General features: G+C 38.6%; 3 protein-coding genes across 6 annotated transcripts; 2 read left to right on the forward strand and 1 right to left on the reverse strand.

Annotated features, from left to right (window-relative positions):
* The first annotated feature begins 61,462 nt into the window (after nucleotides 1-61,462).
* On the forward strand, nucleotides 61,463-183,154 carry galnt18b (UDP-N-acetyl-alpha-D-galactosamine:polypeptide N-acetylgalactosaminyltransferase 18b). Of its 3 annotated transcripts, none has more exons than XM_057834201.1 (11): nucleotides 61,463-61,915; nucleotides 117,746-117,941; nucleotides 120,180-120,346; nucleotides 134,147-134,330; nucleotides 134,663-134,860; nucleotides 138,216-138,330; nucleotides 166,499-166,684; nucleotides 175,622-175,759; nucleotides 180,877-180,972; nucleotides 182,034-182,198; nucleotides 182,533-183,154. In XM_057834201.1, the coding sequence occupies exons 1-11, from the start codon at nucleotides 61,672-61,674 to the stop codon at nucleotides 182,677-182,679; spliced, it is 1,836 nt and encodes a 611-aa protein (XP_057690184.1). In that variant the 5' UTR covers nucleotides 61,463-61,671; the 3' UTR covers nucleotides 182,680-183,154. The 3 variants fall into 3 exon arrangements, with proteins under 3 accessions (XP_057690184.1, XP_057690199.1, XP_057690193.1); XM_057834216.1 differs by lacking the exon at nucleotides 61,463-61,915 and adding an exon at nucleotides 88,195-89,281; XM_057834210.1 differs by lacking the exon at nucleotides 61,463-61,915 and adding an exon at nucleotides 106,259-106,342.
* Nucleotides 183,155-205,983: 22,829 nt separating this feature from the next.
* Nucleotides 205,984-214,741, forward strand: eif4g2a (eukaryotic translation initiation factor 4, gamma 2a). 2 transcript variants are annotated; one of them, XM_057840115.1, is made up of 20 exons: nucleotides 205,984-206,087; nucleotides 206,220-206,276; nucleotides 206,579-206,704; nucleotides 206,805-206,907; nucleotides 206,983-207,114; nucleotides 207,192-207,258; nucleotides 207,326-207,477; nucleotides 210,339-210,449; nucleotides 210,539-210,721; nucleotides 210,799-210,952; nucleotides 211,031-211,194; nucleotides 211,270-211,377; nucleotides 211,840-211,947; nucleotides 212,015-212,119; nucleotides 212,201-212,416; nucleotides 212,525-212,783; nucleotides 213,274-213,478; nucleotides 213,548-213,756; nucleotides 213,830-213,951; nucleotides 214,030-214,741. In XM_057840115.1, exons 7-20 carry the CDS (start codon nucleotides 207,394-207,396, stop codon nucleotides 214,093-214,095), a joined length of 2,094 nt encoding a protein of 697 aa, XP_057696098.1. In that variant the 5' UTR covers nucleotides 205,984-206,087; nucleotides 206,220-206,276; nucleotides 206,579-206,704; nucleotides 206,805-206,907; nucleotides 206,983-207,114; nucleotides 207,192-207,258; nucleotides 207,326-207,393; the 3' UTR covers nucleotides 214,096-214,741. The 2 variants fall into 2 exon arrangements, with proteins under 2 accessions (XP_057696098.1, XP_057696106.1); XM_057840123.1 differs by lacking the exon at nucleotides 206,220-206,276.
* A 1,369-nt stretch (nucleotides 214,742-216,110) lies between these two features.
* On the reverse strand, nucleotides 216,111-240,061 carry ctr9 (CTR9 homolog, Paf1/RNA polymerase II complex component). The gene is made up of 23 exons (XM_057840101.1): nucleotides 239,919-240,061; nucleotides 239,430-239,528; nucleotides 237,857-238,096; nucleotides 237,656-237,773; nucleotides 235,082-235,171; nucleotides 234,745-235,001; nucleotides 234,557-234,664; nucleotides 230,498-230,734; nucleotides 230,156-230,374; nucleotides 229,764-229,947; nucleotides 229,587-229,675; nucleotides 229,316-229,501; nucleotides 228,877-228,964; nucleotides 228,657-228,805; nucleotides 228,461-228,577; nucleotides 228,244-228,389; nucleotides 228,079-228,150; nucleotides 222,272-222,407; nucleotides 222,069-222,215; nucleotides 221,812-221,960; nucleotides 221,572-221,668; nucleotides 216,776-216,885; nucleotides 216,111-216,693 (listed from the first exon to the last, which is right to left on the reverse strand). Exons 1-23 carry the CDS (start codon nucleotides 239,961-239,963, stop codon nucleotides 216,297-216,299), a joined length of 3,480 nt encoding a protein of 1,159 aa, XP_057696084.1. The 5' UTR covers nucleotides 239,964-240,061; the 3' UTR covers nucleotides 216,111-216,296.
* Nucleotides 240,062-254,448: the final 14,387 nt, after the last annotated feature.

Here is a 254,448-nt window from a genome sequence, read left to right on the forward strand (position 1 = left end):
TTGATGAAAATATGGGGCTGGAGGTCAAATGCTTAAAAAAATGGAAAAACCTCCAAGATATTTATGTGTGTGTTCTGAAGCGAATGGCCACACCGGCCAAAAACTAATATTACTATTAGTATTTTTGATTGGTGCTCTATCATTTATTGTGCACATATGTTTGCTGTGAATCTGTGACTTATTTACATTTTACAGTTCAAGTATATGAAGAATAAAGCACATGCTTGGTGTCAAAAACAGTTGTTTTGATGTTTAATTTTCAACAAGAGACAGTTCAAACACTTGATACATCATCATTGAGAGTGACTCGGTGCTTTTATGATAACACGTTTACCATCAAGGCTTCCAATGCAGTTTGGGAAGTTCCATAGCCGCCAGAAATCTGCTATGGCTTCCCACTGGCTGGTTGTAGGACACGGCAAAGAAATTGGACGATTCAGCTTGCTGGCTTCCACCCGATGCTAGAATTCGTAATGTGACTGCCAGTTTCTGTTTAGCATCAACAGTCGGACAGACCACCTCAGTAACCGTCTTCTGCGTCGCCTGCCCTCAACATTTGTATGATCAACATTTGTTGTTCAATGTTGATGAGCTGAGGATCCACATTCAAGCGTCTCCATAGCCATTGTTGTCTAACTGGAAGAAAACTCAAGACATTCAATAAGAGTCCCCCAAACCACACAAACACAACGCAACAACCTCTACTGGCTTGGCAGTGAATTACAGTACAATGTGTTCCCTTGCCGCAGAACTATTGGATTCTCATTGACGCCGTAGGGTCTACATCGTCGCTACGCCATTACCGCAACGCAGAAGCATAACTCAGACTTAAGGGTAGCTACTTTTTGCAGACACTGGCTTTTATTTACATTTGACCAGTATTACACATTAGAAAAATTGAATTCTGTGGTTTTTTTCCCCAATTTATTACACAAGATTTTTTTCTGCTGGAATGCACATTATAAAGGTGCTGTATTTTCCTTTTAGAGTAAGGGAGAATGTAGACGGGAAATAAACCACTCTGGACATTAAAGACCCATTTATACCACTTTATCTTGTCAGAGCGACATCATATTGATCTGTTGCTCCCAAAGAACACATTCGTAAACATTTCACCTGCTACTTAGATTCCAGCCTTTGCTGTCTTTAATAACCGATTGGACTCCCCCAAACTTTTACAAGGGCATGAGCTGAAGCACGACAGACATCTTTGTCCCAAAAGATACGGTATATGCTCCAACGATTTCTGCATTTAATTTTCAGGGCCAGTCACATTATGAGGTGGTAGGTAAGGCTGGGCCAACTGTTTCTGCTCGCAGGAGTCTAAAAGTGAGGTGATGCGCACAGTAAGAGTGCACATGGCCACGAGCTAGACTCGAAGGAGCGTTATATAAGCGCTGACAGCAGGAAGCAGTAATGATGCTCTCAATATAATGAATGCAGTGAGCGGACCAAGTTTGAGAGGAATACGTTTGGGTAAAGGACTGTGAACTTTTTTTGAGGGGGCGGGTGGGGATGTTTGATGAATTAGACATTAGAATGAATTGACAGCTCAGACAGTAAGAAAAAGTGTGAGAGGAAAATGTGGTGGATATAATGTCGGTAGTTATCCAAGACATTTGAGAAAGGATTTGCAGATAAACGGTTTCTACGGCAACCACTGGTGTGAAAGAAAAGCAAGTGTGAATTACATATATATTTTTAGACAGGTGGGAAAATTATGTGATAGGCTGTGGGTCTTTAATTAGTTTGAAGATATTACAGTAGTTGAAAACATTTGATACAATCATGGAATATTCACGACTACCCCTCAGGACTGGATTTCAATCTCTATTGTACTGTTTACACTTGTGTTTGGATGAGTTTTCTTTTGATATAACATTTTAAAAAAATTTTCTTGGATCATTCAAAGGACCTTATTTTCACTAATGTGTGTAGACCATTCCACCAAAACCAGATATTTGGGTCAAACTGTAGTAAAACGGAAAGCTGCTGACGGTGGATCCCAACACAGATTTAGAGATGGGACTATGTGTATTATAACATTTAGCAAATTAAAATACAACGACGGAGCATGCCAAAAACACGAATTTAATAAAGTACAACAAATACTGCACGAACCATGCCGGATAAGGAGAAGGCAAAATGACCAGAAAAAACATCAAAATCAAGGAATCATACTGTCTAACAAAACTAGAACACAAACATCATAGGGAATCACAGTAGGGAATATGAACGTATGTAGGCAGGGGAACTCGAAGTAGACGCACAATGCACACAGCGGTAAGCAAAGGCAATAGTCCGACAATAGCTGTAATTGACAGGTATCCTTAAATACTGAGCTCCAAATGCGCCACAGGTGCACCAACTGGCCCCGCCCACTCATCTCCTGGAATAAGCAGAAAAAAACCCGAGAGCACAACGCTAATTTGACACAAACATTGAGAAATTAGATTTTCATCAGTTCTCATTATACTTTTTCGGCTTTCCTAAACTGCAAAGATACACGATATCACAAAAAAGATACAGTTACTCACTTTTGTGATACACTGTATCTTTGCAGTTAGGAAAGCCATTTGCCTTATTTTCCTAATTTGAAATCCAATTAGAATTGGTGGAGAAATCACATTTTTTAGTCCTACAAATTTTGGAAACACAAGTGAAAGTTTCTGAGGTTTGAGTTGTAAAACATTCTAAAACTGGACAGCATTTTTAAAATAACCTATGCATGTTGCATTTAAAGGGGGTTCTGTCTTAATAATAGTAGCAACTCACACACGTAAGGGGAGGGAGTTGGTAGCCATGGATATATATGTATATATAAAGATCAAATCATTTTCAGAAAATCAAACATAGTAGAAGTCTGATTTGAGGCCAACTTTTTGTATGTATACTTTGCAAGGTTATGTTGAAGCAATTGTGCATTTTCATCAGGTCTCCTTGAGGATGCTTGCACAAATTTATATTTTAAGCTTCAAATATTGGGCAAATGGCTTCAAGTCCTTCAAAAATATCTAATAAAACTTGTCGATTAATTTTAGAAAGATTAACTAAATCTGTCCAGGCCCTGAGGTAGCAAAACATGGGCATACCACAATGCTGCCAGAATTTCCTTTGCCAATTGTGCAAAAATAGCAAAGGGAGAATGTGAATGTTATCACTTTTGCTCATGAGGAGTCCCCCCCCATTCTTGCAGTGTTGGTTATTCATAGATCGGCAGAACCTGATTATTACTTCCACTCATCAACTCCTCCAGATGATAATTTTGGAAGCATCGTGTGCGTATGCAGCTGAATATAGTTCCGTACAAGGGAGCGAATAATAGAATTATAATGAATAAAAATTAAGTAACTAAGGTTGCTCGTGGGCTCCAAAGTTCGCCAGAAGGGGAGAGCATGTGTAAGTAAACAAGTGTATCACTGCCAGATCATTAAATCACTGTGGGAGACTTTTTTCACAAATGCAGTGAGATGTCTGAATTTATTTCCAAGTTTGTTTTGCTCAACGTCTCTAAAGGCCGTCTTGAATGATTCCAATCCCTCTTGAGACACTAACTGAGGAATTTCCACACAGTAAATATGCAACAGCAGATTTCCTCCAACAAAAAGACTTGGGGGCTTCTTGCTCCTTTTTTTTTTTTTTTTTTTTTTTAAATCAAATGGCTTTGTTTCACGAGTGCTGTGGACGCCCACATTTTCCAAAGATACCACAATATGTACACAGAGTATAATGATAGTTGAAGCCACAAGGCAACAGTAGGTTTACTGTTTGTAAATCCAGCCTCTGATCATGCCAATTGCATTCAAGCATTCATTATTTCCGCAGAGAGCAAAGGTATCAATGTTACAGTCCATTGTCATAAAAAAATAGCCGTTTAGATATCATTTGCTCTAAAGCTATCCTTTGTGAACCAGCAGGAAGAAGTACATGCAATAACAATTCTAATGCTCATACATTGAGTGTTTAGTATTCAGGTCACAAATTGAAATCTACCAAACCCATTGCCTGCCATGGATAATATCCAATTAATTTAAACTGTAAGAAATGACTTTTAATGCTCATGGTTTAGTGCCACTGACAGCGAGAGGTTCAGTCTCAATGGATCAGACATGTAGCACAGTCAATAGTGACCAGTGAGTTCATAATAGAAACAACCTTGAATATTTACATATTTAGTAGTGTGTGCCACATCCTTATTTTGGGGGGGATTAAAATGCAATATTCCTCCTCAGTGAGGAGAAAAACTCCAGCTGTCACAGCGCTCGTAACGAAACGAGACATCTGGACTCCAACTCAGCTTTCTCTACCTTGAAAACACCAAGTTGGTTCTTTTTCGTCATTGGATTACACAGAGTAGGCTTTTCCCACCATGAACATATACAACTTCTCCCCAAGGCATAAGAGACACACCTGCTCTTTTCTAATCTGAGTGCAGGTGTGGAAACGTGATGCCTGTCGACTCTGACATCATACAGTCTAATACATGGGCGGGATTCAAATATATCCTGGCTCTATTGTGGACCACTGTTCATACTGACATACTGAATGTCAGTTTTTTGTCCACCCAACAAAGATCATATAAAAATGCTGACAGAAATATACTGTCTATTCTTTATCCTCCACACAGACCGGCTCATATTTCAACAGCATACTGACGAGCTGCTTGGCAATAGTCATTTTTCACATTTAGTATGTGTGAAGTACCTTGTATTCCCTCTTTCTCTCTTCCGGTTACTTGGTATCCCACAATTCAAACAATCACAATGTGGGAATTCCAAACGCCGATGTGGCTGGGGAAGGGCTATGGCCCTGGGGTGGCACTCACGCGGAATCTCCACTCGTATGCGGAACTATAACATGTTAGATGGAACTCACGCATGCCTAGGTGAAATTAGACACACTCAAGTAGGATACCTCGGTGTCAGGATTAGCGATGAGACAATCCAATGCCAACATACTCACACTCGCAAGGGATTTACACAAATACTAGGTTTTAGACCACATGGTTGATTTAGCTAGCAAACGATAGCTCCACATATAACATATTCATAGTTAGTTAGAGTAGGCGTTTATTGTATTTCTTATTGTTGTTTGTACTTTTTCTGTCTCTCTCTCCCTCTTTTCTTTTGTTCCCCCATAACCTCTTCCTGTTCGCTGGTATGTTGAATGATCACAATGGATGTATGTCATACTCCCATGTGATACATTAAAACTGCTCAGATCAATCGGACACTCAGATTCCCATTCTCCATGTCTAAGCAGTTTAACAGGACAGATGAATAAAAAACAAAACAAAACAAAAAAACGTGTAGGATGGAGGGTGGAAAGGTTCTTTGGTCAATAAAAGAATGAAAATCATCATATACATTTTGACTTTTATACCACTCAAAGTCACGGATCATTTGACTTTTCCATATGTGCTCTTGCAAATTTAGAATGCACAGCTTTAAATGGTCGAAATACCATTTACTGTACTCACATGGCATTATGTCCTTCTTCTCCCAAATCATGTCCATATACGCTACATGCACGAAATTACTACTAAACCTACTTTCCACATAATCGGCACAACTCCCATAATAACCTAGCTGTGTTGCTTATGAAAAGGCCTGTTAGCATATCCTCCATTAACAGTGACCTTTCTGCTAAGATGCAAATGAAGCATAGACTGTTATTTATCACAAAAAGCCAGGGCTATTAGGTTTCTGGGTAAAATTTTTAAGATATTATGGTTGGCCTTAGCTGATCAGCAGATATGCACTAACAACATCATGCCTGAAACATTGCAATAGCAAACAATTGTTAGTTGTTGTCTTGGACTCCTTATTTCACAATGTCAACTTTGCAATGTACGCAAGTGTATTACAGTCAGACCAGTGGCCTATACTACGAAGCCAGTTTTCTGGCTTAGCAGGGTAACTTCGAGAGTAACTTCATCACGTGCGACCTAAGTTCGCAGCTAAGCGAGACTACGAAAGGTGGATATGTTGGAACCGAGAAGTGTTGCCATGGCAACACACGCCACACGACAAACCTGGTCGTCTCATAGTTAGATCTTGCTTAACCCCAGAATTCTAATTAACCACGCTATATTTAAACAGCACTCCTCCGCAGACGTGTCCTCCTGACAATGACAGCGTACCTGGACGACCCATACGACATTGGCGCGCGGATTGTGAGGGGCTCTCTTCGGAGGGCACGGGTTTTTGGAGACCGCCAGAATCCGCTGGCCAGATGTTCTCCATGAAAGATGTAGATTTTCAGCTGAGGGAATTCTTTACCTGTGCCAACTGATCGAGGCGGACGTCACTATAATGTAACCCGCCGAAGTCAGGCCCTCACAAACGAGCAGATTGTGTGCCTCTCCGTGCGCTCTTTCGCCAGGGACAATATATGCATTCCAATGGTGATGCTGAATATCTGCGTAAGAACACTGTATGCCGTGCGATTCGAAGTGGGGTATGGAAACGCTTCAAATTGATCGTTGAAATTGCTGAATGTAAACGAATGCGGAGCTTTGCTCTCATATACAAGAAATATATTTAACGGACTTTTCCAGCGTTATTTCGTTGTGTAAATGAGTTAATAATAATCATAGAAATATGTAGACTATGTAAACATTGAGAAAACTTGCGTTTTTTTCTGCCAACTCGAAGAGATTAAATTAAATGTCAAATCCACTGATAGGACAGACGCACAAATATAAAAGATATAAATGTTTATTGAATACTCATATTACAGTCTTGTTTAACTGTGAAAATTCGTTACAAAAGACGGGCTTTAATTCACCCAACAACGCATGGCATCCCCGCATTTCCTTCTTCTCCTGAGTCCTCACAAAGATAACGTAAAATTATGGAAGGGGGGGGGGGTCGGGTCGGGCTCGGGCCTGCAAATCAAGTTAATTGATCGGGCTCGGGTCGGGCTTGATTTTTTAGGCCCAAACTGAGGGAAAAAAAAAAAAAGGACATTCGTTTTCATACAGTCAATGGGACTAAACATACAATTATCCTGCTTCATGTGGTGATGCGCGATAAATTATTTTTTCACTGTTAACGTACCAAATCTTATTTTATTGTCCTGACAGCAGGCTTTATTTCTTTGCATGGACATAAGTAAACTGGCATATTGACGCATTCACAAATCACACGATCTGTAAATTCGCTGTCAACAGACCCGTCGCGCTCTACTCGCTGAAACGATGTTCGATTTCGCGGTGAGGGTGGATTTTAATCCCTCATAACTCCGCATGATCATCGCGCATTCTTCCTCCGTGAAGTAAGGTGCCCGTGCCATCGTCACAAGTAGTGTTTGACTCTGGTCTCCGCCACCTTTTATGTGAACACGCAGTAACTCTGACTGGGTTGACACAGGTTTGACTAATCAACCTCATAAACAGCGTCGTAGCACCAACTGACCACAAACTAGACAACCAGGTTTTGTCAACTCCGGTTACCCGCTGGTAAACTGGATTACTTCTGGGGAGGTTGAACTCAGTTCGTAGTATAGGCCACTGAAGAAAATATAGCACCACCACGTCACATACATGATCAAGTTCACATTTAGCAAGATCTTTTTCCAACTTTAACGTGATAAATTTCACCTTTCAACACAAGTTTCATATTTAAAAGTGATAAGTTTCACACCATGTTACGTTTCTAATTCATTATGTGACACGTTCCATGTTTTAACCCAATAAAGGGAATGACAACAACAACAAAAAAACCCTATGGTGATTTTTTAAAAATGTATTTATTTATTTATTTCTAGTGACAGCAGACATTTTTTTAGTAATATTTAGCCAACGATTTTAATTGAAGCTTGAAATGTTTTGGTCCATTTGTTGATAAAGCACTTATAAATTTGGACAGCAATAGTCCAATCCATTTTAAGAAGGATGGACCTGCTCCAGTTGAGATGGGTTGGACATCTATTGCTAAAATTGTTGTAAATTGTTTGTGGATTTTTGGACCTACGCTGCGCGTATTTAAACATCATAACATCCGGTTGTGAATCAGCCGACAGTTTCGCCTTGGCAACGCTGTTGCCGGTGTTGTGCCGAAAAATAGCCGCCCCGCGTGAAATGTCCCCCCTGACGGGAAAGCTTATTTATAACGCTTTATTGAGGTGAAAACATCAAATGTTTTCATGGACGCATTACAGTAATGGATTTACAACTGTAAAATCAGTTTTAAATAAATAAATTAAACAAAATACTAGTACTGTATTTTAGTAACAAATCGTGGACTGGGCCACATAAACATCTTTGAACAGAAATGTATTAGTCTACAGGTTTTCACGACCATGTCCCAATGACAATCACACTGGTATGACATTTATTAGTTCAAGCAGAGTAAAATAATAAATATTCACGGCACAAGAAAATCGTTTCCATGTCCATCGATTGGTAAGAAAAAGCTGTTTGTAAAAGTGACGTGTGGGCGCTCAATAATAAAATAAATAAACAAATAAATAAAATAAAATAAACGCTCAAATAATGCGTTATAAACAAGCGTTCCCGTCAGGGGGGACATTTCACGCGGGGCGGCTATTCGGTAAGATCGCTTGCCTGTTCAGTTACGATATCTATCCTTCGCTTCTTTAATATCTAACAAATCCAAACTGTTGTAATTTTATTTGACCAGCTGATGTCAGCTCAATTTGTCTTGGAGCGGTGCTTCCGTGTTCGGGTTGATTTGCACGCCTCGGAGAGCGCAACGAGGTATCTTATTTGTGTTGTAATTCTTTGTTTATCACTGATTTGATCACTGAAATATTGATTGTTTTGTATGAATTTTCGTTTCACAGTGTCATAAGGAGTTTTTGGAAAATAAAGAAACCTTACACTTTAGTTGATCTCACGTCGTCATTCCGAGGGGCTGCTACATCAACAATGTTGAAAGCATCTTGTGTTTTAGAATCGGTTTTACAAATAAGGAAGTGCTTATTATTTTTGCTTCAGCTGCATCAAATTATAATCAATAGAGGAATTTATACTAATGCTTCATTGTAGCTCTCAGCTAAGGTACATTTATGTAAAGTGCGTAGTGGCTCACAGCTACATTACCCCTACGTACTAATGACTTTTTTTTCTCATAGCACTAGCAATACTGTAGTACAACTTTAAATTCATAGTCCTTCTTTTAAAAAAAAAAAAAAATTAAAAAAAAAAAAAAAAAAAAAAATATATATATATATATATATATATATATATATATATATATATATATATATATATATATATATATATATATATATATATATTTATTTATTTATTTATTTGGCCCTAATACTCCGTCATAGCGTCGTATCAACGTGCAACATTAAAGTTTTTTTTCACGTACTTCAGTAATATGACATATATTTATCTACTCTGCTGGTGGTCACTCTTAGAACAATATAGGCATACCACAAAAAGAGAAAGTAAGAATTGTTTTGAATCCTGTTGGAAAAGTGAAGTCACAGTGTTCTGAATCTGTTTACATTCCATTGTTTTGCCATCAGCATTTGACCTCATTGTTTATTTGTGATTTATTATTGTCAACTATGTGTTTATTTGTACTTTGATAAATAATTTAATGTGTTCCAAAATGTTTTGTGCTTTAATAATTGTCAGCAAAAAATTAATTACAAGATTTGTTTAAAAAAAAAAAAAAAAAGTAAAAAAAATTATTAGACTAGTTGACTAATGGGGAGAAAAATAATCATTTGCCCTATTTCAGCCCTAGTTGTGATTAACGGCCATATAAATAAATGTGATTTGACTATAGCACAACCACTAGTTGAGCCATTCTTACACTCGATTTGAACTCAAACATTAAGTATGCAAGCCTAGAGACGCCAACCTAAGACCTGTTAAAATGTTCGAGCAATTCACAACAAAGCCTCACAAGCTTTTCCAACTGTATTAACATTTAAGGACATACCTGCTTTGCTCTTTAATATTTTACTTTTATCCTCGCATAGTTCTGTCTTCTGTGCATCAACAGGGATGTCTTTCAGGCAGATCAAGGTCTTATCAGACAAAGTGGCGTGTTCGCTAAGCTTGCATATGATTTATCAATTTCACAGCTGCAAAGCCAAGAGGAAGGTATTGAAAATGTAAAAATTCCGTATGATAATTATATGCACTTCAAAGGGAGACAATGTTTTCTTCTCGCCGGTGGGATTTGCTGTTTGCTATTCAAGTGGTACCTCAGTGAGGATGTGCGCTCACGGCCCCACTGCTGTTATCGGCCCCTCCGAGCCCGACATGAGACAGGGCGGGCTTGCCCACCCTGCGTCGGCACTCTTTAGGTGGTGTTTGTGTGTTATTCTGACCTGCAAAGTGATGAGGGAGAATGAGGACTCAGCGGGGGTGATGAAACTCAGCTATAATATCTCTTTGCTGTTCTTCACTGAACCATCTTGGCTTCTATGGAGTGTAGCACTTAAGTGCTGCTACCATGGTGGTTATTGAAAATTTAGATGAGTTAATAATGCCACCACAAGGTAATTGTTCAATCATTTTAATTAAAAAAAAAAAGTTAAATGACCAAAAACAGTCACTTGCTCTATAAAGGGTGAATGAATAGCGTACAGCACAAATGCTATTTTTATTTTATTTTATTTTATTCATGTTATTACTCCTTTTTTTTTTTTTTGCCGTTAATCTGTCAAAAAAGAACATGCCGAGTAAACACTGCTGCTATGGAACGTGTAGAAACGACTCTAGACATTACGACATTTAAAGGATGTTTCCTTCATACGTTTCCCGAAGTCAAAAACTCGGAGGAAAAAATGTGCAGAATGGATCAACTTGTGCGGACATCAAAATACCAGTTTAACGCCAGCAATGTGAAGCTATTCACCTTCATATGCAGTAAACATTTTGTTGGGGGCCATGGTCTTACAGAGGATGAAGAGGTAAGCCATTTTGATATTTTTTACTTATTTTTTAGAGTGCCGTTTTGCAGTGCTGCTTCTGTCTGACAATGAATGACCTGAAAAAAATTAAAAATGGTATCTGACTGCCACTGTTGTAAAAAAACAAAAAAACAACTTTGGTAAGGGGGAAGTGTAAATAAATTGTAGAATTTAGATGTTATAAATGAAAAAATTAAAAGTATTCGTTGGCTGTCACTGAGTAGCATTTGAGATCACTACACAAAAATAGCAATGTACCCCCAAGAATGGTCAGAGACGTAAGACAACCAGAGGATAGAATATATAAGAAAGACAGGGCATATGGTGGTACAGAATAGATTGTTGAAACAGGAGAATTTCATTGTCAGTGGTGCAAGGCAATGCACACAAGAAAAAGGTGTTGATAAAAAAGCTACCTCTGGACCAGGTCGGTTCTTTTTCCCGTCTTTTTCAGCCCTCGACACTCAAGCCATCTCTTTAACTGAACATTTGTATTTTTTCCCACATAGTTACCAGTAAATTTGGCACCAGGGACATCAGTTTTGGACATAATTGGTAGGTTTAGCTAAGTAAACATCTCGTTCGTACACTATTTCCATGGATTTACTATTAGGGACAAACCGGAGGTTGACCCGCCCAGCAAATATTGCTAACGCCATGAATATTAATGAGCAAAAGGGACGTGTTGCTTGCGGTACGCCATTATGGGAGATATATTTAGATGCCATTCATTAGAGGGCTGCATGTTTGACGAAGATGTATACATAGCCACTGTGTCATCAGATTATTACGCATTATGAGAGGAAATTTCCCAGCACAGTATGATAACTGTAACCTGCCATCACACAGCCTATTATTAGCTGTAAGTAGGTTAGCAATTAGAGGACATTTGATTATCATTTGGAAAACCTAATCAGAATCAGGGAACATTTACAGCTAGTAAGATTTTAGATTACAGTGGTAACGTAATATAATACGTTTGAGTGTGGCTCCCTCTTATCAGAAATGACATAATCAGTAATTACATTGGGCTTGATAGGGCTGGTCTGTCAGCAAAATCTACCAGATAATAATGACCAACTGGAATATGACTAAAGTGAGCACTGAACAGTACTTTAATGTATTCATAAAGCACAAAAATTCTTCCCGGACAGATGAATTATTAGGAAGCATTTTTTTTCTTGTCAGGATAAGGCTCTATTTAAGAAAAGAGTGAGGAGTTTTAAAGCTCAGCATGTAGGCTTAGAGTGTTCAGTCTTTGGCTTGTGTGTGGTACAGCATGATAATAATTTGATTCTCTCTGCCAAAACAGTTTAGAGTCCTCTATGACAATGTGATTCTGCACACTTATTAATGCAAATACTTCAATTTTAGCTTTTTTTGGATAAATGTACATACTGGTTAAGATGTGAAAATACTTTACTTATTTACTTTACTTCACATTGTTACACTGCAACTTGATCACAATATTAAAAGAAAAACCATATAGTATGAAGAACTTCATTTGAAAGATGGTTGATCAAAGTATTTATGTAAGTACATAAATTGCAAATTTATTAGACCTCTAATAATGGAGAAAATAAACACAAACACAAAATAAATTACAACCCTAACGAGCATATCTAGTGTTTTAAAATAGTTTATCAGGTATACCCACTCAACTACGCACTTATAGATTCTAGCACTGGTGCAGGTGATAGTGGGTATTAATGATGAAAAACTTAAAGGGATCCTCTATTTTTAAGACAAGTAATTCTTAAAAGATAAATGTTAGTATGAGTCATAATAATTTGATATTAAAACCCTTCTTAATATTTTTGTTTTAATAAAGTTTGAATTTTTTTTCTTAAGTGATAGGTCGCCATTCTTGTTACGTCGCAGTGCGTCACGTCACCGGGCCCATTGCCAAAATTCCAGGGTGTCACTCGTTAGCTCTCCCAACATGTCGTCAATTCTACCCTTCCTATTTGAACCAGATCTGAAAAGTGAAGAGCAGGACAGCACCGTCGGTCGTTCACAAGACGAGCTTCAGGGAAAAATGCGTGCAGCAAATACCTGATAAGACAAAAGTTGGGCAAAACTGGTGATGCGAGAGAGTCCTGTTGGGAAGTCCGGTTGGGAGCGAGTGTATGCTGTCTGGTTTTATTAGCAGATATTCAAGGTAAGCATATTGCGTTTTCAAACTTATCCCAATATAATTATGTAGATTGTTAGCATCCAGAGCTGTCGTGTGCTTAAAGTACAGGCCAAAGAGCACACCTTGTGTAATCCATGTCATGTACATTGTAACGCGTGGTAGCTAGGATACGTGTATTAAAGTACCAAAAAGGGGAGAAGCTTCCACTTATGCACATTTATTCACAAAAAATAATATTTCCACCTTGACCACTTCTCACTCGGGAGCGCAGCAGTGCGCAAACATGCGTTCCCTGACGAACTCCAACATTGTTGTAAGGTCCACGTCAGAGTCACTGTCGTCACTGTAGCGTGCCATAGTGCTTTAATTATTTAGTATGATTTGGGGAAAACTCCCACGAAGAATAGCCAACAAAAAAGATAGCAATAGTAATCCAAATCCGCGTTTTTTTACTCACTCGAAGATCCAGGAATTAGACCGACCCCAATGGCACTGTTGCAGCCGCGATCAGGCCGTCGATTCCACAGAATAGACTGATCCGAAAAGCTGCTGTGGGACCGACGAATCAAAAAAATGGACAGATCCGAAACCAACATTGCAGACGCGGTGGGACCTTCGGATCCAGAAAATAGACGGATCCCTTACTTGACTGAGGATCCAGGAAAAATGTTCGGGCGCCAGTTGTAACGCGTGGTAGGTAGGATACGTGCATACAGGGACCAAAAAGGGGGAGATGCTTCCACTTATGCACATTTATTCACAAAAAAAAAAAAATTCCACCTTGACCACTCACTTCACTCCCCTTGTTTCCATTTGACTGGAAATTGCATCCAAAAGCAGCACATCCTGGCATTTTAGTTCACGAGTTTAGGCAGCAAAAAGCAATTGCTGAACACGCTACACATTTGGAAAGATCCCAATTACGTCATCACTGCGAGCCCGCAAACCATGGCGCCAACTAACGGTCAAAATATGTACTAAATATTATAAAATATTGCCATTGATTTAACATTTTATGTGTTTCTAACAACATATTTTAGTACAAGACAACAATTGTGGTTTATTAGAGCCTACTTGTATTTAAGTTAGAGGATCACTTTAAGTAGTCTGAGCCTTGATAAAATGTCGTCTCCATTGTAGAGTGGCTGTTTCCTTTATTGACATTTTTTCTCCTTTTACACATCAGAAAAATAACATTGTGTTTTTTCAATTTATTACACAAAGATGCTAGGATGCACATGAGAAAGGTCCTGTCTTTCCCACTAAGTGCATCTCCACTACTTTTTGTGTGATCTCCATTACAAGATATAGTGCAATAACTGTATCCACTATTCTGCTACTGTAAAGATAATTATGCTCCATTGTAGTTTTTCATTTGGCAACATATTTGGCTTGGATGTTAACTAGTGATGTCCCTGATCCAATCACGTGATCGAAAATTTTTCAGAGGATCGGGAAAAAAAATGTATATACACATATATCAAAATACTTGACCTGAAAGCTCCTTCATTCACTGCGCCCCGCCTGCCCGTACGGGGCTGTGTGACTCAGCTTCATTTATTAAAAGTAGGTGAAACTCTCACACATGCTTTTGAGCACAAAGCCAAATTTATATTTAAAAAGTACAAAAGCTGGACTGCATACAAACAACAAGGATTGTCTCACGAGTGATTTGTTCGAGGATTCAAGGTAATTATTATATTTTTCGTACCATGCATGCATTTTGAAACGTGAAAAAAATAAATGGGAGAAATTAGCCGCTCCATACCTCGCAATATTTACGTAAAATAACTGCCAACTGACGTTTTTTTGCTTTTAACTAAGAATTGAGACTGTTTTACGTCCATATCTAAAAAGAATTCAGGGATTTAAGCATTTATTCACAAGAATTTCAACGTAAAAAGCTGTTTGTTGTGGACTTGTGGTAATGCGGTGCCACAGTGAACTTGAAGATGAGCCGCACATTCGACATATTTACGTAAAATAAATGCTACCTGCACGGTTTCTTTTGCTTTTAACCAAGAATCGAGACTCTTTTACGTCCATATCTATAAAGAATTCAGGGATTTAAGCATTTATTCACAATAATTTTCAACTGAAAAAGCTCTTTGTCTGTGTTTCCACTCAGTCAGCTTTGACAGCCACGCCAACAATGCTGGCGACTACGCCAGCCTTGAGCTCCCAGAGGCCCCCTGGTCCTACACCAACCCCTATGCCGACGGCAACAAGCAGATCTTCCTCTACTTTGACCCCTTGCACCTTTGGAGGAACATCTACAGCAACTTTCACAACAACAGCTGTATGGTGCTGCCCAGGTGTCCTGGGGCTGAAGTAAGTGGCCAGCATTATTCACTTTATAAAAAAGATTAATCAAAACACCTATCTTTCTAAAACAAACATTGTATTTTAGGAGCCTGAGAGGATGAGGACGGCCCGATTCTCAAGCCTGAAGGTGCTGGCCAGGTGGGAGAACTACAAGTCCGTCGAGGCCGGCTACAAGTTGACCCAGAAGGTGCTGGCGCGCTCTTCGATTGAATTGCAGAGCGTCGGGCTTATCATGGCAGTCATCAACGCCAACACGGTCGCCGGGCTGTGGCTCCTCGCCATGACCACGGGTAAGGAGGAACACAGGCACACGGAGACAGGTCGGGCGGTCCTCAAGCGGCCATCTCCCCACATGGCGTCCTTTGGAATGTCGCCGTGGGACTCCCTGATGTGCAGGAAGCACAAGAGCACCTGCTGGAGTTCCTGGCGGTCCCTCTTCAACTGTTTAGTGCAAACTTCTCCAATGATGTGAATTCAGAATCGAGGAAGAACAAGGCCTTGGAGTTGCCGACCAGCAGGATAGGAAAAGGAGCAGAGTCAAGGAGGGCAGAAAGGAGACGACGAGGAACAGGGACTTGTACAAGTCGAGAAAGCAGACCAAAAAACGCAAGGCATTTAAAGAGGCTATGTGATTGTTGAAAGATGAGGCTCATATCCTGGTAACACCACATCGATCATTTGTGCTGCCTGAATGATAGGACTATATCATACGCATTTTATATTTATGCTTATTTAAATTTCATACTTGCACTTCACTTTTGAGATTTTAACTTATCCTGCACTGTAAAGGGATGCTCCACAATTTCACTGTATAACTGTATAATGATAACAAAGGCCTATTCTATTCTATAATAACTTGATTGTACATTGTAACTTGATTGTATATAGAATTTATCAATAATCTATTTATATTTATATATCTATTTATTTATAATTGATTCCGCATATTTTCCTCATTAAGTTTCTGATGTTAAATTGAGTGCTTTATTAGCTGTTGAAAACTTGCAGTAAATTAAAAAAAAAAAATTAAGATGCTATTTTGGTCAAAAACTAGGATATGTTAAATATTGCTATTGATCCTGAAAATATGTAAAAGTAAAATATGAAAATATGTAAAGTATGAGAGTTGTATAGCCATTTTAAGTTTTGTTATACTTATATAAAAAAAAAATAATAATAATTGGGATTTTATAAGGGAACGACTTTGAATTTTTTGATGCCGCTGCTCATGGAGACTCATATATGGCTAAGGTAGGTGCCTGTTTTGGTTTTAGGTCGGTAGCAGCTTTGGTTTTGAAAATATTTTTAAAATTTGAAGTTTTTGAAAACATGCTCCCTACGGATCGGCCCCGTTTCCCGTGTCATGTTAAGTATTATGAAGTCTAGAGGGCTACAAAGTAACAAAATAATCAAAAAATACATTGCCAAAAGAAAAAAATATATATACATCTTATTGTAAGAGCGCAACAGCAGGCCTGCGTGTTTCCCCCCGCCCCCAGTCATTAGCACTAATTCCACCCACCTGTTATGCACACCTGATCGTCATCATAGCCTCCCTACCTATACACTCTCAGCCCTCTGCCTCAGTGTTAGTATGTCAGCCCTTACAGCAACTTACGAGCGTTCCTAGTCATCTTTCCTTCCTGGCCCTTGATATATATTTTTGACCTTTTGGATCTCTGCCCGTGGCCCGTACCTTGTCTGTGCCTCTGCCTTTTCTGTCTGTATTTCAGTGAGTCTCAACCTGCGAAGGGAACCGGACCCAGAATATTTCGTGCCTTTGCCTTGCTTGACCCCCTGCTCGAACAACCCTCCTGAAGATAAGACTTCTTCCTGTCTAGAAAATTGCTCACTATAAACCTTCAGAACTGTTTTGATCTGAGTTCTGCATTTTTGGGTCCATTTTTTCCCTGGCCCGTGTCATTTATACTCCGCAACACTCATGGAAAAAGCGGAAGAGGAAGTACTGTAAACAGGCCCAATAGGAGAACGTTCTGTAAGCTAACGCAAGAACTCAATGAGTAGCTCTAGAGTGGTAATGTCTGCTCTGTGGAAATATTTTATCATTGAACGGGGAGATGTGCAATGCGTGCAAAGTGGACATTTTGCATGGTGGAAAGGACAAAAATTAGTTTAGGCAACGCATATATAGGGAAAAAAAAAAAAAAAGACTTTGGTATCGGATCGGGACCTCTCGGGATTCTCAAAATTGTTGTAAGTACAGCAACCTTTTGACTCACCTATATCTTAAGGTAAACAAAACATTGAGCACATCAACATATGTGGCTGATCAATGCGTACCATACCATTCAAATGAATAACAATGTTTGAATGTATATTTCAGGTTATAAAAATACTAGTATATGATCAGTCACTATGAAATGTACTGTACTTTGCATGCAAAGATCTCTAATGAACGAAACAAGTACAATAATCTCATCCCATATCCATGTCTCAATCAAACCCCTGTTTTACTACCTGTACTTAGCCACAGGTGCATGCTGTCCTGCTTGCCATGCGCACCGGCTTTCTTGAAAGTCAGTTCCTCTAAGGGGAATCATATAACTGATTAATACACTGTGCAGCAATGGTGTCTTCAAGCTTAACAGTGCAGAGGCAGACATACTGGAACGGCATCAAGGCACCTACTTTACTTGAGGTTTCATTCAGATTTACGGTAGGCCTCTTAGGAAGTCAGGCCTGGGGTGGCATCTATGAACTCTGCCTACAGCAACATTGGCCTTCTTTAATGGAGTGATGCGCTTTAATGACAGCGCATTAACATTTCATTGGAACAGAGAACATGTATTTCAATGCGATAATCAATACAATGTTCTTGGCACATACTGGCTCTATGCGTAAATATATTATAGTCAATTGAACCAGCTACACGGTGGCATAAAATCAAAGAGAGAGGAGGATGCTAAACCTATTTAAATGCAATTTTTCTTTATCCTTTTCATTGCCATTGAAGGCTGTAGACGCCCAATCCATTTCAACTGGGAGGGTTGGCAGCAATCATAAATGAACGGATGTTAATTTGCCCCTCTCGGTCGAAATGATTGGAAGTCTATCACTGGCAATGGCTGTCCAAGAGTTAAAATGTCGCACTCACCCTGGTCTGCCATACCGTAGTCATTCCTGTCCTGCCTCTGAAATGTCTATAGCCATCATTAGCAGCTAATGAATTGGTCATTTTTCAATTCCCAGCTCTGTATTCTATGGTCATTTTGGTAGTTTTATTTTATTTTATTTATTTATTTAATTTTTGCAAAGAATCTGCTTATCTCACATGTTGGAAATAAAGAATTCATTCATTCCCGACCCTCTGAGGCAAAACATGATTGTGTGTAGCTCGGTGGTCTTTTAAATGAACAATGACCCCTTAGTCCTTGTAGGATATTTCCTCTGCAATCTTTATTGTGATAATACCTTCTCCTCTGAGTGCCATTAAATGAAAAAGGAGACCTCCTGCCCAGTGTGGCTGTGTTTGTTAAGGCTTTGTTTGAAGAAAATTTAAAATATCCCATCCCATGAGTACAAGTGTTCAGACTTTGTCTTAAGCCACATTAAATTAAAGAAGGGCAAACTATAGAGCAAACCTGATGCTGTAAGAATGCAAACTATTCTGGCCTAATTGCCACTTACTTTTTTTTTTTTTTTTAAACATACAGTCCATTATATCCTGTAGTTCATGCTGTTCAAATTGGTTCTGCAATATTAAGGTTCTGTAAGATCTTAGTACAAGCAATGGTGCCCCTTGGGGCCCCCTAGTGAAAGAAAAGCCACCAGTGTATTAAAAATAAATAAATTAAAATAACGTGTGGAATTGTATCATTTGAAAAAAAAGGTGCTGATGTTTCTACTTTTTTACCACATGAAGGTAGAAGGGGCTGACCATAGGGTGGCTATGCTGCCCCCCACCTTATTCATTTTCTGGCCACCCCACTGTAGACTGTTGATTTTAATAACTGTACTGTTATTAGTCTGAGTACATTAGATCATTCGTTAAATATGTAAACAGAATCAATCAAAGTACTATAATATCACTAAGCATTTACTAAAAGGGACAAAAAGCAACTTATCAAAAATCATCTTAATGCGAATGACAGTTGCTCAAAGGATTTAAGTATGCACATAACTCAATCCTATATACTAAAAAATCCGCTCAAACACACACTCAAATACATCCTAACTCATTGGCTTCCATTGACAGCGCTAGACATCCAGTCAATTTAGGCTGGGAGAGCCTGGCAGTAAATAATCGCTGCCAACCCGCCCAGTAAAAATGAATTGGTCGTCTAGCGTCGTCAGTGGCACTGAGACATGAGTATTCACAGCCAGTCCCACTAGTTCAAATATAATGGACGCCCATTGTTGTCAATGGCAGGCAACCTGTTAAAGGTTACAGTACATAGTACTATCATTACCAAAGGTTATCTAAATACTTCTACTGCAGATGTAGTCAAACACCATCGCAAGTTAAAAAAAAAAAATCTTAATAGGACAGACAACAACTAATATAAAGAACCTTCACATGAAAGATAGCTTAATCGAGTACTTAAATACGCAAATGGTCGTTTACGATCGCAGCTATTTTGTGACGTCAGTAAGACCCACACATGCAGACAAATATACTCGAGCATCGGTGCATGTGATAATGGGTATTAATGAGGTCATGAGAAGGACGTGCAATCTGGAATACCCGCATGAACCAGCATTGATCAAATACTCTGTATCGGGTAGCCCGTTTGTGAAAATAATGGCTTATATTTAAGTTTTTATTCACTATTACGCATTAGAAAAATGCAATATTGTTTTTACAATACAGGTAGTCCCCAAGTTACCAACGAGTTCCAATGTTATGCTGGCGACGTAACCCGAATTTCCGCGTAAATCGGAATTATCCCTTTAATTACCCCTAAATACCCACTAAATCTCAAAATAACTGTCATGTTGTGTGTGTTCTCAGCTCTTTTTCTTTATTCAGCACCTGTTTGAGCCAGACTGGCGGGGTATCGCAACACACCTGTGCTTGATTAGGAAAGCTCAATATTTAAGGGGGCCTGTCACCATCTGCAAGTGTCGGACTATTGCTTGCTACTGCCTTGCTTATCGCTGTGTGCTCATCGTCATCCTTCGTGCTTCCCGACATTCTAAGGTCGTGTTCTGGTTTGATCATTTTTACTTTTGTGTTTTTTTTGGACTTTGTAGTTAGATTTTTGTACTCTACCATATTCGTGCTTTCTAGCATGCTCTCTTAGTTGTAGTTTGTTATTCTTGAGTTTTTTGGCGTGCTCTCTTAGTTGTACTTTGTTATACTCACGTTTTGACATGCTCCCTTTGTTGTACATATTAAATACAGACATTTACTCTACCTGATCTCCTGGTCTGTGTTTGGGATCCCCATCAACGGCTTGCCGTTCATAACAATAACTATCCAAAAGAAACAATTATACGTCATTGTACTGTCCACGCCAAGCTCCAAGACACTGGAGCTAAATCATAGCAAGACAGCGAGCTAAGCTGTAATCTTTCTCCCTCTCTTTCTCACTCGGGTGCGCAACTTCTTTGTGGGAGCAAATGTGCTCTTCCTCGTGTGTGCGCTCTTCTCCGTGTGCACAAATACATTCTTCGTCGTGTGTACATGTGCTCTTACTCACGCGTGGAATCATTACCTGCTCTATGCTTCCTGTGCCAATAAAATCATGCATCACAAAACAAAAGTCAACATTATAAGAAAATACACATTTTGCTAAAGGGCAGAACAGTCATATTAATAAAATAAAGTAAAAAATAAGATACTGTGAGGTACAATAATGTACTGTTTACGCAAGTTAACAGAAAAACGAAAACAAAAAAAAACGACTGGAGACAAAATGGTGGACCAGACGCAGGCATTGTAAAGTCGAAATCACGGAAGTCGGGTACGTCGTAATCTGTGCACTACCTGTATATCAAACAAGATTCTATCCACTAGGATGCAAATAATAAAGGTCTTGTCCAGTCTTATTTTCCTCAATGATGACTATAACGAAAATATTTGGTCAAGGATTTTTTTTTTGTTTTGTGACGATGACAATACGATAACGAGCTAAAAACATATTTTGGGAGACTGAAACATAACGAGACTAATGCCAGTTTTCGTCTGACAAGACGACAACGAGACGAAAATGCTCAAAAGTTTCTGTCACATGTTCATAATGTGTGACATTTTATGTCTAGTTAGCTTGCATCGTAGCAGTGTCTGGTTGTGTCACTCATGTGAAGTGCTACTGTCCGCTCCAGTCTCCAGGCTTGCACACACAGTAAGATTTGTTTTGTTGTCTTTGAGAATACGCAATGTTGCTTTAGCCTTTAAAGAGCATGGAGAAAAAAAAAGTCTTAAATAGCATTATTATGTGAATTGGAATCATATTTTGAGACGATTCGACTATATACAACAATTTAGCAAAGCGCAGATGACGAGAAATTAGACTTTTAATCTGCCGGTTAGCCACGCCTACCATTATAGGGCTCAAGCGTCCCCAACAGGTGGATGACGTCAGTGGGAGACTGGGCTCATCGGTTTTACTATACAGCCCATTGAGGGGGAATTATTCAGAACGAGGAAAACGCGACGACGAGAGCTACAAAATGTCATTGTTTCAGTCTTTCTACTCCAATATTTTTACAGGATATTCTTTTTATCCAAGTGTTTTTCCCCAATAGCTAAATAAATGGCTTGAGAAGGACCAGTCAGGCTGTCGAGGGGGAACTATTCTCAACGAGGAAAACGCAACGAAGAGATCTGCAAAATGTCATTGTTTCTGTCTCTTTACTTCAATATTTTTACAGGATATTCTTTTTATCCAAGCATTTTCCCCAACTGCTAAATAAATGGCATGGTCATGACAAATAACAGTCTTGTGCTAAATGGAATATGAAATAATAAAAATGCACTTATTCAGGACGACATGGCAAAATTACTCCATAATGGTCAAAACTGTCGTCTTCACCTGTACTGTCGCACCTCCCGAACAATATTTTATGACACCTAAATCGGACATATGTCATTTCCCGTCCCCGGCTTCGGATAATGTAAACAAACCAAGAGGCGTGACAGCTAGCTGACATGCTAACCCGAACCGAGTTATGTTTCAAAGTCTTCGAAGCGGAAAATCACACATAACAAGCCTGGATTATTTGACATGACGACTGGGTTGTCGATTGTCTTCGTGGATCGGAAAATCCCCCGGCGGAGAGCAATTTACAGCTCGCTCCACGGAGGAGGGCGGCTGCAGTTGTTGTGCAGTTAACGTTCAGCTAATGTGCATGAGAAGAGCTTTTTGCATGCCTATCAATGATCAAACGTAAGTAGTCCTTTATTTAAAGAAAGTTTGTAGTGTTTACTTTGTAATCGCTGTATTCGTATTTGACATCATACAAAACAAGACATTTACTCACTTCCTCGTAAGTCCAATGGTCCCACAGTAGTAGGGCTTGTTTTGGTCAATATCCACGGTGAATGGGAACCTTTTGAAACTCCAAAAAGGCGCACACGCCTCTCCCTCATACAGCAAGATTTTTCTGCACCTGTTTGGCTGGCGTGATGCGAAAAACAAACGTATTAATCCGAAATATCAGCTGAATCCTTAGTCCTCATACACAACAGTAGGTTGTATAGTGAAGAGGAGTCCTTTTCCCGTACACATCACAGCGCCCTCCTCCTCAATGCAAGAGTGAAGCCGGAAGTCACTCATTTTCATGGCGCGGGATTCAAAAAACTAAATAAATATAGCGATCGCTTCCACACACATCCAAACGGTCCATATCGTTCAGGAGCATAAAATACCGCTTGTATTATGAAATAAACATGCTTTTTCGTGTCACATGCAATTTAAAGGTCTGTGCTGAGCGATCATCACTCACTAAATGTAACTCGTAGAGTTAGCATAGCATCCACTTTCACGTTAGAATTAGGCTAATGCTAATGACAAGTATCCTCTTAAACGCTCAGACAACCTTTTTAACATACAGTTCGTGGCGTCCGGGTGGGTGTAATGAATTGAAATAATGTACTGTTTTCCTGCCGAGTGTGTATCATCACCAAATTGTCGTTGTCCTTGTAGATGCTACAATATGTGCTCATCTGTCAATGTTTATTCGAAATAGTTGGAAACCTTTATTTATTTAGTTATATTTGGAGTTTTTTTGTTTATTTTTAATTTTACATACACAAACATCTTTAGTAAACATCGACTATAGACCCTACTCACCGTCACAGAATGACATGTCGCTGTTTCCGGCCGCCATATTGTCCGTCATTGTTTATCCGTATTCTCAATGGTTTCAATTTGTCGTGCAATTTATAGTGCAATTCATGGAAGCCCCGGTGCTTTCAGACGCTGTAAACTCATTGGATGCGTTGCATAAAAGGCGTTATGTGGGAAAGCTTCAGTCTATCCATTCGCCAGACCCGTATTTGATGCCTAAATCGATATTTTTCGACCTGCTGTCTTCGCCCTCTCTGCCTGACATCTGCTACCCTGATATCTACAACTATCTTGTCCACACAAAATCAGCCTATTCTCATGAAAGTTTGAAAAACTTTAAGAGCAGCACTCTAAGCAACATTACCCCGTGTGACCCTTTACTTCCAATTTTCTAAAATGGCGACAATCAATAAAAAAAAAGTTGACTGCGATGGCCGACGCTTCAAGGATAGGTGGATATTGGACTATTTCTTCAATAAAACACGCAACAACTGTGTCTGCCTCATTTGCAAAGAGACAGTCGCTGTTTTCAAAGAGTTCCATGTGACGCGATAATGATATTACCGAACAAGACACGCTGACATGTACGACAACATTACAGGGAAGATACGCAGCGAGAAATTATAGCAACTTAAAGCTAATTTAATTTCACAGCAGCAGTATTTCGCAAGAGCCCGAGTGTCGAAAGAGAACGCCACAAAGACGAGACTGTTGAAATTATGAATTAAAAAAATAATAATAAAGCAAATGTGAGACACAGAAGGGCTTGCTAAAGTTTGTTTAAATATATTGTTCTATGTAAATCAGCCAAGGTAGCCCCCCGCATTTTTACCACACCAAATCTGGCCCCCTTTGCAAAAGGTTTGGACACACCTGTTTAACTGATAATCCGTAGACGAGGCCAGTTTCTTTCACTTGGTACCAGCTAAATATTATTCAAAATGTAATGATGGTGGAAGGAATAAGCATCTTGAATTTGAAACTGTATGTTGTCGGCGATTAGCCTCGCAATGATCTTAATTGTGGTTGTCAGCCCAAAACCCTCTAAATATATATTAAATGCATTTTACCAGATATGAAATGACTACTACATAATCCGTGGTAATCGTTTGGAGCCCAGTTTCCTCGTCGAATTGCAGCAGTCCATCTCGCTCTCCTCTCCAGGTCTCTCGGAATACGGTAGAACTTCAAGTCTCTCCGTCTATCTTCTCTGTTATTGCAACCAACCGCCACACACGCCTTCACCATTTTGATTATTAATGTTAACGAGCAGAAAAACACGCCATAATAGGAGGAATTTACGTAGCGGTAATGTATCAACATGACGAGTTGACGGACAATATGGCGCGGAGGCGTGGTTGTGACGTCATGTGAGTAGGGTCTATAACCAAACTGAATTAGTCTTGAGATTTCGTCAACAAAAACTAGACAAAGACAAACACATCTTGAGATGACTAAGATATGACTAAGTAAGTATAATAAGTACTAGTATTATCGTCCAAAAGACAGACTAAAATGAAAATTAAAAGGGCTGCCAAAAACAACACTGGTCTTGTCTGTCCCTTCAAGTCCTTGCGCTAGTTTTTTTACCGGCAGGTTTACTACAATGATATCCTGAAGCCATAGATTTTAGTTTTGGTGTATTACTCCACAATATTTTTAGTGGGACCCTGTGAAAAGATTCTAGAAGTAAGGTGCCACTGAATGTAGGAGCTGAGAATGTCCAAGGAAATAGTACTAGTCCACCAAAGTGAATCATGGGGTCATGAAGACTATATGACTTCATCTACAGTGGGAAGCGAACTCAATTTAGAAATGCAGCAGGTCAAATGAGGTGGAATTGCTTTGGCTTTTGTCGTGAACACTTTATGGTCATATACTAAAAATTCAGCCCTTTCACTGCACGTAATATGAGTCAGGCCTTTAAGGAGCACTATTTTGAAGACACATAAAGTTATGAATATAGTTTACAATATTACTCATGCGTACATCCAGATTGTTTGGAGATGACACAAACGCTAGTTTCACTTTTATTGACTATTTCTGTACACAGCTGGACCTGAATCTGCTCTTAGTGGATCAAAAATAGTGACACCAGAATATTTTTATCATCTTTCTTCATCCCCTCTTTTTTTCTGTTGCCAGCGGCGAGTCTCCCAACTGCTGTCAGTCAGCTACAGCTCTACATTTCGCTCAAAGCTTACGTATATAACCATTATAGCACTCTTTCCAATCGTCAAACTATTTTTTTCTTCATGAGGGCAAATACTGCTCATTTGTGTCTTTTTTGTGCCACTCTCACTTGCTCAATTAAATGAATTAATTTTAGGTAAATTGCCTCGGTCTCTGTTGTGGTACTTTGGAAAGTAAAATAAAAAAGCTTGCAGGTCACAACAGAAACAGAACAATGAGTTCCCTGAATCCAATTAAGCAAAAGAAATGCGAGGTCTCTACAGTCCAGGTAAAGCACAAATGCCCTGCCACAGCTGAGCCTTTAGTACACGCAGAGAGAAGAATTGGAGTGATAACGCGCCCCCACCCCATCATCTCCTAATGCGGAGAATTTTCCGACTTCATTTTCATGCTGGAACTGTGAGCGCAGCATGTAAGATATTAACAACGCATCACTCATGAATACTGTCAAATTGTAATCCTTGCACATTCTCAGCCCAAATAGCTGACAGTAGGAGTTCATGCCATCTGCGGATCCACAGGGCTGATCACTTACATGCTTATTCAAGCATTTGTTAAAATTCTAACCTTCTATGGACACCTATCGGACTTACACAGGTAGTCAGACTGGAATGTGCCTCATTACAGATATGGGGAGCCCGTATCAATCCATTGTCATATGAAGGTCGCGTTGTAAATAAACATTATCGTCACCAGACTGTGACTAACGTGCGTCAAGTCTCATTTTGAAGTATTGCTCGTCACGGCTGTGTCCGTTTTGTTCTCAAACAGTTTCGGTGAAGATTTAACATTTGAAGCTCAGGGGTCTTTGCTTTAAAAATACCTGAATAAAATAGTTGTTATTGCTATTAATCCTTCCAGAGAAAGTGGTCACTACAGTGGACATCTATTCAGAAGTTATTATTATCTGAACCCATTCACTAAAAGTTCAGGTCAAAGTGTATGTACAGTGGAACCTCTACTTACGAAATAAATAGGTTCTTAACTTGAAAATTCTGTAAGTAGAGACATGTTTTCCATGAAAATTCAAAAATCTGTTGCAAGCCCCCCCAAATAACTCTAATAAATCTTTTATAATGCATGAAAATGCATTAAAACATGTAACAAATACATGTTATAATTAGATTATTGCGCAATAAACATGAAATCTGAGTTGTGTATAAAGTAAAAAAACAAAACACAAGAATAGAGTAAAGAAAGTTAATACACTCATGTAAACCTGTCGGAATACGAGGGGCAAACGAAGAGGACGATGGGATACACACATACACATACAGTAGAGGTCCCTCTTAGCCAACTGGATGCCAGGAATGCTATGCAATAACCAATGGCAGAGCAGCTATAGTATGTTATGTTCAGTCAACTCTGGGAGCTCCTAGTCCCAGCCATACTGTATTTTTGCCTTTCTTGTCCTGAAATTTCCTTCTTAAGAAGGGGCAATATTTTCCCTTTGAAGCATGTTTTAACCTGAAAATTCTGTATGTAGAGATGTTCTTAAGTAGAGGTACCACTGTATTGTGGTAGTTAGTAAAACAGGGAAATTGAGATTGAAAACACCTATTGAAAGCAATGGACATCCAATCCATTTCAACTGGGAGGAGCTGGAAGCAATTGAATGATACAAATGAATTGGACGTCTACGGCTGTCAATGGCAGCTAAAAAGTAAAGATATATGAGGCCACAAAAAAAAAAAAAAAAAAAAAAAAAAAAAAAGGAGAGCAAAATACACATGTACTACACTTATTTGAATTGATTTTTTTTAAAATTGTATTTTAAATTATTTATATTTTATATTACTCACAGCTTTTTTTCAATTTTGCATTTTTAAAATTTTCTGTTTGTGCGTTTGGTTTTTTTCTTCCTTATTTTATCACAAAACACACTGGGGCAAAACTAATACTACAATTGGATTTCAAAAGGGGGGGGGCACAAAATATTTTACCGTGGGCCGCAATTGGTTCCTTGACCGCACGTTCGAAACCCTTGTCCTAAATGAATGTGATTAAAAAAAAAAAAAAAATTAGAAAAATGAAATCTTAATTTCTGCATGAGAGGGTTAAATATGCATCCTATCTTCTCAAACAATTTACTTATCTTCAGCAGTAGCCTTTATTTGTAGTACACATACAGTATTTATTAGAAATATGATTTAAAGTTAATGGCAACTAGCCCAGGGTGGAGTTGGTCTTTTTCTCAAAGTCAACTGGGATAGACTCAAGTTTATTTCAGAACTCAGTACTGTAGTGTTCAACATATGTTACAGCATTGAAGGAAGTAAAGCAATAAAGTTGTCATCCTTCAAAATCTCCCTGAGTTGCTTTGTAGAGTTGTGAAAAACTGTATCATCATCCATTTTACTTAATTTCTCACATAGAAGAGGATGCAATTAAGGCAGGGAAGCAGATCTTGATGGATGCCATTTGTAGAACAGAAGCCTTCCAAGCGCCGAGCAGTTGATCATACAGTTTTGCACCATTAGCAAGATGCTGAAAGACGTGTCAGGAAGTGGAGGATGACTTGACTTGTAAATTATTTTTTACTCCCGTTTTAACACGGAGATGATGTCAGTTAAATTGGCAAAGTTTTGTTCAGAGTTAAAGACATAATGAAAGATGACATCAATTTGTGAGGAATGGTGTCAGATTGGCTTTTGCTTCTGGTGAACTTTAGTATGAACAAAATCTGGGATACAAATTGCAACTGAGATGGCAGTAGTTACACTTTTTCTGAATTTTCAAACTTTGCACTTTTATAAACTTTAAATGTAAAGAAAGAAAGATTCAATAAGGAACAAAAAGTATTAATTGCTTAGCACAGAACTAAATTGTAGCAGTATCTACTTAGCTACTACTAAAGATGCACAGATACCGATACCAGTATTGGCAGGGGGGCCGATCTGGCCTGAAATGGTGGTATCGGTATTGGCGAGTACCAACAAAGAGGGCGCCGATATCATTTACCGGTCCAGTATTATAACATACAGTGGGGAGAACAAGTATTTGATACACTGCTAATGGGTTTTCCCACTGTGCACTGTATGACCGCAACCTTTTTTCCTCCTGACGCTTACTCCCCTCTGTCTCTGAGTTATGGGATGACACGTGATCACTTTACATGCCAAGCAGCTATCGCTATTGGCCTCCTCCAGACCAATAGAAGCGGGCCAGTGGTCGCTCTGAACCAATGGCGGGGCAGCTTTTTCATACGTAGGAAAAACAAATTACGAGAGTAAAATATCGGCGGTCTGAACATATTTCAGTTTGTAATCTCCGTAGAGTACAATAACTGCATGCAAGATTTGCGGCCTGAAAGTTTCGAGAGGTGGAGTTAAAATCGGCCAGTTTCAATACCTCGAACCTGATAAAACATTTGAAGATGCAACATGTGAACGAACACAAAAGTTTGAGGCCGCAACATCAGGACTGCTATCACCAGACCAGAGCAACAATCTCTTGTCAGTTCACTACGTCTACTTTACTTTTATTGTTTTCTGCTGAAAGAAATAATTTGAGACCTGTTTCCAAAGTAGGGTTGCCACCTTTCAGAAACAGAAATAAGCGACTCCCCCCTCCCACCCAAAGCCGTACAGGCGGTGGAAAAAAGGGACATTGCCAAACTCCTAAAATGCATAGAAATGTATCTATTTATATATTTTCTGTATTGTTTCAATACAGAGTGGTTCCATTACGAATTGGTTACCAATTGGGAAGATTCCCTATTTCAAAGGACGGGAGGCAAGCCTATTCAAAAGTACTGTAGAAGTAAGCTAAACTAAGTGGTTAAGTGTATGATGCTGCTGGTGTACAGAGAGGGAGGCTAATACAGTGACAGGATGCTGTGGTCCATTATTATTACTTATAATTTCATGAAAGTTGCACTGTTTGGCCTTTGAGAGCATATACTTTTAAAAAGTTTATTCAGTTCATCCATTGTATTTTTATTTTCTCACTGTTGGGCTGGTATCAAAATTTTTTTAATTTCACGAATTTAACACTATTTTGGCCTTTGATAGCCAAAGGTTTATTCAATTATGGTATCAGTATCGGTATCGGAGTCAAAAAATGGTATCGGTGTTACTACCTTAGGCCCTTACAGGGCACTCATTTAACTGATTGGCTTCCATTGATGGCGCTAGACGTCCAATCCATTTTGACTGGGAGGGGTGAATGAGCCTCCCAATCAAAATGGATTGGACGTTTAGCGCTGTCAATGCCCGTGAAAGATGAGCATTCTCGGCCAATCCTCCCAATTTAAATAACTTATACTGTATGTCTATCACGATCAATGGCATGTAATGAGTTAAATACTATGAAAATTAAGTGATGTCAAGTGATGCTGCCGCTCAAATGGTGACGAAAATCATTACGGAGATCCGGGACCAAGAAAGGCTTGCTTACGGGAACCAGGCCAGGGCGGATGACGACTAACCCACCTGAGTGGATTGCAGCGGATGTGGGCCTCCATGACTCCCTCGGCTATCCCTCCCTACACAAATCTGACAATCACCCTAATCAATGAACTCACACTAATCGACAACGTTGCCTAAGTGCTATGGCAAATCAATAACTTTTGGGAAGAAAATTCATGTGGAAAAAAAAAAGAAAAGCTCATGTATTGTGATGTATGCAACTCTGCCATGCTTAATTGTGCATCCTTGGCGGGTCTTGATAAGCATATGCTTCTCCCGTCTGCCCTCGTCTTTCTTCGGTTCTTTCTTTCTTCGGGCTTATCATATCACATTTTGCAACTGTCAGTGATACCGATGATGATGACAATAAACTAGGGCTGTCAAAATTATCGCCTTAACGGGCGGTAATTGATTTTTTTCAATTAATCACGTTAAAATATTTGACGCAATTAACGCACATGCCCCGCTCAAACAGATTAAAATGACAGCACAGTGCAATGTCCACTTGTTACTTGTGTTTTTTGGAGTTTTGTCGCCCTCTGCTGGCGCTTGGGTGCGACTGATTTTATGGGCTTCAGCATCCATGAGCATTGTGTAATTATTGACATCAACAATGGCAGGCTACTAGTTTTATTTTTTGATTGAAAATTTTACAAATTTTATTAAAACGAAAACATTAAGAGGGGTTTTAATATAACATTTGTATAACTTGTACTAACATTTATCTTTTAAGAACTACAAGTCTTTCTATCCATGGATCGCTTTAACAGAATGTTAATAATGTTAATGCCATCTTGTTGATTTATTGTTATAATAACAAATACAGTACTTATGTATGGTATGTTGAATGTATATATCCATCTTGTGTCTTATCTTTCCATTCCAACAAGAATTTACAGAAAAATATGGCATATTTTATAGATGGTTTAAATTGCGATTAATTACGATTAATCAATTTTTGAGCTGTAATTAACTCGATTAAAAATTTTAATCGTTTCACAGCCCTACAATAAACATTTCATTCATTCAAAATATTTTTGTGTGTGTCATTTGGGGCCATAACAAGTGCATTTCTGTTTTTATGTATTTTAGTTAATTTAGCTTTTACTAACTATGAATTAATCGGAACTTGTATTGCAGTATGTACAATATGTACATAGTATGTACTACTGTATGTAGTATTTATAACTAATTTAAAAAATCCAATAACGATGAATACTTAAAAAAAAAACTAATAAAAGACTACTTGCGCTATACAGTGAAAGGTTAATGTTCTTTAGTGTCAAAATTTGAATAACTGTCCTTTGTAGTTATCACTGTCCCTGAAAGGATTAATGATCACTGTCTGCACTCTCAGTTCAATGGATTGGACATCTATCGCCGTCAATGGCAATTGCTGGATGGAGTGCCTTAATCCTCACTGGATCTTATCTTTGCAGTACTTCTGTGTGTTGTGCTGGCGGAACCCAACTTGCTTTTGTTCATGTGTTGACCGTCTTTGACCTCCCCAGTCTCATTTACTTGGCTGTCTTTCCCCATAAAGCCCTGATGTTAATCATCACATTGTAGGGTATTAACACTCATGCCTGTCCTTGTGCAATGAATAAATTTAAGACATGATTTTTTTTTTTTTTTTAATATATCTCTGTGCCTCTAGCAACTTCAGTCTCCCAGAAGACGAAAATGTTAATTTTAGCATTTTTGGATATTGAGATTCAAAGTAATGCTAACAAATCCTATGCATGTATTTTTTGTATATGCCGGCCAATGTTCAACTGCTGAGGAAGGTGAATTAGCAGTCTCTACACAATCGGAGTGCAATCTCATTGGATACAACCTACCGCATTTCAAATTTACAACCAGACTTAGTGTCTTGTGTGTAGTCAGGTATTTCCTGACTTAGCTTGTGGCTAATCAAATAAGAGATAATCTACCGCTAGCTTTTTCAGTCAACGTTGGCGGAGGTCTGTCTGTGGAGGTTTATTGTTAGGTTTACATTTCTATTGAATGCTTAGTGCAGTTAAGTCTAGACAGAAGCATTCGATGATTATAACTCTTGTCAATCAATACATTACTTTCCAGTGTGTTGCTTTCTGCCCTCAGGTTCAAAACCTTTACTGATGTAAGAGCTTCACTTATGGCTGGGCAAGGAAGTCTTTTGCAAAATACTTCTCTGTCAGTGAGAGCACAAAGCTTGACTGCAGGAAAAAATATAGTAAAAAAAAAAAAAAAATCACATCTCATCTCATACACAGACTTTGACTTTGATTCAGGATCATTTTTTCCTGCAATACATCATACAGTACACAAACAATGTGACACTGATGTCATGGCGTGTGAAAATATTTTACCATTAAGGAGCAAGTCCATCTGTTGTCACAAGTGTAGAAATGGATGTATGTATAATACATAATTCATGTGAAAAAACATCATCTTTTTGGAGCACAACGGCACCTTGTGGTATTATTGACTCAAATTCTCTCAATCTTCCAACAGACTGTAAATCATTGATATTGTTTAAAAACCTACAACTCCATACAATGACAAAATCATTCTTTCAACTGAATGAAAGCAGTTTGAATGTGAAACACACTATATAAATGCAACCCATTTATAATTCAAATTACAATACAGAATTTATACAAATGTAGCAGTGGAGGGAAGGTAATCTGCAATATCAATAAAAATATATATTTTCTTCAATCCACTTGGGGCAACGCTGTTAGAGGCAATCTATTTTACATGATACATTTTGGACTTGAGTGTAAATCAATGCTTAATTTCCCCTTAACAGAGCACTCTTCCCACCCACAACTCGTTTTATCAGCCATTACAAATGAACGTTTGTGGCCAGTTTAACAATGACAGATTGATTTATCGATCTTTAGGAGAAAGTCAATAATGATGTTTATAGATGCAATCCTTGATGTCAAGCGATTCTCATAGCTATCCACTTATCGACTGAAAATCAAATTACATCGTGTAGAATGTGAAGTGCATTATAGTGGAAAAAAAGTTTTATTTTATATATATTTTTTCATTATTTTCCATAATCTTGGATGCCATTTTACGAGGTTTGCATGACAATTTGAGTTTAAAGTGCCCTGAATATAATTTTTCAAGCTATTTAGTTGGTCCTCTTGGCTTGTGTTTCTGCAAAAGCTGACTTCTTATTAAATGCAGATGACTACATCCAATTCAAATATTTAATTTATTAAATTTAAACTCTTTGGTCTGACTGGTCATCAATGGAGTGGGTGTAACGGTGGTTCGTGAGCGTTGGTAATCCATGAGGTGACTTTGAAACATTGCAGAGGCGCAGGCGACAATTATCCTGAACGAGACCAGGCTTTGCTCTTTCAAAATTATACAAAATAAAACATTCACTCACTCCTGCATCAGCGGGTTCCTGTGGTTAGCACAGTGACGTGTTTTAAGTCAGGAGGCAAGCTTTCACTATGACTTCCTGTTTCCAAAATGCATAGAATTTTTTTCTATTAAAACATTCCCTCACTTGATGCCAAGATACTCACACGGTGCGTCAAGGCTGAAGATGTCTGGAGGCGACGCACAGGATATAAGAATTACAAAAAAAAAAAAAAAATGTCTGGAGGAGTTTAGTTCCTGCGAGCGAGCAAGCTGAGCAGAGTCTTTCGGCCAGCTGGATGGTGGACAACCGTGGTGGGGGTAGCAGGGGGTAAAAAAGTGTCAAAGACAATAACTGGCCATGTGACAAAAGTATTATGAGAACCAGGAAATGGCCAACTCGAGAAGGCTTTTCTCAGCGCTCCTGATTTAGTGTGCTTGGAGGAAGAAAGAAGAGGGCAGGTACTTGCATAACAAGGAACGGTGTGACGTCACATTGTGACCAATTTCAAAACCATCTGTTTATGGAACGAATTCACTTGCTAATGCGATTGCAATCAAATTAAAAACTTCACAGATAATACACTCACATCAGGCATCAAAATATTGGGAACTGACTTGAGTGCTTTTTTAAGAAAACCCCTGTTGTGAATTGCCACCATATTAAAAATGTGTTTGTACTTGCTTTCTTTTTCCCCAGTATATATACTCCATTGATTGACTGCAGTACACTATCAACTTCCACTTTGTCGAGCAAAACGTCTCAGACTGTTCCTGCCAAGGCCATTAGCTCCATGATCAGAGAGCACAAACAGAGATCAGCAAATATAAAGCCTTTAAATAGATGTAGAGTTAAACACTTACAGAAGCCCAGCAGGAAAGTGCGGGAATACATGTACTTATTGTAAAACTGGCTAGGTATTCCCGTGTATCCATGCATTTTCTACACCGCTGGTCTGCATTGGGGTCATGGGGAGTGTTGGGAAAGTTCATTTTCTATGCAAGCTAGCTCAGTGTACAGATCTCAGATTTGAAAATTAACTACTGAAGTGGAACTGAAGGACACTTTGTATCTCACCCTTCAAATTTTAATAATCCACATTAAAATACTAAAACTTGTCCTGCGACTAAATCTAAAAAAAAAAAAAAATTCCAAATGAGTCTGGAATATCCACTATAATTGCAATTTTCTTTTCTTCTCTTCCAGTTCTGGAATGTCCTAACTTATTTCATACAAAAAGATTTTGAAATAATTCATAGTTCTTCACCCTCACGTCCTCTCAGTGAAGAACACTGAACTTCACTTGCATGTGTGTGCTTCCACTGCATCATGATTGCAAACATAGCTCATTGTTATTCATCTCTGCTGTATGATACGGCTGATTTAATGCCTTTAGGAAGACACGTGTTGGTTTTGTTCTCCCTTTGTGGCGCTCACATATGCGGTTTTGAGTGAAAACAGGTGCTTTTGTTTTTTTTAACCATGTCAAAAAATGTTTCTCGCCGAACATCACCATCAGGGCCAACATTATTTAATTGGCTGCCATCATTCAATCACTGCCAACTGAATTGGACTGGACGTCGAGCGCCTTCAATGTTACTGAAACATGAGCATCAACTGCCAGTCCTCCCAGTTGAAATGAATTGGATGTCTATCGTTGTCAGTGACAGGCAAAGACTTAAATACCTAAAAAAAAAAAAAAAAAAAAACCCTACTAACTACTTAAAAGTCATATTAGAAAACCGAGCCTTCTCAGGCTTATCACCCCGCCCCTCCTCTTTTTTTTAATAACTGTTGTCAAGCACCTCTCTTCCCTAAAAGCCGCGTTCAAGCTTGGTGTTAACACAAATGCACAGCTTCATCGCTAACGTAGCGCTCGTTCTCTCTCGCTATTTGCTGATGTAATTGCTCCATGAATTCCGATTTGGGGGACTTCACAGTTCAGACTGCAGCCACATTCTGGAAAAATGTGGCCCAGATCAGATTTTAACCACATATGAAGGTGACCCAGATCGGATTTGAAACGGTCCACTTTTATCCGACCTGTCCCCGTTCAGACCGTCAAGTTAATGCCTGACTCGAGACGGAAAAACACGAAAAAATTGGATTTGTGCATTATGACCTGCGGTATGAACCTAGTCTTAGATGTTGTTCCTAAATATTTGAAAAGAAACAGTTCTTAAACATTAAATGTGAACCTTTTGAAGTTTAAACTGAATACAATTGAACTGTAATTGCAGTGGATTAAAAAGTGGATGTTTTGCATACCAGTAGAGACAACATGCGTACCCTTGTGGTACTTATGCAACACTTTTTAGAAGAACTATTATAAAAGACACTTTTAATCTGATTCTGAAGAAAAATGAAGTTATCCTTTAAAATAATCTACAGATTTGCAAACTAGGGCACATTTCAAAACCATCATTCAGAGTTATCCGGAAAACCCAAGTCAGTCTCCCGAATGCAAGTAGGTCATGCAGAGACATGGTATATACAACAGGATTCTTTCTTCGTCTTCTCGGGCTTCATATCTATGATAGAAGAAAGCAGTTTTGACACCACCGGTGTTACATCTGCACAACACAGATGAGAGTCAAGGGAGCTCACAGGTTGAGGCAGGCAGCCCTTTCACATCTTGCCTGTAAACATCTTTTTCAAACTCGCTGCAAGCGCTCTTTGTCAATTTGTCACAAAACAGAAATTACCTGAAGGACCATTCAAACTGTAGAAATCATAGAAAAGTGTTTTTCTTTGATGATTTGTTTGGATTGGGTGGTATAGAAAGCACACTTCTGACCTCGTTTCCTCGTTCCGTAGTTAGTACAATGTGATAATCTGCTAGAATTTTTTTGGGTGCTTTTAGTACACTTGTACATGCTCATGTCATTGTAGTTCAAACCTAATGAAGTGCAGAAACTTTTTTTTTTCTCATGAGAACTCATTGTGTAGTCACTGATTCTATTAGAGCTGAAAATACCTACACAATGTTAATTTTGCACTTGTAATTCAAAGAACGATTCAACTGGGGGACCCAGTGTCAACTAATGTAATACTTGGGGATTGGAACAGAGCAAAGGAGGTTGTTTGCTTTTATGTGTGAAGCTGAATTGGGAAACAAAAGAGTAGAATAGTGGAAAGTCTCTTCTCTACTGAATGGTTTAAAACCTTTTTCCTCTCCTTGTATAGGTGCCTGATAAATATTTAGTATGCTCATTAAAAGGTGCATGGCTCAACTAAAAAGACAGGTGAGGAAATGTCAAGAAAAAAATGTGAATGCATACATTATTTACTACTTGTTTTGCTGGCATCCTGCAAGTTGGTGATGCTCTAATGGACTACATTGTTACTGGCAGTTGTCTAGGTGACATTTTAAAGACTTTTAGATTTCCTAGGTAGTCTTTCCATCTGACCTTCATGAATTCATTGGCTGAATTCACAGAACTTGAGGTGTAAAGACATCAAGTGTGGTTCTTTAATGGCGTACCGCCCGCTACACGTCACTTCCGCTCACTGATATTCATGCAGTTAGCTAATGTTGCTAAAGGATGTTTACAGAGCTGAACCTATCAATTCTGTCCGAAAATGATGTCCCTGGTGCCAAATTCACTGGTAAAAATGAGGAAGAACATACAAATCTTCAGTTAAAGAGATGGCTTGAGTGTCGAGGGCTGAAAAAGAGCCACGCCGACTTAGCCTAGCCTTAGCTTTTTTATCGACACCTTTTTCAACAATATATCCTTTACCACCATATGCCCTGTCTATCTTATATATTATACCCTCTGGTTGTCTTACGTCTCTCACCATTCTTTTGGGCAATTTAAATTGCTATTTTTGTGTAGCGATCGCACACTTAATTTTTTTCATTAATAACAAATCTTAATTCTATTATTTATTTAGACTTCCCCCTTACTAATTTTTATTTTTTTATATTTTTATTTTTTTACAACAGAAAAAGTAACAGTGGCAGTCAGATACCATTTTAATTCTTTTCCGGTCGTTCATTGTCAGATAGAAGCAGCACGGCAAAACGCCACGCTTAAAGGTAAGTAAAAATATGAAAATGGTTTACCTCTTTGTCCTCTGAAGGACCATACCAACCCGACAAAATGTTTACTGCATATGAAATGTGAATAGCTTCACCTCGCTGGCGTTAAACGTCCGTGTAAGTTGATTCATTCTTCATAATTTTTCCTCCCGAGTTTTTGGTTTCAGGAAACGTATGAAGAAAACATCCTTCATATGTTATAATGTCTAGAGTCGTTCCTACAAGTTCCATGTAAGCAGTACTTGATCGGCATGATTGTTTTGAAAGATTACCGGCGAAAAGTAGCAGGAACATAATGGTTTCTATGCGAGGGAGGGTCTATAATGTCCCACTTCTGCTTTACTTCCGCTCTACGATGCGACGTCACGGTCTAAAAATAGCATTTGTTCGGTGCGCTATTCAAGTCGCCTGAATTTGGACATCTTTTTGTTGTTTTTTAAGAGCGGTATTGCACAGAGCCTTATTGCTGTAGGGGAATTTGACTTACAACTAAGGTTCAGTTGAACTTTATTGTTCATTTGTGAAATCTGGCTTCTTCTCATATCCAAAAACATGGATTTTGCACTCAACAATATCTCATAAATCACAATTAGGACACAGTATCTCAAAATTTATAATTAACAATCTTTTACTGGTGAAAACATGGAAAACTGCAATTAAGTGATTTATCTATCATTTGCCTGTAAAAAAAGAAATATGTTCATGTTAACAAATAATTACATTTTATATTACTAAAAGTGGCCTTGATTGCGTACGAGGGGTGAAACAATGATCAAGATGGATATATTGAACTGTTAAGCATAACCAAATCTAAATCGAACAAAAGGAAAAACCTTGCTAAATATCATCATCTTTAAGAGATGTCATTTTGTTTAAAAGGATGGTTTTCATTCAAATGTCTAAAATGTTTTGGCAACAAATTGTCAAAAACATCCAACTGCTATTGGACTGCTGCTATTATTATATATTTTAACAACTGATTTTGCCGTGTTTCATTTCAACTGAAGGCCCGTTGAATTGAATCGTAGCAGATTTTGTAATATCGGCAAACTCTTATCATTGCCCAAAGAATATCATATTTTTTATTCTATTTTTATTTTGATTTAGACCTCTATTGAGAAAACCCACTCAGGCAGGGGCAACATGGAAATACCACACAGAAAAGCCTGAGCATCACTCGTATAATTTCTCCCACAAGGATGATAATAATAAGGCTGCAAGTATACTGTATCTCCAAAACATTGCAACCTCCTATTATGCAAACCCTATTAATTCACGTATATTTGTTTCTAATAAGGATAAAGATATCTAGCTAACAAATCATATTTGTGAAACACTGGGCCCCTACTAAAAGCTTTAAATAGCTTCCTTGGAGTGTCCTTTTTGCGCATCTAATAATATTAACTGTTTGTATATAACATATATTGTATACTTTAAATGATCTGTGAATAAACTGAAACTGAATAAAAATTCAATATTGTCAAGATAATGAAATACAATGAGGGTGAATTATGTAATACAGTAGTAATGCTGCAGCATATACAAAGTTTGTCCTGGAATATACGTACATCCAGCACAAATAGCATTAAACAGCTCATAAGTATAATATTCATTTTCTAGCGTGTATAACTCACATAACGCGCATGTATATACTGAATGATGCCTGCCAGTCAGCGTTATTTTAAGTACAACAAGCGGCACCTGATCTGTGAGCTTCCAGTCATGTTTTATATCCGCCAAGCATGCAGCTCCTATGTCCGGTGTCAAAGGCGGGTCCAATAAAGGAAGCACGTTCTCATTTTACAGCACAGGCAGCGTTTCGGGTTAGCGACTCATGAGGCCTAGCGGATAAAAGGAGACAAGAAAAAGCAACGGAGGAGAGCGGAGGTTGGAGTCGCTAATCAACTCGGAGCTGAAACGCCGCCAACACTTCAACCTGCTCTGACCTGAGGGGGACAAAGACTTGCCATTTTATCCACTTTCCTTTTGTATTCGCCAGTTTCATGGAAATAAATGCAAGCCTGGGGTCTTACCACCTTTCCAGAGAGCCTTTTAGTGGGCATGATGGAAAACAATCAAATTATTACCTCATTCACAGCAATTGACAGCAAAAGATGTTCAATTCATTGATTAATGGAGTTGGCAGGGATCACTACACTCACAAAACCCAGAGGAGGATGAATGGAATGCTGGTGCTGACCCCAAAATTCCCCAGTTTGTGGCTAGTGAGGACATTGAAAATGTCTTCCCATTCAATGTATAGCCAAAATGCAGGATTGGCCAGAGGGTGAGTGCGCGTGTCGCCTGGTGCTACTACAAAGCAAAAATGCTTACATGGTATTGGACTTGAGTAATGCGTGCCTAACCACATTCAACATTTCACCAGAAACTTATTGTTAGCACTTCTGGTCAATGACAGTTTCACATACTGAAACCTTCCATCAACAAAAACCGGGAAAATAAGTCCAGAAACCAAATAGAGCTACATTCACACTGCTGGGCAAATCCGATTTCAATGCCCATATGAGACACAAATCAGTTTTTTTTCATGCCGTCTGAACAGTCCAATTGATTTTTTTTTTCTTTTTTTTTCTTTTTCTTTTTTCAAATCCAACCTTGGTACAAGGACGTAGGTTTGCATAGGGACGGTAGGGACATAACACTAGCAACTTTTCTGGTTGCTGAAATTGTCCCTACCAACTTTTAAGAAACCTCATTTGCATTCTATAAAGTCTTCATGTACTTGTAAATTTGTACTTTAGATTGTCTTCCCATATGTTGTAAGGATAGAATTGACCCTACATTCCAGTTTTAAGTGAATTACAGTACTTTATGTTCAGACTTACATTGACCCCATTTCACTTGCTGAATTTTTTCTCCTCAAACGCATGTTTGATTAGCTGATGACTTGACCCCCCCCCAACACACACGCACACCCACACACATGCATTCACAGCCTCAGCAGAAATACAACATGCCGCCTCCTCCGCTCCCTTTGAAGACAACGGATATTAGAAGTTTTTTTCCGCCATCAGCCACTGTAAGAAATGTAAAAAGATGTCAGTGTTGTGTAAGTGGGGAACACACCACTAATTTTGCTACTGAAGTTCAACCTGCATCAGGGTTAGCATGACATTAATCCATATGAATTTCTCTAGGAGAAAGCTGCTTTGAGAGAAATATCATCCTGTATGTTTTGTACTGTTATTTTTAATTCAACTGTAAGGTTTACCCCTTCTCCCTAGTTTTCATTTTTATTTTATTTATGTGGTCTTAAAGCAGCCCAAAGGAGCTTTTCATGTTTTTGTTTGTGCTTGTGGTCAAAAGCAGTAGTGTTTACCTGAAGGAAGGCTTCATTTTTATTTATTTTTGTTAGGGTTAGGGTTATCATCCCTACCAATATTGAGACGAAACCTATGCCCTTGCCTTGGTACATTTGTATGTGGACATCCAACACCCTTCCAGTATAAACGCACATCTGTAGGCATGCGACCTATACGTCATAAACAGGTGAAAAAAATCACCACTGTATGAGAAAACAAACAATAGACGCGAACAAGCAATTGCGGAACGTGCAGAGAAAATCTTTTCCATCTATCGAAGGGACCATACCACGTGACCGCGTGTTACAGTGCGCATGCGTGTCACATCAAGGACAAATTCTGTCAACCCACAAGTCACGTTTGTTTATACAATATGAACTTCCACACACAAACCAAAACACAGATATAACAACAAAATCCAAATTGACATCACACCCTGCGGAGTGTGACCGTAGCCAGTGATGAGATGATGAGGAAAACCTGGACTAAACACAGAGGCTAAGGTCAACGAATTGTTGACGATGACAGGAGAATTTGGTAAGCTAATCAGACAAGAAGGGAAATAAAACACGAGAACACAAGAACACGGAAATGTTTTGAAATGCCATTTTGTTAAAACTATAGTTTTCATTCATAAGTCTGAAATGTTTCAGCAAAAGATTGTAAGAAATATCCCAAATTTCTTTGCATTTTTTATTGTTTTTGGTGGAATGGAACTGATTTGGTTAATTGTGTACTTAATATTGTATTGAATCATTTAAAGGCCCTTGTATCGAATAATGGTAGTCTTGGCAATAGCGGCAAAAACGTTGTATCTTTGCCCAAGGGATCAATCTTGTATTGTATTGTCATTAACATGGAATTGAACTTTTTGTTGTTTACTGTTTTGGATGCAGTTGCATTAGACGTCCAATGGAGGTCTATTGCCATCAATGCCAGCTAATGAGTTAATCTGAGCACGGTACGGTATACTGTACACTCTTATACATTATTCAGGAGCTGCCTATTGCCTGCAACATTTCCAAACGATAAAAAAAGAAGGAAAAAACGGATATATGAAAAGTCGCTCCTCGGTTTATAGGCATCTGACACTGGGCCATGAAATATTCATGCAGGTCATTTTGTCTGCCACGAGTTTTGTCTCCGGCAGCTCCTAAATACGCTTCACAATCTGTGATTTTATGAAGGAATTTGATTCACTGTAAGCTAAAGCAAGCATTTAACACGATACACTATATACACGGGCATGCATTAAGTCTTGAGCTTTTAATGCCTGACATGTTTAAGACACTGTAATTAATCCCTTTATGCATCCATCCATTTTCTGTACCAGAGTTGCGGGTGAATGTCAAATTCTAAAGTCTTTAAATCTTAAATACGAACACCAGACATGAGTAAGACATCTCAATCTTGAACTCGGTGAAGGCTTTTGTAAAGTTCAGCTCGAATGAGGTGACTTTGAGTTAAAACAATGCCAGGCATATTTAGTGAGGCGTGTGGCAGTTAGAACAGAACTAATCTCCGACAACAGTGGCCCGCTGTCATGTCAGAGTCCTTGTTTCTGGATCCACTTAGTCTTTTTCTGTCTTTTCCCTCCCTTTATCTTTCCTTGAGCAGGTTCAGCTCGAGTGCAGTCTCTAATCTCCTACCTTGGGCAAACAGTGATTGCATTACTCGACTAGACAAATGCTCCATCTCCAACTTGCAAGCCTCTCAAAACTCAAGTGAGTTTCCATTTTTCATTTTCCTTCAATATTTCATCAGACATGACTGAGGCTTTGATCCATGACATGACCACCAGCGAGTCATTCCACATGATTATTGTTGAATTTAACTCTTGGCTGCCATGGATGTCCATTCGATCTTTGAGTCCCCCTCTCCAATGGATTGGACGTCTATCGCCGTCAGTGGCAGCGAACAGGTTAAAAGTAGGGATCGAATCCAAGGAGTCAGCTACTTTAAGGGACCGGATTTATTGTAGCGTCAATTAATTGGATTGCAGTAGATTTTTAAGTACCGACAAAGGGGACCAAAAAAAAAAAAAAAACACTCCCACATCCTTTTTATCACCTTTAATTTGGCCAGTTTCATCATGTACAATATTACAAGCTCTTCATTTTGTCCAGTGATTGATTATGATTAAAAGGAACCAAAATAGGTTCTTGCTTTCATCCTGTTAATTCTGTGGAGACATGCTGATGAAGGGTGCTATAAATAAACAAGCTTCAGCTCAATTTGGTTCTCATCTTGGGGGCCTGGTGTTCACAACACCAAATAGAGGTTATTACTTACCTTAACAAGGTGTTTAGTTTAAAGGAAGATATATTGAAAGCAACTGCCCGGAGAAAAAGGAGAGAATAATCAGGATTAGTTTTCTTATCTAGCAATGACAATGACGAATTTCCAAAAAAGACAACCTCTTTAGTACAGTATATTAGTGGATGTCAGGTCATCTTTTAAGGCCCACAGAATACTGTCTTATATCATATATGCAAATCTACCAAAAGAACTGACTCACTTTTTTGCTCCAGGAGAAAAGTTTGTTTCTACCATTTCTGTTAGTGATCAGTCATAGACATCATCATTATTGACGGGTCAGCTCGGCCATTCACTGCGCAACTCCTTCAAGCAGGGGGCCGCCCACATCAAGAGGAGTTATTCACAAACACACGCACGCAGCGAACTAACGGTGGATTTTGGTTCTAAAAGTACGAAAACTGTACCACATACAAACAGGAAGGATTATCTCAGGAGTGACTTGTTCGAGGATTCAAGGTAATTATTTTTTTTTTGGTACCATGCATGCATTTTAAATATTTACACAAAATAAATGCTCCTGCATGTTTTTTTTTTTTTTTTTAATTTTATTTTAAGCAAGAACCGAGACTGTTTTAAGTCACTATCTATAAATAATTCAAGGATTTAAGCATTTATTCACAAGAATTTCAACGTAAAAAGCTTTTTGTTTTGGTAAGGCGGCACCACAGTGAACTTAAAGATGAGCCGCGCATTCGACATATTTACATAGAATAAATGCTACCTGCATGTTTTTTTTTTTTTTTTTTTTTTTTTTGCTTTTAACCAAGAATCGAGACTTTTTAACATCCATATCTATAAAGAATTCAGGGATTTAAGCATTTATTCACAAGAATTTTCAACGGAAAAAGCTCTTTGTCTGTGTTTCCACTCAGTCAGCTTTGACAGCCACGCCTACAATGCTGGATACTATGCCAGCCTTAAGCTCCCAGAGGGCATCTGGTCCTACACCAACCCCTACGCCAATGGCAACATAGCGATCTTCGTCTTCTTTGACCCCGTGCACCTTTGGAAGAACATCTATAGCAGCTTTCACAACAACGGCTGTATGGTGCTGCCCAGGTGTCCTGGGGCTGAAGTAAGTGGCAATCATTATTCAATTTATAAAATAAATCATATATATTATAAATATATAAATATATATTATAAAATCGAAACACCTATCTTTCTAAAACAAACATGTTTTTTAGGAGCCTGAGAGGATGAGGACGGCCCGATTCTCAAGCCTGAAGGTGCTGGCCAGGTGGGAGAACTACAAGTCCATCAAAGCCGGCTACAAGTTGACCCAGAAGGTGCTGGGGCGCTCTTTGATCGAGTTGCAGAGCGTCAGGCTCATCATGGCGATCGTCAATGCCAACACGGTCGCCAGGCTGAGGCTCCTCGCCATGACCAAGGGCAAGGAGGAACACAGGGAGACGGAGACAGGCCGGGCGGTCCTCAAGCGGCCATCTCTCCCCATGGCCCACACGGCGTCCTTCGGAATGTTGCTGTGGGACTCCCTGATGTGCAGAAAGTACAAGAGCACCTGCTGGAGTTCCTGGTGGTCCCTCTTTAACTGTTTTGGTGCGAACTTCTCCAAGGATTTGACTTCAGAAGCGAGGAAGAACGAGGCCTTGGAGTGGCTGACCGGCAGGACAGGAAAAGTCAGCTTTGACGGCCTTGCCAACCATGCAAACCCCCTATTTTTCGGGCCCGCGCCCAGTGTCCCGCAATTACATTATGAAGTAAATGGATCAGCAGTAGTATATACTGTAGGTTTTTTATTTATTTATTTATTTATTTATTTATTTATTTATTTTTATGAGGGCGCTTTGCACAAAAAACTGAGAAAATGAACTTTTGTAAAGAAACAGGGATTTTTTTACTAATAGTTTTGCTTAGGTGAGACCTCAACACGGGAACAGTGGTTTCAGTCCAAAAAGTACCAGAAATATGTTTTTGAATTTTTTTTGATGGAAAAAAAAACAAAACTAATATCATTAATCATTAGGATAACAAAATATTTAAAGATATACAATATACACACCATTAATCATGTAATGTGTTGTGTTGACAGACAGGAAATGACACCAGAGATATCACCCCAAAATAAAAAATAAGGGTTGTTTCCTGCAAGAAAAAAAACTAAAGAGGAATAAGAGAAAAAAAAGTTCCTAGGAGTAACTGTTTAGGTTTTTTTATTTATTTATACATGACAATAGCCTATAGTATGGAATGAGTGAAAAGGGGATGCATTCTTACGGAATGTTAGTAAATCTTTGTTGATAACTGACATTATTAGGAAAAAGTTGTATATTTTGCAACATAAAATGAATAAAAATCCAAGAGTTTATACATTTAGCAGTCGAGCAGAAATGCTGCATATAGCGTGACGGTGTATGTCCTCTAGAGATGTTAACGCATTACATTTGAGGTGTAATTGTGCAGTGACAATACAGATTGTAATCCTTGACTTTTAAGAGTGCTGTCCTCCCCAATTATCATTAAATTGTACATAGTGACTACTGGTTCATTCATCTTAAAGGACTCATTTAATTCTATTATATCTAACCAATATTAACACCATAAGAGGATTTTGTTGTTAATCCCAAAATGAGGATGATTTAATCCTTTTTTTCACCCCCATTTAAATTCAATGACCAGCTCTTGCTGTCAAACACGAATAAAATGATCCTTTTGTCTCAAGGGGAATTTCCTTTTGCTGGCAGCCCACACACTGAGACTGGAATATACTGTAGAGGGTCAGCTCAACGGGGAGCAAATGGTTGGCGTAGTAAATTGATGTCAATCAAAGTTTTATTAATACCTTCTTCCCTATCATTTGAATGACTCAGAACGTTGCAGTCACTTGTTGTGTCCTTCAAAACGATGTGAATACGACAATTATATACCAGTCAAGAAAGCCCTCTACTTGTATTTTAAGATGCTGTGAACAACATGTGTATTCATGTTTCCTTATCATTAATAAACATTTAGTAGTCCATCTATTGTCTGCCCTCGTGTTTGTTTCTAGATATTTGGAACACCAGCTTTGTTTTTGGGCGCGTACACATTAGACCAAGAGGACCAGGGTCCGATTGAAGAGCGACCACACAAAAACACTTGACTTGACTGACATGTTGAAAACTTGAGCATTCACACTGCGCAAACCGAACTTTATGAGTAGCATCATGTGGACGAAAGGCGCACTCAATGATTGGACAAATAGAAGAGGAAATACCTCCCTCATGGGAGGGGAGAGAGGGTGCAGTAGCATAAACCAGCCAGCAGCGATGTTGTTCCCTCTAGACTTTATGCCGAGCGAACTGGAGTATATAAAAAATGCATTGGGGAAAATTAAACCACGAAAAGGAACCGTGTGGTACCCCAAGTCACACAGGCATGCAATCGCTCTCACTTTCGTGACTTTTTCGACTGTCAAATTGTCGCCACTTCCATGAGAGCGAGACTTACAGAATGGCTGCCCGAGAAGCTGCGCCTGTCTCGGCCACTGTCACTCTCACACAATCCGTCAATCAGGAGGAGCATGCAAAACACAATCGCCACATTAGAACCCGATTTCGTGTATCGTCTTGCCATTGTTGATTTTTAATAGCGTGCGCGTTGAACTTCCGCTTCCAAGCATGCCCTGTGTGTGGCGTCACAGCCTGGAGCGCACATAAATTGGCAAAAGTACACCCTGCTCCAGTTGTATTCACAAGCGAAGCAGGGTGTGCTTAAAACGGACCGAGACCCACGATTTTTGAGCGGACCAGAGTTCGTTCGTTTGGTCCAAACTAGGGTTCGGATGCGTGTTCACATTTACAAAACGAAGCAAACTATTTGAGAAAAAACTCTGTTCCCTTTAAAACGAACCAAACAGTGCTAGTGTGAAAGCGCCCTTAAAGAAATGGTGTGTACACAAGAGATAGAATTAACGATTGTTTATTTGGCATAAAAAGAATATGTAATATTAGCAGCAAAAGTAAAATTAAGATGCACTCATTTTATTTATAAACCTTGCAGGGCACTCATGTAACGTATTGGCTGCCATTGACGTCGCTAGACGTCCAATCTGTTCTGACTGGGTCGGGGAATGAACGTTCGTTTCAGCACTGAAACATGAGCATTCACAACCGGTTTAAATGACCTGGATGTCGCCATCAATAGCATGCAATGAGTTAAATACTATATAATTTTAAAAAAAAACAAAATCAAACTTTGCCGGTTACTGGCCTGTAATGATTGTGTATTTCTATTTTATAATACTATTATTAACTAACAAAATAGATTAAAAAACATAAATAATAATATTGCTAATACCCAGATAGCAGCCAGACATTGAATAAATGTTGATTTTCTATCAAAATCATCAGTATGGTTTGCCATTGAAATTTTCGACAATAAACAGTGTTGAATCAACATTGCAAATACACATGACACCTGAGAGTGACGTTGAAACAATGTTGTTCTATGGTGTGTCCGGCGATGGCTGGGTTAACATTGTTTTATAGTTGATGAAATATTGTTGACAAATAGTTGATTTTTGATGAACAGGTAAATATGATTGAAAAATCATTGAATTATGGATGAGGGGGTGTCATGGTCAAAAAATAGTTGTGTTCGTGGTTGACATGGAGGACAGCGTATCACCTGAAATGAACTCCAACGGAAAAGCTCCATTTAAGGATAGCCATATTTAAAGGTAAGCCTGTGGCTTTTTCTTCAGAGTCTTTATCAGCAATGATGTCCTCTGGAAGAATTAACCGCGTTTGTCATCAAAGTGGTGTATAAAAAGGTTGGCCTGACTTAACGTGACAAAGTTGCCGAAATTGTAATAAAAGGTGCATTTGTTGTGGTTGGCATATAAGTGAAGACCTACTTAGCCTGGATGTTAGCTAAGTAGAACATAGTTCAAGCAAATGTATTTCTTTTTACAATTCAAGCGCTAAAATCACAAGCTATTACACAAACGAGCCTTGTCTAAATTAATTTATTCAACACCAAGACAGTGCGGACATTTTTCCACCGTAGGTAGCTATTTAGCTAGCTCCGTTCCCACATGTAGCCCTAATTTGGTTCGAGATTGGTTGAGAAACTCACTTCACCACAAAATATTGAAGTATGTTAAATTAACCCATGATAACTGCTTGAATTTCTTGATATGAATTAACTGTGATTGCTGTTTATTTTGTATTTTTCAGATTCATTGAAGAGGTAGATAGGGATGAATGCGTCACAATATGCATTTGCTGCTGTTGTGCAGGAGTGGCTACGCTATGCCTCAGACCCTGTTGGTGGTGGTCAGACTGACGAGAAGGCTTAAATTTGAAATGGGTTTACTGAGCGTTAATTAAGTCTTGACTTAATTAAAAATCATTTGAAATCTAGCCAAGTTTTATTTATTATTTTTATTGAATTATTTATTTGATATACTGTATATATTATTGTTCATGTATAATATTTTATTACTCAGCCTAGCTGTTTCTTCTGTCTGTAAATAAAGCAGGACCTCTAAATATTTGAAAGCATTAATAACATCATGGTTGAAAATGAAGGAAAACAACATTGATACAGCGTTGTTCCAAAGTTATTTATAATCGAAATGATGTTTAGGTTTTGTAAGGATTTCAACGTTGGAACAACATTAATCGAGGGTGCAAAAGTGATGACAAAGCAACGTCGGATGTCAATGTTGATTCAACGATATAAAATTGACAGCGGAATGTTGATTGAACATCTTTTAAACATCGGTCTGCTACAAAAAATAGTCACCTTATAAAGGGTTAAAAGTCTGAAGTGTCAAATAATATATATATATATATACATACATATATATATATATACTGTATATTAGGGCTGTCAAACAATTAAAATTTTTAATCGAGTCAATTACAGCTTAAAAATTAATTAATCGCAATTAATCGCAATTCAAACCATCTATAAAATATGCCATATTTTTCTGTAAATTATTGTTGGAATGGAGAGATAAGACACAAGATGGATATATACATTCAACATACGGTACATAAGGACTGTATGTGTTTATTTTAACAATAAATCAACAAGATGGCATTAACATTATTAACATTCTGTTAAAGCGATCCATGGATAGAAAGACTTGTAGTTCTTAAAAGAAAAATGTTAGTACAAGTTATAGAAATTTTATATTAAAACCCCTCTTAATGTTTTCGTTTTAATAAAATTTGTAAAATTTCCAAACAAAAAATAAACTAGTAGCCCGATTGTTGATGTCAATAATTACTTACACGATGCTCATGGGTGCTGAAGCCTATAAAATCAGTCACACCCAAGCGCCAGCAGAGGGCGGCAAAACTCCATAAAACACAATTAACAAGTGAGTGTTTCACTGTACCGTCATTTAAATCTGTCTGAGAGGGACATCTGCGTTAATTGCGTCAAATATTTTAACGTGATTAATTAAAAAAATTAATTAACACCCGTTAACGCGATAATTTTGACAGCCCTAATATATATGTATATATATATATATATATATATATATATATATATATATATATATATATATATATATATATATATATATATATATATATATATATATATATATATATGTATACATATTTTTTTTTAATTAACAAAAATTGCCATTTGCTCTAGAAAGGGTTCAAGGTCTTCAGTGTCAACTTTTGAATAGCTGTCCACTATAGGGACCACTGTCCCTGAAAAGGTTAAAAATGAGTGTCCATGAGTGTCCTTTTTCAGATTGCAGTGGTTGCACTACAGCTTATGCCTAATGGAAACTATGTATGTGATAGCCATTCATTCATTTGTGGTATCATCTGTTAGGTGGGGTGTCAACGTATGCATCTACTCTCCCACTGGGTGTTGCGGGTGAAGCTGTTGATGCGTTTGAGAAAATATTTGCTGAAGACCACGCAACATAGTGTTCGTGCTCGTTCAGCTGAACGGGCATGCGCCTCTATGAGTGAGGTAAAAAAATCTTTGCTCCTGTGCCAGCATCGCCCTCATTTGGATCTTCATCCATTGTTGCTGCTGTAGCTGAAGTCGTTCCATATTGGAATAACATTGCTGGTCGAGAAGAGTTCGTTCTACGTCAAGATATTCCTGAAGCTACATAAGTGTATAGTTGGTCTTACGTTACAAAATGAAATGGTCACATCCAGGGCTTGCAACTCTCACACATTAAGCTTGTCTCATGCATTCTCACAACCCACATTTCTCAAAAAAGTATAACTGCAATTTTCATAGTGTAAAAATAACATCAAGTTGGCTGAACACTTGCCTGTGTTCACATTGCACGAGTCGGCCAGCTTGGACACACATACCATATTCAGTATATAAGGGTAGGTGTCTAAAGGTGGAGCTGGCAGTGTAAATAGCCTGTGGCTATTTCATGTCTGGGGACTTCTCTGTCGGGCTCTAATGCAGCAGATGAAACATGAGCCATTTTTTAAACTGAAATGTTGTAACATCACTGAATCCTTGACACATTTACAAAATTTTGGTTTTAAAGATTCAAGTGACTCGGTTTCCAAGATTTTGAACTGAAATGGAAGTGTGGCCCTTGTTGTTCAAATATATTTTTTTATTTTTCATTTGATTGCAATCACGTTTGGAAGTTAATTTCAAATCCTAGCATCTGCAGGAGGATTTATCTATAGTCCTACTTCACACTTTAGATCAATTCTGCAAGTACCCACCCTCTTCGTTCTTCCTTCACGCCCACTACTATCGGGAGTACTTAAAAAAAAAAAAAAAAAAGCCATCTGGAGGTTGCCACTTCCTGAATCTAAATTTACCGCATTAAACAATATAAAGTATATAAATAAAGTATTATTTGAATCTATAGAAGTGCATTTGTGTGCTTGAGTACAATACCTTCGTCTCACCAGTGTTGTTAATCTTACTGAAAAAAAGTAATTAATTATAGTTACAAATTACTTCTCCCAAAAAGTAATTGCGTTAGTAACTCAATTACCTGAATGTAAGAGTAATTAGTTACTTGGCAAAGTAATTGGTGATAATTACTTTTTTTTTTTTTTCCCTCAAAAAAAAAAAAAAAAAAAAAAAAAAAAAAAAGAAACATTGGCCACACGCTGTGAAGTTTTTTGTGAAGGTTTTTGGTACAATTGGCCCGAGCCCAATTCTTTACCCTAATTTACTCTTTACCCTGAATCAACTGTTAAAAGTTGTTAGAATTGCTCCCATGATTGCATTAGTTCCCTTCTCTCTACTTTCGACATATGAAAATTTTTAAACTGTTTCATCATTTAAAGATAGATTCAAGTCAAGATTTTGCCGATTTAGAAGTATTTTATATAAAAGTTACTTAGGTTCGCTAGGAAGGTTCTCTACAACAGAGCCGTCCTAAAAAGTCTACTGCTTCAAGATGGCGGCTGTCTACTAACGCATTTAGTGCCATGTCTGTCATTTTGCATCTAGTTATATCTATATACAGTACATGTGATATCTACCATGTCTACCATAACATGCGGGCGTAGTTTGAAGGCTATCGGCTGCAACATGTATTATTGGAGCTACCTAGCATCGCGTTTGTTTGGCGTCACAACTTTCTTGCCTCCTCCATACTCCTGCTCTGCTCTGTCGTCTCGGTGAGTCCGTCTCCCTCAGACTTTTCGACCAATATAGTAACACATAGTAACGCATGCCTTTCCGTCCTCAGTAACGGTAACGGCGTTGCCAAGATGAGAAAAGTAATTAATTAGATTACCCACTACTGAAAAAAATAACGCCGTTAGTAACGCCGTTATATTGTAACGCCGTTATTAACAACACTGCGTCTCACATTCAGTTCTGGTCACATTTGGAATTTTTACCCAGGAAGTCTTGAGAGAAAGCTGGCCTCCTAGGTATTACACATGCATTAGGCTACTGAATTACACTTACTGTAACAAGGCGTACATGACAAACTGATTTTCATTCAGAATTGTATTCTAAAGTAACATACGCGAACAAAATAAGTACAAATTACTTACATTATGCACACTGAAATGGAATATATTTTGAAAGTAGCACAAACATTGACTTTTTTATATTATAAGGAAATAAATAGCCTAATATAGGTAAATGAACAAAAATGAGTCCAAAGTGCACATAAACTATACTGCCAAATGTATCGCATTTGAGACAAGCATTTCTGGCTCTCGTTGCAGTAGAAAAAATTGTTTAAAACCTTATTGTGTTCAATCTTACTTTAGTTATATTTGTTTTACAATGAGAACTGCATGTAACACTTATTGTATCATTTATCATACAAATTAGAGAACATATATACACCAATTTTTTTTTTAAATGGTCATTTTTTAAAAAATTACAAACAAGGACCACATAAAGCTTTCAAATGGAAAAAAATCTGAATTTTCTGTTCATTATTTCTGGGGTCAGGCATTATAGGCTTTTAACATGATGTTCTGAACCTCCCCATCAGAGAAAATAAAATTAAATAAGTCTCTTCAACCCTTACCTTTCTCTTAAAGATCTGATCAATTTTCATCGCATTGCCCTTTTTTAATCGTTTTTTTTTTTTTTTTTTTTTTGTCCCAGAAAAACATGAGCATCTGAACCAATCAGAGCTAACTATCCATGCTGATCACATGTCAGTATGTCAGCCAATTGAACCGGCCCACTGGAGTCCCGGCCAGGGAGTGTGGTTAGCGGAGCGCAGACACAAGCTGGGAGAACTCCTGGCTGTCCGTGACATAAATAAATAATAAATATCGTTGGAAACAGATGACGCTACACAAGCACTTTATTATGCTTGCTGTTAAGACTTGTTTATGTAAATCTGAAGTTAGTAGATTGTTTTCCTCTTGGAGATTCCTGTGTGGCAGCCAGGCAGGTTGTTTTTAGCATAAGGTTTTGACAGTTGCCGTCATATTTTTGGGATCAAAGCAACGTTCTGCCTCATTCCGGCGTTGAACTTCTTGCAGGAACAGCGTTCCAGCCTGTCCCGGCCCACTTTCACACATGCTTCTGACTCAAATACACCTCTTTGCACACATGTGTGCACAGAACGCCTTTGGAGTGTAAAGTGAGTAGATATTTCATTTTTTAGTTATGTAAGAAGGTGCGCTGAGCCTTTGAAGTGTGTTTTGAGTAATGAAGGGGTGTTTCCGCAAATTGCGTCCCAAGGCTCGCTTCATTTAGGGGCAGGTGCCGAAAATGATGACGTCCAGCTGCACCACATGACTGCTTCAAGAAGTGGCTTACACCTCAGGATACTTTCAAAATGTGAGTGTTTGAAGGAGAGTTGCGATCAGGGGAGTTTGGGTAGTTTGTAGGTTGTTTGAAGGGTTAGGGAGAAAGGTTTAAGAGGAGAGTAGGAGTAGTACAGCAATTGGTCATTTTTAAGAAGATTGTAGTCGCATCTGCTTTATATGTCAATCACAACACATGCGTTGACCACAAGCTTCTGCATTGACGACAAATCTCCTCCACTGACGGCAAATATGAGCAAAAATTACGCACATTAGCTGCAGTCTCTTTCATAGTAATGAGAATTCTACAGAAGAGTCCAAAAAGGACCAAGTAAAATGGCTTAAAACGACATTCTGGGCATTTTCAATGCAAATTGTTATGCTGACCTGGTAAAATGGCATCCAAGGTTATGAGAAATAATGCGGGGGGGGGATTTGTCAAGTGCATCTTTAAAACAAAGTGTATTGATGTGGCTAACATACAGCATGAATTTTTATATATATTCTTAGGTGTGAAGAAAAATTACTGGATTTTAAACACTCCACATTCTATAATGTTATGTTAATTGACTGACACAACACAAAATGGTTGACTAGTGACGGTGCCATGAATGAATGAAATGAAGCCAGCCTTGATGAACACTTCTGGTCTGATTACTAAATTCTTATTGCGTGATCTTGATTGTTTCAGCAAGCCAAATTTAAGACTTTTTGAAGACCATATGGAATACACCCATTTCACATCGATACCGGCAAAAAAGAAACGTAAAAAATATTTGATGGAAAATGACCGCGCAGCAAATGTAGTTCCGCTTTGTAGTTACGTTATAGCGTCCTCAAACATCAAAACATTTAAAAGTGAGACCGAAGTTAATGCAAGTTTTAAATAAAAGTAACATAGATTTTTAAGACTTTTTGTGATATTTTAGGAAATTTGAGACATTTTAAGGCCTTAAATTCTAATTATTTGATTTAAGACTTTTTTTAAAGAGCCTGTAGATAGCCTGTATTAATAAAAAATCTAAATTGTTGAAATAAAAAAAAATGTTTGAAAAAAAAAAAAAAACCACACACCAAAAGTGAAGTAGCCAAAATTACAAGTAAAACGTGAATTGTTTGCATGATAACCCTGGTCAAATCTGTTTATATGTGAAGTGAAGAGGCCAGGTAAGCGCTGTAGCGGAACCAACTATCACTTCAACATTTCTTCGGTTTTCTCTCCAATTCACATCACAAATGAATACTATACAGTACATAGTATTTATTTATTCATGTAATGTTACCACATACACTGCTGCTGATTCTGCATATGTATGAATTCTGTTGCCTTGATGTAAATGCATATACTGTGAATGTTCTTGATATACTCTTGCTGTAAAAGAAGAATTTCCCTATTCTATAATGCTTGGCCATTCAAATGAGAGCCATGCTTAACCTGAAATGAATGCTTTGTTTTGTCACCAATTACTCATATTGTCTGAGGTTTGAAATTAATCACAATACTGTAATTGCGGAAAGAAAACTTTGCAAAGCCGCATTTATCTGACTTGACATTTTTTACACAAATGAGACGTTTTCTCCTCGCTTGTCTCGGTCACCAGACAAGACTATTATTTTTGTGCAATCCATCTGATCTGTTAATCATTACATTATTACTGTGCTGTCAGACCTCCATTGTAGTAAATGACTACCGTCCAAGTCAGCATTCTGAGCTTAATGGCACACCAGAGCATCGTATGTACCGCAGGGGTGCTGAAATCCTACAATTTATTGACTTTCAGCAGAACCTCTTGGGTTACGGGAAGTCATTAGACCACTGAGAAAATCGAATAACGGATTTCATCACATCCAACCCACAAATATAAGAAATGCCTTTCTCATCCTGTTTGTGCAGCTGAATGTTCAGATTGCTCCTGCATTAGGAACCGTAAATGAAGGTTGCTGAACATGCACTGAGGTGATGTTCATTTTACCTGGATTATGAAGGATAAGAATAATTCTGCGAAAGCTAATGGTCTTTGTTTAGATATTTTTGTTTTCATTGGCGGCGCAGTGGGTATAAAATTAAAGAAGACTTCAAAATCAAATTATTTCATTTGACTTTCACTATATTACTGACACTTTTACAGCTCTTTTTTTTTCTTCATTCGGTGCCACGGTGATAACCCTGGGATCAAGCTTTCTTTGGGGAGCCTTACTAAAAACGTTCCACATCCACAGTAGATGGCAGATGCACTCTTTATGTCAGTGTGTGAGCAGAGTATTCGCTCTATGCAAAAGGTTTGATTAATGTTGCACCAAAACCGCTTTTGTTCTTGTAAACTGATTCTGCTACCTACCTACAGTGGGGCAAATAAGCAGTGTTGGGCACGTTACTTTAAAAAAGTAATTAGTTACATTACTCACCACTTCTTCCAAAAAGTAACTGAGTTAGTAACTGAATAATGTCAAAGAATTTGAAATTTTCTGAGCAGTATTCGAGTCAGTGGAATAGAGAAGAACAGACAGGTAGTTAACTTGTTAGGTGCTTCAGCAGATTTGAATTGCTTACCACAGATGTCGACAAAAGCTTTGCCCCGGGACATAAATTACACATTACATGCAGGTTCTTTCCTTTAATTTTGACAAACTTTAAATAATGTCTATATCTCCACCTCTTAAAGGACAATTTTTCTTCTGAATGCTCTGCCATCCCAACCCTGTTCATCTGTTTTGCGTGTGCGTGTTTGCCGCACGCGCTGTTCCGGTTTGCTTGTGAAATCACCGGCTCTGATTGGCTTACCACGACACATGACTCTAACCCTCAGCCAATCAAAATCACTTCCATCGCATCTCTCGAGGGGCTGCATTCAGGTAGGCTAGTTTCCCGACAATTCACGTCACCTTCAAAGCGTCTGCCGTCCTCAAGATGGAAGCAGAATTATTGCTGGCTGACAGTGGGGGATGGGAACGAGGCTAGCATCAGGTGTAGCAAACACAGAAACGTTACCAAACTTTGGAAAGCGTTGTCTAATTGAATGCGCAGGGACAAACAGCTTGGAGTCAGAAGTACGTGCGCTATTCTCGAACATGAACGCACGCAGAGTCGACTCCACACGGCTGGTAGTTTCTTCAATTTATTCAGAGTAAGTAACGCACCGCTTTTGACCGTCAGTAACAGTAACGGCGTTGTAACGGCGGAAAAAGTAATTAGTTAGATTACCCCGTTACTGAAAAAATAACGCCATTACGTAACATCGTTATTTTTAACGGCGTTACTCCCAACACTGCAAATAAGTATTTAGTCACCACCACCACCAATTGTGCAAGTTCTCCTGCTTGAAAAGATTAGAGAGGCCTGTAATTGTCAACGTGGGAAAACCTCAACCATGAGAGACAGAATGTGGGGGAAAAAAAACAGAAAATCACATTGTTTTGGGCTTCCAAAGAGGTCTAACTTCTTCTAACGAGGTCTAACGAGGCTCCGCTCGTTACCTGTATTAATGGCACCTGTTTTAACTCATTATCGGTATAAAAGATACCTGTCCACAATCTCAGTCAGTCACACTCCAAAATCCACTATGGCCAAGACCAAAGAGCTGTCGAAGGACACCAGAGATAATATTGTGGACCTGCACCAGGCTGGGAAGACAATCTGCAATAGGTAAAACGCTTGGTGTAAAGAAATAAGTCGTGGGAGCAATTATTAGAAAATGGAAGACATACAAGACAACTGATAATCTCCCTCGATCTGGGGCTCCATGCAAGATCTCACCCCGTGGCGTCAAAATGATAACAAAAACGGGGAGCAAAAATCCCAGAACCACACGGGGGGACCTCGTGAATGACCTACAGAGAGCTGGGACCACAGTAACAAAGGCTACTATCAGTAACACAATGCGCCGCCAGGGACTCAAATCCTGCACTGCCAGACGTGTCCCCCTGCTGAAGCCAGTACACGTCCAGGCCCGTCTGCGCTTCACTAGAGAGCATTTGGATGATCCAGAAGAGGACTGGGAGAATGTTATGGTCAGATGAAACCAAAATAGAACTTTTTGATAGAAACGCAGGTTCTCGTGTTTGGAGGAGAAAGAATACTGAATTGCATCCGAAGAACACCATACCCACTGTGAAGCATGGGGGTGGAAACATCATGCTTTGGGGTTGTTTTTCTGCAAAGGGACCAGGACGACTGATCTGTGTAAAGGGAAGAATGAATGGGGCCATGTATCGGGAGATTTTGAGTGAAAATCTCCTTCCATTAGCAAGGGCATTTAAGATGAGACGTGGCTGGGTCTTTCAGCACGACAATGATCCCAAACACATAGCCAGGGCAACAAAGGAGTGGCTTCGTAAGAGCCATTTCAAGGTCCTGGAGTGGCCTAGCCAGTCCCTAGATCTCAACCCCATAGAAAATCTGTGGAGGGAGTTGAAAGTCCGTGTTGCCCAACGACAGCCCCAAAACATCACTGCTCTAGAGGAGATCTGCATGGAGGAATGGGCCAAAATACCAGTTGTGTGAAAAGCTTGTGAAGAGTTACAGAAAACATTTGGCCTCCTGTATTGCCAACAAAGGGTACATAACAAAGTATTGAGATGAACTTTTGGTATTGACCAAATACTTAATTTCCACCATGATTTGCAAATAAATTCTTTAAAAATCAAACAATGTGATTTCTTTTTTTTTTCCACATTCTGTCTCTCATGGTTGAAGTTTACCCATGTTGACAATTACAGGCCTCTCTAATATTTTCAAGTGGGAGAACTTGCACAATTATTAGTTGACTAAATACTTATTTGCCCCACTGTTTGTGGTATAGGTGAATGCCAATACTGTACCGGTAATAGAAATACTGAGGGTGTTAAAAATAAATCAATTCTAAGATATATCGCGATACTACATCACGCAATTCTCGTATCAATTCAAAATCAGTCTATCGATCCTCACACGTTTTTGGTGGAAATAAAAAATACAGTGGTTGCACTTCTACTCCCGTCCAATAGTTGGCAGCTCGCAGCTGCCTTGCAATCTGCATCTTGCGAGAGTTATCCCGGGTGTCTTTAATTTTTTTCTTTTCTTTCTCGCAGGATTTGGCGCCACTCAGAAAAAGTTCCAACATGGAGATGGAGACACGCTATGCCCTGATGCACCTTAACACAAGTATTCTTGGTCTTTGGCCCTGTGTTGCTTGGTATACCTGGATGCTCAAGCTAATGTTTTGCCCTGCCATTTTTAAAACATTTTAATAACTGTTCATTATTAACATGCTATACATCCTTTAAGATGTTTTTTTGTTTTTTTCCCCATTTTCAGAATCCTCCATTTAGGCAAGTTTGGACTAAATCTGGTTTGCCCTAAGAAAGACAAAATGTTATGAAAATGTATACTGTATGTATATGAAAATCATACAGTATGTTGTTCAAACAAAACAAAAAGAGTGCTTGATGAAGTTTCACGAATAAATTGATATAAATGTATGTTTATGTCCATTTTTATTTGTTTTTTAAAGTGATATGCAGATGTCGCAATAATCGTTTTAAAGTGTAGGATTGGGATTAATCGAATCAAATCGTGACTGAATCATGATAACATTTGTATCGCCAGATATGAGGCAATTCCCACGCCTAACTGTTACCATTTTCTTTTAGTCCTAAATTAACCTGAATGTAAATTAATTGCTATCAAGGCTTTGTCAAACACTGCTTAACAATCTCTGTGGGTGGTATGGGTGACAATAATGAAATTATCTTAGCTCTTGTGCTAACCACTTATGCTAACAAAAGACACAAGTTCGCTAGCCTATTTTTACAGTTTTGGTCCTTCGAACAAAGCTAACATCTTTATAGATGCTCACGTCAATATTAGTGTTCATAATACCTCAAATGCTGGCTGGTACTAGCATTGAACATATGGTTATCCACCATTTAATGTAGGCTATAGGCTTATACAATAAAAATATGAACGCTTATGTGGTATATGTGCAGAGTTATTAGTCATGTGTTGTTTTGTATACTAACTCTTGTAGGTATTTAATCAGTTAGGCACAAATGATTCCCTACAGTGCATGTGATGGGATGACAGGGAAAGACAACTTTGGGTGAAGTTACAGGATGTTTTTTGTAGTACAGTGTGCTTGCCCTAGTGAAAAAAAAAAACAAAGTTGCATTTAACAGTGATTAAGGAGTGGCATTCTATAGACAAGTTTCCTGAGCGAAACATGGGCGGCGGCATCTTTGACATTTTCTGCGACGTACTTTCGGTTTAGACAGAACACCGTGAATTGCGGTTGAAGTAGACAAAGTTTTAAACTGCCTAATCTAACCAGAGAAATCTCCAAAAATGGATTCAGCACGACGTAGATCAAGCCCCAGGACTTTCTGTGTTGTTCGTTTGTTCTTATCATTTCGTTGATCATTCGCACAAAATTCGAACAATCTGTGCGACAATCTTATTTATTTATAAAAATAAGATTGAAACACAAACATGATTTATAATAAATTTTTAAAAAATGCACTACTAATTGCTAATATTTAAGTTATTTTTTTCATGACTAAAAATAGTCCACTTGCCCTATTAAGTTGTTTTATTACATTCATGAAGCAAAAAGAAATCTTTATCCTTGAAATGGGTTAAAACATTTTTCCCGATCATTATAATCATAATAATCATAATCATTATAGGGTAGGACGTAAAATTCACGAGGCTGGGGGCGACTCTAGACCCTCAGGTTGCTGACCAACAAGTTGGGTAGAAAAAACTTCATTAATTCATAATCTTGTAAAAATAGAGAGAAAAGTTTTTTTTCTCGTAATATTACGATTTTAATCTCGTACTATTTCCATGTATGACTATTCTCTTCTTCTTCTTCTTCTATTATTTTTTTGTTCTTATATTTTATTAATTCATCAATTTATTAATTTGTAAAAATAAGATTAAAACATGATTAAAAAAAGAATGCAATACTAATTGCTGATATATATATTTCTTCAATGACTGAAAATAGTCACTTGCCGTATAAAGTTGTTTATATTACATTAATGGAAGAAAAGGAACATTTGTCCTTGAAAGAGTTAAAACATTTTCCAATCATTATAATCATGATAGTCATAATCATTATAAGGTAGGACATTAAATTCACGGGGGGCACTTGACGCTATCCAAAGGACATGCCCTCATTACCAAATAAAACTAAAAGTAATGGCTGAAAAACACCTTATGTCCATATATGTTTTCCCATTTTCAAATATTTTTGAAAAAGTTCCAGGGAGTCACTAAGGCAGTGCTAAAGAGTCACATGCGACTCTAGAGCCTCAGGTGCTGACCACCGAGTTAGGGTGAAAAAAGGTTATAAATTCATAATCTCATAAAAATACGAGTCTTTTTTCTCGTAATATTACGATTTTAATCTCATAATATTTCCACGTATGACTATTCTCTTCTTCTTCTTCTATTATTATTTTTTTTTGTTCTTGTATTTTATTAATTCATCAATTTATTCATTTGTAACAATAAGATTAAAATGCTAACATGATTTATAATTTAAAAAATTAAATGCAATACTAATTGCTAATATTTATCTTTTTAATGACTAAAAATAGTGGCTTGCCGTATAAAGTTGTTTTTATTACATTCATGAAAGAAAAAGAAACTTTTGTCCCTAAACATATTTTCCAATAATTATAATCATAATCATAATCATTATAGGGTAAGAGGTAAAATTCACAGGGGTGGGGGACACTTGACGCTATCCAAACGATATGCCCTCATTAGCAAATCAAACTAAAAGTAATGGCTGAAAAACACCTTATGTCCATAGATGTGTTTTTTTCTAACAGATTTGATGGAAAGTACTTGAAGTGAGTGTGAGGAATTGTGCATCTGAGGTCCAAGAGAGCATGTAGCGGTCAGTGAGCAAGTGCTTAGTGGGGGGAGGAGGCGTGTTGCTCGGATCTCGTCCGTCCTCTCGACGCCTCCCATTGGCTGCAGCGAGATGCTGGCCGCCTCGATGCTTCTTTCTCCGCCAAATGTTCTCGGACCTGCCGGGGTTTTGCGATGGCTCGGCAGAGGTGGCGTTCACCTGTAGATGCTACAACCTAAAATTGAAGATTTGGGATTATCGCTGGCATGAATTTGATTTGATATTTTTCTCGTTGTTGCGTGGATATTGTAGCGTTTTTCTAAAAGGAATTGGCAACTGCATGGAGAGATGTGGGCATGGCTTGCACCAGGAGAACCAAAACTTTGGTATCCACATGCGTGATCCTGAGCGGCATGACCAACATTGTGTGTCTGCTCTACGTCGGATGGGTGACTAATTATATCGCCAATATTTACATCAAAGTGCCCTTGCCTTTCACCGAGAGAAAGTTCGAGGAAGTGGATAAAAGATCCGGAGACACTCTCCGGCTCATGGAGAGACTCGATCGCCTGGAGAATGTGGTCAATCAACACATACAAGGTAAATAACAGCAAAGCATGAATGGCCTCCATTCTTTCTAAGCAAGGCTTCACCTGCCGTGGAAAGTTGGGAAGGTTTTTCCTGCACTCGGGCTGTGTGAGTGCGTGTGTGTGCAAGCCTTAATAGTTTTCTGAACCTCAACTGTGTTTAGACAAAAATGAAGGGTATGTAAACATTATACAGTATATCCCACAGCACATTAAACACCTGTCGTCTCATATAACATGGATTTACACTGTCCACAACTTGCCTATAATCTAAGAGTCAGTATTTTTAATTCCACCTTTACAAGAATCAGTTTTGATTTACATTATATTGGCTTTGAAAACTGCTGGCGCTGTTTAAATAAAATATTCATTAACTGAATATGAAAATAGTGCTTATTGATACAATGTTCAACTGACTTAGGCAGCTTTGAGTTATATTTGGCAGTTTGGCAGATCAAAACTACAAATTTTTTCAAAAAGGTGTCAAGGTGTCTGCTCCCGACAAAATAAACATTATAAGAGAATTTCACATTGTTAGCTATTCCAGTGAAACTAGATGCAATGTCAAAATGAGTTTTAAGGGCCTCTGGAGGCAATGTGCGAATTTTACCAAAACATTTTCCCCCATTGACAATTTTAAAATAAACTCTTACCTCAGAAACTTTCACTTTAGAAAATAGTGTGGTAACTTTTGGCAAGTCTAATCAGATTTTTTCAAAAATTACCATTTTGGAAAGCTCACTAGAAGCAAAAATGATCAGATTTTGACCCACATGGTGGTGAAATGACACACATTTTGTATTTAAAAAAACAAAAAAACCATAAGGCCTCCGCTATCTCAATGCGTTGTAGTGGAAAACACTAATTATGATTGTAAATTAATACACACAGTAAGTATTCTTGATCCTCTATTTAAAAAACAAAACAAAAACAATTGCTCTAACTGTCGCAATTAGAAGCTAAAATAACAAGCTGCACATCCAATCTACCAGTGTACACACATCATAATTATGTATTCCAGCATGTTTTCTTTATTAAATGATTTCATACAATTGACATTGATGATGTCCAATCCATTTGAACTGGGTGATGGTTTACAGGAAGTCTATCAATGGCAGCCAATTTGTTTTGTTATTTTGAATTAATAGAAGAAAAAAACTACAAAAATGTTTGTTTCTGGTTCAGTTCAATTCGTATCTCAAGGCACACTGTATCTTGAATCTCATTGTTGTGAAGGAGGATGGAGGGGGCGGTGAGTGTATAGTAGGCTGGAATGCTAATTACTCATCATGTGCGACTAACAGGCTCCAAATCAATTACAATAACAAAGTACAACACTTGGAAGCCAGAAGCTGATTTTGTAAATGACTTTCTTTCTTTGTTGACTTTTCACTGATTACGTGCTGCATTTTCAAATATGCTCCGATGATTTTCCAATGCTCGCACCTTTTGGGTTCATTTACATAATACCTAAGCTCAAAGCAGCAATCTGTTCTTAGGGAGAAAAAAAAATGCAGCGTGACATTCATCAGAACATAAATCCACTGGCAGGAAAACATACCCATAAGACGATTTCTTTTGCTGTGTGTTAACGTGTCACAACTCCATTAACCTCCATCTTATTGATAGTTTTTATGAAACCAGACGTTTATAAATAACTGACCTTGGAGCAAATACCACCTCTGACATGTTCCTTAGCTGTAAGGGGTTCTTTTTCTACTTCCTTCGAGCCTTTCACTCGTTTACTGTATGCTTGATTACACACCATTAATTTCACTCTGGCGTGGATTTTTAAAAAAGCTATTCTTGCATCATGTGGTGGCGTATGTTGGTGGGGGGTCGTAGGGCAGGTCTCAATTTGAAATACCAACAGCGGTGGTGAAGTGAGACACGGACAGGAATCTATTCATGGTGTTTGGGGCTGAGCTCGGATCAACATTCCTACCTTAGCCACGTCTCCATTTCTGTTTGCCACCCAAAAGGCTCGTGTGAGGTGAGGCGTTATACAGGTGCTCCATTTGACTTAAGTATAGCTTTTCTTGAATTCATTCGACATGTCAAGATATTTAGTCATATCCGTGGGAAAGAACAGGAGGAATGAAAAAGAAAAAACCCCAAAAGATTTAAAACAGGGAATTAAGCCATTAAATTGGAACAGTAAAGGAAATTAGCTCAAAATAAAGTGCCTTGAGATTAGGCATGTGCCGGTATGAGATACTGATAATATCACAGTATTGCATTTTAGGGGTGCACAATATCCATTTTTTGAAACCGATACCGATATAGATAACTTTCTGCTCCTCAAGGCCGATACCGATACAATAACCGATAATATGTATATATAATTTTTCAATGTATATTCACTTGAGTTTTTGAACACCTGTAGGTCAAAAATACTAGTGGTTGATTCAGCTTAGATTTGCCTTTGACCGAACCAGAATTTTCATGATGACATGAACATTATGATAATGAACAAAACAAAGACAGTAACAAAACTTTGCACACTGGAAAAACAGGAGTGGAAACAAACGCACAAATCCCAATCCGACACCGAGCCAAAAATATTATTAATAGGGCCGATAATATATTATGTTATCGGATTTATTGGGATGACGTCATAATTCCTAGTATCGGACCGATAATTATCGGACTGATAATTATCGTGCACCTCTATTTCATTTACAGCTCTAAAATGTGTTACTTCGGAAAAAAAAAATCCATTGAACAAGATATTTATTTTTCAAAACATTAGCAAATTGGAACATAAGTAAAAGGTTACGTTAAAATAAATAACAAAAAATAACAAATATTCTAAATAAAATTAAGATAACTGCAGTCCTTTAGGTGAGCGTGAACCCATAGCCAGATCTTAACATTAACATCAAAACAAAAATAATTGAATTATTTTCAATTAAAAGCTTGTGTGTATGAGTCGTATCATGTTTACATTACACACGCACTCTCTTTTCAACACAGACATTTGTCAGAGAGAAAAAAAAACATGTTTTACCACTGCTAGACACACTAAACCAGGGGTGGGCAAACTATTCCACAAAGGGCCGCAGTGGGTGCGGGTTTTTGTTCATACCCATCATGAGGACAGCCTTTCACCAATCTGGTTTCTTACAAGTGCAATCAGTTGATTGCAGTCAGGTGCTTCTTGTTTCCACTGAAACCTCATTGGTTAAACTGTCTGTGCTGAATCAGTTGGAACAAAGACCAGGACCCACTGTGGCCCTCGAGGACCGGTTTGCCCACCCCTGCACTAAACACACTAGAGTTAACTGTCGTAGCTAGTGGGAAATGGTCATGACAGTGTTAACTAACCTTTAATTTTGTTTAAATGCGAAACCATATTGGAGGTATTGCCTCCTCAGCAGCCACCCTCTGCAAACATGTCGTTTGGCCCTCCTCCTTTAAGCCGCGGCCGTTTGTAACTTTTCTGTAGCAGAAGTATTCCCATACCAGCGATTTGGTTTTCTTCAATGGGGGGAAAAGTTCAGGAGTTTCACCTCCTCCAGTCATCGTGTAGCACAGCTGACTCACTGACACTGAGCAACAACCAGTGGGGAGGGCTGGGCCTTGCAGCTGCAAGCGAGGGATTTCTCCCTGTATTTACGGTACATAAAAAATGGCTAGTAATACCTTTAAGGACGGTATGACAGAAAGTTTTTGCGGTTTTGAAACCGTAATGTTTTCATACCACGGTATACCTTAAAACCGGTTATCGGCACATGTCTACTTGAGATACAAGCGATTTCTCTTGTGTCTACAATCTTAAAGTCTAAAGTTTATTGTTCCAGGGTCAGTGTTTAAAAAAGTTAATTTTGTTCAAATAAAATTGTTTAACTCATATGTAGAGAGAAGGGAAAACATGCACGATCACAGCAATTTTTTAAATAAATATTGTAATTGGCCTACAACGGCGTCCCACTTTTTAATTTGGCCCGCTGTTAATTTGAATTTGACACCACTGATATATGTACTGTATACATAATTCATGCATCTACCCCACTTTTACACATATTGCACATCGTGCCACAATCTTCTGGCATTAACACGCAATTTAACACTTGGCATTTGGTATCTTTAGGGCCAAGTGTACAGCACAGGTTGTCCTCTCAGTAAAAAAAGAATTGCTATTTTGAATGGCCATTCAATAAGCTTATATTACCATTTGTGTGCAAACTTTCAACTTTGATTTACATTTAATTTAGCCGGTTCCCACTTTTTTGCACAAGACAATAAGCAGCTTGAGGTTTTTGTCAGCTTGATTAAATCTACAGCTTACATCTAATAAGTTTAGTCTGAGTTTTTTGCATATCAAACACTTTCACTCTCTCGCCTTAGCAGCACGTTCGCACTCGGTGGCTTCATTACGGTTGTTGTGGATGACTGCTAGGGATCTGTTGTGTTTCATAAAATCCAGGCAAAGTGCAGGGCACAACATGGATTACATTAATACCCACTCTATATTAGCTTCTGTTTTCATCTTTCATGTTTGTTGACATGAAGTATGGCTGGGATGATTCAAGCGTCCTCATAGTATTTGCAATGCTGTCATCGCGTTATTACATGTCACTTTGAGAACACGCCACTGTCTGGATCTTCCATATAATTGCCCAGAGAGCATGTATTGCAGCTATTAGTAAAAGTGGCCTGCGGCATCAACAGTCAACTAATAGCAGAGATGGTCATTACTGCACTTTCACAAGATGCCTTGAAATACATTTTCTTCCATTATTTCACTGTGGGACAAAGTATAAAAGTCATGTTCTCATTTCCCTATAATCTGACCTTGGCATTTAGTGGTAACTGTGACTTCTACAAAGAAAAAGGTTTGCAGCGTCAGATGCCCGGTGTGGGAAGACGAGCCCAATGTGACATTACTAAGTATCCCGTTGCCACGACAAAGCTTCATGGCAACAGCACATAAGCTGTTTGAACACCATCTTTTATCACATTGTAGTCAGCCTGGAGGGATTTATCGGCTAGTTAGAACAGTGCAGGTTCACACACGCCCACCATGAGGGCTGTGCCACTCCGCTCGCTCGTCGCCTTCTACTGTACTGCAACCATGTCCTGGAAAAATTTAGCAGCTTTGCTTACAGTCCGGAGAACACTGTGTGCTTTGTGCCCTTTTGGCTTCATTTGGGGGAAAGAGTTAGTAGGTGTTACTTTGCGATCATGTGGAGAAAATGCAATAGTTTACTGAAGGGCGTGCCTTAGGTTTATGGAAGATTCAACTTAAATTGACCACAAGCAAGAATGGTTTGTTTTTGTCTGTCGTTTGTTTGATGGGCGTGACTTTAGGTCAGCAAGTCAGCTGGCTTCTTCTGCCTGTGACCCCAATATATGTCGTGGCATGGAAAATGGAAGTACACACACAGTGAGGGTAATTTGCATGCTCTTGAGTAGCCACTTTTTCCTGATTTTCCATGGGTTCACATTAGGCCCTGATCCACCCAAAACAGACATTCGGATATATGGGGCAGTAATTAGTGTGCTTTTAAAAACCTTTCTGAACCCATTTTTGGATTCTGATTAGAATTGGCAAAGTAATTAATTTTTTTTATCGTTCAAATTTTATGTAATGCTAGTAAAGTATGAGAAAGTATTCATTAGGCATACTGTACATTTTAAAAAAAGGAGTCATATGGAAAAATGGCGCTACCACTGTGCTGCTTGTGGTATTGCATACAGCTGCTATATGCAATATGGTGAAAGCTTCTCAAAAACTTGAAACTGGGGTATTAAAAAAAAAAAAAAAAACTATGTATATACGTATATATACAGTGGGGCAAATAAGTATTTAGTCAACCACCAATTATGCAGGTTCTCCTACTTGAAAATATTAGAGAGGCCTGTAATTGTCAACATGGGTAAACCTCAACCATGAGAGACAGAATGTGGAAAATAAAGCAGAAAACCATATTGTTTGATTTTTAAAGAATTTATTTCCAAATTACAGCGGAAAATAAGTATTTGGTCACTTACAAACAAGCAAGATTTCTGGCTGTCAAAGAGGTCTAACTTCTTCTACCGAGGTCGAACGAGGCACCACTCATTACCTGTATTAATGGCACCTGTTTTAAATTATTATTGGTATAAAAGACACCTGTCCACAACATCAGTCAGTCACACTCCAAACTACACTATGGCCAAGATCAAAGAGCTGTCGAAGGACACCAGAGACAAAATTGTAGACCTGCCCCAGGCTGGGAAGACTGAATCTGCAATAAGTAAAACGCTTGGTGTAAAGCAATCAACTGTGGGAGCAATTATTAGAAAATGGAAGACATACAAGACCGCTGATAATCTCCCTCGATCTGGGGCTCCATGCAAGATCTCACCCCGTTGCATCATAATGATAACAAGAACGGTGAGCAAAAATCCCAGAACCACTCGGGGGGACCAAGTGAATGAGCTACAGAAAGCTTGTACCACAGTAACAAAGGCTACGATCAGTAACACAATGTGCCACCAGGGACTCAAATCCTGCACTGCCAGACGTGTCTCCCTGCTGAAGCCAGTACACGTCCAGGCCCGTCCGCGGTTCGCTAGAGAGCATTTGGATGATCCAGAAGAGGACTGGGAGAATGTGTTATGATCAGATGAAACCAAAATAGAACTTTTTGGTACAAACACATGTTCTCGTGTTTGGAGGACAAAGAATTCTGAATTGCATCCGAAGAACACCATACCCGCTGTGACGCATGGGGGTGGAAACATGATGCTTTGGGGTTGTTTTTCTGCAAAGGGACCAGGACGACTGATCCGTGTAAAGGAAAGAATGAATAGGGCCATGTATCGAGAGATTTTGAGTGAAAATCTCCTTCCATCAGCAAGGGCATTGAAGATGAGACGTGGCTGAGTCTTTGAGCATGACAATGATCCCAAACACACAGCCAGGGCAACAAAGGAGTGGCTTTGTAAGACGCATTTCAATGTCCTGGAGTGGCCTAGCCAGTCTCCAGATCTCAACCGCATAGAAAATCTGTGGAGGGAGTTGAAAGTCCATTTTGCCCAACGACAGCCCCAAAACATCACTGCTCTAGATGAGATCTGCATGGAGTAATGGGCCAAAATACCAGCAACAGTGTGTGAAAAGCTTGTGAAGAGTTACAGAAAACGTTTGGACTCCGTTATTGCCAACAAACGGTACATAACAAAGTATTGAGATGAACTTTTGGTATTGACCAAATACCTTTTCTCCACCATGATTTGCAAATAAATTCTTTAAAAATCAAACAATGTGATTTGCTGTTTTTTTTTTCCCGCATTCTGTCTCTCATGGTTGAGGTTTACCCATGTTGACAATTACAGGCCTCTCTAATATTTTCAAGTGGGAGAACTTGCACAATTAGTGGTTGACTAAATACTTATTTGCCCCACTGTATATCTGTCTTCTCAATACTATAAAAAAGAAATTTGAAGAACTTTTCATGTCAACCAAGTTCACTTAAATTTTCAAATGGAAAACAAACATGGCTGGTGAAAGATATCCAAACATGGGGCTGTTTTCATTCTTCTGCTGGAAATTCAAATGAGTTCATCACTAGTAGACATCCAATTCATTTGAAGTGGGAGGGCTGGCAGTTCGTTCATTCACCGCCATGCCTCCCACCTCAAATGGATTGGACGTATATTGCTACCAATGATGGCCAATGAGTAAAGTAGTTTGAACTCACCATTTTAAGTAAACTGGACTTAGTATATAGCAAATTGTCTAAGCGTATTTCAAATCTGGGCTGCCGCAGTGGCAGCAGAGCGTGTAGACAATTGAGCTAAACCATGCTAACCATGGCTGACTGCCCAACTGCAAGCGCTCTTTTGAAAGCATCCAGTGAGGTTAAGGCTAGGTACACAACTTAAGTTTTCAAGTTCAGTTCACTCATAAATGTATGTATTGCCCACAAACTTGAACATGCAAGCTAATTTAACTCATTTAATGAAGCTCACAATATTAACTTGATAAAATGAGTTGGGGATACTCAAAAAAATAAGTGGCTTAAGAGAATTGAAGAATTTGAGTTATGTCTGCTTAGAAGAATTAGTTAACATGATTAGTATGAAGCTTTATTAATCTATTATTTTATTTCGAAGTGAACACTTATGATGGATCTGCTTACAAACACGCTTTCACACAACTTTACAATGAAAATTTCTGAGGTGAGAGTTTATTCATAAATGTAAAAAATATGCCCCAAATCTTCGAAATTAAAAATACACATTGCCTCCAAAGGCATCGTACATTGTTTTGACTCAGTGTGAAGCTTCTGTTTTCAGTGGAATAGCTCACATAGTGTGTATAATGCAGTTGTAAACCAATGCAGTGGTACCTCGACATACGATCCTTTCGACATCTGACGTAAAATTTGACTCGCCATTTCTCTCGACATATGACAACATGCTCAAAATACGATGATTTATGACAGCATCACATTTTCATTGTTTTCCCGCACAGCGGATTTCTTGTGCGAGAAATCAACATGGGTTCCAAGAAGGTCAGTGCAGGTGGTGAAAACATGAAAAAGGTGACGCTTACCATTGAAATCCAGAAAGAAATCATAGAAAAATATGAGCAACTGAACATGAAAAGCGAAAGTTAAAACTTCCCACTCTACCACACTTCTCTCTCTCTTTCGTCAGTCACACGGTGCATTCAGGACAGCATGCAAAACACAACAGCCACATTAGAACCCGATTCATTACATTAATTTGTTATTATTATTATCTGTATTATGTTATTATTTATTCGATTTGGGTTACAATTTGTTTGTTTTGCTATGTGTAAGTGCTATTAGTTATGGTACCTATAGTTTTTATTAAGGATTTAGCTTAAGTGTTTGGGCTGCGGAACGAATTAATTAAATCATAATATATTCCTAAGGGGCATCCCGCTCGACATACGACCATTTTGACTTACAAACCAGGTCCTGGAAAGAATTAAATTCGTATGTAGAGGTACACTTTATCTGGTTTCACTGAACATAGTCTATAACAGATATCCTTCCCTTCCCTGTATTTACTTTGGGATGTTAGTTTTGAAACTTTCTGCAATACATAACCCAAATGCAATGCCCTGGATGATTTACAAACACTGTCATTACACAGATGCTCCAGTGGAGCGTGTCTTGAATTCATTTTTCCACTGTCGGTGCAGTTGCATCACAGCTGATCGGATGATGCAGTGGACTTGAGGCAAGTGACGTCCCCTGTCGAGTAACTAATTGGTTTGGGAAAAACAAACAGGAAAGGCATTTCTTTACTTTCACTAACTGTAGAATTAATTTCACATTAGCCCTCTACAGTCCAAAATGAGTGTACATTTTCATTCTAGCTCCAAAAATCTCTGGCATACGCCAAACCTTTTTTGAGGAAGAGATTACTGTATTGTGCCATTACGCCTACAGGAAGAGAAAATGGAAGAATTAATTGAGTCAGAGCTACAGTGTTCTCAACAAGATGTTGTAGTGTATCTGTGGGAATGTATGTCCATTCATCCATAAGCACATTTGTCAGGTCAGAGTTCACTGATCACAACGGACCGGGGGGAGGGTCTGCTCACTCGCAAGTTTTACATGATGTACAGAAGGGGCCTGAGCAAGAATGAAGACTTAGTAATCCTGGTCACTGCAACACCTGATTGATTAAAAGCTCCACTTAGATATCATTTTATTCAGTAAAAATCCGTGCGATTGGGAAGTTGATTGAAGAGCAGTTTGTTTGAAAGCTTGCTTTAAGCACTAAGGATTTCTGTCTTGTATTGTGTTGCCTGAATGAACGGCCAGGAGGCTTGCGAGAGCGGGTGATTACCACAACACTGATTTATCCCCAAATGATTGTGACGCTTCCAAAGATGGCTTCCAGCAAATCCGCCCATCACATCAGCGTAGAAGCTTGGTTAATCAGCGTTTCCTCTCATGCTCGGAGGGCAGTTATATTTGGGCATTTATCTGATGCCGTTTTGGAAAATGACATAGGATAAAGCGGAGGAATGAATGAGCGAAATCTGAGCTTTTTGTGTTTCTGTGGTTGTGCGTGGGTGTGTATTTCTCTTTATGTGGGCTTGGTTTGATGCTTGGTAAAGTATAATCTTTACACATACAGTACATCCTTTTCAAGTGCGCAGTCCCACAGAGTGAAGCCAAAAGACTAATTTAGTGCTGTAAAAAAGATACTTAACAACCTTTTTCCACTCATAAATCTACACCATTGGTTCATTTTACTTAGTCACTGCTTTGAAAGTAGGTGTGGGCATATAAATAAAGTGCACTACTTGAACTACACCCAGAAGAGACGCTGATGATTCACCATCAGCTAATATGATGTTTAAAGAATAACCATGAACTATGAGGTCAGTTATTGGAAGTTTTGAGCGAAACACTCGCAAATAATTTCTGTATTTTTGAGTACACTTGAAAACAAGGGTTCTTCCACAGAGAAAAACACCATTCCTATTAAGAATAGTTAAAAAAAAAAAAAAAAATCTCTCTCTCTCTCTATATATATATATATATATATATATATATATATATATATATATATATATATATATATATATATATATTTAGGGCTGTCAAAATTATCGCGTTAACGCGCGGTAATTAATTTTTTAAATTAATCACGTTAAAATATTTGACGCAATTAACGCACATGTCCCGCTCAGAAAGTATTCTGCCTTTTGGTAAGTTTTACAGCAAGGCTTTTTGCGCTGCCCAACAGCGAACTCTTGTGGTCGCTTTGCGACATGGTTTATTATTTTCTTCTTTTCTTCATTATGGCTGCACGATGTCTCGGGCTGATAATGTAGTGCTTATATGATCCTTGGACAAGATTTGTCTGTAAGTATGGTTGTTGTAAAGAATGTACATATTATGTTAGTAAGCGAAATGTTCTATTTTTTGTATGAGACGCTTTTTGTATATGTTTAGTGAACCTGTATAGCGTATCTTTCCATTCCAACAATTTATTTTACAGAATATATATATAATTTACAGAAAAATATGGCATATTTTATAGATGGTTTGAATTGCGATTAATTACGATTAATTAATTTTTAAGCTGTAATTAACTCGATTAAAAATTTTAATCGTTTGACAGGCCTAATATATATATATATATATATATATATATATATATGTATATGTATATGTATATATATATATATGTATATATGTATATGTATATGTATATATATATATATGTATATATGTATATGTATATATATATGTATATATATATGTATATATATATATATATATATATGTATATATATATGTATGGCGGAAAACACAGACCAGACTGAAAAAGCAGTTTCTGCTCTTGCACGCCTCTTTAAAAGAAACTGCTGTATTTTAAGCGAAAAAAAACTGTTGTGTTTGATAGAACAATATGTCTACAGTATATGCTGCCATAGCAGATTCATAGCGCGTTAAGCCCCCAAACTATTTTTAATTTGTCCGTTTTACCATCAAAACCCCCGTTTACAGACGTCGCGCAACCACGTTTGTTTCAATCCATCCATAAAACGTAGGTAATTAATTATATCTATTATTCAAAATGTCTGTCATTTTTAGCTTAGAATCATGAATTGATGTCTAATATTTCGTATAAAAAAAAAACGACAAAAAAATTATTCACTCGCATATTTTCACAATGAAAAAAATAGTGTCTGTAAAAAAGTCACAGATATCTACCTCATAACTATCGTTTAATTGTATTTTTTTTGTTGTTTCTATCGCATTTTCTCTGATATGTTAGATGATGAATAATCAATCCAAACAAAGAAAAATTGAAAAACAACATTTAAAAGGGTAAATATATCAATCAACTTTATTTATATAGCACATTTAAAAATCCGCCAAGGAGACCAAAGTGCTTTACATAGCATAACACAGCAAAATAAGTCAACTTTGAAAAAACAAACACATAAAATAAAATAAATAAAAGACGAGGTCATAAACTGTCATTGCACATTAAAAGCTGAAGAAAAATAAAATGTTTTAAGGCGTGATTTAAAATCCGTAAGTGAGGGGGCCTGTCTAATAGTAAGTGGTAATTGGTTCCACAGCCTGGGCGCCATCACCACAAATGCACGGTCACCCCTAAGCTTCAGCCTTGATCTTGGGACTACTAGAAGCAGGTGGTCAGCTTATCTGAGGGTTCTGGTTGGACTGTAAGGCTGAAGCAGTTCTGACAGTTATAGCGGCGCAAGATTATTCAAACATTTAAAAACAAATAATAATATCTTAAAATGTATTCGATAATGTACCGGGAGCCAGTGAAGAGATGCTAAAATCAGGGTGATATGTTCGTTCCTGTGGGTTCTAGTTAGGAGTCGAGCAGCAGAGTTTTGTACAAGTTGCAGACGGGCCAGTGCCGCCTGACCGACACCTGCATACAAAGAATTACCGTTATCCAGCCGAGTTATGACAAAAGCATGAATCAATTTTTCCATATCAGAGCGTGAAATAATAGATTTCACCTTAGCAATCTGGCGAAGCTGATAAAAACAGTCCCGTACAACGATATAAAAAATAAAATATATACAAATATATGAAAAATAACATCTCGGCGACTCCTTGATGTCTGCGATTTCTGCATCGCGACCCTTGTTATATTGATGATGATGATGATGATGATGAAACTTTTTTATTTCGAGCATGCACACACAAAAGAAACAAAAAACATACAATATAATTCAACAAAAATAGTTGCACTCGAAAGGGAGTGGGAAGAAGAAAAAACTTATTTTGTCCCACCCCTGATCTCATTGTCCAGCATCCTTACTCGTGGGATACTCCTGTCCACACAATGAAAAAGAAAAAAGGAAAAACAGACAAAAACAACTAAACCAACAGACAACCAACTAATGGTGGCTCATTCACAATAATTTCAATATTTACACCAATTGACAAAAACAGTATATTACTATGTTTCACCCATAAAATCCCCCCAAAATCCAGCTGTGGCCATTCACAGCTGTGTCTTGACACTCAGTGATACATACTACATGGAGTTTTTGGATCGAAACAAGGTAAGTACGTGATAGTATCTCGTTAAAGTCATGGCGTCTTTAATTCTCTCGCATGCTCTCACCTCCAAATGGGGTTTTGCTGTTTAAATTTTTTTTTTTTTTTTTTTTAACAGGAGTGCCCTCCTGTTCAAAATTTTTCCTCCCCCAGAAAATTGAGATTTTCAGCTTTCCAATCATGTATCACACATGCATATCGGACAATTTTGAAAGTTGGCCAAATTGGGGGTCTCAGAGCGGAACTTCAAGTCACCTGAGTGTTTTCTGCCATATATATAATTCTAGACAAGTTTCTGAGGTACGTCCGCTTTACGTCCTTATGTCTGCCTGCAAATTCCGTTTTCAATTTTTTTACCATTGACTTCAATGGCATTGGAGTGGCATCACTTTCTAAAAACCCTGAAAAAACATGATTTGAAAATACTGCATTCTTCTGCCATCTCGACATGGGAAGACAAAATAAACAAGTGGCCGAAGGCGACCAAAATAAAAATATTATCGTATTTTATTAACTCTATGTCAGTGGATGGAAACGCCTTCAGGAACCTGAAAAGCTCCGAGGCATTCTAGTACTTGCACAGCCACAAAGTTGGATGTGTCCTCATACACGAACACGGGAATTATGTCTTCATGAAGGCGGATGTAGAACCAAGCCAATGCCTCAATGTGCCATACCACAAACCATGGGTGCTGGTAACACCAAAGGGAGACGTCAAAACTGCAGGCTGTACATGTATCGCGGGTCCTGGGCGTTCGTGTAGTCATGCTGCCACTGTTATGGAAGGTATGTGCTCCAAAAATACGAAACAATGATATTATATTGATATTATGATATATGATATTACGATGATGATTGTAATTATGAAGTTGAATCATTTTTACTACAGCTACTACTGCTGCTGCTGCTACCCTGTTGCTAATCAGTCAGTGTTGGATGGCACCGCATAAATGCAAGTGTTACAAGTTTTTTGTTCGTTTGTTTACAGGTGGAAAACGCTTTTAGGTAAGGGAAGATAAGTTGAAGTGCCTCCCAGCAACACTTAGTGTACGTTGATTACAGGTGCACGATAATTATCGGTCCAATAATTATCGGTCCGATAATAGGAATTATGACGTCATCCAAATAAATCCAATAACATTATTAATAGGCCCGATAATATATTTGCCACGGTGTTGGTGGATTGGGATGTGTGTGTTTGTTTCCATGCCTGTTTTGCCAGCACCATATATCAATGAGTGTGTGTGGTTTAGGAAGAGGGTGTTTTGCCACAAATCAAGCGCTCCCTTTCTGTGATGTAATACTCGAGCGATGGCAGTGTGCAGCACCGCCGGATAGTAAATAACAAGCATGGCGTCGGTAGAGTGGGATTTTTTCAAGTTGTCAAGTTTTCAAGTCAAAACTGTTCTGTCTTTGTTTTGTTCATTAATGTTCATGTCATCATGAGAGATCTGGTTAGGTCAGAGGCAAATCTATGCTGAATCCACAAGTAGTATTTTTTACCTCAAGGTGTTCAGAAACTCAAGTGAATAAACTTTGAAAAAAAATCAACTAAATAAATAAATAAATAAATATATAGATATACATATATATATATATAATCTGTTATTGTATCGGTATCGGCCTTGAGCAGCAGGAAGTTATCAATATCGGTATCGGTTTCTAAAAATGGATATTGTGCACCCCTAACGTTGATGGACATATATCGAGACTACGTCTACCCGGAGGCGGCAGAGTGGCTGGGGCTGGAGGCGGTGGCTCGCCTCGCGGCAGACTGTCAGCTCGATCCTGAGATCCAACTACGAGCTTTTTAACTGCAGCAACTTTAAGAAACGCTATTGGAGATGGAATTAGAGCCCAGGCAGCCTGTCTGGTGGCCGTAATATCGGGAGATAGTTTGGTGAGGCTCTGGAGCTCTGCCTTCTAATATCACATTGTCGTATGCTATTTTTCCAATAATTTTATAAATTGTGATCTATTGACCTGCTTTGCCCATGCACCAATTGTTTTGAATAAAACAACAAATGGAATCATGTTGTCCAAATGTTTTATTGTGATCAATATCTGCAATAAAAAAGAATGACAAACTATTTTTGTTTATACGTATGTAAATACCTTGTAGTATTTCCTTGTAACAAAAAATCCGTGTCAGCCCCTGCATTCGGCAAATGTTATATAATTTGTAATTTCACCTCATTTTGGTCACTCAGTGGCTGGCGCATCAATCTATACCTCACGTCAACACAGGCTGCCAGGTTGTTAGAGTTTTGTCCACGAATGATCAATGAAGTGATAATGAAGATCATCCAATCTCATCTACGTCTCATCTATGTCGTGCTGAACCATTTTTGGAGATTCTGTGGGTTCCTCTGGCTTGATTTCGCAGTTTTAACGTCGTCAACACACTGCTAACTTCAACCGCAACTCATGAGATTTTTTCTAAACCGGAAGTTCGAGGCAGACATTGTCCAAGATGGCTCCGCCCATATTTCGCTCAGGAAACTTCTGTCTATGTATATATATATATATATACAGTATTTATGTGTATAATATAGACAATTTGCAATATTGACGCCCAAATCACTCACCTGGCCTGCCTTTTTTAAGCCGAACACACGCATACTACAGTAGAACGAGAGGATGATGACTCCAGGTGCAAAAAAATTATAAATTGTGTCAAAAACTAAGTTAAAAAATGAGCTATCCAGATGTACCTATGGTGCTTTTGAGAAGCTTTCCAATCTGCAAAGATTCAGTATTTGTATTCTGGTTAGAACTGACGGATTGATTGTCATTTCTCTCCTTCAAATTTGAACAGATCCTGAAATAAGAGAATTTGTCTGAAGAAGGCATGTTCGCCTTTCAAATGTCATGAGCAAGCATCCTATGTACAAATAAACAGTCTTCTGACCCTCATTTTTATTATCTATGGACAGTTAACACCACCACTCTGTCACCTAGGATTTAAAATGGTGAAAGCTTCTGATTTTTTTTATTTTATTTTATTTTTTTTTTACATTTTTGGCCATTTTCTTAATGCTTATGATGGGACTCCTTACAAAAACAACCTCAAACATAAGTTTTGGATTCAAAATTTGCCCAGTGAACTTTTTTTTCCAGTGAGAGTATATTAACAAATTTAGTAAATATGTCATTTTTTGCAGATGAAAAGAGATGTGAATGCATGTATTTTGACACTGTGCAGGAAGTGTCTGCCTTGCATGGAACAGCTGTTTTGTTGTTAAATCATACTCCAAAGAGTTTTAAAAACGTTTTAGGGCATGTAGGGCTAAAATTTTCAGCATCCTTACTCAGTTATTTAAGATTTATAATATATTCTTCTGGTTATATTTTCATAATTTTCAAATTTTCGCCATCTAGTCTCTACCATCTTAGTTTTTCAGCAAACCTAAGTGTTGGCAGAATACATAGGTGCGGCTGCCATGGTGACAGGAAGGGGAAAAAAGGTGTCATTTTGGTTGTGGATTCTAACCTGGAGAAATTCATCCATAATGATAAAGAATCTATTGTGACACGGTGATAAAAATGCTTTATTGTCAATAAAATCCGTGTGTGTGAATGTTGGGGCTTGTTAATAACGTTCTACTTCTGTTATTGTCTTTTTGTGAGTGAACTCATATAGCGGAGATTGATTGGATGTGTCACTCGCTACCTCGAGATTTTCCTCCAGCCTTCTCGGAGTTTGAGATTCATTTGACTTTACTTGCGACAAAGATTGTGCTCTCCATTTATTAAAAGTCTGAATCATCTGCCAGTATAGCAGCCTGTAGGCAGTAATGCAGACACTGTGACGGAGAGCGTCTGGGGTGATGTGCGCAAAGCGGGCTTGAAATTCAGTTAAATTGAGACTACAGGAATATGAGTGCACTGGAGGATGTTCGCTAATGAAAACAATTAATTACATTGAATCCAGAGGAGAAAATCATGACTGTGCGCAAATCAGGCATAAAGTAGCAATTCACCATATGTCCCTTGGCAAATTCAACCAAAATAGAAAAAGTTCCCTAGTGCACATATTCTCATTTTGCTTTCCACTTTTTCTATACAGAAATAGGTACTTTTGGTTATTCACCTAGATGTGTCATGAGTCAAATTCAAAAACAAATGCAATTTAAAACCATATCAAAGATACATTTCAAAATGCCAATGTAAGTAACGTATACTCAAAAACTAACAAAACAGAACAGAATACCAATGTTAAACTTCCTGTCATAGATAATCTCTCACTTCAACATTTATTATGTAACAGTATAATCCTCTAAGACTGCTTACTGTATAATGTGTCTATAAGGGAGTGCACAATTCCTTGCAAAATCACCAGTAATTGTCATGATGTCAACAGAACACTATTTCACGCAGTAATTTTTAAATGAAATAAGGAGCAATAAGTCTTTTTCTTTTAATCTTTATACAACAGTCAGTTTATTAGTAAATATGAGAATGAGTGTTGCGTGTGTAATGCAGCCATTTAATTAATTTAAGGGGATGTTTGTCAGATGTGACAAGCCACGTCCAACGCAATTTTGAAAAATGTTGTTGTTGGATAATCCTCCACTTTCAGTACAAGTATTTTCAATATTTGTCAACAGTGATTTTACTCCACTTTCCTCCTCTGCCCATGTTTTCAATATTAATATCGCAAAGTGTGTAAGTGGGCTACATCGCCAACACCCCCGTGCAATTATGTTCAATCTTTTCATCTTCTGCATGAACAAGTGTACGCTGTCATTTTCTCACGGCGCGCAGCACTCATGACGTCTCTTTGAGTTGGAACCTGAATGTCTGATGTAATTTGTCACACACACACTAACAGACTGTGAAAATCTACGCTAGTTAAGGTTAATTTTCTGAAAACAGATAACATTGGGGGCACATGCAACTTGGATTTGTTGGATGAATTTTAAAAGTGTTTAAAAAATCTGTATATACACAGGAAACATACACACACAGGAAACAAAGTTTTTTAGTCGATCGTTCGTGTTTGCTCACTTGAGTCTTTCTGACACGGATTTGGATTTTTGTGGTTAGTAAGCAGTAGTGCAGGATGTGCTCAGTAAAGACAAAAAAAAAACAAAAAACTACAGCATGATTAAAAATATAAAGTCCAAAAATTATTAACCTTTTCAGGGACAGTGGACATCTATTAAAAAGTTATCATTAGCCTAACTCATTCACTGCCAACTCAGGTCACAGAGTAAGCCTTGTGGTAGATAATAAAAGAAGGAAAATGAGATTGAAAACACTTATTAACTGGAATAGATATACAATCCATTTCAACTGGCAGGGTCTGGAGGAGATCATTGGCTGTATTAGATGGAGTTGAGATATGTCAGGTAACAAAGCATAAAAATAAATAAATACAGAAATAAAAATTCCCACAGCAAATTACACATGGGCAACACTTATTTGAATTGGTGTCTTTATTGTACTTAAAAAAAATAAAATATAAATAATAATAATAATTTCTTACAATTTTTTTGTTTTACCGATTTTGATCAATTTTATTTAATTTACAATTATTTTTATTTTTCATTCATCATACCCATTTATTTATTATTCTCTTTTATTTAGTACTTTTTTATTTTCCCATTTTAAAAGACCATTTGCGCGTAGCAAATTTGTTTGTGTTATGATTCCGTGCTCATCATCAGCCAATCACGACACCAGTTTCCAGCCTTCGTCCAGGTTGCCACACCTTTGTACGGCCCCCGTAAACTAAGACTTTGACAAACAGTCTGAATTATATCTACCTCACAAACAAACAAACAAAAAAAGTTGTTACGAATCTCAAAGCATTCAAGACAACAAGATAAGCAAAACAACTTACGTTATTTAGCATGTAGATCCATTGACCCGGGCACAGATAAAGTCTTTACGCGTGTATGTATTTAGTCTGTAATTGAAATTCCAAATGAGTGGAGCAACTAAATCGTCATTGTGGATTAAAATTATATATCTGCCAGCGTGCTTATTCATTCAGAAAAGTAGCCCTCCCTCACGTTGGTCTTTTCCTGCTGATTCTCCAATGTGAAGTGGTATTCTGCCAACCCGAAGAGGGAGGGCATTTGGGCTAGTCAATATTTTGATCGTTTTGCAGTACCATTTTTGGCCACCAATCCTACATTGAACACCTTTAAGTACAGTGGTGCCTCGACCAGAGGTTGCGCTAGACTTTTTCGTTGTCTGTCATTTTGACTGACAGGGTCATAAAAATCCAGTCACCCTAAACCAGACATGTCCAAAGTCCGGCCCGGGGGCCAAATGCGGCCCGTGGTCATATTTCATCCGGCCCCCAGCCTCTGTCATAAAATCATTTACATCTGACCCGCACACAGACCTAATAAATTGGTCAGCAGTACTGCTACCAGCATATGAAGTAGCTTACACACTAAATCTTGCTCCTCATTTACCCACAAAAAGCCAGCAGCATTCTAAGCAACATTACCCCGTGTGACCCTTTACTTCCAATTTTCTAAAATGGCGACAATCAACAACAACAACAAAATTGACTGCGACAGCCAACGCTTCAAGGATAGGTGGAAATAGGACTATTTCTTCACTAAAATATGCAACAACTCTGCCTCATTTGCACAGAGACAGTCGCTGTTTCTAAAGAGTTCAATGTGAGGCGATAATACCAAACAAGAAACGCTGACATGTACAACAAGATTATAGGGAAGAGAGTCGAAAGAGAATGCTACATAGGCTGGTTGCGAGATTGTTGAAATTATTAACTAGAAAAAAATAATATAGCAAATGTGATACACAGAATGGCTTGCTAAAATTTGCTTAAATATTTTGTTTTACGTAAAGGACGTCAGCCAAGGTCGGCCCCCCACATTTTTACCACACCAAATCTGGCCCCCTTTGCAAAAAGTTTGGACACCCCTGCCCTAAACCCTAATCTATTTTTACTCGTCACTTAAATTTTAAAAATGTTAATAATGACATATTCAATAGTATTTAGTTTTCATTCATCTTTAATTAATATTCTGTCCGAACAAGCTTAACAGAGAATCCACACCGCGCCATCACACATCAGGTAGCTGTGCGTTATTAGCGCCTAGCTTGCTTTAAACACGGCTTTTTAGGAAGGGTCGGACTTGACAAGTCATTAAAAAAAAAAAAAAAAGGGTTTGAGGATAAGCCTGAGAATGATCGGTTTTCTCTCTGCTCCATATAAGCAATATTTCAACATTGCTTACACGGCCAAGAATCGGGGCAAACTGCTCGTATGTGTGTGTGATATGCACGAACAGTGCGTGCATGCTATCGATCCATATACTTTGAATATAAACCTGTACAGGGATTATTTATGTCTGTTATTTGTGTCCTCTTTTTAATAAGCAAAATATGATATCCCTGCTGCATTGACGGTGCTCGGCGCTCAATCCATTTAGACTGGGAACGTTCGTTCATTTGAAACCAGAACATTCACAGTCATTCTGTCAGATTTTCAGGGCATTTATAGGTCACTTGCTGTTCATTTTAGGGCATTTCCAGGTAATTTCCTGTTGAGTTTGATTCACTGCCTATTCATTTGGTTGATTTAAAGGTCACTTCCTGTTCTGTAACACAAAATGAACAGGAAGTGACCCATAAAATACCCCAAAATCAACAGGAAGTAACTGAAAATCAACAGGTAAATGACCTTAAATGGCCCAAAATTACCTCATTGCCTGGCATTGGCTGCTACTGACGGCCATAGACGTTCAATCCGTTTGAAGTGGGAGGGATGGCAGCGAATGAACGAATGTTCATTCGCTGCCACCCTCCCATTTCAAATGGATTGGAAGTCTACTAGTGGTAAACTCATTCCAATTCACAGCAGAAGCTTGTTTTTCTGTTTATTAGTTGTTTTTAGAATATCCCAGAATGATTTCCTGACCAATGTATCGATAATCGTTGTATCACCATATCGTCAGATCGTTATCGTGAGCTTTGTATCACAAACCGTATTGTATCTTGAGGTACCAAGAGGTTCCCACTCCTAATGACGACATGCTCGAAATACGACGATTTACAACAGTGTCACAATTTTATTGTTTTCCCGCAAGACGGCAGCACGGCAGATTTTCTTGTGAGAGAACTTAACATGGGTCCCAAGAAGGTTTGTGCAGGTGGTGAAAAAAGGAAAAAGGTGACACTTGCCATTGAAATTATGATGGAAATGATAGAAAAATATGAGTGTGGTGTGCGCATCAGTGAACTAGATCGACAATACGGCCAGGATATGTCAACGATCGCAACGGTCCTTCTCCGATGTCTGTTTGCCAGTCTTTATAAGTTAAGGTGCCTATTATTATTGTTATAACATTGGCAATGAAGTTGCCAGCTTCGTCAGGTTTTTAATCATTAATTGAGAACTTGTGCAACACAACACGGCTACTGTTTGCCTAGCCAGTGCCAACAACAATAGAACATGAAAAGTGAAATTAAAAACTAAAACGCACCTCTCTTACTCTGTCGTCAGTCACACGGTCAGTTCAGGACCAGCATGTAAAACAACCTCCACATTTGAACCCGATTCATTATATTATTATACTATTATTCCGAATTCTTATTAATGTAGTGCTGTCAAATTTATTGCGTTAACGGGGGGTAAAAATTTTTTTTTACTAATCATGTTAAAATATTTGACGCATTTAACGCATGCACGGAATGACCCGCTCATGCATTGCCTCAAACAGTTTACAATGACGCCGTTTTAGCACATTGAGAGCGAAAAGGCAGAGAAATGTGAGTGGACACAGGCGTTCATTGGACCACGCCTTTTACTGGCATAAGCTTTGGCCACTCTTTCACAACAAACATAACTATCGTAGCGAGCGACGGGGGAAGAATAACAGGAGACAATCTTTTACTTAACATGCTTTGATGAACACAACGCAGAACATATACCATTTGCAGCCACCACTGACCGTCATGGTTGCCCAACTTCCCGTCATGCATTTGGGTGGAACAATTAAGTCACTACAGTATCATTTAGTGAAAGCACAACAAAAATAATATTCCTATCCCTAAAAAAATATTCACAAAAAGAAAAGCGCTCAATGCAAAGAGAACTGGCGTTCCCAATCAAAATAGCTATGCAAAATACACATAAAACAGACTTTGCCTTGGCTAGATTTCTAATTAATTTGAAACTCGCCATTGACACCTTGTGGTGTATTTCAGTCACTACCTTACGTAGTTAAAGACACTGTGGAAGAACAGCAGGGAGCCCATGTGACGTCCCACTCGGCGACGTCAACAATGGCGAGCTATTAGTTTATTTTTTGATTGAAAATTTTACAAATTTTATTAAAACGAAAACATTAAGAGGGGTTTTAATATAAAATTACTACAACTTATACTCAAAATTTTCTTTTAAGAACTACAAGTCTTTCCGTGGATGCCTTTAACAAAAAATGATAATAATGTTATTGGCATCTTGTGGATTTATTGTTATACTAAACAAATACAGTACTTATGTACAGTATGTTGAATGTTTATGTCCGTCTAGTGTCCGTCTTTTTCCATTCCAACAATAATTTACAGAAAAATATGGCATATTTTAGAGATGGTTTGAATTGCAATTAATTATGATTAATTAATTTTTAGGCTGTGATTAACTCGATTAAAAATTTTAATCGTTTGACAGCCCCATTATAATGTATTTGTTTTGCTACGTTGAATTGCTATTTGTAATTGTACCAGCAGTATTTATTAAGGATTTAGTGTAGTTTTTTTGGGGCTGTGGAATGAATTAATCGAACATTTTGACTTACAAACCAGGTCCTGGAATGACTTAAATTCGTATGTAGAGGTACCACTGTAATTGCTTTTTTTCCCCAAAATCGATCTTATAATTCATTCATACCGTATACAGTATATAGATATACTGTATATATATTTTTCTATTGCCTAGCACTAATACCTAACTAATACCACAATTGGATGTCAAAACGGGGGCCACGAATATTGTCCCGGGGGCCACAATAGGTCCTTGGCCGCACGTTTGACACCAATGTGCAATGTCCTATATGAATGTAACACAACCAATGATGAAAAACAAAAATAGTTCATGAACGGGTTAAAGACACACAGAAGAAGCAACGCAATGCTTAACAGTGAAGACTAAAAGGTGAAATATGACAAGTCTAGATGTGAGATTGATGAACACAATGAACTAACAGACTGAAAGAAAGCAGGGAATTACCGGTATGTATGAACAAGTTCATCTATGTATGAACAAGTTCATACATACAGTAGATGTTCTTTACGTCTCCCTTTTAAGTTAGATTAAATCAACTTTTTCTTCTATCCCTGACACATAGGTTTGGTATTATAAAATACCTGTGTGTCAGAAACATGGACACTGATCATGACATGTTCTCTCATATTTTTTTTCATAACTTCATAATATAAAATTATATTGTATTATGAAGTCTATGATTTTTTTAAGTTTAGTTCCCATCTCATGATTTTTGCGTATTGGATTTATAGTAAAGCATACCTAGATTGCCATCATGTAAGGAAAATTTATGTGATTTCGACAAGACTTTTACCACCGTGGTGTATTTAAAAGAAAGACTGTTGCCACCTACTTGGATCGTATATACAAGCTAGGCAGGCATGATGAATCAATAATAGGCAGTCAATGTATGAAGCTGTCAGCCTGTGAAGTTAATCCCTTAAGCATAATTGACCTAATGAGGTAACCTGCTGAGCAACCGCTTTCCCTTATTTTATCTCACAATATTCAAGGCATAAAAAAGTCAAATTGCACCTTCTCCTCTGATCATATACTTCCTGTTTCAGTCAGTGGGCTTTAGCTGTCATTTTTATACTGTGTATCCTTCACATTCAATGAGTCAGCACTACCAGATATGGGGTTATGATGGAGGTGGGCTGGTGGGGGGTGGATTAGAAGGTGAGGCCAGACAGGGCAGCAATGATTTACTGTGGCCCAAGAAACAATATTTATCAAAGCTACTCATGATTGAGATTTTCTATCCAAGTGCGCGCTTCCATCCTTGCCTCATTATGAATTCATCAGTGAGTGCGATAAAAGTGAAAGTGCAGCCAAGCAGTGATGAGCCACGGCCTTGCAAATCCACAAGTAAACATTGATATGGACGTTGGGATGATGATCAGCTCGATCTTTACGCTCTATTTAAAAGCTTTTTTTGTGGCTGTCTCTTATGTTTTACATTATGCTTTCCATTCCCCTAACAGTAAGTTAAAGAACCTGAGCCATAGTCAGTTCAGTTCTAAATGTACATCGTCAAACAATTCTATGTTGCACTTAAATACATATAAACTGTACTACCAACCCTCCCAGTCCGAATGGATCAGAAATCTATTGCTGTCAGTGGCAGCCAATAAGTAAAATAGCTAGCCTTGCAAGCATCTGATGTTCAAGCCAATCAGGAGAAAAAGGCGGGAGCTGCAGACTTGACCAGGAAACAACTATCTGGTTGAATACAATGTCGGAGTGCAAAGCAGTTCTTGTACAGTGGGGCAAATAAGTATTTAGTCAACCACTAATTGTGCAAGTTCTCACTTGAAAATATTAGAGAGGCCTGTAATTGTCAACATGGGTAAACCTCAACCATGAGAGACAGAATGTGGAAAGAAAAACAGAAAAATGTGCAGAATTGATTTGCAAATCATGGTGGAAAATAAGTATTTGGTCAATACCAAAAGTTCATCTCAATACTTTGTTATATACCCTTTGTTTGCAATAACGGAGGCCAAACGTTTTCTGTAACTCTTCACAAGCTTTTCACACACTGTTGCTGGTATTTTGGCCTATTCGTCCATGCAGATCTCCTCTAGAGCAGTGATGTTTTGGGGCTGTTGTTGGGCAACACGGACTTTCAACTGCCGCCACAGATTTTCTATGGGGTTGAGATCTGGAGACTGGCTAGGCCACTCTAGGACCTTGAAATGCTTCGTACGAAGCCACTCCTTTTTTGCCCTGGCTGTGTGTTTGGGATCATTGTAATGCTGAAAGACCCAGCCACGTCTCATCTTCAATGCCCTTGCTGATGGAAGGAGATTTTCACTCAAAATCTCTCGATACATGGCCCTATTCATTCTTTCCTTTACACATATCAGTCGTCCTGGTCCCTTTGCAGAAAAGCAGCCCCAAAGCATGATGTTTCCACCTCCATGCTTCACAGTGGGTATGGTGTTCTTCAGATGCAATTGTTTCTTCCAAAAAGTTCTATTTTGGTTTCATCTGACCATAACACATTCTCCCAGTCCTCTTCTGGATCATCCAAATGCTCTCTAGCGAACCGCAGATGGGCCTGGACGTGTACTTTCTTCAGCAGGGGGACATGTCTCGCAGTGCAGGATTGGAGTCCCTTGCGGCGCATTGTGTTACTGATAGTAACCTTTGTTACTGTCGTCCCAGCTCTCTGTAGGTCATTCACTAGGTCCCCCCGTGTGGTTCTGGGATTTTTGCTCACCATTCATGTTATCATTTTGACGCCATGGGGTGAGATCTTGCACGGAGCCCCAGATCGAGGGAGATTATCAGTGGTCTTGTATGTATTCCATTTTCTAATAATTGCTACCACAGTTGATTTCTTTACACCAAGCGTTTTACCTATTGCAGATTCAGTCGTCTCAGCCTGGTGCAGGTCTACAATTTTGTCTCTGGTGTCCTTCGATAGCTCTTTGGTGTTGGTCATAGTGGAGTTTGGAGTGTGACTGACTGAGTTTGTGGACATGTGTCTTTTATACCGATAATGAGTTAAAACAGGTGCCATTAATACAGGTAACGAGTGGAGCCTCGGTAGACCTCGTTAGAAAAAGTTAGACCTCTTTGACAGCCAGAAATCTTGCTTGTTTGTAGGTGACCAAATACTTATTTTCCACTCTAATTTGGAAATGAATTCTTTAAAAATCAAACAATGTGATTTTCTGTTTTTTTTTTCCCACATTCTGTCTGTCATGGTTGAGGTTTACCCATGTTGACAATTACAGGTCTCTCTAATCTTTTCAAATAGGAGAACTTACACAATTGGTGGTTGACTAAATACTTATTTTTCCCCACTGTAGATAGTTCAATATCTGAAGTTTTGTCAGAAATCCACTTAATTTCCTCCTTAAAAGAATCCGTTTTTTCTAACAGGAAACAATGTTTTTACTGGTCCGTAAATGTCACCAATACGTTCTATACTGTATGTGGCTTAATGTGGATTGGTCGCCTTGTGATGCCGAGCCAATGAGGGGGAAGAAGCAGGAGCTGCAGATGTGACCAGGAAGCGACTCTCTACTTGAAATCTATGACGGAATACAAAGCGTTTATTGTAGATATGTGAATTTCCCAAGGTTTGCCTGGAATACACTTAATCTTCTCATTAAAAGAAAGAGCTTCACTAAAAGCTTTTTTGAAGGAAATGATATTTTCCCGAGTGTGACGAGAAGAGCCATCGTTCAATCAGCAGCCGTGTATTTTTTGAAGGTTCCTCCCACGAAACAGGTCTCGATTGGATCTTTCCCAGACTGATATGCTGAATATATTTGTAGCTGATATATGGAACAATCAATCTGGCAGGTTATAAAATAGCTCTTGCCATAGATTTTTTTCCCGCACCATCTGAAAGGATAATATTGCTCGTGCTAAAAAGTGATTAAAAGTTCATGTAGAGTTCACTAGTGTGTGATCTGTCCCCGCCCACGCTAATGATTACAGTCCTCATGGCCTACTTTTTATTTCCCAAAGCACCGTCGGCCATAAAACGTCCTTTTCTTCAGGACAGCCTAGATGTAGGTAAAGACTCGCGGATGTGAAGTTCACTTTAAATTCCTCTCACTCAAGTTGCCTTCTGCTCTTAAGCTTGTTATTACACAGACTTCTGCCGAAATGATGTTCTTAAAATTCATAGGTGTTTTGATCAAATGTTGTGCATAAGCTGTTCTGTTAGATTTCCTATAAGTGGTTATCTTGTTTTTTCTTGGCAAGAAAATAATTTCAATGCCAACATTAACTCATTGGCTGCTGTTGACAGCGATACGCGTTCAATTCATTTTGACTGGTAGCTTAATTGAAGATTGCGTTAAATGGAATGGTATTGTCATTCAAGGATTTAAAACTTTGAATGAACATGAGAAATTATGTGCAGTTGTACATTGACATACGAACGCATCAACATGCAATCCTTTTGACATTCAACGTAAAATTTGACTCGTCATTTGTCTCAACAGATGACGACATGCTCGAAATACGCCGATTTACAACAGCGTCGCAATTTTATTGTTTTCCTGCAAGACGGCAGCACGGCGGATTTTCTTGTGAAAGAAATCAACATGGGTCCGAGAAGGTTAGTGCAGGTGGTGAAAAAAGGAAAAAGGTGACGCTTATCATTGAAATTAAGATGGAAATGATAGAAAAATATGAGCATACGTCTACGATGTCGACGGTTCTCCTCCAACATCTGTTCGCCAGTCATCATAAAATAAGGTGACAATTATTATTGTTGTAACATCAGCAAGGAAGTCGCCAGCTTCGTCAGGTTTTTAATCATTTATTTCAGAACTTGTGCAACACAACACAACTACTGTCTTCGTAGTCGATGCCAACAATAACAGAACATGAAAAGAGAAAATAAAAACTCCCCACTCTTCCGTACCTCTTTCACTTTCTCGTCAATCATGCGGTGCGTTCAGGAACAGCATGCAAAACACAACCGCCACATTAAAACCCGATTCGTTATATGGTAAATGGTAAAATTGTTATTTGGAATTGTACCTGCAGTGTTTATGAAAGAATTAGCGTATGAATTTATCGAATTATAATATATTCTTATAGGAAAATCCCACTCAACGTACAACCATTTCGACTTACAAACCAGGTGCCGCAACAAATTAAAATCGTATGTAGAAATATCACTGTAGTTAACAAAAGAAAATGAAATAACTAAAAAAGTGTTTCATATTGTAGTTTCTTAAAAAGAACTGCCAGAAATGCTATAAAACTAACCAGGTATGCCTTATCAGGGTTCATTTGTGGAATTTCTTGCTACCTGTAACGAGTCACATGACATTTTGGAGGGGAAAATGACAAACAGTACTCAATTTGGACATTTAGGGATGTACATTTTTTCATAGGAGTGTACTTACTTTTGTTGCCAGGGGTTTAGATATTAATGGCTATATTTTCAGTTACTTTGAGGGGAAAATTAATTAACTCTATTATGTAAGCTGCACACAGACTACTTTTCATTGTGTCAAAGTGTCATTTTGTCAGTGTTGTCCCATGAAAAGGTATACTTAAATATCTGCAGTAATGCGAGGGATGTACTCACTTTTAAATATTTTTCTTTTGAAATTTGAATACAGTTAATTGTGTAAAACGTGTCGGATTGGTTTTACACAGCCTTTGATTCCTTTTTATAATAAAGTGCCTCTGAGTGGTTTTTGACAGCAGATGTTGTAAAGATGTTACAACATTACAACATGCCAAGGTAGCCTGAAGAAATCCTTTCATATGAATTTTTTAGCGTCACCCTGGTATCTAGCCTTTTCCTGTGCCTACTACTTTGTTGGTTTCACCTTGTAGACCTTTCTATAATCCAGATGATGCAATCGGGGGTAACAACTCATCTCGCCACTCAGCAGAGTTGAATCTTTAGTTTCTCTTGTGTGTGCTGCTCTGTGACATCATGTGTGGATGACAAAATCATTTTCGCTTCCTATATTTGTGGCAAGTTAAGGTTAGCCCACTACTTTTGTTTGAAAAATAAATGCATCCAGTTGCCACGACAACCATTTGCTGGGGAATTGTTTCTAAAATATCATTTGCTCTATATTAAGCAGAAGATTTTGTAAGCAAGGGAAAAAATCGGACACATTTACATTGCTCACACTGAAAAAAGTATGTTAATGATGAGCATAACCTACCCTAATGAATAGACATTTTTTGTTTGACATTCCAAAACGTGTTAGATTTGCATTAACTCTAATATTTATCTTGCTCCTCAGTCCCCGACTGGATGAAATGAACAGTATTACCAGCACACAACAGATTTAGGTGGCACATGAAAGAGCATTTGATGCCTGAAGCGGTTTGCCAGCATCCTCCAGCTGTCTGTGGGTCCTCCTGTTGAGACAGCCGGAGCCATCAAATATTCACAAATTCCTCCAGAATGCAAATGCTTAGCATAAAAATAGATTCCATCCATTTCAAGGAGGTGATACAGTGCTGGAGCGAAGTCATTACAAAATCTCCCTGAAGAACTCGGCCGGTATTTGCTCGGGGACGTCTCTGCTGGATTGGAGAGGAAACGGAACAACTGCTGAATGCTTCTGTTGCGTTTTTTACAATTCTGTTTTTCAAGAAAGCAGAGAATGATTTCGAAGAAATGATTTCATTCATGAAACTGCAGCAAATTTGGCCCGATAAATTCTATTTATTTATTTCTATTTACAGTTATAGAGGTCTTCACATATTTTGTAAGTTTGTAAGTTTTTGTAAGGTTTAAATATGCTACGTGACTAATGTTGTCAACAGATCAACAATCTGCTTTAAACCTACCACAAAAAAAAGTATGAAAGGGAAATACATGCAAAAGGAATTTTGCGGCAACGAAAATGTAATAAAAGACTCAATACAAACACAAATAGTAAGCACTCGCCGCTTTTAACCGATGAGCAAATATGTTGGACGTCTCGCTGCGTAGAAGGAATTGCAATAACCTAGTATTCGTCCAGTGGTAATGACAATCATCACCCCAAGCGTCCATTAAACATGGCATCCTCTTTAGGTTAAAACATGTACTAAATGTGATAGATTTTTAAATCAATGGCAATATCTTATGTGTTACTAATAACATATTTTAGTAAAAGAGAACAATTGCGGCTTATTAGAGCCTACAAGTCTATAAGTCCGAGGTTCCCTTTAAGATCTGCCAAAAACCCCCACGGGTAAACTTAAACTGTTCTTACGTAATGGCATCAAGTATCACACGGAGTCTTTGTTGGCAATATATAGTCCTCTGGGGGCTGGTTGAAAATGGCTATGCGAAGCTCTAGCATAGTGCCCTGTAGCATATGAAACTGTAAATATCCCACCTCCATCCATCCAGTCGGTAGACTTTTAACGCATCCCAATGGCAACGTCATCATGCAAAATATTTAAAGAAAACACACTTAAAAAGAATTAATGGAAAATATGAAGTTTGTTTGTCAAAAAAAAAAAAATTTAAAAATGCATGAACAAGCCACTTCAATTTAAAAACCACATGGTTCAAAAAGCACACGTTGTGTCTGTTTAGTACCGACACAATGCAGTATTCAAACACACACACCTACAGTATATCCTGCGGAAAACCCCAATTTGGCCAAATTTCAAAATCACCCTATATGCGTGTGTGATTCATCATTGGAAAGCTTAAAATCTCAATTTTCTGGGGGAAGAAAATTTTTTAACAGGAGGGCATTTAAACAAAAAGATAAAAAGTTTAAACCCTAACTTGAGGTGAGCGCATGAGAAAGCATAATTAAAGACACCATGAGTTTAACGAGATATTATCGCATACTTACCTAGTTTCGATCCAAAAACTCTGTGCCGCATGTCTCACCGAGTGTCAAGACAAAGCTATGAATGGCTACAGCCGGACTTTTGGGGAATTTTATGGGTGAAACACAGTAATATAACAAGGGTCAAAATGCAGAAATCGCAAACATCAATGAGTGGCTGAGATATTCTTTTTCAAATAATTACCCTTTTAAACGTAGTTTTTTTTTTTTTTTTTTTCAATTTGTCTTTGTTTGGATAGATTATTTATCATCTAAAATATCAGAGAAAATGCGACAGTAACATAAAAAAAATACAATTAAGCGATAGTTATGAGATATACTGTATATTCGTGACCTATTTAGAGACACTTTTTTTTCATTGTGAAGTAATTTGTTTAAAAGTGTAAAATATATGCAATTGATTAATTTTATAGTCTTTTTTTTTTTTTTTTTTTTAACTAAGTATTAGACATCAATTAATGATTCTAAGCTAAAAATGATAGACATTTCAAATAATAAATATAATTACTTACTGTACCTTCTTTTTATGGCTGGGTTGAAAAAAAAGCAGTTGTGCAGTGTCTTTAAACAGGGGTCTCCAGGGTAAAACGGACAAATTAAAAATAGCTATGGGGCTTAATGTGCCACGAAACTGCTATGGCAGCATATAGACATATTGTTCTATTAAACACAACAGTTATTTGGGCTTAAAATACAGCAGTTTATTTTACAGAGTGGTGCAAGAGCAGAAACTGCTTTTTCAGCCTTGTCTGTGTTTTCCGCCATACGTATGTATCGTATGTATGTATGCATATATACACGTACCTAAAAACTAAGATCAGTTTCAGATTCCAGACTTGAAGATTTGTTAGATTAGTTAAAAAAAAAAAAAGCTGTCATACCAAACTCAAATAATATCTATGTTCCCCGTTATTTGTTTTTAGATGGTGGAATTGACATTTAATAAAGTGCAGGAACTCAACTCATCTTCTCCCATTAATGACGATAGACATCCAATCTATTTTAACTAAGAGGGACTGCATTCATCACTTCCAAACATCCCAGTTCAAATGGATTGGACGTCTATCGGCATCAATAACAGCAAATAAGCTGATATTTGGACATATTATGGAATATTCACATAATGGACATATAGAGTATTGGACCTTACATCCTTATTTTTCCAAACTCTTAATTCAGCCCCGGCATTAGGTGTTGCTTCATGCCGATTAGGCAGCAAACCAAGTGCAGTACTAAGTAGTGAAATCCATTATTGCTTTAGGGTCTTGTGACTCCTCAGTGTTATGCTGGAGTGATCACATCACACCACTGCTATGTGCTGCTAAAACTCATAGGCAGAATTTTCTCTTAAACATAATAAAATAACAATAATCGCCTGTGGCTATCTGTGTGCTGTTTTTCTAACCCTGCTCTCTGCAAGCATTCGCACTTTTCTGACAAAACATGGCGGGTCCAGCTGTGAGGCAATATTTTGGAAGTGTTCTAGTGAGGGCAGCGGCCGCCGTCAGCGACTCGCCAGAAACGCTTTTCAGTCCGACTGGCCGCTCTTTCAAACAGACAGAGAGTAAAAGTCGACAGTCGTGCGCTATTGTCTGCTCTGCGGTGATAAGCGCTGTGCGGTTCACATTTTTGCAACACAGCGGAGGCTTTGGAGCTAATTATACATCTCATTGTTTCGCCATCAGAAAGTGAAAAGATGTTTTTGAAAAGCAGAAGGCGACACTCAAAGTATGTTGAGGAGTGTACACAAAAAGCCACTAACCTGAAAGCACTATTTTCTTACTCAACCTTAACTTACACCGCTGGCCAAAAGTATTGGCACCCCTGTAACTCTGTCAGATAATGCTCAATTTCTCTCTGGAAATGATTGTAATTACAAATGCTTTGGTAGTAATATCTTCATTTATTTGCCTTGCAATGAGAAAACACAAAAGAATGGAAAAAAAAAAACATCATCATGTTACACAAAACTCCAACAATAGGCCAGACAAAAGTATTGGCACCCTTTGAAAAATCATGTGATGCTTCTCTAATTCGTGTAAATAACAGCACATGTTACTTACCTGTGGCACATAGCAGCTGGTGGCAATAACTAAATCCAACTTGCAGCCAGTTAAATGGATTAAAGTTGACTCAACCTCTGTCCTGTGTCCTTGTGTGTACCACATTGAGCACACAAGAAAAAGAAAAAAAGACCAAAGAACTGTCTGAGGACTTGAGAAGAAAAAAATGCGGAAGCATGGGCAATCTCAAGGCTACAAGTCCATCTCCAGAGACCTGAATGGTCCTGTGTCTACCGTGCGCAGTGTCATCAATAAATGTAAAGCCCATGGCACTGTGGCTAACCTCCCTAGATGTGGACGGAAAAAAAAAATTGACGAGAGATTTCAACGAAAGATTGTGCGGATGGTGAACAAAAAACCTCGGCTAACATCCAAACAAGTTCAAGCTGTCCTGCAGTCCGAGGGTACAGTACAGACACAACAGTGTCAACCCGTACTATCCGTCAGCGTCTGAATGAAAAACGACTCTATGGTAGGATACCTAGGAAGACCCCACTTCAGACACAGAGACATAAAAAAGCCAGGCTGGAATTTGCTGAAACTTACCTGAGAAGCCAAAAACATTTTGGAAGAATGTTCTCTGGACAGATGAGACAAAAGTAGAGCTTTTTGGGAAAATGCATCAACATACAGGGTGACCCAAAAAAAAGTTTACACTGCCATAATACAACTTAAATTCCATGTTTATTCATCTTAGAATTAGAATTTAATCACAAATTATACATCATTGTAAAGAACATGTACAGTACACTCTATTTTTCAATGTGTCCTCCCTTAAGTGTCACAACAGCCTCCAGGTGCCTGCGGAACGCTTGACAGGTCTTCTTTATGTAGGATGCTGTCATCTTTTCCCAAGATCTAACAATGGACCTCTCCAAGGCTGCCACAGAACTCTGGGGTGGCCACATATCACCTTGTCAATCAACTTTTTGGTCCGCACAGACCGGCACTTCCAGGCCCAGGTTTTCGTGAGGCTGTTCCAGTATCTTTCAGATTCTTTTTAACTTTGTAGACTGCACATCTGGATATTCTCAGATTTGCTGCAATCTCAGTAGGTGTCAGACCGGCACGCAGCAATTCAGGTACAGCTAAAGTTTTCTTCATTTTCAGCAGAAGCACAGGAATTGTAGAGACGAGAGATTGCCAGCTGCATTGAGTGACCTTAAAGAATCACTTAAGCATGACAACCTATTTAGATATGTTTCAATGGCTTTTAAACAAGCAGTCAACTGAGTGTAAACTTTTTTTTGGGTCACCCTGTAGAGTTTACTGGGGGGGGCCTTCAAAGAAAAGAACACGGTCCCCGTAGTCAAACATGGCGGAGGTTCCTTGATGTTTTGGTGTTGCTTTGCTGCCTCTGGCACTGGACTGCTTGACCGTGTGCATGGCATTATGAAATCTGAAGACTACCAACAAATTTTGCAGCATAATGTAGGGCCCAGTGTGAGAAAGCTGAGTCTCCCTCAGAAGTCATGGGTCTTCCAACAGGACAATGACCCAAAACACACTTCAAATAGCACCAGAAAATGGTTTGAAAGAAAGCACTGGAGACTTCTAAAGTGGCCAGCAATGAGTCCAGACCTGAATCCCATGGAACATCTGTGGAGAGATCTGAAAGTGGCAGTTTGGAGAAGGCACCCACCAAATCTCAGAGACCTGGAGCAGTTGGCCAAAGAAGAATGGTCTAAAATTCCAGTAGAGCATTGTAAGAAACTCGTTGAAGGATACCGGAAGAGGTTGTTCGCAGTTACTTTGTCTACTTTGTTTACTTGTTGTGTTACCAAGTATTAGGCTGAGGGTGCCAATACTTTTGTCCGGCTCACTTTTGGTGTTTTGTGTAAAATGATCATGTTTGTCTTTTTTTCCCCTCTTTTGTGTTTTTTCATTGCAAGCAAAATAAATGAAGATATTACTACCAAAGCATTTGTAATTGCAATCATTTTTGGGGAGAAATTGAGCATTATCCGACAAAATTGCAGGGGGGCCAATACTTTTGGCCAGCAGTGTATTTGCTACCAATGACAGCAATACACATACCTTAAATTTTAATTGATTCAGTGTTTTTGATGGTGATAAACATCCAAGAGGGAGGACAGGAAAGAAAAGGGTATGACAGCACGCAGTGAGTGCAACATTTTAACTCAATGGGACAGTGACAAATGTACAAGAGAGAAAACAGGAACGACTAAAGTTTGACAGGGAAGGGTAAGTGCTACATTTTAACATTCACTGCCAAGCTCCCAGAATCTAAATGGATTGGACATCTACCGCTGACAAAGGCAGCCATTGAGTTGAAATCAACATTAATCTTGCACCTGGGAAGTAGACTAACTAGTGAGCAATTAGAATATATAGTCTTTACATTTACTAGTTTATCAATAGTAGAGTAAAAGTAACCTGCTTTACGAAACAACTCAGCTCGTGTTCCACAGGAGTACGTAGTATTTGACCCGTTCTCCCTCACCCACTGCATTTATTTTAGTCAATTACATTGGGCCAATACATTCTTTCCTCAAACAGATAACATTAAATTTCAACACCTCCGCCAACATTTCCTCTCGAGCCAATCACTGCACCATTGAGCGTATTGATCCGCACACCTTCAATCAAAGGGAGAGAACAATTCAAAGAAAACATACAACCGGTTGCAACGAAAGCTTGCCCTTCAGGAAAACGGCTCTCACCACAAATGATGTGCTGACACTTCGACATCACAATACCTCACGTTTAACTTCCTCAGCTTTTTGTGTTGTTGAACGGGACAAAAAAAGATCCTGTGGTTTGATAGTTTGGATTCAAAAGATGTTGCTTGATAAAAATGGACAAAAACCTCAAGGGACTCATTAAAAGTCTCCTCAATGAAATCAAGGGCAAACTACAAATACGAATACCCTGAAAGAAATTAGAGCGCAACACATTATTTTGCCTTCATCAGCTCTTAAATGACAAGTAAATTGGGGCAAATAAAAAATGACTTTCAAAAACGGAAGCAAAAAATTAGGTCATACAGACTGGATCTAGTGGATATTCAAATTCAAATCATTTTTAATCTTAGGGTGCTTTCACTCTAGCACTGTTTAGGCTGTTTTAAACGGACCAAGGTTCTTTTTCTCAGATAGTCAGATAACAAAAGCTCAAAAATCGTGGGCTTCGGCAGGGGCGGCACTAGGTTTTAAGAACAGGTGGGCCTTAGCCCCAGAAAATGCACAGGATATAAGTGAACGTAGCGTACAAGCACAAAACTTTACTAACACCTAACAAACACTGATAATGTATTCATTATTGTTATTGTTGTTGTTTCAGTCTATTTTTTAATACAGTGGAACAAGAGGAAAAAAATGGCTACAATTGCAACTTTTGACTGCAAAACACAAAGGTAAACATGCGCAGATATTGTCTGCAGTGTGCAAGCCAGGTTTTTGTTTGTCAAACATGGAGCAGTTGGTTTATTAATTACATGGGACTTTCTGCTGTTAGTCAGGGGCTGGAGCTAATTGTTACTACCAGCAGTGATTAATACTCACTTTCTTGGAAAACCTTCTTATGTCCAAGCTTCATCGATCTATTCAAGCTCTGTTCTGTGTGGGTCTGAGGTGCACACACACATGTGGTACCGACTGCGAACAAGGTCACAGGGAAAAGGCAGATGGGATTTTCAGTGATGTGGGCATTCTCTATATGAACAAGTGGAATGGATTGGATGACAACGCACTGAAGGGGCTCACTACCTTTATCTATGAAGTGAGGGGAAACTATTATTATTTCAAGCATTACTATTATATTATGATCATATTTAAGTTAATAATGATAGGTTATATGTCGTGTGGTCAAATTAATCGCGTTAACGGGCGGTAATTTTATTTTTTTTAATTAATCACGTTTAAATAATTGATGCATCTAACGCATGCGCGGAATGACCCGCTCATGCATTGCCTCAAACAGATTACAATGACGCCGTTTTTTGCACATTGAGAGCTAAGAGGCAGAGAAAGGCGAGTGGACACAGGCGTTCGTTGGACCGCGCCGTTTATTGGCATAAGCTTCGGCAACTCCTTCAAAAAAACATTAAGTATCATTTAGTGAAAGCACAACAAAAATAATATTCATATATCTAAAAAAAAATAATGTTCACAAAAAGAAATAACTGTGCAAAATACACATCAAATTTACTCAGACTTTGGTCAAACTCTATTCAAACATTTCCTTTAGCTCAACAAATACACTGGATGGCAATATTTAGTCACAATATACACACTATCAGAGGTCTCGTACGTTGTGAAGCCAGCACTCAAATGACCGTGAAGTACCAGTAGACGAGGAACTACTGCGTCAGTTGAGGGACAAAACTCACTCATTGGCTTGATTTCTAAGTAATTTAAAAACACGCCATTGACGCCTTGTGGTGTATTTCAATCACTACATTACGTAGTTAAAGACACTGCGGAAGAACGGCAGGGAGCAATGTGATGTCACTGCTCGCAGACGTCAACAATGGCGAGCTACTAGTTTGGGTTTTTTTAAATTGAAAATTTTAGATTATATTAAACCGAAAACATTAAGAGGGTTTTTAATATAAAATTTCTATAACTTGTACTAGCATTTATCTTTTAAGAACTACATGTCTTTATCCGTGGATCCCTTTAACAGAAAGAATGTTAATAATGTTAATGCCATCTGGTGGATTTATTGTTATAATAAACAAATACAATACTTATGTACAGTATGTTGAATGTACTGCATGTCTTGTGTCTTATCTTTCCATTCCAACAATAATTTACAGAAAAATTTAATTGCAATTATAGAATAATTTAGAATATTTTAGGAGGGCTGAAGCCCCCCTAAAATAAGCCTAACAATGCCAATGGGTCTCAGTCGACTTTAAGCGCACTCTCCATTCTGAGGGAGGTATTTCCTCTTCTAAATCTGTCCAATCCATGAGTGCGCCTTTCGTCCACGTGATGCTACTCGGTTTCGGTTGGCTTTCGGTTGGCACAGTGTGAATACCAAACCTTTTCAACAAGTCATTTGCAAGTGTTGTTGCGAGGTATCTTACCAACCTGGTCGTCTTGGTCTAATGCGAAAGTGCCCTTGGTCGTTTTTGCACCTAAATTATGGTAATGAGTTTCAGGAATGTTTTTCTCATGCTCTGAATACAAAGTTGCTCACTTCACTTAACTTGTGGTAAATATTCTTCTTCTAATGTAAAGAACTTATGAGTTTGAAAAAAAAAAATGGTTATCATATCCAACAGTAGAACTGCCAAAGTAGTGGCTGAGAAAGATGAGTGAATGGCCCTCTTCACATTATGGCTTCACAGGCTACATCATCTTATCTCTCTGCTGCGAAATATATTTCTGATTTATATCCCACATGGACGTTTGAAGAGGCTTTCACTCACACTCCACTTTATTAAGAACTGGTCCTGCCCCCATATAAAATGGTGACTCAGTGATTCCCAGCAGATATGAATTTTGTGATATTCTGCATTTATCTCTGAAAGATTTCCAAATGCCTTTGTCACTATAAAGGGTTGCTACTTTAAAGCACAGTTTTCTTTTTTTATTAAAAGTGTGGCCTTGCCTGCAGACGTTGTTCATTCCATTTGATTTATACGATGGCATTCTCTTTTTTTGGGGGGGGTGGGGGTGGGGGTGGGGGGGGTACACTCTCCTACCGTCCTTCCATTCATTTTAGAGTATATCGTTTATATAGTATTCACAGAAAGGCCTAAATCAAGGTTTAAACCAGAAACATTAGTACATATTAACTCATTTACTGCCATTGACGGCCATAGACGTTCAATCCATTTTGACTGGAAAGGCAAACAGTGATTAAAAAAGGCATACATTGATTGATTCATTGTTGATTGATTGACAAAAAGGAATGGCGATTGATTGCCATCAATGGTTGACAGTGAGTTAAAAATTATATTTTGTGATGAATCTCTACCAACAGTTTCCAGTCAAAATGGATTAGATGTCTATTGCTGTCAACGGCAGACAATGAGTTAGTAAATGATACCGGTACATGGTTTGAAACAGAATGTTAGACCAATTGTTCTTTTGCTGAGAAAATCAGCACAGCCGTCTTTGTTCAGCTAGGTCCGTATGCTCCAGTTTTCAAATTTTTTTTTTATTCATTCCATTTCGACTGATGATGGAACAATCACTGCTAGCCCTCCCAGTCGAAATGGATTGGACGTCTATTGCTGTCAATGGCAGTCAATGAGTAAACACTTGAAAATAAAAAAATTAAAAATGTTATAAACCCAATCTTTTCTACCCGATTCCGATATTCATTTTGACAAATGAAAACGGATTGATTTTAAGTTAGTGATAAAAAAAAAGAAAACGAACAAAATAAACCACATTTTGAGGTTTGAAAAAGCCTTTAAACAAGTTGTCTCCAACATTTTTAAAGTGCAACATAGACTAGTAGACTATTTTTTTTCTGATGAACGTACAAAAAGAATGTTGAGAAAATCAGAAGAAGTCAACACCGCCTTTCTATATAATAGCTCTTATTCTCGCCGAGAGGAAAAATGCATGGTGGCTAGTCGCTGACACTTTACTCGCACTAATGACAAAGAATTTCAAAAAAAAAAAAAAAAAGGAATTCTTCTCCCAAAGATGAAAACACACAGCGAACCTTTCTCTCTCCTCTCCCCTTCTTTTCTTCTGAAGGGCAAGAGCGATTTTTGTGTTTAATGAGGAGAGTTGCAGAAAAGGGGTAGAGATGACAAAGGATGCCGCAAGTAAACATGACCCTCCTACTAAATTCTGCCTCTGCATATCCCCTCTTGGGAATAAACAAAGGGAAAGACAAAGCAGCACACAACCTCTCCTCTTTGAAAAGGAAAATGTCAGTGTGATGTGCCAGCCTCTGATGCATCCTAATGAGGGAATATGTCCCCCCTGTCCCTAGCTGCAAAGCACCTACCAGCGGTTGACCAAACATCACTTGTTGTTGATTTTTTGTCGACTGAAATGGGCAAATCTGTCTCAGTGTCTTAGTCATAAGGGTAAATTTTCGTGTTGGATTGCACGTCATTTAAAAAGTTTTACAGGGGCTCCCTGCTGCCCCAAAGTGCTACAAGCACAAAAGACACAATCACAATGTGAAGCACTGAATTCCTCTGCAGGAGATGTATTTGGGAAAAAAATTACTGACAGCATGTGGGGTATTTTCTGCATGAAAACGGCTGAGCGTCAAATATTTTTAAAACACTTGATCTCTTTTGTATGGTGGCTCTTTTCCCTAGCAAGAAATAAATATATTATGATTCACAAGAATGATGAAATCAGAATGTAGTGTACATCAAGGTCTTTTCCTGCCTATTAGTCGCCATCCCAAGGAAAGTTTAATTCATATTGTGACAGCAGCAAAGTGTCTGATGGCTGTACTTTATATGCGGAATGACACCATAGCTGAGGATAAATTGTAAAATGTCTGCCTGTGTTTGGACTGTTAGAGCAGATTTGTTCAAAACGTCTGTCTGATGTCAACTTGATCCTGAGATCTTTTTATCTCTTCACATCCTTTTTGACTTTGTTGTTAGCATGCAGCAGCAGTAGTGTAAGAATCAATGCGCATTTCAGGAAGTGCATGTACATTTGACTTTTCAGTCTGGTAGTTGGTTCTTCTGGGTTTTTCTTTCATCACTTCACTAAGAGCTGAGTCGAGCCAGAATGAGCATTTTAGTAATGCGGAGGCCACTTGGTTCTTAAGAACATTTATTGTTGCTTTTTTTCTTCACCTTTGAAAGCTTTGTGCTGTGCTTCAAAGTCTGGGAGTGGCTTTCCAAATGAACTCCTTCATTTCCAGTCGAAATGGAGTGGACGTCCATCGTCGTCAGTGGTAGTGAAGGACTAAATAGGGCATATTGACCACTGTTGTGTTCAAATGGATTTGACACCAATGATGACAGTCTGCACAAAGAATGCTCTAAGCTGGTGATAGTAGATGTGGCATGTTACGCTTGGTGTTTTTCAAGGGAACAGCTGGCGTAGCTTATTGAAAATGCATTTGCACTTGATTTTAATAAACAAAGTGGCATCTGATAGTCATGGTGTTCACAATCACCCAGCACTATGCATTGAAGATACATTATTAATTTTCAAATTTGAATAATTTTCATCTAAAATCCTTCACAGTGCACTTAACACAGCATGTGCACACAGAACATGTAATTCTATTTGCTTTATATTTGTCGCTAAATCTGTGAGTGTCAATTAACTGCTTGAAGCCTCTCTTTGAAAAAAGGTTCACAATTTGCCAAACTGCTATTTGTTTTGAAGTGAGTTTATTTAAGTTCGCTGCCCTCATACAGCGCTCGTTTCTGAAATAATTAATTCCAACTCAAAGCAAAAAAAATAGCAGAGCAACGAAACACCCGACATTCAGGTCACTTATATAAAAATGCACTTTATTTTATATGACTGTACTTGCTAGCTGTGCTAATCATTTACTATCTATTAGTGTAGGGTGACCATATATTGATTTCCAAAAAAGAGGACACTCTGCTCGGCCTCGAGATACCCAAATTTTACTCGAAATTCACTCAAGGATGCCTTATCACTTCAATATATTTAAACGTGTGCCTCCTCCGTCTGGATAGGAAAAGTCAGTTTTATATATACTTTTTTTCTTTGACTGATTTTTATTTTTTGTGGAGGGATTGAATAATAAAAGACAGAAATCTACCTTCATATTTTCAGTCAGCAACGTCATCATTACACAGACGTTGTTCAAAAACTATTAGCCAAATGTTTTATGAATATAATGCAGACCCATGGAAGCGTAGTCCAGTCAATACACACACGCAGCAGGCTATGTAACGACTAAACATTTTTATGAATCACTATCAATACAATTGTCGTTGACAAATTGTTATTCCCACTCAATTATTATCCTTATTCAATGTTCTAGATTGCATGCAAACAATAACCAAAATAAACTGACAAAATATTCAACCAGCATGTTTCCAAACGCAGCAGTTCAAAACTATATTCACCATAATGCCTAGCATAGCTTAGCTCACTGACAATTACCCTATTAGCAAGCACCTGTAGCTGAGGCTATAATCAAACATTACTTTAAAAGTTTACAATCATCGGCAGTGCAATGATGAGACACCAAACGGGATTTTACAGATCACACCAGTACAAAGCTCCAACGGAAATCAACAGTTGTCGAAAGGTAAATTTAGCAAGTGTACATACCGATGGCCTGTGAGCTCCTGGCGTGACGAAGGTTTGTTTGGGAATGACGCTATGATAAAGCCAGTCTGCGACTGCAACTGCGCATGCATGCGCAAATTGGTATCCGAAGTATTTTCGACTTAATTACTCTTTTGGGTAAATGGGAATCTGATTACATACCTTTTGATCCTAATAAAAGTCTCAACAACTAGGCAGAATCTCTGGGAACACGTCACAGGCAGCACAGTACTCTAGTATTCTGTGCGAAGCGTCAGTCAGTTTCAACACACGTTGAAAATGGTCATAATTGGTCCCGTGAAAAATAATGAAAAACGGACATTTTCATGAACTTAAAAAGACCTAGCCGGACGCCATGAACAGGATATAAAAAGTGGACATCTCCGGGCAAAAGACGACATTTGGTAGTTGACAAATGTGTTAGAACACCAGTCATTAATCATTTCAAGGACAGTATCACCACACTTGACGTCTATTCACAAGTTACCATTAGCTTAATTGCCAGCCCAGGTCACCTAGTCTCTGAGTATCTGTATCTGTTGTGGTAGTTAGTAAAAGAGGAAAATTGACGACAATAAACGTCCAATCCACTACAACTGGGAGGGGCTGGAAGCGATCATTAAATTCGATTAATTTTTTTATTGCCCATCGCGTGTAGACAACACTAATACTTAGGGGTGTGACGAAATATCGAAATGGTGATATATCGTGATACTTTGTATCCCAAAAGGTTATCGATATGCTCCTGCCAAGAATCGAGATATCGTTTTAAAAAGGTGTCAATGTCTAAACAAAAAAATAAAAAGGAACCAACAAGCTGCTACCAAAATCTTTGACCATAATAGTTTCTCAGTTAACTCTAAGGCTGCAATGATGGTGCACGACGCCGAATCCATTTAGACTGGGAACGTTCGTTCATTCGAAGCCAGAGCATTCATAGTCATTCTGTCCGATTTTCAGGGCATTTACACGTCATTTTTTGTTGAGTTTGAGTTATTGCCTATTCATTTGGGTGATTCCCAGGTCACTTCCTGTTCTGTAACTCAAAATAAACAGGAAGTGACCCGTAAAATACCCTAAACTCAACAGGAAGTAACTGAAAATCAACAGGTACTGTAAATGACCTTAAATAGCCCAAAATTACCTCATTGCCTGGAATTGGCTGCCACTGACGGCCATAGACGTTCAATCCGTTTGAAGTGGGAGGGATCCCAGTTCAAATGGATTGGACGTCCACTAGTGATAAACTCATACCAATTCACAGCGGAACCTTGTTTTTCTGTTTATTAGTTGTTTGTAGAATATTGTAGAATGATTTCCTGACCAATGTAATGATAATCGTTGTATCGCCATATCACCAGATCATCGTTATCGTGAGCTTTGTATTGCAAATCGTATCGTATCGTGAGGTACCAAGAAGTTCCCACTCCTACTAATACTACAAGTGCACGTGTAATAGGGGTCGCAAAACATTGTCCTGAGGGCCACAATTGGCCCATGGGCCGCGGGTTTGAAACCAGTGTCCTATATGAATGTAATAAAAACATTTCAGGAAAAAAAAATCATAATTCGTGCATAGTAGAAAAAATGATCTCTTTTATTTACAGTGATCTTTGAGTGCTTGAAAATGTTCAAACAATGTATTTATAGTCTACTCTTGTAGTCAAGTGAGAATTTTGAGAGCTGATTTTGCCAGTTGCAGTGTTGAAGGATTGTGTTTTAGTAATCCTAAAATACATTGTAAATATGCTAAGTCTATTGGCAGCAGTGTGGATGACTGGATGACATTTTACTGTGTTACAGACAGTGTTGTTAATTTTACTTTAAAAAAGTAATTAATTACAGTTACAAATTACTTCTCCCAAAAAGTAATTGCGTTAGTAACTCAGTTACCTGAATGTAAGAGTAATTAGTTACTTGGCAAAGTAACTAGGGATATATATATATATTTTTTTTTTCTCAAAAAAAAAAAAAAAAAAAAAAAAAAAACACACACAGGTCACACAATGTGAAGCTTAAAGGGTTTGGGGGACAATTGGCCCTAACCCAATTCTTTACCCTCCACTTAACTAGACACAAGGGTATTGCGATAACTAGCTAGTAACCTTTGCTATGTGTGGAAGTCATTTAAAGTTGTGAATCAATCGTTAAAGTTGTTAAAATTTCTCCCGTTATTGCATTAGTTCCCTTCTGTCTACTTTAAACATGTGTAAGTTTTAAAACTGTTTCATCATTTAAAGATAGATTTAAGTTAAGATTTTGCCGATTTAGGAGCATTTTAGATTTTAAAAAATTACTTAGGTTCACTAGGAAGGATCTCTACATCAGGGCCTTCCTGAGAGGTCTACTGCTTTAAGATGGCGGCTGTTTACAAACGCATGTAGTCCTTAAAACATGTTGGCAATGCAGCAGTGTTTGTCATTTGCGTCTAGTTCTATAATATGATATCTACCGTGTCATGTGGGCGTAGTTTGTCGGCTATGGCTGCAGTCAGTATTATTGGAGCCACCTAGCATCGCGGTTGCAACGGCGTCTTCCCCACTCCTGCTCAGCTCTCGTCCCCGTGAGTCCGTTTCTCTCAGACTTTTTTTTTTTTTTATTCAACCAACTTAGTAACGCATAGTAACGCACGCCTTTCCCGCCTCAGTAACGGTAACGGCGTTGCCAAGATGAGAAAAGTAATTAATTAGATTACTCATTACTGAAAAAAATAACGCCGTTAGTAACGCCGTTATATTGTAACGCCGTTATTAACAACACTGGTTACAGACAGTTGGGTCATAATTCATTTCACTGTGTATTGTGACCACGGAAATGCATGTTTGATAAAAGTGCATTACCTCCAAGGTGTATGACATGATAATAATAATAATCCTTTCCCTTTGAAATGCTAAGCAGTTTCATCTCTACAGGCTGGAGGGCTTAAATGAATATCATATGATGAAATCTTATTATGCGGACCAATGTTCACTTTGTTAAACTTTCATGGATCAAATATTTCACAGTTCATTTGCATTTGTTGTTTGAATGGAATCTAACAGGTTCAGACTGATTTTTAAAACCAATATAAATGAAGAAAATGGGGAGTTTCAAATCTACCATTTTGTTGTGCTTGTACATTTTGAATGGAAACTTTTTGTACAGCGTGTATAAACTAGGGGTGCAAGGCAGGGGTCGCGTTAACCGAATATTTTCCGTCGTTGACCGGTTTTTTAAAACGGTGACGGAAAAGTCCGTCCGTCATTTTGACAGGTTGCAATTCACACCCCAGACCACAGGGTGGCGAGTGAGCATATTAATTAGCTATTGTCTCTCTTAAAGTGCCTGTGACACGAAAAAGCATGTTTATTTCATAATACACGCGGTATTTTATGCCCCTGTATGATATGGGCCGCTTGGATGTGTGTGGAAGCGATCGCCATTTTTATTAAATTTTTTGAATCCCGCGCCATGAAAATGAGTGACTTCCGGCTTCGGTCTTGCATTGAGGAGGAGGGCGCTGTGACGTGTACGGTAGAAGACGTCCTCTTCACGCTACAGTGTACTGTTGTGTATGAGGACGAAGGATTCAGCTGATTTTGCGGATTAATACGTTTATTTTTCGCATCACGCCAGCCAAACGGCTGCAGAAAAATCATTTTGTATGAGGGAGAGGAGTATGCGCCTTTTTGGAGTTTCAAAAGGTTCCCATTCACCGTGGATATTTACTGTGGGACCATTGGACTTACGAGGAAGTGAGTAAACATCTTGTTTCGTATTATGTCAAATACGAATACAGCGATTACAAAGTAAACACTACAAACTTTCTTTAAATGAAGGACTACTTACATTTGATCATTGATAGGCATGTAAAAAGCTCTCCTAATGCTCATTAGCAGCAGCACGTTAGCTGCACAACAACTCCAGCCACCCTCCTCTGGGAAACGAACTGTAAATTGCTCTCCGCCGGGCGGTTTGCCGATCCGCAATGACAATCGAAAACCGGGTCGTCATGTCAAATAATCCAGGATAGTTATGTGTGATTTTCCGCTTCGAAGACTTTGAAACATCACTCGGTTCGGGTTAGCATGTCGGCTAGCTGTCACGCCTTCTGGTTTGTTTACATTCTCCGAAGCCGGGGAAGGGAAATGACATATGTCCGATTTAGGTGTCATAAAATATCGTTCGGGAGGTGCGACAGTAAAGGTGAAGTCGACAGTTTTGACCATTATGGAGTAATTTTGCCATGTCGTCCTGAATAAATGCATTTTTATTATTTCATATTCCATTCAGCACAAGACTGTTATTTGTCATGACCATGCCATTTATTTAGCAATTGGGGAAAATACTTGGATAAAAAGAATATCCTGTAAAAATATTGAAGTAAAGTGACAGAAACAATGACATATTGCCGCTCTCTTCGTCGCGTTTTCCTCGTTGTGAATAGTTCCCCCTCGACGGGCTGACTGGTCCTTCTCAAGCCATTTATATAGCTATTGGGGAAAAATACTTGGATAAAAAGAATATCCTGTAAAAATATTGGAGTAGAGAGACTGAAACAATGACATTTGCCGGCTCTCTTCGTCGCGTTTTCCTCGTTCTGAATAATTCCCCCTCAATGGGCTGAATAGTAAAACCGATGAGCCCAGTCTACCGCTGACGTCATCCACCTGTTGGGGACGCTAAAGCCCTACAATGGTAGGCGTGGCTAACTGGCAGATTAAAAGACTAATTTCTCGTCATCTGTGCTTTGCTAAATTGTTGTATATAGTTGAATCGTCTCAAAATATGATTCTAATTCACATAATAGTGCCATTTAAGACTTTTTTTTCTCGTGTCATATGCTCTTTAATGCATGACGTTGTTGGCTATTCTGTCAGAATATTGTAGCGTCACCGGGGTCTGGCGGCGGCACCGTGATTGACACATCAACAGGAGGTTCTTATTGGTGCACCCGGTGTGCCAGCGCGTCATCCAATTGGTGGACTAGATTGCCGCCTGTGTATAGACCCCAATCACATGACGTCACAACTCCGCCCCCCTGACTGGAGCCACCATATTGTGTGTCAGCTCGTCGTGTTTACGCATTACCGCTTACGTACATGCCTCCTACTACGGCGTGTTTTTCTGCTCGTTAACATTAATAATCAAAATGGTGAAAGCGTGTGGGGCGGTTGGTTGCAATAACAGAGAAGATAGACGGAGAGACTTGAAGTTCTACCGTATTCTGAGAGACCCGAAGAGGAGAGCGAGATGGACTGCTGTAATTCGACAAGAAATCTGGGCACCAAACAATCACCACAGACTATGTAGTAGTCATTTTATATCTGGTAAGATGCATTTAATATATATTTAGAAGATTTTGGGCTGACAACCACAATTAAGATCATTGTGTGACGTTGGTGATTGGGGTCTATATAGTTGCCTCTTTTTCTTTGGGGGCAGAGTTGTTGTTTTGTTGGTGTTGTTGGCGGTAAGCAGAGTAAAAAGAGGGAGAAAAGTACCACGACTTCCGTGTCTAATTTTTCGCCGCCAAGCAAGCGTTACAATATTAATTAAAAATGAATGAAAACTAAATACTATTGAATATGTCATCATTATCATTTTAAAAATTTAAGTGACGGGTAAAAATAGATTATGACCGGATTTTTATGACCATGTCAGTCAAAATGACAGACAACGAAAATGTCTAGCGCAACCTCTGGTGCAACGATTAATCGATTAACTCGAGTATTCGATTAGAAAAAAAGATTTGAATTAAATTATGCTGCTTTGAGTATCCGTTTAATTAAAGTGGAGTTGCAATGGTTTATTTTGAAAGTGTTTGCATTTAGTTTTATTAATTTGGGTGGATACACTGCCCTCTAGTCTGCCTCATTTCACATGGCTGAATCCAGCTGCTCCATGTTAAGACCAACATAAGCTAAGTTTTTGTTTGAGGTAATGTTTATTTTATTGCATTCGTAATTTAGTTTATAGGTATACTTAGTTATTTATTGTGGGAATATGTGTCTGAACCATTTGTTAAGAACATTGTAAAAAAAAAAAAAAATTTTTAAAGTTAGCGTTTTGTAGCATTTAAGCTAGCGGACATTTTGCTACGTAAGTTAGCCAATTGTTCTATTGTTGTACATAGATTCTTTTTTTTTTTTTTTTTTTGTATACCGTTTGAGGCTCAGCTCAGATATTTTAATTTTTTATGTTCCTTATCCAATTACTCGATTATTCGAACTAAGTGGTTCATCGATTAATCGACTTCTAAAATAATCGACAGCTGCAGCTACAGTATAAACATTGTGCTGTATTCCATAGAGCTACCTCTTTGTTTTCCATGAGTGTTTTCTCCTTATTGTAACTGAATTGACAAAGGTTCAAGGTCATTCATACATATATTTATTACGATGCAGAGGGCGCAAGATGGACCCAAACGCAGGGAAAAACGGGGAGGCAAGGCTGGGTGGTGATCAACTCAAAAAATTGTGGTGACAAAACTCAAAGTACAAACAAAAGTCCAAAAAAGCAAAGTACAAACCAAACTCAAGAGGAGAACTAATAAAGGACTAGGATTCAAAACTTATTTGATTGGAGGAACAAGAACACAAGGGCTTGGATGGAGAAATAGACAGCATATGGGGATCTTAAATACAGACATGGGGTAATGAGACAATGAGGCACAGGTGGGTGTCACAAGAGGCAGCGGATTGGTCAACACACGAGGAGGATGGACATGGTCAGCAACAATACTCAGGTAGGCTGTGGCGTTCCAACGATACTCAATTGGTACCAAGGGGCCCAAAGAGTGCCAAGAAAATATTCCCCACACCATTACACCACCACCAGCCTGAACCGTTGATACAAGGCAGGATGGATCCATGCTTTCATGTTGTTGGCGCCAAATTCTGACCCTACCATCCGAATGTCGCAGCAGAAATTGACACTCATCAGACCAGGCAACGTTTTTCCAATCTTCTATTGTCCAATTTCGATGAGCTTGTGCAAATTGTAGCCTCAGTTTCCTGTTCTTAGCTGAAAGGAGTGGCACCCAGAGTGCTCTTCTGCTGCTGTAGCCCATCTGCCTCAAAGTTCGACGTACTGTGCCTTCAAAGATGCTCTTCTGCCTACCGTGGTTGTAATGGGTGGTTATTTGAGTCACTGTTGCCTTTCTATCAGCTCGAACCATGGCCATTCTCCTCTGACCTCTGGCATCATCAAGGCATTTCCGCCCACAGAACTGCCGTTCACTGGATATTTTTTCTTTTTCGGACTATTCTCCGTAAACCCTAGAGATGGTTGTGTGTGAAAATCCCAGTAGATCAGCAGTTTCTGAAATACTCAGACCAGCCCTTCTGACACCAACAACCATGCCATGTTCAAAGTCACTGAAATCACCTTTCTTCCCCATACTGATGCTCGGTTTGAACTGCAGGAGATTGTCTTAAACCATGTCTACATGCCTAAATGCACTGAGTTGCCGCCATGTGATTGGCTGATTAGAAATGAAGTGTTTACGAGCAGTTGGAGAGGTGTACTTAATAAAGTGGCCGGTGAGTATATATATATATATATATATATATATATATATATATATATATATATATATATATATAATAGTATATCATAGACTTCATAATATATTAACACATTCCCCTTCACTGCATCACGCCTTCCCGAAGGAGGCCGTCCCACACTCCACTTCATTTATTCGCAGTCGGTCACATGCAGCGATCTAACGCCGGATTTAGGTTGAAAAAGTTCCAAAGTTGTACTGCATACAAACAGGAAGGATTATCTCAGGAGTGATTTGTTCGAGGATTCAAGGTAATTATTGTATTTTTCGTACCATGCATGCATTTTGAAACGTTGTGAAAAAAATCAATGGGAGGAATTAACCGCTACGGCATTGGCATTATACTTCGCAATATACAGGACTGTCTCAGATAATTAGAATATTGTGATAAAGTTCTTTACTTTCTGTAATGCAATTAAAAAAACAAAAATGTCATACATTCTGGATTCATTACACATCAACTGAACTATTTCAAGCCTTTTATTATTTTAATATTGCTGAATTTGGCTTACAGCTTAAGAAAACTCAAAAATCCTATCTCAAAATATTAGAATATCATGAAAAAGTATACAAGTAGGCTATTCAACTAATCACCTGAATCATCTAATTAACTCGAAACACCTGCGAGGGTTTCCTGAGCCTTAAAAACACTCAGCTTGGTTCAGTAAACTAAATCACAAGTATGGGGAAGACTGCTGATCTGACTGCTGTCCAGAGGACCATCATTGATACCCTCCATCAGGAGGGTAAGACACAAAAAGAAATTTCTCAAAGAGCAGGCTGTTCACAGAGTGCAGTTTCAAAGCATATCCACAAAAAGTCTGTTGGAAGGGAAAAATGTGGCCGGAAACGCTGCACAACCAAGAGAGATGACCGCAGCCTTAACAAAATTGTGAAGAAGAGCCGCTTCCAGAATTTGGGGGAGCTTCAAAGACAGTGGGCTGAAGCTGGAGTCCAGGTATCAAAAGCCACAGTTCACAGACGTGTCCGGGAAATGGGCTACAATAGCCGTATTCCCATGGTCAAGCCACTTCTGAACTCAAGACAACGGAAGAAGCGTCTGACTTGGGCTATGGAGAAGAAGCACTGGACAGTTGCAGAGTGGTCCAAAGTCCTCTTTTCAGACGAAAGCAAGTTTTGCATTTCATTTGGAAGTCAAGGCGCCAGAGTCTGGAGAAAGGCTGGAGAGGAGCAAAATCCAAGTTGCTTGAAATCCAGTGTGAAGTTCCCACAGTCAGCAATGGTTTGGGGAGCCATGTCAGCTGCTGGTGTTGGTCCACTGTGTTTCATCAAGTCCAGAGTAAATGCAACTGTGTACCAAGAGATTTTAGAGCACTACATGCTTCCATCTGCTGAAAAGCTCTATGGAGATGAGGATTTCATTTTCCAGCATGATCTGGCACCTGCCCACAGTGCCAAAACCACCAGTAACTGGTGCACTGACCATGGCATCACTGTCCTTGATTGGCCTGCTAATTCCCCTGACCTGAACCCCATCGAGAATTTGTGCGGTATAGTTAAGAAGAAGATGAAAGACACCAGACCTACAAATGCAAATGAGCTGAAGGCCGCTATCGAAGCATCCTGGGCATCAATAACACCTCAGCAATGCCACAGGCTGATTGCCTCCATGCCACGCCGGATTGATGCAGTAATCCGTGCAAAAGGATTCCCAACCAAGTACTGAGTGCATCAATGGACATTTTCAAATGTTTGATTTAGTTTTACTGTTATAAAATTATTTTTTTACTTGGTCTGAGGAAGTATTCTAATTTTTTGATATAGGATTTTTGAGGTTTCTTAAACTGTAAGCCAAAATCAGCAATATTCAAATAATAAAAGGCTTGAAATAGTTCAGTTGATGTGTAATGAATCCAGAATGTATGACATTTTTGTTTTTTTTAATTGCATTACAGAGAGTAAAGAACTTTATCACAATATTCTAATTTCCTGAGACAGTCCTGTATATGTAAAATAACTGCTTTTTTTTTAACCAGAATTGAGACTGTTTTACATCCATATCTATAAAAAATTAAGGGATTTAAGCATTTATTCACAAGAATTTTCAACGGTAAAAGCTCTTTGTTTACATATGGCAGCAGCTAATTTGCTTACTGACTAGCATCATAGTTTGCAATATTTACATAAAATAAATGCTAACTGCACAGTTGCTTTGCTTTTAACCAAGAATCGAGACTGTTTTACGTCCATATCAATAAAGAATTCAGGGATTTAAGCATTTATTCACAAGAATTTTCAATGGAAAAAGCTCTTTTGTTCTCTGCTCTGTGTTTCCACTCGGTCAGCTTTGACAGAGATAGACCCCCTATGAATTGGCCCCACGCCCCGTGTCCTATCATATATATATATATATATATATATATATATATATATATATATATATATATATATATATATATATATATATATATATATATATATATATATTAAGCAGAATCCAATACTCAATTTAACAAATGCAAGTGGACAAATTTCAAGTTGGACCTTGCATCCTTTTATTTTTATGGAAAGTGGCCCTGTTCTCAATGGTAACCACATGTCACCATCCAGCTCATTTCTAACTTCTATTAAACGCATTCCAATTCAGTCCTCTAATCCTGCTTGGAATCTTTTAGTTGAACCTTTAATTCAAGCATATTACCATGAAAGTTATAAATATATCTGTGAGCATGGCTTAGTCTTTATTTTTGTGGCAAAATAAAAGGCACAGTCATGTAAAATGTGTGTGTACAGTACACTCATAAAAGCTGCTCTCGGTTTGAAGAGGATTAAGAGAAAAGCAAGCAAAAGAAGAAATTGCTTCCACCTGCAGTTAAAAGGTGTTTATTAGTTGTGTCAGGCGGTGAATTATTCCTCTGCATAACCTCAATCTGTCAGCAGTATTGTAGGCTGTTAAAGCAGTGTCATAAAACTGCTCCTTTATGGACTCAATAAGCCACGGGGATTAACAGATGATACCGAAGCGACTTTTCGTTTTATTTCTTTCTTATCAAGACATGCAACGAACAAAATATACCATTATCTTCAATAAGCTTCGCTCCTTTTTTCCTTTTTACAATTTCCCTCGTGTGAGTTTCTACTGTTTTTAATTTCATTAGTGGCAAGATATATTGTCCTATTTCTTGTGCTCTTTATTATTCTATAAATCCCCTTTTTATGCCTTGTGCTTCGCCAGCAACCAGTACAGGGTTTACTTTACTGAACCAAACCACTTGGTTCTTTAATATTCACACCTGTATGTCGACATTCCTGGTGTATTGTCCCAACAGGTAGTAAGAGTCAAAGGAATGCCTCTATTAAATGAGCGACCTGTGGAATTCACAATAACCGTGCATTTTTTCCACCTAATTTATTGGCATTCCAACCTGTTTGCCGTGAGGTGAGCGTTTTGACTGTTAAATACCTCTGACGTGCATTTAGACAGCTCTTGGAGGCAGCGTAGAATCTTGAGCAGATGCTGGCGATATTTTATGGAGATTGCGTCTATCGGCATGGGCCATGAGCGTATTTGTTTTTGTCACTCAAATGCGAGATGTTGCTAAATGTTTGCCTTCTGTTCATCTAATGCAGTGATTCTGAGTGTGGTACACTGGTTTGCTCTCGTGCTGTGCAGAAGACTGCAGCTGACTTCAGTTTAGGACTTTTTGGCTACTTGAGAGTCTCCATCCTGATGTTAATCCGTAACATATTGTACATAACATTGAAGTCAATGGCTTTAGAAAGCTGGGCCATCGACTGTTAGGAAAAAAAAAAAAAAAAAGATCTGGACAAACCCCTGGGGATGTCACTGATAGTGTTCCATTTGCTCCTTAGGAATCACTGGAAAGGGCACCGTCATGACGGCTGCCATGTTTCTTTGGCGTTAGGGAAAATTTGGGCAGTACACATCCTTTACGTCAATCTATGGTAGGGTACCCGAATTTACCGACTGTAAACAAGTCGCCAGAGGGGACCATTGCTTGAACACGTCATTTAAGAAAAAAAAAAGTTATTCATGAAGAGATTACGACTAATTGGAATCTCGGAATTAAAGACATGTAGGCTCTAATAAGCCATAATTGTTCTCTTTTACAAAATTATGTTATTAGGAACACATAAAATATTGCTAATGATTTAAACATCTATAATATTTAGTACATGTTTTGACCTACAGCGGGCACTATGTTTTAAGCCCACAATGGACGCTCGGGGTGATGACTTAGATTGTCACTGTCACTCGACGAATACTACTGGGTTACTGCAATTCCTTCTTTCCATTGCCTCAAAATACTTTTTGTATGTGTTTCCCTCTCATACTTTTAAGCATATCACGCCTATGCAGATGACACACAACTGTACATTTCTGTGTCCCCACATGATTATAGTCCCTTAGTCACCCTGAGCAAATGCATTCATCAAATCAATGAATGGATGTGCCAGAATTTTCTCCAGTTAAATGTGCAGAAGACAGAGGTGATCATTTTTGGGCCAAAAAAGGAAAGGTCAAAGATAAGCAGCCAACTTAGCACAATGTCACTTACAGCTACAAATCAAGTCAGAAACCTTGGCGTAATTATTGACTCAGACCTAAAATTTGATAGCCATTTAAAGTCCGTCACTAAATCCGCTTATTACCACCTAAAAAATATAACCAGAATTAAGGGGCTTCTGACTCAACAAGACATGGAAAAACTTATGCATGCATTCATTTTCAGCAGATTGGACTATTGCAACGGTATATTTACAGGTCTTGATAAAAAATCAGTCAGGAAGTTGCAGCTGGTACAGAATGCTGCAGCCAGAGTCCTCACAAATACAAGGAAGCTGGACCACATTACACCAGTTTTGAAATCGCTACACTGGCTTCCAGTAAGTCAAAGGATAGACTATAAAATACTACTGCTCGTCTACAAAACACTTAATGGCCTTGGACCAAAATACATGCTTGACTTGTTAGAGTCCTATGAGACATCTAGACCCCTAAGGTCGTCTGGAACCGGTCTTCTGCATGTTCCAAGAACAAGAACCAAGCAGGGTGAGGCAGCATTTAGTTATTATGCTCCTCACCTCTGGAACAAGTTACCCGAATGTCTGAAGTATGCTCAAACTGTTAGCTCTTTTAAATCAGGGCTAAAAACGCTTTTGTTTAGCACTGCATATCTATAACTGTCTATATATTTCAATCTATCTGCTTTCTATTCCTCTTGTTTTTATCTCCATTGCTGATTTCAATTGTTTTATTTTTATTTTATTTATTTATTTATTTTTATTCTGTGATTAAATGCGATCTTTTGTCTTCGTTTCTACGTTGTGTTGATTTAAATGTGATTTTTATGATCTTCATGTGATGTAAAGCATTTTGAATTGCCTTGTGTTGAATTGTGCTATATAAATAAATTTGCCTTGCCTTGCCTTGCCATTGTGTTTTCTTGTGGTAGTTTTAAAGCAGATTTTTGACCACATTAGTCACGTAGCATATTTAAACCACCCTTATTTGATATTACTACGTTTAAGTATTTTCTTAAGGCATCTTTAGTATGTTCTGTCTATATGCATCTAAACAAAACAAGCTGAAAGTGCACGGTAGTACTTTGCGTGTCAAATTCGCCCCTTGTTGCACGTTTGCCGGTGCAGCACATTTTGGCAGAACCCTTTTTTTTTTTCCTACTCTCGTCTCATCCCGTCTTTCCTTTTCATTTTGCTTTTGCTGCTCGTATTGACAGTGCTGTCGTGCTCATTAATGTTCCTCTCAGGTTCAAATTGAAAGGGTTGAACAGATGACATGCTTATGTCGCTAGAGTCATGTTCTGAAAGCCCGGCAGCATCACCATGTGATGTCACCACCCTGCGACATCAACAACAATGGGGAACTACTAGTTCTAAAAACGAAAACATCCAGAGGGGTTTCAATATCAAATTATTTTAACTCATAATAACATTCATCTTCTAAGAACTGCAAGTATTTCTATCAGTGTGTCCTTTTAATGACTATAAAAAGTCAAGGTAAGTAAGGACAAGATCCTTTGATAAGAATTCACGTATTATTTTTGCATCGATTTGGCCTAAAACACCATAGACCTGTCCTTATTGGCAACTGTCACTTTGAAGTCCTATAAGCAGGGTTGTTAAACATTTTTTTTTTCTCCTTGGAGGTCAAAAAATCAGAGCGCCTGTAGATGCAACTGCCGGCTTTTAGAGATTGAATCTTTTGTTCAAGGGCACTTGGGCTTTACGTCAAGAGTATAAACTCCTGATCTGTTGTGAGACAAATCTGCTCATACCTGATCTGATCACAGCAAAGTCATTTATCATGGTGAATGTATTATCACTGCACCGTATTGGTTTGCTGTCACTTTGTGCACACGTGGAGCGCCTGTGGTCTAGACAATCCTTTATACTATTTGTCTTTTTGTGTCTCAGAGGCTCCAGCCCGAGGAGAGGATGAACAGACCGACACATCGTTTTCAGACACGTCTCTATTTGCTCACTGGGGTCAGGAGCTGAGCGCCGACAATCGACGAGTGGCGCTTAAGATGTTCCAGTACTACGGCTACAACAGCTACCTCAGTGACCGTCTCCCATTAGACAGGCCTATAGCGGATCTCAGGCCTACTGGGTAAGAAGCAGCTGAAAAATTGTGCAGCATTTTCACATCAGTGTAAAGCCGAAAGTAATTACACTCTGTAATTTTAATATCCCTGTAAAATGGAAACAAAATTATTTAAAATGATACCCAGCACAGAGAAGATAACAAACAAAGCTTTATAATTGTCAGGTTATTTTTTTCTGCTCTCCCTGAAAAAGATCAGTATGGTCCTTTTCCTCTTTGGCCAAGGAGATAGGACGTCCAAGATCCCCCTAAACCAGGGGTCGGCAGCCCAAAATGTTGAAAGAGCCAGATTGGACCAAAAGAACAAAAAACAAATATGTCTGGAGCCGCAAAAAATGAAAAGCCTTAAATAAGCCTAATAATGAAGGCAACACATGCTGTATGTGTCTGTATTAGCTACTGTATACAGTATTAGCCTTCTATCAAAATGCCTAAGTCGGCTAAAAATACATAATGAGCCTTCACGATTTAATGTTTATTTTTCTTGCAGTGCATCCAACGCACCACGTGACTACTCTGTTGTATGATGCCACCCCAAGTTTAACTTCATTAGAATATTAATGGTTTCATTGTTTTTCTGAAATTATCGAAATGCAATAAAAAAAAAAATCAGATTTTTGATGTCGTTTTTATTTTTAGGTTTTGAAAAATAACAAAATGGAACGTGCATAACAAGCCCCCTATCTGGGCATGTTTTTGATTTTCTTTTTCGGTTTTGTTTTTGAAGTCTGCAAATAGGTGTTCTGATATGTTGATGAATGTCTCTTTCATGTCCTCACCATTGTAGGTAAACAATCCCCTCGCCCTCACTATCCCCTCAGGGGGGCCTAAGCTTGACAGTGACATTCCATTATTCTCGCTATATGATTGGCTGAAGAGTCGAAATGTTCTCCCATGAAATGCCTGTATTAAAAATGGTCCGGTTGTTCTTGAATGCGGTCAATTAAAAGTACCTACTAAAAAATGCGTACGTAAAGCGATTGATAATATCACAGAAAAAAAGAGCAAACGTGTACGCACACATCTGTCGCTCCCAAATGTGGGCCTTTCGTCCCTTGGGACATTTTTAAGGACAGAGTCCTGATGCTGTATTCTGCTTTCTTTAAGTAGTAGAAAATTTCCCCATCTAAATCGTCCATGGTTATGAAAAAAAAAAAGAACCCAACAGTTCGTGCAAGCGTTGTTGTGACCGACGTTTAATTTTTAAACAGGCACTTCATGGGAGAGCATTTCGACTCTTGGGCCAATCATATAGCGAGAATAACGAACGTCACTTGTCAAGCGCGGGCCCCCCGCAGGGATAGTGAGGGCAAGTGGATAGTTGTTTACCCAAAGAAATGGTGAAATTTAATATTTATTCTACAACTTTTAACATCATTGGAAAACATTAAGAATGTTTGTGTCATTTTTGTCCTCCAACAGAAACCATATCAAAAGCAAAAATATGATTTCCCTCAACCATCTTTTTCCATTTTCAAACATTTTTGAAAATGCTCCAGTGAGCCACTAGGGTAGCGCTAATGAGCCGCATGCGGCTCTCAAAAGACGGGTTGCCAACCCCCGCCCTAAACAATTTTAGGGGAATCTGAAATTTACCTTAACTACCACAACCCACTTTGCAACATTGCGTCAGTCCATTTCTTGTGAATTTTCTGGTTTAATCCAGTTCATCTTTGGTTACAAAGACAAAAAGAACCTCAGACTGACGTCATTTTTGACCGTGACGTTACCAAGGTTACAGGAGCCTACAAGGGGAGGTCCTGGTGCTAATTTGGGCACAGTTCAAAGTTCTGGGGGATGTTTTCTCCACTGTACACTCTCTAACGACTATCCGTTGCCTCCAAATGGCCTAAAAGCTATTCATTTACTATACATTCAAAATTGTTTGGGTGTGTAAACATTAATCAAGCATTTGTCCTTGGGCCTGTCCAAAAATGTCTTTAAAGACATCCCCAGGCGATTGTTTAAACTAAACACAACGGGTTGTTTGCTTGGATGAACAGCATGATGTGATGATGTGATTTTGTCTAATGTGGCAGTGGCATGTGATGTACGTAAATAGCTTCAAGATGTGACTTTAAACATTTCAAACGGGACACTGTACACTCCATTAGACAAAACCATCTGCTCATTAATTGCATAAAAATGTCCTCTCGCTTAATGTTGCTAAATTTGTATTCTGTTATTCTTTTCCAACATCTTGAAGGTTTCTTACCTCACCAACTGTGTTTATGTTCTCTGCAGGTGCAGTAACATCACTTATCCTTTAAACCTCCCGCAAGTGAGCATCGTGTTCATTTTCGTCAACGAAGCTTTGTCTGTCATCCTGCGGTCTATTCACTCCGCCATCAATAGAACCCCCTCACATCTCCTCAAGGAAATCATTCTGGTGGACGACAACAGCAATAACGGTAATCGGCAACCTTTTATATCAAGACAGTTTTTCTTAACTTTTAGCACTGTGTCCACTCTTAAGCCAAGCAGCTATGAAAACAAACACAAAGTGTACTTTTGTTTTTTACTAGCTTTTTATATCCCGAAACAGCAGCAATAAACAATGCCCTTTTGTCTGCAATGTAAATACTTAAAGGCCCTGTAAAGTGAATACAGAGATTTATTTCAAATTACAAAAGATACGATAATAAAGTTTAGGGTCCATGTCTTGCTCAAGGACACTTCAACAGTGTCTCTTTATGTTTGCTGTGATTAACAACTAGTAACCACTTTGGACAAATAATAAATACTTTATATCCATATATTACACCAAAAATATTGGCTTTAATTTATATGACTTTAACCCTTTATAGGGCAAGTTAAGTCATTTAAAATATAATAATAATCTTGTAAAGACTTGGCGTCCACAGACGCCACATAATCAGCATTTGTTGTACATGTGTGGACTACATGACTCAAAATGTGATGTTCACATACACTGCTGGCCAAAAGTATTGGCACCCCTGCAATTCTGTTAGATAACGCTCAATTTCTCCTAGAAAATGATTACAATTACAAAAGCTTTGGTAGTATTATCTTCATTTATTTTGCTTGCAATGAAAAAACATAGATAGATAATGAAAAATTTTTAAAATTCATTTCATAATACACAAAACTCCAAAAAATGGGCCGGACAAAAGTATTGGCCTAATACTTGGTAGCACAACCTTTAGACAAAATAACTGCGAACAACCGCTTCTGGTATCCATCAACGAGTTTCTTACAATGCTCTACTGGAATTGTAGACCATTCTTCTTTGGCCAACTGCTCCAGATCTCTGAGATTTGAAGGGTGCCTTCTCCAAACTGCCATTTTCATATCTCTTCACATGGGATTCAGCTCTGGACTCATTGCTAGCCACTTTAGAAGTGTCCAGTGCTTTCTCTCAAACCATTTTCTAGTGCTATTTGAAGTGTGTTTTGTGTCATTGTCCTGCTGGAAGACCCATGACCTCTGAGGGAGACCCAACTTTCTCACTCTGGGCCCTACATTATGCTACAAAATTGGTTGGTAGTCTTCAGACTTCATAATGCCATGCACACGGTCAAACAGTCCAGTGCCAGAGGCAGCAAAGCAACCCCAAAACATCAGGGAACCTCCGCCATGTTTGACTATGGGGACCGTGTTCTTTTCTTTGACCACCGCGTTTTTTTTTCCCAATAAACTCTATGTTGATGCCTTTTCCCAAAACGCTCTACTTTTTTCTTATCTGACATTCTTCCAAAACGTTTTTTTTTTTTTTTTTTGGCTTTCTCAGGTAAGTTTTGTCAAAGTCCAGCCTGGCTTTTTTATGTCTCTGGGTCAGAAGTGGCGTCTTCATGGGTATCCTACCCAGGGGTCGCGTTTACCGAATATTTTCCGTCATTGACCGGTTTTTTAAAACGGTGACGGAAAAAGCTGAAGTCCATCTGTCATTTTGACAGGTTGCAATTCACACCCCAGACCACAGGGTGGCGAGTGAGCATATTAATTAGCTATTGTCTCTCTTGATGCATGACGTCGTTGGCCTTACTCGGAAAAATGTCAAGGCAACTGAGTGTCCGAAGTTTCTTCAAAAAGCCCCAAAACGACGATGGTGTTGATAAAAGAGGTGAAAAAAGAGGGACTGGTGCAGTGGAGGATGAAGGATGACAACGAATCAAGTGAATCGCCGGTTCACTCCTCACTGCGGCGAGCAGTTGAAAACACCGCCAATTACTAAGAAGGACAGAATTGGTAACACGGTGAAAGCGGCATAAAGCCAAAAAAGCGGACCAGACTAGCCAGAGCCTGAAATTATTTCAAGGAAAATATGGAGGGTGCCACCACTGTGTGTACTCTTTTTGCTAAGCTGAGCTCGCATACCACGGTAGCACGTCGGCTATGAACGAACACTTGACGCGCCGTCACCCAGGTGTATTTCAGAAGACAACAGGAAGCAACAAGCTAGCGGATTGTAAGTCCATACAACTGTCTAATGATTTTTTTTTTTTAAACTGAAGTTGCCTTTATGTGCGTCGTATCAACGTGCATTTTTATTTAGTAATCATAATACATTAATATATATATATATATAATTGAATCTTATAATATTTTATTATTATTAAATGTATTAGGATCATGGAAGGTCCCACTTGGGGGGAAAAAAATATATATCCTATATATACATAATATAATAAAAATATATATGGAAACACAGCACTGGCCTTCTTACTGTAATCCATGACTGCACTAATGTTAGTTACTTTATATTATGCATCAAGTTATAGTCATTTAAAAAATTTAAGTGACTTGTAAAAATAGATTATGACCGGATTTTTATGACCCTGTCAGTCAAAATGACAGACAACGAAAAAGTCTAGCGCAACCTCTGATCCTACCATAGATTCCCTTTTCATTCAGACGCCGACGGATAGTACAGGTTGACACTGTTGTACCCTGGGACTGCAGGACAGCTTCAACTTGTTTGGATGTTAGTCGAGGTTCTTTATCCACCATCCGCACAATCTTTCGTTGAAATCTCTCGTCAATTTTTCTTTTCCGTCCGCATCTAGGGAGGTTAGCCACAGTGCCATGGGCTTTACACCTATTGATGACACTGCGCCTGGTAGACACAGGAACATTCAGGTCTTTGGAGATGGACTTGTAGCCTTTAGATTGCCCGTGCTTCCTCACAATTTTGCTTCTTAAGTCCTTTAGTCCTAAGTTCTTTGGACTTATTTCTTTTCTCCATGCTCAATGTGGTACACACAAGGACACAGGACAGAGGTTGAGTCAACTTTAATCCATTTTAACTGGCTGCAAGTGTGATTTAGTAATTGCCACCACCTGTTATGTGCCACAGGTAAGTAAGAGGTGCTGTTAATTACACAAATTAGAGAAGCATCACATGATAAATAAAGATATTACTACCAATGCATTTTTAATTGCAATCATTTTTTGTGAGAAATTGAACATCATCTGACAGAATTGCAGGAGTGGCAATACTTTTGGCCAGCAGTGTATGTGACATCAGGTCCCAATTATATATATATATATATGCAGTGTATCACAAAAGTGAGTAGACCCCTCGCATTTCTGCAGATATTTAAGTATATCTTTTCATGGGACAACACTGACAAAATGACACTTTGACACAATGAAAAGTAGTCTTTGTGCAGCTTTTATAATAGAGTTAATTTATTTTCCCCTCAAAATAACTCAAAATATAGCCATTGATATCTAAACCCCTGGCAACAAAAGTGAGTACACCGCATAGAAACTACGTACATCCTTAAATGTTACATTTACTATACAGTAATTCAGTTACTAACTCAGTTGCTTTTTTGAAGAAGTAGTGAGTAACTATAACTAATTACTTTTTTAAAGTAACGTGCCCAACACTGGTAACGGGTCACATGACAGGGAAAATTGGAGGGAAAATGACAAGCAGTACTCAATTTGGACATTTAAGGATGTACGTAGTTTCTATGCGGTGCACTCACTTTTGTTGCCAGGGGTTTAGATTAGGGCTGCAGCTATCGAATATTTTAGTAATCGAGTAATCGACTGAAAATTCTATCGAGTAATCGGATAAAACATTTTTTTAGGTAAAGAGCAATTATAAATATACTTGAGAAAAAAAGACATTTAATCCAATATTGAACCATTTTCAGTCAATGTTTTTATTTTCGATGTACATTGTTGAAAACAGCCAACAATTGCATGTAAGATGTGACTAGAAAAAAAAATCACTGTTTTCACTCAAAAAACTTCTAGATCTTAAAAAAAAAAAAAAAAAACATATTTCTTACCTAAAAATGTAATTACGCTTGATAACACACATTACTTGAAAGCTACGTGTTTTTCCCACGTGTTTCAATTTAATTTCCATTTGTGTCAAGCTATTTTTAAGTTTTAGTTAAGTTTTAAGTTAGTCTGAACTGTAAGTACTGATAGGATTTTGAGTTTTTGTAGTGTTTAAAATAAATGTATGATACCTGGTTGCTACTTGGTGTTTTATTCATTAATGACTACTGAGCTAAAACTGACAGTTAGCTTATTTATGTTTTACTTTTACACCCTCATCACTCTACAGCGCTGTGTTTTTACAGATTAAATAAAGCCTGTATGCAAGACACGTTAGCCACGCATCGACAGTGGTCATACTCAATAGAAACCTAGCCCTCCGAAGGACTAACGTTACGTGAGTGAGTGACAGTCGTTATATTTGTTAGCAATGAGAAGTCTACTGCTTAAAGATGGCGGCTGTTTACTAACGCTGCCCAGATGCGGCCGAGTCTTTCATTTCGCATCTAGTCCTAAATGCATGCAATATCTATGAGACGCATCGGACACTACCTGCTACCACACTAGCATCCTGCGGGCATAGTTTTTAGCAATGTCGGCGTATTTTGTAGCGGCTGTCGGCTCCGGTAAGTTTTTTTTATTTATTTATTGCTTCTTCCTCTACGCACGCGACGTCTGCTCGTTGTCCCGCATTAAAAGTAGTCCGGGCAAAACGTGATGCTTAGAGCTGGCAAAATTAAACGATTCCTCGAGGTGAATAAAATTACTCGGATCAGTTTTTAAACTCGAGTTACTCGAGTTGCTCGAGTATTCGTTTCAGCTCTAGTTTATATATCAATGGCTATTTTTTAGTTATTTTGAGGGGAAAATAAATTAACTCTATTAAATAAGCTGCACACAGACTACTTTTCATTGTGTCAAAGTGTCATTTTGTCAGTGTTGTCCCATGAAAAGATATACTTAAATATTTGCAGAAATGCGAGGGATGTACTCACTTTTGTGACACACTGTATATTTTTCAATCATTAGTCATTTTTAAAAATATAGTTTTACAAATATTAATCATAAATTATTAAATCGTCTATACATGCAAAATGAATCAAATTAAAATAAAAACAGAAATTCACTCTGGTTATGGCCCCCAATAACACTTTAATGTTTATTTATTTATTTAGTCATTAATTTATTGCCTGCCATTGACAGCGATAGTTGTCCAATGCATTTAAACTGGAAGGAGTGGTTGTGAATGCCCATTGTCAGTGCCGTCAATGGCAGCCAGTGGTTAAATGAGTGCTCTATAAAGGGTTAATGTTGATGGGCACATGTTCGTCAGGGCTTGGAATGCTATATTATGTGCACAGTGGATATTCACATTCGCATTGTCTACCACAGGGGTTCCCAACCCATTCCACTAAGGCACACTGTGGGTGCAGGATTTCATTCTTACCAAACAAGATGACAACACTTTTTCCCCAATCTGGTGTTTTACAAGTGCAATCAGTTGATTGCAGTCAGGTGTGGCTTGTTTTAGCAGAAGCCTCATTGGTTCAACTGTCTCTGCTGGATCGGCTGGAACAAAAACCAGGACCCACAGTGTGCCTTGAGGACTGGGTTGAAAACCCCTGTCTACCAAGTGAGCTATTTACTGTGCAAGACTGATTATATAGATTGGTTTGCAGTAATTTAAGGAAGCATAAAGAGCATAAAGCATAACCTGTGGAAGGTAATCAGTATTGCTCCTGTGGCCTCTGTAATGTTGTCAATTTCAAATATTTTTCTCTGGATTTTAATTAATGGCTGACGAGCCCTGATTAGGACAGTTGCCCAATGACTTATAGCTATAGAGCAAATGTTTGTGCACCTCAGTTTACGATGGAGTTAAGTTCATACGACACAACCATACACTGAATTTGTACCTAACCTATGCTAACTCAATTATAAAGTCATAATTGCAATTGTTTTATTTTATATTGGATCCAATTATACTCTTTTTACCTGAAGACCCAAATTACTAATATAAGTTCTCCTTTCAAAAATACATCATGTATTAGCAGAAATTGACATATGCTTTACATACCCTAAAGACAAAGAACACAACACATCAATCAAGAAGCCCTTTGCCAAGAACGGTCAATAAAATAGCAAGCCATCCATTTTCTGTTCACATTTGTGTGGAGCTGGAGCCTGTCCTAGTAGACATTGTGCAAACGGCAGAATGCACCCCGAAGTGGTCACTAGTCAATCACAGGGTACATATAGAGATACACATGTGACCTGCAGGGTAATAAGGAAAGTGATCTATTTTGATTTGTTATTTGATTTGACTGGAGAATTGAACTAACCAACACCAAGGCAATGTAAAAGTACTATCCAGTATTTCCTCAACAGAGGTGGGTATAGTAGCCAAAAATTTTACTCAAGTGAGAGTAGCATTACTTCAAAATAATATTACTCGAGTAAACGTTAAAGTAGTCATCCAAAAAAATGTACTCAAGTGCAAGTAAAAAAGTATCTAGTGAAAAGAATACTCAATTACGAGTAACATTGTGAGTAATTGCTTTTTTTATTTTTATTTTTTTTAAACAATGTTATTTTTTTTCTCTCAGTACAAACTTATCTATATGAACTGTTGTTATAATGATACTGTACAATAAACCATTACATAAACACATTAAGCCAAAGAAATACAAAACAAAACAAAAACAAAAAAATCATTGCATTCAGGCGAGAGGGAAAAAAAAAAAAACACAGAAATGAAGCCTTACTCGTCCAAAGAGCATGAGTGCCCTCTAGTGGAGAAAATAGTTCCCAGTTCGAAAATTGAATAGTTCACTCATAGTTACTATTATGAAATTAAAAGAATTATATCTCCGATTTTCCTTGCTCAATCGGTGCCAAATTAAAACTGGGAGAGAGGTTTAAATCCGCGCTTTCGAGTCATGTTGAGGGCAGCGCTCTATATCAAGTACTTGATTTTTTACGGTACTCTAAAGACGCCACGTGATTGATCATAGAACGGCAAGCTTGCGTTAGATTGGTGTAATGGAGTCATGTGATTATTGTTTCGACGTCTACTTGGTGAAATTAACAGAGGTACTCATGGCATCGCTGGCAAAAAAATAAATACATAAATGTAATATGTAGAATAAAGAGGAAAAATGCAACGACTTGTGTAGCCTAAAGTAGCGAAGTCAGGGTAGCGTTTTTTTCTTTACAAATCTATTTCAGTAAAAATAAAAAGTATGGCTTATTAAAACTCTTAGAATGACATTTTTCTCAAAAAAAATACACAAGTAAATGTAACGGAGTACATGTAACGCGTTACTAACCAACCTCTGGTCCTCAATACAACAAGGTAGACCGAATCAAGACTTACTCGAAACCGAAATTCCTAAGACCAATTAAAGATCGAGACTTTAGAATTCCAGAGTAAGACCAAACTGACAACAACAAAAAACAGAAATCAGTGAGACAAAGTGAAACTTTAGATGTTTAAGGGTCAAAACCGGGACCAAAACAAGACCATGACTGACACAAAGACTGGACCAAGACTTGCTCAAAACTAAAAAACACTCCGACTACGTCAAGATCTAAATTTCAGGAGTATAGACTAAGAATGAGACTTGCTCGAAACCAAAAATTACTGAGACCAACTCAAAATCTAGACTTTTGGGAGTCAACTTCAAGATTAAGACTAGAGACTAAGACTGATCTGAGTCTGAGACCAGACCAAGATCTTCAAAATGCAGTAGCAGACCAAAACCAGTTCTGAGTGTACAACACTAGCGACAAATAAGTGGAGCATAAGATGAAACGTTTGATAGTTATATATAATTATAGTTATACGTCATACAATGCTTTGTGAATTTTAATTTCTGTGGCTTGGACCAATTCTCTCCAGCAGGCTGTCAAACAGAAGTAAACGCTTAAGTGTCTCCATGAAGATAAAGCACACAGACGGGCCTATACGTCTCCAGATCGTTGCTGTTCTATTACAATCGGATGAAGCAAAGACCTTCTCTTAGGGTTTTTAGTTGTAACATAAAAATCATTTTCACAAGCTGTACCGGATGTAAAAGGCACCGAGCTACTTCCTGTTCTGTCCCTACATCGGAATGGTCGAAGTTTAAACAAAGCGTGTAAACACCTTTAATAATGCGGTATCAAGGTCATGCTTTCATAGGATGACAGTTTTAAAAGTATCTGCATGCACCCCAAGTTAGACAGCCATTAGACGTTATCAAGACTGTGACTACTGGCCCTGAGAGAAGTTTGTTTACCGAAGTCAATAATGCAAAACATTTAGCTTGGCCTGTAGCTTGCTGGAGCTGAATTTAGATTAGTGTTATGTTATCTTAACATGCTGGGATGCCAACGATCACACTCACACAAACTCTTGATTTCCCGATAGTTGAATATCTCCAGTTATCAGTCTTCTAAAAGAAATTGGAAAACCCAGAGTTGTGTGCTGGCCGAAGGCATTATCACATTTTAATTGGCAGCACAGCAGCTTCCTCCTTAAGCTCCTCCAAGCCAAGTTACGGTTTGACATTTTCCAGGTGGCTTTCCACCCTGTTTACCGCTCATGTCGTTGTTATGACAACACTTGCGGAGCATCTCTCCCCAAAATGTCATTAGCCTATTGACCCGCGATGTAGCTGCCATTGTGGAAGGAGACTCATGAGTCATAGCTAGCCTATCAGTCATTCACTGCATTACATTTGTCAACCACCAATGACATAGCTCACGTCCCGCAGACATTAGCATGCAGGAGAACATGGAGCCGTCAGGGGGGAAATGTGAGGTGGGCGAAGGGCGAATACACCTAGCTCCTTCCTCCCTAATTGGATAACTTCTCAGGCTGTGGCATGGAAAGCCTTGTCAGTGTGGGACTTGTAACCTATCACAAGATTTATGATTTGATAAGACACAAATTCTATTAATTCCTCTGAAGCGAACATGTCATCTTCTCAGTGAGATTTCATTTTGTACACGCCAATCTCATCCATGTACTTTTGATGGTTTAAGGCGAACAGGAAAAGATCTTCGACAATCTTTCCGTGAAATAAATGTTTTTTTAAGGGAATTAATGGCTTTAAATAAGGTCAGTGACTAAGATTACCACCTTATTGTATTGAGAAGGGTGAGAGCTGTTCAACTCAAAAGTTGCTGAAACGTAATAACTTGTTCAATAGGGTGTTTTAGGGATTTTCTATTAATGGTGTGACCAAAGTTATGTTTGAAACGCAAAGTAAACCAAATTACAAGTTTGGGGGGGTTAAACGCCTAATTATTGTCCCCCTAACATTTCTAGTCCTGATCTTCTTAGTAGCCACTTGGTTCCACTTCTTTAACGACTGCCTGTGTTCACGCATTCAGCTTCCACCAGACACTTACGCCTTGGTCACGTGTTCCTTGTTGTCTTATCACTTTGTCAGACCTAAGTTTCTCTCCTCATCTGTTTTAACTAATGTAGCTTTATAAGTCAAGAGTATACCTTTATTTTAGAGTTAAATGTAGAGAACAAATGGCCTTAAAGCCGAAGTTCAGGGTTTTTGACATTCGGCTTAATGTTCGAGTTAGCAGGGGTTTAGTTGGTGGCGTTTCGTTTGCAAGTTATTTTTTTGTTTCAGGGCTCCGGAGTGGCTAAGCTAGCGTGAGTCAATAGCAGCATTATAGCATGCCAGTAAAAAAAAACAATACAGATCTACGAACAAATCCATCATTGTCAAATAAATTCAAAGCAAAGATCATTGTTTCAATACACCCATGCGGCCAAAACAATGTCACACCAAACTGCCGTAATTCATTTCATTCTGCTGGACTATTTTTTTTTTAGATGCGTAATACGACCCCAATAAAAAGGAGTGCTTCGGTCACTCGTTCTCACGCTGCCCTCGAGGAAGGTGGAAAGTCGGACTTATCCCGCTTGGAGGGTACCAGTTGCGACCTTAAAGCAATCCAACCGAATGTAAACAGCAAAGATGGCTGATCGCCACAAGTTGTTTTTAATTTGGCCTTCAAAAGACATTTTGACCTCCAGCAACCCTGACTTCTCATGAGCGATCTAATAGTGGAGGCGTACTTATGATATTTTTCCAGATCAGAGGTTGGAAACTCTGACTTCCCACCTTCCTCAAATGGAGCATCAGTCTGCTGAGTTAATTGACGGCCAGTGTTGTGGCGAAAAATGCCCCCCCCCCCCGCGCAGAAAATGCATCCCCTGTTTTGCATCAAATGTTTTCATGGACGCATTACAGTAATGTATTTACGACTGTAAAATCAGTTTTAAATAAATCAATAAGTTACAGATAAATCTTGTATATGTATTATTTTACTCTGCTTAAATTAAGAAATGTCATCTGTTTGATTCTCATTCGGATATGGTCGTGAATACCTGTAGACTAATACATTTCTCTTCAAAGATGGTTATGGGGCCCAGTCCACGATTTGTTACCAAAATACAGCACTAGTATTTTGTGTTATTTATTCATTGATTTAAAACTGATTTTACAGTCGTAAATCCATTACTGTAATGCGTCCATTAAAACATTTGATGTTTTCACCTCAATAAAGTGCCATAAATAAGCACTCTGGTCAGGAGAGGCATTTCCTGCAGGGGGGACATTTTTCAGCAAAACACCTGCAACATGGTGAAATGTGCTTTTAGAGGCTGTGGTAACATACAGAAGAAACGGGCAAAGAAAAGTTTCCACAAATTCCCTATGAAGAACGAGGAAAAATATAAACTGGTCACTTGCTGCTAGCTACGACATGAAAAAGTCAGCATTGAAAAAAACCCGATGTGATATCACTCCGCCCTGATCCTCTGCAGAGCTTCTGGATTACAAATGTTGCTGTTCATACTGCAATTATTGACATGCAATGGTAAGTTTTGATAACTTTATTCTGAAAACATAGCCAACACAATTGATTGCATGGGTCTTCGATGATTTTCAATGTTTTATTGGCATGCTATAATGGTGCCATTGACTCGCGTGAGCTTAGTCACTCCGGAGCCCTGAAACTAACAAATAACTTGCAAACGAAGCAGAATTTCATGAAATCAACTCCACCAAATAAATAAAGCCATGCTAACTCGAAGATTAAGCCTAATGTCAAAAATCCTGAACTTCCGCTTTAAGGGAAAGCATAGGCACCCACCTTTTTTTTCTAATAATACAGGCTTAAAAAGCTGTTGGAAAATTTGATGTACTGCAAACTAAACAGGTGTTGTGAAGAACTGCCGTGGGAAAGGAAATGTTACATTAAAAACAAATAAGTTCAACAGACATGAGCAACAAAACAATAGAGGGAAAATGAATTCCTACTACTGTACAAATGCTCTTTTCTTTAGATGTCAGTGGAACAACATTTGTGATTCTCTTCACCTACTCTAAAAACAAAAAACCTTAAACTGTACTGCTGTGTTACAGAGGTGGTGAGACAGCACTGAGACAGCTCAAACAATGTTACATTGTTATTGCTCACCGTTGTTGCATCTAAAATGCATTATTGGATTTACCACATGAATGCAAGTGCCTGTTGCTCCTGCTCAGCTCCGTCCCACAGCCCATTGCTTTCCATCACAGTGACACTAGTTTATCATTAGTGAAAGATGGATGGCTGTTGGCCATCAGTCACTCTTGCTTTAATGAACTGTTTCTTATTATGATTTGTTGTCAGGCATAGCACACCATCGTTCTTATTTTCCATTCACACACAAACAGAAAACCTTCATTACTGACAGGTCGGAAGTGATTAGTGGTACAGAAATCTATTAGCGCACTGGTGCAAATGAGTAAGTATCGTAGTTTTGTTAAAAGCAAAATACAAAATTGAAAGAAGTCAGTGCACCAATAATAACATTTCAGTCGGACTTGTGGATGTTTTCATTCGGCTCGGTGCCATTCCAGTTCATTTTAGGTTGGTTCTTTTCCGCAAAATACTTGACTGAGTGTCTCGCCCTAATAGTTTTACTGAGTCTTGCCAACGACCGGAAGCTTGCCGAGGGGAACCATTAGCGCATTTCATGGGCATGTGGTGCTGGAGTCACATTGCTGGATAACGACATCCTTGTTGGGCGGATGAGCCATTTGGCTCCTAAGTAGAAAATAACATTTTAAATGGCATTCAAAGCTCTTACACATATTTTGCTTTCCTGTGTTTACCTCTGCAACACTGTATATCAAAGGTGTCCCTTATTGCCCACAAATGACATAAGCCATGTCCAACAATATATAATAAATGTTCTACACAATTGCTTTTCCTATCTTTTCATACACAAATAATATTTGGTGTTAAGTGAAATAAATATGAAGAACGTAACCCTTAAGAATTGACACCATAACGATACTGTATGTGTAACTATCTGCCTTCATTCACATTATGTACACTTTTTATTTTCTTTTAAAATCAGCTTATATAAATTCATTTTAGAATTGCTGCCTTATTTTGTTATTACCTGAAGAAAGGACTTGTTTTTTCTTTGGATGCAAGTGCCTCTGGCTCATGTTACTTATTAGGTACCGGTCCATGTTTAAATGAAGTGTTGGTAAATATGCCCCTAAGTAACAAATACAGATCGCAATAAATATTTATGGTCTTTATCTGTCTGATGGTACAGTGCATAATAACTTTTGGGGTTTTACTTGAAGCATTAATTTTAAATTTTAATTGGGTAAGATTTGTTTGATGTCAATCACAGTTGGTTATAATTAGTTATGAATACTAATTTTTATATCAGTGTCAGCCAGTGTTGCTAATAACGGCGTTAGAATATAACAGCGTTACTAACGGCGTTATTTTCTTCAGTAGTGAGTAATCTAATTAATTACTTTTCTCATCTTGGCAACGCCGTTACTGTTACTGAAACTGGAAAGGCATGCATTACTATGCGTTACTATGTTGGTTGACTGACGCGAGAAAAGTCTGAGATAGACGGACTCTAGGAGACGAGAGAGCAGAGCAGGAGTGGGGAGGAGGCATGGGAGTGTGACGCCGTTGCAAACGCGATGCTACTATGCTAGGTGGCTCCAATAATACCTGACTGTAGCCGATAGCCTACAAATTACGCCCACATGATGCTACAGTAAATATCACATATATACAGAACTAGATGCAAATGACAGACACGGCGGCATTAGCAACATGTATAAAGAACTAGATGCATTAGTACACAGCCGCCATCTTAAAGCAGTAGACTTCTCAGGAAGGCTCTGTTGTAGAGAACCTTCCTAGCGAACCTAAGTAACTTTTTATGTAAAATGCTCCTAAATCAGCAAAACTTAAATCTGTCTTGAAATGATGAAACAGTTTTAAAACTTACACATGTCAAAAGTAGACAGAAGGGAACTAATGCAATAACGGGAGCAATTTTAACAACTTAAACAGTTGATTCACAACATTAAATGACTTCCAAACATAGCAAAGGTTACTATCTAGTTATCATAATATCCACAATACCCCTGTGCCTAGTTAAGTTTAGGGTAAAGAATTGGGCTAGGGCCAATCATGAAAATTATCGCCAGTTACTTTGACAAGTAACTAATTACTCTTACATTCAGGTAACTGAGTTACTAATGCAATTACTTTTTGGGAGAAGTAATTTGTAACTGTAATTAATTAATTTTTTAAAGTAAGTAACAACTCTACCCAGCCACTGTAGCATTGTGTACGCTATTTATTGTACTGTAGCTTCAGCAATAATGAAGTCTTCCAGTCTTCAGTCGTGCAGTTGCCCACCAAGACTGGGAGACTTCAAATTTGCAGAAGCCTCTTCGGTTCAGTGATGTAAGCATACAGTATAGTGCTGGATTTTTTCCAATAAAATGATGCCCACCGGAGGAGAACGTGGGTGGAAGTTTATTCACAACACTTTTCGCTTGACTTCATTCGTCATCTCCAGGAACTTTTAGAGATACTGAAAAATATGTGTGTGCGCTTTTCAGAAGAGCTGAAGGAGAAGCTGCAGGATTTTGTGTTGGAGACTAACAGCGAGCGCCCGGGTTTCATCAAGATGGTGCGGCATGCCAAGCAGGAAGGCCTGATCCGGTCCAGGGTGAGCGGCTGGCGAGCCTCCACCGCTCCGGTCGTTGCCCTCTTCGATGCCCACGTGGAGTTTAACGTCGGCTGGTCAGTCACTTGTTGGTTTCTAAGTGGATTTGCTGGAAATACATTTTAATGACTTCCTGGCCTCTGCTTAATGTGCCTGAGAACAAACACAGCAGTTATCATTTGTATTCAAGTGAAAAGTGCATTTAAATGTTTTCAATTTGTTGTTATTTAGCATTTTCATCTTTGCACACATTACACGAGGGCAGTTCCCCATTAGTCTATCAGATGTGCAATTAAATTAATTCATCTCTTTGCCCTCTCATAAGCTCCAGCATGATAATGAGGGTGATGAGAAGAAGCTCGCAAATGCACCAATTACTGTATGAGTGCACTGTGTGTCTCATTTCAAGGGCTGAACCCATTCTTCAGAGAATTAAAGAGGACAGGACTCGCATCATCTCCCCTTCGTTTGATAACATCAAGTACGACACATTTGAGATTGAGGAGTACCCGCTGTCTGCCCAAGGCTTTGACTGGGAACTGTGGTGTCGCTACCTTAATCCCCCTAAGTCCTGGTGGCACAAGGGGAACAAAAGTGCTCCCATTCAGTAAGTCAACGTCACATCCTAATTTTTGCCTACGTGTTTATTTTTCCTAAAGTTCATTCATTAATTAATTAATTCATTCATTCATTCATTCAATCGTCCCTTATTCAGAAACAAAAGTACGCGTCCCGTATTGAGCTTTCAAGGGGCGACTTTTGTCCCGTATTACCATGAAACTAGAAAATAGTGTTATAATCTGTAAAACGAACGAATACTGGTATGGTGCTTAACAAAAATATACAGGGAAATGCACCTTACCTCTCATGCTTTCTGACCATTGAGCTGACAGAACAATAGAACTTCGAAATCCTGCTCATCTCATTTGTCGAGGTACTGTTGCTATCCATGACGAGACAACATAGAGTATGGGAGATGTTTGTTTGTGTAGCTTGAGTAAAAAACAAGTCCAAAATGATGATCATTTGTTTTCTTGTTCTTTTCTCCCGACTTTATTTTCCCTAATTGTATTGGGGTTTTTTGTGTGTGTTCTGTCTATTTCATTTGTATTTCCACATTATATTTGGAGTGATCATTTGCGAAATTGTTATTGCTGAGATAATATTGAACGCATATCAGTTGTTAAAAAAAAAAATAATAATAATAATAATAATAATTCGGCCAAAAACACACACAAAAGACTCAGGACCTTTAGTATATAATAATTATTATTATACAGTATTATTATTTATTATAATTATAATAATAATTAAAATTATACATTTTTAAATCAAGCAGGATATATATTTTTTTATTTTAGTATTTGTTGTATTAAAAATACATTGCTGATAATTAGTTTTTCCATGCGCCTATATCACTCAAATGTGCACCTAATTCATACAGGTTTGAGTAAAATTATTATCTTATTATAATTCTAAATGAAAAATCACTTTTCACTTACATAAAAAAAATAATAATTCAAGAGTGACGGTCATGAGGTCGGCTGGCTCTACCAATGAGGTGTCCCTGGGTTTTTTCCCAGAGAGTTGCCAATGCAAGTTATGCTGTTATATATTCCCTACCTATGTTGAGACCAAACCTACGCCCTTGGTCCAATCCATTTTGACGGGGCTGGCAGCAATCATTCACGAAATGAGCTACTTAGAGCAAGAGTGGACTAACTCCATTTTGATCATTTTTTAAATACATTGACTGCCATTGATTTTGATAAGCCCACCAATCCATTTTGGTTGTACAGATTGCTGCTAGCCCCCAGGCAAAACTATACAGCTCAAATAAATTAAAGGAACAAAGTGTTCCTTTACTTTTTGTGAGCAGTATATACTGGACTGTACGGTGCATATGTATCGCTGTCGATGGAACTAAAATTTGATCATTTTACACTGTTACTAATGGGCCAAGTTTTCTTTTTTTTTTATTGTTGGGAAACAATAATTATTGTATTTTTCGAACTATAAGTCGCACCTGAGTATAAGTCGCACCAGCCATAAAATGCCCAACGAAGATGAAAAAAACATATATAAGTCGCACCGGAGTACAAGTCGCATTTTGGGGGGAAATTTACTTGATAAAATCCGCCACATAGAACAGATATATCATCTTGAAAGGATATTTAAAATTAAAATACAATATAGAACAACATGCTGAATAAGTGTACAGTATAATAATGTTACATGATGCATGAACAACAAAACGCAAATGTACTGTCCTCACCAGGATGCTACGACTAGGTCCTGGCTATACAGCGAGCTAAACTTCCAAATGACGATGCTGGACGTCCGTATAATTTGCTGACTTTATTTTGGCCGTAGTTATGACACCATCATTTGAAGAGTGAAAATAGAAACTAAAAACCTAAAAATAGAAATAATACAAATCCATTTCGTCCTCGATACCAAACAGGTTCGCATCAACATAAATAAATGATAACTAGCTGCTATTACAGCAATGACACAAATGGTTAGCATGCATTCACTAGCATTAGCACATCTTTCAAACAACCACACAACTGGCTCTAAGTGTCTGATCGTGGGTGGAAAACACATAACAACAACAGAAAAGATACACACAGGCACTGCCTCTGTAGAGATATTTTACAATCATAAACAAAGAACGTAGGTTCGCAGCCGTGTTTCTTTCTCTCTCTCTGTCTCTCTCTCTCTCGCCCACTCGATCAGACGCTGTGTAGCTGTCCGCCTTCTTCTGGTGTGTGAGCGCTCTTGTTCGCGTAAACAAGTGCGAGTGCGCCCCCACTTGGGCGTGAAAACGCCACAAACTAAAAGCATGCATTTCCATATAAAAAAGTCAATAATACAATTGAGCACACATTGCCAAAGGCAGAACGCGAACGTGGCCATCGCTACTGTATTGGCCCGAATATAAGACGGTATTTTTTGCATTGAAATAAGACTGAAAAAGAGGGGTCTTATATTCGCGGTCTAGAAATTATACCCATTCACGACGTTAGATGACGCCAGATATCATTGAAGCGATGTTCTGTTATGACAGATCTCAGCTACTCTCCTCATTCACGACACTACATGGCGCCAGATATCATTGAAGCGATGTTCTGTCATGACAGATCTCAGCTGCTTTATTGCAATGTTTTTCCTTATTCAGATTTGTTTCAAGACTACAGTTACAGTTAGACTTCACTTTGATAGTTAATGCAGTTATTGCAATTTTGTTGTTTTATCACAAAAGATTGGTTTATTTACATTTCAAAAACCAGAAGCCATTCATTTACGAATGTGATTGCACTTTAGTTTACATATTTGAATGTTCAACTATTAAGATTTGAATGAGGTAAAATAACATGCTTTTTCTCTCAAATATATTATTATAATCATTTGTTTAGGATTTTCGGTATAAAAATTAATTTGGTGTTCAAAAAGTCTTTTTTTTTTTTTTTTCAAACTTGAGTCTTGAAAAAGAGGGGTTCGTGTTATAATCAGGGCCGTCTTATATTAGGGCCAATACGGTATTAAGAGTTATAATGATAACTATAGCATAAAGAACATGCTAACAAATTTACCAAACCATCAGTATCACTCCAAAACACCAAAATAACATGTGAAATGATATAATAACGTGTTAATAATTTCACACATAAGTTGCTCATGAGTATAAGTCGCACCCCCAGCCAAACTATGAAAAAAACTGCGACTTATAGTCCGAAAAATACAGTATGTACTGTATGTACCTGCAGACAGTACTGTGTTCCCGTACGAGTGGAGAAAAATGAATGCATTACTTTGTGCTTTCTAACCTCAACATTTATTATTTATTCATTGCACAAATGTTTCCATCATCATCTCCAAGGTTACATGCCTCCTCGTTTCATCCGTTCGGTTACTGCATAAGACAACAATACTGACCTGCATCCCCTTACCTCCATCAGGAGCCCAGCCCTGATTGGCTGCTTTGTGGTGGACAGGCTGTATTTTGAGGAGATCGGTCTGTTGGATGAAGGCATGGAGGTGTACGGGGGGGAAAATGTGGAGCTGGGCATTAGGGTGAGTAATGTTTTCACCTTGTGTGGCCATGCACCATTGTTCATCCGTGAAATATGTGCAAAATTACCAAACCTAATGGTTGTTTGTGGAGCAAGGTCACACTCACTATTCACTTTCAGTATGCGCAGTCTCTTAAGAAATATCGATCAAGACGGACGCACTGGGGTTAAGTACTGCGGTTTGTGGTTGGGACTGCCATTATAACTACATCACAATCGTCTGATAAAAGATTTGCATTGTGCATCATGTTTTTGTTTTTTTTACATAGTGGTTGATGCAGTGTGCATCGCACATAATTAGGTTTCCCTTTATCACCATATCTGAGTCTATTTATATCTTTCAGCTTTTTCTCCAAAGCATGTTGACTTTTATTATAGTCAGCAAAGCAATTATGGTCATGCATCTTGCAAGCAGTTTATTTGGGCCACGAAGAACCTAAACTGGTGTAATGCAAAGTGAACAGCATACCATCTCTTTCCTTAAAAAGTATACACAGCCCTGTTTAAACATCAAGTTATTGTGCGGTAGAAAAATGTGATCAAGATAAACAATAATTAATTGATAAAAAATGTAATTATTTTCAAAAGGTGATTTAACAACAAACTGAGATTGTATGATTGCACAAGTGGAAGCCTATAGTTATCCTTGTCACTACCATTTCTACATATGATCCAACCACTAATTGATTGAGGTGTGTCCTAAACTTTGTTGTTGCTGTTTCTTATGTGACAGTAACACATAGCCGCATGAAATTGCTGATGTTTCTTTTTTCCTTGTCAGCATTTTCCAAAGAATAAGATCAGATCCATTAACGCAGTAAAGTATGGCTGTTGAATTGGCCTTCTAAAGTGGTCTGATGCTATTGTTTGGTACTCTGATAATATGATGCACTACAGAACAAGTTGATGGCTATGTTCATTTCAACAAACTGCTGCTCTGCGCACACCGTGCACATCATCACAAAGCACATTGCAGCAAAATTGTACATGTGTGGTAAGAGCACAACTCCACATGTTGAGTGTGATTGAGTTCATCAAGTGTTTCTTAGCAGAGCAAAGGCTTCCAGGTTATTGTTGGCTGGCATCCTTGTAACGACAAAACATTTTAGTTGTTAGCTTTTCGAGTGACTAATGTGATATTGTGTTTTTAACAGAGAGTACTGGGATTATTCTAGTTCATTTTGGTGTGAAATTCTCTTTGTGCTGTACTTTATCTGTACTGCAAGAATGCACTTGTTTCACAGAAATGCTCCATAAGTGAATCTTTTCCAAAGTTGACGAGAAGTGAGCTTGTTTTTGTGCGGCACAGAAACGACCATTTGAATGCTATTCTCAGCATCCGCACGACTATTTTTTTCGACTATTACTGCATGCACTGGATATTATGGGAGGATGCTGAATGAAAGAAAGGTCACTTGTGACAAAGATGGCCAGAAGAGGCGAGGTTCGTGCTGAGAGTGTTTTTTTTTTCTAGGAATGACATTGTTCCTCAGACTCAAACGGCATGTTGTTTACTTTCACTGCTTGAGACCGGCCTTTGCTTGCCTCCAGGCTGACAGTTCAGCTATGGTTTGGAAAATTCAGAGCCTACGGAGGCTGACTTGTCTGCCGCGTGCCGTTTATGCCTTCACACCAGCTGCGAGCATGACTGGCAGCCGAAGGATCCTCAGAGACAAACTAGGCCGACAGCTACAGGCTTTGGCAGAGGCTTGAAAGTGGCATCCTGGGTAAAATGAAAGAGAAAATTTACCCGTGATGTCTGTTGTCAATCAGTCACTGCACTCTAATTAGCTACACTGACACCAATGTTTATTTTATGTGACTGTCTCGTGAGATGAAGTTGGTAGATGCCCTAAATCACGTGCATAAACTTGTTTATAGTTGTCACAGGGATTTCCTTACTTTCTAAAAGGTCGATTTTGCTCAAACTGTAATTATAACGTGGCTGAATTTTACATCATTTTATAACGAGGTTGCATCAAAATGAAAGCTGCTTCTAATATTTTTCTTTTATCTGTACAGAAAGGGATCTCATATGATAGATATGATGATAATACTAAAAGGAATTGGATTAAGGAATTATGCAAGAGACATCCTTTTTTTCCCCCTGTTGTACCATTTAATTTAATCTAAATGTAAATGCCATCAGAGTCTCTTGCAAGTAATTCTGGAAATGGTAGCTCTTTTTTCACTTTATTCTGCCAGGATAGGTTAGACCTTTTATGCCACTTTAGCTTTACTGCTGGGGCTTAGTTCACTTGGGTATATCAGGTTTGAATCCCACTGCAAACTGAAACGTGAACATTGGGAGAGATGCTTCTTTCAGCAAGGCACCAATGCCAAAATTGCTGGTAAACCTCTCATCTTGACTTTTGAAGCATTTCCCATCTATAGTTTTATTACAGCGACAACCAAAGTAGTGCCAATGCTGCATGCCCAGAACAGAGAAACTAAGCAGACATCATCAATAGTTTCAACTGTTCCCTGGAAATTTGTACTAACAATGAGGATCGTTGAGAGCACTAAAATACTGAAAATGCCCCCCCAAAAATTGTAATAATAATAACCTACTACAATATGCATAAGGATCATAAATATCAATTACGACATAACATTGTGTGTGCACTATAAAGCACTGTTTGAGTGTGTATTAATGTGACACAAAAGTACAATTTAAAATTAAACATGCTGTTGCTCTTGCAGTAATATATTGACTTATTTTGGTGCAAAATACAGACAAGATATTAAAACTGAACTTAATGGATCCATAATAGCTTCCTAACATTGAACAGGTGTAGCTAATATTATCCCTTTATAGGGCACACATTTAATTCGTTGACTGCCACTGACAGCGCTAGAAGTCTAATCCATCTTGACTTGGAGGTGTGAATATGTTCATTTCCCCGCTCCCAGGCAAAATGTATAGCACCGTCAATGGCACTGTAAAATGGGAATTCACAGCACTCACAGTTTCAATAAATTGGATGACTATTGTTCTCAACGGAAGGCAATGAGTTATATTCAGTGAAATCTAAAATAACTATATGAATAAAAATCAACTTTAGAATGTTATTTGGGGCTTTAACCAGAGTGTTTTCTATTTTTTTTTAAAATTTATTTTATTAACTTTGTTTGTACTAACATTTTATTAATGTATTATTTTCTCTATTCATAAACGTTCTATAAAAATAAAGTTTTTTTGTAAGGGGCAGCACGGTGACTGAGTGGTTAGAGCATGGGTCCCCAAACTACGCCTCCACATTTGGTCCAGCCCCCTGAACAATACCAGAGAGTATTTTGATTTTTTTTTTTCCCCCAATAGTGTTATTTATTTTCTAGCTTTTTTTCTGTGAAGAACCCAGAGAGGGTTATTATCTATTTAATTAATATCGTTATTGTAGGAAAGCCCCATTGCATGTTTGTGCTTTAGTTTAATTGTTACTACGCTGGCCCTTTAAGGAAAGCGACGCGAGTCACTTTGGTTCATACTACAGGTCTTAATGGACAAATCCGATTTTTTGTCATATCTGTTTTTTTGGCGTGCCCGTTCAGACTACCTTTGTCCATTGAGACCATTCAAGTATTAAACATGCGCACTAATTCGCAGTCCGACAAGCGCTGAGCAAGACGACCCGCATGCGCAGAAGCATCAAAACAAATGACCACACATGCTGGCTGTCATCCATCATTCCAGGGATATCATATTTTGCTTTTTAAAAAGAGGACACAAATAACAGACATAAATAATCCCAGTTTAGGTTTATATTCAAAGTTTATGGATCGATAGCATGCACGCACTGTCCGTGCATGTTACACACACATACGGGCAGTTTGCCCCGACTCTTGGCCGTGTAAGCAACTTTGAAATATTGCTTATATGGAGAAGACAGAAAACCTATCATTCTCAGGCTTATCCTCAACCCATTTTTATTTTTATTTTTTATGACTGTTGTCAAGTCCGACCCTTCCTAAAAAGCCGTGTTCAAGACATGCTAGCCGCTAATAAAGCACAGCTGCACCGCAACCGTAGCGTCTCTCTCGCTTTTTGATGATGTAATTGCTGCATGAGTTCCGATTTGAGACTGGACAGTACAGACCGCCGCGACAGTCTGGAAAAATGTGGCACAGATCGCACATACGAAAGTGACCCGGATCGGATTTGAAATGGTCCAGTTCTATGCGACTTGTCACGTTCAGACTGTCAAGTTAATGCCTCACTCGAGTCGGACAAACACGAAAAAATCGGATTCGTGCATTAAGACCTGTAGTATGAACGTAGTCTTTCTCTCCTCCCTTCATTGGCGCGCACGAGTTACTGTCTCTCCTCCCTTCACTGCCGGTGTACACGACTCACTTTTTCCTTCTTTCACTGCCTGCGGTTTGTTCCTCAAACTGCCGTCCTGTTTAGTGGCAATCCAAGTGTTGTGTGTGAATGAGAGAGGTGGGTATATTGCAGAAGTGTGCCTTGACAGTGTATAAACACGTTTGGCAGATGAGTTACCTGCTTAGGGTCCCTTGTATTCGTTAGCCGCCACGGGCTAACCGCTAGCTGCCGTGTGCTAACCGTTAGCCGCTAGCGCCAATCGTTAATGCTAATCGTTGGCCCCTTTGGCTACATGATGGAGACTGAATTTTGTTTGTTGCCAATTCACTTATCTAAATTGTTAGTTCTTTTCCTGCTTAATGTGTATGCTCATTATTGTGACTGATTAGCATTGTATGCATTATGTAAGTGTATTTCATTTATATTATATTGTTGTTCCTGTTAATTTAGATTCTGTATGTTTATAATACAGTATATATTTTATAGGTTATATATATATTATTACTGACATGTTATATGGTTATCTTGTATTCACAGAAACCACAATACAACAAAATAAATCTCATACTCCTTTCATCATCATTAAAGGAAACAAATACATCCTGAACGTCCCCGGTTGATTCTCTGATCGGAGTCACAACTCCATAGCGTTGCCGGCTTTATACCACACACCCACAGAGGGATCCCCAGTCAAATTAACCCTCTTTTTCAGTTATTATTATTTATTATTATTATTATTATTATTTTATTTACTTTTGTTCCGTGAAGAGTCCAAAAGGGGTTATTTGATTGTGGCTTTCTGAAAAACAATACATTTTTACATTTTAGGCACTCCTGCAGTCGTCACACTTTTTCTGTTACAAACTAGCCCCGGCCCCTCATCAGAGAAGGGAAAAGTTATGTGGCCCCCACAGGAAAAAGTTTGGGGACCCTTGGGTGAGAGCGTCCGCCTCACAGTTCTGAGATCAAGGATTCAATCCGGGGTTCTAGCCTTGCTGTGTGGAGTTTGCTTGTTGTACCCGTGCCTGAGTGCGTTTTCTCCAGGTACACTGGTTTCCCACCATATCCCAAAAACATGCAGTGTAGGCTGATCGAATCCTCCAAATTGCCTGTAGGTATGAGTGTGTGCGAGAATGGTTGTTTGTCTTGTTGTGCCCTGCGATTGGCTGGCAACCAATTCAGGGTGTAATCTGCCTACTGGCCACAGTTAGTTGGGATACACTCAAAAAAATGCACATGCACTATCTTAACTTTTAAATAGGTGTTTTTTATGGGTTGTTCCGATCATGTTTTTTTGCTCCCGATCCGATCCCGATCGTTTTAGTTTGAGTATCTGCCGATCCCGATATTTCCCAATCCGATTGCTTTTTTTTTGCTCCCGATTCAATTCCAATCATTCCCGATAATTTTTCCCGATCATATATCATATCATTGGCAATGCATTAAGAAAAAAATGAATAAAACTCGGATGAATATATACATTCAACATACAGTACATACAGTAAGTACTGTATTTGTTTATTATGGTAATAAATCCTCAAGATGGCATTTACATTATTAACATTCTTTCTGTGAGAGGGATCCACGGATAGAAAGACTTGTGACTTGGTATATTGTGACTACATATTGCCATCTAGTGTATTTGTTGAGCTTTCAGTAAATGATACTGCAGCCATTCAACCCAAATGCATGATGGGAAGTGGAACCATGACTGTGCGTAGTGCTACCAATTGATATATCTTCTCTGCGTTGGGAATTAACATAAGGTGTTAAGAAAAGATCAATTGCTACCTTGCTTTCCCACATTGCTTCCCATGATATTTCTAATCGTAGGGAGGGGGATTGTAAGGCTTTAGGGTAAAATTCAGGGTAAAATTGCCAGTTAGGCCCGTGTTCTGCACTAGGGTCCCCCACTCATCCAGAATATTAACAACATCACAATGAATATTTAAAACTAAACACTCCTATTGTAAGAACACAAATTGACACATTTTAAATTGCCTTAAAAAGGTTTGATGACCTAAAATCATGACTTTTCCTGAAAGGGTTATTGTCATTGAAGGACACACTTAAAACCATTGTGCCCTCAGCAATGCACATTGCTGAAAGGCAGACAAGCTGCTTTTCATCACACCTGCTGGGGTTATTGAGTAGCACTGAGAGAAGACCAAAGCCTAATCATGGAATCCCCGTGGAGAGAAGGCACAGACGGCAGGGACAGCAAAGCAGCAGTGTTTGCTTAGTGAGATTTCCTCTCCAACTTTATCTTCTGTCCAGTATCTGTGACACAATCAAACAGGCTTCCTGCAGTGATATCCTGCTAAGGCTAAGCTTGCTGGTGTTACTGAGTTGTGTTTTAAATTCCAAATACTCTTTGGACATCTTTCTTCAAATAAAATCTGTATTATTTCAATCACAAGAAGAACACCTGAGGCTTCTAATTACAAGTGTAAAAAATATTGTAGAAAATATCATGTTACAGAGAAGGGGAAAGTACTGTTGTTCAGTGGTGCCTTGAGATACAAGTTTAATTTGTTCTGTGACTGTCCTCAAACTCATAATTCATTCTGTCAAGACTTTCTCTGGATGAAATGTGGATGCTGGGCCGCTTTGGCCCCAGCGGTGTCCAATGAAGCACGACATCAGTGAAAAGGAGGGAGGGAAACATACTGCCACTCATTAAATGTTTCATAATACAGTATTCATTTCCCTTCAACAATTAACTGGTTGGCTGCCATTGATGGCAATAGGTGTACGATTAAGCCTGTCGCGATGTGCAATAATTCCATTTATCGCACGGTAAAAGAAAATGAAGGCGGTAATTTTCCCACTCTGATTTATCACCTCACGTGCGTATGTGCGCGTGCGGCAGATGTGTGGCGGACGTGCTGTTAAAAGTTTGGCTTCCTTATTACCAACAGTGCAATATGCTGTGACGAGGTTTCACTCTGTTTTATTGACTTCTGGGTTTGTTCGTTTTATACATTTCAGTTTGCGTGACCATCATTCAATGGAGGAAGGCGGGGCCGAGTGCACTTTCGGCGTACAGCAATAAACGAGCAGAAAATGGACAGAAAATCTTGATTTGCAAGCCAAACACCACAGCCCCGGTGTGGGAATATTTTGATTTTAAACCAAATGAAAATGGCGAGGCAACAAAAAAGGACGAACACAGTCTGCAAAATGTGTTTGGAGATGGTTTCAACAAAGAGGGCCAACACAACAAATCTACATGCTCATTTGAAACACTATCACTCTCTTTAGTTTTCACTGCTTGGTAAGAAAACTGCATCGCAACAAACGGAGCCTTCCTCGTCACGGCAATCGAAAATTACAGAGGTAATCGCTTGATTTTAGAAATACAAACGAGACCCCGCAAAATGGCTTTGCTTCACGGAAAGTGTAGTCCACTACATTGCTGAAGAAATGAGAGCGTTTTACCTCTGTTTAATGTTGTTTGACACTTAAGGCTAGGTTCATACTGCAGGTCTTAATGCACGAATCTGATTTTTTTGTGTTTTTTCGACTCAAGTGACGCATTAACGTGACGGTCTGAACGTGACAAGTCGCATAGAAGTGGACCATTTCAAATCCGATCCGGTTCACTTTCGTATGTGGTCTAAATCCGATCTGGGCCACATTTTTCCAGAATGTGGCTGGCGGTCTGAACTTTCAAGTCTCCCGAATCGGAATTCATGCAGCAATGACTTCAGCAAAGCGAAAGCGGCAGGCAGGCAGGACAGGAGCGATGTAGCTGTGTATTAGCTTCTAGCTTGAACTCTGCTTTTATGCACGAAGCGGGCTTGACCACAGTCATAAAAAAATAATGAAGAATAGGATGAGCCTGACAATTTTCGATTTTCATTCTATACGCCGAATGAGCAATATTTCAGTATTGCTTACATGGCCGAGACAAGGCAAATTGACGCACCTACGTCATGTTATGCACACAAGTCAAGGATTATGTGCGTGCGTGTACGCGTTCTATCAGTCCATATAAACTTTGAATAAAAGACTAAACGGGGATTATTAATGTCTGTTATTTGTGCCATCTTTTTGGAAATCAAAATATGATCACCCTGGAATGTCATACAGCTAGCATGTTTAATTTGTTTTGATAATTCTGCGCACGTGGGTCACTTTGCTGAGCGCATCTCGGACTGCAAATTAGTGCGCATGCGTGATACTTGAATAGGCTCCATGGACAAAGGCAGTCTGAACGGGCACGCCCAAAAAAACTTAAATACTTATTTGCCCCGCTGTATGACAAAAAATTGGATTTGTGCATTAAGACCTGCAGTATAAACCTAGCCTTAGTGAAGCCAAATTTTTGTTACTGCTACTTAATTAATCTATTTTTCTATGTTGTTGTGTAAGTGCAATTGTTTATGTTACTACAACTTCATACCTCTGTGCCTAAATGCTTAATTATTGAAGTTTGATTTTTTTTTTTTTTTTCCTTGAAAAATACATTTTATTTATTCTGTGTTTCTGTGCGGTATTGATATTGTTGTTTTTTACTTAAAAGAGGCACGGTCTATTGTTTTTAGTTGTGATTTCTTAAAAAGTATTTTTGAATTTAAGAGTAAACGTTCATTGCGTTTAAATGGGTGTACTTAACATTACTTAGTCTTATTAATACAGTGCCTTGCAAAAGTATTTGGCCCCCTTGAATCTTGCAACCTTTCGCCACATTTCAGGCTTCAAACATAAAGATATGAAATTTAATTTTTTTGTCAAGAATCAACAACAAGTGGGACACAATCGTGAAGTGGAACAACATTTATTGGATAATTTCAACTTTTTTAACAAATAAAAAACTGAAAAGTGGGGCGTGCAATATTATTTGGCCCCTTTACTTTCAGTGCAGCAAACTCACTCCAGAAGTTCAGTGAGGATCTCTGAATGATCCAATGTTGTCCTAAATGACCGATGATGATAAATAGAATCCACCTGTGTGTAATCAAGTCTCCATATAAATGCACCTGCTCTGTGATAGTCTCAGGGTTCTGTTTAAAGTGCAGAGAACATTATGAAAACCAAGGAACACACCAGGCAGGTCCGAGATACTGTTGTGGAGAAGTTTAAAGCCGGATTTGGATATAAAAAGATTTCCCAAGCTTTAAACATCTCAAGGAGTACTGTGCAAGCCATCATATTGAAATGGAAGGAGCATCAGACCACTGCAAATCTACCAAGACCCGGCCGTCCCTCCAAACTTTCTTCTCAAACAAGGAGAAAACTGATCAGAGATGCAGCCAAGAGGCCCATGATCACTCTGGATGAACTGCAGAGATCTACAGCTGAGGTGGGAGAGTCTGTCCATAGGACAACAATCAGTCGTACACTGCACAAATCTGGCCTTTATGGAAGAGTGGCAAGAAGAAAGCCATTTCTCAAAGATATCCATAAAAAGTTTCGTTTAAAGTTTGCCACAAGCCACCTGGGAGACACACCAAACATGTGGAAGAAGGTGCTCTGGTCAGATGAAACCAAAATTGAACTTTTTGGCCACAATGCAAAACGATATGTTTGGCATAAAAGCAACACAGCTCATCACCCTGAACACACCATCCCCACTGTCAAACATGGTGGTGGCAGCATCATGGTTTGGGCCTGCTTTTCTTCAGCGGGGACAGGGAAGATGGTTAAAATTGACGGGAAGATGGATGCAGCCAAATACAGGAACATTCTGGAAGAAAACCTGTTGGTATCTGCACAACACCTGAGACTGGGACGGAGATTTATCTTCCAACAGGACAATGATCCAAAACATAAAGCCAAATCTACAATGGAATGGTTGAAAAATAAACGTATCCAGGTGTTAGAATGGCCAAGTCAAAGTCCAGACCTGAATCCAATCGAGAATCTGTGGAAAGAGCTGAAGACTGCTGTTCACAAACACTCTCCATCCAACCTCACTGAGCTCGAGCTGTTTTGCAAGGAAGAATGGGCAAGAATGTCAGTCTCTCGATGTGCAAAACTGATAGAAACATACCCCAAGCGACTTGCAGCTGTAATTGGAGCAAAAGGTGGCACTACAAAGTATTAACGCAAGGGGGCCGAATAATATTGCACGCCCCACTTTTCAGTTTTTTATTTGTTAAAAAAGTTTAAATTATCCAATAAATTTTGTTCCACTTCACGATTGTGTCCCACTTGTTGTTGATTCTTGACAAAAAATAAATATTTTATATCTTTATGTTTGAAACCTGAAATGTGGCGAAAGGTTGCAAGGTTCAAGGGGGCCGAATACTTTTGCAAGGCACTGTATATACTCTATTCTTACTGTGTTATTGTAAATTGTTATTAAAAAAAAATGGGGGCAGGGCGCAATAATATCGCATATTGCAATAATTTATGAGAGGATTTATCGCCCACTAAAATTTGTTATCGTGACAGGCCTATGTACAATTCATTTCAAATGCACTAGATGTCTATTTCTGTCAGAAAAGACATACTGTATTATGAAATGTTCACGGTGGGCATTGTAGTTAAATTAAACAGGGCTTAGCTCTACAAAACATGGATGTAAATGAGACATGCAAGTAAATACATATAGTATCCCCGTTCCACCACACACCATTTCCAAGATTTGATACAGCTCATTACACAACGACAGGTTTTATTGCATTTTGTTTCGCTTCATCTGCGCAGTGACTGCCGTGGCAATTTTTTGGAAAGTGATTTGGCTATCAAGCTTTATCTGTAAATTTTCTAGTACCTCCAAGTAAATTGTTCAGCGCGAAAGGGTTGCGGATGGGGCATGTCTTTTCATTTTATTTACAGTTGATGGGGTCAGCAGTCAGTGGTAAGATACATTTTCTGCTTGGACTGCGTATATTAGGGGTCCAAACATATTTATCATCTTATAAAGGATCAGCTGAGTTCAGATTGTCATTTCTCCACGGAAAAGCTCAGCTTCAATTCCTGCACCATCATCATCATCTGCAGCACTGAGTCAGTAACGCTGAGGCAGATATTCAAGTCGCTCCTTGAAGGTTGACGTTATAAGCACTATATGTTCTATATTAAAACCACTTAACAATACATTGATATAGGTAAAGTAGTATAGCGCAGACCTGTTTTTTTTCCCTTCAATTCCCTCCATCACAAGCTGGATCAGAAAATTGCCCTTGGCGGCTCCTTGGCTTTCTTTCTTTCTCTACCATAAGCCCAAAATGGACACACTCCAAATTTCATGGACGCCTGGTTTGATCACACCGTTGTGCACAATGACCTACTTGACGTGATGTGACTTTGTCCTGGCGCTATGTTTAGACATTATCAGCTGTGTAGCTCAAAGGTTTTTTTTTTTTTTTTTTTTTTTTTTTAATTGAGTCAAAGTTAGTCAAACGTTAGTCAATTCACTTCATTCTCTGCTGTCTAGTTTACACATATCCTAGCCTGTGATTTTGCCCATCTCAACTTTATATTAGCAACCAGTAACAACAATAGACGTCTTATCTTTTTTATCATTTTCATGTTCATTCATTCATTTTTCAAGCCGTTTATTCTCACGGAGCCTATCCCAGCTAATAGGCGGGGGTACACCCTGAATCGGTTGCCGGCCAATTGCAGGGCACAAGGTGACGGACAACCATTCGCGCACACACTCTTACCGAGGGACAATTTAGTGTGTTCGATCAGCCTACCATGCATGTTTTTGGGATGTAGGAGGAAACCGTAGCATCCGGAGAAAACCCACGCAGGCACTGGGAGAACATGCAAACTCCACACAGGAAGGCCGGAGCCCGTGATCGAGCCCTTAAACTGAGACCTGTGAGGCGGACGTGCTAACAACTCTGACGCTGTTCCGCTCATTTTCATGTTGTCATTATGAATGATGATGTATTTGTTTTAACCCTTACAGGGCACTCGTTTAACTCACTGGATTCCATTGATAGCACTAGACATCCAATCCATTTTATCTAGGTGGGGCAAATGAACCATCGTCCACTCGCTTCTCCTAGTCAAAATGGATTCAACGTCTAGCGCCGTGAATGGCGTGCAATGAGTTAAATATGATAAAGTAAAAGAAAATCAACTTTTGCATGTTACTCAGGGCTGTAACCGAAGTATTTTTCTTTTTCGTGTATTAATTTAGGTTTTGTTAACGTTCTATTAATTTTTAAATGTATTTACAGTGGCGCAAATAAGTATTTAGTCAACCACCAATTGTGAAAGTTCTCCTACTTGAAAAGATTTGCGAGGCCTGTAATTGTCAACATTGGTAAACCCCAACCATGAGAGATTGAATGTGGAAAAAAAACAGAAAATCACATTGTTTGATTTCTTAGAATTTATTTCCAAATTAGAGTGAAAAATAAGTATTTGGTCAAAAACAAACAAGCAAGATTTCTGGCTGTCAAAGAGGCCTAACGTCTTCTAACGAGGTCTAACGAGGCTCCACTCGTTACCTGTATTAATGGCACCTGTTTTAACTCATATCGGAATAAAAGACACATGTCCACAATTTCAGTCAGTCACACTCCAAACTCCACAATGGCCAAGACCAAAGAGCTGTCAAAGGACACCAGAGACAAAATTGTAGACCTGCACCAGGCTGGGAAGACATATACAATACAATATACACAATAGGTAAAACGCTTGGTGTAAAGAAATCAACTGTAGGAGCAATTATTAGAAAATGGAAGACATAAAAGACTACTGATAATCTCCCATGATCTTGGGCTCCATGCAAGATCTCACCCCGTGGTGTCAAAATGATAACAAGAACGGTGAGCAAAAATCCCAGAACCACACTGGGGGACCTAGTGAATGACCTACAGAGAGCTGGGACCACAGTAACAAAGGCTACTATCAGTAACACAATGCGCCGCCAAGGACTCAAACCCTGCACTGCCAGACGTGTCCCCCTGCTGAAGCCAGTACACGTCCAGTCCCATCTGCGGTTCGCTACAGAGCATTTGGATGATCCAGAAGAGGAATGGGAGAATGTGTTATGGTCAGATGAAACCAAAATAGAACTTTTTGGTAGAAACACAGGTTCTCTGTTTGGAGGAGAAAGAATAATGAATTGGATCCGAAGAACACCATACCCACTGTGAAGCATGGGGTTGGAAATATCATGCCTTGGGGCTGTTTTTCTGCAAAGGGACTAGGACGACTGATCTGTGTTAAGGAAAGAATGAATGGGGCCGTGTTTGACATTGAAAGTCCGTGTTGCCCAACGACAGCCCCAAAACATCACTGCTCTAGAGGAGATCTACATGGAGGAATAGGCCAAAACACAAGTAACAGTGTGTGAAAAGCTTGTCAAGAGTTACAGAAAACGTTTGGCCTCCGTTATTGCCAACAAAGGGTATATAACAAAGTATTGAGATTAACTTTTGGTATTGACCAAATACTTATTTTCAACCATGATTTGCAAATAAATTCTTTAAAAATCAAACAATGTGATTTTCTGGGTTTTTTTCCCCCACATTCTGTCTCTCATGGTTGAGGTTTACCCATGTTGACAATTACAGGCCTCTCTCGTATTTTGAAGTGGGAGAACTGGCACAATTAGTGGTTGACTAAATACTTGTTTGCCCCATGTATATTCATATAAATAATATAAAAAAAATACAATAATGGTTAATAATTAAAAAGAAATAAACAGTAGGCCTATATAAAAATAATTAAACTATAAAACGCAAAGATACTAGTACATGTAGAGAAAAAAAAAGGTATATTTACATTAGGGCTGTCAAACGATTACAATTTTTAATCGAGTTAATCACAGCTTAAAAATTAATTAATCATAATTCAAACCATCCCTAAAATATGCCATATTTTTCTCTAAATAATTGTTGGATAGGAAAGATAAGACACAAGACAGACATAAACATTTAACATACTGTACTTACAGTAAGTACTGTATTTGTTTATTATAACAATAAATCCACAGGATGGCATTAACATTATTAACATTCTTTCTGTTAAAGAGATCCACGGATAGAAAGACTTGTAGTTCTTAAAATATAATTTTGAGTACAAGTTAAAGTAATTTTATATTAAAACCCCTCTTAATGTTTTCGTTTTAAAAAAATTTGTAAAATTTTCAATCAAAAAATAAAGTAATAGCTTGCCATTGTTGACGTCGCCGAGCGGTGACGTCACATCGGGCTCCCTGCCATTCTTCCACAGTGTCTTTAACTACACAAGGTAGTGATTGAAATACACCACAAGGTGTCAATGGCGAGTTTTAGATTAATTAGAGATCAAGCCAAGTTTTATGTGTATTTTTCATAGCTATTTTGATTGGGAATGCCAGTTCTCTTTGCATTGAGCACTTGTCTTTTTGTGAACATTATTTTTTTGAGAGATAGGAATACTATTTTTGTTGTGCTTTCACTAAATGATACTGTAGCAACTTAACTGTTCCGCCCAACTGCATGATGGGAAGTTGGGCAACCATGACTGTCAGTGGTGGCTGCAAATGGTATACAGTATGTTCTGCGCTGTGTTCAATTAGGTGTGTTAAGAAAAAGATTTTCTCGTGCTCCGCCCAAATGCATGATGGGAAGTTGGGCAATCATGACTGTCAGTAGTGGCTGCAAATGGTATACAGTATGTTCTGCGTTGTGTTCAATTAAGCATGTTAAGAAAAAGATCGTCTCTTGCTCCGACCAAATGCATGATGGGGAGTTGGGCAACCATGACTGTTAGTAGTAGCTGCCAAAGCTTAAGCCAATAAAACGAAGGCGTGGTCCAATGAACGCCTGTTTCCACTCGCATGTCTCCAGTCATTCCGTTCATGCGTTAATTGCGTCAAATATTTTAACGTGTTAAATTTTTTATTTTTAATTACCACCCGTTAACACGATAAATTTGACAGCCCTAATTTATATACTAGTATTTCTCACCAGGTTAACTAAGACATATGTGACATTTGGACTAGATTCAGTCCAAATCCCTTTACTTCAGCCTTGCAGCATTGGGCAAAATGTACAAACTTTCTGCATGCAACATCATCATTAACTAGAATTTAACTTTCCCAGTGCTCACATGTTCCACAGAAAAAAATATTTTATGCAAGAAGACCATGCTGTTAAGCAGTGAGCCATGGCTCGTAACAAACCAGACTGGCGAGATACAGTAGCATTCGCCTCAGCACACCCGTGGATACGTATGCCCAGCTTGCAGTTAACATTATGGCTGATGTGGGTCCACATGGATAATAAACAAAAACATGTATTCATTATCTAAATGAAACCTTCCTTTTGTTTTTATTGTACAATTGGATTCATAGATTAAGTAACAAAATGCATGCAGAGGGAGGCATTAATGTTAGATAGATGCAAATTTTACAAATGAGAAAAAATATCTTCTATATCCTTTAAATAATATTTCTTTTTTGTGATGATTACGATCCATTAGAAATTGCCAAGAGTAATTTCCATGTTAACAAATAAAAGCTAGGCAATTAACCCATTCACTACTGCAAGCATTATACTGTATTCATCACTCTCTATGTGTCACAGTAGGTAGATAGTAAAAAGTGTCACTGATGGTGTATCACCTGAGTATGTTACTCAACGTCAGTCAACTTACTAAACAAATTTAGAGTTCCAAAAATTTGTATTTTCTAATCAATAAAAACACAGGAGTGCCCAAATGTATGCACCGGCTTATTTTTGTTTAAATAATTACTACGCATATTTTGTTTCTCCTAAAACTTTATTTCACTTCTCAATCATTACTGTGTTCATCTGCTACAGTGGGGCAAATGAGTATTTAGTGAACCACTAATTGTGCAAGTTCTCCCACTTGAAAATATTAGAGAGGCCTGTAATTGTCAACATGGGTAAACCTCAACCATGAGAGACAGAATGTAGAAAAAAAACAGAAAATCACATTGTTTGATTTTTAAAGAATTTATTTGCAAATCATGGTGGAAAATATGTATTTGGTCAATACCAAAAGTTCATGTCAATAATTTGTGATGTACCCTTTGTTGGCAATAATGGAGGTCAAACATTTTCTGTAACCCTTCACAAGCTTTTCACACACTGTTGCTGGTATTTTGGCCCATTTCTCCATGCAGATCTCCTCTAGAGCAGTGATGTTTTGGGGCTGTCGTTTGGCAACACGGACTTTCAACTCCCTCCACAGATTTTCTATGGGGTTGAGACCTGGAGACTGGCTAGGGCACTCCAGGACCTTGAAATGCTTCTTACGAAGCCACTCCTTTGTTGTCCTGGCTGTGTGCGGGATCATTGTCATGCTGAAAGACCCAGCCACGCCTCATCTTCAACGACCGTGCTGATGGAAGGAGGTTTTCACTCAAAATCTCTCGATACATGGCCCCATTCATTCTTTCCTTTACACAGATCAGTCGTCCTGGTCCCTTTGCAGAAAAACAGCCCCAAAGCATGATGTTTCCACCCCCATGCTTCACAGTGGGTATGGTGTTCTTCGGATGCAATTCGGTATTCTTTCTCCTTCAAACACGAGAACCTGTGTTTCTACCAAAAAGTTCTATTTTGGTTTCATCTGACCATAGCACATTCTCCCAGTCCTCTTCTGGATCATCCAAATGCTCTCTAGCGAACCGCAAACAGGCCTGGACGTGTACTGGCTTCAGCAGGGGGACACGTCTGGCAATGCAGGATTTGAGTCCCTGGCGGCGCATTGTGTTACTTATAGTAGCCTTTGTTACTGTGGTCCCAGCTCTCTGTAGGTCATTCACTAGGTCCCCCAGTGTGGTTCTGGGATTTTTGCTCACCGTTCTTGTTATCATTTTGACGCCACAAGGTGAGCTCTTGCATGAAGCCCCAGATTGAGGGAGATTATCAGTGGTCTTGTATGTCTTCCATTTTCTAATAATTGCTCCCACAGTTGATTTCTTTACACCAAGCAAAGAGTGAAGAGTTACAGAAAACGTTTGGCCTCCGTTATTGCCAACAAAGGGTACATAACAAAGTATTGAGATGAACTTTTGGTATTGACCAAATACTTATTTTCCACCATGATTTGCAAATAAATTCTTCAAAATCAAACAATGTGATTTTCTGGGTTTTTTTTCACATTCTGTCTTTCATGGTTGAGGTTTACCCATGTTGACAATTACAGGCCTCTCTAATCTTTTCAAGTAGGAGAACTTGCACAATTGGTGGTTGACTAAATACAATTTTGCCCCGCTGTATTTAATGTTGCTCCACTGATGACGTGTAGTTTATATTATAGATTCAGGGTGGAAAGGAGCGAGCCGCCATTAGTGGCAACTGCGCATGACCAAAATGATGTGAAGCGTGTGGTGATGCTGCATTTTTCATTTAGACGGCAGCCTAGCAAGCACAGCAACCGAATTGTTCCACTTTGGAGCCAGGAATGAAAAGCTTGCGTTTTTGCTTTCCGTTTTCACCGTCACCGTGAGAATGCAGGGCCAATCCACAACAGAATCGTTGCAGTTTGGTGTCCCAGCGTCACTGTGTAAACGGGCCCTCAGTAGTCTGCACATGTGCAAAGGGTTAGCTAAACTAGCACAATAGCTGCTAATTCTTGAGGGGGTGGGGAGCTGTGCTGCAGTGGGAGTAGCTAAACAGTGCACATGTCAGTGCAGGGAAATGTTTATGAGTCAAAGGCAAAGCTACACAGGACCGAGCATTTTAGCAGGTCCCACAGACAGACAGGAGTGATTTGACGGTTCTCAAACATATGTGAATGGTTCAGAAAACTCTACTCTACTCTAGATGTGTTTTTAACGAGTCTGGGCTTCCCTGCTAAAGCTGCTACCCCTGCGACCCAACCCCGCGGCAGATTGAGCGGCAGATGATGATTATGATATTTCAATCAGGATAGCATCCAAACAATGACAGAAGGGGGAAACATAAGTAAATGAACCCTCTACTTAAGGAGACTTAAAGAGCAATTGAAACTAATTTTTACCAAACAATTTAAGTCAGGTGTGTGCTCAATCACAAATGAGTGGTTTAAAGCTGCCCTGCCCACTATACAACACACACCTGGTAAGAATTGTCTTGATGAGAAGCATTGTCTGATGTGCATCATGGCTCGGTCAAAAGAGTTGTCTGAAGACCTGCAATCAAGGATTGTTGATTTGTATAAAGCTGGGAAAGGATACAAAACCATCTCTAAAAGTCTGGATGTTCATCATTCGACAGTCAGAGAAGTTGTCTACAAATAAGAAAGTTTGGCACTGTTGCTTCTATCCGAAGGAGTGGCAGTCCACCAAAGATGATGCCAAGAGTTCAGTGCAGAATACTCAGATAAATAAAAAAAAGAACCTTAGCGTGTCTGCTAAAGACTTACAGAAATCATTGGCACAGTCCAATATCTCTGTGCACGCATCAACTATATGTAAATCTATGGCCAAGAATGGTTTTCATACCTTATACTTTTATCTTTGCTGCTGTGTTGTTATGGGCACTGGAAACTAATTTCCCTGAGGGAACTCGCCCAAGGGATGAATACAGTTTATTGAATTGAATTGAATGAGAAGACTCCACGGAAATAGCCATTGCTGTCTAAAAAAAACATCGTTGCTCGTTTAATGTTTGCAAAAAGGCACTTGGACACTCCACTCAAAGTAGTGGCAAAATATTTTGTGGACTGATGAAACCAAAGTTGAATTGTTTGGGAGTAACGGGCAACGTTATGTGTGGAGGACAAATGGAACAGCTCACCAACATCAACACCTTATCCCCACCGTGAAGCGTGGTGGAGGGAGCATCATGATTTGGGGCTGTTTTGCTTCCTCAGGGCCTGGACAACTTGCAATCCTTAATGGAAGAACGAATTCAAATGTTCACCAGGATGTTTTGCAGGAAAACCTGAGGACGTCTGTCAGACAGTTGATGCTAAAAAGAGGTTGGATGCTGCAACAAGACAATGATCCAATACACAGAAGTAAATCAACTTTAGAATGGTTTCAGAAGAACAAAATACATGTTCTGGAATGGCCACGTCAAAGTCCAGAGTTGAACCCATTGAGATGCTGTGACATGACCTAAAGACAGCGATTCATGCCAGACATCACAGAAATCTGACTGAACTACAGCGGTTTTGTAGAGAAGAATGGGCCAAGATTAGTCTTGATCGATGAGCCAGACTGTTCTGCAGCTAGAGGAAGGGTCTGGTTGAAATTATCGCTGCCAAAGGGAGGGCACAAAATATTAAATGTGATGGTTCACTAACTTATTTTTCCCCCTTCTGTCATTGTTTGCATACTATCTTCATTAAAATATGAAAACTTATAAATGTTTGGGTGGTTTTAGATGAAGCAGCCAGTTTTTCCATCTGTATGATTTTGACAAAGATCAGATCACATTTGCTGGTGATTTTATGCAGAAATGTGAGAAATTCCAAAAGGTTCAGATATTTTTCATAACACTGTAAATGCCTCTCATTATAGTAAAATAATTTCTAGCCTTGTTGAGGCAGATTTGATGTCTTAAATGCAGTGACACTTAGTCAATTGCTAGTGAGAGCTGACGCATTATCTAACGCTACCCCATGTGAAATCATTCTTTTACATTGTTGAAGAATGGGGGTGTAATGCAAAAAAGAATGAAGTGGCTGGTAAATGCTCTGATAGCAGACAGTGTGAGATGATGCATACAAGTAGAAAGTCGATGCCAATTATTTGTACTGCTCTGGGCAGCAGAGGAGGAGCAGATTTACCTTGCATGTTCTTTGATGTGAAGAGTTATCATAGCTGGCTGAGAAAATGCAAAATGATTGCAGTGGGAAATATTTTTGGTGCCTTTTTTTTTTTTAGAAACCATCTTGGTGCTTTGAAGGATGGGAGATTGGGTGCAGTGAGATGAAAACAGAATGCTTCAATACAAGGATGAAATGGAAAAATGAAATTTCTAAAGTAATATTCTCCATCACATGTTCATTGAAATGTTCCTTTTTTAGTGAAGAGGCCATTTATGCTCTGCAATTAGCCTTCTTTCAGGGCCAGGCGGAAAGTACCTGGACTATTTGCAGAAGAGCTCAAATTAAAAAGTCGACACAGACCTGTTCAAATACAGTCTTTTGTAATATAACAAAAGGAACCAAAATTTAAACATTCTAAACTTTTTCAAACAATAAAGTGGCCTAAAATTTACAGTATAACTCAGAAGATTTATTTTTCGAAAGTTGAGGCGAGTTGAAGTCAAAATAACCAACATCGTTGGAGGCATACCGGTAGTTTTTGTAAAACTGTATAACATGTTCTCATTGTCTTTAATGTTTGTATTGCCATCAAATAAATTTGGTGCATACTCTAACAAAAAAAGCCACGAAGAATGTACTTCCATTAAATGGTACGTCAGACTACCGATGTTTATCAGTAAAATGCAGCCTACCTCAGCCACTTCTCTACCTCAGGCCTCCAGTGATGACTCATGGCATGACTGATGGATGAACCCGTGCCTCTCCCGTTTCAGGGTGAACGAGGCAACACTATAAAGCACTTTTAGGCCTGTGAAGATAGAAAGTCGATTTCAAATCGCAGCTTATTTATCTGTAATGAGCTACAACTTGAAAACTCTAGTAGATAACGGTGTGTAGTCTGTGTGAAGACATTGAGAACAACCACTCAGCACTAGCATTACACACAGGTTAAGCGAGTGATTACGTGTGGTTTTAACATGTATAGTACTGTATAAGTAAAACTGTTGTATTGTTCTCATTTTAATGGTAAATGAGAGCAAGGTCTACAATACTAGTAACTTGAATGCTGTTTGACAAAACTAAAAAAAAAACAAGGTTGCTTATATCTCAATTAAAGCATGAGAGCCTTAAAAAGTTCAAAAAGTTATTTGAATTTACCTCAGTCGCCTGTAAAGTGTGTGTGTGAATGATATTGATCCAAATACGGAATTTTATCCCTTGGGGATCAAAGAATTTGGGATTACGACTGAAAGTCCGATCCTAAAAAGTTATTCTTTTTGAATTAACCTTAAGTTTAAGTTAAGTTTGAATGATATTGACTGTGATGTAGGATTTTATTCTCTTGGAATCAGAAGCAATTTGGGATCTGGAATGAAAGCTTTCTCACACTTTCATCAGAAGCACAACAAATTACAACCTGCTATTGGGAGGTACTATTAAAAAACAAAATTATAATCTAAATGAAGCGCATTTAGTGATTGGGCTGTGAAACAGCAGCAATTGTCCCCGCAGAGCTGATTAGAAGACTGCACAATATGAAAGCTTTAAATGATTCCACTACATGCAGCGCATGCACACTTTGAAAAACGGAAGAAAGCGCCGCAATCACATACATTGTGCAACTGAGCTTCTGCCATAAAACACTTTGGTTGGCTCCACACAATAGAATCTGCTTATAGCTGGCTAATGCAAGTTTGAATGTAATAGTGACTATTAAAAAAATAATAATCCTTTACTGCACCATTATTTAGATAAATAACGCTGTTAGTGTCATCATCTACACAATCTGGTGCACTGTTTGCCTCTAATGTGAAAGTACACTTTAATAACTTCCCATTAAAACTACCTAAAACAGCATTCTTATCAGTAGCGGTCCATCACTAATGCTTGAATGTCAAGACAAAGTCGTCAAACAGTCCCAAACCTCCAGTCAGTCTTCATCATGTCATATTTTAGTGTCATTGGATTTTAACACTAGAAAACCCAACATTTTTTTAGCCTACTGGAAAGCCCAGAAGGGGATCAGATGATCCCCACAACTCTGGGTATCCACAATTAGCATCTGTATATGTGCAAATGAGTGTGTCATTGTCTCTCAAATAGGCCACTCAAGCACACAAGCAAACAACCTTACTCTAACCCACAAGGGTTGGTCAGTTTACACTGACTCTTGCCATGATAGTTTCAGTTATTATTTGAGAGTTTTATTTTTGAATATGGTTTTATTTTATTCATTCACTGCTCTGCCCATTTTTTCTTCTTCTCCTATAGCACACACAGGCAACCTTTTGTATAAATTACTGCAATGAAATAAACAAACGCACAGACCATTGCAACGTGTATAAAGTTATAATGAATGAAATAATCAATACATTTGTGACGACAAAAAAATCTCAAATGTTTTGGTCTCACAACCCAACCCAAGTGTGATCAGCTCTGCCATGTGGCTTTCTGAATGCAAAGTGCTAACTATGTCATGGGGCGGGGGATGTGCTTATCTTGATGACCGAGCTCGTGTGAGCGAACGACAGTCGACTGGCGGGGTGGATTTGAACAGGAGCAGGAAATTATGGTGGCTGAGAGGTGTCAGGCGAAATGCAAAGTCTCAACACTTTGCAAATAAAAAAAAGCATGAACCCCAATTGCAAACGCTTTGCAAAAGAAAAAAAGCATGAATGCAAACCGCCACAACACGATCCCCAGTTCCTAAAGCGCGATTGCAAATTGGCAAAAGCACGAACCCTAATTGCCACAACACAACAGCAAATGGTTCGCAGCACGAATGGCTCAGAAGGCAAATGCAAAGACACAGCAGCAAAAATCCCGCAACAGAACAGCAAAATCCCACAACACGACGGCAAGAGGATGACCTGGAACTACAAAAAAATAAGATTAAAAAAAAAAAAAAAAGGACGACATATTGTATATTGCTGTATGTGCTATCTGACCATCTCTACGGACCTCTGTGAAGTTGCCCCCCCCCCCCCCATCAGACATATTTATATAAAAATGATGTCAATCGTTTGTACTGTAAAAGCTTTGTTAGTGCTGCTTTCGTTCTAGAGATATTTACAATTCTTTTTGGGTAAATCTGAGGTCAGCTAGCCCCCCATTTCAATTCAGAATTGTGTCTGTCATTTGTGCTAGTTTGTGCTGCAATGGTTTTGTAGATCAGTATTATGCTTTTATTGAGATATTAATTTTAAGTGGTGACATCACTCGTAGCTTTTCCTTAGCTTAGCTCCCGTGGCTAATAGAGCATACCAACTCTCTCAATAACAGAGGTGTGTCCTAACAACTAACACGAACGTAGCACAAACGAATGGCAGCACTTCAGGACCATTTTGCAGTAAATGAGGGGCTTAGAGTGACGTCATCACTCAAAATTAATATCTAAAGCCCCCCAATTTACTGCGAAACGGACCCGAATTTGTTTGTGTTATGATCGTGCTTGTTAGGTAGGTAGCTAGGACACCCCTCTGTTATTGGGAGTTGGTATGCTGCATTAGCCACGGGAGATAAGCTAAGGAAAAGCTACGAGTGACATAACCACTCGAAATTAATATCTGAATAAAAGCATAATACTGATCTACAAAACTATTGCAGCACAAACGATTGACACAATTGTTAATTGAAATGGGGGGCTAGCTGACCTCAAATTTACGTATATAAGAATTGTAAGTATCTCTACAACGAAAGCAGCTCAAACAAAACTTTTACAGCACAAACGATTAACATCATTTCTATATAAATTTGCATCTGATGGGGGGGGGGGGGGGGGGACTTCACAGAGGTCCGTACAGATAGTCACAAAGCACATATAGCAATATAAAAAGTGTCGTCCTTTTTTTTTTTTTTTAACTTCCGGTCATCCTTTTGCCGAGTCCTTGCTGAGTGAGGCTGCTTTCTCTTTCGCTACTACTACTAGTCAGGCTACTTTCAGACACTTACTTGCCTACTGTAGGTTGATAAATTTGTAGGTAGATTTGTTTATTTCTTGGTCAAGCCAAAAAAATTTCTTTCAATCAAAATATATATGTTCAATCGAGAAAAAAAGTCACTTGAATGAAAGCAAAATGTGTTTGAACAAGTCAGGCTGCTGTTTCTTTGTTTGCAACCAGCCATTAGCTGTGGAAGGGGATTGGGCGTCAGGCTAATCTCAGACACTTTTTACTTGACAATAAACTTCTGAGGATATTTTGACAGTATTTTAATACCTCTAATTTATTCGGATGTATTTGTTTGAATACCCTCTACATGTTAAAAAACAATTTTGAAAAGATCAGTTAACAATTTACTGTGGATATACATTGATATACATAGATATTCAGAAATACTACAACAAAGCACACCAAGCAACAGTGGTAACAAGAAAAACACCTCACATGAAATGGCTGGAAAAAAATATGCAAAACTAGTAAATACCACTCTTGGTCCAGAAACAAGCTATCATTCAGGCAACTTTTGCATTCAAACACAGTTTGCTTTCATTCAAGTGACTTTTATTTTCTATTGAAAATATATACTTTGATTGAAGGAACCTTTTTTTTGGATTGACTAAGACATACAAAAATCTACCTACAAATTTATCAACCTACAGTAGGCAAGTAAGAAATAAGTGTCTGAAAGTAGCCTGACTAGTCGTAGTAGCGAAAGAGAAAGCAGCCTCACTCAGCAAGGTTTCGCCCAACCCCCCCCTCAGGTAAAGTAGCCTGACTGAGCCTGTTTCGCCCATCCCCCTCCTCAGCTAAAGTAGCCTGACTGAGCCTGTTTCGCCCCAACCCCCTCTTCAGCTAAAGTAGCTTGACTATCAGACACTTATTTCTTACTTGACACTAAACTGCTAAACTTCTGAGAATATTTTGATAACAGTATTTTAATAATTCTAATTCATTCGGATGTATTTGTTTGAATACCCTCTACATGTTAAAAAAACATTTTTGAAAAGATCAGTTAACAATTTACTGTGGATATACATTTATATTCATAGATATTTAGAAATACTACAACTAAGCACACCAAGCAACAGTGGTAACAAGAAAAACACCTCACATGAAATGGCTGGGAAAAAATATGCAAAACTAGTAAATACCACTCTTGGTTCAGAAACAAGCTATCATTCAAGCAACTTTTGCATTCAAACACATTTTGCTTTCATTCAAGTGACTTTTATTTTCTATTGAAAATATATACTTTGATTGAAGGAACCTTTTTTTGGGATTGACTAAGACATACACAAATCTACCTACAAATTTATCAACCTACAGTAGGCAAGTAAGAAATAAGTGTCTGAAAGTAGCCTGACTAATAGTAGCGAAAGAGAAAGCAGCCTCACTCAGCAAGGTTTTGCCCAACCCCCCCTCAGGTAAAGTAGCCTGACTGAGCCTGTTTTGCCCATCCCCCTCCTCAGCTAAAGTAGCCTGACTGAGCCTGTTTCGCCCCAACCCCCTCTTCAGCTAAAGTAGCTTGACTATCAGACACTCATTTCTTACTTGACACTAACTGCTAAACTTCTGAGAATATTTTGATAAAAGTGTTTTAATAATTCTAATTCATTCGGATGTATTTGTTTGTATACCCTCTACATGTTAAAAAAACATTTTTGACAAGATCAGTTAACAATTTACTGTGGATATACATTTATATTCATAGATATTTAGAAATACTACAACTAAGCACACCAAGCAACAGTGGTAACAAGAAAAACACCTCACATGAAATGGCTGGAAAAAAATATGCAAAACTAGTAAATACCACTCTTGGTTCAGAAACAAGCTATCATTCAGGCAACTTTTGCATTCAAACACATTTTGCTTTCATTCAAGTGACGTTTATTTTCTATTGAAAATATATACTTTGATTGAAGGAACCTTTTTTTGGGATTGACTAAGACATACACAAATCTACCTACAAATTTATCAACCTACAGTAGGTAAGTAAGAAATAAGTGTCTGAAAGTAGCCTGACTAGTCGTAGTAGCGAAAGAGAAAGCAGCCTCACTCAGCAAGGTTTTGCCCAACCCCCCCTCAGGTAAAGTAGCCTGACTGAGCCTGTTTCGCCCCAACCCCCTCTTCAGCTAAAGTAGCCTATCAGACACGTATTTCTTACTTGACACTAAACTGCTAAACTTCTGAGAATATTTTGATGAAAGTATTTTAATAATTCTAATTCATTCGGATGTATTTGTTTGAATACCCTCTACATGTTAAAAACATTTTTGAAAAGATCAGTTAACAATTTGCTGTGGATATACATTGATATACATAGATATTCAGAAATACTACAACTAAGCACACCAACCAACAGTGGTAACAAGAAAAGCACCTCACATGAAATGGCTGGGAAGAAAATATGCAAGACTAGTAAATACCACTCTTGGTTCAGAAACAAGCTATCATTCAGGTTTCATACAATGGTGTAAATATTACATTGAATTTGAAACCATATTTGAATTTGAAACAAAACTAAATTAAACTGAACTAGTGCTCCACATCTGTGTGCATGTGTTGTGGACCCTTCCGTTTGTTACAAGTGTTTGTTTTGTTTGCTTTGCTTAAATTCAATGAAACAAGCTTGACACATCCAAATAATACTTTAACAGCTGATGACCAGTATTATCTACTCTCAATGTGTTTTCTTCAGTCAGAAAAGTGATAGTTAAAAAAAATTAATCACGATAAAAAGTGCACTATTTAGGGGTGTACTAAATAAAAAATCGACACCATTTATTGTAATGCTTGTTCATTGTGTTTCTTCATTTGTAATGTTTGTTTTGTTTTTCAGTTTTGCTAAACGCACAAGTGCACTTAGTGCACTTTTTATCGTCGCTTTTGGTTACGTAACAACTGGCCGAACGGACTTATGACGTACGCGAGTGTAAAGAGGTGTCCCAATTCTTAGGGCTGATGTTTCAAGCCCTACACCTTACCCCTACTCCTTACCCCTACCCCTTATTGCTTCGTTTGAAGGGCCAAGGGGTGGGCCGAGGGGTAGAAATGAGATGGGCTCGGCTTGGGTGCGGATCCCAGGGTGTCCCAAAATGGGACACCCTTGGTAGTTTTAGGAAGCACCAAAACCCCTGGTGGTTCTAGTGTAAAGCAACATAGGATAACAATGACAAAACAACCCAAATTTAATTTCTGAAAGATTTATTTGTTCCCATGACACACAGTCCACCAGCAAAAACGAGGCGCTGCCAAATAAAGAAGTGTACAGGGGGAAAAAAATGTCTCATGTCTGTCAGAAATGTGGCCGATTGACTTGTGGCTCATGCTGTACGCCTTACCCAGTGATGTGTCAGGATTGTATACAGTACACTGTACAGTTTTTTGTTTTGCTCTAAATAAATCTTTCAGAGATTGAAATTCGGTTATTTTGTCTTTGTTATCCTATATTGGTTTAGGCTTAGAGTCTACATTATAAGCCTGCTGGAAATGGATTCAAGATGAAAAAAAAAAAAAAGGATTGCTAAAATATAGTTCAATATACTATGAAAGTCAACCTGTTCAGCTACACATCCACATTAGGTCTGTGGCATATTTACTGTAGCTAAATGCTTCATTCCCACATACATACACATTTGCTTTTTTTTTTTCTTTCTTTCTCTATGTAGAGATAGAAAAATACTCCGGTTTCCTCCCACATTCCTACGTGCATGCTAGGCTGATTGATCATTCCAAATTGTCCGTAGGCGTGAGTACCAACGACCACCATCAACGACCACAATAGATGTGCAAATTAGGATCAGATGATCCCTCTCTGGGCACAAAAGGTATATTCATCAACTGATCCCTCCTTGGGTTTTCTAGTGTTAATCAACATGAGTTCTGACCTCCTTGTTTGGAACACTTAGCATCTGGAGAGCCTGCTCCTGACAGTTGAGGCCGCAAAAGGCAAGAGAGGTGACAAAAAAAAAAAGATTGCCTGTGAATAGTGGCGCCCTGCACTCACTGTGAAGAGGCTCCTCAGCTGCTCTCGCACTTGAAAAGAGGCAAAGTACCAGCAAATTGAAGCATAATGAATTGGATTCTTTCTTCTGCACATACAAAATAGCCCTTTTCATTACAATAATAAAGAATTTCTGTTGAAAAAGTATTTTTTGTGAGCAGCGCATTGCAGTTTTCTTTAAAAGTGTCTGTCTTTTGTCATTTTTCTGCAGTAGTCTTAGCAGCATGACAACTCTCTGTGACTCTTCCTGTGCATCTGTTGCCAGGTGTGGCAGTGTGGCGGCAGTGTGGAGGTCCTGCCTTGCGCCCGCATCGCCCACATTGAGCGTGCTCATAAACCTTACACAGAGGACCTGACGGCTCATGTTCGACGCAACGCCCTTAGAGTCGCAGAGGTGTGGATGGATGAGTTCAAGAGTCATGTTTACATGGCCTGGAACATTCCTCAAGAGGTGAGTGAGTGTCTCCATAAGTGCCTGACACACCCTACAGCAGGGGTGTCCAAACTTTTTGCAAAGGGGGCCAGATTTGGTGTGGTAAAAATGTGGGGGGCCGACCTTGGCTGACGTCCTTTACGTAAAACAATATGTTTAAGCAAATCTTAGCAAGCCATTCTGTGTGTCACATTTGCTTTATCTTTTTTTTTTTAATTAATAATTTCAACAATCTCGCAACTAGCCTTTGTGACGTTCTCTTTGTGACTCTCGGGCTCTGCGAAATACTGCTGCTGAGAAATTAACTAGCTTCAATTTGCTTCAATTTCTCGCTGCCTATCTTCCCTCTAATCTTGTCGTACATGTCAGCGTGTCTTGTTTGGTAATATCGCCTCACATTAAACTATTCAAAAAACAGCGACTGTCTCTTTGCAAAGGAGGCAGACACAGTTGTTGCGTATTTTAGTGAAGAAATAGTCCAATTTCCACCTATTCTTGAAACGTCTGCCGTCGCAGTCAACTTTCTTTTTTTTGTTGATTGTCGCCATTTTAGAAAATTGGAAGTAAAGAGTCACACGGGGTAATGTTGCTTAGAGTGCTGCTGCCTTTTAGTGGGTAAATGAGGAGCAGCATTTAGTGTGTAAGCTACTTCATATGCTGGTAGCAGTACTGCTGACCAATTTATTAAGTCTGTGTGCAGGCCAGACGTTACTGATTTTATGACAGAGGCTGGGGGCCGGATGAAATTTGACCACGGGCCGCATTCGGCCCCCGGGCCGGACTTTGGACATGTCTGCCCTGCAGCAAAGGTGTTAAAATATCTTTTAGATTGTCATATACTACTGTATGTGTTTATACTAGCAGTGTGACAAAATATCAAAATGGTGAGCTATCTTGATACTTTGCTTCCCAAAAGGTTATCGATACACTCATGTCAAGAATCGAGATATAGTTTTAAGTATGTGTCAATGTTTAAAAATAAATTAATTAATCAGTAAAGAACCAACAAATTGCTACCAAAATCTTCCACCACAAATTTGTTTCAGTTAACTCTATTGCTGCCACTAACAGCACTCAATGCCAAATCCAATAAGACTGGGAAGGGCAAATGAGTGTTTGTTCATTCGAAACCAGAGCACTCACAGTCACTCTTTCCAATTTTCGGGGCATTTGCATGTAACTTTCTGTTAATTTTAGGGAATTTACAGGTCACTTCCCGTTATGTTTGAGTCACCGCCTATTCATTTGGTAGATTCCCAAGTCATTTCCTTTTCTGTAACCCGAAATCAACAGGGAGTGGCCCAAAATTACCTCGTTTCTTGGCACTGGCTGCCACTGACGGCCATAGAAGTGGGAATGCCCGTTTGAAGTGTGAGGGGTTCATTCACTGCCACCGTCCCAGTTCAAATGGATTGGACATGTACTAGTGATAAACTTATAGCAGAAGAATGAAGGTAGCTTGTTTTTCAGTTTATTTGTTGTTTTGTAGAATCTGCTAGAATGATTTCCTGACCAATATATCGATAATCGTTCTATCGCCATATTGTGAGATCATCGTTATCGTGAGCTATGTATCGTATCGGGAGATACCAAGAAGTTTCCACCCCTAGTTTATAGACAAGTTTCCGAGGTACTTCCACTTTACTTCCGCATTTCTGCTCGCGACTTCCATTTTACACTTTCTCTAACCAAAATAACAGTGGCGCTGGCGTGGAATTACTCTTCGAAATCCCTCAAAAAAGACAATTTGCAAATGCCGCATCCATCTGCCATCATCGCCACATGGGAGGACAACATGAAGAAATGGCTGAGTCTCCACAACCAAAATAGTTTTGTATTTTATTGATTTAATGTCAGTGGATGGAAACGCAATCACGGACCTGAAAAGTGCCGAAGCATCCTGTTGAATGTGTCCTCAAACATGAACATGGGAACTTTGTGTTTATGAAGGCAGATGTGGAACCAAGACACCACAAAGCAATAACAGGTACAAATATGTTTAATTTGACTACAATTCTGTGTTGCGCAACAGCTGAGACATCATTAGCTTTGCATTAGCTTCAACGATAAAAAAATGGAAAACACTCATCTACTACAAGTTATACACTGGCTTTTGACCCTAAATGAATAATTCGAGTGTTACACGTTTCTGGTTTGTTTGTTTGTTTACAGGTGGAAAACACTGTTAGGCAAAGGAAGACAACTTGATGTGCATCCCAACAACACTTTCGTTGATGGACATATATCGAGACTACGTGCATTCCACCTTGATGATGGAAGGCATGATCTATGCTCCACTTTTGTTAATATTTTTCTAATAATTTTATAAATTGTGATTTATTGACCTGTTTTGCACATGCACCAGTTGTTTTAAATAAAAGAAATGGAATCACGCTGTCCAAAAGTTTTATTGCGATCAATATCTGCAATAAAAAAGAATGGCGCACTATTTGTGTTTAAATGTACATGTGCAATAAGCTCAGAATACTGTACCATAACTATAACCTCACTAGATGAAAATTACCTAATAGTATTTCCTTGTAACAACAAAATTTGTGTCAGCCCTTCTGCATTTGGCAACTGTAAAAATGTAATTTCACCTCATTTTGGTCACTCAAATGGCCAGCGTATCAGTACTCCACACCCCATGTTAACAGGCTGCACAGATTGTTAGAATTTTGTCCACGAAGCATCAATGAAGTGATAAGAACAAACATGCAATCTTTTAGGTGGAGCCTTCAGCTTTAAAGGACATCCTTAACGTATTGTCTGCTCGATTTAAGGCATATGGCGAGGTTGAACCACACTGGCACTTTAAAGCTGGATGCGGTTCAAAACATTCCACTTCCAAGCATATACTGTATATAGGCGCTTCCAGAAGCTCACACAACCAAGCACAGCACAGAAGGTCCCCGACTCTCATCTACGTCGTGCTGAATCCGTTTTAGGAGATTCCGTGGGTTCCTCAGGTTTGATGTGGCAGTTTAAAAGTTTATCTACTTCAACTGCAATTCATGGTGTTCTGTCTAAACCGGAAGTCCAGAGCAATGTCAAAAATGGCGCCGCCCAATATTCTCTCAGGAGACTTGTCAATTGTTTTGTTTGGGGGAAAACTATCATCTATTATTGCTGCTTTTTGAGTACATCTGGTTGTTTACCTTCCAGTCAAGTACATACTTTATGTTGATGCAGGTTTTCGGAGTTCCATTTAGACACTGGTATTTCTTTGTTGTCTTCCCGACATCAATAGGCAACTACTAACCTTTAAATCTTTTTTTTTTTTTTTAAACATTCATGGATTTTCTCTATTTACTGCATGCATATCTAATGTAATTTCTCTTTTTCAAATTTTCCTTCACATGACAATATTATAAATTATACAAACAACAAAAACTTTGAGCCATTCTCATCAGCTGTTTAAAAGGGAAATTCAGGAGTAAAGTGGTTATGCTTCTAGACAGACCGGCAGAAGTAACAGTAAGTCAGTAAATAACACTGTCAGGGATAGCACTATACAATTCAAAGGTAACTAAATGAGATTTGAATGTGGTATATTTAAAGGGAATATGAAAAGTTGTTTTGCCTGGCGGCGAATGAGGCAAGGCAAGTTCGTGGCTACATCAGTGCAAATTGCCCATTTTTAATTTGCCTTCTTGCGTGTGTCGGCAAAATTACCAATTCACGGTCTTACCTGCATCCATTCAAATTCAAACCCCACTGACAGGTGGGGGCGGCATGGAGGACCCAAATGCAGGGAAACAAAGACAGGGAGGCGAGGCAGGGTGGTGGTGAACTTAAAGAATATTTTAATGATAACTACAAAAACAAAGTACAAACAAAAAACACCAAAACTTGCATAAACAGAGGATGCAGGAACATTAGGGGCTATGGACTGCAGAATTGACATGAAAAAGACCAGACCTTGGGATAAACATGAAAGCGACAATGACGCAACAAGGAGTTAACAGAAACTGGGAGCTTAAATACACAGACAAGGGGTAACAAGAGAATGAGGCACAGGTGGGTGACACAAGAGGCAGCGGATTGGTCAACACAAAAGGAGCAGGCCACAACAGGTGAAATCAATAAGTAATCAAAATGACCAGACACACAAGGGCAAAATCTTATCAAAACTCAACTCAGGGCATGACACCCACGAAAATAAAAATACCTATTACAGTTGGTTCGTTTTTTATTACTGTCAGATACGAGGTATTAACAGGCATACTAAGTGAGTAAACAGCAACTGTTGTCTTCAGGCATCCTGCTTATACTGCATGCACTAAGGTTATTCAAACATAAATTACAGAGTACTAACTTTGTCTTTTCATCCATACCAAGTCTTTGTTCTAGCTCATCCCAAAGGTGATTGATTTCTTCTGCACTAAACTCCTCCAAGCTTACCTTTCTGGACCTCGCGGTACACTCGGGCCGTCATCTAGAGTATAAAAAGAGCCCTCCCCTCTCCTAACATTGATAGATTAATTCAATGTTAAGTTAATGTATTTTTCTCTCTCCCTCTCCGGCAATCTGGAATTTCAGATAATAAAACAACTAACCCCAGAAAAGTGTTTATCTTTTGGTTATTCGCATTGTGTGTGTCATGTTTTGGTGACATGTTCGACCGCAAAGCAGCAACAGAGTTTACCGTTACAAAAAGTAGGGACAAAACTAACTAGGCAACGCATACAAAGTCACCATCACAAAATACCAAAAGAACATACTAATTAATCAGATTGAGAGACCAAAATAAATTGCAAAACCAACATATATTTAGGGAGACAAAATGCACATGAACAAACACCACCAACAAAAGAAGAAAGCAGAAGACGACAACATTAATGAACAAGGAAGACTGAATGAAAGCAAAGAACTACCTACAAAAAAATTGATGAGACAACGAGGAACAAGTAGATAAACTCAAGCAACCGAGAGGTTAGTTGATTGGTTAACACTAGGGACGAGCTGACGAGCACAAGTTGAAATGGAAACATAGTCAGCACACAAGAAACAACATGAGAAGATGAAACCCTCTTTCGGATCACACTTGTAATTTTTATATTCTACTGTGAATACAGTAGTATGAAAAAGCATCTGAACCTTTTGGAATTTCTCACATTTCTGCATAAAATCACCATCAAATTTGGTCTGATTTCTGTCAAAATCACACAGATGAAAAAATTGTCTGCTTTAACTAAAAATCACCAGAACACTTATAGATTTTCATATTTTAATGATGATAGTATGCAGACAATGACCAAAGGGGGAAAATAAGTAAGTGAACATTCACATTTAATATTTTGCCCCCCCCCCTTTGGCAGCAATAATTTCAACCAGATGCTTTCTGTAGCTGCAGATCAGTCTGACACATCGATCAGGACTAATCTTGGCCCATTCTTCTCTACAAAAGTGCTGTAGTTCAGTCAGATTCCTGGGATGTCTGGCATGAATCACTGTCTTTAGGTCATGCCACAGCATCTAATGGGGTTCAAGTCTGGACTTTGACTTGGCCACTCCAGAACGTGTATTTTCTTCTTCTGAAACCATTCTGAAGTTCATTTACTTCTGTGTTTTGGATCACTGTCTTGTTGCAGCACCCATCCTCTTTTTAGCTTTAACTGTCTGACAGACGGCCTCAGGTTTTTCTGCAAAACATCCTGATAAACCTTTGAATTCGTTCTTCCATTAAGGATTGCAAGTTGTCCAGGCCCTGAGGTAGCAAAATAGCCCCAAATCATAATGCTCCCTCCACCATGCTTCACAGTGGGGATGAGGTGTTGGTGTTGGTGAGCTGTTCCATTTTTCCTCCACACATGACGTTGTGTTTTACTCCCAAACAATTCAACTTTGGTTTCGTCAGTCCAGAAAATATTTTGCCAAAACTTCTATGGAGTTTCCAAGTGCCTTTACGCAAACATTAAACGAGCATCAATGTTTTAACAATGTTTTTTTTAGACGGCTGTTGCTTCCTCCGTGGAGTCCTCCCATGAGCACAATTCTTAGCCATAGTTTTACATATAGTTATATATTGGACTGTGGCAGTGATTTCTGTAAGTCTTTAGCAGACACTCTAGGGTTCTTTTTTACCTCTCTGAGTATTCTGCACTGAACTCTTGGCGTCATCTTTGTTGAACGGCCACTCCTTGGGAAAGAAGCAACAGTGCCAAACTCTTTCCATTTGTAGACAAATTCTCTGACGGTCGATAGATGAACATCCAGACTTTTAGAGATGGTTTTGTATCCTTTCTCAGCTTTAAACAGATCAGCATTCCTTGATCATTGGTGTTCAGACAGCTCTTTTGACCAAGCCATGATGCACATCAGACAATGCTTCTCATCAAGACATTTCATACCCGGTGTGTGTTGTATAGTGGGCAGGGCAGCTTTAAACCACTCATCAGTGATTGGGCACACACCTGACTTCAAATGTTTGGTAAAAAATAGTTTAAATTGCTCTTTAGGTCTCCTTAGGCAGAGGGTTCACTTACTTATTTCCCCCCTTCTGTCATTGTTTGCATACTTTCTTCTTTGGAATATGAAAATCTATAAATGTTTGGTTGGCTCTAGTTAAAGCCGACACTGTATTTTCATCTGTGTAATTTTGACAAATATCAGATCACACTTGATGGTGATTTTATGCAGAAATGTGAGAAATTCCAAAAGGTTCTGATGCTTTTTCATACCACTGTATTCATAGTAGATAGAGATGTCCCGATCGATCGGCGTCCCGATCGATCGGCATCCCGATCGCGATCACGTCATTTTCAAAGTATCGGAATCGGCAAAAAAATATCGGCAAAAAAAAAAATATATATATATATGTATTTTAATTAACTCGTTTTCTAATTGTATTTAACGTTACAGACATAATATGTTACACTCATCCAGAGTCTTTAGTTTAGGCTTAAGGTAGGGTTATCAAAAATATCCCTATAACGGCGGCAATTAATTAATTTAAAAATGTGTCACGTTAAAATATTTGATGCAATTAATGTATGCACTGCACGACTCTCTCACTCGTTGTCGCGCTCAATCTGTAATGACGTCGTTTTACCTATATAGAGAGATAGGCAGCGCAATATGAGTAGAGTGAATTTTGGCAGCCTTTGGAGCCATTTTTTTATTGGCTAAAGCCTTGCAATCCCTCTCCCTATGAATAGAATTATCATAGGAAGCAATGTGGGGAAGTAAGGTGGCAATTGATCTTTGTCTTATCACCTTAAGTTATTTCCCAACGCAGAGAAGATATATCAATTGCTAGCACGACGCACAGTCATGGTTCCACTTCCCATCATGCATTTGGGATGGCCACAGTATCATTTACTGAAAGCTCAACAAATACACTAGATGGCAATATTTATACAAAGTCACAAGTCTTTCTATCCGTGGATCCCTCTCACAGAAAGAATGTTAATAATGTAAATGCCATCTTGAGGATTTATTGTCATAATAAACAAATACAGTTCTTATGTACTTTATGTTGAATGTATACATTCGTCCGAGTTTTATTCATTTTTTTCTTAATGCATTGCCAAAATGTATATGATCGGGAAAATTTATTGGGAATGATTGGAATTGAATCGGGAGCAAAAAAAGCAATCAGATCGGGAAATATCGGGATCGGCAGATACTCAAAACTAAAACTATCAGGATCGGATCGGAGCAAAAAAACATGATCGGAACAACCCTAATAGTAGAATATAAAAATTTTAAAATTGGCTTTTTTTCAAATCACTTCAAGCAGAGAACTGTACTGTACCCAATTTATGAGTACCTACTCAGAGTAAAATAATTCCTGTAGGAAAAATGTGTTATAGATCCAAATGAATAAGCATCCTAAGGGAGCTTGGTGATTTAGGTCAACACTGCAGCCATCCCACCTCGATCCCTACCATCTTCTCCAATTTCACGCAGATAATAGTTGGGCACCTTGTAACCATGGCATAAGGGTGTGATGTGGGTATTCACAAGGCTCACGGCACGATTCCTGGGCCTGGACTCCTCTGGTTGGCTGGCTGCGGGGGATGAGCAACACTGTCTGGGTGGCTGGCTGGCTACCTCTGTCCTGTCCTATTGATTAGTTGTTGCATCCCTTCCTCACAGTGTGTACCTCTCCTTTACAGATAAGAACTTGACTCCCATGAAATATTATAGCCGTTTTTTGCTGTTGTCCAGTTGTTTTAGCCCTAAATTTTGTCCTCTCACAAACATTGTTCCATCTCACAGCATAAACAGCAACAGAGTAAGTATCGAGAATGGTCCTATTCAAAAGAAAAGCATTAAAAGGCAGACAGATCCACCAACAACTTGTCTGATTATACAGCTGAATAGGACAAAAAAAGTCAATTTCCTGAGCTGGCTTGTCTTTGATTTTAGAGGTTTCCCTAAACAGTATAGTTCTTAGGGGGATGGGATTGTCTTCAAAGGGAATTAACAGATAAATGTTTTTCTTCTCTTGAATTGAATGTGAAGAATAATTAGATCAACTCAAGATGTCTTATGTTAATTGTATTATCCCTTCGGGGCTTCTGTATATTCTGTTGAATAGATGAACATCTGTAGGCAATTTATTCAGTCAATAATGAGGCATTTAACTTGGGCTGTACTCACTAAGCATGAAATTTAGCTGCGGCCCAAAGAATAAAGCACGGCGGGCAACTCAGATAGTGAAAACCAACAGCATGATTCACTTTTAGATGTTTTTGGCCACCCGATAACCTTTGGCATTGTGCTTTGAATGCATTTTTGAATGAGACATAAAGATAAGCATCGCTAGTGATGAAACGAGATCGACCACCGACTGAGCCAATAAAAACGCTGAGTGTGGAAATGTGGCACGAACAGGAAATTTCCAATGAGGTTTTTTTGCAACCGCAACAGACGGCCGTGCAGCGATTTACATCCTCGTCAATTGTGCCTAATCAATGTTTTGCTTTCTATGCGTTTTGAATTCAGGACTCAGGCATTGACATTGGAGACATCACAGAAAGGAAGGCTCTGAGGAAGAGGCTACAGTGTAAAACCTTCAGATGGTACCTAGTCAACATCTACCCTGAGATGAGGATGTACAGCGAAACTGTCGCATACGGCGTAGTAAGCAATTCCAATTTTTCTATACCTCATTTATGTAGTCGGTCTGTATGTGTGTCTGCACTTTTTGTGGTAAAATATCCATTCTTAAGTATCCCTCATCCAAACTGCTGCATATTCTGAAATTAAATTAGTTCACTGCCGCCACTGCAGCATTTGTATCGCCTATTTTTGCTTGCAAGTCAAAGCAAAACAAAATCAATGAATGTGCTTGATTGATGATCTGTCTCCTATCTTGTGACCAGAGATGGAGAAATTTGATCAAAAAACACAGCAGGTATTTTTAAACTCGTTAATGTCTTCACGTTATATATTAATTTTGCAACTCATTTAATTAATAATTGACTCTTTATGAAAAACACAAAATTGTCCAGCTCTGAATGCTTGAATAATAGTGTAGTTTGCAAAAATAAGCAGATCTTTTTTTCTTTTTAAAATAAAGCTAATTTTTATTTGTACAACAGTGACTGAACCAGAAAGTAGCTTCTAAATAACAACCATACAGAAAAACACTACAAATTATAGAAACTGCCTCATTTTGGTGTTGGTTGAGAATTAAACTCACACTGCCTCCATAAAAGGCAGCAGTACTGTATTTACCGCCTCTGCAAACCCAGCAGTCTTCTGCTAACCTCAGGGCCAAAAGCTGCTTTTGCTCACGGTTCAACCTTGGCGGATGTCAGGTGAATGCCATTCTAGTTTAAACTGCAGATAATGCTAATCCAACAGGAAGACTTTCCTGCAGAATTATATTAGTTGAGAGAACACACACAGCTACCTAGACATATGCTGGCTGTGTTTATACTGGCCCAAGCTGCAATGTCTCTATGCTCTCACATCTCATCTGAGATGCTCCCTAATGCACAGTGACAGTCGAAGCGCACTATTACAGCCCCCTGTTGTAAGGGTGATTTGTCCTGTACAAACTGACAAACGGCAGCTGGAAACCAAGGAAACAGGCCGGCCTTATTAGATTAATTCATGTCTGCAGACCTCATTATACTATATTTGCTACATGTATTTGATGTGCTCGTCAGTGGCGGTGGGTTGCCCTTGTATAAGTGAGGGCAATAAATGAAAGCCACAATAATTTGAGCAACAGAACATTACAGCAAGTTATGTTACATTGTTTAGGCTACCGTATAGTTATCTTAATTGTTAGTATGTTCTCCTGACAGACATGGTATTAGTGTAATGTACTATATTTGTTCTTGGTCAATGATACAATAACCACCAACCCCACCAGTCCCCCAAAAAATTGGACTTACCGTAATTTCCGGAATATAATGCGCACTTTTTTTTCCCAAAATGGACTAATAAAATCATTGGTGCGCGTTATACACAGGTACAGGGACGGAGACGGAAAGATTCATCATGATTCATGTTCCAGTGTCAGCATGGACCAGCACAATATTATCTGATCCGAACGACAGTGATATAATAATCAACTTTCATGTTGTAAATAATTGCTTTCATGATGATATTTTTCACATCTAATAAAATTAAAATGCTTTTGTGTCTATTACCGGTATTTATCGGTACATTTTTCTTACCATGTTGTCGCAACATGCCGACTTGTCACGGCCATGTTGTCTTGAAGAGAACGTATATGGCGATCCGTTTTGTATAAATGTTGACCGTGTGGCGAGCTAGGACAGGAGTCTGAGGAGTAGTGTCGAACCACGGAGCATAGACTTCATAACCTATTGACATGACACGGGAAATGGGGCCGATTCATAGGGGGCCTAGTTTTAAAAACTTGAAATTCAAATATTTACAAAACCAAAGCTGCTACAGACCTAAAACCAAAACAGGAACCTACCTTAGCCATATATGAGTCTCCATGAGCAGCGGCATCAAAAAATTCAAAGTTGTTCCTTTATAAAATCCCGATTAATTATTTTTTATATAACACAACCTAAAATGGCTATAAAGTCTCTTGGGGCACAAAAATCACAAAATACAGAGATAATCTCCTATATTTTAAGGATCAATAGCAATATTTGACATATCATATAAGTTTTTGACCAAAATAGCAACTTTTTATTCACTGCAAGTTTTCAATAGCAAATACAGTGGGGCAAATAAGTATTTAGTCAACCAATAATTGGCCTGTAATTGACCAGAAGGTTAATTTAATTGCAAATCATGGTGGAAAATAAGTATTTGGTCAATACCAAAAGTTCATCTCAATCCTTTGTTATGTACCCTTTGTTGGCAAGAACGGAGGCCAAACGTTTTCTGTAACTCTTCACAAGCTTTTCACACGCTGTTGCTGGTATTTTGGCCCATTCCTCCATGCAAAACTGTGTTGCCCAATGACAGCCCCAAAATATCACTGCTCTAGAGGAGATCTGCATGGAGAAATGGGCCAAAATACCAGCAACAGTGTGTGAAAAGCTTGTGAAGAGTTACAGAAAACGTTTGGTCTCCGTTATTGCCAACAAAGGGTACATAACAAAGTATTGAGATGAACTTTAAGTATAGGCCGAATATTTATTTTCCACCATGATTTGCAAAAGAATTCTTTAAAAATCAAACAATGTGATTTTCTTGTTTTTTTTCCACATTCTGTCTCTCATGTTTGAGGTTAACCCATGTTGACAATTACAGGCCTCGCTAATATTTTCAAGTGGGATAACTTGCACAATTAGTGGTTGACTAAATACTTATTTGCCCCACTGTAAATCACTCAATTTAACATCAGAAACTCAATACTTGAGGGAAACTTGCAGAATACATTATAAATAATATGTAAATAGATTATTATAAACTCTATATTCAATCACAAATTATTATAGAATAGAATTGCCCTTTATTATCATTTTACACTATATACTGTTAGCGAATGAGGCTAGTGGCCGCCTGGCGTAAAAGAGGCTTTTCTGGCAAAAATTATTGTGAATAAATGTTTAAATCCCTGAATTCTTCATAGATATGGACGTAAAACAGTCCTGATTTTTGGTTAAAAGCAAAGAAACCGTGCAGTTAGCATTTATTTTACATACTGTATATTGACGAAGTACAATGTCTAATGTCGCTATGTTAGCGAATGAGGCTAGCGGCTGCCTGGCGTAAACAGAGCTTTTATGGCAAAAATTCTTGTGAATAAATGCTTAAATCCCTTAATTCTCTATAGATATGGACGTAAAACAGTCTCGATTCTTGGTTAAAAGTAAATTATGAGGCTAGTCAGTTACGAAAATTAGCCACCTCCACGTGTAAACAAAGAAGAAAATTCCTGCGGATAAATGCTTCAATCACGCTTGCATGGTACGAAAAATATAATATTTACCTTGAATCCTCAAACAAATCACTCCTGAGACAATCCTTCCTGTTTGTATGCGGTACAGCTTTCATAGTTAAACCCAATCGTAAGTAAGTCCAAGCTTGAATCCGACATGAGCGTGTGCTGTCTTCGGCTATTACTAAATGAAGCTCGCCCCCCTCTGACAAGGCGTTGCCGAAGAATGACGAATAGTAATGATGTCTATGCACGGAGTCAAGCTGCATTGTTTTATTGACACTGAAACTTACAAAGTAACACTGTACGTCTTGCATGCTGTGGCGGGAGACGTTTACTTCCGGCTGTTCCCTCAACTAAACTCTTCCCCCCGGGAACTACACAACTTGCCAACATTAGTTCCGCAGGTGAATTCTGTTAAAACTCGCTACAACTGCTTACTTTATAAAAGTTCGAGACACGAGACTTGTATTTATTGGTGCTAAAATTAGGATGCGTATTATACATGAGTACGAGAATTTTCTCTATATTTCGGGTGGCGTTATACACGGGTTCGTGTTATATTTGGGTAATTACGGTATTCTACAGTGTGACTTTTCTTTGTCTCTTCATTATACATTTTTTGTCTAGTGCGACTTGCAGTCGAAAAAATACGATTCTTCAAAGTTTGTACACTATCATCTGTCAGTTTTCAAATTTCATCAAAAGTTGTCTCCACAGGTGTCCACCATTGCTGTTTTTTTACCATACGAAACTTGAAAGGTTTACATTTAAGCTCTCTTGAAAGACCTTGTGCTGCCTGTGGCTGTACTGATTAGAACATAAAGTAAATGTCTACAGCCAGTGGGGAGTGGAATCATCCCTGGCAGTGTTCCACTACTGTTCACTCTGCACTCTCAAAGCACCATTCTTGGAGCTCCTTGTGGCGCACCAATCAGGCAGACCATGCTCTAATAACTCTGTGACAAGAGCATAGGTAATGCTGCAGTGTTTGCATTTTTATGAAGCAAAAATCCAAATTCGAACATTATGACTCACATTCTCTTGTATATGCTGTATAATACATTCCTATTTTATATTTTTGTGTATTTGACCTTTCTTAAGCAATTGATTAGCAGAGTACAGTGATACCTCGCTACTTCGCGTTTCAAACTTCCTGCCCTCAGTCCATCGTGGATTTTTTTTCCCAACTGAAAAATAAATAAATGGAGTATTTTATAGAGCTGTCCCGATCATGTAGTCTTTTTTACTCTCGCTCCTGCCAATTTTCTTGATCAAGCAGTGCACTGGCATTCCTTATTAAAGTTAATGATGATTGACAGACTTTAAGGTTTGATCCTGCCAGAGCCGCAAAGTTCAAAGCGCCGCATGTGTCAATCGTCGTTTACCTTGTTAAACAGTTGCACTGGCAACTCATTGTGTGTAAGCGAGCAGCTTGATCAGATTTCAGTGGACTCACTCAATGAAGCCTTTAATAAAGACAAGCATTTTTCTCCTTTATTCTTGCTTTTAATTCAGTGAGACAGTAAAATGTTTAAAACTTGTTATAATGATTACATTTGAAGTGCTTAAAAAACATTAAAATATTTATATGCATTAAAAAAAAATTAATATCTCTTTCCAATGCTAAATCTGAAAAGATACAATGAACGCGTTAAAAAAAAAAATTTTTTTTTTTTTTTTTTTTTTTTTTTTTTTGTTGGTTTTGGGTGGGTGGGGCCCTACTTTGCGGTTTTTCACTTATCGCAGTGGGTTTTTGTTTACTCCTGTCATTTGACTCTAAAAGAAGAGTACTTAAGGTGAATAGAATTTTTGCCTATTCCACCCACCTGCTGCCATACTCGCTAATTTGTGTGTTCACGTGTCTGTCTTACAGCTAAAAAATTCTCTGAAGAATGATGTGTGTCTGGATCAGGGACCTGACAATGACAACGTCCCCATCATGTACCTCTGTCACGGAATGACACCGCAGGTTCATGCTCTTTTCTCATTTTTTGTTCAAACCGTGTCGCTTAGCTGTTGCTTTGCCTGTTTGAAGCCTAATTGGACTGTTCGTTTCAGGATAGGTCAGCCTAAATAACAGTGACTCGAAATGTCCTCAAATGTTAGCACAGCTTTATTCTCATCTGTGTTTGCCAACCTCATCAAGTTGCTATTGATCCCTTCATCCTTCTTTGTCTGAGCTGATTGTTTTAACCTTGCTGGGACACTTGCAAACCTTTTTGGTCCTAACTACTCTGGCTTTATACCAAACCAATCGATTGCATCATGTTGCCATTCTAAATCTGTAATTATGAAAGTGTGTAACAAACTTTTTTCTGCTTTGCAGCTCAACTGTTTAATTTACCTTTTCACATCATTTGGAAAGCATTTTTTTCACCACAGCAAAATATCTTAATTGTAGAAGTATATCACAGTTGTGCCTCATTTGTGAGCTAGCTACTAACATGCAGCTATCTTACCGTACTCAGTTTGACAAATTTTCCATACTAGTAAGACACTTAAACGTGTGATAAGTTGGATCAAATAGGTTGCTGAATTAGAACACTAAGAAAATGTTAATGTATGGCAATAGAATATATTCTATGTATGAGCAGCAGATTTAAATCCAGTTTAGACAGTGAGCGCATTGTAAATCATCAAACCCAAACTCCCTACCATATTTAAATGCAAAGCCTTTTTCTTTTTGAACGGAGATTATTTCCCCACTAAATTCTCAGATGATCAGAATCGCTAGGCTAAATGCAGGAAAGCCGATTCCCTTAAAAAACGGCCGTTTAGAAGGATTAAATATTTATGCTTACTCCGAATCAGTCATGTCTTTTGTGTTGTCTCCGCTCTTTGTATTCCTGCATTCAGCAGTGAATTAAAATCAGGTATGTTAAATGGGTAGGTTTTTATTCTTTCAAAGTTGTTCTCATGCGCCAAAGCATTGAGAATTCTTACAAGGAAGTAGCGCAATCCTATTCCAAATATAATTCAAAACTTACTCAGTCAGTTTCTCATTAAAACCAAGTTTTTATGTTCTTATAGAATGTGTACTACACCAGTAATCAGCAGCTCCTGGTCGGTCTCCTCAGTCCTACGGTTGATGACGACGACAACAAGTGCCTGGTGGATGTGAACAGCAGGCCACGCCTCATCGAGTGTGGCTACGCAACAGCCAAACGCATGAAACTGCACTGGCTCTTCACTCAGGTGACAACAAATGTTCAGCTGGGACCTCCGTTAAGGACCTGATTCACCAAGATCACAAGTTGGTGCCGTGTTGGCCTATTGCCCATGAACAGGCTCGCCAGACAAGGCACAAAACCATGTTCCATTTCATGTAACTTCAAATAAAGTTGAAAGTAATTTTTATCATAGATGTTATGGCATGACACCTTCTTGTGACTGGTCAAGTCAGCCCATCAATCAGTAGCCTGAAAGACTAAATTGTAGAGCTAGGATATCCGGAATTCCTTGTTTCCAACACACATGGCCAATAAAGATGACTCATTAATACATTCTCATGTTTTTTTATTTTTTTCAGGGAGGATCCATTCAAAACAAGAAATCAAGGAGATGTCTGGAGCTCGTAGCAAACAGTGACAATGAGTTTGGTTACCAACTGGCTTTGCAGAAATGCACTGGACAGAAGTGGTTCATCACAAACATGATGTATAGCAATTCCCCATGAGCACACCTGACTAAGTATGGAGTTTGTGGTCGGTATTCATGTGTGTAATTCTGCATTCCAGACAAGTTCTTGGAAATGGCTGACTTCATAACATTCTGGAATGCAGCAAATACACCAAATCGGAGTGGGTTATGGAGAATTTTTATCCAGTAGGTGCACCATGATGTCTTTGATGCTCAATAATATTGCGAATGTTTAAAAAAAAAAATGCTAATGGACTGATGAGCCGCTGATTTTTCAATTGATATTTTTATGACAAGTTGGTCTACTTTGCATATTTAATGATACAGTCATATTTTCATTGACTGGATAAGGTACTTGGCTTAAAGATTTTAGGGGGCTTTCTTACGGCTACTGTGTAGCAGTCTATTCCTGCTGTCAGTATTTTATTTCACAGTCTCAGGTTTATTTTGTGAATTAGCTGTATAGCAAGTGGAACAAAAGAAAAAAGTGTTGATTTTGTAATTGTTAATAACCTGAATATTTGTTATACTGTATATAACAGTGAATAAAACAGTTTAAACCATAATTTGCGTGTGCCTTTATACTAAAGACAATGTATTTTCAGCTCATTGTCCTTAATTTTTTTTAAATACAACACATGCCAAAAGCCACTTAAAAAGTGATAACCAAAACAGAGACTTACAAAAATGTAAGCTCTTGCAGGACAATGAAAAAAGTATTGACAAGTCAAAATCTGCTTTCAGGATCTCTCTTGCAATCCAAGCTTTAGAGCTACAAAGGAAAGCCGAGTAATGAAATTCATGATGAAAACTGTGACTTTGTACAAAGAAATGTGAATTGCCATTCAGATAATAACATGCCTCTTGCTTTTCACCGGGGAGAGTATAGACGGGAAGAAGAAATAGATGTTCTCACGCACATATTCAGCATCTCGCAATATACAGTAAGGAAAGAGATGTCAGTGACTCATGACAAATGCGGAGGATGAAAAATAGGTCTGCTCCCTGCTCCGACTGTTTGGCGCACCTGAGGAGGCGACTGGTGGCCCAGCCTGTTTTCAAAATGTCAGTCCTCATTAGAAACTGCATTCGAGCAGAACTCAACAGACCATTGCATTAAATATACATGGGAACCCACTTTCATCAGAAAGACCTCCTTCATATGCACTTCTTAATAGATGCAGCATGAGCCCATCTGTATGCTTAATCAGACCCTTCAAAATTTTGAAAAATAAGCCAATGTCTATTCTGCACTTTTGGGCACTGGGGGCTGAATGTGCCGCTCAACATTCAAATACCACAGATCTTTCAGATGTTTTTTTTTTTTTTTTTTTTTTTCTGGATCACACTGAGGGCTGAATATGGCATTTCCTCTAGTACAGAAAAATAACTATGCCAGCAGGGTTTACAAAAAGCTATGAACTAGTTTACAGAGCACTGGAAGGCCAGCTTAAGTTACTGCTGTCATTACTTGTGCTATTTTCTTTTTTCATGATCAAGCTGTTTTTTCCAGATACAGTACAGGTATATCTTTCAGTAATCGTACCTTAAATTGGGAAGTTTTGACAATATCCCCAACTTTTTAATGGATTGAATTATAACAATGTATGCATATTAACTGGGAATTGAAGGTACCATAAATGAATGGAAAGCTATTGTCTTCCATCCTAAACATTTTGTTTTGTCAAAAGCAGACGGCTGTGCAAAATAAAACCGGACACCTTCAAATTGATTAATCAGAAAGCCAAAACTTTATCAAACTATACATATATTTGTTTTTTAAAACCACCTTCCATTTGTCTAAGGTTAGCTGGAATGTACTGTGGCACACCTATGAAACTAATAAGGATAAGCAGCATGAAAAACTAATGAATTATTGATTTGGAGGACAAAGCGCAGAAACGAACATGGAGATGTGCCAGATTGTAGGTTCAGGCAAATTTCAAACTGTAGAAGATTAAAAAAAAAAAAACATATTTCACAATCTAAATTTACCAACTCTCACTCAAACTATTGGACAAAGGGCCCAACTTAAAATACCGTTTCTTTGCTCATGTTGTTTTATTTTCTTTCCCTATGAAATTGCAAACTAACTGTATTTAAAAAGAAATCCTAACTATCATTTAAGACACCAAATAGCATTCAGCCCCACTTAAAGTCTTTGTTTTTCTATTGGTTCTCCCTATTGATGACCATCATATAAATCAAATAATTGTTTCTGAGGTATTTTGAGACATACTGCTTAGTTGTTTTTAGGTGCCTGTGTAGCATTACCAGTCTCGGGTCAAACAACAAAATATATGACACTATACCCTAATTAAAATTGTACCAGTGATAATTAAAATGGGCGTGCTAAATTATGTTTTATTAGCTTTTATTCTTAAAACTACATAAACAAATACGCATAAAAAATGGTTCCTTTTTCAAAGCATGCTGGTGACTAAATTATAGCCCACGAGTAAAAAAGGGTGTCTTGTCCTCATTGCTGTTTTGTTATTATTTACTTAAAAAGATGAGTAGATAGTGACATCTACTGGTATACCTAAAATATACAAATGAAGAGCTGAGTATTATGAATAAGTTAATATTTGAAAAGAGGCTTACTGTTTGGCAATGATTATGTTTACAACTGTAAAACAATAGTACTATTATTACGTTATTTTTACATGTGTGATTTTAATGCCTGGCATCAAGCTGAAGGCAAGAAGAGAAGATGGTGTTCATTGTGCAGCATGCAGAGGTCATCCAGTAATAATAAAAAAATATATATATCAGTGAGCGATGGTGCTCGTTGCTAGACATCATTTATGGTTTTGATTTGAGCTGCACAGTGAACATTTAACCGAAAATGCCTGAAACTGGAAGATAAGAGTAGAAAACCGTAAATTTTGTCCATGGATAAATTACTGACCGAACCTTGTTTTTAGTGTTAGTGCAACGTTTTCTCCTTCAAACATTGCAGTGTTTCTGTATTTTTCACCTGGTGTTAAACTTAACTTTAGAGTGACAAAAGGGACAATGTAAAATGCTTGATTTTTCAAAGTGAGTTCATTGATATATATATTGGATATAAACATTCTAAGTCTGCGGTTTAAGGATGGGTTCATGTCAATAATCTAAATATTGATTTATTTTGATGTGAGCGCTTTGTTAATGTGAAGAAACACAAAGCTCATTGAAAACTATATATTTAAAAATCTTTTATTCTCACCCTTTTGGAATTCAATCGGCAAGATCACTATTAGCACACTCTAATCACTATCAGCCAATGTCAGGGGATGAACCAAAATCCGCATTGTATTTGACCCTTAGTTTTCCATGTCATAATTAAGTCAACCAAGAAGTACAAGGGACAAATCAAAATATTACCTTGCGCATTGCCATGTGTCAGTATTGTAAGAATTATGTGCTGTAAGAAATAGGCATATATCGAGATGTCGATAAAACAACAGAACTTCATCAAATCCAGTAGAGCATTATGTTAACATGCATTTCGTCTTGGTGTGTTTATGATAGGCGCTTAATGACTTCCTGTTCACAAATTCTGCTTTTGCATTGACAATGGAGCCTTTTAAAACTTACTGTACAGTACACAATACTGGAATATCTGAATTTTGTGTTTGCATTGTAAATAGATACTTTATTCAAAATTAAACTATTTCTGCTGCTAACATGTACACTAAGGATGAAACGTTCACTTAACATTCATATCAAGATGTACAACTGTTTAAAGATGAAAGAGGTGCTCATTTTTAATTTGGACCATTGAAGTCGTTGACTAAATAGTATATGTATACCAAACTTGAAGAACCTTGTAGATATTCTTTTAATCCACAATTGCTTTTTCAGATATCGGGGTGGGGGAAAGCATTCTACTTAGAAAAATGTATGTCTTCCTTTTTTAATTATTATTATTGATTCATTGGCATTTCTCAATAGAGACACCGTAGTTACAATTCAGCTACGTATAGCCACTATGTGAATTCTGGAGAAATGTGACTGAATTGTCCATTTCTGTTCATCCCAGTTGGACAATTAAGGAAGGCCTTTTTAAAAGTGTCATTACAGATATCTACAACTGTTTTGAACTCTTTAGTTTTATTCTGATGGGCCATGATTCAAATTCAATGTACAGTATTTCGAATTCACTTCAAAACTGTTTCTGAGGCTTTTGTCATTCCCTTTAAAATCAAAAGATTTGGTGAAGAGCACACTTTTGAGTCTAGTTTTAAACAATTTATTGAAAGCCCATTTCTAACACCAAGACATAGCTCATTCCAGAGAAAAGGAGTGCAGAAAGAAAACGCCCTGCTTCCTATTCATTGTTTATGAATACGATAGAGAGGGTGGTAGCTACCATCTTGAGAGTAGACTGACTGGAGTAATACAGGATTAGGTCAGTAAAATAGGAGGAAGACTGAAATCTCATTTTCAAGGGGGAAAACAGTAAAATTATCTCTTTTTTGTAATTGTTTCACATTTGCTTTTTATTTAAAAAAGGAAAAAAAATGCAATTTTTTTAATGTATTTATTCTTTCAATCTTTTTTTTTTTTTTTTTTTTTTTAAAGTACAAGAGAAAAGGCAAAACATTTTATTTACACTTAATTTATTTTTTGGTAAAATAAATAAATATTTTCAATCTTTAATTTTTCATCAAAGACTACAGAAAATTAATCTACATTTTACTTAAGCGGAAAAAAATAAAGACGATGCATGTGATTCACTTTCGAGCGCAACACAAAATTATTTGACAGTCCAGATCTCACCCCCGGACTGCCAATTTGACACTTGTGCTCTAAAAATACATAGATAATCATAATTCCAGTTCAAGATCTCAACAATATTCACTACAATGGATATTACAGTCTTAAACTCAATTTATTTGGACGGGTTGCTGCAAATAAGAGTCAGAGCTGTATCAAATATTCCCAAAAAAAAGGGACTAAAGTTGCAAATTAACTTGGCCTAACTTGTTAGTACAAACAACACCAAAACCTATCATTAGCTTAATCATTTCATTAACTCATTCACTGACAGCCCAGATCAGAGTATGTGTTGTAGTAATTAGCATAAGAGGGAAATTGATGCTGGGCCCTCCCCAGTTAAAATGAATTTGACATCTATAGTCGTCAAGAGTTAAGCCGTTAAAATGAATTGGACATCTATTGTCGTCAAGAGTTAAGCAATGACAGATAAGGGGAGATTTATGAAACAATCCAAAGATTAAATAAAATTCTTAGCGCAAAATACACACTGATCACAATTATTTGAATTTATATCATAATGCTGTCTGTCACTCTTCTTTTTTTCAATTTATTACCTACATGTCAGAGTTTGAGTCTTGAACTAATGCAAAGGCATTGTTTTTAGTGTCCAGCTTCATATAGTGTTAAAGCTGAGAAGTGCATCAGGATGTAGGCTGAACTCAAGCTTCTTGTGCAGGCCATATTCAATAATATTTTCATAATTTCCTGCAGACCAAGAAAACTACTTTTTGACACCCCTGTTCAAGATGTATCCTTCAATTCATCCATTCATTTTATTTAACATTTTCTAATGTTACTACCAAAGGCGGGTAGAACAGCCAGAAATTTTACTCAAGTATAAGTGGTGTTACTTCAAAATAATATTACTCAACTAAAAGCAGTCATCCAAAAAAATGTACTCAGGTACAAGTAAAAATGTATTTGGTGAAAAGAATACCTAAATAATGAGTAACACTGTGAGTAACTACAAGCGATGTTTAATTTTTTTTTTTTAAAGAATGGTATTTTTTTCTCAGCAGTTATTTATATAAACTGTTATTATTATACTGTTCTATAACCAGGGGTGCACATAAGTGGTCCGCATGCGCACATGCGTACTGGACGTAGACAAATGTGCTGGCCCTCAACGGCTTCCATACGCTTTTGCGTACCGATGGCTGACCACTGTATTTGCGGCGGACACGAGAAAATAACTTCTCAAAATTTTGAAGAGGCAGGCCACACTGAGTAATTACTTTAGTGATGGGACGAAATGAGCCGAGGTTCCGAAGCTTGTGTCGAGTAATGGGAGGGGGGTTTCCACGAAGCTTGTAGCGAGGCGCGCTTCATTTCGGCAAAACCCGGAAATGATGACGTGGAAAGTCTCGGCGGCGGCCGGTGGCCGGCGGCCGGCTGAATCTCGTGAGTGCTTTGGAAGTGATCCAACGTTTGGCGCACATTGCAAAAACAGGACAGACTACGGTATAAATTGGTTGCAAAACGCAATGGCGATCGCCTGTTATCTCACATTTTGTGGATTTCGGGCTCCTGTACTTGTTACATCTGTGCGCAACAGTGCAACCAGTGCAATCTTTTTTCGAGCCTTGTCCTTTGCTTGCGATGGAACCTGTGCGAAAAGAGCGATCCTCCCCTGTATGGGAACATTTTGATTTGATTGCTTTCAATAAGGTAAGGGAGAAAAACTACTTTAATATAAATGTGAGTGTGTGTGTGTACCTGTCTGAACCAAACATCAACAGAATGAACAATCCATTAGTGTACTGGGAGGCACAAAAGAATACCTACCCAAATTTATATAAACTGGCACTCACATTTCTCTGCACCCCAGCTTCATCTGTGCCTTGTGAAAGAATATTTTCTAAAGCTGGTGAAATATTTTCCAAAAAAAAGAAACTCTTTAAAGCCAGCCACTGTGGGAAAGCTATTATTTCTAAATAAAAATGAATAACAAATTACCCTTAGCACTTGTTGTATTTTGTTCACATACTAAATTACTAACACAAGCACATTCATATCTTTGTCTTAAGCAAATAGCCATTGAATTCTTAACAATGTTGACCTCTTGGGCTTCTAGACCACTTGATGGCGCCATAGGGTAAATGAAGCACCATGAAGCTTTGCTACATGTGCAAACCAATTGGCTGCAAAGCTTCATTGCTTCATTTGGCCATCACTAAATTACTTCCGTGTTCCCCCACCCCCGTCAAAAGACAGACAGACGACAGAGACGTCACCGGAGCTACCAAAAAAAAGGACTTTTGCTGAAAAGTGGCTACAGGAGGTACCATGACTAGAAGCAAATGATGCTCGCACGGAAATGCGGTACAAAATGTGCCGTGAGAATCCCAATGTCGCCGATAAGAGCAGCGCATTTTATGTAGGGTCAAAGAATTTCAGCCATCCAAACTTTGAAAAGCACGAAAAAAACAGAGAGCATGTGGCAATTAAGCAAACTATCGATGTCAAACAGGACCCCGCTCGCCCTATGGACAAGTGGCGGAATAAAGGTAATGAACAGCGACATGCACTGACAAACGTGTTTTTGCTCGCATTTTACAAAGCTAAACATGCACGTTCAATGAGGTCTTATGAGGAGGATATCCCACTTTTTAAAAGGCTTGGAGTTAATGTGGGAGCCGCATAATGCCCTTTATTTTGAATTGGTGCTTCTTATTTCATTACATTTCACTTCAAAGTAATGGCAATTTTGTTGTGCCAGTTGATGTTAATCAAGCATTAATTGTTAATATAATTAATTAAAGTTAATTGGCTCTAAGTAAAGCTTGTCATAAATTTATCACATCAGGCGGGTCGGCTCTCAAGCTCAATGAGGACCAAGTCACATCTCCAGGTCCTCCTCTGAGAACCTGGGCAAAAAAATCATGTGCACCCCTGTCTATAACCTATTACATAACCACATTGGGCCAAAGAAATACAATTAATTCCGGCAAGAGAAAAAAAATCTACAGAAATGAAGCTTCATTTGTCCAAAGAGCAAGAGTGCTCTTTCGTTAAAAAAACATATTTCCACTAATGAAATTAAAAGGATCATACCTCGAGTTTTTCTTGGTCGATCGGTGCCAAATAAAAACTGGGAATAGAGGTAAAAATCTGTGCATTTGAGTCATGTTGATGGCAGCGCTCAATGTCAAATACTTTTTTTTTTTTAATGGTTAAAGACTCCACGTAATTGAACAGGCAGGCATGATCATAGCACAGAAAGCTTGAGTTTGATTGGTATAATGCAGTGAATATTGTTGCGATGTCTCATTGGTGGAACTAGTAGACCCATTGGCAAAAAAAATCCCAACTAAAATCTAATTTGTACAATAAAGAGGAAAAATGTAACGACTAGTGTAGCCCAAAGTAGTGGAGTAACAGCATACGAGGAGATTAAGAGAGGGACAGAGGGGCATAGCCACCCACCCGGTGGCCGAAAATGTCATTGCATGTAATCAGGCCATTTGGGGGCCCTAAGCAAAATAATGCAAAAGGGCCCATATTTTTGGCCCACCATTTCGTCACAGTGTACTGTGAAACCCATACATGCAATCCAAGCCATACGTCCACATTTTGTAAATTAATCAGATTGTGTTGCACTGCACCCCACTTCTCACCCCAAATGACTGTCAGTACTTACAGTAAATTGCGCCAAACATTTTTCTAAAAGAGGAAAGAAAGAAGTTAAGGAAGAACTTATATTTTTTAAGCTTGTAATCAAGTATCAAAACTCACAAAAGTCAAACAAAGCAAACTGTAATAAACAAAATAGAATACAAATTAAACGATTGCCAGATTGGGGGCCCCTTAGTGGTCAGGGGCCCTAGGCAGCTGCATAGTCTGCGTATAGGCTGGGCCGGCCCTGCATGTAATTGACTTTCCAATATATTAATTTATAATTACAATCATATTAATAATAATATAAATAATAAAACAAACAACAAAAATTAACGATATGAATATAAAAAAGATTTTTATAATTGGTCAAAATTGTTTTCCAAACAGATCATGTGACTAGCACCTTAGAGACAGTCATTTGCTTTGTTTAGCCAAAAAAACTAACATACAAACATCTGAGGACAAGAAAAAAAATACGTTTTTTGTTTTGTTTTTTTTTTGTTGTTGTTGTTTTTCTCAAAACCTAACCTTTCATAAGCGACAACAACTATTGAGCGAGAGCCCAGGAATGAAGATGTGGAGATAGCTGTCCTAAGCATCCTGATTTAGAATTCCCCTAAAAAATGATGGGAAACAAAAACGCTCATTTTCAATGTATTATTATAAATATTGCTGGCTGGAATATTCAGTCAAAAAGGATGTCGTCTCCTGTTGTAACTGGGATGACCGTATTTACGAGCATTGGCTAAGCTACTAACCGATTTGGCACCGCGGTGAACTGAGCCGCGTTTTGTCCAAGCCAGCCGCACTTTGTTTTCTTTTGCGTTTCCCTTTCGGGTATTACCGCACCGTGATAGACGGCGTAGGTGTGGTGCATTTAGTCTATATAGAACAACAACATGCCTGTAACGTCATGTGCTAGAATGGCCTAGTGGTGAAGTTATTCGTGGCTTATACGTGACAACGCTGGTTCGTATCCCGCTTAAGAACTGTGTTTCTTTGTATTTTTCTATGGCTGCCTGACTAATTAAAAACTGTTAAAATAAAAAAATTTAAATCAAGCACGCATTTTGTCTCAAGTATATTGACAGATCGTAATCAATATGTGCTAGGATTTACAGAAACATGGAAAATGTGTAGCTGTCTTAATTATAATTTTTTTTTTTTAAATCCACAAACAGAGAGGACAGCACTACGAATGTAGACTGATAATTAACAAAAGGTGACATCACAGCTATTAAAATTTGAATCAAGTCAGTCAATCAAAAAATTATGAAAAATTTGAAAAATTTATAAATGTATAAATTGGAAAACTAAGAGGTGTGCCCTGATCTCCAAGTAAAGTACTTCAACCCTGCACTGGTTTGGGGTCAAAAGGTCAAATGGGCTAGGAGCTATTGAAGTTTGAAATTTGTCGGTCAATTTAAAAAATCATTAAAAATTTATAAATGTATAAATTGGAAAACTAAGAGATGTGCCCTGATCTCCAAGTAAAGTACTTCAACCCTGCACTGGTTTGGGGTCAAAAGGTCAAATGGACTAGGAGCTATTGAAGTTGGAAGCAAGTCAGTCAATTTAAAAAATCATGAAATATTTTTAAAGAGATAAATTGGAAAACTAAAAGGTGTGCCCTGATCTCCAAGTAAAGTACTTCAACCCTGCACTGGTTTGGGGTCAAAAGGTCAAATGGGCTAGGAGCTATTGAAGTTGGAAGCTAGTCAAAAAATAAAAAAATCATTTAAAATTTATAAAGAGATGAATTGGAAAACTAAGAGGTGTGCCCTGATCTCCAAGTAAAGTACTTCAACCCTGCACTGGTTTGGGGTCAAAAGGTCAAATGGGCTAGGAGCTATTGAAGTTGGAAGCTAGTCAAAAAATTAAAAAATCATTAAAAATTTATAAAGAGATAAATTGGAAAACTAAGAGGTGTGCCCTGATCTCCAAGTAAAGTACTTCAACCCTGCACTGGTTTGGGGTCCAAAGGTCAAATGGGATAGGAGCTATTGAAGTTGGAAGCTAGTAAAAAAATTAAAAAATCATTAAAATATTGTAAAGAGATGAATTGGAAAACTAAGAGGTGTGCCCTGATCTCCAAGTAAAGTACTTCAACCCTGCACTGGTTTGGGGTCAAAAGGTCAAATGGGCTAGGAGCTATTGAAGTTTGAAATTTGTCAGTCAATTTAAAAAATCATTAAAAATTTATAAATGTATAAATTGGAAAACTAAGAGGTGTGCCCTGATCTCCAAGTAAAGTACTTCAACCCTGCACTGGTTTGGGGTCAAAAGGTCAAATGGGCTAGGAGCTATTGAAGTTGGAAGCTAGTCAAAAAATTAAAAAATCATTAAAAATTTATAAAGAGATAAATTGGAAAACTAAGAGGTGTGCCCTGATCTCCAAGTAAAGTACTTCAACCCTGCACTGGTTTGGGGTCCAAAGGTCAAATGGGCTAGGAGCTATTGAAGTTGGAAGCTAGTCAGTCAATTAAAAAAATCATTAAAAATTTATAAATATATAAATTGGAAAACTAAGAGGTGTGCCCTGATCTCCAAGTAAAGTACTTCAACCCTGCACTGGTTTGGGGTCAAAAGGTCAAATGGGATAGGAGCTATTGAAGTTGGAAGCTAGTCAGTCAATTAAAAAAAATCATTAAAATTTTTTAAAGAGATAAATTGGAAAACTAAGAGGTGTGCCCTGATCTCCAAGTAAAGTACTTCAACCCTGCACTGGTTTGGGGTCCAAAGGTCAAATGGGCTAGGAGCTATTGAAGTTGGAAGCTAGTCAGTCAATTAAAAAAAATCATTAAAAATTTATAAATATATAAATTGGAAAACTAAGAGGTGTGCCCTGATCTCAAAGTAAATTACTTCAACCCTGCACTGGTTTGGGGTCAAAAGGTCAAATGGGCTAGGAGCAATTGAAGTTGGAAGCTAGTCAAAAAATAAAAAAATCATTAAAAATTTATAAAGAGATAAATTGGAAAACTAAGAGGTGTGCCCTGATCTCCAAGTAAAGTACTTCAACCCTACACTGGTTTGGGGTCAAAAGGTCAAATGGGCTAGGAGCTATTGAAGTTTGAAATTTGTCAGTCAATTAAAAAAAAATCATTAAACATTTATAAAGAGATAAATTGGAAAACTAAGAGGTGTGCCCTGATCTCCAAGTAAACTACTTCAACCCTGCACTGGTTTGGGGTCAAAAGGTCAAATGGGATAGGAGCTATTAAAGTTGGAAGCTAGTAAAAAAATTAAAAAATCATTAAAATATTGTAAAGAGATGAATTGGAAAACTAAGAGGTGTGCCCTGATCTCCAAGTAAAGTACTTCAACCCTGCACTGGTTTGGGGTCAAAAGGTCAAATGGGCTAGGAGCTATTGAAGTTTGAAATTTGTCAGTCAATTTAAAAAATCATTAAAAATTTATAAATGTATAAATTGGAAAACTAAGAGGTGTGCCCTGATCTCCAAGTAAAGTACTTCAACCCTGCACTGGTTTGGGGTCAAAAGGTCAAATGGGCTAGGAGCTATTGAAGTTGGAAGCTAGTCAAAAAATTAAAAAATCATTAAAAATTTATAAAGAGATAAATTGGAAAACTAAGAGGTGTGCCCTGATCTCCAAGTAAAGTACTTCAACCCTGCACTGGTTTGGGGTCCAAAGGTCAAATGGGCTAGGAGCTATTGAAGTTGGAAGCTAGTCAGTCAATTAAAAAAATCATTAAAAATTTATAAATATATAAATTGGAAAACTAAGAGGTGTGCCCTGATCTCCAAGTAAAGTACTTCAACCCTGCACTGGTTTGGGGTCAAAAGGTCAAATGGGATAGGAGCTATTGAAGTTGGAAGCTAGTCAGTCAATTAAAAAAATCATTAAAAATTTTTAAAGAGATAAATTGGAAAACTAAGAGGTGTGCCCTGATCTCCAAGTAAAGTACTTCAACCCTGCACTGGTTTGGGGTCAAAAGGTCAAATGGGCTAGGAGCTATTGAAGTTGGAAGCTAGTCAGTCTATTAAAAAAATCTGTATATGTGAGCATATACAGGCTCAACAAGTATACTGTAAGAAGTATTTTATATGTCCAACATTAAAATTGTAAAACAACACACTAATAAAATGTGCAAAACCCCATAAATAAACCTGAACTGACACAAAATATCAAATGAATAGTTCAACCATGGTGTGTTCTCCTCAGTTTTGGCCGCATTCCAACGCAATGCATGTCTACTGTAGTGGTTGCATTTATATATGAAGAGCTGTTGTCTGTTGACCAAGGACTTGCTCATTCAAAAGTACTTGGGTAATTCTGGCCACCTCTCAGGGTTTTTACCGGGGAGAAGAAAAATCAGCTTTTGCTTGGGACCTGTAGGAGTACCAGAATTCTCTGGTACTTGTAGTGTTAAGGTGTAACCCAGCTACTGCCTAAAGTTTACTGAGATAGGCTACAGCACCCCCGTGATCCTAGTCAGGAGAACCGGTACAGGATGAAAGAATATATATCCTTTAAAGGTATTGAAAATAAAAAAATTAATTGTTTCTGAAGTGGAGTATTTGTTGTATAAAAAATAATGAAATTACTTATTTATTGATAGGCAGTCTAAATAAAGTATTTTGAAATCAAATTTATGTTTTTACTTAGTTATGTACATATCCATAAACATCTATGTGGTATCTACATTGTAATTTTTTCAAAAAATTTTTCTTCCAAAAATAGCCAGGGTTTGTTCATGTTGGTTTACAATAAAAAAATGGATGGATATAAATAAATTGTCGTTAAATTTGAGTAAAACCAAAGCTATGATGTTTGGTAGCGTTAAAACTAATTCTGATTTGCATATAATTATTGACGGTTTCCAAATTGAAAACGCAGATCTGAATACATTTTTAGGTGTCAAAATTGATAGTAAACTGACATGGAAACCCACATCAGACATATAAAAACAAAAATTTCCAAGAGTCTCTCAATTATAAATAAAGCTAAACAATTTCTTGACGAGAACGCACTCCGCACTTTATACTGCTCCTTGGTTCTTCCATACTTCTCATATTGTGTTGAAGTCTGGGGAAACACCTATCAAAGCATGATAAATCCTTTAGTCACCTTACAGAAACGGGCTGTGCGAATCATCCATAAGGTCGGGTTTCTGGAGCACACACATAATTTGTTTATTTACTCAAAGCTGCTAAAATTTAACGATCTTGTAAAGTATAATACCTCAATAATCCTCTATAAAGCATTTAATAAATTATTACCAATTAAATTGTAAAACCTTTTTACAATGAAAGAGAGACTTCAAAATACCAAAAATTCGAACAACTCGTAAAAGTTTTTGTGTGTCTGTGTGTGGAGTAATCTGGGAATGCAACACAAGCAATGCCAAACTATCTACAGATTTAAACGGTTATACAAATTTATGGTCTGGTCACAGTATACTGATATAAGGTCTTAATTACATCAATAAGTTGTCTTGGTATGAGTGCTGGTTGTTTCTTACCATTGCTGGTATATTGCCCGGTACCATTGTTGGTATAGTTATTGTTGCCATTTATAATTTGTTTGCCCTGTGTGAGTGGCCTTTACCATAGTTGGTATGGTTTAACTTTCATTACCATGTTGGTATGAAATTGTTTTTGGGTTTGGGTGTTACCTGTGGTAACTTCATGTCAAGGGACAACATTTGTTACAAAAATGAAATTGTACATAACTGTTTGAACTGATTTTTTGGTTGCCTACATTTTTGGAAGGAAGTAGCAAGATTTTTTTTGTTCCTAATTAGATGAGAATAGGGGTGGGATTAAATAAGTTTTCTTCTTCCCACTCCTTTTCAGGCATGTAGTTGATGTTGCTATGTTAGTTTTGCTGCTCTTTTGTGTTATATGTTTATAAGAGCTGTATATGTTTGCTGTCTTGACAAGGAAAATTACGGCCTGAAATAAACAAATGAAATGAAATGAAATGATAAAGTGAACACACCCTTTACAATTCACAGCTCTTTCTTTAAAAAAAAAAAAAAAAAAAAAAAGATTAAATGACAAGTAATCATCTATCAAACTAATGACTTGATTATTATTACAATGTCTACAGGCTGGGAGGATTCTTCCGTTATTTGAAAGTTGCACCTAGTAGAATTTGACATGTTTGGGTTTTGCTTACGTCTTGGAACAAAAAAATAATTGAGAAGATTCCAATACCTTGACAGTTACTATTGAAATGTTATAATTGTATTTTTAATTACGTGTTGCACATTATGGTTTTCCAATGTAATTGGATGCCTTTGTGGATTTCATTTTAGTGTACATTATTACATGCAAGACTCCATTATGTTCTAACTGTAATGTTGAAACGAAACGAATTATTGAATGAATTAATAAAGTAAATAATTTTTTAATTAAGTAAAATAGGAATTACCCAAATGATTGGAGTGGGTGGTATCTTTTACTTTTATTACTTTAATCTAGATTTTGAAGCAAGTACAGTACATTAGTGAAGTAGTAAAGTAGTAGTTTACAGTAGTAAAGTAAGGCTGTCATTGGGATTCATCAATCAAAAAAAAAAGTTATATAGTTACTTGTAATAATCCAATGCCTTTAAATATGAAAAGGAACACAGTACAACTTGCTCATGTTTATTATATACATTATAAATCTGAATGGGTTAATCGGACTCAAAACAAAAAATAAAATATATAAATAAAATATGGAATGCCAAATAAAATTTGAAAAAAAAACCCAGGCAATTAATCTATGTCAAAAGTGTTCATTAACACAATGTTCTTTAATAAATCATGTCATTAGCGAGCGAGCTGTAGGCCTATAGGTAATAGGTTAATGCATATAAGCCCATGAAGTCAAAATGTGTTTTCCACATTTGAGTTGCGCAAAAATTATGATGCATCATTCATATGTTCTGCTATTTTCACCCTATAAATCGAGGATATAAGTGGGTTTAAATTCAAAATTGTATTTATTTGCATGCACTGTAGTGGGGGATGGGTCTGATATATCGATATCGTGGGTCTGCTTTAAGGAAAAGGCCTTGTCCTTGCTTGTCTCTGGACTGTAACATTCTCCGTAATACATGCAAGACACCATTTAGATAACCTTAACTTTTAACTTATTGATCTGGCCACGGCAATAATATAAAGTTTGTTCTGTACTAGCTTCCAACTTCAATAGCTCCTAGCCCATTTGACCTTTTGACCCCAAACCAGTGCAGGGTTGAAGTACTTTACTTGGAGATCAGGGCACACCTCTTAGTTTTCCAATTTATCTCTTTAAAAATATTTCATGATTTTTTAAATTGACTGACAAATTTCAAACTTCAATAGCTCCTAGCCCATTTGACCTTTTGACCCGAAACCAGTGCAAGGTTGAAGTCCTTTACTTGGAGATCAGGGCACACCTCTTAGTTTTCCAATTTATCTCTTTATAAATTTTTTATGATTTTTTTATTTTTTGACTAGCTTCCAACTTCAATAGCTCCTAGCCCATTTGACCTTTTGACCCCAAACCAGTGCAGGGTTGAAGTACTTTACTTGGAGATCAGGGCACACCTCTTAGTTTTCCAATTTATACATTTATAAATTTTTAATGATTTTTTAATTTTTTTACTAGCTTCCAACTTCAATAGCTCCTAGCCCATTTGACCTTTTGACCCCAAACCAGTGCAGGGTTGAAGTACTTTACTTGGTGTTCGAGGCACACCTCTTAGTTTTCCAATTTATGCCTCCAAATTTTTTTTATGATTTTTTAATTTATTGACTAGCTTCAAACTTCAATAGCTCCTAGGCCATTTGACCTTTTGACCCCAAACCAGTGTAGGGTTGAAGTACTTTACTTGGAGATCAGGGCACACCTCTTAGTTTTCCAAAATATCTCTTTATAAATTTTGCATGATTTTTTTAATTGACTGACTAGCTTCCAACTTCAATAGCTCCTAGCCCATTTGACCTTTTGAACCCAAACCAGTGCAGGGTTGAAGTACTTTACTTGGAGATCAGGGCACACCTCTTAGTTTTCCAATTTATCCCTCCAAAAATTTTTTAATGATTTTTTAAATTATTGACTAGCTTCAAACTTCAATAGCTCCTAGGCCATTTGACCTTTTGACCCCAAACCAGTGCAGGGTTGAAATACTTTACTTGGAGTTCAAGGCACACCTCTTAGTTTTCCAATTTATCTCTCCATAATTTTTAAATGATTTTTTAAATCGATAGACTAGCTTCAAACTTCAATAGCTCCTAGGCCATTTGACCTTTTGACCTCAAACCAGTGCAAGGTTGAAGTACTTTACTTGGTGTTCAAGGCACACCTCTTAGTTTTCCAATTTATGCCTCCAAATTTTTTTAATGATTTTTTAAATTATTGACTAGCTTCAAACTTCAATAGCTCCTAGGCCATTTGACCTTTTGACCCCAAACCAGTGCAGGGTTGACATACTTTACTTGGTGTTCAAGGCACACCTCTTAGTTTTCCAATTTATGCCTCCAAATTTTTTTAAATGATTTTTTAATTTATTGACTAGCTTCAAACTTCAATAGCTCCTAGGCCATTTGACCTTTTGACCCCAAACCGGTGCAGGGTTGACATACTTTACTTGAAGTTCAAGGCACACCTCTTAGTTTTCCAATTTATGCCTCCAAATTTTTTTTATGATTTTTTAAATTATTGACTAGCTTCAAACTTCAATAGCTCCTAGGCCATTTGACCTTTTGACCTCAAACCAGTGCAGGGTTTACATACTTTACTTGGAGTTCAAGGCACACCTCTTAGTTTTCCAATTTATCCCTCCAAAAAATTTTTTATGATTTTGTAAATTATTGACTAGCTTCAAACTTCAATAGCTCCTAGGCCATTTGACCTTTTGACCTCAAACCAGTGCAAGGTTGAAGTACTTTACTTGGTGTTCAAGGCACACCTCTTAGTTTTCCAATTTATGCCTCCAAATTTTTTTTTATGATTTTTTAATTTATTGACTAGCTTCAAACTTCAATAGCTCCTAGGCCATTTGACCTTTTGACCCCAAACCAGTGCAGGGTTGACATACTTTACTTGGTGTTCAAGGCACACCTCTTAGTTTTCCAATTTATGCCTCCAAATTTTTTTTATGATTTTTAAAATTATTGACTAGCTTCAAACTTCAATAGCTCCTAGGCCATTTGACCTTTTGACTTCAAACCAGTGCAATGTTGACGTACTTTACTTGGTGTTCAAGGCACACCTCTTAGTTTTCCAATTTATGCCTCCAAATTTTTTTTAATGATTTTTTAATTTATTGATTAGCTTCAAACTTCAATAGCTCCTAGGCCATTTGACCTTTTGACCCCAAACCAGTGCAGGGTTTACATACTTTACTTGGAGTTCAAGGCACACCTCTTAGTTTTCCAATTTATCCCTCCAAAAATTTTTTTATGATTTTTTAAATTATTGACTAGCTTCAAACTTCAATAGCTCCTAGGCCATTTGACCTTTTGACCCCAAACCAGTGCAGGGTTGACATACTTTACTTGGTGTTCAAGGCACACCTCTTAGTTTTCCAATTTATGCCTCCAAATTTTTTTTATGATTTTTTAAATTATTGACTAGCTTCAAACTTCAATAGCTCCTAGGCCATTTGACCTTTTTCCTCAAACCAGTGCAAGGTTGAAGTACTTTACTTGGTGTTCAAGGCACACCTCTTAGTTTTCCCTTTTTTTATGTATAGGTTGTTAATAAATGTACTTGATTAAAACTTAAGTAGCTGTGAGGTCATTTGACCTTTTTGTTCATTATCAGTGTACATTTGTAGTCCTGTTCTTGCTGTTTCTGAATTTTTCTTTTTTTTCATTCAGACAGCTACACATTTTCCATCTGTTTCGTTAAATCCTACCACAAATTGAATACGATCTGTCAATATACTTGATACAAGTACAGAAAAAGCATGCTTGATTTTAAACTTTTTATTTTAACAGTGTTTTTATTTATCAGGCAGCCATCATTCTTTTTTTTATTGAGCCATCATTCTTTTTTTTATTGAGAAAAAAAAAATAATAATTCAAAGACCTCAAGCGGGATTCGATCCCGCATTCTCAGGTGCGACAGACAACCGATTCTGTTATCGAGCTATTCTTCCATGTGACGTCACAATAATGTTTTCTGCTTCTAGAAGAATGTTTCGGCACGTACGCCATCTGTCACTGTGCGATAAAACCTGAAAGAGAAACGCAACAGAAAAGAAAGTGCGGCTGGCTTGAACAGAACGCGGCTCAGTTCACCGCAGTGATTTGGCTAAGCTACTAACCGAGCATACATCTTGTAAGTTAATTTTTATGCTGACACGGTGTTTTGGGGTCATCAACACGTTTTGACCCCCCCGACACTAAAGTCAAACTCCGCCTATGAGTAAGAGTAGCGTTTTTTCTTCACAAATCTACTCAAGTACTGTGAAAGTAAAAAGAATGGCTTAGTTAAACTACTCTTAGGAGTACATTTGTCTTAAAGTTACTCATGTAAATTTAACGGAGTAAATGTAACTTGTTACTACCCGTTGCAAAGCTAATTACTACAATTGGATGTCAAATGGGGGGTTCGAGTTTCTGTCCCATATATATATGTAATAAACACATTTGTGAGGAAAACAAACAGGTTAAACGGTAAAAAGTGAATTGCGAAACACTGGGTGAGTTTTCGGTACGTGACGTCACCAGGGCAGGGTGATGACGTCTCAGACTTCCCTCTTTCAAAAGCGACTAACCTTCCTCGTGACGCACACAGCCAGTCAGCAGTCTTTCTTCACAGCAGCTGAACGCCACTACGACTAGGCCGCCCCTTTTATTTATTGGAAAGCGAGCTTTCTGGTGCTAATTACGCCAATTTATCACCAATTTCCCGCACTCGCTGCCTAGTTTTCTTTATATTTGTCGAACAGAGAGCAGTTAAGCTGACGTTCTTTTTGTAAAAGGTAAGCGCCTTTGATATATCACGACTTAGTTGCTACTGTTAGCTAATTGACCTAGTTTGGGGATTTCCGTGGATTTGATCGTTTTCATCTATATCTGACGCCGATGGGAGAAATAAATTAAAGGCATACTTTTGAATATTGAATAAATGTCAGATGGTTTCGGCTAGACGGGCCGATCGAGAAGATATCCTCCAAAATGTCGCTGTGTGCTAACATCCGGTTTCTTAACAAAGACTTGAAGAAAAACAGCCGCTGGATTCCTTTTCTTGCTTCCACTCTTCATACTTATTTAAAGTGATACTTGTAATAATATAACAAGAACATTTTACATACACTATATCGTCGAATAACATTTAAATAGCTCTTTACGCTATTTTAAATCCATCACCGAAACTTGATGATGTTAAAACAAACATCGCCTGGTATCAACCAAGCAAATAATGCTGTAATTCGATTAATTTATACCAGTATGCACGATTGAAGCACTACGAGCACCTTGGACGTAGTTCAAGACGTGTGACGAGTAGATGATTGATCGTGACTATGACTCATTAATAGGTGCTATCATAAGTCATCTTGTCTTTAATGACGTATGTAACCTACGCATTTCGTATTTAGTTGTGAAAATGGATGGAGACGCCGATGTTTGCAAGGCTCGTGCCTCGTGCCAGGTTAGCACCGCCTGTGTGTACAGTACAGAATTCTTCCCTACCGGCACGTGGAGCAGTCACGTGCTCGACTGTCCTTTTATCAAACTGGAATGTACTTGTAGTTAAAGAAAACAGTTTCATTACTTTTCCATGTCTGTCTTAAGGTCCATGTACTAATACCAGTCTATATATATATTTAATAGTGCAACTTTGGCATACAAATACGCAGTGTTGTTAATCTTACTTTAAAAAAGTAGTTAGTTACAAATTACTTCTCCCAAAAAGCAATTGCGTTAGTAACTCAGTTACCTGAATGTAAGAGTAATTAGTTACTTGGCAAAGTAACTGGTGATATTTTTCATGTTTTTTTTTTTTTTTTTCTCAAAAAAAAAAAAAAAAAAAAGGTCACACAATGTGAAGTTTAAAGGGTTTTTGGGACTATTGACCCATGCCCAATTCTTTACCCGAAACTTAACTAGACGCAGGCGTATTGCAGATATTGCGATAACTAGATAGGCTAGTAACCTTTGCTATGTGTGGAAGTCATTTAATGTTGTGAATCAACTGTTGTTAAAATTGTTATTGCATTAGTTCACTTCTGTCTACTTTCGACATGTTTAAGTTTTAAAACTTTTTCATTATTTAAAGATAGATTTAAGTCCAGATTTTGCCGATTTAGGAGCATTATAGATAAAAACACTTAGGTTTCGCTTGGAAGTCTCTGCAACAGAGCCTTTCTGAGAGGTCTACTGCTTTAAGATGGTGGCTGTTTACTAACGTATCTAGTTCTTTATACATGTTGCTAATGCCGTCATTTGCATCTAGTGCTATATTATGTGATATCTACCGTAGCATAATGTGGACGTAGTTTGTAGGCTATCGGCTACAGTCAGGTATTATTGGAGCCACCTAGCATCGCGTTTTCAACTCCGTCACAACTCCCTTGCCTCCTCCCTACTCCTGCTCTGCTTTCTCGTCTCCACGAGTCCGTCTCTTTGAGACTTTTCTTGCGTCATTCAACCAACATAGTAACGCACGCCTTTCCCGCTTCAGTCACGGTAACGGCGTTGCCAAGATGAGAAAAGTAATTAGATTACTCACTACTGAAAAAAATAACGACGTTATATTCTAACGCCGTTATCAACAACACTGCAAATACGACATTTGAAGTTATCAAATGCGTCCCCAGTTACAGAAGTGTGAATCTGTGTCCGGTTTTACCTCATGAGTAGCATGAAATTGGCCTACTACCAAATATCAAAATTCCCAAAATTGACCTACTAGTAAGGAAAAAGCCCATATTGGGTGCAATATGGACATTCTTTTTTTATCCTGATAATGACATGTATACTATGCAGTTATCAAAGTATTGATACTGAAATGTTGTGTCCGGATATATTTGATTGTAAAAGTATCAATACCCAGTTACTTGGTTTTGCACGACCACAGGTCACCAGAAATTTTTTGTCATGAAGGTGTATTTGATAGTAATGGAGAATTTTATTTCCCCTGTTGACTCAATGGCTACTGTTTAAAACTGTAAATGTGAGTAGTACTAGATGGCTAATTCAGTTTTTAAGAGCCACATGATTGGACGTCTATCATTGTCAATGGCACTGAATGAGTTCAGTTTAAATATATATATATTTTTTTCTAGTTTCGAAAATAGTATCGAGTAACTGTTACATCCAGATACACTACCGTTCAAAAGTTTGGGGTCTAAGCGACCCCAAACTTTTAGACCGTAGTGTACATAATGAAAAATCCCATATGATACACTACGGTTCAAAGTTTGGGGTCGCTTAATCCCTAAACTATTGAACGGTAGTGTATATTCTTATATCTAGTGAGTTGATAAATAGCATTCAAAATGTGCGGTATTATAGCCACTTTGTAAATAATTATAATAAATCAACACAATGCCAAGATAATAAGCGGCATTGTAAATGGGGATTGTATAGTTTAATAAGAGTTTCGTTTATAACATAGCATAATTCCAGATTGTATTGTTGCTAGAGGTGGGAATCTTTGGGGAGATAACCATTCGATTGCAATCATAAATAGATTATTGATGACCCTCCCCCCAAGCTATTAGCTGCTTTTAATGTTTCGTACGTTAGTTATAAAAATTATATAAAAAGCATCTCGGGCTTAAACGACTATTTCAGTATCAAGTTAACAGTTCAAAACAGTAAATACCCAAGTCCCCATTCTGTATCGGCAGCTTTAAAGTACATTCAATTAATTTAATGTTGTGAATTGACCATTAAAGTTGTTAAAATTTCCCTTCTGTCTACTTTCGACATGTGAAAGATCGATTCAAGTCAAGATTTTGCCGATTTAGGAGTATTTTAGATAAAAAGTTAATTAGGTTCGTCACTACAGCCATTCAGGGAAGTCTACTGCTTTAAGATGGCGGCCTTGTACCAACGCCGGCAAGTCTGTCTTTTCGCATCTAGATTTATATACATATGATTCTATTATCTACCGTAGCATGTGGACGTAGTTTGTAGCAGCTGTCGGCAGCAGTCAGGTATTGTTTTTTTAATCCAGCGACATGAGTTGAGCCAGAGCCGTGAGTTGAGTATTGTCATTACCCAGGTAATGACAAGCATTATGTTTACTCTTGGTCCGTACCTTAATGCGTCCTGAAGACTGCGCTGACTGTTTGCTTTACTTGACATATTTCAGTAATCGGAATTTGGATGTTTGTGAATTATTCTCAAATCTTCCACATCCGAATCGCAAATATCCAAGAATCAGAATTTTCGCACAAAAAAAAAAAAAAAAAGAATTTTCGCACACCTCTAACTGTTGCCATAGAAGTAGAACACGCAACACAACATTTTTCCTTAAAGCCGTGCAGACATTTGAGATTGTTTCTCTCGCTCGTGAAATCAGTTTAAATATACGCATAACTTATTGAGATTGCTTCTCTCGCTCGTGAAATAAGTTTAAATATATGCATAACTTGAAATAAAACGATACATGAGCATTTCACCAACTCGTTCACCTGCTACTCGAAAGGTCATCAATCATTTGCTGGCAATAAGTCGACGCCTCTAAATTGTGAAATTTTCACGGCCTCACTTGCCCTAGAAACTCGACTTAGGTCGTGCAAATGGAATGTTATTTGTAATCTGATTGCAATAAGATAAGTTTTGCCTCATTAAAACACTTAGTTGTCCGACTTGTATGGCAGAGTTGTACTTAAAGGAGTGTATTTGCACATGGATGTCAAGCTAAATATCGAAGCCATTTGAAAATTTAGTACTCGTGAGGTATTAATTTCTCAACTTGTTTTATTTAACCGACTTCTCAGTTGAATTTTCAATCTGCTTTTTTTATGACTGTTATTCTTCTCTTCATGTAGGTTGCTTTTCCCCGATTCCATCCCAGAACTCAATTCTTTTCCAAATATTTGTAGTCAAGCCGCCAAAGTGGAGAGTGTTGTTGCACCAGGGGTTCCTTCTCATTTCAGGTATTTTCTCCAGACCCGTCGATTCCTACTAGCACTGGGAACTCTCCCAAAACATGACGCACACAACCAGGAACTAGCATACGCATACACTCTTTCACGTTTCAACACGCTTTTTTTCTGCTTGCATCACAGAGTAGGGGGAGGAGGTGGGGGTGCACCTCAGCACTTTCCCAAGGCTGAAAGCAAAAGGTGATTTTTATTTGAATTTTTAATGTATCCTACAAGTCAGTTGCATGTTAGTAGTAGTTTACCAAATATCTGCTGGCCTGAAAATAATGGAGGGACAGATTTTACACTTAATTTTTCCCCCCTCCACATTTAGCGTATTTTTATAGCTGCCAATGAGGTGTTACACACACATTACAACTCTACACTATCACCATTAATTTGTGCCGTTTAACTAGACTAAACAGGCTTTTCTGGCTACGTATTGTTTTAAGTGACGCACGGTTATATTTTGCTGTAATGTCAGCTTTGTTTGCTCATTACAGCGAGTTCCTGGGGAAACCCCCAGGTTCTGCCGCTCAGAGATGGATACCTTCTCGAAGCACTAGGCGAGAGGCCAGCTTCTCTGCTGAGAGAGGGCAACACGATGCAATCTTCAGAAAAGTGAGAGGGTGAGTTTGGGCCAGTAATTCTCAACTAATGTATTCATTTGTCAAAAAGGGAGGGATACGGTTCGTGTTAAGATGCTGGCTTATCTTGTGTTTCTTTTAGCATACTTAATAAACTGACACCTGAGAAGTTTGACAAACTGTGCCTGGAGCTCCTCAATGTGGGTGTGGATTCTAAGCTTGTCTTGAAAGGAATCATCTTGTTGGTAGGTGTGGTCTTTAATTTTTGCAGCAATTTGTGTAGCCCATCAAGGCGTTTATTTAATATTTGCTCTCTTTAGATTGTTGACAAAGCCCTTGAAGAGCCCAAGTACAGTCAGTTATATGCTCAGCTATGTCTACGCTTGGCAGAAGACGCGCCAAACTTTGAAGATCCAGCAGCTGAAAATTCCACAACAAAAAAGCAGAACACAGTAAATACTTTAATGCTTTCTCTACAAAATATTTAATCTTTTATGCTTTTTTTCATTTTTCTTTTTGTCTAATGCAGACCTTCAGAAGGCTTCTCATTTCCAAGCTTCAAGATGAGTTTGAAAATCGTGCCCGAAATGTGGAGGGTATGTGGCAAATATTTTATTTTTCTCAGGATCCCATTTAACTTTGTCATTCTTTTTACCTGGGTAGTTTTTGACAAACATGATTGCCCTCTCACATCTGAGGAGGAGGAACAGCGTGCTATTGCCAAGATTAAAATGCTTGGCAACATCAAATTCATTGGAGAACTCGGGAAACTCCATCTTATCCACGAATCCATCCTCCATAAATGCATCAAAACAGTAAGTTCTATTTGCACAAGGGTGGAACCTTGACATTTTGGGGAGGTGTTATGATTTCTGGATGTTTACGCAATTATATCATTGGCTGCCATTGACAGAAATAAACCAATCCTTTTTGACTGGGAGGAGCTGGCAGTACAGGAAGTGACTAGACCCATATAACTAGGAAGTGATACAAACATTCCTTAAAATCAACAAGAATGAACCTGAAGTGCATTCATTCTAGTGCTATCAATGGTAGCAATAAGTTAAGAAGTGATGTGGTATCGCCCTAAAATGAACAGGAAGTGACTCAGAATAGCTCCAAAATTTACAAGAAGTAACCTTAAATTAACTTATTGCCTGACACCCAATTCATTTAAAGTCTGAATGCTAATCTTTTAGTGAAATTGACGGCGCTAGACGTCTAACCCGTTTTGACTGGGAGGAGCGAATGAATGTTCTCATTCGCCCCTCCCAGTCAAAACGGGCTGGACGTCTCGCGCCTTCAAAAGCAGCCAATGACTTTAACAAAAACTTTCCTCAAAGAGAACGACAGTACCTGGTGTAAATGACCTTCGTGGGAGCAACTGTTTCAAATTGCACATTTCTTAGACCTCTAACGGATAAAATGTTTAAACTGACACTGCTTATTAGGGATGCAACGATACAGTCAAGTCACGGTTCGGTACGATTTTCGATACGAGGCACACGATTACGATACATTTAATGCTCTGAAACAAAAAATACGAGTTTTTTTAAAAAAAAAATTTTTTTTTTTTATTGCTAACAAGCAAAAATAACAATGCTATCATATAAACATGCATTTTAGTGCATAATATTTATGTGCTTACTACTTACTGATCTGAAGAAATTTTGTATAAAAGTGCCGAGAACAATCCTTACTGTTTGTAAAGTGAGGCGGGGTACACTGTTGATTGCTACTGTTCTCTTAGCAGGTATGTTTACCACATGGTCCGAGTCTATCTGTGTTACGTACTGAATTAACAATATTTACAGCAGCATCTATAGTCACTGGTATGGATTGATTTGGCCTTCTTAACTTCCATTCAGTCATGGCGGCTTTTAATTCATTGATGTAATACATGGACTACGTGTCCCATGATCACTCTGGGCTCACGCAGCCAATGGCATGGTACTGGGGGGGTCATAATGTAGCATATATATGTTGCTATTTGAAGACATCTTGCGTGTGCGCGCTAGTGTTGTCGGGCATTAAAGTTAACAAACGCCACAGAACTCACGTCTGCTCATTACCGCACAACACCAGCATTTGACACTCGACTGTCATAAACAGGACGAGTTTGAAGTAAAGCGCTCTTAGGGGCAGTTTACATGGCGACTCTGCGACACAGACTCAATGACTGAGTTGCTGACTCGCCTCGCATGCATATGGTGTCGGCGAAGACGAAAAATTCTGAATCATGCCTCCAAAGTGGAAGAATCCGGTTGAGGGGGGTCTTCCTCGGCATGCATATCAAAGGCTCCTGCGGCGCGAGACTGCGCTGTTAATGTCAGCACTCGTACACGTCACATCGGGCGTGCGCAGCGGTGCTACTAAACATTAAAAACAGCAAATATGGCGGAATGTTGGCTTTAATTTACTGTTTTAATAATATTTTTAAATTAAATATGTTGAACGTTTCAATTTTTGTGCCTTTTTGAACAAAAGAAAAATGACATTGCTTCGAGTGGGAGGGCATATTTTTTCCGGGCAGAGGGAGCTTGGTGGGGTCATAGTCCATCACTCTGTCGCCCAGTAAATCTGCACTGCCCCCTAGGGCCTGGCATGAATACTACATAGTTTCATGCGGATTTGCGACATTGTTCAAACGGAGACGCAAATGCAAATTTGAAATTGTTCGTCTTCTCGGAGAGTCATCATGTAAACGGCCCCTTAATATGCCACTCATTGTTCATCATGTAACCGTTAGATGGCTCTCAGTGTCATCCCGGGGTGTCCAGCTGTCTATTGTCAAAGCAAGATTGTTCGTAGCAGCCATGTTGTCAACAATATATTGGCGGACTTTGTTGTGCGTATCTGGAAAGACAGTCTTTGTTGTTAAATCTGTACAAGTTGGGATAGCATATCAGCTCACCAAAAATGCTGCCAAACAACGGATCTGTACGACATCGAAGCCGGCAAGCTGCCTCCAGTTTCTTTCGTCACGAGCAATGATCCTTGTGCGCCACACCTCCCACCTTTCAAGCAGTTTGGGGGAGGACTGCGGGAGGGGGGCTGCAAGCGGCAGAGATTGTTTTTTTTCAAGGCAAAGCTGCGCCGGACATTTTAGCGAGAGACTACAAAAATAAATTCGTGAAATACATTTAGGGAGATTTTCATCTGGATCTAATGTTTTTGCGTGTTGAATCAAAGTGGGCGCATCGATATAAAATATCGATACGCAATATCAATATAAAAAACCTGAGTATTGTTGCATCCTTACTGCTTATAAACGTGACTTCGGTTAAGTGTATGCGTGTACAACCCAAACGTGCCGTACGCACTCGAAAGCTATAAAGTAAAAAAATCATGCACACCCTTTATAGTTACTGTATTTGTTTTTTGTTTTTTTTTGCCTTCTGAGACAAAACCCTTTTCACCTCTTGTGAAGTTCTTCAATTGCAACAAACAGCACACAGAGGGTAGCCAATACGTGATGAATAAGTGGGGTAATCTGAGGCACATTTGATTGGCTAAAATACTACTGGCATTAAAAAATGTTTCTCCTTAGTACGAAATGTTTTGGGACGCTGTTCGAAGCTTGATAGGAATCTATTAAGTCAAGGCACCACTGTATATGTAAAACAGATTGTCTGTCTAAAAGTGGAAAATTCTAATACACGTTTTTCGTCTCAAGCTTTTGGAAAAGAAGAAGAGAGTCCAACTTAAGGATATGGGAGAAGACCTGGAATGCCTCTGTCAGATAATGAAGACAGTGGGACCCAAGCTCGATCATGAAAAAGCAAGGGTATGGTTGTAGCAATCGTCGCGATGCTCAAGCAGTCCTTAAGAGTCGTCTTGGTTTCACTGACGACAACCTCTTGATTTTCATTTCAGTCCCTGATGAATCAGTACTTTGACCGCATGCAGGCCTTGACCAACAATAAGGAACTGCCTGCAAGGATTCGCTTCCTGCTGCAGAACACAGTGGAGCTGCGGGAGAACAACTGGGTGCCTCGTAAAGCCTATTTTGACAACGGACCAAAGACGATCAGTCAAGTTCGTCAGGATGCCGTAAAGGTTAATTACGACTTTTGCGCACTTCCTCATTCGTCACCCGTCAATCTGTCTTCATGTCAAACTCATGTGCTTTCTAGGACTTGGGTGTGTTCATTCCGCCTCAGTCTGATGTCTCGAGGTCTGATTTTTTCATGGATAATGCCTTCCTGGACCACTCTTTCCTACAAGGCAGGGTCAGATTTGACAAAGAAGGGCTCGGGGGACTGGCTGATATGTTCGGACAAATGCCTGGTATGACACAATACATTTATAATCCATTCAGCAATGCAAAACCACTGTAACATTTGTTTTCACTACTAATTCGTCCAGGAATCGGTATTGGAACGGGTCCTGGAGTTATTCAAGATCACTACTCTCCAACTTTGGGCCGCCACCGCTCCAACCCGATGTTTAACGGCCATATCGGGATGAATAACAGTTTACATCAGTCCCAGTTTGATACAGGAAACAAACCTTTTATCAAGGCGATGCAGGTGATTACCATAAGATTTATTTTTTGTTCAGTGCCTTGATTTGAGATTTGATATTAACTCAAATTGTCTCCCCAGGGTCAGAGTTCACCCGTTTTCAGCCATAAACAGAATGGCTCGGTTCAGATGCAGTCTAAAGATATGGGCCCACGTTTTAGCAAGAAAGGGAAGCTCAATGTTGATGAGGTACTTGGACTTTTCTGTAGATGGTCGGAAGTCTGTCCCCACAGTCTACTGCAATATTTAATGAATCATTTTTAATCCTTTATAGGGCAAGTGACTATTTTCGTTAATTTAAAAAATCTGTAAACGTCCTAGCGTATAAATATTACCAAAAAAAAAAAAAAAAAACTACATAATTGAGACTGCGTCTACATATGTATGAATGATCGTTGCCAGCCTGAATCAAAATGGATTGGATTTCGTGCCATCAATTACATTGAAAAATGAGCATTCATAGCCAGTTCTCAGTTTAAACGAATTGGATGTGTTATATTATCAATGGCTCGCGAATTTGTTAAATGAGTGCCCTGTAAAGGGTGACATAAAGATATTTTTCTTATCTGCTCTGGCTTTACTCTAATTTAAAATAATAAATAAATGGGTGATGGTTATGCCTCCCCCCTCCCCCTTCCCCTCACATTTTAGATTAGTCTGAGGCCTGCACAGTCTTTCATCTTGAACAAAAAAGTGCCAAAGCTGCAGCCACAGATGACAATGATGCCACCAAGTGCCCAAGGTTCCTTAATGGGACAGGTAATTCTTGACGTTGGCAAAGAAATGACTTTTTCCAAATGCAAATTAAATGTTTTTCATTTTGCAGTCCCCACAGCTCGGTCTTAAAACAAACCCTCCGCCAATTCAGGAAAAACCTGCTAAGTCCAACAAGAAGCTACCCCCGACTAAGGAAGAAATGCATAAAATGACGGTAAAGTTCCGTTTCACATTTGTGTACAGCAACATGTATATTACACGCATTGTTACGCATTTCACCTTTTTTCCCCCCTAGGAGACTCTTGTTGCAGACTACATGAACAGCAAGAACGTCAGCGAGGCCGTGACCGCTGTGAAGGAGATGAAGGCTCCTAAACACTTTTTAGCAGAGATGTTGAACAAAATAGTGGTGTCTTCGCTTAGTCGTTCAGATGACGATAAGGAACTTGCGAGCACCTTGATTCACGAGCTTTGCTCGGAGGGCCTTGTCACAAGTGAGAACCTATTGCAGGTTAGTGTAATGCTCATACCTTGAACCCTTGTTTTGCTACGCTCGCCAACTACAGGTGAAAATCTAGACTTTAGAAATATTCCAAAAGTGCCGACTCTCCCCGAACAGGCAGTTCTCGGCGTACTGGACCAGTGTCCCAAAATCGAGGAAGAAGTCCCTCTGGTCAAGTCGTACCTGGCTCAGTTTGCGTCACGGGCCGCCGTGGCCGACTTGATCAGCATGACTGATTTGGCCCACCAGCTGGAGAACGGCACCCATTTCCCTCTTTTCCTGCTCTGTCTGCAACAAATGGCGAAGCTCAAAGATCGCGAGTGGCTCGCCGATCTCTTCCAAAGGAGCAAGGTCAACATGCAGAAGATGCTACCTGGTATGTCTGAAATCTATTCAACGCTAGGTGAATTGCTACCTTGTTTACCCACAAGTCAAAAGGCAGTAAACGGGTTGCACAACTGATTAGGCAGCAACAAAATGAGCAAGACACAATTACGAAATAGAAGTCTGAAAACTATACATAAGCCGTGTTAATATCACAGTTAAAATAAACAACAAATGGAAGACTTGACAGAGCCGTTCTAGATTAGCTGCAGCATTGATGATTTTTTTTTCTATAATTAAAAAATATATATATCTCCTTATGTGTGATGCATAACCTCTGAAATGTTATGCATGGTTATGCATCACACATTACTGTAGATATTATTTACATATTTAGACTACTGAAAAATCACCCTGGTTGGTATTATTTTTCCTACTCTAAATCTATTCCAATGAAAGCTGGCATAGTTAAATTATGACTTTCTAGAAGCCATAAATGTTATAGCAGAGATGTTGATGAGTGACTATTGCTTCGTCTTCAGAAATGGATCAGAACAAGGACCGGATGCTGGAGATTCTGGAGGGCAAAGGCCTAAGCTTTCTATTTCCATTGATGAAGCTGGAGAAGGAGCTTCTGAAGCAAATCAAAGTGGATCCATCTCCACAGTCCATTTACAAGTGGATTAAAGACAACATCTCTCCCAAGCTCCACACTGACAAAGGCTTTGTCAACATCCTCACCACCAGGTACACATCCAGACCTTCTCTTACACGTCGACTACCTGCCTACCCGACCTCATTATCTTCGCCCACTAGTTTCTTGCAGTACATCGCCTACGAGATAAACCCAGATGACGACGAAGAGCAGCTGGCGTCGCCGAGCAAGGAGCAGCTGGATGAGGAGAAACAGCTGCTGCTCTCTTTCAAACCAGTCATGCAAAAGTTCCTGCATGACCACATGGAGCTGCAAGTCGCCGCGCTCTACGCGCTGCAGGTCCACTGTAACACTAAACATTTTCCAAAAGGTGACTACACGCATTCGCGCTCACGTTCGCATGCTTTTGTCAGAAATTCTAACTGCGCTTGCTCCCTTTCCAGGCATGCTGCTGCGTTACTTTGCTTACTTTTACGACATGGAAATCATTGAAGAAGAAGCCTTCCTGACATGGAAAGAAGACGTCACTCAAGAGTATCCAGGAAAAGGAAAAGCATTGTTTCATGTACGTTTTACTATATTTAGGGGCCAGGGAGATTCAGAAAACAACCAGTCTTAATTTTTTTGTCCTTTTATTATGCAGGTAAACCAGTGGCTCACCTGGCTTGAGACTGCTGAAGATGAGGAGTCGGAGGATGAAGATTACTAAATTCCCCCAGTCATTTCGGAATTTGATTCCTGTTTTAACTACTTTCCCCCAGTAAGCAGCAACACCACTGTTACTAATCGACTTTAACCAGCGTTAACACGTTATCGTTCGCTTTAAAGATTTTTCAAAGTATCTTTTAAATTCACGTCGATTAACAGGAACTGTTTAGCTGAACATTGAACGCAACCATACAGTTTCATAATGAGGTTGCAGTCATCAGGCACTGCTGTTTACAAATAAGAACATGTATTGTAAAGAGACTCTCATTTTTATCTGTTTTTAGATGCACTTTGCTGCACATCATGAGTCGTTGCAATAGTATCAAACACTTTCTTAATTTTGATATAAAGAACAATCCTAATTTGCAGATGATTTTTTTTTTTTTTTTTGTTGTCATTGTTGTACTTTGGCTGCTGTCTGGAAGCTCCAGTCTTTTTGCTTTCTCGTGTTAAGTTTGACATCAGGTGGCGGCCAGTTTAATGTGGATGTTTGTGGCATGCAACACAAGCAATTAATGACGGGAGCACCTGACAGTTGCCATTTTGTTTTTGTGTTTTTTTTCTCTAAGCAATGAATTCGTTTTGCTTCTGGGGATGTTTATCTATATTTGATGCTTGTGACTTTTTTTTTTTTTTTTTTTTTTTTTTTTAACTAAATCAAGCGTTTGGAGCGTGGATGTTAGTTATGTGCTGTAAAATAAATCGATGTTGCCTTTTTTTAATTTATCACTTTTTATGAATATACCTCTGTATCTGACTATACTTGAAAGTGTTTTATCATATCGAGACAGCCAAAGCTTAGTTTCCAGTTTGCCATATCATTGGGGTTTTTAAGTGTTTTTTTTTTTGTTTTTTTATTAATCTTGCATGTGCCCGCCTGCGCTTTCTTTCAGGTGTCACTGTAATGTAAGCAACGGTTTGTGTGGACATCTGCAAATCAACCTTGAATAAAGTACATTTCATGTCACTTGTTTTTGTCCAGTACAGAGCTTCCTTGAAATATTTGAACTGCCCTTGTGTGACCTTGATAAGTTTCATAATAAAACATTTGACCTTTTAATCTGTGCAATCAACAATTAAAATGGAAATAGTTGAGCTTGCATATTTGCACCCTGAGAGTTAACACACTTGTCAAACTGGAGTGGTGAACTGCTGCGGTGCTTGTAGTTAGGACCTGGGGCCCCCTTGATCTTCAAGGCTTGCATTCATGGAAATCACAACTTCTATCTTCCTGCCACAAAAAGGTAAAATGTGCTCATGAGCCCTCTGCACAATAAGGGTGAAATGACCAAAAGACTACTAGAAACAAAGCATGTCACTAGATTGCAATGCCACCAAAAGGATGCCTCCCTGGAGAGGTATTCCGGGCACGTCTCACCGGCGGGAGGCCCCGGGGAAGACCCAGGACACGCTGGAGAGACTGTCTCTCGGCTAGCCTGGGAACGCCTTGGGATCCCGCCGGAGGAGCTGGTTGAAGTGGCTGGGGAAAGGGAAGTCTGGGCTTCCCTGCTAAAACTGCTGCCCCCGTGACCCAACCTCCGGAGCAAGCGGAAGATTATGGTATGGTACGCTCTTGTGTATAGATTTTGTGCATTGTATATCATATCGTATGGCATATCTCGTATATCTTTAATCACACAGTCAATTTGATCCAGTCACTAAACATAATTTCCTTAAAAAATGAAAATAAGAGGGTTAAGTGCCTTTGGTATGTTCCCCCTCATCTGGAGGAAAAAAAGCTGCACACACCTGATCACATTTTAGACTAACAATACAGTAATGCGTTTGTTGAAGTTGTTTCCATGAAAAATATGCAAACGTTTCATTCTCAGCTAGTCTGGCAACTTTTTTTTTCAGTGTTTTGAGGGAAAGATTTTTCTTTTATACTTGTCCTGCCGAGTTGACCCCTCCTAGCTCCTTTCTATCGACATCCTCCTCTCAAACACCCTTGCTGTACCCACTCACATCTGGATGTCCCCCTCCCATGGTGAAGTATCAGAGTTATGCCAAAGTGTGGAAAAGTGAGAAGCATTCTTTCTTTAATTTTCCTAATGGTGAGACAAAGTACAGTATTTCTTGCTTTCAAACATTCATCTTATTGGACAAACTAGTTCATAAAAAGAAGACATAATGCTGTACTAAAAAAAAGACAAATCTCTCCACTTGTGAATATGGGCATAAATGAGGCAAGTCTGTCAAAACCTAATCACTGTCATCGTCATTGTTGGAGCCCTCGGGTTCTGATCCGTTGTCAGAGCGACGAGGGGAGCCCTCGTTGTCAGACCCCGCTTCCGACTCGCGCTCCGACGCCGCGACAGGAGAACCGGGCCGGGACTCGTCGTCCGATCCCGACCTCTTGCTCTCGTTGTCCGACTGGTCTGAGTCGGATTGCGGCCGCGGCCTCTTCTTCACCGGACGATCGCTGCCGGAGTCCTCGTCCTCGGAGCCTGCGGAGCGTCGGGGGCTTCCCTCGGATCGCTGAGGGCTCCCCGCCTCGCTGCCGGAGCGGTTCCTTCCGACGTCCGAGTCGCTTTCGGATACGTTCCGCTTCCTGTTGTCGTCATTGTCATCCGATCCGGAACCGCTGTCTCTTTGATTCCTGAAGAGAATAAAAGTGTACTCGTGGGATTTCTTTTTTTTTTTGTGTGTGTGTCCGACAGGTCTTCCTGTTCGCCTTTTACCTGTCCTCCGCTATTTTCAAGCCATCCTCATCTGATGACTCTGATGATGAGATGATTGCCTTTGACTTGATCTTTCCTTTGAGAGAAGGTGGAGGACGCTCAGGTTGAGGCTGGAAAGGACCAAGATGTTAGAGCAAGAAATTAATACAGACAACAATCACCTTGAAAATCAATCCCAATGAGTAGTCTTTCTGAAAATTGAATGTAATATTAGAGACGTCCCCGATCCGATCATGTCATTTTCATTGTTGTTGACATCGCAGCGCGGTGACGTCACATGGGCTCACTGCCGGACTTCCACAACTACATAAACATGTCGTTGGTTCTGGCCTTCCAAATTATAGCCCCAACGTAATATTAATGACAAAGATAGCCCTGTCGATATTTCACTAAACGAGCAGCAAAAGCAAAATGTACATCAAAAAAGGGATGAGAGAAGTAGCTTACATGTGTCAAATTGGCTAGTGACAGCTAGCACTCTCCTGCTCTAGTGATGGAGAAGGAGAGTGTTTGATGTCAAAAAATGTTTGCAGATCTTCACGGTAAACTATTGTGTGATCCAACTTATTCCAATGTTATTATGTAGATTGTTAGTATCCACACAGCGGTTTGATTTTTTTTTTTTTGTTGTTTGTTTTTGCATCACTTTACCTTATTTTTGTACGTAAAGGCGCTGTCCACGTCGACGATGATCATCCTGTTCTGTTTATAAGATGTTGCTTCTGAGAGTCCAGAAGCTTGCTCCCCGGTTAATAAGCGACTTTGCCAGGGTTTTTTCATATTCCTGCTGCCCTGGTTATTTGAATCCTCAACCATGTGCAGTTATTTAAGTTCACTATTTTTTTTCGCCTCACTTTTACGGCTTCTCACCGTGGTTTTCCCCGTTTTTTTTTTCTATTGTCTACAGTTTCGCGATCGCGTGTTTTTTGTGTGTGTTCAACAAACCGTTGTACGCAATCTGTCTAATCTGTGGTCAAGCCTCGCTTCCGCATTCGCCAACCATTTGTTGCTTTTCATATGAGGACTTGAGTTACTTTTGCAGCTAATTGATCGATAAACAATACACAAACTATCGATGAAGGAAAAATAACATCGTCATTGTGGTGTTTCCTGATTGTTGCCAAAAGTCTGTGGTCTTGAACGCTCCCTTATTACAGCACCAGTGCGGAGTGGAAAAGAGAATCAGGTTTGCTTACAATGTGTCTCACGTGCTTTAAGTACACGACAGTCCTTTTAGATCTCAATGTGCAAAATAACGTGTCATTATAACCTGTTGGGGCAATCTGTTGGACAGAAAATGATGCCAATAGCCAGTAATCAAAGTAAGTTTAAAACATGTATTCATTCGTTTTTAAGCAAGATTCCGGACTCTCGGGAGCAACATTTTACAAACTGAGACACAGGCAGGCTGATTATCGACGACGTGGACAGCGCATTTACGTGACAAAAATAAGGTAAGGTGATGCAAAAAAAATCAAACTGCTGTGTACTACTGATGCCATCCACACAACAGCTCTGGATGCTAACTATCTCCATAATAATGTAACGAATCAGGTTATACTATAATGGGGGTATTTGCTTGCGCTCCTGAATGCACCGCGTGACTTAACGGAGGTGCGGCAGACAGCAGCCGTGTGTTGTACAAGTTCCCAAAATAAAGAATAGCAACTTTACTAATCCGGTGACCCTTTTTAGACATTACAATAATATTGGAATAAGTTGGATCACACAATAGTTTACCGTGCAGATCTGCAAACATTTTTTCACATCACTCTCCGGCTTTGTCACTAGAGCAGGAGTGCTTGCTGTCACTAGCGAACTTGACACATGTACGCTACTACTCTCATCCCATTTTTGATGTTCATTTTGCTTTTGCTGCTCCTTTTGTGAAATATCGACAGGGCTATCCTTCTCATTAATATTACGTTTGGGTTCAAATTGGAAGGGCAGAACGGACGACATGTTTACGTAGTTCACAAGTGACACTGTGGAAGTCCGGGAGCAAACCCATCACATCACCGCGCTGCGACGTCAACAACAATAATGGCGACCTACTAGTTAAAATAATTTTACAAATTTTATTAAAACGAAAACATTAAGAGGGGTTTTAATATCAAATTAGTATAACTCGTACTAGCATTTATGTTCTAAGAACTACATGTCTTTCTATCCTTGGAGCCATTTAAAGTAAGATTAAAGAGGAAAGTAAGAATTTTTGACATTAGGCTTAAAGTGCATGTGACACGAAAAAGCATGTTTATTTCATAATACACGCGGTATTTTATGCTCCTGAACGATATGGACCGCTTGGATTTGTCTGGAAGCGATCGCTATATTTATTTAGTTTTTTGAATCCCGCGCCATGAAAATGAGTGACTTCCGGCTTCGGTCTCGCATTGAGGAGGAGGGCGCTGTGACGTGTACGGTAGAAGACGTCCTCTTCACGCTACAGTGTACTGTTGTGTATGAGGACGAAGGATTCAGCTGATTTTGCGGATTAATACGTTTATTTTTCGCATCACGCCAGCCAAACGGCTGCAGAAAAATCATTTTGTATGAGGGAGAGGAGTATGCGCCTTTTTGGAGTTTCAAAAGGTTCCCATTCACTGTGGATATTTACTGTGGGACCATTGGACTTACGAGGAAGTGAGTAAACATCTTGTTTAGTATTATGTCAAATATTAATACAGCTATTACAAAGTAAACACTACACACTTTCTTTAAATAAAGGACTACTTACGTTTGATCATTGATAGGCATGTAAAAAGCTCTCCTCATGCACATTAGCAGCACGTTAGCTGCACAACAACTGCAGCCACCCTCCTCCTGGGAACAAACTGTAAATTGCTCTCCGCGGGGCGGTTTGCCGATCCACAAAGACAATCGACAACCCAGTCGTCATGTCAAATAATCCAGGCTAGTTATGTGTGACTTTCCGCTTCGAAGACTTTGAAACATCACTCTGTTCGGGTTAGCATGTCGGCTAGCTGTCACGCCTTCTGGTTTGTTTACATCCTCCGAAGCCGGGGAAGGGAAATGACATATGTCCGATTTAGGTGTCATAAAATATCGTTCGGGAGGTGCGACAGTAAAGGTGAAGTCGACAGTTTTGACCATTATGGAGTAATTTTGCCATGTCGTCCTGAATGAATGCATTTTTATTATTTCAAATTCCATTCAGCACAAGACTGTTATTTGTCATGACCATGCCATTTATTTAGCTATTGGGGAAAATACTTGGATAAAAAGAATATCCTGTAAAAATATTGAAGTAAAGAGACAGAAACAATGACATTTCGTCGCGTTTTCCTCGTTGTGATAGTTCCCCCTCGACGGGCTGACTGGTCCTTCTCAAGCCATTTATATAGCTATTGGGGAAAATACTTGGATAAAAAGAATATCCTGTAAAAAATATTGACGTACAGAGACAGAAACAATGACATTTTGCAGCTCTCTTTGTTGCGTTTTCCTCGTTGTGAATAGTTCCCCCTCGACAGGCTGACTGGTCCTTTTCAAGCCATTTATATAGCTATTGGAGAAAAATACTTGGATAAAAAGAATATCCTGTAAAAATATTGGAGTAGAGTGACTGAAACAATGACATTTTGCGGCTCTCTTCGTCGCGTTTTCCTCGTTCTGAATAATTCCCCCTCAATGGGCTGAATAGTAAAACCGATGAGCCCAGTCTACCGCTGACGTCATCCACCTGTTGGGGACGCTAAAGCCCTATAAAGGTAGGCGTGGCTAACCAGCAGATCAAAAGACTAATTTCTCGTCATCTGCGCTTTGCTAAATTGTTGTATATAGTTGAATCGTCTCAAAATATGATTCTAATTCACATAATAATGCCATTTAAGAATTTTTATTCTCCTTTTGTATGCTCTTTAATCTTGGAGTTAGCGGGGTTTAATTAGTTGGTGGAGTTGATTTCAACAAAGTCCGTTTGTAAGTTATTTGTTAGTTTCAGGGCTCCGGAGTGGCTAAGCTAGCTTGAGTCAATGGTGCCTGCTTAGCATGCCAATGAAAAACAATATAGTCAAATAAATTCAAAATGCAAATCATTGTTCGACACACTCATGCGGCCAAAACAATGTCCCACCAAACTGCTGTAATTATTACATTCTAAACCAGGACTATTTTGAATATGCATATTGAGACAACAAAAGAGAGTGTTCTGTCCGCGGTGAAAAACCCCCGATGTAATATCACTCAAATGTTGCTGTTCATACTACAATTATTGACATGCAATAGTAAATTCTAATAACTATCCTGAAAACAGAGCCAACACTATTGATTGCATGGGTAATCTGTGATTCTCATGCGTGCATATTTTGTTTATGATTAGTATGCTAAGTAGGGTTGCCACCTTTCAGAAATAAGAAATATGGGACGCCCCCCTCGCACCCAAAGCTGTACAGGCAGAGAAAAAAAGAGATCCCCAAAACTCCTAAAAAGCATAGAAATGTATCTATTCATTTATATTCCATATTAGTTCAATACGGAAAGCAGCATTTAATTCCAAATTTCGGATCGTTCCTTATTTTAAGGCACAGGTGGCAACCCTAATGCTATCTATGTAGCCACCATTGACTCATGCTAGCTTAGCCACTCCGGAGCCCTGAAACTAACAAATAACTGACAAACTGCACAGAATTTGTTGAAATCAACTCCACCAACTAATTAAACCCCCGCTAACTCGAAGATTAAGCCTCATGTCAAGAATTCTGAACTTCCCCTTTAACAACATTGTTCGCTCATGTGTAAAATCCCCACCGACCGAGGGTATAATAAGGTACCTTTTCGATCTTCTTGCGCTCTTTGGTTTTGCGCTGCTTCTTGTGTTGAGTTCCTCCTTCCTCGTCATCGCTTTCATTATCATCCCCTCTTGGAGCTCTGAAAGAAATGTTTAGGGGGGAAAAAAAGGGTCTAAAAGTTGAAATGCAACAGCACTGAAAATGCAAAAAGTTAAATGCAACTGAAGTGTATTTGATTAATGTATATTAAATTAAGTGATTCTTCCCGAATCACTGGCTCACTTCTTCCTCTTCCGGCGTGCCTTCTTCTCTCCCGCCTCGCCTTCCTCCTGCTCGCTCCCGCTCGCGGCTCTTTTCTTCTTCTTCCTGACGGGAAGATCTTCATCCGAGTCATCGTTGACGAACTCGTCCATGTCGCCGCCCTTCTTGCGCTGGAGCAGATGAAGGAGAGATGTTGTTACTTGCGCAGCATTCATACCAGGGGTTCTCTGGAATAACAAAAGCTAAGGTAAATGCATGCGTGCAAATGTGTCACTCACTCTTCCACCGCCTCCCCCGCCTCCTTTCTTCTTCTCCTTAGAGGCGCCTTCGACGAAGGTGAGCAGGTTCCTGGTCTTCTCCACGTACAGAGCTCTCTGCTCTAGCAGTTTCTTCTGCTCTTCAGCTTCTCGGCTCTTCTTCTCCTCCTAAAAGTTTTTTTAGTAACACAACGCCAACAACGTGCAACTTTTTTGGGGTGTACCTGCTCCTTCATCAGCTGTTGGCGCAGCAGGTCCCGCTCTTGTTCTTGTTTGGCCCGAAGTTCTTTCTCCTCCTCATCCTGCTTTCTGGCCCGCGCCACGTGATACTGAGCCTGACTCAGCAGGTCAGAGCACTGCCTGTAACCACAAAACTCACGCGGTCAAATTACCTACTCTTTAACTCATTTACTGTCAAATTACTTACTTTTTAACTCATTTACTGCCATTCATGGCGACAGACGTCCAATGATTGGACGTACGTATATTGCCATCAATGGCAGCCAATCATTAGCTTCGCCAGGGGTGGCAATCGCCACCTATTAATTTACTGGCCATGCTACTACGCCTGTCGCGATATGCAATAATTCCATTTGTCGCACGGTAAATGAAAATGAAGGCGGTAATATTCCCGCTGCGATTTATCGCCTCACGTGCGTATGTACGTGCGTTGTGCAGCGGACGTGCTGTTAAAAGTTTGGCTTCCATGTTACCAGCAGCGCAATATACTGTGACAAGGATTCATTCTGTTTTACTGACTTCTGGGTTTCTTCGTTTGATACATTTGAGTTTGCGTGACCATCATTCAATGGAGGGAGGCGGGGCCGAGTGCACTGTCTGCATACAGCAATGAGCGAGCAGAAAATGGACGGAAAATGCTGATTTTCAAGCCAAACGCCACAGCCCCGGTGTGGGAATATTTTTATTTTAAACCAAAAGAAAAAGGCGAGGCAACCAAAAAGGACTAACCAGTCTGCAAAATGTGTTTGGAAGATGTTTCAACAAAAAGGGCCAACAAAACAAATCTACATGCTCATTTGAAACATTATCACCCTCTTTAGTTTTCACTGCTTGGTAAGAAAACTGCATCGCAACAAGCAGAGCCTACCTCGTCACGCCAATCGAGGTAATCGCTTGATTTGAGAAATACAACAGAGACCCCGCAAAATGGTGTTCCCTCACGGAAAGTGTAGTCCGCTACATTGCTGAAGAAATGAGACCGTTTTACCTCTTTTTAATGTTGTTTGACACTTAAGGATAGGTTCATACTACAGGTCTTAATGCATGAATCCGATTTTTTCGTGTTTTTCCGACTCAAGTGAAGCATTAACTTGATGGTCTGAACGTGACAAGTCGCATAGAAGTGGAGCATTTCAAATCCGATCCGGGTCACTTTCGTATGTGGTCTAAATCTGATCTGGGCCACATTTTTCCAAAATGTGGCAGGCGGTCTGAACTTTCAAGTCTCCCGAATCGGACTTCATGCAGCAATGACGTCAGCAAAGCGAAAGCGGCAGGCAGGACGGGAGCGATGTAGCTGTGCATTAGCTTCTAGCTTGAACTCTGCTTTTATGCATGAAGCGGGCTTGACCACAGTCATGAAAAAAAATAATGAAGAAAAGGATAAGCCTGACAATTTTCTATTTTTATTTTATACGCCGAATGAGCAATATTTCAGTATTGCTTACATGGTCGAGACGGGGCAAATTGAAACACCCACGTCATGTCACGAACACAAGTCAAGGCTTATGTGCGTGCGTGTATGCGTTCTATCAGTTCATATAAACTTTGAATAAAAGACTAAACGGGGATTATTAATGCCTGTCATTTGTGCCATCTTTTTGGAAATCAAAATATGATCACCCAGGAATGTCATAAAGCTAGCATGTGTCATTTGTTTTGATGCTTCTGCGCACGCGGGTCTGCGAATTAGTGTGCATGCGTGATACTTGAACGGGCTCCATTGACAAAGGCAGTCTGAACGGGCACGCCAAAAAAAAAACATATGACAAAAAATCGGATTTGTGCATTAATACCTGCAGTATAAACCTAGCCTTAGTGAAGCCAAATTTTTGTTACTGCAACTTAATTAATCTATTTTTCTCTGTTGTTGTTGAAGTGCAATTGTTTGTGTTACTAAAACTTTATACCTTGGTGCCTTAATGCTTAAGTTGTTGAAGTGCAATTTTATTTTTTCTTGAAAAAGACATTTATTCTGTGTTTCTGTGCGGTATTGACATTGTTGTCTTTTACTTAAAAGAGGCATGGTCTATTGTTTTTAGTCGTGATTTCTTAAAAAGTATTTTTGAATTTAAGAGTAAACGTTTATTGCGTTTAAATGGGTGTACTTAATATTACTTAGTCTTATTAATATATACTGTGTTCTTACTGTGTTATCGTAAATTGGTAAAAAAAAAAAAATTGGCGGGGAACGGGGGCGCAATTATATTGCATATCGCAATAATTTACAAAAGAATTTATCGGCCACAAAAATCTGTTATCGCGACAGGCCTATGTGCTACTGGCTACTATAGATTGTAGTTGGGTCAGTTATGCATTTCATTCCAAATGCGTAGTTAAGCAAATTAAAAAGTTTTGATTCCACAGATAACAATCCTGATTCTGCGTTAGCAATTCTTCATTCCGCAGCTTCCGTGGGCATTCAAAAAAAAAATACTCAAATGACCACTCATAAGGCACATTGATGCAATAATGATTTAAAGGGAACCACGGACTTAATGACTTGTAGGCTCTAATAAGCCACAATTGTTCTGTTTTACTAAAATATATTATTAGAAACATAAAATATTGCCATTGATTTAAAAATCTATAATATTTAGTACATGTTTTGACGTCCGGACAGCGGCATGTTTTACGCGGTTGGGCTGGACTGGGAGAAAAGGCGTGCTCTATAGTAGCGAAGATAGTATGACGACTGGTATGATTTTGTCACATTCTGCTGCTGGTCAGATTGTTTTGTTACAGAGCTGTGGGATGAGTTCCCGACATCGCACCTGCATCCAATTTTCTCATTTTCTCCCAAAGACTTTGGAGTTTTTGCAGTTTTTCCTTGCCGACATGGCAACTGAGACTTGAACTTTATTTATTCATTTTTGTTGCTTCATTTGCTGTTTCTGATTGTGTATCATATTGCCTCTGCAAAGCCCTTTGAGACAACCTTGTTGTGATCCAGGGCTATACAAATAAAATTGAATTGAATTGAATTGAATTGAATTGAATTGAATTGAATTGAATTGAATTGAATTGAATTGAATCCAATTCCAACTCATCAGCAATTTCTTTAAACCAATTCTAAGCGGGTTGCCGAGATATTGACTTTCTGCCATTTGAAAGTTTGTGATTGCATCCTTGCCTTGTTTTTTTGTTTGTCTGCTGCATTTCCTTCGTTTTTTTTTTTTTTTTTTAATTGATCCCGACTTACTGTCACAGACCCTTTTTTTGTCTCCCTTTTCCCGATCCCATGTTTCTTGTGTGTTCAATCAACGCTTTTATGCAATCCCTCTGTTATTGCTGTCTGCTTGCTTCCGCATTCGTGGACCGTAACAGATTTCTTGGTTTTCATCTGAGGACTTTTTACTGATCGCAGCCAAAGATTTATAAACAATACACATACCATGGATGTACAAAAAAAATAACATGGTCCTTGTGGTGTTCGTTAATGTTACTAAACATTGTTGTCTTGAACGCTACCTGCATGCAGCGAGAGTGCGGAGTCCGCAGCTGTCACTGTCACAGACAAACTTGCCACATGGGCACTACCGGTCTTCTGCAATTCCTTCTACGCGGTCAGACGTCCTATACTAGTACATGCGTAAATCGGTTAAAAGCAGCAAGTACTTACTATTTGTGTTTTTATTGAGTCTTTTATTACCTTTTCATTACCTCAAAATACTTTTTGCATGTGGTTCCCGCTCATACTTTTAAGCATTGTGTTTTCTTGTGGTAGCTTTACAGCAGATTATTGATCTGTTGACCACATTAGTCACGTAGCATATTTAAACCACCCTTATTAGATATTACTACTAGAGTTCCAAAAAATCGATTATTACATGCATCGCGATTCGACACGTGACGATTCGATTACGATTCATAAAGGTTCAAAAACGATGTTTTTCTCTCATAACTTTATGGCAGGCGCTCGTTGCAGAACGAAATTCAAGACACGTCTGCCGCCGGGCACCGTTAACAGGCACGCGCATGTTATGATGAATGATGCTGGCTACTGAGAGAGAGATGTACTCCTTTTTAAAAGACTGGAAAATTTGTGTATGAGAGAGGCAGGTACAGAAGCGCGACCCAGTGGTCACGATTTTGTGCACAAGTTATTTTTATAGAGCAAGAGGGGAAGAGAGAGTTCGTTGCTCCTTGTCATTTAGATGTCCAGCAGTAGTTTTAAGGCATTTCAATTGAAAAATGTCCTGAGTGTGTTGCTAAGACCCGTGTGCATCTAAAAGAGGTGAGTAAACGAACCCTCTTGTCCTGTTTAGCCTTTATTGTTGTTGTTTTTGAGATGTTAATAGTTAGCGCCGAGCGCTAAGCTAATTAGCTAACGTATATTTCATATGCACAACGTGAAAACCACGATTAAGTACAGGGGTAACACTACAAGCATGGAAATAGTACAGAATTCTGTGAAAACAAAGTATATTGGTTAAAAGAAGTTATTTCTAAAGACACTTTGTTTGCAGAAAATGTGGAATTCATTCCACCTGTGTAAATTTTATTGTATTGTTCAGAGAAATAAGTACTCCCTTTAAAATGGTTAATGCTTTTGCACTTTCTTGTAAAAAATAAATAAAAAAGCAGCTTAAGGGCAGCTTTGTTGTATGGGCATGTTTACATCTTCCTGTTGAATCATTAAGATATTTTAAATAAATAATGGACATAAATTTGTTTGGCTACTGTATTAACCGCGATCATCGTCAATACCGCGATCATCGTTTAAAAATCGGAGCGTAGCACCCTGAATTATAATCGAATCGAATCGTGGGGTGCCTAAGATGGCACACCCCTAATTACTACGTCTAAGTATTTTCTTAAGGCATTTTTAGTACGTTTTCCCTGTATGCATCTAAACACAATAGTACTTTGGGTGGTAAATTCGCCTCTTGTAAGACGTTTTCGCCAGTGTAGGACATTTTGCCAGAACACTGATTTTGTCCTACTCTCGTCTCATCCAGTCTTTCCTGTTCATTTTGCTCTTGCTGCTCGTCTTGTGAAATATTGATAGTGCTGTCCGACTCACAAAGTTCTTCTCGGGTTCAAATTGAAAGGGCTGAACAGATGACATGTTTATGTCGCCAGAGTCATACTCTGAAAGCCTGGCAGCACCGCCTGTTGATGTCACCGCCCACAGTGTATTGCGGCATCACAAATTTATAACAATGAAAACATCGAGAGGTGTTTAAATATATTACTATAACTCATACTCACATTTATATTCTAAGAACTACAAGTCTTTCTATCCATGGTTCCCTTTAAGAATTGTCTTATGAAATTATTTGCAGTACCAAATAACAGCAAAACATTGTTGCTATAAAATAATAAACATCAATATTATCCATGTCACCCTTGGGCAGATTTATTTGCAGTTCTTACGAAGTGTAAAGTATTTCATCAAAAAATGGGTTTGAGACAGTCATAATTTTGAAGGAAATATTTCAACAAAGTGCAAGCTTATCCTCTTGACCCAGATATCGTAAATATCGATATTCTATATGTATTAGATTAAAAAACAAATATTAAGAACAGAATTTTAGAAAAGTATAATAGCATTATACAAAACAGTTCCAGCTTTGTGTAAATGCCATATTCTGCACCTCAGTCTGTAGTCTATAAACAATTTGAATTTACGCGGAAGGTGTTGAAATCAACGGAAAATATCACGATCACGGGGAACGTTTTTTATTTTGTTTCTTTAGACATCTATTCCCAACATATTAAGTTGTGTATTACAATAAAATAGTGGCCATGCTTTTTTAGACATAAAAAAGAAAAATTCCAAACATACCTGGCCTCAGACGCTGCGTGTGCAAGGTCAAATCTCATCTTGTCTCCAGCTTTGCTCAAGTAGCTAAAATACCTGTGAGTCAAAAACAAACGAGGAAGATGAAGGACAGAATTTATATTTTCAAAGCGTTTTTGGAACTAGAGAGTAGAATGCCAGTGCTGCTACCTGTGAGCTAGTTCCAGCTCTTTGACAGAGCTCAACACAGCCTTCAGGTTGCTCTTCTCGTCCTTCAGCACTAGAGTGGCAAGCCGCTGGAGCACTAAAGCCACGTTGAACATCAGCACCGTGTCATTGGGCGCCACGTGGCGTGCCTGATAGGAGCAGAAAAATCGTTTACAACAGCTTTCATCAAGAATTTGGCAAACTTTTTATTTCATTGTACCTTCAGTAACATCTGCTTGCACTCCAGGAGTTTCCCACATTTAAAGAGAGCTCGAGCCAAGTAGAGCAAGACCTCTGTGTTCTGATGTTTGTAGAACTTCTTCAAGCAGTTCTCATACTACAAAACAGAAATTTCGTATTTAATACCCTCATTGGTGTACAGACAATGGGCGTCTATCAAAATGGATGTCTGTTACCATCTGCACAGCGCTGATGTACTGTTTCTGCTCCACGTAGATGTGAGCCAGATTCAACCACACGTCGCTGATGTCGGCTGTGGCCTCTCTCACCTGCGCAAACACGTCGCGGGCCTCCCTGAAGTAGCCCTTGTGGGCCAAGACAGCACCTGAACGCACAATATTCCTCTCAACCACCATCCAACCACAGTGGGTTTTTCACATTGTGAACTCAACACACCAATTCCATTGGCTGCATAGAGGTTCTTGGCATCATTTCGCAGGACCTGTTTGTAAATGGCTAAGGCTCGATCCTGATGTCTCTTTTCCTGTACACAAAAATAGGTCAACAAAAATAATTTCCATTAATATATTTTGGTGGGTCCACCGATGGAGATTGACGTTTTGTAAGGCCTTAGTTGAAAGTCAAGAATCAATACCAGTGAGAATTGAATAAAAAAGGTCAATGTGTTAGGAATGTGCTATTGGAAATGGAGCTTTTTTTTGCAAGTACATACATTTAGTGGGACCCGTGAACAAACCCGCATAGTTCGATTTCTTTTTTTCTGGAACATTTTGGTGTCGGAACAGAGTGTAACAGAGTAAAATGTGGGAAAAGATACATGTTGGATGATTTGACTTTGTCAAAATAAGACATATAACGATTTTTAAGACTGCACCTTTTCTCTGTCCCTGGTGGGCTGGTGGAGGGTCTGCAGCCATACGTTGCCCAGTGCCAACATGGAGTAGGTGTCATTCTGAGTGGACGGCTGCTTCAGAATACGCTCAAACTTCTTCTGGCCTGGACCCCACTCCTGTTTGGCCAAGTGGAGGTTCCCTATAAGGGACCAGGCATCTGGATGATCCTGCAAAAAAACGAGTAACAAAGGATCAACATGGAAATGTACGAGACTTTTTTCCGCATCATTCCAGCTTGAGAAGTTAATATACCTGATTAATCTGCAGGGCCTCTTTGAACCAATCGGAAGCTTCATAGAAATTGCCTTTATCACGTGCCATGGCGCCGAGCCGTAAATAGCCTGAAAGCCAAAAACAAACATATTCCGCAACCAGTTTTCTGTGTACCACAGCTGGGTGATGTACAGTTCTATGTTTGATGTGGCTTACAGTCCACATAGTTGGGATGCTCTCTCAGGATGTTCTTGTAGAGCTTCTCCGCTTCGTGGAATTCACACATAGCCTCATATAACCGCGCCAGATTGTAGGAGGTGGTGACGGAAATGGCATTGTAGTAGTGCTCGTCGTGCTCGCCCTCGGCTTTGGCCCGATCCAGAGAAGCTAAAAAGTATTTCTGAAGAAAGAAAGACGTGTATTGTGTACAATTTTGCGGGTTTAAGGTTTACCGTGGTAGCTTGATTTACAAGTTCTGCAATTCGCTACAAGTAATCACGTTTATATATTTTAGTTTGTGTTGCAAGCTATGTTGCAACTCAAAGTACCATTAAAAATTCACGTGAAAGAAACATTTCAACTTGTGATAATAGTTTATCACCCTCTACCTTGGCCTCTTCCAGGTTGCCCAGTCGGAAATGAAGTGCCCCCAAATTGTTGAGGATTTCCGGGGGCACGTCCGCCTGCACTTTCTCCTGCAGTATGCGGGTGGCCGTCCCGTATGCTGATAAGGCTCCTTGGATGTCTGTCTGCTCCAGGATCTGAGCCAGCTCGATCCAGGCTTCCACGTCATCCGGGTACTGCTCTGTCACTTTCTTTAGATGACCCTGCATAGCAAGGATGAAGATTTCTCGTAGCAATAATTATAATAATGTTTTTCTATTGAAAACCATTACAGAATACTGGACTCATGAAGTTCATATGAATTACAGAAGATGTAAGATCCACACCTTTGCAATATCTCGCTTTTCCTGATCGTCAGACGTTGCGTATAACGAACCCAGAATTTTGATGGTCTCGTAGTTGTTGGGGTAGGCCTTTAAAACCTTTTCAAAGCATTGGGCTGCATTCTCTTTGTCTCTTCGATAAACGTACATCTGTCCCAGACCGAAAAAGGGCAAGACGAAGGTGGAAGAAGCAAACTGCGTGGCCTGGTAGTAATACTGAAAAGCTTGGTCATAGTCCTCCTAAGGTCAGAGAAGGAGAAATTAAGTTATTGTATGTGTTAGAACCTCAGTCATCCAGTTCAAGTTGAATAGAGAAAACTGGACGTTTGCAGTTTGTTGAAGGAGATTCGCTTTTAATCCAACAAGCTTTTCACCTTTAAAGTGTGGAATCTCTTATTTTATCCCTTTAGTGGGAGTGTCTCACACCCACAGAAACCCTTAAACAAATAAAACCCCTCAAAGCTGGTTAACCCGATTTACAAAATCTTTCAAAGCAATTTTGTTTGTACAGTGCAGTGCAGGAGATACTGGTACTCATTTCTGTATTGGAAAGACCAAGCAACCACTACACAAACACAAGGCACAACCCAGGTGTGTAGTTTCTTTAAGTCAGAACTTCTCAAATAGAGGGGCGGGCACCCCCAGGGGGGCGCAGAGAGATGCTGGGGGTGGCGCATGTAAGCCTGTTGCAATAATTCCATTTATCGCACGATAAATAAAAGTGAAGGCGGTAATTTTTCCGCTGCGATTTATGGCCTCGCGCACGTGCGGCAGACGTGCTGTTAAAAGTTCGGATTCCTTGTTACCAACTGTGAAAAATGCATCTTCGTTACAGGTCCGGCAAAAAATAGCGCCGGAGCCAATCGTTCCCATTATATCTTATTGTTCTACGTATCGCCAGCGCCAGTGCTCCGGATTGACTGCGGACCATCTCCAGCGTGCTGGTGTTGTTGACGTTGGGGTGCTCCCGTCAGGGGTGACATTTCACACGGGGCGGCTATTTTTCAGCACAACACCGGATATTTGAGTGGCAAATTAAGAGCGCTGTGCTTCAAACTCGTCCTGTTTATGTAAGTCGATTGTCATATGCTGGTGTTGTGCAGTTAATGAGCAGATGTGACTTCTGTGGCATTTGCTAACTTTTTTAATGCACGCTCACACTAGATATCATGAAATAGCAAACTAGATGTGTTACGTCCCATGCCATTGGCTACGTGAGCCCAGAGTGATTATGGGACACGTAGTCCTAGGCATGTGCCGGTATGAGATTTTGACGGTACGATAACCGTGAGCAAAAATACCGCGGTTTCACGGTATTGCAATTATAGCTCCAAAATTTTGAGATGTATGGGTTTAAAAAAAAAAAAAAAAAAAAAAAACTTTTTTCCATTGAACAGGTTTTTTTTTCAGAACATATTTGCAAATTGGAACATGAATATAATGTGAAAATAAATTAATGTGAAAATAAATAAATTAACAAAAAATAACAAATATTTTATATAAAATTAAAATAAATGGAACCTAGACTATACCCACAGCCACAGCTCAAGTTGCTCAATATTAGAGCAAGAACAAAATAATTGCTATAAAAAAGTAAAAACACTTCTAAATAAAATTAAAAATATATACTGTATGACTTTTTTTGAGGGGGAGAAGCTAAAGTTTCTCCATTTTCAGCCACTGTGTCAACTCTCTTCTACATGATGTCATGCCTTTGTGTTAAAAAGAACAAAGAATTCATAAGTTAATAAGTTAGTTAAGGATGTATAAGTTAGTTTTATAAGTTAGTTAAAATGTAAATATTGTTGAGGAAAGGTTTCATCTAAAACAAAAAGTGAGGAGTGAGACCCCCTTCCTCAATTAGCGATCTTTGACGCGATCCTTTTTTTTTTCTCCCTCCTTCATTTAAGCTTGTTTCTCACTCAGCGGCTGTGAGACGTAAAACGTTGACGAAGCTGCCCTCCCAGCTTAGCCTAGGCTAACATTCGTCTTTGTAAGTTTTAGTTAGTTTGTATATTGAATTTGAAAGGAAAATGTGTGTTTTGTTTTTGGCGACCTTTTTCATGGTGCTACTGCTATCCTGTTGAACTTACTCACATGTGGAAAAATACAATTGTATAACGTTTTAAATGTATTCATTTGTATATTTCACCACGATTTGAAGGCTCAATAAATTGAAGAAAAGTACGCCTTGTGTTTGGAGGATTTATTTTTGGGTTTGCTGGCTGTTTAGCTGAGGAGCGTCACTGACACTCACGGCAACTAACAGGGGAAGGGTGAGCGCTGCCACACCAAGCCACTTCGGCTGCATTTTGGCACATGAAAAATAACGAATACCGTACTAAGGTATGACGGAAAATTTTAGTGGTTTTGAAACCGCGACGTTTTCACACCACAGTAAACCGTGAAACCGGTAACCGGCACATGTCTACGTAGTCCATATACTACATCGATGAATTCTAAACTGTCATGACTGAATGGAAGTTAAGAAGGCCAAATCAATCCATACCAGAGACTATAGATAATTCTGCAAATACTGTTAATTCAGTACGTGACACAGATGGATTCGGACCACAAATAGGATGTCTTGCTCATGTAGTAAACCTAGCTGCTAAGAGAGCTGTAGCACTCAACAGTGTGCCCCGCCTCACTTTACAAACAGTAAAGATTGTTCTCAGCACTTTTAGACTAAATTTCTTCAGATCTGTAGGAAGTAAGCACATAGATATTATGCACTAAAATGCATGTTTATATGATGGCAATTTAATTTTTGCTCGTTTGCACCCCCCCACAAAAAAAATACAGTTGTTATTTTTTTTCCCCAGAGCATTAAATGTATTGAATCGAAAATCGGGTCCCCTGTATCGAAAATCGGACCGAAAAGTGACTTAACTGTATCGTTGCATCCCTATGGAACACCATTGCAGAAGCTATGAGGGGGAAAGTTTTCATTTGCCTAAATGCTTAAGTTATTAACGGCAATTGTATTTTTTTTTCGTTTCTTGAAAAACACATTTTATTTATTCTGTGTTTCTGTGCGGTATCAATATTGTTGTCTTTTACTTAAGAGGCATGGTCTATTGTTTTTAGTTGTGATTTCTTATCGCGTTTAAATGGGTGTACTTGATCTATTAATATATACTGTATTCTCACTGTTATTGCAAATTTGTTTTTAAAAAAATTGGGGGGGGGTCAATAATATTGCATATCGCAATAATTTATGAGATAAATTATTGCACACTAAAATTTGTTATCGCGACAGGCCTAGGCGCATGCGACCTTGGGGAACATTACTTTTTTGTTGTACTAGAATAGAGTGTAATTGCACATCCTCTCAGTGGCTGGCAATGCCACTCTTATTTTCAGCGTGTGCGCAGAATTCTTGAACCAAACGAGCACACAGCAAAGAGCACTGGAGATATGAAAAGCTTGGACAAGGAAATATGATGATGCATTTAGTATTTGGCTTTGACTTTTAGACAGAGGGAGACGAGGAAAGACCAGTCAGTTTGTCTAAAAATGTTTGCAGCAGATATCAACAACTTTTTTTTTTCAGCGAGTGCCAAATATTGCAAACAATCCTCCCACTTTGTCAGTGTTGCATCAATAAACCAGCGAGCACTGTCAGCATCATATAAGGTAGCATACCAAGTTGCTCAGTGCAAAATAACCCAACGCCATAGCAAAGGAGCGGTTACTGCCTGCAGCAAAAATAAAAACTGTCCCTCTGTCCAATGTCATGTCATTTTTGTTCTGTTAATTTATGTGTCTTTGGTCTAATTGTTTGACATATTGTCCTCATGAGTTAATGTTGCTAATCAGTTTGAATGTATTTTTTTTTTAATGTCTTACAGCGGTGGCACAGAGTTGGGGGGGGGGGGTGCGGAATGCTTACGTCGTCCTCGGGGGGACGTAACAGAAAATAATTAAGAAGCACTGCTTTAAGTCAAGAATCAGCAGATTATCTGCTTCTCTAAAAGAAAGGATAGTCCTTCAGATGCAAGGTTAAACAGGTTAAAGCTACCTCTATTCAACCTACTTGAGAATGACAATGAAGGATACCTGCACGTGGAACGATCGAGCCAACTGGTAACAACTCTCTGCCTGCATGGCCTCAACCTCGGTGTTGTGGAAAGCATGGAGAGCCAGATGCTGCACTTTGCTGTAGTCCTAAACGCAGATAACCCCAAACATTGTGAAAAATGGTCCCAAAAAAAAATCAAGTGAGCTTGTCCAATACTCGTAGCTACCTTTTTGAAGAAGAAATGGTTGGCGAGGTGGTTGAGCACCATGGGGTTGCTGGGATCGATGGTATAGGCGCGCGACAGGAGCTGCACTCCGTTCTTGATAGAGTCAGCCTCCTTATTGTTGAGTTCCAGCACGGCTAAGCCCACGAGGGCTCCCACGCATTTGGGGTTAAGCTCCAGGGCGCGGCCAAAAGCTAAGCGGGCCTTCTCCAGTTTGCTGAGTTTGACAAAGCAGTGGCCCATGCCTAGCCTTACTTCAGCTGGTTACATACAAAACAAGACGCGGTATGTCATCTCTAAGATTTTCAAGGTAGTGATAGTGTAAGTTTGAAAGCTTTACCTGGACAACCAGGGTTTGTACGCAGAGCCTTTTTGTAGTACGCAAGTGCTCCTCTGTAATCCTTTTTATTGAAGGAGATGCAGGCCTTACCTATCAAACAGCAAACGGGAGTGTTAATTCAGTGAATCAGATGCACTTTGGGAATCATTGCTCAAATGTGTAAGGTTCTAACTAGTGGTGGCAACCTCTGAGGACCTCTGGATAAGAAACGACTTGTGATACGAGGCTCTTGATAACCTCACAATATCGTTATACAACGATCATCCAAACAAGGCTTAGGAAATCAATCTACGATATTCTACGACAACACTATTAAAGAGAAAAACATGTTCATTCACCCCCTACCAGTCAAAATGAATGACAGGTGTAGCGTCGTTAATGGCAACCAAAGAGTTAACACAGAAACTATTCTGTGGAAAATTTTGGTCTAGTAGAATATTTTGTTCTGTTGGTTCCTTTATTGAACGGTCTTTTAAAATCAATGTGCTGGAGCATATCAATAACCTATTGGAATACAGATTATCGTGATATATGATCATCTATACTTATATATGGCGGAAAACACAGACAAGACTGAAAAAGCAGTTTCTGCTCTTGCACTCCTCTTTAAAATTAACTGCTATATTTTAAGGCAAAAGAACTGTTGTGTTTGATAGAACAATATGTCTATATGCCGCCATAGCAGATTCATGGCGTATTAAGCCCCTGAACTATTTTTTAATTTGTCCCTTTTACCCTGGAAACCCCCGTTTACAGACGTCATGCAACCGCTTTTGTTTCAACCCAGCCATAAAAAGAATTATATTTATTAATCAAAATGTCAATCATTTTTAACTTAAAATCATTAATTGATGCTTAAGATTTGATGCTTAATGTTTCGTTTGGAAAAAAAAAAAAAAAAAAAAACGACTTTAAAAAATTTAGCTTATTTTAAACTTTTAAACAAATTACGTCACAATGAAAAAAAAAGTCTGTAAAAAGGTCACGGATATCTATCTCATAATTATCGATTAATTGTATTTTTCTTTGTTACTGTCACATTTTCCCCAATATGTTAGATGATAAATAATAGATCCAAACAAAGAAAAATTTGAAAAAAAAAAAAAAACATTTAAAAGGGTAAATATATGAAAAAGAACATCTAGACCACTCCTTGATGTCTGCGATTTCTGCATCACGACCCTTGTTATATTTCTATGTTTCGCCCATAAAACACCCCCAAAATCTGGCTGTGGCCATTCACATCTGTGTCTTGACACTCAATGATACATGCTACATGGAGTTTTTTAATATGTCGTTAAAATCATGGCGTCTTTAATTCTGCTCCCGCCTCCAGTTAGGGTTTTGCTGTTTTAAAACATTTTTTTTTTAAATGCCCTCCTGTTCAAAATGTTTCTTCCTTCAGAAAATATAGAGATTTTAAGCTTTCCAAGGATGTATCACATATGCATATCGGACAGTTTTGAAATGTGGTCAAATTGGGGGTCTCAGCGCGGAACTTCAAGTCACCTGAGTGTTTTCCGCCATATGTAATTGGAACTTTGTCTCTGCGTGTGTTCGTTCCGCCGTTGTTTTCGTCAACGATGACGATAATGAAATGAAAATATTTTGTCAATGAACAATTTTTTCATGATGATGACGTCACGATGATGTGCTGTGTCTTGGGAAGTTGGGAGACTAAAATATAACGAGATGTCGCCTGACGACACGAGAACGAGATTAAAATTCGCCAAATTTTCCGTCATAAATTTACAATATGTAATGTTCTCTCATTGTATGTGTAAATAGCAATGTATATAGCAGCGTTTGGTCGTGTCACGCATGGGACGTGCTGCACTACCCCCCATTTAGTGTGTACAATTAATTTTCCAAAAATGAGCATAGGAAATGAGACCTGATTGTGGAGGTGACAATGGCATCTTTCGGGCAAAAGATGAGTCTCTTGCGATTGCAATGTCGCCGTTGGCTTTCAAACTTTACGGTTTCATGTACAAATTTAAATGTGCTGTGATGATGCGTTGTGGCTTTGAGTACTCCATAACAGGAGGCTGGATTTATTTATTTATTTTTACAATTTTCCAGAATATTAAATCAGGGATTTATTTCGGCTGGATATTTTATCTTAATCTCTATAAAGGCGAGTGTCTGTGTAGTTGTGTGTTTGTTTTTTTTATGGAGGCCGAAATGGCTGGGCAGATTTTCCCCCAATATTTCACGGTTGTACTTTATGTGTCTGGGGGTGTTCTTAGATGGGTATAATCTCAATAAGCCTCCATTTAGTGCGGAAAATTATTTCGAAACTCAAAAAATCAGCATAGAAAATGCCAATTTTCACTTTTTCACACGAGCAACGTCGAGCCATACTGCTCGATAAATCCATCCAGCACACATTTTGAAAAAGAAAAAAAAAAATTGATGATTATTATGTGTTGATTTAACAAACATTGGCCCCAACAACCCAGCACAAGTAACATGCCCAGCAACGCCGGGGTCATACTGCTAGTATCTATATACTAGTATATGTTGTCACACCCCATACTAAATAAACATGATATGAACTATTTTTCAACTTGCCAAGCAAAGCAGGGATATTATTTGTAGACTGGTTAAGGACAAACTGGAACTGAGCATCGGCTTGGTCCATCTTGTCTCCTTCCAGCAAGCAAAAACAAGCTCTTCCCAGTAAATGGTTCTTAAAGAGATATGTTGATCAGTTATTTATTGGATAGAATCTGTTTGTTTTTTTTCTCACCTGCCCTGAGATCTGGTTCGTACCTGATCGTACATGATGATCTTATCTGCCATTGTGTACAATAGCGTGGCCTGTGTGATGAGCTCTTTCTTGGCATCTTTGTTCTTCTCTTTGCGCGCCTGCTGCACGTAGTAAGCTGCCAGGGTGTCCAGACAGGTCATCTGGTCCTTTTCGTGGTCTCTGTAGTCCAGGTTCCCATCAATACGTGCCGCTTCTAGTAGTTTGACAAAATCTTCCGTTTTGCCCTGCTTGTAGTACTCCAACTGAGAAAAGAAAACATAATTGTAATGTTTCATTAACCTTTTTATGCACAAATTATGATTTTTTTTTTTTAACCCATTTAACTCATTGGCTGTCATTGATGGCGTCCAATCCATTTTGACTGAGAGGGGCGAAGAACGTTCATATGCCCCTCCCAGTCAAAACGGATTGGACGTCTAACGCTGTCAATGGCACTGAAACATTAGCATTCACAGCCAGTCTTCTGCATTTAAATGAATTGGACATTTTTCGCCATCCATGGGATGCAATGAGTTATATACTATGAAAAAAAATAATAAATTACTTAGGTCTGTAAACTGTGCTTCTGTTTATATTAGTGCTGCAACGATTAATCGAATAACTCGAGTATTCGATTAGAAAAAAAAAACTCGAATTAAATTTTGCTGCTTCGAGTATTCGTTTATTTAGAGTGGCGTTGTATTGGTTTGTTTTGAAAGTGTTTGCCTTTATTTTTATTGAATTGGGTGAGAACACACTGCCCTCTAGTCTGCCTCATTCACATGGCTGAATCCATCTGCTCCCTTTTAAGATCTACATAAGATGAGTTTTTGTATGAGCTATTGTTTTTTTAATGCATTCGTAATTTAGTTGAAAAGTATATTTAGCCAATTTTTGTGGGAATATGTGTCTGAACCATTTGTTTAGAGCATTGCATAAATAAATAAAAAAACATTCGTATTTTATAGCATTTAAGCAAGCGGACTTTTACGATGTAAGTTAGCCACCTGTTCTTTTGTTGTACCTAGATTCTTTTTTTTTTTTTTTTTTTTTTTTTTTTTTGGACCGTTTGAGGCTCAGCTAAGGTATTTTAATTTTTCATGTTCCTTATCCGATCCCCTATTTTCAAACTAACTAGTTAATCGATTAATCGACTACTAAAATAATCGCTAGCTGCAGTCCTAGTTTATATTCATTTTGATTTCATTAATCCATATTATATTAACATATAAATGTGTTTATAATAATTAAAAATATATAAATAAAACATACATAAACAAACATAATATATAATACATTTTTTAAATTACCAAAAACAGTCACTTGCTCCATAAATGGTTATAGGTCCTATGTGCCAACTTTTGAATAACTGTTCACTGTTGTGACCACTGTCTCTGAAAGGGTTAATTTTTTTTAAAAATAATAATAATAATAATAATAATAATAATGATTTCTTCTTTATTTAATGACACCATAAAAACGATTAGGAACATTGAGGGAAATTTTAGGCTAAAGCAAAAATGCAATATATTTGAAAGAAACGAGTACACTACAAATGCAATATATTTGAAAGAAACGAGTACACTATACACTTACCGCCAAGGCAATCCATATGTGCAACTGTGTGTGCTCCTGTTTGAGGATACTGATGACTTCATCACCTTCAGGTAGCTGGTCGAAGTCAAGCTCAATGACCTGTAGAATAAAATTCATTTGATTTAAATAAACATTATCGAGATACGTGTCACCACATCACTAAATATGACCATGGTGTTATACTTATGGTGTTATACTTTTATAGCCCGATTCTAAACAGAAATCATGGCTCCGCTTACACCTATATACACTACATGTCGGTTACGTGTTTAACTCTTGATCACCAACGTATTATAGATTTATTTTTGCCCAACAGATATGTCAGTTTCCAATAATATCCTCCCGATGTATAATGAAATAGGGAAACAATGACTGTACAGTGCAATTACGTCACTACGGAACACTTGTTCTGTTAGCGATTATTAGCACGCATGGCTAGCAAAACTGCAGCGATGGTTAGAAAACAGACATTAAAACTTCAGGTTTTACCTCATCTGTGTCCCGCAAAGGGATCTCAATAGACCCCCGAGACATCTTGGAGGACGACGGGTCCAACTATTTAGAAATTTAATGTCAGCTCTTCCGAGATGTCTGCTTGTAAATTAATACCTCTAACAGGAACTTCCGGAAGAAAGTACGCTTAGTGCAACCAAAAACTGCGTCGATTCGCAATAAGTATCGCACTTTCAGTTCCATCTGAAGCACATAAACAATTAACATGATACATGACTTATTATGAAGCTATTTGTCAAATACCATTTCCTTGAGAAAAAAAAATATGATCATACCTATACCTGGAGCACAATGCAAACACTCAAGAGAATGCATTTACACAATATGTGCCGTTTGTCTGTGAGTCATGATTCCTAAACCTGAGTAGGTACACCATTGTCTTTGATGTCCGGTTATTTTTGACTGTCAACTCAACTCATTGGCTGCCATTGACGGCGATAGACATTTGGTCCAACGAACGATCTCTGCCAACCTTCCAGACAAATTGGATTGTCCGTATATTGCCGTCAATGGCAGTGAGACATGATCACTCAATGCCAGCTTTCACAGTTGACGTTGACTTAATCTCCATTACTGGCAATGGCAATGAATGAGCTATGGGCTAAAAGCAACAAAATAATCCAGAGGTATAAGGATATTGCAATATACTGAATATACAGTATATCACAAAAGTGATTACACTCCTCACATTTTTGTAGATATTTAAGTAGGCTATATCTTTCCATGGGACAACACTGACAAAATGACACTTTGACAACATGAAAAGTAGTCTGTGTGCAGCTTGTATGATAGACTTCATTTATTTTCCCCTCAAAATAACTCAAAATATAGCCATTAACATCTAAACCCCTGGCGACAAAAGTGAGTACACCCCTCAGAAACTACGTACATCCCTAAATGTCCAAATTGAGGACTGCTTGTCATTTTCCCTCCAAAATGTCATGTGACTCGTTAGAGGAGTGCTGTCAGCATTGCTGCAGAGATTGAAGAGGTGGGGGGTCAGCCTGTTAGTGCTCAGACCATACGCCGCACTACATCAAATTGGCTGTCACCCCAGGAGGAAGCCTCTTCTGAGGACGGTACGCGAGAAAGCCTGCAAACAGTTTGCTGAAGACATGTCAACAAAGCACATGGATTACTGGAACCATGTCCTATGGTCTGATGAGACGGGCAGGGTGAATGAACAGATAAAAAGAAAAGATATACTTAAATATCTGCAGAAATGCGAGGAGCGTACTCACTTTTGTGATACACTGTATGTACTTTATTTATAGTGTATTTGCACTACTGATACAAACTTTACCAAAAAAAGTCCCAGCAACAGCAAAAAGTTGAAGAAAAACACAACCAAATTCAATTACCGGTAATCACATTGGAATTTTTTTCTTCTTCAAATCAATGTATTTATGTGAAACACTTGTATCACATATACCGTAATTTTTCGGACTATAAGGTTCACCTGACTATAAGCCGCCAGCCAACAAATTTGACACAAAACGGCATTTGTTCACAGATAAGCCGCACTAGACTATAAGCCGCAGCTGTCCGCACTATATAATGAGGTATTTACACCAAAAGATATAAAACGGCAACACTTTATTTGACAGACCAAACATAGAGACATAAGACCAAATGAACCACCATGAAGCTTTGAACCAAATGGCTGCAAAGTTCATGGCTTCAAGAAGATTCATTTGGCCATCATGTTCTGTGCTAATTATTTCTTCAGTTACTGTTCCAGTTGTTTCATTAATTGCTAGTTATGGTATATGGTGACACTTTATTTGACAGTGGCGCCATAAGAATGTCATAAGACCATCATAAGTATGACATGACACTAGGACATCACCAGTATGATATCCTGATGGTGTGATTACGTTAAGCCAAAATATCACGGTTTTATGGTATCACGGTATTGCAATTACAGCTCTAAGATGTGTTAGTTTGAGATACAGTATCTGTTTTTTTTTTTTTTTTTTTAATTCAATTGAACAGGATTTTTATTTTTCAAAACATATTAGCAAATTGGAACATAAGTATAATGTTGAAATAATTTTAAAAACAAAAAAAACAAAAACTTCTAAATAAAACTACAGGGTGATCCAAAAAAAAGTTTACACTGCCATAATACAACTTAAACGCCATGTTTATTCAGCTTAGAATTAGAATTGAATCACAAATTACACATTATTGTAAAGAACATGTACAGTACACTCTATTTTTCAATGTGTCCTCCCTTAAGTGTCACAACAGCCTCCAGGCGCCTGCGGAACGCTTGACAGGTCTTCTTTATGTAGGATGCTGTCATCTTTTCCCAAGATCTAACAATGGACCTCTCCAAGGCTGCCACAGAAGTTTGTGGCTTCTTACAGGCACTGTCCTCCACAGTTGCCCATATGCTATAATCCAGGGGATTGAGATCTGGACTCTGGGGTGGCCACATATCACCTTGTCAATCAACTTTTTGATCCGCACGGATCGTCACTTCCAGACCCATGTTTTCGTGAGGCTGTTCCAGTATCTTTCAGCTTCTTTTTAACTGCACATCTGGATATTCTCAGATTTGCTGCAATCTCAGTAGGTGTCAGACCGGCACGCAGCAATTCAGGTACAGCTAAAGTTTTCTTCATTTTCGGGAGAAACACAGGAATTGTAGAGACGAGAGATTACCAGCTGCATTGAGTGACCTTAATGAATCACTTAACCATGACAACCTATTTAGATATGTTTCAATGGCTTTTAAACAAGCAGTCAACTGAGTGTAAACTTTTTTTTGGGTCACCCTGTATAATAAATGCAGTCCTTTAGTGAGCCTAAACCCACAGCCACAGCTCATCATTATTACCAATAGAACAAAAATTATTGAAGTATTTTCCATAAATAGCACTTGTGTATTACTCGTATCATGTTTACATTATACACATACTCTCTTTCTCAACACAAACAGTTGCCAGAGAGAAAAAAACACCACGTTTTACCATCGCTGGACACACTAAACACGCTGCAGTTAACTCTCGTAGCTGGTGGGAAACGTTCATGACAGTGTTTACTAACCTCTAATTTTGTATAAATGTGAAATCATACTGGAGGTATGCCTCCTCGGCAACCACCCTCCACAAACATGTTTTACATGTTGGTTGGCCCTCCTCTGAACTGCAGCTGTCTGTGACTTTTTCTGTAGCTGAAGTATTCCCATACCAGCGATTTTGTTTTCTTCGATGGGGGAAAAAAGTCAGGAGTTTCACCTCCTCCAGCCATCGTGTAGCACAGCTCACTCACTGACACTGAGCAACAATCAGTAGGGGAGGGTTTAGCCTAACAGCTGCAAGCGAGGGTTTTCTCCATGCATTTTTGGGACAAAAGAAATAGCTAATATCATAGGGCAGTGGTCTCCAAACCGGTCCTAGAGGGCCGCTGTGGGTCCTGGTTTTTGTTCATACCGATCAAGCACAGACCTTTTACCCAATGTGGCTTCTACTAAAACAGGCAGCACCTGACTGCAATCAACTGATTACACTTACAGTATAAAACACAAGATTGGTGAAAAGGTGTGGTCTTGTTTTGTTGGAGTGAAATCCTGCACCTTCTGCGGCCCTATGTGGAATAGTTTGGCGACCACTGCCTTAGGGACTGTATAACAGAAATTTTTTTGCGGTTTTGAAACCTCGACGTTTTCATACCACGGTATACCTTGAAACCGGTATTTGGCACATGTTTATATGACACTGCTATGAGCATTAATCAGTGCTTATGACAGATATCATTTTGTGTCATCTGGAAAATTATCTCACTTTTGATGGATGTAAAAGATCGGAGCTGAGTTAGTGACATAATTTGCCGGATAACACTTAATGACATCTGTCATATGCATTCATTAATGCCTATGATAGTGTCATGTCATAATTATGACAGTCTTGCGGAAGTCTTATGACGTCGCTGTCATATAAAGTGTTACCTATTAACCCACTATATCAACAAATAAGCCGCACTGGACTATAAACCGCAGGATTTAAAATGAGGGAAAAAAGTAACGGCTTATAGTCCGAAGATTACAGTGTATTTATATATATATATATATATATATATATATATATATATATATATATATATATATATATATATATATATATATATATATATATATATATATATATATATATATATATATATATATATACATATATATATATATATATATATATATATATATATATATATATATATATATATATATATATATATATATACATATATATATATATGTATATATATATACTGTATGGCGGAAAACACTCAGGTGACTTGAAGTTCCGCTCTGAGGCCCCCAATATGGCCAAATTTCAAAATTGTCCGATATGCATGTATGACTGAATGAATGAAATATTTATTGTCATGTATTTATTGTATGTATGTGTCATGTATGATACATCATTGGGTAGCTAAAAATCTCCATTTTCTGGGGGAAGAAAATTTTGAGCAGGAAGGCATTTAAAAAAAAAAAAATGTTTTTTAAACAGCAAAACCCTATCTGGAGGCAAGAACACACCAGAGCAGAATTACAGATGCCATGACTTTAACAAGATATAATCGCATACCTACCTTGTCTCGATGCAAAAACTCCATGTAGCATGTATCACTGAGTGTCAAGACACAATTGGGAATGCCCGCAGCTGGATTTTTGGGGGATTTTATGGGTGGAACATGGCAATATAACAAGGGACGCCATGCAGAAATCACAGACATCCAAGGAGTGGTCGAGATTTTCTTTTTCATATACTGTATTTAACCCTTTAAGCATTTTTTTTTCAATTTTTCTTTGTTTGGATCGATTATTTATCATCTAACATATCGGAGAAAATGTGACAGTAACAAAAAAATATAATTAAGTGATAATTATGAGGGAGATATCCGTGACTACTTTACAGACGTCATTTTTTTTCATTGTGACGTAATTTGTTTAAAAGTTTAAAATATGCGAATGAATAATTTTTTAGAGTGTTTTTTTTTTTAAACAAAATATTAAACATCAATTAATGATTCGAAGCTAAAAATGACAGACATTTTGAATAATAAATATGATTAATTACCTTAGTTTTATGGCTGGGTTAAAACAAAAGCGGTTGCGCAACGTCTGTAAACGGGGGTTTTCAGGGTAAAACGGACAAATTAAAAATACATATGGGGCTTAATGCGCCATGAATCTCCTATGGCAGCATATAGACATATTGTTCTATCAAACACAACAGTTCTTTTGGCTTAAAATACAGTAATCTATTTTATAGAGGGGTGCAACAGCAGAAACAGCCTTGTCTGTGTTTTCCGCATACAGTATATATATATATATACTAGGGCTGTCAAACGATTAAAATTTTTAATCGAGTTAATTACAGCTTAAAAATTAATTAATCGTAATTAATCGCAATTAATCGCAATTCAAACTATCTCTAAAATATGCCATATTTTTCTGTAAATTATTGTTGGAATGGAAAGATAAGACAAGATGGATATATACATTCAACATACTTTACATAAGTACTGTATTTGTTTATTATAACAATAAATCCACAAGACGGCATTAACATTAACATTCTTTCTGTGAAAGGGATCCACGGATAGAAAGACTTGAAATTCTCAAAAGATAAATGTGAGTACAAGTTATAGTAATTAAAAGATAAATGTGAGCACAATGCCAGTTCTTTTTGCATTGAGCACTTTTCTTTTTGTGAACATTATTTTTTTTGAGAGATAGGAATATTATTTAAATTGTGCTTTCAATAAATGATACTGTAGCGACCTAAATGTTCTTAACTGCCCAAATGCATGATGGGAATTTGGGCAACCATGAGTCACAATGGTGGCTACAAATGGTATATATTCTCTGCGTTATGTGGTTGGCTCTTTATCGTCGATTGGCTCGGTTCGTCCGTCTTCCTCCTTAGAAAGGCGGCGGCGTGCATATAAGTACCGAAAGGCGTTGGATGGCTTTTTGTGGGTACTGTTATGAACAAAACAAAAGCATATGGGGGACGCAGCATTTTAAGCCTGCGCTAACTGCGCACTATCTCTACTGTCTACTCTCGCTCCCTCTCTCTGACTCGCTCGTCCACTTTCTTCCTCACTGCTCAATCTGACAATGTCGGTCACATTGAAAATAACAGCGGCCCCTTGGGGGTGCCGGTAACACTTGCATCCAGTCCACTTGCTTAATTCTCAATGTACTTCAAACGGCGCCATTGTAGTCTGTTCGCGGCAATGCTTGAGTGGTTCGTTCCGCGCATGCGTTAATTCCGTAAAGGCATTAATTTTGACAGCCCTAATATATACATATACATACATACATACATACATATATATATATATATATATATATATATATATATATATATATATATATATATATATATATATATATATATATATATATATATATATATAAACAAAGAGGCCCCTGAGACAGTCCAGCACGTCACAGCAGGGTGTAAGATGCTAGCAGGCAAGGTATACATGGAACGACATAACCAGGTAGCAGGCATAGTGTACAGGAACATCTGTGCCGAGTACAGACTGGAGACCCCAGAGTCAAGGTGGGCGACACCTCTGAAGGTGGTCGAGAACAACCGAGCCAAGATCCTGTGGGACTTCCAGATCCAGACAGACAAACTGGTGATGGCCAACCAGCCTGACATAGTGGTGGTGGATAAACATCAGAAGACAGCAGTAGTGATAGATGTAGCAATCCCGAGCGATAGCAACATCAGGAAAAAAGAACATGAAAAGCTGGAGAAATATCAAGGGTTGAAAGAAGAGTTGGAGAAAATGTGGGGAGTGAAGGCAAGAGTGGTGCCAGTAGTGATCGGGACACTAGGGCCAGTAACCCCCAAGCTGGGTGCATGGCTCCAACAGATACCAGGAACTACGTCCGACGTCTCCATTCAGAAGAGCGCAATCCTAGGGACAGCTAAGATCCTGCGCAGGACCCTCAAACTCCCAGGCCTTTGGTAGAGGATCCGAGCTTGAAAGGAGAGGGATATATACAGTATATATATGCGTGTGCGTGTTTGTGGGGGCGGGTATGTGCGTGCATGTGTATGTGTATTTTCAACCACTTTGTCGAAATGGGCAAAAAGGAAAAGCATTTTGAGGGATTATTCTTATTTGGTGTTTTTGTTAGGCCACATAAAAGACCTCACTTTCATTATTTTGCTTGTAAGATGAGATGAGAACAGCAATGGCATGTTAGTTATAATGAACTAATGATGGAGATTTGGGTTTAATGACCCTAGTTTGAGCGCCACTGGGTTAAATAACCTGTTCAACGCAACCCAAAACTTCAAAAGGTTTGAACACAACTTTAAATATTAGAGACCGTACAATAGGCTTTTACACATTTTACAAAGGTTACATTTGACATGCCAAAAAAACCTATTTTGATAAAAATCAGTTAAGTGCGCCACTGTCACAGGCAATCATTTTGGCAGCAGAAAGGTAGGAGTGACTGAAGGGGGCCGATGAAGCGCATGGGGTGGGGGGTGTCAGCTGGTTTTGATGTGAAGTGTGTACAGTTGCAAGAGCATCTTGAAGGCTTCTTATGTGAATCAGAGGACAAGCAAAAATACAATGAAATGTATAATTCTTGAATCTTGTTTTGTACATTCAAAAGAACTGACCTGGCTTCAGAGGTAAGAATTTATCATTATTCACTTTTCAAAAGCATTCATTGTTATTTAAGCACGTCTTTTGTAATAGTAGCAAATAAAGAATTGTGATTCGGTCTTTATTAATGCATTTATATTTTACATTACAACTTGATGTTCTTTTTCCCCCCTTTATTTTTATTGATAATCATATTGATAGACATTCTATATTCTGATTGAAATGACAAACTGCTTCCTTCCCCATCGAAAATGTGGCACTTCTAGTCATTTCTTTCACCCAGTTTAACTCTTCAACCTGAAGAAATAAGATTGTTCTGTTCCATTTGATTCCAGGGCCATCTAATGTAGCAATGTGACAGTCCATCAGTCTCTTTTCTGTGTACGGGAATCTAGTTGTTGGACACAATGTCTGACAGCGATGATGGTAAGTGATGCACAGACCTTAATCACCCCTATCCATCAGTGCAGTCAGTAATCATCTATTCCAGGATTGGATAGGATTGTGCAATGTTTACTCTATTACCTAAGTCTTTTTGGGAATAATTGTACAAAGTTATCACAACCTTTTGTTTGGTTTGGTTTGGGGTTTTTTCCGCAATTCAACCCACCTATGATATTAATAAAGTATGTATAAAGATGTCTGTGAATGTTTAGTGTGGAAGTCTGAAGTCATGAAGGATAGACTGGAGGACTCGAGCGATGCGAATGAATTCTCCGAACATGAACTCATCGACATCATGTATGATGCATGTACGACCTCCAACACAGGTGTGTTGAATAATAGCAAAGATCATGACCAAAACACTCTCTAACAAGTGTGTAGCAGTAGATCCATCTATGTCGTTTCCCATCAGGAGAGGTGTCGGCATCATCCATCTTAGAATACTTGCAAAGGGTGACATCTCAGAGTCAGGGGCAGGGCCAGCTGACATACTTGCGGCAGCTGCTAGATCCAGAATATCAGGACCCTACTGTAAGCAGGGAGATGTTCCATCTGATTATGAAACAGTGGATCGCCCAGTGCAGCCAGGACAGGTAAAAAGTATTTTTCAAGTATTGGCTGCAGATCTAAAAAATGTATTCATTGATCAAGGGTATTTTGCATGTGTATTTGTGGACAGTCGTGCTGAAGAATCCTTTCCAGATGATTCAGTAGTGCTACAAAATGGTAAGCCACAGAAAAATAGGGGGGGGACTCTAAAATTGTTTTTTGTTTACCGGATGCTCTTTCAGGTCTGGAATTCTCTACTACAACAACAAAGGGTGCACCTTCTGACAGCCAACAATGTTCCTGGTCAGTTTCGAGTTCTTTTTGAGTCGTCAATCATATCATCCTAATTGTGGTCATTTGCTTCAAGTGACGGAATAGAGCTGTCGGCAACAGTGTTCGAACTGAAGCAGGCTCACCGCAAGCTGAGCGAGCAGAACAGCAGCCTGCTGAGGACGGTGGCCCAATGTGAAGACGTCAACCTGCAGCTCAGCCTGGAGATCACTGAGCTGCGAGCAAAGCTCGCCAGGTAAAACATCTCATTTTGAGCGTTTAAAACTACCTAGTGCATTATCTATCGATAGGAAGTGTAACACTATCATGTGCGTAACGAACACTACAGTTACATTAAGACAATGGCTGGTTTTCCTGAGAGACTTACACAGGGCCATTTGGGGGCCCTAAGCAAAATAATGCAAAGGGGCCCATATTTTTGGCCCACCATTTCGTCACAGTGTACTGTGAAACCCATACATGCAATCCAACCCATACGTCCATATTTTGTATATTAATCAGATTTTGTTGCACTGCATACTTCAAACTTCTTACCCCAAATGATTGTCAGTACTTACAGTAGATAGCGCCAAACCTTTTTCTAAAAGAGGAAAGAAAGAAGTTAAGGAAGAACTTTTATTTTTTTAAGCTTGTAATCAAGTATCAAAACTCACAAAAGTCAAATAAAGGAAACTGTAGTAAAAAAATAGAATATAAATTAAACAATTGGGGGCCCCCTAGTGGCCAGGGGCCCTAAGCAGCTGCATAGTCTGCGTATACGCTGGGCCGGCCCTGGACTTACAGTTCTTCTTTATTTTGGCACGAGTAGTTCCCAGCGTTCAGCAGTTCGAGCCCGATCCATAACAGAGGAAGTGGAGGAGACACGTCGGGCCTTTAAAGAGGCTCAGGAAAGAGCCAGCCGAATGCAAGCCAGCTGCACCAAGCTGGTATCACACACTTGAAATGCTTGAGTAAGCTATTTACTGTATATAAAAAAAATATTAATCAAATTGAGACTTTTTGGTCTGTTGCAGAGCAATGAGGTCGATTGTCTAAAGGTTCACGTCAGGAGGCTTGAAGATAAGGTAATGTACTCTTGACATTCATATCAAAATACAAGCTCAGATTTTATCATAGCTCCAATGTCAATACTTACATACACTCACACTTGGAGATTGAAACACCATATAGAAAACAAAAGATAAATACAATGTAAATAAAGAAGTCAGATCAGTAACTAGCCGTTGCAGTGATAAAGGTCTCTGCATTTATTGATTTAATGTGATACAGTACCAGTACAGTATTCATCATCTGGAAAGTAGAAACTGATTTGAATAGGGCTACAAGAGAGTAGAAAGTGTGCTACTATTATTGCTTTTATAACGAACAAAGTGTGACACAAATATTTTTAAAGACAACTAGGAATTGTTTAAATTGGTGATTTAAGAAAATAAATGAATGAAAAATTTTCTCCTTTAAAAATCGTTTGTCTCCACAGAATGAAAAGCTGTCCTTCGAAAAGACGTGTTCTGAAGATGCCGTCAACAAACTACGCAAAGCAAACGCTGAGCTGAAGGTAGGAAAATTTCAGTGGGACACTGTGCTCTGCTTTTGTTTTGTTAAACATTCAAAGATTTAAACATTCACAGGCTGAACTCCAAGAAACTCTGGTCATGTTGACTATAAAAGACAGAGAAATGACTAAGGTTGGTTTTTGATAGATAAAAATGTTGTTTTATTTATCACACACTTTTTTGTTCCTGTGTAGAAAGACACTCTCATGGATAAAATGAAGAGTTCTCATGTGGAGAACCATAAAATCATTGAGGTTTGTTACAAGACTGTAATAATGAGCTGGTCTGGGCATTGATCATCATTGGTATCATGTTGTAGGGCTTGCAGTCAGAGCTGATGAGGTTGCATGAACGTTCGCATCAAGTTCTGCTGAGGTATGTTGGCCAAGTGAAACAATGTGTGTGAAAATTTCAATGAACGTACATGATAAAGGATAAATATTAATACTTTCACTTTTGCATGTTGAGAGACTGACTGAACAGAACAGTTTTTGATATAGTTTTTGATACATCAGTGCATGTAATGAGATTTAAAAAAAAAAAAAAAAAAAAAAAAACACGCATACAGCCATGTGAAAACATTAGGACACCTATGAGAGTCCTGAAATGGCCGAGTCAAAGCCCAGATCTTAATCCCATTGACATGCTGTAGGGTGACTTGAAACTGGCTGTACATGCAAGAAACCCCTCAAACATCTCACAGCTGAAAGTATTCTGCGTTGAGGAGTGGGGCAAACTTTCTTCAGACTGATATCATAGACTGGTAGATGGCTACAAGAAGCGTCTCAATGAAGTTATTTCAGCCAAAGGGGGTAACACTAGCGATTAGGTGGTAGGGTGTCCTAACTTTTTCTTCAGTTAGAATATGCATTTTTGTTGTTATATTTGGTTAAATGAGTGAAACAATGTTATTTTTTGTTGTTTACCTACGATTAAATCACTTTCCTTTCCAGAGATAAAGAAAAACAACATCAGACAATGATATGTGAACATTTTTTAATAAAGAACTGAATATTTAGTGGGCTGTCCTATTTTTTTCACATGACTGTATATGGCCCATTACAGTATGTCCTCTCTAAGCAGTAAATTATGCAAAAATGATTGCAATTGTGTTGTGCAGATTATAGGCCACACTATTGTTGAGGGAAAAAACATTTTCAACTCATTCGGTGCTATTGACGGCGATAGAAATATATGGTTTAAGATCAGAAGGGTCTCTAAGATTGAGCCTTGTGGAATCCCTTAAGCATGCTTAACACGTTGGCTGCCATTGACAGTGAATAATCTCTGCCAGCCCGTCTCAGTCAAAATGGATTGGACGTCTACGGCAGCCAGAGAGTAAATATAAGACCTAGCTTTTGAACAGGGTTATGGTCGCTTTTTACATCCACTCTACCAACTGCTAATACAGAAATAGTTTGACTGCTTCTGTTTATTTTTCCTTTCTAGGTATGACAGACTATGCATTAGTCCTCATACTCGCTTCACTCGAGACCCTCCAAACCATCGCTCTTTGCAAAGTGAGATGCAAGACCTGCAGCAGGTAATTTTAGCAATGCCATCAGCTTGTCTTTTGTTGAATCACTTCTCAGTCGCATGTTGACTGTAGTAGTCCTGTGTTCCTTATGGCAGCAAAATCACATAGCTGTGGATGAAAGAAGCCTCCCTTCCATCCATTCAGAGTGTGATGATATTCAAAGCCTCATTCATAGGATTAAATCTGCAGAAATAGTTCATCTTTGGCGCAATAAATATCCAGAGAGGGTGAGTTTCAAACCTCATGAGAAAGCTGTTTAATTAAGAAGCTCATGAAAGGATATTGTTTTTGTGCCTTGTTCACCAAAGGGCTCTGCTCCTGTTGAGACCCAGGAGAAGCCTTTTCCTCAGCACCAGCTGCAACAGGCAAGCATCAAGCAGCAGCTTGTCAATGTGTATGTGACTTTTTGCCTTTCTTTTCTCCTGTTATGGTAACACAGTGAATTGAGTTGACGTTAGAGTCTACTCTGAGCAGCTTCTTCCTGCTAATAAAATGTGTGCTTTCGACAGAATATTTATGGACACCTTCCTTATGCGAAACACAGGCTTTACCAACCTCTGTGTGTAAGACTGTATTGAGGCTAAGTGCAGTTTTAGTGCCCTTTTGGTGACTACAGACATAACAGCGTGTGAAGGAGATGTTTATAAAGCTGTACTGGTGGTTTCAGGCTGCAGGACCTTGAGCTCCAGAAGTGTGTACGGGAGGATAAAGGGGAGAAGGTGGAAGAGCGGTGGAAAGCCTGGGAAAAGGAGCAAAAAGCAAACCAGACATCGAAACCGATTGAGCAGTCCAAGAAAGTGGCCATCGTGAAGTGGTGGAAAGCCCTTAGCGTGGAAGGAACTAAGGGCCGAGCTGGCGAAAACAAGACTTTTCGGGAGCTCGTAGAGAGAGCACGACTCCATCAGGCAGACGAGACGATCACTGATATGAGGGAGCAGGTATGCCACCTGCAAGCTTCTCTTAAATGTGCACAGACCACGGTAGCTGAACCAAAAACCCACAATCGAGTGATTCAAGTACATAAGGAAACCAACACTGAGAATGAGGATATAGACAAAGACGGGAGAAAACGCGTGAAGGAACAGAGGGATGTGTCGGTGGCCACAGAAACTGTTCACAGCCCAGGTGGAGTAACCTCACAGCAGCAACAAGTCCAACTTGGGGTGACTGCAGATGGGCTGCTCGTGGCCCTAAGAAGAATGGAAGCCATGGTCAACACCGCCCTGGAGTCAGCCAAACTTGTGAAGGAGAGTGAGAAGAGGGTGAGCCAGGTGAGGGTAAGGATGGAGAGCATCACTCAGAGGGTGGAGGCTGCTCTAGGAAGGACAGCTGATGCTGACATGCAGCTAAACTCCCTTGAAGCCCGGATTGTGGAAAAAACAACTAATCAGGTTGGTTTTTAAAGAGATTAAATCACTTTGTATTTTCTGTATTTCTGAATCTTTCTCTTCTCATTATACAACCAAACCCTGCAAATTTGAGTTAAATTGGCTGTTACTAAGTTATTGCAAAATTCCTTTTTAGACCCCTTTGACTTGTAGCCTCGTGAGTCCAAAATTTAATCACCTCTTTTGTTTCAAATTACAACACAAACACCATTAACAAATCCAATCACATGGCTGTTTTCCTCCTTTTTCTATGAATTTAAATTAGTCTGTCAAAAGTAGACATCCAATCAATTTGAAATGAGAGGGTTGTCAGCGTAAAGTTCAAATGGAGTGGACGTCAATGTCAGCCAGTGAGTTAATTAACTAAGTAAATAGTTTCTCACCATTGCAAAATCCACAAACAGTAGCATAGAGCATACCAGTGGTTCATAACCTTGCTAAAAGTATCGAACCTCATGAGTTTCACAGGTGCATTCACCGAACCCTTTGGAATTTCTTAATTAAGGCATTTTTATATGAATTCAAAACTGAGCAAGCAAACATCTAAGTGACTTCCTGTTCAAATTTCTGCCAGATTTCAAATTTACAACAAATAATTTAGACTTTTGCTGTTGATTTTCACGTTGGAAAATGAAACTCTTTTCATTTCACGCTGTTCCTTATTTTGTTTTTATGTCTACATTGTAATTTTATTGTCACATCCTTGCATCACATAATTTTTCATGGCGCAAAATGAAGCAAATGTTTTTTTCTATATATATATATATATTTTTTTTAATTAATTAATATAAAAAGTCAGCTATACTTCCTCAAACTAAGTGCCAGTCAACCTTCCACTGAGCAAACTGATTTCTCCTCCCATTTGATAGAGGGCTAGCAATTGAAAGAAATGGAATAAAGACTTTTAAATTGAGGGCAAACCAGTCCAAAACCTGGTCTAAAACACTGCTTTGCCTAGATTTAGTCAGCGTACAAAATAGGGGTCTGTGTGCGTCACCGAACCCCAGTTAAGAACTACTAGAGTATACGAATAAAAGAACAGGCTTAAATTCAAATTTTAAAAAAAATGTTTAATGATTTTTTTTTTACAG

Source organism: Corythoichthys intestinalis, chromosome 1 (genome assembly GCF_030265065.1).
Source record: "Corythoichthys intestinalis isolate RoL2023-P3 chromosome 1, ASM3026506v1, whole genome shotgun sequence".
Taxonomy (NCBI): domain Eukaryota; kingdom Metazoa; phylum Chordata; class Actinopteri; order Syngnathiformes; family Syngnathidae; genus Corythoichthys; species Corythoichthys intestinalis.

Bases quoted from the DNA above. Each gene is read 5' to 3' on its own strand.
- galnt18b (XM_057834201.1), top strand. From the start codon at position 61,672: ATGGCTTGCACCAGGAGAACCAAAACTTTGGTATCCACATGCGTGATC. The intron at 138,331-166,498 runs GTGAGTAATGTT...ATCTGTTGCCAG, and splicing joins ATGTGGAGCTGGGCATTAGG to GTGTGGCAGTGTGGCGGCAG. The intron at 175,760-180,876 runs GTAAGCAATTCC...TCTGTCTTACAG, and splicing joins AAACTGTCGCATACGGCGTA to CTAAAAAATTCTCTGAAGAA.
- ctr9 (XM_057840101.1), bottom strand. From the start codon at position 239,963: ATGTCTCGGGGGTCTATTGAGATCCCTTTGCGGGACACAGATGAG. The intron at 234,665-234,744 runs GTAGCTACGAGT...ATCTGCGTTTAG, and splicing joins ACCATTTCTTCTTCAAAAAG to GACTACAGCAAAGTGCAGCA. The intron at 228,151-228,243 runs GTAGCAGCACTG...TTTGACTCACAG, and splicing joins GAGCTGGAACTAGCTCACAG to GTATTTTAGCTACTTGAGCA.
- eif4g2a (XM_057840115.1), top strand. From the start codon at position 207,394: ATGCTTGGCAACATCAAATTCATTGGAGAACTCGGGAAACTCCATCTT. The intron at 210,953-211,030 runs GTATGACACAAT...TAATTCGTCCAG, and splicing joins TATGTTCGGACAAATGCCTG to GAATCGGTATTGGAACGGGT. The intron at 213,952-214,029 runs GTACGTTTTACT...TTTATTATGCAG, and splicing joins AAGGAAAAGCATTGTTTCAT to GTAAACCAGTGGCTCACCTG.